A 288358-nucleotide genomic window follows, 5' to 3' on the forward strand; every position below is an offset into this window, starting at 1 on the left:
CTTTTACGAAGGAAGATGTTGTGATGTGTGGTGGAAAGGAATACGGATACGGGCAAGAATTATTGGAGTTAGTGGGGATGTGGGATATGGAAAAAGATGTGGTGCTGAAGACCATTAAGGGGTACATTTTGTGTGGTTTGTCTAGAGAAGGACAACTACAAGGGGAATGCAGTGCATTCTGGAAGGCTAAGGATGAACTAAGTGCAAAAATATCATTTTGAGAGGAGACAAGATTGTACCACCTTGTGTCATGCGTGAGAGTTTTTTTATCAAATTAGGACATATGGGGCATGGAGGAATGTCTAATGAATAATTAAGAGAAATCTTTGGTGTGTAGGGTTGGAATCCATGGTTGACATTTGGGTAAGGTATTCTGGGGCACCTAGCATGAGCGATAAAGTTGCTAAACCTTTAAGTTATCCCCTTGCAAATGGTGGAGTTACTGGACAGACCATGGCACAAGCTGACCATAGACTTCTTTGGACCCTTTTCTACCTTATCTTCTAAAGAAAATTATGCTGTAGTACCAATTATTATTTTAAATGGCCAGATGTGTGTATGTTGAGTAGTGTGCACCTGATGTGGTTATAGATTTTCTAGAGGATATCTATTCACGGAAAGGTATTCCAAAGTGTTGATACTAGACAATGGTGTGCAGCTCACATCTGAGAAAATTAATTTGTTTTTGAAGAATTCTGGAATTAAACATGTGAGGGTATCACTGTACCACCCAGGAAGTAAGGATCAAGTGGAACTCTTCAACAGAGTCGTAAAGAGGCTATTCAATTAGCTTTGAAATCTGGTTCACCATGGAGAAAGTCACTTCAGAATATGTTGTTATCCTACAGATTCATTCCCTATTATGTGTTGGGCAAGATTCCTTTTGAATTATTGAGAGGAAGGAAGCCATCTACAAAGTTGGTTCTGTGGCGTTTGAGAAAATAAGAGCGAGAGGTTATTTGGTGTGCAAGTGGATCAAGAAACGAAGACGAGGGTGGGATGTTACAGTAATCAACTAAACATAAACAGAATTTCCATAGAAGATTACCCATCATTAATGTGGGATAGTATGTGCATGTAAAGATACCCGGGTTTCATAGAAAAGGGCGCATCCTCTCCTACCCAATGAGGCTAGACCCCTGGTGGTAAGGAGTATAATCTTGTGCAGACTGGATTATTGTAACTCCCTATATTTAGGTGCCCCTTCATATATTTTGCAGGGGCTGCAAAGAGTCCAGTCTTTAGCGGCTAAGCTGGCACTCAACAGACCATGCAGCTCCTCTACCACAATGGCCTTGAGAGATCTTCATTGGTTGCCGATAAGGGACAGAGTTACATTTAAATCACTGTGCATTGTCTATAGAGCACTGCACAGTATGGGCCCCCTACCAATGCAGGAAAGATTTACATGGTACAAGCCCACTAGGCTCCTTCGCTCCTCCAGTGTGAGCCTGGCAACAACTACCAGATTCAAGAAATCCAGGATGGGAGGCAGGGCTTTTTGCACAGTAGCATCCCGGCTGTGGAACGAGTTGCCCCAGAACATCAGGCAAGCCGACCCTCTGATATGCTTCAGAAGGAGCCTAAAGACCTGGCTATTTGCTAAAGTCTGAGACTCCGGCACCAATTACTCAGCCCTGCTATCTTCTGTTTCCATCTGATTATGTTTTTTTTTTAAAGCGCCAGGATACCCGTAGGGTGGCAGTCTGCGCTATATAAGAGCAACATACAATACAATACATGTTGGCCAGAACCTTTGGAGGTTTTTAAGGTTTTTGGAAGTGCTGATAAACTGGAGGATGGAAGAATCTGGAATTTACATTTTGTGTGAGTCTATGTAGCATGAAAGGAGGTGATGGTGAGCCTAGTCATGAGTATCCTTGTGTTGAAGTGAGTAGGGGGAGTGGTTACATGATGGGTGATGATATAGTGAGAGAGAGTGGGGGAAGAGTATTGAGCACCGCGTGTGATGCAGATGTTTGACAAAGTGGAAGCGATGAGGGATGCGTGTGGCGTAGTGCAAGAGACAAGAAAAATGCATGTGATGTGGATGTGTGTATGCAACGTAGTCCAAGAGAGAAGAAACTACCTTGACATTTGATGGTTATCTACTAGTGAAATCCCTTTCAGTTGGGTTCGCTGGTTCAGATTTTATTTACACTCAGTTGTGGTCTAACATGCTTTTACCCTCTCTTTTTATTGTATATTATTTGTTGGGTTATTGTGTGGGACATACGTAGGTGGAATGTTAGGGTGAAATGTGTAATGTACAGAAGATATATTTTATGGGTAGTTGGTTGGTGGTGGCTGTTGGTGCTGAAGCATCTCTACTCTGGTCTTGCGGCAGGGTTGGATTGGGATTGAAAATCGGCCCGGGCACGCAAAAAAAAAAAATCTGCCCACATTTGCATAAACACTCCTCAAATGACTGCTTCGGCGTAATCTTATAAAAAAAGGGGGGGCGTATGGGAGGGAGGAGGGGGTAAAACAATTTACATGTTAGTTTACACTGCTCAAATGCACCTGGAAACAATTTAGGCCACTTCTACTCAGGCCCCCGTGCCCCCGCTCAGTATGTGCATACATTAATGGGCCGGCCAGCGAGACAAAGGGAGTGACACCTCTTGCTAAACGGAGGTAATGAGCGCCCATCTGCCTATAGAAGAGCCACTCAGACACCTACTGGGCCGCTGGCTGTTCGAACAATAGAGACAGCGCCCAAATTGCCCCCCAGACTGTTAAAAACAGCAGCCCACAGCAGCACTCGGACACCGGCCCCTCGGGCATTGCCCGAATGCCCGCGTTACCAATCTGACGCTGTCTTGCGGGCACAGCTCCTTCCCTGTACTTCCTCCTGTGAATAAATACTCTGGGCCCGATTCACAGAACTAACTTAAGACAAAATCCTAAACTTACTACTTTTGGTATTCACAGAAGTTAGGATTTTGTCTTAAATTTGTCTTAAGACAGACTTAAGTTAGGATTTTGTCTTAAGTCTGTCTTAAGTCTGTCTTAAGACAAACTTAAGACAAAATCCTAACGTCTGTGAGTACCAAAAGTAGTAGTTTAGGATTTTGTCTTAAGTTAGTTCTGTGAATCGGGCCCTCTGATTTGCACCTACCTGCATGAAACCTTCCTTTCGACATTGTGTATTTAGAAATGTATTAACAAATTGAAAATACAATCGAATTTCATTAGTAGACCCAGCCATGTTACATAAGTGGAAGGGGCAGGAGGGTTACAGACACAAGCCCACATATACATGTACACAATGCTGTTGTGTTGCAAACAGAGGGCCTGTACCCTGCGTGTTCCTGTGTGCTTTGCATCAGCCTTAGTGTTCGGTCACTACACCTCACAGACCAAGAAGCAAGGACAGGAGAAATGCACATTAAGAAAAGTTCACCACTGACGTATCAGCCCCTGCTCACAAAGCCATTTGAGCACCTACAATCAACTTCCGTGTGCAGATGTCATAACTATACGAGCATGGATTCACAAACACTTCCCAGCATTCTGTAATATTCAACATGAGTAAATCTGCCTCCAGGCTGGTGTTGTGCAAACCTTTGCAAGGTACATCTCAGCCCTGGACATGATTGAAGGGTTACTCTTGTCAAGTGTCTGCATAATTTGCAAGGTAGGTATCGGGTGCGGCTGTATGCCACAACATGATGAAATAATACATGTTGTGTGCTCCTGAATACTGTTTATAAAACTATTTATTGGGTTTAGATTTCTATAGTATCGCCCGTGGGTTGATATGTTAGTAAATGATTGTTAGACCTGACAGCCTTAAGGTGGTCTTCCCCCAACCTTGAGCCTGCCTCCCTCTAATTTTCTGACTTGGGGGCATATCAACAAGCGGCAGCGATAATTATCGCTGGCCGCCCTAAGCGTAAGGAATTTTATCGCTGGCTATCGCAGATAATTATCGCCATGCTAGCGCTGTATTACCAAGGCATAGCGCAATGGTGATAATTATTCCTGTGATAACGATGTTTTCCATGGAACATCGCTGGTTTTCCAGCAATGTTCCATGGAAAACGATATCCTTGTTGATAGGGCTGGGTGGTCTCAGCCCTATAATCCAACACCCATTGACTATCATTGTTTAGTCAAAGGAAAAGCAGGTGTAAGGAAAGTAGCGATAACAAAGGTTAGCGCTACTTTTCTTATCGCTATGCTTGTTGGCGTGCCCAGTGATAATTGGAGAAATGTCGGTTAGCGACATTTCTCCAGTTATTTTGAGCTGGAACGCCCACTTTGCATCTCACTAGAGATGCAAGGTGGGCGTTACAGGAAAGGGCGCTAAGGCAAGGATTCACACAATAGCGTGACCTTGCTGATATAGCGATACAATTATCGCCGCTTTTCAGCGGAAAACAGCTGCAAAAGCGGCAATAATTTTTATCACCGCCTTGTTGATATGCCCCTTCGCTTTTCCGCCCTTTATCACTGAAACCAGTGCTAAAGTACTTGTGTCCTCTCCCCAAAATATGGTAACATTGGTCCATCCCCAGTTGGCATATTTAATTTACTTATAAGACCCTCGTAAAGTGCACTGCATGTGCCCAGGGCCTATCAATTAAACCCTGCTAGTAGGCTTGATGTTACTTGCCATGTGGACAGCTTTTTTCATACCAGAGGTACTACTGATGGGCTATCAAACCCAAGGCCATACATATGAATAATATTCAAGTAAGGATTTACTGGTGAATTATCCTTTAACATACAGAGGAGGAACCTAACCTTCACATCATTCACTTATGCGAAGTAGTGGGAAAATGTTGACATTCAATTTATACTTGGAGAGCCCTGCTGAAGTTCAAGTTATCTAATTGAACAAAACACCTTGGCTGGATGTTTTATATGCAATTATGGAAGGGTATAAAAAATGTACTAAAAATGTATATCCTCTCTTGCTCGAAATGTCTACCCACCGTTGATAGGTAACCTGAGGTTGTTTCTTTGAATTTGTTGCTGTGGGTTACTTATTGTTGTTTGGTCTTGACTGGAAACATTCTTTCAACTGATTGTTATTTGGTATTTGTTGTTCTAACATTGTTTAGATGGTATGTAATTTGTGAAGTGTATTGATATCTGTCTTTTTGAATTTATAAAATGAAGAATAATGAGTGAATATGTATAAATAAATGATGTAGGCCATCTTATTAGTTAGCTTGGTATGAGTCTGCTTAAATTAGTGGCAGCCCATCAAACAGCCAGCTAGATGCTTTTGATTATTTAGTACTTTTAGAAAGTTATCATTTACTTACTGTAGCCATTTGGTGCCCTCTGCCTGCCTGTCTCTGAAATATACGTCTGGGGGTTGGGTAGCAGCTGGCTTCCTGGATTCCCTCTAGACAGTCCCACACAAAGGTATAGTAGGTGTGCCTGAGTGGTCATCTGCATGCAGATGGGCCATCACGAGCAGGATGGGAGGGAGGAGCTGGCATTGTCCTGTCCCCACTCAAAGGATTGATTACCCCCCTGTAGTGTGTCTGGAGCTACGGTAGAAAATGAGAGCCTCTGTGTACTTCAAAACTTTTTTTAAAGTCTCCCTCACTATAAAGGCACCACTGGGTATAAGTGCTGGACCTCTGACACCACCAAATCAGTAATTTCTGGACCTGTGAGTACTCTGCCAGGAATAAGAGCTGCGATACTGCTGAAAGGACTGCTACTCTGCTGGACTGCTGCTTTGCTGAACTGTGCCTTGCTGTGCTCTTGCCTTACTGAGCTGCCCTGATGCCTGCTGTTCTCCTGCCTCGGTAAGAAGAACTGGACCTGCATCACTTGAACCCAGAGTGACTCCAAGGGGTTTCTGGCTTGCCTCCTGTTCCCAAGTCTCATGGATATTAAAGACTTGAACCACCTGCATCTGCACCTGGACTCTGCATGCTTTGAGTTTGCCCTGCAAAGTGGTACAACCCCAGTCCTCGACCATTGGAAGTGAGGCCTCACCCACCCATCCTTATCTGAACTGGTGCATCTTTGCCTTTGCATGAGTCAAAACCAGCACGTCCTCTTCGTTGTGGGGAGCAGACCCAGTGCATCGCCCTTGGAACCAGCGCTTCCTCGTTATTGCGAGGAACGTACCCATGGTATCATTCTCAGAACCAGTGTATCACCTTCAGCATTGACTCATTGCCTACTACGGATGGAGAAGCCGTGCGTCGTACCCGGAATCAGCGCTCGCACTTGGAACCAATGCATCACCACTGTTGCGTGGAAAAGATGTATGCTTCTTGTCTACTGCGTGGCTCTACCACCTCGCAGCCTCATCGATGACAATGCATCCCACATCAAGATACATTGGTTCGCGCTCATTTGAGGTCAGCCGGAACTTTTACTTTTACTCGGTCTAGCGTGACCAGAAAGCCCACTAAAAGTGCTTATCGCTTCTAAGTGCTATTTTGACATTTGTAAAACAAAAATCATATCTTGACTTCTACTGGATGGATTTTTGTTGTCGTGGTATTTTTTTATTCATAAAATAGTACTCTTTTTTTCTAACCTGCTGTGGAGTCCTTTTGTGATATTTTCACTGTGTTGTGTTAGACGTGTTGCAGAAATACTGTACACATTGTCTCTTAATTTAAGCCTGAATGCTCTGTCCCAAGCTACCACAGGGTGAGCACAGGATAATTTAGGTTGTGTTGTGGCCTATCCTGACTAGGACTGTAGTTCCTGCTGGGATAGGGTGCATACCTTTGCCAACCATTAAATCAAATTACTAACACTGGTGGTCAGCGGTGAGGATAGGACTTGTATTTGTGCAGTACCAAACAATAGCTAGATGTCCATTACCCACCCACACCCAAGACCATTTCGATTTTTTTTCATTTTTCCCTGATTTGCATTTTGTGATTCAACCTCTACATCATGTCTCTGGCTGATTCTACAAATAGAGCCATTGAGTTTGAGCTGGCCAAGCTCGAATAATATTACAGTGGCCTTTTGTGTGTCGATTTAGATACAGTATGTAGGTTTCCCGATTTATGACCTTATACGGCCACAATTCGCATTGCCCATATTTAGGCATAGAAATCCTACCCTTATTTAGGCATTATCCATGCTAACCAAATACAGGTATGGCCATCTACATCAGTCCATCAACGTCACAAGTTCTTGGAAAACCCGACTCTTAAGCCTTTAGGACTTCCCCTTGCTTGGATTAAATGGATTTCTCCAAGAACTCATTTATTATGCATGAACATCTATTCCTTAGGGGTTAATTCATGATGTTCTTCTGCCCAGCTTTTACGTTAATACTAGCATTCCTAAACACCTTCGAGGTATAAATATACCTTCACTTGCCATGGCAAACCACGGTGCGGCTGCCTACTTACACAACGCAGGGTGAACAAACCGATACCAAAGGAGATGATGGACGGAGTGCTTGAGCAAATCAAACACTCACCCCCAGTCGTGCCCAGATGTGGGTCCCTTGCTCACTCTACCACTGGATTGAAGATAGCCTGGCTGATGAGGGTTATGAACCCGAAACCGGCTCCAGGATGCTTGTTTCTGGTCCAGGGAAGACATGGCTTGTCAGTTCGGACTGGACTGTTCCCATGAGGCACAGGGTCATACTGATTTGCATATGGCCATGTCTGAACTGGGGTGGTGAAGTGAGCTAAAGAATGATGATGGATTAAACCCAGATCAGTTGACTGGGGGTGAGTGTTTGATTTGCTCAAGCGCTCCGTCCATCATCCCCTTTGATATCGCTTTGTTCACCCTAAGTTGGCAGGGTATGCCCAGACGTGGGTCCCTTGCTCACTTTGACACTGGGTTCAAGATAGCCTGGCTGATGAGGGTTATGAACCCGAAACCGGTCCCAGGATGCTTGTTTCCAGTCCAGGGAAGACATGGCTTGACAGTTCGGGCTGAACTGTTCCCATGAGGCACAGGGTGAGACTGATTTGCATATGGCCATGTCTGAACTGGGGTGGTGGAGTGAGCTAAAGATGATGATGGATGAAACCCAGATCAGTTGACTGGGGTGAGTCTTTGATTTGCTCAAGCGCTCCGTCCCTCATCCCCTTTGGTATCGCTTTGTTCGCCCTAAGTTGGCAGGGTATGCCCAGATGTGGGTCCCTTGCTTACTTTGCCACTGGATTCAAGATAGCCTGGCTGATGAGGGTTATGAACCCGAAACCGGTCCCAGGATGCTTCTTTCCGGTCCAGGGAAGATATGGCTTGGCAGTTTGGGCTGGACTGTTCCCATGAGGCACAGGGTCAGACTGATTTGCATATGGCCATGTCTGAACTGGGGTGGTGGAGTGAGCTAAAGAATGATGATGGATTAAACCCAGATTAGTTGACTGGGGGTGAGTGTTTGATTTGCTCTAGCGCTCCGTCCATCATCCCCTTTGGTATCGCTTTGTCCGCCCTAAGTTGGCAGGGTATTGCCAGACGTGGGTTCCTTGCTCACTTTGCCACTGGATTCAAGATAGCCTGGCTGATGAGGGTTATGAACCAGAAACCGCTCCCCGGATGCTTGTTTCCGGTCCAGGGAAGACATGGCTTGGCAGTTCGGGCTGGACTGTTCCCATGAGGCACAGGGTCAGACTGATTTGCATATGGCCATGTCTGAACTGGGGTGGTGGAGTGAGCTCAAGAATGATGATGGATTAAACCCAGATCAGTTGACTGGGGGTGAGTTTTTGATTTGCTCAAGTGCTCCGTCCATCATCCCCTTTGGTACTACTTTCACAACGCGGCTCACCACGGTAAGTTCAGAAGGAAGTCATGTCCCTGCCTGACGCACTGACCAGACGCTGTCATCCTCCTAGCAGAGAATCCAGCTCCAGTGTTCCTGACTCCCCTTGCGGGGTGTTAGAGATCAAGACCTGGAAAGAGATTCCAACCTCTCTCATTCTAAGGTATGGAGCAGACTAGAACCTAGAGGGACTCTTGGCAACTCCAGCAAAACTAAACTATAGCTAGCTATACTTTAGAAACAGCACCTACTTCTTACCTCGTACTACACTTAGGTTAGGTACACTGGGGTAGAACTAACTAGAAGCATTAGATGAGTATTCACATTTTAGCCTGTGTTATTTATGTATGAATTTTTATGAATATATGTCATAGCTATAAACCATGCTATTACAGTATTATCTATTCTTACTGCTAACACTGTAAGTATTATACTTCGCATTCTGTCTTACGATTGTAGCAGTTCATACCTCTTGCACGAGAAATAAGACTGTTCAATAAACCCTTTTTATTGAAACGCCCGTCCATCTATTTCTGTGTAAACTCTGTAGAAACGAAGCATGCACGATTGACAGAGTGAAACTGTTATCTATTGTTTCCACGATTCTGAGACTGTTCTGATTCTAAGGGAAACAAAGTTGTCATGTTTATGCGGTTGTCAGAAACTAATCCCTTCTTGTTTATTCGAGAAGTTTCTAGTGACCTCTGAGTTAGCTGGCACACACAAGTAATTAGGTTTAATGTACTCGATAGAGACATACTGACCTCAATCCTATGTCAAATCTATAGTGTATATTATTCCAATGCGCAAAGCCTATCAGGGATTTAGGAACTACACTACATGCCCAGTTAAAAAACATCTGCAAGGAGATAGGGATACTTGACAAAGGAGCCACCAGGAAGGTGGAGTTTCAAAAGGCACTGAGGGCTTGGGCCGGACCCGCTCCCAAGTGCATGATGATTGGAGGAGCCTGAGAGTGGCTTTTCTGAGGAAATACCTGCCGCAGTTGAGGGGGCATGCCTGAATTTGAGCTCCCTTTGAGAGCAGGAAGCTGTGTCTCCACCCATGGCTTATCCCCAGAGGAGCTGAGGGAGAGCAGGTAAGAGAGAGAATGCATGCTGCAGATGGCAAGATTGAAACTGGAAGCTGAGGAAGGAAAAGTTGCGGTTGAAAGAGCCTTAGGAGAGAATACATTACTTCTGGCTCATGAACTGAGCCTAAAGGAGCTGGACATCCAGGACAGGCGGGTAGAATCCAGCAGTGATGGTGGCAGCAGACATGCAGTACCTAATGGAGACAAAAGGTTTCATTTACCCAAGGATCTGGTGCCCAGTTATGTGGTGGAAGATGACATTGGTAAATAGTTTTTTGCTTGTGAGGTTGCACTTAAAGTACACAGGGTTCTTGAGGAGCACTGGGAGGAAGGAGGCAGGTATGTGGAGCACATGCCAACACTTGGGAGAGACACACTTCTGACATTAGAGGATGCGGACCAAACCAAGTACACTCCTTGAAGGCTAATTTGGGCTGACTCCCAAAAGTATCACCAACTATTCAGGGACAGCCAGTAGCTCCCTAACTAATCCTGGGTACATTGTATTGATTCCTCCAGTAAGGCACAGAATGTTAATCAGTTTAATGGGTTGTATAATTTGATCATAAGAGAGCACGTGCTCAGTAATTTGTCTGACCCCGGGAACCTTGCTGAGGAGGTGGACCTCTAGGCTAGTACTAATGTCCAAAAAGGTATCTGGTGGGATACCCACAAAGGTGGGCAGGGTTCCCGACAGAAAAAAGAGGGGAGAGAAAAACTTACAAACAAGAAGTTCTCAAAACGTTTCCAAAATAATTCTCAAGGGAGTAGAGGTAGCCAGTCCCAGTTCAATCCAATGTACAGAGTGCTATAAGTCTGGTCACTCTAAGGGGCATATTCTCATGGACTTATAGCCGAGTTAGCGGTACTTTATCGCAGCCAAAATGGCGATAAATGTATCGCCCTCTTCACAAGCTGGTGCTAATATCCGATATAACCAGTTTCCTTGCGATAGCAGCCGCAAAAAATATCGCCACAGATGACACCGGCAACTAACGCTAATGATATGCAGAGTAGGCCACTCTTCTTCACAGACGGAGGCGGAACGCCGAGATGTACTGGCAGTGGTGTCCACGCTGTCAAGTGCGCAGGGACCTCCAACGCTGGAAGGCACAGAGTCGGAAAAAGCTAATGTTCGCTCTGACTCTGAACACTCGGAGGCGGACAGCGATCGATTGCCAAAGGTCACGCCTAAGACGGCTGACGGGATGCTAGATGAGAGGTAGCTAGACTTGGGGATCGGCTGAAGTGCGAAGCAACCACCACAATGGACGTCCGGGCGTGAGGAATCGAGAAGTTAGCTGATTGATCGAGTGCTGTTGGGGCGGCGGGGGGATTTTTGGAGGCGCTATTTCTTAGGGGCTCAGCGGTATACTCAAGACTATCGAAGTAAGGTAGCTACCACCTGGCGCGCAGCTCCCCCTTATTTGCCCTTAAGGCATGCCTGCAGTGGCTACTGCTGGGCTTAGAAGTATGTTAAATTGTGTTATGGTTTGGATGGGAACTAGGTGGTTGTTGCTAGGTCCTGTTCTTGGGAGGGAGGGTGGAACGTGGATTCAGGGGCGAGTCGGGGAGGGGCAGTCATCGACGCATATGTAGGGTCATGTTTAGTGTTGCGCAGGCCACTGTTAGAAAATGGGTGACACTTCTGACTTGAGATGTATAACCTGGAATGTAAGAGGGCTTCATACCATGACGCAGCGGCACAAAATCCATGCTTATTTAGTGCGCAGGGGGGTACACATAGCACTACTTCAGGAGACTCATCTGACTAGAGCGGAAGGTATAGCACTGCAGCGGAGATGGAGGGGCCAAGTTTATAACACTACATATTCGGCGTTTGCTAGAGGTGCCTTGATATGGGTGAGGGAACTATAGTCAATACCCAGAATTGGATCCTGCAATGCTTTAAGCGTTATTATGAAGAATTATACAAACGCACAATAATAGCAGGGGACCCTTCCATCGACGCCTTCTTAGAGGAAAGGTGCCTGCCAGAAGTAGATCATGAGCAGGCGAAAGAATTGGGAAAGGACATAGAATTGAGCGAAATCCGGAGAGCCATCAAGCACATGGCCCGTAACAAAACCCCGGGTGTAGATGTCTTACCTATAGAATTCTATGAGAAATATATTGATCTCCTAGCGCCTAGACTACAGGAGCTCTACAGGGAGGCGAAAGAATTAGGACAGTTGCCCCAATCTATGAGAGAAGCGCTGGTGATCCCACTGCTAAAACCAGGTCGAGACAGTACGGAAACAGCCTTCTATCGACCGCTATCGATGTTGACCACTGACTACAAAATATTGAGTAGTGTGTTGGCGACCAGACTCTTGGATTTTATGACCACATTGATCCATGAAGATCAAGCTGGTTTTATACCGACAAGAAATACCTCCGCAAACATCAGGAGGCTAGTGCGGCTACTAGAGGATGACCATCCTGCGGCGCGGCAACCAATGGTACTATCAGTGGACATAGAGAAGGCGTTCAACAGTCTAGAGTGGGGATACTTATACAGAGTACTGGGATGCTTTGGCCTGGGGTCGGACTGTATACAATGGACGAAAGTGTTATACACGTCAGCTGTGGCTAGGGTAAGAGTGGGCACGTTGATATCAGAACAGTACCCAGTTAAACGGGGCACGAGGCAGGGATGCTCGCTCTCCCCATTACTATTTGCATTGGCAGTCGAACCTCTAGCGGTGAAAGTACGAGAAGGGAACTGTTATGGGGGGCTGAGGGGCAGAGATGATCAGTAGTATATATCATTGTACGCTGACGATATGTTACTGTTCCTGGAGGATGCTGGCGAGGCACTGATGGGGGCTGGGAATATACTTACGAGTTTCGGCAACATATCGGGCCTAAGGGTAAATTGGTCGAAAACATGCCTGTGAGGCGGGGCGAAACACAGCCCACCACAAATTGGGCAGTGCGATGGGAACCCTCGTGTTTGAAGTACTTGGGGGTCCATATCTATCACAGAGCCGCGGACATGCTGGAGGGAAATGTAGGTAGGGGCGTGCGAGCCTTGAAAAGTAGCATGGCCTTTTGGGCCACCCTCCCGCTGTCAGTGATGGGCCGAATAGCCCTATTAAAAATGATAGCGCTCCCTAGTTTCTTGTATTATTTCAGGACACTACCAATATGGATACCAAGCTCTACCTTTAAATCGCTAAAATCGCTAGTGGTAGCTTTCCTCTGGGGGGCAGGCCGGCACACGGTGGCACAAACCACGCTAACACGACCTAAAGACGAGGGAGGACTGGCAGTGCCGGACTTTGAAATCTATTATTTAGCTGCCCAACTACAAGTACTAACACAAGCAATAGCAAGAGAATTTAGAGGCCCGGAACAACATAGAGGCAGGGGCATACCGCGCCATATATTGTCATTCATAGCGCTACAACAAAAGCTAGACCTTACAGACCTGTCAACGGAGGAGAAAACACTTTGGGTATGCTGGAATCGGTCACAACGCAGGGCGGGAGTCCTACACCCCTATGCACCAGAAATCCCGCTAGGAATGACCCCGGCATTGCCCCATGGTGGCGATTGGTCGCAATTGCAGACCTGGGAAGATGCGGGTCTTCAAGTATTAGGGGACCTCTACGAAGATGGAGTCTTGTTACCCTACCAGACATTGCGGGATAAATTTGACCTCCCCAAGGGAGGTTATTTGTTGCATGCAGCCTTGACGAGGGCGATGCAGGTACACTGGAGAGAGGGGCTCATGGAACCTAAGACAACGATGGCTTGCCAATACACTATGATGGCAGCCGGGACGTTCAAAGCAGTCACGTGCCTCTATTTCAGGATGCTTAATGAAGGACTAGCACCCCTGCAGACACTAAAGGGGAAATGGGAGATGGACATAGGGAAAGATATCCCTGATGCTGCCTGGAAACAAATAGTGCGCAGGGCCTGGAAGAGTACAAGGAATGCTAGATTCCAACTTGTGCACTTCTACATACACCACAGAGCGTACTTGACAAGAGGTAGGATACGTAAATATTTTAAGGTAGAGGAGGCTGCATGCCCTAGATGTGCGCGAACGGGAGTTGAATTAGCACATATGCTCTGGTCATGCCCAATGATGGGGCCTTACTGGGAGGAGGTGGGGGCAACACTAAATGACACAACGGAAAGACAGCTGACGTTTGATATGGCCACTAGCGTACTACATTGGTTTCCTCACACATCCAAAAACAAGATAACGAGTTAATTTGTGGATATGGGCCTCATATTAGGGAAGCGGGAAATCACTAAGCATTGGAAGGCGACAGTAGGCCCTAGCAGTAGGAGATGGAGGGGCGAGTTCATAAAATGGGCAAACAGTGAAAGTATGTTACGACATCAGCAAGCGCGCAGGCTAAACAACGATAAAGCATTGGAAGCGGCAACAGCATGGGAAACATTGGTGCAAGCATTGCGGGATTATGAGGCATGCGAAGGCTAGGTTATACCCTCCTTAACATGAGGAAGCCCCGGGACATGACAGGCACACCAAAAAGCATACGACACAGTGACTCCTGAGCATGCTTCAGAGACAAGATTACTATTGCCCTATGCGTCGATGACAAAGTTGGGGAGGGAGGGGGTTGGGATCTGTTTAGGAAGACAGGGAGTTGAGGGTGAACAATTGACGTAGATTTGTGGGTTTTCTGAATGCAGTGACTATTTGGCGCTGATGCATCACCATGACATATCCCTTGTACGAGGGGGGGTTTTCAAGTTGATTTCAGATTGCGACTATCTTATTGACAGGAAAATGTCTTTGTGTGTATTGAACAGAAAATCAATAAAATACGTCTTTAAAAAAAATAAAAAATGATATGCAGAGTAGGCGTTCCCGTGCAAAAAGCCGCGACAACACCACTTCTCAACATTCTAAACGACCAGCCAGATTGGCGATAAGATCCCAAAACATGCGATAAGGCGCGTTAGTAGCAGGGATTTAACACCTGCTCTTACCTGGCGTAAAGTCGGACGACAACCTGTACCAGTGACTCACCTGAAGAATAACAGATGCCATGGAGCTACTGATCACGCAGCTCGGACACCCAAAAGGGACACAACACCCACTGCCACCACCCCCAGGACCTCCGGACAAAGATATTTTACATCAACTTTACTTAATCATGAACTAAACAATTCGCCTGTTGTCGCACAATTACAACAATTAACATTTATGTGTGGTCAGAAAAAGGAGAATCATTCATTCATCTTTGAATTTCCAAACAAATCATTTTATTGAAATTAAACTCAAAACAACTATTTGGAAGAGTCATGGCGGGTCTTCTTTGGACGATCTGTCAGTAACAGCCTGCAAGACAAAATGCAAGAGAAGGTGTGTCACGTGCTCAGCAAAGGACAGAGAGAGAGAAAGAAAGAAAGGGAGAAAGAGTGAAAGGAAGAGAGGGAGAGAGTAAGAGAGGGAGAGAGAGAGACAGTGAAGGGAAGAGAGGGATTGGGAGAGGGAGAGAGAGTGCGGACACTGCGGACCCAGGCCTCACTGCTCACCTGCTGCCACTGTTGTATCTCCAACCACGTGCCGGTATACACTGAGGTCCACCAGGTCCCTTATCTGAAACAGAGTCCAGATTTATGAATGGTAGAGTTCATATAATTGCACAAGACATCATTGCCTGACCACCCCTGCACACACAGGCTGCTGCACTCCAGCCCCTCCCGCCCCCCAGAGGTGATTGCCCGCCCCTGAGCACCAAGGCCTTACTGCTCCCCATCCGCCACTGGCGTGTCTCCAAGAGGGCCCACCAAGTGCTGGTGCAAGCTCCAAGCCGGAGCCTGCAACCTTGGCAGCCTCCTCATCATTCAGCCCCACACCGCGGGCCACCAGGTCACACATGTGTTTCTGGGTGCACATGTGTTTCTGGGATGCACACGGCATCATAGCAGGCTGCACACTCGATCAGCTCTTTAGGTGCCCCTACCTCAGTGCACTGAAAGTCACCCTCCCGTGGCGGTAAGCCCGTGCCGGCGACAGTGTATCCGGTGCCACCAAATCTGTGCAAAGCAAGTCATGGACCCTTTATGATTGAGTCTCATAGTGTGGACGCCATCATGTCACCTCCGGCAGTTGGGAATGTGAAGTGGTAGTTCCCTAGGCCCTCATGCATAAATAATAACCACACAGATACACCCAGATAGAGAGTGGAAATGGTGTTGAACATGTGCACATGTCCTGTGACACCTGTGATGGATGGGTGTGGTGTGGGTGTAAACCAGCCCTCAGGGAGTGGCTGTGGCATTCTAACAACTAGACCTGTGATCAGCAGATCACTACAGGGAAGACCTGGGACATGCAGCGTTGTCCCTCCCCCTGTAAGCGTAAGCGAAGTGGGCTGGCCTACCGTGTGCCAGTCCAGAATAGGGGTATGAACAATGACCACGGGGCTCTGGTCGTGGTTCCGTCCTGGGCTGGACAAGGAAGTAACTAATGCGTGTGTCTCTGTTGTAGTGTCGGCGCCACCCGGACCGCAATCGGTAATGTTGCACCCTGTGACTCAAGTCCCACTACATGAGCAACATGGACGTAAGGGGGAATCACTGACCCTACATTCATCCATACTACCACACTTGAATGATCATAGACATGACACATCTGTGTGAATATGAGTGTTTAATGCACATTCAGTGGAGTGTTGTCGCTGGAGCAGTACAGGGCCATGCAAATGAATCACATGCAAAAGCATTGAAATTATTACATCAAGCTTTTGCATGTGACTCATGAGGGACATCTAGTAACGACTAGTGGAACTGTAGCTCCATGAAAGGGTTTTTAAAGTTCTTGCATTTGACTTGTGAGGGACACTTAGTAACGACTAGTGGAACTGTAGCTTGATGTAATAATAATTTAAATGCTTTTGCATTTGAATCGTGAGGGACACCTAGTAATGGCTAGTTGAACTGTAGCTCTTTGTAGAATTATTTGATATTGGATACTATAATATTCACTGCCCACTGCTAATATTGTCCCATAATGCTTTGCATAGCTTTAGTTGGGATTGTATTTGTGCCCATAACCCGTGTTTGAGTGGTCCTAAGTGGACGGGACCACCACCGAATCGTTCAGCGGGATGTGCTCTTTGATTTCAAGGCATCTGCATGGTTCTCTCCCTAGGCTAGGGAGGATCCCAAAATCATCATCTCTCTCACTACTTGCTAAATATTTATTTTCAATTTTGTGAAATGACTATATGCTGATCACATGTAAAGACAGAGATACTTTTTACTTTATCAATAGTATATGAGGTTCCCGTTTTAGTTGGGAGTCGGAAACTTCGTGAAATTCTGCAATTCTGCGTAGTGGTACACCGCCAGAAACAGGTCATATGACAGAGATGAATGATACTGCTTTCTTCTTACCAGTAAAACAGATTCATCCACATCTTTGTCCTCTCCTGTTTCATGTGCCTCACATGTTGGTGGTGGTGTTCTGTCTCCAGCACTGTGTGGCAGTCACAACTCAGGGGGCGGAGGTTGAATGTCTGCTGCCCTGTGTGGCACTGACACTTCAGGAGCGGAGATGTGGATGGAGTGGTAGCAGCAGCATTCATCCGTGCAAGGCCTTGTGGCAGCAATGCCATGAGGAGGGTCGGCAGGGCATGGAAGAACCCAGCTACCTCGCGCTGGTGTGCCGCCGTGGCAGCCGCTCTTTCCGACTGTATCTACTCCATGTTCTCCATGATCCTCCACATGTTTCCCAACTCCCGGGTGACATCGCTGGAGCCACTCTGACTAGACAGTTGTTCTTGTCTCCGAGTCAGGACTCCAGTGATGTCAGACATGGATCGTTGAAGAGCATGGAGCGAACTATGGGCATCCATTAGGAACTGCGAATGGTCCCTGATGGGACTTAAACACCCACATCTAGTTTGGATGCCATGCGGTGGAACCCCACCCGCACCTGTTAAGCCATCTTCTCCTGGCACCTCAACACATGGCGTGGAATGCCATGTGTTGTTCGTGGGGGTCCTGGGAGGCAGCCGTGGTGGTGGGTGCTGCTGCTGTGTGGTCTGTGCAGGGGTGGGGTCTCCTCGATGCAGCTGGGCTGCCCTGCTCCTGGAGGTAGGTTGACATAGCTTTTAATGAACTCTTGGAGGGCGTCGGTGTCGAAGGTGTGGAGGTCCTCTTCGTCATCAGTGAAGAGAGGTTCGGTCTGTTCTGCAGAAGGTGTTGGTTTTCCCTTTGCAAAGTAAAGGGGAGACGCAGTTTAACATTTTGTTCACATGTATGTTGACGCATTGTACATGTTTACATACAGACTGCATGACATGGTACATTGTGACTGTTTGGGAGGAGCTGCCTATTTGATGCAGGACAGTGGACAATTCGACAACATCACGGATGTGTGTTTGTACTTGCACATTATCAACTCACATTTCCCTGTTATTCCAAATGTGATTGGCCAGTTTCTACACACAAGCAGCACCAGTTGTGTCCTCTGTTCTGTTGTGAACGTGTTGCAGTTTGTACCACATTGTTGTCAATGTTGATGTGCTCTGCATGTTATGTGTGTGTGCTGCATTTTGGGAGAGTCGACCCGGCAGCTCTTATTTTGCTGCTCCTTATCCTTTATGCCTTTGACTTCTGTGCTTATACCGTGATGAGATGTTGCAGACTTTGGTACATTGGGCTCTTGGTGGGAGTTGGGGGTCTGGGGCATGGTTTGTCCGCAGATGTGTTGTTGACATCAGGGGTTATTTGTGCACGTGGATGTGTCAGAGTGTGACCTCCTCCTTTACGGATGTGGTCCACACTCAACCACCTCAGTGTCTTGGTGTGCAACATTTCATGATATATTGACTGCAGCAATGCTATTCGTCATGCTGTGTCACTTGCATTGTCAGTGTTGCTCACAGCCACGCCGCTTTGCTGGGTTTAGCACATGTGCATGGGTTGATTGTGAGATTGGTGGTGTGTGGGAAGGGCTCCCTCTGGGCACATAGTTGACGGGGGCTTACTTGCTGTCTCTAGGTGTGCTGCAGTGTGCCAAGGGGATCAGAGACATGCTCCATAGTCATTGTGGGTGTGCACTGTGCTATACTTAATTGTGCATGTGTGCCATTGTGCCCATCTCCCCCGTCCCCTCAGTCCCTGGTCGTTACTCACCCTGCTGCTGTTGTGTCAGGTCATGTTGAGCAGTGTCCGGTCCCCCAACTCATGCAACCGTCTCCACACTGATGACTGTGGACACCATTTCCTCCATCTCATCCAGCTCCTCCCGTGGCGCTGGACTCCCACCTCCAGTCTAAATTGCTGCCCTCTGGTTGTTGGCAAGTTTCTGCTTGGTTTTGCACTTCACATCATTCCAGCGCCTCTTGACCTCTTCCATTGTCCTCCTCAGCACTCCGACTGCATTCAGCTTGTCCACGATGGACTGCCATATTCCATTTTTTGTTGCCAATGACGCAGTGGAAGTGATGAACAGTAGTTGATGGTGTTCTATCACCTCCGTTGTCAGGATCCTGTTTTCTTGAGGATTGAACCGCGTCTTCCTCTTCTTCTTGTCCTTGTCCTTCCCTGACCCCGAGGTCCCAGGCTGGTCCTCCTGGGGGCTTGAGGGTTCTGGTAGTCCTCTGCACTTGCTCCGGCTACCTCCATTGTGCTTTGAAGTTGTTTTGCTTTTGTTTGTATTTTTTTTTCTACTTTTATGGTGATTTTTCCTGCCTGATGTGTGTGAATTGCAGGCCTGGCAAAGATTATCGCAGATTTTTATATTGAGGTTGGGCCCATCGCAAATTTTTTCACGTTGCGGTTTTGATTTTTATCGCCGTCCCAGTGACTTTATAACACAGATTTATTTTACCGTGATAGACGGCAATATGAAACATTGCGTTAACCGATTTTGGCATTGATTATCGCACGTTCCTGAGAATATCCCTCTAAGAGCTAATCCAAATATCCCAAGAGGGCACAGCCCCCCACTGGTGGACACTGTCAGAGGTCGTGTATCTAAAGTAATTGTGTGCCACTAACTGTGTGTAATTCTGTATCATTGTTGTACTATTTACTGCCATATGTATTCCTGTACATGTTACTTGGTTGGCACTATGCTATTCAAAGAATAAGCTCACATATTTTGGTGGTTATCTCTGCACCCCGCACTGGGAGTCATAATGGCACTAATGATCTCAGCTCCCCACATTGACAAGGTACAGGACTCATAATTCAGCTTCGTTTCTCCTAGGACAGTGATTGCATTAGTTACAATATTCTTCCCCCGTAACAGCTAGGACCAAAATTTTGCGGAATGTAGTGATCCCTTTGGCCATCTTTGGTTAGGTCTGGGCGAGGTCTTTTTAAATCACACCTGATTGCCAACACAAACGTTGTGTTAAGGATTCATCCTGCACACACCTACCAGCTCCAGCTCTGCGCCGCTAGTGCCCTGAAGCTCTTGGTCCTCCCACCTCTGTCAGCGGCCTGCACAGCAGCTCCCGAAGACCAGTAAAGAGAAAATAAGACTACAAAGAGTCAAGAATCGTAAGCGCTTACACTAAAGACAAGTACCATGAAAAGGTCAACTGAAATTTGCCATGCAGCACAACACATAAGGCCCGGCTCAGGTAACACAGATATTTTAAGATTTTTGTAGCGCGGCGGGGCCACATGGACAGTGGGCCACAGCAGCGCTCAAACGAGGTACGCCACACTTGGATTTACTTGCTTGGCCGAAAAACCCCGAGCGGTCTCCAGCCGTTTATTTATCCCCTCGGGTTGAGCCCACCCCGAGGGGTGTATGTATGCGTGAATGTGGATACATTGTAGGAGAGAGCCCGGGTGGCTCTCTACATCGCTCCTTTCTTTTGGTATTAGACCATCATGTCCTTCCAAGTAATGGAGGGGTGCACACTAAGTCTTTCAGTCTTTGACTTGGCTCAGGGTTCGGCCGGAGACCATACTTCTGGCTCTGGGAGTGGAACTGGCCACTGCGCCGTATGGAGTATGCAGTGGCAACTCAGATGCTTCATCAGGATGGGCTGACCCAGCCACTGGAACAGCCTCTTCGCTCACCCTTCGTGAGCCTCTTGGCAACAGACTTGGTGTTCCTGGCGAGCCTGGGGGGGAGAGCCCCGAGGTGGGTTCCGAATACTCGGAAACTTCGTGACCAGGTTCATTCTCGCAAGTCTTTTTGAAACTGGGCACGTTTCTTGTGACGGACTGCTGTCCCCGCTGGACAGTGACCATGGTCCCTTGGATGTCCACTATGGTCCATTGCTCTGGCTCGTAGGGTCTCCAAAACTACCAGCCAGGGTGCCTGTCCTTGACCACTACCCAGTCTCCCACTCTTAGCTGGGGCTCTTGTGCCCTGCGGGCCTCACTGGTCTTGCAGTTCGTCATCTTCCTTCTTGCCTGAACCGCTTAATTGTCTCGTTCCGACGGCTCCTACTTCGGGTCCGATGGGATACTCTCTCGTGGAGGCCACTTGAACAGTAGATGAGACGGCGCGCACTTGGTTGTGCTGTGGGGCATCTGTCGGTAGGCGCCAAGGAATTGGTTCAAAGCCGTCTCTGCGTCATCCCCTTGGTCCACGGCAATGCGTCACCACCTCCACAATAGGGAACTTTGAAAACGAATCTACCATGACCAGTATGTGATGTCCATCGGGGAAACTCCCGAAGTCAAGGCTGACTTTTGCCCAGGGGGTCTCACTGGGTTCTTTGGTAATCACTGGAGCTGGATCTCCCCCTGTGATTGTGCAAGCATGGAACTGTCTCACCATCTCTTCCACCATGGAGTCCATTGCTGGGAACCAGACCTTGTTCCGCAGCCTGGCCTTCGACATGGCCATCCCCTGGTGACCGACATGTGCCAGTGTGAGAATCCGCTTCTGCAGCCTTTCTGGAATCACAATCAGATGTCCTCTCAGAACAACCCCTTGCTCCCCCATGCTGAGTTTGTGGCACACTTGCCAGAGCTGTTGTCGAGCATGGCTGATCGCGGTCCGGAGAGGACGGGTTCCATTCATAAAGTGTGCCCATCCGTTGTTCTCCAGTGCGGTTTCCACCCGGGACAGTGTCTCATCATCGCTGGTGGCACAGCCGATCTCCTCAAGCATCATGGCTGTGGGGCATGCCCCTTGCGACACCATCTTCACAAATGCTTCGGCGTTTCCGTTGAAAGTTCTGGAGACAACATGGACTCAGGGTGGCTTGATAGGTAGTCGGCCGAGTTGTGGGCCCCAGGATGAAACACGACCTTGAAGTTGTATGACTGCAGCTGCACCGCCCATCTCTCAATTCTCGGGGGTGCCAGTCTGGACGTACCTGCGAAGAGTGGGAGTAGAGGCTTGTGGCCAGTCACTACAAGGAATTCTTGGCCACACAAGTAGAGGTGAAAATGTTGACACGCCCACTTAATGGCCTGGGCCTCCCTCTCAATTTGGGAATATCTTGTCTCCGTGTCATTGAGGGCCTTGCTTGCATAAGCCACTGGCCTCCAGACTTAAGGGTTGTGCTACTGAAGGAGGACCGCTCCCAGGCCCACTGGGCTGGCGTCAACGATTAGTTCACTGAGCTGCCCCGGATGGAAGTAGGCCATTACCGTTTTGTCCAGCAGTCCCACCTTGATGTCATTGAATGCTTTATTGGCGGCCCCAGTCCACTCCCACTTGTGATCATTGCGTGTGAGAGCCCGGAGTGGCTCCGACATGGCAGCGAGGTTTGGAATGAAAGCAGCGAGAAAGCTTCTTACTTCTGTGGGGTTCTTCGGTGTGCTGGTTGCTCGGATGGATGCGGCCTTCTTGTGGTCCACTAGGAGTTCCTCTCTGGTGAAGGTATACCCGAAGAAGTCGACAGATTCTTGGTAGAACGAGCACTTGGACTTGTGAAGGGTTAACCCGCTGTCTTCTAGTCCCTTCAGGGTGGCTCGGAGATGAGTATGATGATCTTCTAACGTATCTGAGAACACCAGTATGTCGTCACTGAAGTTGATCACGCCCTGCAGCCCTGACAGTGCTTCTCTGATGGCGTTTTGGAAGACTTCGGCTGCCGACGACACCCCAAAGCTAAGTCTCTTATACCTCCAGAGGCCAACGTGTGTCGAGAAGGTGGTGATACACCTACTCTCAGGTTCAAGCTCCAGCTGATGGTGTCCTGCGTTTAAATCCAGTTTCGAGAACCATTTGGCTCCATTCAGGTCTGCCAATATATCATCCATGGTGGAAGTAATGTGGCATTCTCTCTTGACGGCCGTGTTCGGTAGCCTCTTGTCCACGTAGAGCCGTATGGCTCCGGGCTGCTTCGGTTTTGGAGCCACGACCAGCGGGGACACCCATGGGGTGGGGCCAGAGACCTTCTGAATCACGTCAAAATCTTAGAGCTTTTTCAGCTCTTCCTCCACCTGTGGGCGAAGATTGAACGGCACTCTCCCGTGCCTGAGGGCGACTGGTTTCACAGTGGGGTCAATGTGGAGTTTGAATTTCTTGCCCTTGAGTTTCCCTAGTCCTATGAATAGAGCCGGGAACTCCTTCAAAATGGCTTTGGCGTGGGAGTCATGGATCTGGTTGGCAAAGAAGACGAGCCCCAAGTCTTCAGCTGTGTGGCAGCTGAGCAGTGTCCATTTTTCTTCCCTCTGTGATGTGGAACCTTGTTTCCCTGGTGTACTTTCCACTGACGACTTCGGCCTGGATGACTCCTCGAAGAGGAAGTGGAACAGTCCCTCTGTAAGTATAAATCCGGGCCCTGGAGGGTGCAAGCGGGGGTCGTGGCGACAGGCGGTCGTATTGCTCTGAGTTCATCACATTGACAGAGGCGCCGGTGTCGATGAGGACTTGAACAGCCGTGCCTTCTACGGAGAAGGAGCACATTGGAGGCGGCCTTCGGTGACGGTCTGTCCTGCTGACATACGACACCACAAACACCTTGTCGTCATCAACTTCAAACGCAAGACACCGTTCCTGCTGCGGAGCCTCCTTTGTCGATGGTGAGTCATCGAGAGAGATCTGGTGAACGCGTTGTGACATGCCTCTTGACTTTGAAGGAGCCTGTCTGAAACGTCCGCCGTGGCACACTTTAGCATAGTGATTGAGCTTGCCGCAGCGGGACTATGTCTTCCCTTTCGCCCCACAGACGGCTGTCACTGAGTGGTCTTCTCCGCAGTATCCACACTGCCCTCCAGGTTGCGGTCTTGGTGCTTGACAAGGTGTGGTGGAGCATCTTTGGATTGCCTCGACCCTCTATTCTTTGATCGGCGGGTGCCTGGATACATGTGAGGCGGCAACTGGCATGTGTAAGGAAGCCTTCACCTCATCAGCTCGGACGTCCGACAGCTCGTGAGAGTGGTCCAGTGAGATCCCAGGTTGATGAAGGATCAGCTTTCACAGGAGTTTGGAGCGGCACCCCAAGATAATTTGGTCTCGTATCTCCTCCCTATGATCCGCGGGGGTGCACGTGCTGGCCAGCCAGATCAGTCACCCAAAAAACATGTCGATTGACTCTGTCTCCAACTGCAACGCTCTTCTGAATTTGAACTTCTTGAAGTTGGGGTTAAGTTGGGGCCGTCAAAGTGCCTGTTGAGCACGCGGACTGCTGCCTCACAGTCGTCGTCGTTACCCGTGTTGGAGAGCGTTTCAAAGAGGTCATAAATTTCTGAGCCTCCGTAGTAGATGAGAAGCAACCGTTTCACGGTGCCATTGGTTTCCCGGGTACCTTTGAAATAATGGTTGAGCCGTCCAACCCACGCTTTCCATCGTGGCGCAGCGTGGCAGGGTCTGAGGCTTCACTGAATGGTGGCAGAGGTGCCACGGCCTTGTGGCTGTGCCCTGGGGGTGGTGCATTTGCACCCCTGACTGGATTGCTCCCCCTGCCTGTTGGCTGGCAGCGCCAGTCGTAGGTGGGTTGCTCATGGCAACCATGTGTCTGCGCGCAGGTGTGACGGCGTGGCTTTGGCACTGAGAATCTGTGGGTGGGTGTGCGCATTAGTGCGTGACCACACACAACAGACTGTTCTTTGGCTCTGATGGCACAGAAGCGGCAACTTTGCTCCTTGGCGCTGACTGTGTGTGGTGATTGGCGTCTCCTTGGCGTGCATGCAGGGTAACAAACCAGGCACCAACTTCTTTTTGTATTTGAGATTAGGACGGAAGGTCCAGAGATCACGAATCCGGATATAAATTCCCAGGTTTCTGGAGGAACTTTGCTCAAGGCTCTAGACCTTTTCAGCCTTGAGGGAGCAAAGTGAGAGAGGGGTTGTGAGCAGAAGTTCCTCCTTTTGCAAAGGGTATATTATCCAGTCACGGAATCATTCCTCATTTGGACGCAATAAAATACAGGTAGATTCATGTGAGGGTGATTCTATTTATTAACTGTTTGTTTCAATCCAATTCACTTTTTATTAAATTCCCATAGAAATTGTAGAGTAAGTAAAAGAAGAACAGCCCACAAGTGTTTCGCCCTGTTTGGCAAGTGAAGCCAGGGCTTTCTCAGGTCTAGTTAGTTCATTCGAAACAGTATTGATCGTTTACATTTCCACAGTCATGAAAGATGATATTGTGTACAGCATCACATTTTTTAAGTAGTGTTTATCGATATCCTACATCTGGTCTTCGGTTTAATCTGCTATAACTCTATAATCGATATCCTACGTCTGGTCCTCGGTTTAATCCGCTATAGGAGATTAAACCGAGGACCAGACGTAGGATATCGATAAACACTACTTAAAAATGTTGATGCTGTACACATTATCATCTATCATGACTGTGGAAATGTAAACGATTAATACTGTTTGGAATGAACTAACTAGCCTTGAGAAAGCCCTGGTTTCACTTGCCAAATGACTTTGTAAACGAGTGCCACTTGGAGCCATATTCTTCACATTGATTGCATGGTAATATCCGAGAAATATGCTGTGGCACCCGGCACCGTGGACCAATGCTGGGCAACTCTGACCAAGGGCTTAGTGAGTTAACACTCGCCACTGACATCTATAGTCCTCTGAAGTCATGAGTTTAAAATGTAGTGATTTAGCCTCATCCTTTCATCATTACAATAATGGTACATTAAGTGCCCTTACATTGGGAAGTAACATCTGGTATTTATTGTGCTTAGAAAAGAATATGTGCAGGATGAAGCACTATATAAAAACTTGATATAATTAGGAGTGAGATTTCAACAGTTTTTTATGAATCAGACCAGCAATGTTCTTTTAGTGCATGGGGTGTAAGGGGAATGATTAATCCACATCACTCTCCCTTGGCCATTCCTTAGTTAAGTGATTACCACCCTTGGCCGTTCCTCAGTGAAGTAGTTGCCTGCCTCTGCCATTCCTCGGTGAAGTAGTTGCCTGTCGCTGCCATTCCTTAGTGAAGTAGTTGCCTGCCTCTACCTTTGATTAGTGAAGTAGTTGCCTGCCTCTGCCATTCCTCGGTGAAGTAGTTGCCTGCCTCTGCCATTCCTCAGTGAAGTAGTTGCCTGCCTCTGCCATTCCTTATTGAAGTAGTTGCCTGCCTCTGCCATTCCTCAGTGAATTAGATGCCTGCCTCTGCCTTAGATTAGTGAAGTAGTTGCCTGCCTCTCCCTTTGATTGATGAAGTAGTTGCCTGCCTATGCCATTTCTCAGCGAACTAGTTGCCTGCCTCTGCCATTCCTCAGTCAAGTAGTTGCCTGCCTCTGCCTTTCCTCAGTGAAGCAGTTGCCTGCCTCTGGTATTCCTCAGTGAAGCAGTTGCCTGCCTCTGCCATTCCTCAGTGAAGCAGTTGCCTGCCTCTGCCATTCCTCAGTGAATTAGTTGCCTGCCTCTGCCTTTGATTAGTGAAGTAGTTGCCTGCCTCTGCTTTTGATTAGTGAAGTCGATGCCTGCCTCTGCCATTCCTCAGTGAATTAGTTGCCTGCCTCTTCCTTTGATTTGTGAAGTAGTTGCCTGCCTCTCCCATTCCTCAGCGAAGTAGTTGCCTGTCTCTCCCATTCCTCAGTGAAGTAGTTGCCTGCCTCTGCCTTTGATGTTATGTTATGTTATGTTAAAAATATTTATACCGCGCTCGGTCACCAGACGGTTTCATGGCGCTCATAAACAATTGCGGGGGGACAGTGTAGCAAAGTTACTCATAGGCTAATTGGAAAAAATGAGTTTTGAGTGATTTACGAAAGCAGGCATAGCTGGGGCAAAGTCTGAGGGAAATCGGGAGGGAGTTCCACAGTGTGGGGGCCAGGGGAGAAAAACACAGGCCACCATGCTTTTTGCGTTTATACCTTGGAACAATCAACAGGTTGTGAGAAGTGGACCAGAGATCTCTCGAGGGAGCATAACGCTGAAGGCTGGATGTAATGAAAGCAGGAGCTTGATCGGTAAGAGCCTTAAAGACAGTACAGCCAAGTTTGAACATACATCGATAGGCCACTGGAAGCCAATGCAGTCTCCTCAGCAGGGGCGAGACATGTTGATATTTGGGCTGATGAAAGACCAGTCTTGCCGCCTGGTTTTGCACCAGCTGCAGCCGGTGGAGATGGTAAGCAGGTATCCCAACATAGAGGGAATTAGCGTAGTCAATACGGGAGGTGACAAGAGCCATAATGACGAGAATTAGTGCCTCGGTGGTAAGGAACCTACGAATTTTGCAAATCCTGCGCAGATGGAAAAAACAGGATGATGTAACTGCATTAATTTGAGGCCTCATAGACAAGTCATTACAAATGATTACTCCTAGGCTCTTTACCGAATTGACGGGGCAGGGCGAAGACCCAAGGGAGGAGGGCCAAAAGCTAGAGTTCCAGGGGTTAGGCAACCCACCCATCAGTACTAACTCCGTCTTGTTGGGATTGAGCTTCAACTGGCTGTAGTGCATCCACTCAGAGATGGCAAGCATGGTGGGTTGGAAGTTGGCACAGGAGGAGGGGGTGGAATCAACAGGAAAGATCAACTGTAAATCATCAGCATAATTAAAAATGGTAACCGGGGTGTGATGGAGGGAAGCTATAAGAGGTTGCATGTAAAGGTTAAATAAAAGTGGCGACAAAGCAGAGCCTTGTCGGACTTCACAAGAAAGGGGGGGAAAAGGAGCGGAGTAGGTGGACAGGTGAACTGCCTGGGAACGCTGGTGTAAGAAGGATCTGATCCATGTTAGGGCCATGCCTTGGATACCCGCGTTGTTGACACGGTCGATGGCATAATCGAAGTGAAGTAGTTGCCTGCCTCTGCTTTTGATTAGTGTAGTAGTTGCCTGCCTCTGCCATTCCTCAGTGTAGTAGTTGCCTGCCTCTGACGTTCTTCAGTGAAGTCGTTTTCCTGCCTTTGCTTTTCTCACAGGGAGTGTCCCCAGATGTGAGATAAGTGAGGGAGGCCTGATGAGGTCATAGCCACTGCCCAGAGGTGGACAAGCATGGGCTGTGGCTGGCAGGGAAGGCGGGAGGATTGTCAGGGGATGATTGCACGGTACAGGCAGAGTTTATTTTAAACATGCTCCTCTGTGCACTGAGCATTTCCTTTCCTCTCCTCTCCGTTCTATGCCACTCTCCACAGCTGGCAGCGTCTAGCATGGCATCCCAGGAGGAGAAGAACGGTGGCTTGACCGCTAAGCCTGTCTTCCTGAAGCCTGTCACCAGAGTTGCTGTCACCGGGGGCACCTTTGGGAACAAGCTCGACGGGGTCTTCCTGGCTAAGAAGTGGCTGAAAGACCCCTCAGAACTGCAGCGCCAGACCTTCAATGCCACCCCCTGTCTGGTGAACCCCCGGGCTGTGAAGGTCATGGAGCGCTTTACTGACAAGGACATCAACACCTGCTTTCTGGAGAGCATCTTAAGGTGGGTGACTGTAAGGGGCGTTCAGGGAGAGGTTAATGAGTATTAGAAGGGAATCTGCTCCTGCTTCCTTGAGCATCCAAGGGTGGGTGTCTGCAGACTTGGTACTCAGGAGGTGGGCTATGGAGGCTAGGGTTATCTCTTGCCTAGACACACTGGGCCTGATTCACAGAATGAACTTAAGACTCAATCCTAAACTTACTACTATTTTGGTATTCACAGAATGCACTTACTACTTTTGGTATTCACAGAATGAACTTAGTACTTTTGGTATTCACAGAAGTTAGGATTTTGTTTTAAGACAAACTTAAGACAAAATCCTAACTTCTGTGAATATCAAAAGTAGTAAGTTCATTCTTTGAATGCCAAAAGTAGTAAGTGCATTCTGTCAATACCAAAATAGTAGTAAGTTTACGATTGAGTCTTAAGTTCATTCTGTGAATCGGGCCCAGTGTTTGGAATTATGGAGAGATCTGCGAACTGGTATTATTGTTTGCTCGCTTACTGACTTATTTTACTTTGTTGGCCAATCCTCTCTCCCACACACTCACTCTATAACTGTATACTTACTTTCTCTTTCTTTCTCTCTCTCTCTAGCTCCTCTCTTTCTTTCTCTCTCGGAATCTTTATATTGTCTCCCGTTCAACTTCCATTCTCACAAACTCTATCTGTTTTTACTTTTGTTTTTCCTCTTACTTACTCTGTTGGTTTACCCTCTCTCTCTCTCTCTCTCTCTCTCTCTCTCCCTCCCCCTCTCTCATTTTGTATGCCCGTGTTTTCTTACCCGTTCTCCTTTACTTTCTCTCCTTCTCTTTTGCTTACTTTCTTTGCTCTCTCTCCTAGCCTCTGATATACTTTCTACCTTATTTTCTTTCCATTTTTCTTTTTTTTCTTTCTTTCTTCTTCTACCCTTCTCCTCCTTTTGTATCTTTGCCTCTCAATGGTTGTTCTTACTCTTTCTCTGGTCTGGTCTCTGTTGCTTCCTTTCTCCCTCTCTCTGTCCTATCTATTGCTGTTCTCTTTCTCCTTCATTTTCTCTCACTTATTTTCTTTGCTCTCTCTCCTAGCCTCTGGTATAATTTCTACCTTATTTTCTTTCCTTCATTCTCTTTTTTCTTTCTTTCTTCTTCTACCCCTCTCCTCCTTTTTTATCTTTGCCTCTCAATGGTTTTTCTTACTCTTTCTCTGGTCTGGTCTCTGTTGCTTTCTTTCTCCCTCTCTCTGTCCTATCTATTGCTGTTCTCTTTCTCCTTCATTTTCTCTCACTTTCTCTGATCTTGTATTGCTTTTCTCACTAATTTTCTGTATCATTCTTCCTCTCTTTCTCTATCTCTTTACATCTACTAGTCATGCTCCTTTTCTCACTCACTTTTTCTCTCTCTGTCCTCATCTTCTCTCTGCCTTAGTTAACTCTTTCCATTCACTCCTTCCAGTTTTTAGGTCTTGCCTACAAGCAGCAGTAGCTGTCTGGAAATGGCACACCACACAACACACATATACATATACATACATAAAGGGGGTTTTAGACTGCACCTTTCAGTAATTGGCTACTGTGGTTCACCTGGTGTTAGGAGCTGGTATTGCAGATGTGAACTACTTATAGAAGTAGTTAACACACATATTGCCTTTCATTTGTTTTATTAGGTTTATGTGTGTATTGATTTTTTAAATGAGGAGGCCCTTGCCCATCGCACTCTGTTGACATTCTTAATCTCACCCTATTCACCATTCTAACCTGATTCTAGGCCATGCTGGGTTGACAATAACCAAAATTGATGCCATTGTATCACTGACAGTACTTGTGTCATGACTCCTACATGCCCCCAGGTCTGAATTAGAGGTGGGTGGAATTCGAAGAGTTTTATTTCAGGAAGTTCTGCAGAGTAACCTAAAAGCTCCGCAGAGTTTTGCAAGCGGCAGCGTGGTGGCAGGTCACACTGCTCATGCTCATTTGTAGGTCAGGAAGCTTGCCCTGTGCTATAATACCAGTATGAACGTCACAACATGGCACACCAGAGGGCGCTGCCTCTTTCTGCAGCACAAGTAAACTCTCTACTCGAGCAGCAGCTATTTCAACACGAGTGGCAGGTTTATCAACGCGAGCGGCAGGTTTATCAACACGAGCGGCAGGTTTATCAATGTGAGCGGCAGGTTTATCAACACGAGCGGCAGGTTTATCAATGTGAGCGGCAGTCTTATCAACACAAGCGTCAGGTTTATCAACGCGAGCGGCAGGTTTATCAACACGAGCGGCAGGATAATCAACGCGAGCGGCAGTTTTATCAACACGAGCGGCAGGTTTATCAATGTGAGCGGCAGGTTTATCAACATGAGCGGCAGATTTATCAACTCGAGCGGCAGGTTTATCAAAGCGAGCGGCAGGTTTATCAACGCAAGCGGCAGGTTTATCAACACGAGCGGCAGGTTTATCAACTCGAACGGTAGCGACCTGCCATGATGACCACCCACTTTGAGAAATCTCACCACTTGTTTTTCTTTCTTGTGCTCACCAATTTACCGTTAGCGAGCCGTGCGTGAGAAAAAACTCCCCCACACTATGGTTGGCAGAGTTTTTCTGAAACTCCACGCTCCAAACGGAACACAGAGTGGACAATACTCCGCAAACTCCATCGGAAGACAGTAGTTAACGGCCAACCCTTACTTTTAATCCCTAGCTTTCTGCTCTTGTGTTTGGGATCTTTAGGCATACCACTGCCTGTTTCAGTCCCTAGCCAGTGATTTCTTTACGCAAACTTGCTCATCAGTTGCCCCTACTTGGTTTCCTTAGTCTTCATCCCCCTGTTTTAGTCTCTGGATTGCTATTATTGCTCAACAGTAGGTCATTGTTTGGCTAGTTTGAAAGTCGTAGGGTAGCCAAGGTTTGAATGGGCAGGGTATTAGAGATGAATCTCTTAATGTTCAAATTTCAAACATAGACAGATGATGCTTTACTTTAATACAGAGATTTACTGTGAAGGTATTTCCTATATCAATATCAATATTTTGTTCAGAAGAAAAAGTGCCAGACAGCACGTGTTTAACGCCTTGGTCAGTGCACAGGCCTAGGGCTTTCTCATGGCAAAGCGGTCTGCAATCAAATGTTAGCTAGAGAATATTTACTCAGGATTAATGGACACTAGTATTGGTTGTAAAAACTAGGTCCAGAGGTGTGGTTGAACCAGGCCTCCCAAGTGAGAGTGAATTCAGAGGCCAGGCAACCCACTGAAGCTGTATTAAATGAATGAAGCAAAAATACCATCCTGATTGTTCCAGGTTGATACCTTAATCAAACATGAAGGTTTGTTGCTGGGGTCCGAATGGGAATCGCGATAATCAAAAACAAGTCTCAACATTTTCAGGTATCAAAATGATTGCACTTTGCTAGAATTGCCCGCACCTTTCGCCCCTGGGGACATATAAAACCAATCCTACACTAGTGTCACTTGGCAGAACATTACGGTTTAATTAGGAATTACCACTCATCTTTTATGGGCATTAAACAGGTAGACCAGGTCACAGACTTAAGGACCTCTTAAGTCCTATGGGTCCTTTTGGTGTTTTAATCTCACAATGGATATTGCTAATAAACTAAGCAATCAGTTTTGGATGGTCATAGGTAATTTTATCTTCACTCCAAAGCAATCCCTCTCCTTGATTCACCATCCCCTTCTTGCACATGCCTCAGAAGTCCCATACTTGACCTGAGATGGCATAAGAAAAGATCTCCATCAAAGCGTCCCATCCGGGAGACCATTACGTATTGCTTTGCCCACCCGACATGGAGCATGACCCAATAACAATGCATGCCACCTCCGTGGGTATGGGTCATTGTATCCTGAAAAGGATACTCCATGGGCTAGAGTGCACAATTAAGACAAACAAATGGATCATGTATGATTGTTCATAATATGCAGAACGCCACATTTTTTGGATTAAAGGGTAGAGAGAATCCAGTGCTGTTTGGTACTTGTGGACTGCTGCTTAGATACAAGACCAGGGATGCCATGGAGAAGGAGTGCTATGCGATAGTATGAGAGCTCATGGTGTCCCTTACTTATCTGGTGCAAAGCGTGTGGTCAAGATGGCGCACAAACCACACAAGTAGCCATACAAGTAGTTGATGGAGATGAAGGAAGAAAATCCTCAAGCCCAGATGTATAATTATTTGAGAAGCGCAACATCAGCAAGACAATCTGATGCCCTGCGCTGCTCTGTGTCAAATGGAGAGGACAAGAATGCACCTTATCTATCAAGAAACGCTTCTTCTTACTTCCCCCCTGTGCTGGCACACTGTGTGCTGCCTTGTGCCACCTCAGGCACCCCTTGCACCATGGTGCAAGCGTGCCTGTGGTGCAGGCATAATTGTTTTTGTGCAGAAAGGGACACCCTCCCTGCACAAAAACAGTCCGTAGAGGCATTTTCCTGTAAGTGTATTAAAAAGAGGAAAGAACAAGGAGAAATAAAGATATTTATCCTTGTTCCAACTCTTTCGGGAAGGCGTATGATTTTGCTGCATTCCCATGTTCACCAGTCTTGGTAAATCTGGGAACGTGCCATAGAGCATGGGTGGATGCGTGGGAAAACCCCTGCTCCACCCATGTAACACCTTCCGGCACACAGTAATGCCTCTCTTCATACCATGAAGCAAATAAATGTCCCGGTTAGATTGAAAAAATAAGCAATCCCTTCTCTTCTTGCTGCATATTTATCCACACATAGTAAGGAACAGGTTTCCTGCTAAATCCCTAAAGAATGCCCAAGATCTGTACGAGGCTGTAAAAGGAGGGCAGAAACATGTTGGCAGAGCATTAGGATGCCTTGGACATTGTACCCAGTAAGCATCTAATGACTACACATGAATGTGTTTTTAATCAAACCTAACCTCTTCAATGCGTTGGATGGCCCCCTGGCCATCCGACGTCATGGTGGGCGTATGCGGAGAACGACCGGGGGCCGTCCGTTCTGCACATGAGTGGAATTCTTCTGCACCGCAGGGGATTTCCAGCCGCGTTGAAGCGGTTAAGGTACCAGCAAACAATGGCTAGCCCTATTGTATACCTTAAGGTATTTCTAGAATAACTGGATCCCTGTCTTATCCAGAAGATCGATCTATATCTTAAAACACTCTCAACATTGTTTATTTTTAATGCGCCCCAGTTACCATCTTACCAGGGTGGGAAAAGGTGGCCAATGCAACGGATCGTTAGTTATACTCATGTTTTTACAATGGTTTTACATTATTTCAAGAAGCAGAATTTACCTGTTTGTGAAATCAGAGAATTCCTCTAGTGAAGGTATGTTGATGATACTTTCATTCAACGATGGATGGTAGAGATGTAATATGCATAATTTGTGTGGTCAGGATCTTCAGATGTTCTCTGTACTCAAAGGAGCGGTATTAGTTCATCCATTGCTTGTGAGTATCACACTGATGGATGTGGTGACAGGCAACTTGGGCGCATTCACAGAGACAGGTTCATCAGTTGAAAAGCACTGGATTAGGACCAGAGCTGAATGTGGGAGATTGAATGCAGTGTTAGAGTTCATGTACACGTAAAGTCATTCATGTTGTAATTCTTCAATTTCAATTTCAAAAGTGCTTTATTCGAGTATTACTCATAAAAGCAGACAAACAAACACATAATAAAAATACAATTAAATTACAGTTTCGAATATGACTTAAGCACAATTCGTTTTAAAAGACAGTTAAAAATTCATTTCATACACTGTATATAGACCAAAAGTGCAAAAGTGCAAAGTTCGTATAATAAAAATAGATTAAAACAGATAAGACACCTCGCATGGGGAACAGAGAGTAGATAATCTAGCAATCTCTGTTCAACTAAGCAGAGAGTAGTTACCCTACTAGCAATCTCTGCCTAATTACCCACGACCACCCCAAAAACTTTGCGGTCGCTATAGTAATCCAATTTAAGGAGGTAGTTTTCATTATACGTAAAGCTTCCATGCTGCTTTTAGTACCCAGATTTCTAGACATAGGAGCCAACCAGACACGTCTAGGAACAGAATATGCATAACATGAGAACAGAAAATGACCCAACGTTTCCTTTCCTTCCCCACAGACTGGGCATAGAGCTGGGCATCCCTCTTTCCATTTTGCAGTTAGATTACACAGAGGTAGAGAGCCAGCCCTCATTTGAAAAAACAGTTTCCTATCCATGGGTTTCGTTATTAAATCCCAATAGGTTTCGTACATGGGAAAGAGCTTGGCTTCAAGAAAAATAACCGTCATAGACCCATGGTTGTTGCTAAGAAGACTCCTGTTTTCTACCTGTTCCCAGAAAAGATTTTTTAAAAATTTCTTAGTAGGGAAGGACGACCCAGTTGGGTCGGACCACAATTCTGCTAACCCTAAGTCGCCTAATGCTGCTTTTAAAGATCTGAACCATTTAATTTTGTGAAATCGGTCTGCTTTAATGACATCAGCAAACCCAGCTGCATATTGTGACAACTCAGGGGTGGTCCAGATTCTACGCCAATATAATATTGGACGTAATTTGCACATTACCGATATTTCTCTCCTACCGAGATCATATCTAAGGGGCAAGAGAGGACTACTCTGTGGGGTACCTGTTAGTTTACGGAGGAAATTATTTTCTGAGACCTGGAGGTCCAGAAGATTTTCTTGTCCCCACATCTCAGCCCCATACAAGGCTGACCCTATGGCCTTAGCCTCATATATGATCAAAGGAGGTTTAATTGGTTTTGTCAGGGATTTAAGATGCTCCTTGATGATGGTACCAGCCAGTTGTTTATGTCTTAGAACTGCAGTGTTTATATGTTGGTTCCATCTGTTGTCATTTGAAATATGAATACCCAGGTAGGTAAAAGAATTTACTACTTCAAGGCAACGCCCACTCATGGTTATTTTAGATTTAAAATTTCTACATGGATTAAAAGCCATGAGTTTTGTTTTATCTGCGTTGACCTCCAGGCCATGGTCGCTACAAAATTTGTCAAAAATTACCAAAGCCTTTTGGAGACCGCTAGGGGATTTTGATAAAATTAGGGTGTCGTCCGCAAACATTAAAATAGGAACTTTTGCACCAGCAAGGGAAGGAGCATCCACTGACTGTGATTGCATGCGGGCAACGACTCCATTAATAAAAAGAGTGAAAAGTGTTGGTGCCATTGAGCAACCCTGACGGACTGCTCTGGCAACTGGAAAATCAATAGTGTCGTTGCCATAGCCACCCCATTGGATTTTGGCATAAGTGCCCTCATGGAGTCTCATAATCAACGTTAAAATAATCTTTGGGACCCCTAAAGCTGCAAGGACCTCCCACAACTTTGCCCTTGGCACCAGGTCGAATGCAGCCCGCAGGTCAACAAACGCTGCGTACAGGCTGCAACCTCCCAGTACCACGGTCCTCCATTGTATCAATTGAAAACGGAAGACCTGGTCCACAGTGCTGGTTGCCCTGCGGAACCCAGCCTGGAAGGGAGATAAAACATTCTGCTCCTCAGCCCAGTCTAACAAGTTGTTAATAATTACACGCCCAACAACTTTTTGAACCGTGTCAATTAAGCTAATTGGCCGGTAATTGCACGGTTGGGCACGGTCTCCCTTTTTATATACTGGGATAATAACAGCACCACGCCATGATACCGGGATCTCTGCTCCCTTGGCAATATGATTCAGTAAAAGGCAGATGTATTTACTCCACCTGTCGGTGTCATTTAAAAAGACATCCGCAGGGACTCCGTCTATTCCCGGGGCTCTACCAGGGTGAACAGATTTCAGGGCAGACAGTACTTCACTCTGCACAAAGAAATCTTCGTCGGCGTACAGGTAATTTAGACTTAAGCTATTAAAAAGTTGATCCCTGGAGGAGTACTGCTCACTGAAAAATTTAACCCACGCATCATGGGAGACGTTGTTATTGGGAGTTTCTGGAGGCCTGTCATGACCCCATTTGACGATGTGCCAAAAGAGTCTAGAATGTTTCCGGTCGCTTGCACCCTGTAGCTTCTGCCAGTGTTCTTCGTCCCAGTCTCTTTTAGCCCTTACAATACAATTTTTGTAGTGCTTCCTAGCTGAACGAATCCCATCCAAATTTTTGCCTTTAATTGCAGCTCCTAGATTTAATCTTGCCGTCCTACAGGCTGGGTTATACCATTTTGCTGGTTTGTATGGGCAGGCCCTCTTATTCACAGGTTTCAAAAAGAAGCCTTTGACTTCCGTAAAGAGAGTGATATGAGCGTTTATAATATCCTCATTGCCCTGGGAACACCCGTCTACATTCTCCAATGCCGTAATGGCCTTGTCAGCCGCAGCACTTATTTTTACAAGGGTCTGTTGATCTGCCTTGACACCTGCCCACCTTAACCTACGCAAATTGTTGGATGGAAGAATCGTTGGGGGCACAAGTTCATCTGAGGGGTTGGGGATAATTTCATTAGATGTCCACCATTTGTGTGAAACACATAAAGGATCATGATCGCTTTCTGGCCTGGCTATTACTACCATGTCATTGAGAGATGACCATAATGACGTACTACAAATGACATAGTCGATACGACTTTTGTTACGCCCATTATTAAAAGTCGTAGCATGAACACGGTCTGATTTAGTTCGACCGTTCAGGTCTCGAAGCCCGTGCTCCAGACACATTGCGTTCAAGCCTAATATGTCAGATGTCCAGCAGGTTATTGGCGGAGATTCTAGTATGGGGATATTCCAAAGCTTATCTTCCTCTGCTCCAAGAGGAGAGTCGCCAGTGATAAGAGGTTCGAATGTGCGATTTAGATCGCCTGCAATTAAAATGTTTTTACCTGCCGAATGAGTCTCAAGAAAATTAAAAAGACTCAAAAGAACCTCTGATTTGCCTTTGCTGCCACCTCTAGCATAGATATTATAAATATCTATGGTGATGGATAAATCACTGGTCAATCTGATAAGCTGAATATCTTTGTGATTTAGCTCCACACATTTTACTATTGCTTTTATAGACTGCCTGATCCATATGGTAAGACCCCCCATTGGCCGCCCTTTAGGGCCCTTAGTGGCAGGAACATAGAAATTTATATACCCCAGGGCGAAGATAGGGTCACATGCCCAAGTCTCTTGAAAGATACATAGATCATATTTATTAATGAATCCAAACCAGTCAGCGCAATCCATCCTTGAACATAGTCCAGCCACGTTCCAGGACAAAAGCTTCCCTGAGTTAGATATCATAAGAGAACAAGGGTTTATAATAGTCTCGTGACTCTCGCTACCACCAGAGTTCTGCACACTACTGTTTTCGTTAATGGGGGCTACTAAATCCACAACAGAATTCCCCCGAGTACAATCATTAACAACATTATCAACCCTATCAACGAAACCTCCTTCACAATCAGTCAAAATCAAAGAATTACTGCTAGGTGGTTGTCAATCGCAAGCGTTTAAATTCGATAATGCAGAGAAGCGGTTTTCCAACCCCAATCCCCAATCCACTGAAGCAACATCCTTCCTCCCCCTCTTTGTCACAATGTTCCATTTGGTTCTTAAGATACTAGGATTTGGCCCGCTTCCCTTTCTTGGGTAAAAGAAGTCCAAAGTCAGTGGGACAATTGAGGTTGATCTCCGTTGTGGTGGGAAAATGTTGGGCAAGATGTTAGGTAAAACCCCTGGATCGGAAAAATGTAAAACAACACACTCCCCCTTAAACTTTTTCACTCTGTCCCCAATCCACTGTACCCTTCTCGCTTTAACAAGCTCTTCTGAAAGTTGTTGCTTACCCCAGGGAGTAATAACCATATTATTGGTCAACCACGATAAGGATTTATTAATTAAGGAGGATGTTGTTTCCCTCTCTTCGTGGGCCAATGGTGGAACGTTGGCAAGAACAAGTACTAGAGGGGAGGCTTCGACTACAAGCTCGAAAGATCCTTTTACCACAGCTTGGTCTTCCGTGTCGAGAACTGGGATGAAAACGCTAGAAGCGTCACCAGCCGGAACACTCCTGGGTGCCAATTGAGGATTTGGGACAGAAGTAGAGATTGATCCGCTGCTAACATTTATGTCTGGTTTGCTTAGAATGGCCTCAATCCTAGTAGAAACATTTTCTGGGATTTTATCCATCTCGCCCACAGTGTCTTTTAATAGACCTTCTAGTCTGCTAACCTCAGATGTTAACTTATCTATTTTGCTGACAAGAGGTTTGACAGCACCTTTGATTTTGTTATCAATCAGAGAAAATAGTCTATTGAATTGGGCATTAGAAAATGTAAGAGAAGCCTCGTTGGTCAAATCAAGCTCCTCTTCCTCGGAGTGTTTCCTAGGGGGGTTTGCTACTCTGTTCTTAGCTGACCTTAAGCCCTCCCGTTTCCCTGCAACTAAAGTGGGAGCTGAAGGGGAAATCAAGGGTTCGCTACTATTAGTGATCTCTACCAAAGCCTCGTTGATACTGCGGTCTACAATTCCAGCTACAATACCACTAGGCTGAATAATACTAGTATCAGGAGCGGGATCAGGCATTTCGCCACTGGAGCAGGTATTGATCTGTAGACCAAAAGGGTCATCTAAATCAATATCAGTGAGGGAGGATTGGGTAGTTAGATCTATTCCAAGGGAGGATCTCCTATCGCTATTGATTCTTTCAACAACCTGTACAAGATAGTTCTCAATAGAGTTACTAGAAGTAACTATCTTTTTAGCCGGCATGATTAAATGTGCGCACAGCGTCTACAATTTACACTTGTGAAAATCACCAGATTTGCCAGATGTAATAACACAGCGTTTACAAACACCACAAAAATAAAGGACCTGGCCCAACCCAACCTTGTCCAACCTCGGACGGCCTCAGACGGCCCGCCCTTTGTCCGGGCTTCGTCCGGGCGTCCCGTGCGCGTCCTCGCGGGACGAGGGACCTGCCAACGCTTTATGCGCCGCCTGGCGCGCTGTTCCTCGTCGTAGGCGCCTCCCCCTGGAGGCTGCTGGGGGATGTAGTTGACCGGCGGAGCCAAGCCCGGCCGGTCGTCAGGAAGTGCGGTTTGGCGGAGCAAAGCCCGGCCGCTGTGCCAGTAAGTTCAGGGAGTTAGAGACCCTCGCAATTCGGGCAGCAGAATGGATGTCAGACAAGGGACTCGGCCCCTGCCAACTCTTTATGCGCCGCCTGGCGCGCTGTTCCTCGTCGTAGGCGCCTCCCCCTGGAGGCTGCTGGGGGATGTAGTTGACCGGCGGAGCCAAGCCCGGCCGGTCGTCAGGAAGTGCGGTTTGGCGGAGCAAAGCCCGGCCGCTGTGCCAGTAAGTTCAGGGAGTTAGAGACCCTCGCAATTCGGGCAGCAGAATGGATGTCAGACAAGGGACTCGGCCCCTGCCAACGCTTTATGCGCCGCCTGGCGCGCTGTTCCTCGTCGTAGGCGCCTCCCCCTGGAGGCTGCTGGGGGATGTAGTTGACCGGCGGAGCCAAGCCCGGCCGGTCGTCAGGAAGTGCGGTTTGGCGGAGCAAAGCCCGGCCGCTGTGCCAGTAAGTTCAGGGAGTTAGAGACCCTCGCAATTCGGGCAGCAGAATGGATGTTGTAATTCTATTGATGAAGGCAAGGACACCCTTCCGGAAGTATTGGGTTGGGCACATGGGGGAGGTTGTTGTTGAGTTTTCTGGTAGTTCATTCTTCCACAGCGACACAAGGAGATGATGGTGGTGGGAGTACTGGTGGTAGCAGTGGTGTTAGTACTGGTGACAATGATGGTGGGAGTACTGGTGGTAGCGGTGGTGTTAGTACTGGTGGCAACGGTGGTGTTAGTACTGGTGGTAGCAGTGGTGTTAGTACTGGTGGCAATGGTGGTGGGAGTACTGGCGGTAGCAGTGGTGTTAGTACTGGTGGTAACAGTGGTGTTAGTACTGATGGCAATGATGGTGGGAGTACTGGTGGTAGCGGTGGTGTTAGTGCTTGTGGCAATGATGGTGGGAGTACTGGTGGCAATAGTGGTGTTAGTACTGGTGGGAGCGGTGGTGTTAGTAATGGTGGCAATGGTGGTGTTAGTACTGGTGGCAATGGTGGTGTTAATACTGGTCGTAGCTGTGGTGTTAGTGCTGGTGGCAATGGTGGTGTTAGTACTGGTGGCAATGGTAGTGTTAGTGCTGGTGGCTATAGTGGTGTTGGTACTGGTGGCAATGCTGGTGTTAGTGCTGGTGGCAATGGTGGTGTTAGTACTGGTGGCAATGGTAGTGTTAGTACTGGTGGCAATGCTGGTGTTAGTGCTGGTGGCTATGGTGGTGTTAGTACTGGTGGTAATTGTAGTGTTAGTGCTGGTGGCAATGGTGGTGTTAGTACTGGTGGTAATGGTGGTGTTAGTACTGGTGGTAGCGGTGGTGTTAGTACTGGTGGCAATGGTGGTGTTAGTACTGGTGGTAGCGGTGGTGTTAGTACTGGTGGCAATGGTAGTGGTAGCACTAGTGGAGACAAGGGCCTGCCCCCGGCTACAGGTTTACAGGGAGGAGATGGTGTGTCCGAGCTCTCCACGCTCTGCTGTTAGTGCACACTCTCGTGTGCAGATACCCGGAGGGTGCAACACATTCCGAAGTGTGATTGCCACGTGAGCAGACTTTCCTTTCCTCTCCATGAGCCATAAGATAGCTTTGTGGGTTGGCGCCACTGCATGCAGCCAGGACGCCATAACGGGCTCACTAGGGTTTGCCTCAGTGCTCGAGAGTTTCATGGGGAGTGTAGATCGTACCGAAAGGCACCTGTCCACGAGGAGCTCTTTCTTGGCCCAGTTTACAAACCCACAGTAGGACAGGCCCCCGGGACATCAGGGAAAAGTGGCCTTTGAGTACTCCATGACCTCCTAAGGGGGTGATGTATCGCCATATATCACCAGGTAATGTGTTCTGATGCCCGGTGTGACCTCTACGTCTACTGTCATCATACAACAGCTCCAGCATCGCATGCTCCGGTAGAGTCATCTCATGCCAATAAAGCCATGTATGTTCCAGTGTATGTTCAAGTGAAGCCCCATATGCAAGCTGGACGAGTCTCACCCTCCTTCACCATTGGTCGGACTATTCTGATGCTGCCTACCTGAGCCACAGGTGGTTTAGCAGGTTGTATGACGGAACCATGCATGTGATTGCCCATGCCTTAACCGCGTGGTCTTTACCATGACCGCATCTTTACCACGCATGCCTTTTCAATGAATATTATTGTAAAGGAAGGATTGATAAAGGCATATACCTGATGAAGATTACACTCCAGCCCCCACCCTGAACCCTAAAACCCACCCTCAGCCCTGAACCGACCCCGCCCCAGCCCTATAAACACCCAGCCTCCTCCCCTGAGTCCTGAAACCCACCCCAGCCCGAAAAACAACACAGAACCCAGCCCTAGAAACACCCTAGACCCCGCACGGAGCCCAAAAACTGGCCCCTAGCCTTAAAAACAACCTCGACTACCCCAACGCCGCCCTGAGCCTTAAAACCCTGCCCCATCCAAAAAACGACCCAACACCAGCCCTACTCACCAAGTTGTGGTCGATTCTTACTTTCTCCTAGGCCATCCGCTCTGAATCCAGAGCTCTAACTGCCTTTGTCATGCACACACGTGGTAAAGGCATATGCGTGGTAAAGGCATATGCGTGGTAAAGGCATATGCGTGGTAAAGGCAAGCGTGGTAAAGGCATATGCGAGGTAAAGGCATATGCGTGGTAAAGGCAAGCGTGGTAAAGGCATATGCGAGGTAAAGGCATATGCGTGGTAAAGGCAAGCGTGGTAAAGGCATATGTGAGGTAAAGGCATATGCATGGTAAAGGCATATGCGAGGTAAAGGCATATGCGTGGTAAAGGCATATGCGTGGTAAAGGCAAGCGTGGTAAAGGCATATGCGTGGTAAAGGCAAGTGTGGTAAAGGCAAGCGTGGTAAAGGCATATGCGTGGTAGAGGCATATGCCTGGTAAAGGCAAGCGTGGTAAAGGCATATGCGTGGTAACGCTTGATTGGTAATGGAACGTGTGGTTCCGTCCGCATTGTAAATGCCATTTGCCGGTTTAGCTGCTGTGTTGGGATACGATTTGTACAAACACAAGACAGGATCTTCAGCCTCCTGCTTGCAATGAGGGCGACTGCGGGGCCACTGCAGGGGCTCATAAAGAGGTGGAGATATGGCATCCCTGATTCTGCTTTACATTCTGGTACTTGAAGTTTTGTAATCTTGCTCAGCCTTATAATATTGGTGATGGGCTAGGAGGACAATGACATGGGATGACCCTTTCCCCAGGCAGCAGGAGGGGAGGGCCCCCTCCCAGGTACTCCTTCATTGAGGTACACTGATGCCCACAGAAGGCAGTGCACTGAAATCTGCTGTGCTTACATTTACTTCACATGTTCACATTTAGCATTTGAGAGCCCTTTTTCTGCAAGTAAAGTTTGTCTATATTAGTCTTACCTGAGAGTTTCCCTCTCTCTCTTCCTCCTGACCTAAAACAACAAAGGCCTCTCCTGTGCACTTCAGTCACACAACTTAAGCAATCTATGATTGCATCGAGGCCAGTAACTGGAAATGAATCATTGTTTGGGCGTGGACAAGAGATTTCCTCATACCGATATTGAAGATGCCAACTGCGGCACCCTCCTTCCAAAATTCCTCGGGCGGTTAGTGTTACCGGGAGTGTTCAGCTCACTTAACCTCTTAAATAAACTACCTTACATAAACTAAGTTACATGACAGATTTCTTTGTGTATTAAAAGTGTTCAGTTCATTCATTCAATTATGATCCTTATCTTAGACCACAAATGAAATTAGTACTAAAAATAGACATAAAACATATTATAAATATGCTGTGGAGTCCTACACATTCCAGCCTTGGGTAAAGTCAAAAGTTGGACGGCACGTGCTGACAAGCAAATGTTATTGACTAATCAAGGTATGCCCAAAACCTTTTAGTAATTGATACATAGCAGAGGAGAGGGGCTTCAAACCAATACACATGGATATTTAGGTGTTTAGATTCTCAACATTAACTATGATCATTAATGGCTCAAGGGGGAAAACTGGCTGCCCCAGCAATTTATTCAATTAGAGGACTGATAGAGGATAAAGTATTGTCTGACCTTAATGCTGGCTTTTCCCACACAGAATCATCATGTGGTGAGAGGCTACTCGTCCCTTCTCCCTGGTATGACTTGATGTCATTCAAGCCACCGATCTTCAACAACTACTATCTAAAGTAATGCAGTAGAAATACGTTTTGGTAAAAATATTAACATTAGTTAGGGATGGATTCAACAGAATTTATAATAATATAATCAATCCATTACACTTATTCTCATGATTTAAAAGAGCAGGTGAATGTTTTCTTCCAATAAGGAATATAAGTCGACACGTTTCGGCACTTGGTTGCTCAGAAGTATAAATTGCTACTTGTTTGACCACTATACATCTCTAATTCACATGTTCCATTGACAATTCCGTGGATAGTCAGAATTCATCCCTTCAACTGATGAGGTTATGGCTTGTCTTGTAACTGACCTCAAAATCTACTAAAGTAAGAGAAACAGTTGTGTTGCAATACCATTTCTACAAGATACCAGAATACCAGTTTAATACATTTTGCAGCACAGTGGGTCACCTTAAAGAGATTTGCAAGGACCGTGAATAATTAACTTAGTTACAGCTTCAGACAAAGTCATAAGAACTTAGGCTTTCTAGTTGTAATTTTTTGATCATTAATACTGAGATTCAGATCTCGACATTGAGATGGACAAACCTGTGCCCAAATTGCAAGGATGTTTCTTGCACCAGTGGAATTTGAATCCTTCAGAACTAGTTGGTATGTTCCTCAATCTTTATTTCTAAAACCGTAAATGCAATTATTGTGTGTCATTGAATACTTCTAAAAACAGATGCAATCTCTGTGTCATTGAATTAATTAGTATATGTTTTATTTATTTATTTATTTTATGCGATTTTTAAAGCGCGCAAATACCCAGACGGGTGTCTCGGCGCTAATGTAACAGAACCCTCACTGTGGCAGAAAAAATAGTTTTATGCTGAGAAAAACCATGTTTTAAGTTGTTTTCTGAAGTTGATGAGCGTGGGAGCGGTTTTGATATGGAGGGGTAGCGTATTCCAGAGTTTGGCTGTCGAGATGGTAAAGCATCTGTCTCCCCAGTTGGCCCTTCTTGTACGAGGAACCTTCAGCAGATGGGTTGATGATGAACGGAGAGTTCTTGAATGTTCAAGCGGGCAAAAGGCTTTTTTTAGAAATAGTGGGCCTAGGTTGTTGATGGCTTTGTAAGCAATGCATAAAGCCTTAAATTTTGTCCGGCTCCTCACTGGGAGCCAGTGCAGCTGTCGAATATATGGGGAGATGGATGTGAACTTGGGGATGGTTAGTAGGGTCCTGGCCGAGGCATTTTGGACCAGCTGCAGTCTATTGAGGACTTTTTCTTGGGCATTCAAAAGGAGGGAGTTGCAGTAATCTGTTCTAGAGAAGACCAGAGTACTGATTAAAGTTTTGCCCGCAGAAGGAGGTAAGTATGGAATTAGTTTTTTGATCCTTTTTAAGATATAAAAGGATGAGGAGACCAAGGAGTTGGCATGGTGGTGGAAAGTCATTTTGTTGTCGAATATGACTCCCAGGTTGCGGACCTTGGCAACTGGTTGAGGTGGCGTTCCCATCTCAGGGGGCCACCATTGGGGTGACCAGATAGGTTCCAGTTTCCCGAATGTCATCACCTCTGTCTTGTCAGAGTTTAATTTAAGACAGTTTGATGACATCCAGGAACTTATTGCCCTCATTCCCTCTTGGAAGTTTGCCGCAACCGATATACCATCGTTATATACAGATAACACCAGTTGAGTGTCGTCCGCATAGGTTGTAAGGGCGATTCCATAGGATTTTATAACCCTCGCTAAGTCCAAGACGTAAATGTTGAAGAGTGTCGGACTTAGCGAGGAGCCCTGTGGTATTCCGCATGGGAGAGAAAAGGTCTGGGAGATGTAATGGCCCATCTTCACTGTCTGTGGACGGTTGGCCAGAAATGAGGCAAGAAGTTCTTTAGCTTTGTTCTTTATTCCCAAGGCTGAGACACGGTCGATCAAGGTGACATGATCGACCGTGTCGAAGGCTGTGGAGAGATCCAAAAGTATTAGTACCGCGGCTCCTCCCTTGTCCATTGTAATCCGTATCTCATCTGCTGCTTTTAATAGCGCTGTCTCCGTTCCATGACCCTGTCTAAACCCGAATTGGGTGTCATCGAGTAGGTTATTGTCGTCTATAAATTTTAATAGTTGTGTATTCATGATTTTTTCGAAAATTTTAGCAGGGAAAGGAAGACAAGCAATGGGTCTGTAGCTGGCGGGAAGGAGAGGATCTAAAGTAGGCTTTTTTAAAAGTGGCTTGATAATAGCCTCCTTCCAAACAGAGGGGTATATGCCAGTTGAAAACATTGCATTGCAAATGGTGGTCAGGGCGGGGGAGATGGCTTCCGGGATGAGGTTAAGGATGGCGGGGGGGCAAGGGTCTAGTGGTGACCCAGATTTAGTGCAGGCAACAAGATGTCGGATGTGTTCCTGCGTAGTAGCTTCGAAGACAGAAAAGTTGGGTACCTTATTAGGAGAGGGTACCATGGGGGTGGGAGAGGAGGGAGAGTGGGAGAAGGCTGAAAAGATAGCACTAACTTTGTTTTCGAAAAATTTGGCTAGGGAATCCGAGAGAGTCTGTGATCCATCTGAGCGCGGCGCAGGCGGGTTAGACAGAGGAGTGACCACCTGAAATAGTTCTCTTACAGAGTTTTTCGCCTGGTTAATTTGGAGGTATAATAAAGAGTTTTTTCCGATATGATAAGTTTTTTATGTTTGGAAAGAGCGTTTTTGTAGGCAATTTTGCCGATAGGACTGTAATGGCAGCGCCAATGCCTTTCCAGATTCCTGCAATGTTGTCTTTGCAGTCGTAGGGATTCCGTAAACCAAGGGGCCGGGGGGAGCTTTCTGCTGCGGTAGGATGTTTTGATCGGAGCTAACTTGTTACACGCTATGTTTAAGTTGCTCAGATAGCTGCTGGACGCTAATGTAGGATCCTGTTCGTTAGGGATAGTACTGTCGAGCATCATCTCCGCAAGATGTTCGGGGTTAATATTTTTCCAATCTCTGAAGGAGACAGGGGAAGGAGATATAGAGGGAGGTGTAAGGGGGTGATTTTTATAGAAAAACAGACGGCTGCATGATCCGTCCAAATAAGAGGGATTACCTTAGAGACAGAAATGTGTGGATTGCTGGTAAAGAGTCCATCTAAGGTATGTCCCGCTTGATGAATGGGTTGTTTGACAATTTGCAGAAGACCGGCTGCAGCTAGGTCATTGATTAACAACGAGGTGTCAGGGTCGTCAATTGTTTCGAGATGAAAGTTGAAATCTCCCAGTAAGGTAAAGTGTGGTGATCCTACTGAGACCTCAATTAGGTTACCAACATTCGTGAGGAATTTCAGCCTAGACCCGGGGGGCGATAGATTAACATACCTTTGAATGATTGTTTACCAGAGAGGCCAATGGTGAAGGAAAAAGCCTCACACTCAGTATAGTTAGATTCCGTAATTGTAACTTTGAAGTGGTCTTTATAAATGATGGCTATACCTCCACCCTTTCTTTTAGGTCTATCTAATCTGCATACGCAGTAGTTTGTCGGAGTGGCCGCTCTGAAATCTGGGCCAGAGGAGTCATCCCCCCATGTCTCTGTAATGAATAGTAGATCCAGGTTATGTGAATCGATTAATTCGGAGATTTCAGTTTTGTGTTTGGGGAGAGATCGCACGTTTAAAAGTGCTGCTAGCACCTGTCGGGGGGAAGTCGTGTAAGGGGTAGGGATATCACCAATACAAGTAGGACATTTATGAGGACCAATGCTGGAGTTGGTGTATACCAGATGTGGTAAGGCATGGGGCACCTCCGCTGAGGCCCTAAGGTTTAGGAGTTGGGCGGAGGTGTAAGTGATTACCTCCGTATTGAGCAGCGGGAGCGGCACAGGTGAATCGGGGGGTGGCCCTAGGCCCGGCCTCGGCGCGGACGAGCGCAGACGAGCTTGCCTTATGCGCGCCTTCGGCGATTGTTGTTCATTTATTTGCACACAATTAAAAAGGATAGCATGGTGGGTTGAACTCCATTTTCTGAAGTATTATTGCACTAATAATGCGTGTTTGGTACTCCAGTGATATGTTATGTTATGTTGGTTTGAGTAGCACATAATCACCCAAGAGGGTATCCAGGTGCTTGGGCAAGGTGTGTAGGTATGGGTCCCCAAGGTGCTTATATAAAGACCCAGGTCTTCAGCTTCTTGAGGAACTCAATAAGTAAGGAGGAAAGTCTGATGTGTTGAGGGAGGTCGCTCAAAGTCTTGGGTGCGATGTCGGAGAATGAGCGACATCCAGTTTTGCTTTTGTGGATACGGGGCATGTGTGCAAGTAAGAGTGAGGCAAGCGTAGGTGTCTGGTTGGTTGGTTAAAGTGTAACCATTTGTTCAGGTATTCTGGTCCCGTGTTGTGTAGGGCTTTTTATGTGTCGTGAGAATTTTGAAATTGCTGCGCTTGTGAATGGGAAGCCAGTCACGCTTCCTGAGGTGTGGTGTAATATGGGTGCGGCGTGGGAGGCTGAGTATGAGTTTTGGGGTTGCGTTCGTGAGGGTCTGGAGCCTGTGTAGGAGTTGGTTGTAGATTCCACCATAGAGAGTGTGGTTTAGTCCAGCCTGCAAGTGATGAATGCTTGTGTGACAGCCCGTCTGGTGTTCCAAGGCAACAATTTGAAGCTTTCGTAGCACGCAATAGGATGTGGAAGTAGGAGGTTCACCCTGGGTTGACTTGAGCCATCATGTTGAGTTTGTCCTCTAGAATGATCCCTAGATTTCTTGCTGGGTCTGTGGGTGTTAGTCCTATCTCTGACGGCCTCCAGATGGAATTCCATGGGGAGGTCTTGTTGCCAAAGATCACCACTTCCATTATGCCGGAGTTGAGCTTCAGGAAGTTGGTTTGCATCCAGTTTGCTGCCATGGTCATGCAGTTGGTGAAATTGGTTCTGGTGATGTTTGATTGTCTGTCAGGGAGAGGAGGAGTTGGGTTGCATCGGTGTAGGAGATAAGAGTGATGTCTTGTGATCGCATGATGTTGGCGAGTGGTGTCACCTACATGTTGAAAAGAGTGGGGCGATCCCTGTGGGAAACCGCATATCAGTTTCTTTGTTTCTGATGTTAAGCGTGTCAGCCTTATCCTTTAGGTTTCTCCTGTGAGGAAGGAACAGATCCATTTGAGAGCGGATCCTTGCATGCCAATCTTGTGGAGTCTTCTGCTGGGGGTGTTGTGGGAGACAATGTTGAAACCCGGGGATAGGTCGAGCAGGTTGGGGACCGCTGTTTCTCCTCTGTCTAGGATGTCTCAAATGTTGTCGCTGGCTGTGAATAATGCTATTTCAGTGCTGTTTGCTGTGGTTCTTTCTGAATCCTGATTTTGTGTGTTATTTGGAAGATGGTGAAGTTCAAAATGTGTTGTGAGTTGCTTGTTAATAACCTTCTCAATCACTTTGGCTAGATAGGGAAGCAGGGAGATGGGTCTGAAGTTTCTCAGTTGATTCAGATTGGCTGTGGGCTTCTTGAGAAGGGCGTTGATTTCTGCAACCTTCCAATCATCTGGGAGAGTGGCAGATGTGATAAATGTGTAGATTATGTGGGTCAGGGCGGTGCTGAATGGTGATGTTCCCAGGTTGTAGATGTTGTGGGGGCACTCATGAAAAACTGTATGTTGTTTCCAAGTCATCAAAACATTCAGAGAGTGGGTCCCAGGTTTTGGGTACAAAAGAGGGTCTGGCTTTGAACATGTGTGGTGTATTACTATTTCTGCAAGTTACAAAAGTGTATCTGCACCCTTGTGACCCTTAAAGGACATCAGCTGATATTTTGTCCATCTTGTTTATTAGGGGTAAGCCAACCTACCAACAGCGCTTGGTCCCCATTAGAGCTAACCAATCAGATGTTGGCTTAATAATGGTGGGTGAAATTGAATAAAACAATTGCACATTTTAATTGTGAGAGGGAGGTTCCATCTGGTTTTGTAAAACTGGAGGATGTCTTCTGACATTGTGGTAACTTGGTGTCACATCAACAAGTCCGTGGTCTATGATCATCTGCAGTAAATATTTAAAAGGAAACCTTGATTTATTGCCCTGTGGGTGGGAGTACCAAAGATCCTCTGCAGCATGTTAAAACGATCTTCAAATTCACTTCCATATCTGTGTTCATCTAATAAATGTCTTTTATTTCTCTGTTCCCACTCGTCACCTGCTCGCCCCGGTTCCAGCGCCCCAGACACAGAGGACACCCCGTATGAAGAAAAAAGAGCCAAACAGCTTAACTTAGTCTTCGGTCCCAAGGGTTCACCCGATGCCTACGACCTGCTGTTGGACATGCACTCCAACCCCTCTAACTTAGGGGCAACCATCATCGTGGATAATCCTGAGAACTACCTGGGCATGCACCTGGCGCACTACTTGCAGGTGAGTTTGGCCACCCTGACATCTTTATGCTTAAGGTACTTTATCCTTTACCATTTTCAAGTTTAGTATCAGTAAATTGGGAAATCACAATACCTGGTATTTATTGTACTTAGAACTGGAAAATAATACTTATCTCTTTTTAAGTAATGCTAATGCAGCATGTACAATTTGTCTAAGTTAAATCATTTTAAATATGTCCTTAAGTTGCAATTCACTAGCAGTCAGTGCTGCTGTATCATCCATGAAAACTGGCTTTGCCGCAGTCTCTTATTCAGGAAATCCTGTGAATTCAGGGTGACCCCCTCACTCCAGGTGATTGTTATTCCTTCCCAGAGTCCTGAACTTTTCACCTACAAATCATTGACTTCAAGTGTGTCAGTCTAGTTAGTTTCATGGAAGCAAAGCAAGACTGAAATGAGTGGAATGCATTCGTTTATCACATGGAAGTGGAGAAATAAAAATAATGTCTGTAAGTGCCCGAAGAGAGGCCGTCATCCTATGTGGATATCAGGGCACCTCTCCAAGCTTGGACAAAGGTGCACTGATACATATGACTGAAGACCTCCTTAGGGTCTAGCATAAAGCTCACCTCGTTTCCCTCAAAATCAAAGTAGTCATTCACATTCAGTCTCATAGCTTATGATCCTACTTCTGCAGTGATCTAATGATCCCACTTGCTCATTGATCTAATGATCATATTTCCTCATTGATCTAATGATCCTACTTGCTCATTGATCTAATGATCATATTTCCTCATTGATCTAATGATCCTACTTCCTCATTGATCTAATGATCCTACTTCTGCAGTGATCTAATGATCCTACTTCCGCAGTGATCTAATGATCCTACTTCTTCAGTGATCTAATGATCCTACTTCCACAGTGATCTAATGATCCTACTTCCACAGTGATCTAAGGATTCTACCTCCGCAGTGATCTAATGATCCTACTACCACAGTGATCTAATGATCCTACTTCTTCGGTAAACTAATGATCCTAATTCCTCATTGATCTAATGATCCTACTTCTTCAGTGATCTAATGATCCTACTTCTTCAGTAAACTAATGATCCTACTTCCTCATTGATCTAATGATCCTACTTCTTCAGTGATCTAATGATCCTACTTCCACAGTGATCTAATGATCATACTTCCACAGTGATCTAAGGATTCTACCTCCGCAGTGATCTAATTTTTCCTACTTCCACAGTGATCTAATGATCCTACTTCCTCATTGATCTTATGATCCTTTTTCCACAGTGATCTAATGATCCTACTTCCACAGTGATCTAAGGATTCTACCTCCGCAGTGATCTAATGATCCTACTTCCACAGTGATCCAATGATCCTACCTCCGCAGTGATTTAATGATCTTATTTCCTCATTGATCTTATGATCCTTTTTCCACAGTGATCTCATGATCCTGCTTTCACAGTGATGCCTGATGTAGATCCAAGATGGTGGAATCTGTTGTGTCTGGTGGCTCAGTGGACTGATGCATCCAGTGTAGAGGTCTGCGTTGGAGCTCATGATTACAGGTTAGAATCCTGGTGGGTCCATTCAGCCTTTCATCCTTTTGAGGTTGTTATGAGTACCATCGAGTTGGGTAACAATAAACATCTGGTATTCAGCACTAACATACCCTTCTGGGTGAACGTGTGCTTTACAAATGCACATATTAGGTTATGTTGTAGACAATGATCTTCACACCGCTGAAAATGGGAGCAGAAGCTTTTTGTCCTTCCCCTAGCCCTTCTAAGCTCCCTTCCTCACTCTCTTAGTAATGAGGAGAAGCATGTGTGCGTCAGATAGAAGGTAGGCTTGGCTGATTCTAGGTTTATGTGCCTCTGAGTATTTTTACAACCCCTTACCATATCTCATCTCTCTTAAATTCTACCTTGTGGAATAAACTTTGCATTGTGTAATTTTTCTGTGCCTGGAAGTGAGGTCAGATGGCACAGTTCAGATGGAGTATGCAGAACGTGGGTAACTCTTGCAAGAAACAGTGAGTCATGCAGTGTCTTCTGAAGCTCATGAGCAGACGTTGCTCTGCAAGGCTCTGTTGAAAAGACACATTTCTGAATGGTTGCTTTCTAGAAGAGGTGCTTCTACTCCAGGGCTCAATGGAAAGTTCTAGATTAAATAATCCAATTCGACCCAGCTGATCTCAGATTGCGTCTCAGGAAGTAGAAGCTTGCTTTAAAGAGGGACAGGGCCGTGCCAGTTCATGCACCTCATAAGTTTCCAATCTCTCCCTGCATTCATTTGGCACTATAAACCGTGTCTGACATCTTGAATGTGGACTACAGCTCAGAGGTAGTGAATGCAGCTCACAGAGTGGTTGTACACAAGACAGAACAAGCATTGGTAATGCATCGGTTTCGCCTTTGTGATTTATTTATTTTTTACAGAGTTTTATATAGCGCAAACTTGACCCGGTATCGGGTATCAGCGCCCTTTACATAGCACCAGTTACATTACATGAGGACACATTAATTTGTTGTTAGGCACAGGGAGATTGAGTGATTTTCCCAGAATCACAGGATGTTCAGCGTGATTGCCAAGACTCAAACCAGGCTCCCTAGATTCGAGGTCGACCGCCCTAGCCGTTAGGCCAACTCCTCTCCCCAACTCTAAGTGGAGTTCATGCAGTTTCCTTTTGGCAGGTGTGAACTGTCTGCATGCTTCCTGGATCCGAGGTGTGAAATCCGGATATAGAGACACCACATTCCTTTTTGCGCAGCTCTTGCAATTCTCTGGTTATTGCGGTCTCTATAGTTGAGAAATCTTGCTATAATTGGGCGCAGTGGAGCTCTTGGGATGGGCTTGGGGGCCAGCGAAAGGTGCGCCCTTTCCACCACAAACATTGCAGAAAAGAAATATGAGCCCAGCAGTGTGGTAAGTGCTCCGCAAAGAGCTCCATATTAGGAATGTTTGTGTACTCTGTGATCCCAATGATGCGAAGATTATTCGGCCTGGAGCGGGCCTCCAAGTCCTCCGAACCTGATTAATAATAATGGTTTACAAACAGTGCTCTGAAACGTATTTAACTGCCATATTTTTCATTATATAAAATGTATTAATAATCAAATATTGAAACGATGAGGAAAAAGAAGAAAGATGAAAGAGAAAAACAAAAGAATGAAAGAAAGGATTACAATTATGAGCGGTCTGTGGGTCAATTTGTTAACAGAGAATCATAGAATCAGGAAATAGTGAGCTCCTTTAAAAAGAAAAAAACACCAAGGGTGAAATTGATTAATAATTTTAACTACATGGCAATATTTATTCTCTGTCATCACTTCTAGTCACACTAGGTGTAAAGGGAACAATGCCAGAGGTTTTGTCTTTGGGGTTTCCACTTTCAGGTGTAGGTTCTATCCTTCAGGATAAAATCAACACAAATCGTGTCCAGCAAGATGGTGACTCCATTGGCAGCTCGACTACATCTGAAAAGCTGGAGAATTTACCACTACTTGGATAACTGGGTGCTCAAGACAGCATCGAATGAGGAAGCACTTCTGGCATGGGAATCAATTCAGGAGTTTTGACAACTATGTAAAAATTTCAGATTATTCCAGCACACAGTGTTCAGTAGAGCACAATTCCAGGCCAATTTGGGAATAGTCTTTCTCCTGATGGAGAGGGCAGAGTGATTGAGACGTATGGTGTAATGACTGGGATAAAGCTCCAGTCACTTACTGGTAATCTTCATTATCTTCAGTCTGCCACACCATTGCACAGTCATTACAACCTGCCCACTCTCCCTGTGATTATCAGTAAGTAATTGAGCACTTTTCTTTATTTACATATACCAAAAAGCAGAAGCATTCAATCAATCAATCAATCAGGGTTTTCTAAAGTGCACCACTCACCAGTGAGGGTCTTATGGCGCTGGGGTGGCCGTGAGCAGCTCGGTTGGGGTTAGATGCATTTCATAATCTCTATTTGCCAAGCACAAATACTGCTGATTAAAAAGGAGGAATCACGCAAAACATAAAGCAATTTGGCAGTTTTGTACCCTCAAAAGAAGTTTTAAACACTGGAAATTATATTCACAAAAATAGTAGACATTTTGGGCAACCCAATGATACCCTCGAGGAAGTGCTCTAGGTAACTGCAAATAAAAAAATACAGTTGTGAATCATCGTGGGAAAAAAGGCTGCGGGAACTACTAAATTTACAAATGTTATGAACCTAAACCTTATGCGAGAAGTTGATTACCTTTTCTGAATCCCGCGGAGTCATCTCCTTCTTCGATTTCACTGCAAATGACCTGTAATGTATGCTCCAAGTATAATAAAGAGGAACTCCTGAGAAGTTAGAACAGTCTGCTCTCACAGTGCCAACAAATAGCTGGAGAAATGACCCGCCACGCTTTGTAACAGGGTTCCTAATTGTAAATCGTAACCAGTCTCAACTAGGTCCCGTCTATACTAGGGTTTGAAATGTTATCAGGTTTGTTCTTGCCAAAAAGCACATATTAAAAGTGGAGACCCAACTTACGTAGGAATGCACAAAGATCCATGGGCGTCCGTCCCTTTGAGCGCATCTAGAAAGATGCATCTCCTCGGTTACTTGTTGCACTTATCAATCTAAACTATTAACCATAGGAATGTGCTTTCTGTATCCATTATTTGAACCAAAAAGCACAATTAATCGAAATTAATTTCCATTAGTAAAGCGTATTCTTGATGGGCATTGTAATGTAACTAGTATCTTTGCTGTGAACATGCACAGCAGCAAAGGTTTTGATCCTGCTAGAGAAGATTGGTTTCAATTTATACAAACGATAGTAGATAGGCAACTTCCAAGAAAATATTTGAAAAAGCACATTGCTGTATTTATAACAAAAAACAATTTGAGAGGTCTGTTTTTTGTTATGATTCTTTAATTGAAGATCTTCTTGGGTAAAAAATAACAGTTCAGCACAGCCAATGTGTTTCACCTAAAATCTGGGCTTCTTCAGGGCTGTAAACATAACATAAACATGACTAACATTACTGTCTGATACAAAAATGTGAGTTACATGCAAACATATATATATATACAGACAATACAATACAGCATTTTTATTTATTTATTTATTTTTGCATTTGTTGGGCACAAAAAGGATCATCCCCATGGGGTTCTCTAGGCGCCACAATATCAGACAAAACGGAGCAGAGACCGCTTATTAGTGACCGAACAGCCAGGTTTTGAAAAGTTTTGTAAACTGCCAGAGATTGGAACATGTACGGATGTTGTCTGTCAATTTGTTCCAATGAGAGGGGACGAGAAAGAACTTCCACCCATTCTGACTCTATTTATTCTCAAGGGGCACAGCAGCCGTCGATCACTTGATCTCAATTGGCGAGAGGGGATATAAGGTTTTAGCTTCTTCCTCAATTAAGCAGGACCCTTCCCCTGAAGTGTTTTGAATACCAGACATAGAAGCTTACACACTGCTCTTTTTTTGATGGGCAGCCAGTGAAGCTGTCGCCGGAGGGGTTCCGAAGGGGTTTGAGCAAGTTGATTGAAGGCTAGACGTGCAGCTGTGTTCTGCACAACCTTCAGCCTCGATAGTAGATCCTACAGATCCCTACCAGTAGGGAGTTTCCATAATCTAGCCTGCTTCCTAGAAGTGCCTGTATAAGGGACGTTCTAGCTGAGAGAGGGATCCAGGGAAACATCTTCCTAAGCATTCGCATTAGGCAAAAGCATGTACCTGAGATGCTTTTCATGTGTTCTTCCATGGAGAGTCTGTCATCAATTAGAACACCCACATTTTTCACCCAATTTTTTGGCGTAGGGGGTTCTCCCAACTTGAGCGGCCACCAGTCTGAGGACCAGAGCTCCCTTGCTTTCCCGAACAGTAGAATCTCGTTTTTTAGGTGTTAAGCTGTAGAAAATTTGCAGTCATCCATGCTGCCATTTTTAACATGCAGTTTTTGAATTTTTCTCTGGTCGACGCGGGATCCGTATCAGTAGTAACTATCAATTGAGTATAATCCGCGTACGAGATGGTATCAAACCCACAAGATCTAATAATAGTGGCCAGGGAAGACACATAGATGTTGAATAAAGGGGGCTTAAGATAGAACCCTGTGGGACCTCTGTCTACAGACGTGGTCTGCGATATAAACAAATCTAGTTGGAAACGTTGTGTTCTGTCAGCCAGGAAGCTTGCAAGCCAATTGAATGCTGTAAAGCTGACACCAATCTCTCGTAGCCTGTACACTAAGATTCAATGAGAGATGGTGTCAAACGCTGCTGACAGATCAAGGAGAATCAGCATAGTAGGTGTCCCTTTGCCTAAGGCCAGCCTAATCGTATCCGTTACTTCAGTTAGTGCGGATTCAGCGCTATATGATGCACGAAAGCCTGGCTGGGAAGAATCAAGCGAGTTGTTCCGTTCAAGATATTCAGTTAACTGTTTTTTAATCAGAGCTTCCATAACTTTAGAAAAAAAAGGAAGAAGAGAGATGAGTCTATAGTTTTGCAGATCCAAAGTGTCGGCCAGGGTTTTTCTAAAATCTAAAATTTAAACTTGAGATTAATACTAAAATTGAAAAGAGACACTATGGAGGTGGAACAATCTTTGTTTGAATTCTGCATAATTGATCTCTAAGTATATTATAGATTGATGTCTTAAAGTGCATTGTAGTTTGGTGTTGTTCGGAAACTTAGAGAGAAAACCACATCATATTTCCCATTTTTGTATTCAGTTTCAAAATGTTTATAGAGATAAGACCTGTATGTTGTCAGTAGTACTATTCGTGTGACATAAATCAGTATTTTACAAAAATATTATAGTTTTCGTATGTTCAGACTGAGAGTGTAATTGTCTGGCACCAACACCTTCGGAAATGAGGCCCCAAGTGTTTGCCCCATTATTAAGACCAGCTATTTTCTGGTTTTAAAAAACTGTCACTAAATTGAGTTAGAGGCATTTTCTTGGGGGGTGGGGGGGGGGAGGGCGGTTTGCACCATACAAGGAATTCCTTGTAAATATCGCAAAGTGGGGCTTAGCGGCAGTTTTTGCACGGGAAAGCCTACCTTGCATTTCACTTTTATTAAGTTCCGCTAACAGAAGTGGCAATCTTTAAAAAAGCCGTCCTAACAGCAAACAATTGATGCTATGGCGGCGTTGAGTCCTTGTGCATATGCCCCTCAGTCTTAAACTGGTTGTGTTCTGCTGTGAGTCTTTCTATATAATCAGGGAAGCCATGAGCATCTTCTCGTATGTCCTACTGACTTTGTTTTTGTTCACTTGTTTTGCACACCCTTGTATTTCTTCTGCTTTTTATATTTCCTTTTCATCCAGGACAAGGGGATGGAGTGGGAGAGGGCCACTTTGATGTACTGTAACCCTCTTTAGTGTATCTAAATCAGGAAGCAGGTTTACTGAAACTTTGTGTTCAGCGTGGTCCTTGCAATACTTGTCGAAGCTGAGCTGTCAATTACTGTTTGTCTCTCCTAACTCCAGGGGCTCTTCTCTCAGAGTATCTCAGTCACTCCGTGTGCTGAGTACTGTTGCATGAAGTTAGGTGCAGTTTATTGGATTTTGGGTGCTCCATTTCTAATTGCATCCCTCTCCCATAACACCTGCCTACACAATATGGCCATTCCCTGAGAGACCCTCCTGTGCATCATATGTGGCCCCCATTGTGCCTGCACTGCTAGTCTGGGATAATGTTTTTTGGAATAGTTTTGGGGATAGGTATGTATATCCTCTCCTCTCACTTCATCTGGGGTCTCTGGAGTTTCTCCAGGTTCCCCCAAGGAACTGCAATAGCAAAATCCTTTAAAACGGCCTCAACTATTTCTTTACATTGCTGCTCTTCTGGCAATAGCACTGTGTGATCTGTGACCATTACAGTGTATTTTTTACTGACTTTATTCCAAGCGTGCCTCTAGTGGCATCACTTCTGATGCCCAGAGTCCTATAATCTCTAACAGGGGAAAAATGGCCAGGACCTGTATAGTTCTTAGCGTCTTTGAATTACCGCTAGACCAAACTATGTTATTTTTATTTGATCTAGTACTTTATTAGTACATATTCTTCAACTTTTTAACTTTTTTTTTAAAGTATATTCAAAGCAGAAGAGACATTAAAGTCTATATGCAGAAAACACTTATGTACAGTGGTTAACAAAACATTTAACAACAATCTTGAGTAAATAATACACCACATAAACACACACAAGTGACTAATTCATAAACAAATCATCCTATTATCATAATTGTCTTGTGTTGCCTTTTAGTATCACAATCAAAGTATTATTTCATATCTACATATTACTTCTAAGACACCCAAACAGGTGTTGCATAATTCATCATTTCAATTAAGAATATTCGTTGTCGTAATAAACCCAACGCGTTTCGAGTCTCTTATATTTAATACTTGGACGCTCATCAGGGCTCTTGATTCTTTTAAGCAGCACTGTTGGTTTTCTAAAATCAGGATGTATAAAGAAAATTGTTTTAAAACCAATATTTTATGCTCCCTTATACATTATCTTTCTCTTAAGGGTTGTGCACTGGTAATTATACCTGGACAGCAGTGTACTGTTTTGCAGCTCGAGTGTCTCTATCAATAATACTTGAGTCAGAGTTTAACAACCTGCTTCTCTGGCTGCACTTCATCATTTTTCTTATCTACATAATGGATGGCATGTCGTTAGTTTAATGTAAGCATAAAACTTTCATTAATGAATATGTTGGAAAGCGTTTGAGCATACCTGAGAATTGCATTCATTTATTTAAATGTGGCGTGCTCCTCCAGGCAGTAACCTCCCTTTATAATTTTAATTAATCTGGAATCAAAACATTACTCTTAATTAGTTTGGATTTTTATGGTGGAACTACGTGTTGCTATCAACATCTGAAATATTGTTTGAAAGGGTACCTTATGGGAGATGCATCCTTCTTCGAACGACGTTGATTATTTTAGGGGGCAGTGTGATGCCTTTTCTGTGTTTTCTTTAATCGTATCTGTACGGAAAGCAGCAAGCTTTTGAGCAATTCTCAGGTATGCTCAAAAGCTTTCCAACATATTCATTAATGAAAGCTTTATGCTTACATTAAACTAACCACATGCCATCCATTATGTAGATAAGAAAAATGATGAAGTGCAGCCAGAGAAGCAGGTTGTTAAACTCTGACTCAAGTATGATTGATAGAGACACTCGAGCTGCAAAACAGTACACTGCTGTCCAGTTATAATTACCAGTGCACAACCCTTAAGAGAAAGATAATGTATAAGGGAGCATAAAATATTGGTTTTAAAACAATTTTCTTTATACATCCTGATTTTAGAAAACCAACAGTGCTGCTTAAAAGAATCAAGAGCCCTGATGAGAGTCCAAGTATTAAATATAAGAGACTCGAAACGCGTTGGCTTTCTACGACACTGAATATTCTTAATTGAAATGATGAATTATGCAACCCCTGTTTGGATGTCTTAGAAGTAATATGTAGATATGAAATAATACTTTGATTGTGATACTAAAAGGCAATACAAGACAATTATGATAATAGGATGATTCTTTTATGATTTAATCACTTATGTTTGTTTATATACGCAAGATTGTTGTTAAATGTTTGGTAACCACTGTACATAAGTGTTTTCTGCATATAGACTTTAATGTCTCTTCTGCTTTAAATATGCTTAAAAAAAAGTAAAAAAGTTGAAGAATATGTACTAATAAAGTACTAGATCAAATAAAAATAATATAGTTTGGTCTAGCAGTAATTCAAAGATGCTAAGATACAGGTCCTGGCAATTTTTCCCCTGTTAGAGATATATATACGGCCCAGCCAGAGCCTGGCCCGTCGGGCCTAGCTCCCCTCGCTACCTTGTTCAGAGTCCTATAATGGCAGATGCTAGGACCCAAATACTAAAAGGTAAAATTCTCTTACCTTTTTCCTTCCTTTGAGACCGAAGAACAGTAGACCACGTTTGGGCGCCAAATATTCTGAAACACCTTCTCAGTTCCTTTTGTGCAGCCGAACTCAGACTACACCCTCCACCCGCAAGGGGAGGTGATTGAGTAAGCCTCAATGGTCAAGAGGTCGAGACTGCTAACAGCGTAATGTTGTTATTCGATCCTCTGAAAGGAAGAGGCAGAACACTGGAGCCAGGTAACAGTAGCGGCCGGCACAAATTAAAAGTGGTGAGGCTGGGGGTGGGGGGAGTGTGGGGGATGGAGAGCAGGAGAGGGACCGCTGGGGGGAACGTAGAGTTAATAATAAAAAACGTACCTGAAGCTGCCGGCCGCCTTGCACCTCGAAGTTCCTCTTCTTCCTGGACCCAACCACACTGAGACACATCAGAGAATCCCTGTGCAATCCCCGCACTGCTCTCACGTTATGAGAGCAGCGCGGGGATTGGCCTGAGTGGGCTGGTTTAACGTTCCCGCAGGCACAGGGAGTCTGAGCTGTTTCTCTAACCCAGTTGTGCAATACAGCTGTTTCGGAGAAACCTAATTGCGCATGTCTCTTTCACTGGCCTAAGACAGTCAGCCAAACAGACAAGCGCACTTAGACTTGCACAGCCATTTCATTCCTCCTCCCGCTGGCCCCTCCCTACCCACGTTGGCTCAGCCAGCAGCTAAAAAATAGAATGATAAAATATTGTTTTATTTTGCAACTGCTGGCTCTGACCCAGTGAGCCGACACTTCTCTGTCATAGTGAAGGAGCCGCGGCTGCCAGGTAACCACAAAGAGTATAAGGGCTAGGGCGTCCAACCTTGAATCTGGGGAACTGGGATCGAGTCTTGGCAATGACGCTGACATCCTGTGATTCTGGGCAAATCACTGAATCCCCTGTGCCTAACAAATCTGGTGCTATGTAAAGCATTCTGATACCCGATTCGGATCAAGTTCGCGCTATATAAAACTCTGTAAACAAAAAAAAAAAGGAATACAACTACTAGAGTACGGAGGCACACAATCACCCCAGAAACTGGTAAGTGTGAAACCCTGAGCTTCGCTGAAAGTTCACTGAGGCACTGACATGTCACCTTTTATGCTTGACACAGGGGAGTGCTGTCAGGGGTCATTTCAGAGTGGTCCTCTGCCACAACAGAAGCCCACAGTACATATGCAGCCAACCCTCTATGCACAAAGAGAACTTGTCTATCCAAGCACGTGCGTAACGAAACTTGAGGGGGCCCCCCTGCAAGGTTCATTGAGGGACCGGGGCTCCGGATTAAATGCGGAGCTCTCAGGCCAGAGTACTGTGCTGAAGGGGTCCCTTGCAGCTCGGGGGGGCCCACACTGCGGGACGCGGGGGCCTGTGTTACGCACTGTATCCAAGATAGGTGTCCTGGAGCTGTTGTGCACAAGGTCGCATACTGTTTTCTCCCAGCAGGGATGTTGACCCTGAGATAGCTGCACTCCTCTTTGAGCTGTGGTCTTATCTCTATCAGTGCAGCCTTTGTGGTCAGCAAATGCTGGCCCCACCCTGGACAAGACACTGAAATGACAATGCTGAGCATGCACCAATCTGACAAGTGGCAGAAATGAACATATTACTGAGCACAATTGTATTGTTAAATAATGAAAACACAATAGATCTCTTATTCCACTAAATATAATTTTTAACATTTTAATTGAGCTGAATTTACTAATGCTAAGGTATCGCTTCCACTGATGAGATTCAAAACAAGGTACATTGTTAAGGGAGGACATTCATCTTGACTCCATACCACATGGTGCGACTGAGGGTAAATGTGCCACATAAGGCTTTAAAAGTGATTGCACCTCTATTGAAGTCGCTCCTGCCATTGTTCTGCCTGCATCGGGGAGCCGACCTACCTGCCACGGGATCCGAGAGGCAGCTCTTCCTGCGGATCTTCTTGCCGACCCGGACAGCGGTGTCGGGGCACCAGGGACTGCAACTCCCAGCAGCCCTGGGTGGCACACACCGCCTGCATCACCACAAAGCGCCCGGAGGCGCTTAAATCTGCTTCGCACCTCCCGCAGTGCGGGACGCGCGAGGGCATGGCGGGCCTGTCCGTGCCCTTCTTAGCCAGGACTAGGCGGGACGGGCCACCCCCTTTCAATTTGAACACTCAGCCCTCCCACAGACTTGGGTATATTGGCATTTGTTTATTAACTATAATTGATATTTATGTAGTCGGTGTGTTTTGTGTTAGAAATGGCCGCTAAAAGAAATTTTGCCCGCCCACCCCAGGAAGGAAGTGACGCGCGGGACCCACCAGGGTCTCAAAGAGCTGGGCTGCCCCGTGTGCCATCTTGTGGCACTACGGTGGCCGCCCTCTTATTTGTGTCCCCTGCAGGGACGTGTCGGTCGGCCTGCACAGTGTTGACTTCTAGTATAGAGATAGGGCCCTTAGAGGTCGTGAGCCCTAATATTTCGGATTGCAGTCCCTCCAGAAACCTGAGTCTCTGTGGGGTTATGGTGGGTACTTCCCAAGAGCTTGATTCGGATCCCCCCCCCTGTCTCTGTTTTACCCCAAGCACCCTCCACAAGTGTAACCTGGCTAGATGGAGCGGACCGGGTAACTAGATCTAAAAGATCTGCTAAATTCAACGAAGGGGTGGGAGGTGACGTTAACAAAGAGGGTGGAACTAGGGAACCACCAGTTAAGTGCCCTGGGGGGGGGGGGGGTTGTATTAAGGTCTAAGGCAAATATTAAATGTAAATCTAAACACCATACCACGGGGACAAGTGGAAAGTCATTCTTGAGACCTGACAATAGGGACAATGGGGCCTCTCTTGTTGCTAATTCTGATACATGGCTGTTGGGGGACGACGGAGGAAACCTGGACTACTGGAAGCGCCTGGAGAATCTATTTACTCTTCTTTTAGCACCTTTTTGGAATAAATTAGGGGAAATTGATGAGAAATGATCTCTCCTTTCACAGGGTGTTCAAATGACGGCTCCCCCGGAGGTATGTAGGGCACACAATATTACTGAAGAGGGGATTTCGGGCGCAGAGGTCCCTGCAAGGCCACATTTGAGTGACTCTGCTGATTCTCAAAATAGGAATATGGTCGGTTTTAATCTATATGTCATTTTAACCTTTGTTTTTATATATTCTGCTTTTGTATTGCATTGGTTTTAATTAACTGTGCTAATAAATACTTACTTACTTACTGTGGGGTAGTGGGAAATCGCCCTGGCAATATCTGCACGGACAGTCTACCCGTGCCGTCTGTTTTTTCAGGCACAGGGGCGCCAATCCCTCAATTTTGTTCAGGTCCCCAAGTGACAGGGGGGCAGGTAAGTATAGACCGATTGGGTGATCTGACTTTGTCTATGCCTGAGGCTCCACAAAGGGTTTTAATGGCCGAAACAGCCCAACATGGAGATGTTCATAGACCACCACATTATGAGGCTACAAAGCCTGCATGTGATACTCTTAATCTGCCACCGGCGGCTTGTCCTCTTGTGGTGGTCTTGGCTGGTGTACCACCGCTAAGACCTGATCAACCCGAATCCTGGTCCCAATTGAGGAACAAAACTGTCGACTGGCTCTCAAGACATAAAGGCTTTAGACCAGTTATGACTAGTAATATCTTGATGGTGCGTAGAGTAGCGTGGGTGGGCCAGTCTTCAAAGAATATAGGGGGGACTGTGTGGTTGTTAATTTTCAAAGCACAGCACTTGTTCAAATGATTTTAAAGAGTGAAGCTCAATGTTCTTTATCGGCAACTTCTATTTGGGCATTGCCACTTGGTTACTTTTACAAACCCCCACTGCAAACCCAGAGGGAGATAGCTTCATTTATTCCAACTGTAAATAGGTTTGAGGCGTTGTCTGGTCTAGATACTCAAGACTGACTGATCTCTGCAAACACAGTCATAGCGGACTCATTAAATATATGGAAAGGGGCTGATGAAGTAGAAACAGTTTCTGGGTCCAACCCCCCCAATGGCAACTTCCCACTTGGTTGTAGAGTCTTGTCCCGCCTCTCTCAGCCCCCCTAATCTTAATATTAAATCCACTCGGTGTTCACCCACAGGAGCTTTTGTAAAAGTTCTATTGTGGAATATAGCTGGGCTTAGGGCCAAAAGGGGAGATAGTAATTGGGAGCAGCTTCTTGCAAGCTTTCATATTATAGCCCTACAGGAAGCATGGGACCCTAAGGAATCGTATTTCCTGGATGGATTTTTAACGTTTTGTATACATGCCATACCATCCACTATGGGAAGAGCTAGCGGGGGGCTTTTGTTATTACTTAATCTTAATTTATCATACAAGGCTAAGCAAATAGAGTCACGGTCTTCCAATATTTTGGCTGTAGAGTTAACAGGGAAGAATGTCCCGACCCTATTAGTGGTCAATTTTTATAATTTATTCATTAGAAGTGATGACTTAGAGCACCTAAAATCTTTAACAGCCTTCTTGACTGATTATGAACTAAACACTGACACTTACTACTACATAATAGTCCTGGGAGATTTTAATATTCATGCTTGCTCATTTAACTGTTTCTCAAAAATTGATGAGGAGAACGGCCTGTTAGGCCAAATGCACTTTGGACATACTCCCTCTAGGACTTTTTTAGAGAGTATTTTATCAAATCACAATTTGATTTGCCTATCACACCCGGATACGTCTTCCTCCATACCCACATTCACTGGGCGGGGCTGCCAGAGCACCATTGACTTTATTTTAGTTTCTGGATCTCTGACGGACTTGCTAGGTGAATTTGGTGTGACATACAATTGCCTAAGTGATCATAACCCACTTACATTAAATATTAATATCTTGGTAACTGATGAAACTAGATCGATGGCCCATGTAACCAACTCCAATATTGCCCCAAAAGATCAATCGCGAAGGCTAAGATGGGAATTAATTACCCCTGACAGTTTTGTTGAATATCTAATTACTGTGTGTGCAGAGGAGTTTGGAATTTATTTAGATGAGGATTCCAATCCATCATTAGTCCTAGGTGCATTTGATCGAATTGTAAGGAAAGTGACGGCTAACTTAACGGTGTCTTGTAAATTCAGGCCTCCAAAGCATAAAAAATGGTTTGATGACACCTGCTTGTGTGCCCACAAAGCTTTGACGGAGGAGCTAAAGCGGAAACCTAGTACTCCTGAGAGGGTGAAGCTTGTTAGGAGGTCCTACAAAGCTGCAATAGAAGTGAGGAAAAAGCAATTAAGAGAGAAGGCCTGGGGTGAGCTCACTGAAGCTAGTGTCTTGTCAAATAGCTCAAAAGTTTGGAGTGTGGTTAATAGTCCTACCTTTGATGAGTCATCCAACGTCGTTATAGATTGTCATATTCCCCCTGAGAAGTGGGTTGAACACTTCGGGGGTGTTTATAGTGATGCGAACCAAGGTACTTTTCCCTAGACAGCTGAAAGTGGTTGTGTGTTAAATCCTTTGACTTTTACTGTGGAGGACGTCACTGAGGCAATCGTGTCAACATCAGGGGGAAAGCACAGGGGCCGGATGGCATTCCGGCTGATCTTTATAGAGCAGACCCTATTCTTTGGGCAAACATTTTAACTCATGTTTTTAACGCTGCGTGTCGAGCAGGCTTTCCCCTCTCTTGGGCTAAAGCAGTTATAGTTCCTATTTTTAAAAAGGGAGCCATAAGGGACCCGGCATGTTATCGTCCAATTTCACTTCTGGACTCCGAGGCCAAGATTATGGGGAAAGCAGTCCTTGCCCGCCTAACGGATTGGTTGGATAAAAATTTCACTATTTCAGATATCCAATATGGTTTTAGACAGGGTAAAAGTACATTGGGTCAATGTCTAAATCTTCATCTAATAATTGGGAAGAACACGGTCGCAAAGCATGGGGATCTTCATTTGGCGTTTATGGACCTATCCTCAGCTTTAGATCTCATTAATCGATCAAAACTGTGGGCTAACCTCCATAGCATTGGCTTAGATGCAGATGTGATTTCTTTTTTCTCAGCTATACACGTGAACACCTCAACCGCTGTACGCTATAATCAGGACGGTAGACTCACAGATTTTTGGGCCGTTAAAAGATGGGTCAGACAGGGGTGCATTTTAGCACCCCTGTTGTTTACACTTTATATTAATAAATTAGAGGCCACTTTGACCGCCAATTGTAAAGACATCCCAAGAGTAAGAACAAAAGTTATCCCAGCATTGCTCTATGCGGACGACGCTGTTTTGGTGATAAGGACTTCAAGAGGACTGCAAACTCTTTTAGAGTGTTTTATTGATTTTATGGACTCTTTGGATCTGGTCACACATTTTAAGAAGTCACACTCTATGACCATTGGCTCGGGTAGAGCCAGGAAGGCTAAATTTTATTGTAAGAACACAGAATTAACTAAGGTTCCTGCATTCCCATATCTGGGGGTTCTTTTTGATGATAGGCACACGTGGCTAGTGCAACGCCTAAATAAAAGAAATACACTAGCAAGAGCATCAGGAGCAATTGTAGATTTTGCTAAAAGAATTGGCTCTAAACCGCTTCCGGCGCTCATGAAAATTTATAACGCCAAGTGTATCCCGATGGTGGCCTATGGGAGCGAAATATGGGGATATACTGAATCAGGCGATGTTCAGGTGGTAGAAAATACTTTTTTTGTAGAATGCTGTCGCTCCCGGCTTCTACCCCTGTTTTTAATCTTCATGAAGATCTAGGAGCTGGTTTTATTGCGGATCAAATTGCGATCGCCCCCCTGATATTCTGGTTGAGAATTTAGGCGCAACCGTCCCCTAACTTAAACCGGTCGATCATCCGAGATTGTACTTCGCTGGACAAGGTATTGGATATTCCGTGGTTACGCTATATTAAGTCTCAGATGGACTCTCTGGGCTGTCCTGACCTTTCTTTGAGCCCTAGAGCCCTGGGTAAAGCAGCGATTAGAGACCTGAAATAGCAGTTCTTGGATAGATCAATGTAGATAAGGGAGGATAGGGAATTAGCAAAACCTACAGTGAGAAGTTTTGTCACACTGAGTTTAGGTAGAGAGTTGCAGCCATATTTGTCTTACATAAATAAACCTTATCATTTATTTGTCTTAATTAGATTTAAGCATAATATGGCTCATTGGTTACGAGCTTTCCCTAAAGGTTTTTCCAAAGATGGATCGTTGAGGCCTTGTCCTTGTGACAAATTCTCTGATCAGAATATCCTTCACATAATATTTTTTGGTGACTTTTATGTGACACTACGTAGGAAATTTATCATCCCCCTCCTAAAAAAATATTTTTTTTAACAAGTTAGGCCTGCACTGGCGTACTTACAAATGCTGGCGTCAGCCTCAGTGTGTTTTGGGGTTGCAAGTTACCTTATAGGTGCAATAAGGTGCAGGAATAGGTTCGTGGAATCATAGAGTGGACCGTGTTTTAAAATTAGGCTATTTATTTATTACTATGTACTTTTTAATATATTGTCATGTAATTAATAAATTTTTCATCTCCTGAGGAGCTGAGTAGGAGTGTCTAATATTTAGGAATTATTAAAAATATAGTCATGGTTTATTAATTATGCACTAATGTATTGTTGAATTTTAATGCTCTCTGTCATGCACTTTGATGGTTTTAATTTAACCAAATAAAGTTATGTTTGACTTGACTTGATTGCACCTCTCTCTTTAGCAGTGCATTAATTAAAAAGCTACAGGTAGCAAATATCTACGCACTTTGTTGTCGAGAACTGTAGTTTATAATGATGAGCCTGTGAGAGATTGTTTGAGCGACTCACTCCCAGAAACGTATAGATGAGACATTAAAACCACATCATCAGGACACAGCAGGGTACAAACGTCCTTTGATCCAATTATGGGAGATGAGTGACAACTTTACTTAGTAAAAATGGTAAAGCATACAAGTATAAGGAAAATAATAAAATCATATATACAATATACAACCCAGTTTTAGGCAAATATTAGCACAGATTTAATCAGAATATTTATTGGAGTGCCCAAAACTACCTTTAATCAGTTTTCGAGTGAAGAGTCAACAGTGGGCGCAACAACTCACACATAAACCCCAAATTAATAAGTTTGTGTTCAAGTCTGGGCCTATCTATGGAATCAAAAGCTGGTAAAGTCCACACATTCCTTCATTTTCTGGGATCTCTCTTACTTTTCACTCACCAGACAGAGACGCACAGTATTAGCTGTTGTGGAACATGCCTTACTAAATTCAGACTGTTCAATTGGCAAAAGCTGAGCAGAGTCTGACCAACTAGTTAAAATTTAAACAATTTGCAAAAATCATAAAGTGTATTTGGACGATAACATTTTAGAAGAATACGGTCCCTGTTGTAAATAGATTAGGTAAGTAGCAGGACACGTCTTCAGGATGAGAATCAGGACCAAGATGAGAATGATGATGAAGATCATGATGACCAAGAAAGGACTACAGACATCAAGTAGTCATAGTGAAGTAAGTATAAATGTACAACAGTCTCCTTTTTGATTCAATACTGCCTTGCCAGGATTGAGGAATTACATTGGCTTTCAAGCAGTACTCAAGCAGTGGCTTCAGGCTTCAGGCCCATAAGGAGGCCTCGCCTTCAAGGAGGCCTGCAGGAAAAGCCTCCTCCCCTGAACTGTACTCTTAGTCCTGAAATGGTATTAGCAATTTCTTCCTGGACCAACTTGAGGAGGCAAGAAATTAGAACTTTGCTCAACTTCTCTGTATAGAAGAATTTTCCCACAATGCTACATTTCCTGAGTTCAGGTCATGCAGACATTTCTTTAAGAGCTTTTCATCTTTTTCAAAGCTAATGCAACCTTAAAATGCAGGGCTGGTGACTGGCATAGGTCCACTCGGTACCTCAGCAGTCACGTGCCAAGAGCATCTCTGATGAGAGCAGCCAGACACTTCTCATGATCAGCCGAAAAAGACTGGCTGGACCCAGGCTGAGAGCATCTCTGAAAGGCTGATAGGGCAGGGGCAGGGCCAGTCACATGATAGATTTGTCTTTAAAAGATGGGCTGGTCCGATTCAGATCTGGTTACACGCTAGGCAGAGACTTTGAACGGCTAGAAGGGCTGGGCAGAGTCAGTCACATGTCTTGCTAACCGGTGAAAAACCAGGGCTGAAGCAGTCAGTCACACATCAGGTATGGGTCGGAGATGTTGGGAGAGGTGGGGAGGAGTCAGTCACATGCAAAGCACCATCCCCTGTAGATCGCTGTATCTCAGCATTACCACCTTAATTGTTAAAGGTTAAGTGCAATTAATTTGACAATATAATATACCTATTGTTTAATATTAGAAACCTTCACAATCGCCCAAAATGTATATTTACTTTAAGCCTTTCATAAGTGATTGGTCCTGCGACTGGAGTGTGAATGTGTTAATTTTTCAAGCCCTGCATCAGAAAGCGAGAGAGGGTGGGGTGAGTGAGTGTGGGGGCAGAGTCAAATGTGTGGCAAACACAACAAAATATACCATAACTTTTTTCAGACTTTCACCAGGGGCGGCTGCTCCACTAGGGCGGAGGAGCTTCGCCCCACTGCTTTCGCACAGTGTGAGAAGCAGAAACACAAAATGGTAATAACTTTCAGTTATTACCATTATAATGTTTGGTTGCGGATGGGCGGGCCTGCTCTGGGAGTAGCCAGGGCAGGGGAGGAGTGGTGTGCCCACTCCTGAGGGCGCAATGACTGTTTGATCATCCCTCTGGGGCCGCCCAAACCAGTCATGCGCACTCTGATCTTCTCCATGTTGGCTGCAATTCAGCCTGCATGGAGAACATGGCCTCCCCGTAAGCCCCTGGCTGGGCTGCGGCCCCACCAATCACAATGCTGTTTTTGCGGCGTTATGATTGGCTTATTGGAGGGGCTGGAGGGAGTCTGGCTGCCTGCTTCCTGTTCCTGCCACAAGCAGGAGAGCAGGAGCAGGAGCCAAGAAAACGCGGTACCTGGACGGCGGAAAGGTAAGTCTATTTTTTTTGTGGGTAAATTATGTTATGTTATGTTATATGTGCTTATATAGCGCTCAGCTGCCCCAGCAAAGGGGCGTCCCGGCGCTTTCACTCACACAAACCTATCCCGAAAGCTTAAAAAACAGGGGATTCAGATACGAGCCAATGACAGCAAATTAAACCCCCCCTCTCTGCGTGACTCCCCCTCCCCATGCAACTCCCCTTCCCCCTACCCGCGGGAAATGCTGGCCGCAACGGTCTTTCACCTTCATGTAACTACATATAAAATAAGGCAGAGATTAAATATATATTAAATGCAAGTTAATTTAATCAGTGGCAAAAGTTCTTTTGTACATTATGACACCTCTGTTAGTTAATGCACTGCAAAGATCTGTGTCTGTAAACAGAACCATGGTTGGTTCAATGGAGGGTAGTGACTTGTGTATGTTTAGGGCCAAAAGGTCCCAGCCTGTGACAGAAAGCACTGGCAATATTTAAGGCATTATTTTAAACTTGCATCGCACACAGTATAACGCTGATACTAAATGTGAAAATGGTTTAAGATAAAGTGCTTCCAAAATATAGATTGTAGTAATACCCAGACTGCACATAGTGCAGCTTTTTTTAACTGTCCATAAAAGCACACACTGCAAAGCTCAGCTGGTAACTCCCTTGCAATTAAACTGTCATCAGGAAGTTTCAAGTGATTACATCTATTAATGCCAATAAACTTCTAGGAACATTTACATTTCTGACCGGCACCCTGGCAGGAAGGTTTGTTTATCTATCTGCCCCTCCCTGTGTTTCACAGCACAGGAGACGCCCTGCCTGACACTTCAGGAAAAGCATTTAAACTCTCGAAATTACCCATCCCGGGGAGGGAAGTTAGAAAAATATGGGCACCTCGTGCCCCTCCGATCTCCCACACTTCGACCTCTGCATGTATGTAAATTAATAGGAAAATGAAAACTGAGAATCCACACTGGAGGGAAGCAAATCATGGAAAATTAATTATAAGGAAATACAAACAAATCAAAGGGTAAAGGAAACATCTGAAAGAAAAGATAATGTTAATGAAAATTGTTTATTACATTAAACTTGGGAGGAGCTTAGGACTTGTGAGGCTTTTTGGGTTCAGGGATGGCTGCTGTTTTTGGGGGAGAAGCAGGGTGGTTTTTGGTGGTCAGTGATCAGTTGAGGTCAGACATTGAAAGGGGTTTTAGGGATGAGGAATGGGGAGATTAGGGGGGGATAAGGGTTTCTAAGGATCAGGAATAGGCAGAGTTTAGGGGTGGAGAGGCTTTATAGGGTTCATAAATGAGTCTGAGTTAGGGGTAATGAGGTGTTTAAGGATTATGGGGTGGGTGGAGTATAGGGGTTTTGAGGGGGTTGTAGGGTTCAAGGGTGGGTGAGTTTAGGTGTTGTGAGTGTTTCTGATGCTCAATAAAGGGCCGAGTTGAGGGTTGGTGAGGGTTTTTTAGGGTTTAGGAATAGGTTGAGTTTAGCGGTGGCAAAGAGTTTTAAGGGTCAGGATTGGGTGAAGTTTAGGGCAGTGAAGGGTTGTAAAGGTTCTGGGATGGGTTAAGTTTAGGGTGGTGATAGGTTTTAAGGGTTCAGGTATGGGTGGGTTTTTGGGCAGTGAGTGGTTTTTAGAGTCAGGATTGGGTGGAGTTTAGGGCTGTGAGGGGTTTAAGGGTTCAGGGACGGTGCAGTGTTGGGCGATGAGGGGTTTTAAGGGTCAGGATTGGGTGAAATTTAGGGCGGTGAGTGGTTTTAAGGGTTCATGGATGGGTGCAATGTTGGGCAGTGAGGGGTTTTAAGGGTTCAGGGAAGGGTAAAGTTTAGGGTGGTGATACGTTTTAAGGGGTCAGGTATGGGTGTGTATAGTAGTGGTGAAGGATGTTTTAGGATTTATGAGATAGTGACGTTTTGGGGATAGTGAAGGCCTATAAGTGGTCAGGACTGGGTGGGGCTTAAGTGAAGAAAGAGTTTTTAAAGATTCATGGATGGGCGTTGTTTGGGGGCAGAAAGGGATTCTAGACTTCTCGCTTTGCCACTGGATTCAAGCTAGCCTAGCTATTGAGGGGTGTTACCCCAAAACCGGTCCCAGGATGCTTTTCCCGGTCCAGGGAAGACCTTGTTTGGCTGTTATGTGGACTGTTCCCATGAGGCACAGGGTCAGACTGATTTGCATATAGCTGGGTCTGAACTGAGGTGGTGAAGAGAGCTAAAGAATGATGATGGATTCAACCCAGATCTGTGACTGGGGTTGAGTGTCTGAAAAGTGTTAGTGCTCTGTCCATCATCTCTTTGTGTTTACTTTGTTCGCTCTAAGTCCTGTGCTCACTTTGCCACTTGATTCAAGCTATCCTGGCTGATGAGGAGTGTTACTCCGAAACCAGTCCCAGGATGTTTATTTCCGGTCCAGGAAAGACCTTTCTTGGCATTTCGGGCAGGACTGTTCCCATGAGGCACAGGGCCAAGACTGATTTGCATATGGCTGGGTATGAAGCTAGGGTGAAGAAGTGAACTAAAGAATGATGATGGTTTCAACCCAGATCTGTGACTGGGGGTGAGTGTCTGAATAGTTTCAATGCTCCGTCCATCATCTCCTTGTGTTTGCTAACACCCTGACGTAAATCAGTGCAGTGTGATCTCAGCTGCAGTGTGTCCCTCACACTCTTTTCTTCTGACCTTCACAGAAACACTTTTCTTTTCTGAAGACTAACATCTACCTGCACATGGCACCCAAGAACACTTCCGGGCGAATCACGTCCATTGTCCGCTGTGGGATCAGTAAGTAATCAATGCACTGACATCATTTTTAATGTCTTTACATAAATAGAAATCCAGTAGTTGTGTCAGGACAAGCACATAAATGAACTTACCATGGGGTAATAGATGGTAAGTTAAAGTAATTGACTTTTAAAAGAATGCTAATATTACATATCGCAGTTGTGAATGAGATTCTCTTCCCCCTCAGAGGGCGTCTAAGAATGACATGGGGGTATTTCAGGTCTTCTTCAACCACACCCCAATATTCTCAAAGTCAGGTTCAGATACTTCCTGGTAGCTGGGCTGAGCTCAGGGCTGCTGTAAGGAACCCCAGAGAGAGTAGTCTATAATGCAAAACCAGATGGCCCCGGTAACTTGAAATTATATGAAAAGCAAGGCATAGGATTTTTAAATGTTGAAAGGCCTGTGGAGGAGCAAAGAATGCCTAGCAGGATGAGGCGCCCAGCAGACAAGATGGAGACAGGCGCAGTGAAATGGAGGCAACACAATACAATTGCTCAAACATGTGAGGGAATGCAACAGTCGCAAATGTCCAGAATATGCTACAACTGGTTCCAGCACCCATGCACAGGAGAGCAACCACTCTCCATGACTGATAACGCATTTGCTGAACTCTCTGAAGCTATTCCATCAGAGCCATCCAGCATGGGTCGCACATGCCCCTTGTTTGCCCAGGCTTTCCCACAATCTATTTGAAGACCTGGGGAAACTTAGAGACTTGTTGATGAACCAGTCGCACCTGCAGTGCACTCTGCAAGCATTCGCTAAACTTCTACGGACACATGCTCTTACATGAAGGTATGCACCAGAACTAAAGAAGGCGGAAGCTCTCATCTCAACACCAGCACCTGAGCGTTCTTCGACATGGCCACAAATGTGAGTAGTCGCGATGGGAGTACCGTGCCAGTGTGGCCATGAAATCCTGAGTTGGTGATGTTTAGTGCAGACACATATCTAAAACATACTCTGCTCACTTGGGTGAGTGGTCATGCTAGTATTCCGAGTTGCCCCTGGTATGCTAGTGTGCTATCTACATTTGGATTATCCTGAGGTCTATTTTCCTCCAAAAAAAACAAAGCCTGAAGATTTGGGATTTCATCAGTGAAAAGACTTCCCTATTTGAGACACCAAGACTCTCTAGGTAGCGGTGAGGACACTGATATCAGGCATATTGAGTCTAAATGTGATTTTAGCCCTGATGAAGATTACCACAGCAGTGAAACATGTTGATTCCCATGAATTAGCCCATACAAATATAGTTGTTTTTAAAATAGTGCTGAGATTAAAATGAACATTTGTTTCATGGACAGAAACATCTCCCACTGTTTTTATTTCCTTTCACTTGGTGCGCCATCTGATATTATCCGTCCAATAAAGTCACCATCATTTTACTAGTCAGGATACACGGTTTGGTGTTCACAATAGTGCTCATCCCTCCCGCCACCTTTGCCAAATCCTGGGACACACAAATGATGAGAAGCCCAGGTGTTGATTCACACTATGTTTGGAGGTGTTGCCTCTCATTTTTTCAGCCCTTGGGTGATTGTTGGGCCCTATATTTGATTGACATTTCCCCATGAAACTACCTACTCTCAAAAATACACTAAGATTCTTTCTGAACTGACGTCAGAGTCTCATTTACGTTGAGTCCTACCTGGAGTTTTGGTTGCTTATTATTTTTGATTGAGAGTGATCCTGGGTGTATTTTCCTTGTACTCCTCTCTTGTCAGTGGTGATGGCCAGTCTGGGGGGTATGTGAAGTTTGGTGGTACTAGGACTTCTCCCAAATATGGCAACCTCGAAATAGCCTCCTTTGTCTCAACCATGTCTCCTTTAACCATCTCAAAGAGAAGGGCAACCACAGTCTTGATCTCAGGAATGTCCAGTACCACCTGGGGTTATCAAATATGGCATCCCTCCCCCTTTCATGGGGAGTTACTGGTGCACATTCTATTGCTGTAAAGGCACAATGCAGACAACATGACCATTCAGGCCTGGAAAGAGGGTGGTTTTGGTACATTCTGCGACTAGTACTCCAATTAACATTTTATTACTTTCAAGGATGCGCGGTGGTTTAAGTCTCTTCCAGCACTATGCCAGCCTGACCCAATTGGCCAGGGAGACCTGGACCACCTGTCCGGGGGAGCCAGCGTCTTCCGGCACGTTGGGTATCCAATTAACCTGTGGGTCTGGTCAGCATTTGGGATACTCATTATCCAAAGGTATGGTGGCTGATGCTGCGAGATGCCGTTGCGTACTTGGGTGACTTGGGACCAGGGGGCTCCACTGGCAGACATGGACTTGTCGTACATAGGTATACTTACCAAAGCAGCTTCTAGCAATGCTCGATTTAAGTCATTCCATTACGATTTCCTGCTTCGTACTTATATGACACTCCTGAAAATGCAAACATATCCCAGACCCGGTCGGACGCCTGTCTGCATTGTGCGAGCCCAGGGGCTGACTTTTTACACCTGGCCTGGGAATGTTGGTCCTTGCAGGACTTTTGGGTGGAGGTGGATGACAAACTAGTACATGCCACCTCATTGCAGTGCTCCTTCACCCCACAGTCTTGCCTTTTGGGTAATAAAAGCGGACATAAGGGGTGCAAGATGGCAGCAAATACCTCCAGATCAAGATTGTCTCTGCCCGACGCAGGGTTGCCACAACATGGATAGGGATGTTGAGGAATGGACACTGGCGGAAGAGACTCACAGGTAACTAAGTAGGAGAGATGAGAATGTAGAGGATGACCTGAAAATATAGAGGGCCCTGGGAGACATGTTTCTGGCTAGTGGTGACGTTTCAAGGAGTGGTGTATCTACTGACATGGAAAACTAGCGCCTCAATTGGTCTTGGGATGGATTTGAGGAGTGCCACAAGACTGGAGGGAGGTAGATGCTTCTGTTCTGCATTGATTGATGTATTGCCCCCATGAGGGCAGTTGTTGTTGCAGATATTGATGTGGTTCTGTGCTCTTTTGGATCCACTGAATGATATGGAGAAGGTTCATGGCTGCAATATTGGTTCACCTGAACTTATAAATTAAGGTTTTAAAAAAAAGAATTATTGCATCACTCAAGCAAGACACAAATCAAACTTTGGGTCAACTCTAGAGGATGAATCATAGTAGATGACAATCTAGTTTACTGCAGCTCTGTCATGGCCCAGCAGGGTCCAGGTCCCTAAATATTTGAGTTGGCTTGGATGCTGTCAAGTTCAAGCTGGATACCGGTCCATAAACTCTTGCGATCGCTTGGGTGCTGTCATCGCCCAAGAGGATCCAGGTTCTTAAACCCAGCAGGATCCAGGTGTGTAAATGCTTGAGATGTCTTTGGTGCTGACAAGGCCGAGCTTGAGCCATGTCCGTAAAAGCTTTAGGTGGCTTGTGTGCTGTCATAGCCCAGTAGGATCCAGTTCACAAATGCATAAGTTGGATTGGATGCAATCTTTTTCCAGCAGGATGCAGGTTCATAAACACTCAAGATGGCTGTGGTGCTGCTATGACTCAGCAGGAGGAAACAGCCTTTACAAAGTGGCATTTACCACACAATACCTTTACCATGTATCCTTTACCACACAATGCCGTTACCATGCATTGCCTTTCCTCTGCAGGACTTAACCATGCATGCCTATACAATAAAATGGTTAGTATATATCAGGTAAGTGTATAAGTTTGTATGTAGATGTATACATATTCACTGGAAAAAAGCAAATGTTAAAGTAACATTATAGTTAGGTGAATATGTCAGTGACAACATTAAGGTTTTGAACTGAAGAAACTCATATAAATTCAGCAGTTATGGCTAGCAGCGCTAACTATAACTGCCCCCCATGCACTGCTTATGACACTACATATTACATCACTCATGATATGTTCAATTACATCATTTATGACATCACTGATGACATCTCAATTGGCATCACCGATGACATCACTAATGACATCATCTTAGCTTCTTTTGTGCACATTGCTCAAATGTCTTGAAGTAGTATTTTGTAAAACTTGAAGTTGTTTCAGAGAGCACTGATGAATACCAAAATAGAGGGTATTAAAATAATCCGACCTCCAAAGAACCAAGGCTGTGACCATTAATTTTTGAAATTTAAATTATATAAAAAGGAAGAATCTTCCTAATCTTGCGCAGAAGAGGTGTGAGGTCATCAATTATGTCATTTGAGATGTCCTCAGTGATTTCATCAGTGATATCACTGGCCATGTAATATGGAAGGCCTTAAGCAGTGCATTGTGGTGGGGACATAAATTAAAGTTAGCTCAGGTAACTATAACTGCTGAATTTCAATGGTTTGTACAAGTAAAATCTAAGTCTAACTATAACAACATTTTAACCTTTGGTTTTTATAATTACTTTTTAAGGTTCTTAAATTCTATTTCCCAACTATAACATCCCTGTAACCTTTGGTTGTTTCAGTGAATTTCAAAGGTTGTTTAACATTATTTCTTAACTATCACATCCCTGTAAACTTGGTTTCTTTCAGGAAATTTCTAAGGTTTTTTTAAAATTTTATTTCCTAACTTTAATCTGTAACCTTTCAGATTGGGTGTGTGAGTGCTTGTATATATTGACTAGTGGGTGTGCGAGTGGCAGTGAAGGTCTGTGAGTGATTTTCTGCATGGGTCTGTGAGTGAGTCTGTGAGTGTCTGAGTCAGTGTGTGAGTGGGTGCATGAATGTCTGAGTAGGTCTGTAAATTGATGTGAGAGTGCCTGAGAGGGGGAGGGAGTGGGTTTGACAGTGCCTGAGTGGGTCTGTGAGTGGGCACACAAGTATCTGAGTGGGTGTATGAGTGTGTATGTGGGTATGTGAGTGGGTGTGTGAGTCCCTGAGTGGGTCTATGAGTGGACATGTAAGTCTGTGAGTGGGTGCATGGGTCTGTGAGAGGGTGCATGAGTCTCTGAATGGGTCTGTGAGTGGGTGCATGAGCCTCGGAGTGGATCTGTGAGTGGGTATTTGAGTCTCTGAGTAGGTGTGTGAATGGGTGGTTAAGTCTCTAAGTGAGTCTGTGAGTGGGTGCATGAGTCTCTGAATGAGTATTTTAGTGGGTGCATGAGTGTCTGAGTGGGTCTGTGAGTGGGTGCATGTTTCTAAGTGGGTCTGTGAGTGTGAGTGTAAGTGTCTGAGTGGGTACGTGAGTGGGTGTGGGCCTTGGAGTGGTTATATGAATGGGTGTGTGATTCTCCGTGTAAGAGGGTGTGTTGGTGCATGAGTGTGTAAATGGGTTGTAAGTGGGCACATGAGTCTTTGAGTGAGTCTGTGAGTAAGTGCATAAGTCTCTAAGTGGGTTTTGGAGTGGACGTGTGAGTCTCTGACTGGGTGTGTGATTCTCTGAGTGGATCTGTGAGTGGGTACATGAGTGTCTGAGTGTGTCTGTGAGTGGGTGCATGACCTTCTGAGTGGGTCTATGAGTGGGTGTAAGAGAGTATGAGTTTGTCTGGGAGTTAATGCATTAGTTTCTGAATCAGTCTGTGAATGTATTAGTCTTTTTTTAAAATTGGAGATATTCATAAATTTCTGGTGATGTTACACGGGGTGCCACGATGATCGTTGCGAAGATCACACATGGAGAAAAAAAATATTTCTCAATTAATTTTACATATAAGGATTCCCTCACACACTGCTATATTCCAACCATGTACCCTGACCCCTTCTATTACTTTTAATAAATATTTAGAGCCCTCGATTAATCGCTAAATAGTCGCAAAGTATTTACGACCCTAGATATACAAATGTATTTGTCTTTAAATATCTCAAAAACTACTGAACGGATTTACATCAAATAACAAAAAGGGCTCTTTGTGGACCAAGAGCTACTTTTCTGCCAAATTTGGTGCAATTTCGACCAGTGGTTCGGGCAGAAGTTGTGTCTAAATGCTCTATGGTAATTAACATTGGAAACACACTTTGGTTTACCTCTCCTTCTTCTCAGCTCCTGATTGATGAATCATCCCAAAACTTTCCATGGAGAACTAGACTGAGCAGGGCACTTGTTTGGGAATATTTTGTAAAGATCTGTCATAAGCATAGCAGCCTAGAGTTATTACTCAGAGTCGGTTCAGCGTGATAATTTATACTACACATGAAAGAGGGTGTGCACTACATACTAACCTATGTAGGCATGCTTGTTTTGCTTCAGAAGAAGGGCTGTCTGTACGTTTTAACCACAGTATGGAGGGTGCAGGTTGATTGATCTTTAGCACCTTCGGATCTTGATTGTTTTTAGTAAATAGTCTCTTTTTTGTCCACTGTTGCATAGGATGTACACTTTTCTTAGTAGATTCTTTTGAATACTTGTTGGGGTATTTCTCATGAGATTTTCACTATTTGAAAACAGTGGTATAGAAGTAAGTCTGTCCATAGAGTAAAAACTGTTTACAGTAGTCAGTTCGTTACTGATATCAACTTCATTTCTTAATGTAGGTTCGGTGTCTGTCAGGTGTTTCATCCAGATAAAAGTGATCCATAGTAGGGCATTAGTTAAGGAATTGGCATTCACTATTTTGTCATTTTATGAACAGTTGTATACAGGTTGAATGCAATACTCAGTGAGAATTTCCCATGTATCTGTGATAGATTGTTAATGTGAACTATCCTAAATGTAAACCCATTGCAATGTATACAGAAATATGCCCGAAAAAAGAAGTTTGGAAGATGTCATCAGTGATGCCATCAAGGATGTAATTTGATATGTCATCACTGATGTCATAAATGATGTCATAGCACGTCATGAGTGATGTCATATGTTACATCATAACCAGTGCATGGCATGCGCACAAGTTATAGTTAAAAAATAATTGTTTATTACATTTATTTTCAAGAAAATAGAGGTAATTTATGATTCAGACAAAACAGGAATTTGATACTTAAAAACAGAAATCCTTGGAGAGGCTAGTCTGTCACATTGGTCCATGACCATAGAATCAAAAGAAGAGAGAAAAACTAGAAGTATAAACAATACACCTTCAGCGTCATCATGTTCCCCCAGCGTGCGCGGGTAAAATGACGGCCAAAATACCAATAATAACCATAACGTTTCCTACATGTGGGGTAGGAGGTAGAGGAGGAGGTAGGGGAGAGAAGTTCAGTGATAACTGTGCAATTACGGAGAGGAGGAGAGGAGTAGGAGAATCACATCAAACCATTCCAATATAGGACAATATAGGACTTATAGTGCTTGCAGAGGGTCGCAGCTCCTTGGACACGAACTTCCAACAACCCCACCTGGACCCCCTAATCATGTACGATCACTGGGCAAGGGTGTGCCAGTGAATTCCGTGTGGCATTCAGGGGGTGAGTTGTCTTCTGAGTCACTCTCCCCCTCAGTGTCACTATTGTATAACTTTGTAATCATGCTGCCTCAGATCTCAAGATCCTGTTCTGCGTTATTATTGGTATGGACTTTTCAGGGCCTTCGCTCTTCAGCCATTGTCCACTCCAGAAGATCAGATACCCACTTAGCCTGTGTAGGGGGTGCCAGGATTGCACAGTGTGTTGCTATATGCCTACATGCAAGTACAAACCCCTTCAGGGCAAATTTGTACTGCATTTTTCCCCTTCTTGGGGAGAGGTAACAATCTCAGTAAACATTCACATATTGTTAGATCTGCTTTTACTCTGCGTACCTCATCTGCCGCCGCGTCCCAGAAGGGGTGGAGCAGTGGACATTTCCAAGTAACATGGCCGAAATCAACTGGGATTACAGCACAGAGATTGAATCCCGCAGATTTCTCTAAGTACACTCTGTGTAGGTGCTGCAGTGTCAGGTAGGCTTTAAGTAGATTGGCCTCAATTTGAACCTGGCATCACTGGTCACCTCCTGTATTTGTGCCAGTGTCCTTTTCTATTCGGTATTCGCAAAAATGTATAAACCAATGCACTCCTGTTGTAAATAGAATTTTTTTGATAATCGTTAATAGGTAAGTGGTGCTGGAAGGTGAATCCTCCTGAGTGAGAGGCTAAAGATACTATTGAAAAATGATGCGCTGTCATCACGTAGTGAAGGGCGTTTCCAGCCAGCACTCTTAATTAAATCAAAACGCGTAGTACTTTCAAATTGAATTCCTTATGTTCTTCATTCATTTTCATTAATTCTTCATTTGACATTATTCTTCAGGAGGTCCTGTGTTATCCCATCATAACAATAGATTTATAATTTACTTTGATATACATGATATGTATCAATATGCCCAATGCATTTTGGGCGGTAGCCCTTCGTCAGGGGCTTTATGTCTATGGAAATCAAAATAAACTAGTTATCAGTACAACCATTTTATGAATCAGGAAATGGAGATAATGCTGAACTTGAAGTGATTGAGTTCATGCTGGATGAAAAAAACGTGGACATGCTTGACCAAAGTGACATAGCTTTCATTGAAGTTGTAGTGACAAAAAAACAGTGAAATCTGTGAGAAATAGTGACCAAAGGAAAGTATACTTCGTATACTTCATGCAAAAACGGCTACACGACGCGAACATTTTTGCGTCTGGATGTGTGCCCACATTAGTTGATGTGACTGATAAGAGACTAGAGTCTGTGTTTGTTAATGTCTAATAATAAATGCTGTGGTACAAACACTCACATAACTAACTGTTGTCCTAAAACTCGGCACTCAGAAGCGTGTCTGTTGTGGGCAGTATATCGTAAAACGCTGCGCTTAGAAGCTTGTGTCTACAAATATATAATTAATATAATAAAAAGTAAATATATTGTGTATGTATTACACATATTTCTTTCTGTGAGGTGAATAAATACGAATCCTCACCTCTGTTGGAGTAAGAGCAAGTTTGAAATTCGGAGTTCTGATCGAAAAAGTGCATTAGACGCGCGTGCATATTTGTAGACGTGGGGTAAACCGGAAGTGAAAAAACGTCATTTCCGAGTTAAATGTAGAAGCATACTATGAAATGCATACTAGTTGAAAAAATACTATACAAACCCATATTGTACGTGAGTACTTAGTGAAAGAATACATGTGTGAATTGAGACAAGGTGCAATTTAAAAACCTGGCAACAAAATTGGAGTTCTGATAGAAAAAGTGCAATGGACACGTGTGCATTTAAAAAGACGCGGGGTTAACGAAAGTAAAAAAACTTCATATCTGACTTGGATGGTGAAGACATACTATGTCAACATGTAATGTATACAAGTTGGGGAAAAATACTATACAAACCTGTATTGTATGTGAATACTTAGTGAAAGAATACATGTGTAAGTTGAGACAGGTACAATTTGAAAACCTGGCAACAATAATGTACCCTAACAAAAGTGTGCTTGATACTACATGGAGGTTTAGATATTCAAATACATCAAAGGATAAAAACAGTCTAAATCAATTGACGTGTGCTAAATCAAGAACATTACACAAATGTACGTGATAATACCCAACCTAAGAAAACCTTAAAGAAAACAATGACTGATTGTTCTTATTGTTCAAGTTATATTGAATCAAACTATTGTCAAGGAAAACAGCTGAAGTCCATGCGTTCATTTAATCCCCTGGGATTAACAGTGTCCATCAGATTAATCCAAAATATCTCTCTTTGTAGAAGGAATTTTGCATTGTCACGTCCTGGTAGTATCTGTACTTGTTCCAGAACTAAGAACCGTAATTGACTGATATTGTGTTGTTTCTCAGCGAAATGTGCAGCTACTGTTGACTTGCAATTTTTAGTTTGATATTGCTTTTATGTTCATTGAGACAAATTCATATCCTTGTTTCTGTTTTACCAATATTAGCTAAACCACATCGACATTTTAATAAGTATACCAAGTTTTGACTGTTGCGTGTGGCCGTTACCCTGAGTTTAATTGTAATCCTGCGTCTAGGATGTTGTATGGTATTGCCTTTAATGATGGAATTGCAATTGCCGCATCATGCAGGGTACAGTTCCTCGAAATGTTTTCTTTTCAATCTCCAGCTTTGGTGTTTTTATGATTTGTTTATTTAAATTCTTAGTTCTGAGATAAACAAATGTGGATTGTGAGTTGAAAATTCCTCTGAAATCATGTTCCGTTCTGAGCATAGGCCAATATTTTAATAAAGTTTTATTTTTTTAATTTGAAAACTCTGTGTACTATATTTGGATACAAATACGATTAACCTTTCTCTAGGTTGTTGTCTATGGCTGTGTAATAAACTTTCTCGAGTTCTGGTAAGAGCTTTAGCAATGGCGGTCTGTATTATGTCTTCAGGAAATCCTCTTTCCCTGAATTTATCGGTACACTTTTTCATACTTTCTTGATACAAGTCTTCAGTGGAAGAAATGCGTTTTAGCCTGAGTAGTTGAAAATACGGAAGATATTTTTTTAAAGCTGGTTGATGAAAACTGTGATAGTGGAGAAGGTTATTACGATCAGTGGGTTTAGTATACACACTAGTTAGAAGCTCACCATTAGTTAAAGTCACACAAGTGTCCAAAAACGTGATTTGTTTAGTGCCTATAGATGAGGTGACCTGAATCCTTTAATTTACTCTGTTGAGATTTTCAATGGATTGTAAAAGGTCGACCTCTAACCTTGCCATAGAATAATAATATCGTCAATGTATCGTTTGTACAATATCAGGTTTTATGTCCATGACTCTTGGTTTATTATGTGATCCTGTTCAAATCTATACATGAAGAGGTTTGCATACGCCGGTACGGCGCAATTGCCCATCGATGTTCTGGATGACTATATATAGTAGTGGGCCTTCCTTTTAAAGCAACTGTGATATAGAGTAAAATGTAAGAGTTCCACGATGAATACTTTTAATCCATCTTTTTTCAAGATTTACAAGAAAAGATTCAATTCAACTTCTGTTATACCTAAGTCATGTGAAATGAAGGTATATAATGCCCTGACATCTATGGTACACATGATGGTAGTTGGAGTAATAGTATTTTTTACTGATTATAAAATGTATAAAAATTCCATGGTGTCCTTTATGTACGTACTCATGCTTTGTACTAGTGGTTGCAAGTGTTTGTCTAAATATTTTCCCACTGGCTCATGTATGCTGTTAATGGTGGAGACTATGGGTCGAAATGGAGGGTAGGTAGCATGTTTATGAATCTTAGGAATCATATCAATGTTTAGAGTGAATGGGTTCTGTTTCAACAAGTATGTTTTTTTCATCCTTTCCAATGATGTTCAGCTCCATTGCATGGTCGATGATATTTGTGAGGACTTTGGTAAATTCCATTGTGGGATCAAAAGACAATTTATTATAAATTGTGGTGTCTTCAACATGAGCTTGAACATTTTCCAAATAAAAATCCCTGTACATGGTGACCATGTCTCCCCCCTTCTCAGCTTGACATATAGTTATTTCTGACTTAGTTGCGATTTGTTCCAGAATTTTCTTTTCTTTTTGAGTAATGCTCTGTGTCTTCCTACCCATTTCCCCCATGACATGAAGACTTAGTTTAGGAAGTCATGACTTCTGGCAGCCAAGCTGAGACATTGACCGATTCCCATATATGCACAAAAGGGCGCAGCCACCAGATTGGAAGGAGCTTGGCATAGGGTGCCCAACCCATCACCTGTTTGTCAGCCCTCACACACGCCAATGCCACCTGCAGGACCAAAAAGAGGGTACCTGCTGGAAGCGCTCACCCAGCCATAAGTAACTCGAGAGAGAGGTCAGCCACCTCAACGGAACCTGACAGGAATCTCTTTTCCCAACCGAGGCCATTGTCGCACCACATTGAGGCATACTGCAACAGGCCAGCAAGATGGTACGATTTTGGGTCGAGAAGGCGGAGGCCTCCCTAGCTCAGGTTCAATTTAAGCATTTCAAGGCAAACTCTAATTCTCTTACTGCTGAATTTCTGTGTTCATTTATTTAAAAATGTTAATGTTGTCACTGAGAAATTCATCTGACTATAACGTTACTTTAACCTTCAGTTATTTAGGTGAATTTACATGGTTTTGTTTTTATCAAAAACACATATTTTTATTATTCAGCAGTTATAGTTAGCTGAGCTAACTATAACTCCCCTCCCCAATGCCCTGCTTATGACCTCACATATTACATCACTCATGAATTCTTTCAAAGCATGTTTAAACTCCTAATCTTGTATTGGTCTAGTTCCTTTAAAAAACATCTTTCAGACCTATTTCCGATTTTCACGGTTCTGCGGGACGTCGCGATGACATTGTTAACCGCATGATCGTGCATTTTCCATTAAGTGAAAACACATATATGCACACATACTACAGTATTTTACACACTAAGGGTTAATTACTGTACAATTTGAACTCATGCTTTTCTAGTGTATTTCGAGAACAACCTTTTCTAAAACCTATTTTCTGGTTTCGCATTGAGGCCGGAGAATGCAATGACTTCAGTAATCGTGATCCCCGCAGTTAGTCACGAAAGCAAAAAGCAAAAGCAGGAATTCAATAGCCACCACCACATAAAATAATTGTAACTGTTTAATTAATTCTAACCATCACAGTTAATAACTCACTATATAAATAACTCTATAAAAACATTTATCAATATCTCAATAACTATGTATTATCGATTCATTGATATTTCTTTTATATTCCCACCAATAATTGTGACGACGTTGATAGTTGCCATGTCCCCATGATGGTACACAGGGAGGGGCATGCTGGCAGTTGCGGAGTAGCTGCGAATATCGCGTACATTTTTGGAAACATAACTTGTGTCACTAACACCTCCATTTCTCAACCATGGGGTCAGAGTATCTCCACCCTGACCACTTATGTGGGCTTTCACTGAGATTTTCAGCCCTGGGAACTGTTCCTATAGAAAAATGGTGGCCGCAACTTTCTATTCAGATTACGTCCAGCCAATCAGAACATTCTCATTGGCTCGTGAATTCGCATTTCATCGCGAAACCTCCTTGAAATAAACACGGCCAGAAATATCATTATAATTTTAAAACTTAAGTTTCAAAACAACTACTGAATGGATTTACACAAAATAAACAAAAGACACTTACTTGAACCGACATCTACCTACCTGCGAAATTTGGTGTAAGTCCGTTCAGCGGTTCAGGCTGTAGGTGTGGCTAAAGGTTCCTATGGGAATTAACATTACAAACGTAACCTTATTTTTCACCCCAAATTCTCAGTTCCCACTGCACAGAAGACCCCCAAACTTTCTATAACAATAGTACCTACCATGACACTTTTTTGGGAAAATTTTATGAAGATTGGTCAAACGATGCCAAAGTTATAGCCAAGTCAAAAAATGCTTTTCCTATGGAAACTAGGTACTAACTATAACTACCTACTGGCGACCGCCCATTGGATATAGATATATATATATATATCACACTAAATTGTTTTATTTCCTTCAAGAAACAACAGGGAACTTAGCGGGTCTGCAGGGATTTATTTTTTCTTCTACTGCATGACGCGTTTCGGCTGGTGTCCCTTCCTCAAAGGCCAATAGCCCTGGTGCTCACCTGCGGGTTTTTACGTACATGCTGCCTCACTCCCATTGGAGGACACCATATGTTTGTTCCAACTACATGTCCCAGCATTCCCCTCGATGGGAACTCTGTTGAATGTTCCTTGCCACCAGAGTCTGTATTGAAAAATTTTAAATACCTCTGGAGACATCTACGTCCTGCCCAATTACCAATTATATGCAGACCTATATATACTAAAATGTGCAAAAGAACTGCCCTCTTCAGCAGCGGACGTTAGTGGGTAGTATACTATGAGAATGTATTCAAAGTATGCTACGAGAATGCATTTGCCAAAACCTGTCTCTTGTATAAAACTCTTTATACTACAGTAGGAAGAAGCACACATCTCTCTATAGCACCTTAAACATACATATACATGCAGCAATACAGTTGCAGTTCTTGAAGATGGAACTTACACTTTAAGTCAACATTGCAGGACTGTAATCATTTTGAAATCTTTATAGTAATTAATGAAAAAATCTGTAGTAACTTTAAAGATTTTATTTAAACAAACAATTTAATAACTTTACAAACAACAACTACATTTACAAACTACAACAACTGTAAAAAAAAACGTCTCTTTTTCCTGTGTTTCAGCCACACTTGCTGCCAAACAATATCTCCTTTGATAGTATTTTTCTGGCATGGTAGGTGGCAATAGAGACTGTTCAAATAAAATAAAAATTTCAAAAGGATTTCAGCTGGGAAAGTAGAAACACTCAGTGTGTTACATCCTTTCCAGAAGTATTGTAGATACAGTCATTCTGAAAGGATAGCTAAGACAAAGTTAAATCGTGCAGCCAAACTGCACAGTTCTTCGGCTGCCTACACATTGCTTCAACTAGCTGATATAACCTCTCCCAGGGTACTTCCTGCTAAAGCAGATAACCCTCCTTATCAGAATAAAGCACTTTTTTGCTGCTTGAGTAAACAAATCATTGTATCAAAATTACTAAGTAGAGCTACAGAAAACAAGCTTCTCAAAGGGTACAGTGTCACTGTAGGCAGTAAGAACAACATCAGTTGTGCAATTAAATTCTTTTCCTGGCTTTCCACAGTTACTGTTCTGTCTTTTGTCTAAATTAGACAATTTTTGTTTACCTCCTCCACATATTGTGTGACATGTTACTTCTGTTTTTCAGAGCTTCTGTTTTCCATCTTCCTCCTAAAAAAGACAAAATAACCAAAATATTTCTGGTTACATTCTGATCATTAATTGATAACAATGATAGATCACTATATTCTCTGAAGATTTCTACATTTTTTACCCACAATAACATATTTACACTACTGCTTGCTTCATATTATTTTCTCTTTAAAATTTCCACACCCTCAAACACTGCATTTCTTTATCCACAATTAAATTCTAACATGTCTTCAAACATGGTTCAATAAAGTAGCATATTCCTCTTAGCACACCTTTCCTAACAGTAAGCACAGTGTTTAACTCTAGAAATAGTTATATATCCACTCAAACATCTCCTATGGGTACAATATATATACAGTAAGGTTTATAAAAATACTAGGCCTTGTATTAACAGTTTGCAGAATCTTGTTTCATAATTTCAGCAACACCGCCTCTTTGAAGTACAACTACACACAGATTGACATTTTCATTTTTTAACACCACGTCCAATACTTGGTGATGCCTCTTTACATTCTGAAGTCTACCTCTCAAAACCTATATTAATAAACTTGCCCCTCTACAAACAGCTTTTGACTTACTAAACCTTGTATAGAATATGTTTACCAACAGTAGTGCACTTACTGACACTTCTCAACAAAGTTTGTAAAGTATGTTTTTAATTACCTGAATTTAGGGGCTCATTACGATGGTGGAAAAATAGCCAACGCCGGGCTAGCGGCGGAGATAGTTCCGCCATCGTCATGACGGCGGTGGGTATCATGGCAGACAGATAGTCCGCCCGCCGCTTTTACGCCGGTAGCAATCGTCATGATTGCCTGGCAGAGCGGTCAGCATGCTCACAATGGCGGCGGAGCCTAGCAGGCTCTGCTGGCACAATTATGATGCCGGCGGAAGCCAGCCTGTCTATGGCGGTTGAACCGCCATTGAAAGGCTGGTGGAGAATAGCTTCAGGGGCCCGTTGCGGTCTCCCCTTGTGTTGGGGGGAGGCGTGAGTGCACTGGGGGGGTGCCCCTCTACATTTCACTGCACCAAGTGGTAGGCACATTGTAGTGCCTGCCACGTAGTGCAGTGAAATGCATAACATGCTCTTTTTAACATCAGGCGGTGCTGCTGTCAGCAGCCACCGCCGCAATGTTAAAGGTGCGGAACATAACCGCTGCGGTGGCGATCCCATCATAATTGTATGTGTGGGATCGCTGCACGCATGGCGGCCGGACCCAATCACTGCTACGGTGGCGGGCGGACCAAGCCCGCCTGCCATCGTAATGAGCCCTCTAGAGCAGTTTCTCATATGCAACTGAAGACGCCAGTCTGTCTCAGTTCCAAATTCAGTTACTTCTGTTGAGCACAACTCAGCAGCCTTCCTTTTCTGCCAAATAATCAAGAACAATATGAACTATCTTTGGCTCAGCACCCAATCACATCACCGTCTCCTGGTGCTAAAAATAAGCGCAAGCAGTGCAATGTACCTAATCTCTGCCACTCGGGGAAGTCCACGGACACTAGCAGTGTTTTAGGTAACTCTGCGGTATTCTGCACTCCCCTACGATTAGGCTGTCAAGAGCGAGACTGGCCTCCCCATCGAAACCTCTTTCTTGGGTTACATTTGTGCATAGTATGCTCTGTTCAATGACTGTCCCTACTGCTAGCACCCCTCTCTTTGATAATGGGTGTTCATAGTAGGATGTGGGAAAAGACTATACTCTACTCACAACTCTTGCAAGGCAGTTGGGCATAAATAGTTCACTCTGGTAAACACCATCTCCAGTAAGATTCCTTCCTACAGTAACAGTGTGCATACAGGAGTGTATCCAAAGATCACCTAGTCTTTCCTACTTTTTACGATCCCGCATTGTAACTTATTTTTTTAAACCATCTACTCATGAATGAATGAAATTGGTTTTATAAAGCGCGCTCATACCTACGGGTAGCAATAGAAAAGGAAGAAAGTAAAAGATCGTAGGGGCAAACAGAAAGCAAGTAAGTCGTAAGGACGCAACATGACTCTAGCAGCCGCAGCTTATTCTACTACTTTGGTAAACAGTCATGTTTTCAGCTGCTCCCTAATTGCATCAAGGAGGATTGACATTGCAGCGTGAAAGGAAGTAAGTTCCAACATTTACCTGCACAGATGGAAAAGGCCTTACCTCCCCATCTTGTTTTGTTTGATCTAGAAATGATAACAAAGCATAAAGAAATGGATCTAAGGTACTTGCCTGGCTTATACCAGGAAAAACGCTCTCGCAAATAGTTTTGGCCAGTCCGGTGAAGGGCCATGTGAACCATGCACATGGCCTTGAAGATAATCCTTTTTCTTACTGGGAGCCAGTGCAGACTCTGCAATGATTCAGATAGAGGACTAAATTTAGGGTTTTTTAGCAGCATTCTCGGCGCTGCATTTTGCAGAGCCTGCAACTTCTTTATCACAGATTTCTGGGAACCCAAGTACAGAGTATTACAGTAGTCCAGCTTAGAGAAAACAAGAGCTGATATAACCGTCTTCTGCAAATAAATGGAAAGATTATTTTCAGAATCTTCAGCACTAAAAATCCAGAAGAGGTGATAGAGTTGATTTGCTCTGAAAAGGATAATTCAGTGTCGAAATGACTCCCGGATTTCTAACTTTCTGAACTGGAGTTAGTAGAATACCGAGGCTCGACGGCCACCATGAGTCATTCCAGAATTAGTTCTTCTTTCTAAAAAGCAGCACCTCTGTTTTGTCTGAATTCAATTTCAGATAATTATTCTGCATCTACAGTGCCATTCTGGGACTTGCAGTTGCAAAAGTTTCTGGCATACTTATTTACGTCCGACGAGATAGATACCACTATCTGTGTATCATCTGCATAAGAGAACACAGCTAAACCATGGCTTGGAATGAGTCCGATGAGGGGGCTAACATAGACATTAAATAGCGTGGAGCTAAGGGAGGACCCCTGAGGAACAACACAAGATAAGGAGAAGGGAGGCAAACCATGACGAAAGCGGCAGCGATATCCAATAAAACAGTGCTGCTTTTCCACCGTTATCGATTACCATTCTAACTTCCTCAGAGGCTGCTACCAAGGCAGATTCAGTACAACGATTTGCTCTAAAGTCATAATGTGAAGGATTGAGCAGCAAATTAGCATCCAAAAAAGCGAAAATCTCCTCAGTCAGTGTTTTTTCACGAATTTTTGCCGAAAAAGGTAGGCAAGATATAGGCCTATATGGCAAACACATATATTCATTGGGTCCAACAAAGGTTTCTTTATCAGTGACAAAATAGATGCCTTTTTCCATATATTCAGGAGTTGCCCTCAGTATCTCGTTAAAAAGTTCCATAAGCGGGCCGGCAACCACATTGGAAGCTTGTTTAAGAAGCTGTGATGGACAGGGACCTGATGGAGCCCTGGATTTAATAAGATTGATGAGACTAATTAATTTAGTAAAAGGAGAAAAACTACAAAGTTGTGGGTTTCTAGATGGAGTGTCAGTATTTTGTATATCAGATTCCTGCACATACGTTGAGAAATCATCTGCACTTAGTGTGTTTGGGGAAGGTGAGAAATTTTGATAGATAGAAGTACCTTTAAACTGAAAAAGTTTGCCAGCTTTTTGCAAAATGCTTCTTCTGGACTGAAGGAGCACGCAGTGTTCCATTTTGACAAAGATTTAACAGTTTTAAAGCATTCTCTACTTGAATTTTTGCTTATGCTTTTGGCTGTTTTTATTAGACCCTTATATTGCGTTAGTAGTTCTTTATATTTAACCCTTTCATTTGGACAGTATTATTTTCTCCATAAATGCTCTTACAGCCTGCATTTCCCTTGGAAGGCCTTTAGTTCTAGTGAGAACCAGGGAGCTAAGAGATACTTCCTATTACTTTTTACTATCTTTTCTGGCACCAAAATTTAGTGCAGCTGCGTTTAGCCGCCGCGTATAATTCACAGTCGAATTATTTGGGTTGCCTCAATTCACCGACATTAAATGTATTCCAGGGCTAATCGTTAATGCTTCTAGGTTTGTCCATATTGTTGTTGGAGGGAAAAAAAGATGGCGTTATGATCCGACCCTACTATCGGCAAAACCTTCTCTACTTTTAATTCCAGATTATTAGTAAATAGTCTGTCCAGAGTATGGTTGGCAAGGTGGGTTGGTTCTGTTATTAACTGATTTAAATTAAGACTCTTAAATATATCAACTAATTTATTTGTGTCTGAATTATTCTGCAGGTCCAAGTGGAAATTGGAGATGCCCACTAATGTGAAACTGGGGTAGTATGTGCAGGATTCCATGAAATCCTGTATTAGAATTAGCTGTAAATCAGTAGGCCCTGGAAGGTAAATCTATTGTTCAGTTTTAAAGCAAAACCAAGCGCCTCACATTCCAGATGAAATATTGGCTGAAAATTGGCCTCTATTGTGCTACAAAACACAATCGCAACCCGCCCTCTTTTTTGCCTATTCTATCCGGCGCTCTATATTGTATCCCTTTGGAAAGACAATGGGGCATATTACCAAGCAATAGCGATAATTATCGCTATTGCTTGGTTAGAGACAATATTTTACCGCTGAGCTGCGGCGATTTTTATCGCAGATAAACCTTCGTATTACCAAGGTTTATCGCAAATGCGATAAAAAACGGCCGCAATGCATGAATATCGCTGAAAAGTCAGCGATATTCATGCATTACCGAGCTAATGCTCTTAGCCATGTTATCCACCTCCCATTGGATAACATGGCTAAGAACTGCTCAGGGCAGGTGTTAGCTTTTGGAGATATTCGCGCTTAGCGCGAATATCTCCAAAAGTTGGTAATAGGAGATAGCGATGTTAGCGACTGTTTCTAGTCGCTAACATCTTGGCACGCCCACTTTGCATGTCATTAGTGATAAATATCACTGACATGCAAAGTGGGGCCCAAGATGGTCGCTATCTCCTACTAGATGTCGCTAACTGGTGTTAGCGACAGCTAGGTAATAGGGAGATAATTTTATCTCCCCTTTCTTGGCTTTTAAAGCCAAAAAAGCGGAGATAAACCCCCTTGATAATATGCCCCCATATTCATATCTGGGTGTTGGACTTGGCCCTTCCTGCTGGGTCATCCCTAAACTTTTTGCCTTTTTCCTCCTATATTTCCTCTGACCTGTTTTTGTTGGTTCAGGACTCTGGGCACTTTACCACTACTGACCAGTGCTAAAGTGCATATGATCTCCCTGTTGTAAATTGTTACATTGATTGGTGTTCATGTTTGGCTTATTTGGTTTACTGTCAGTCCCTAGTCTACTGCACCAGTCGTGCCAGGGCTGGTAAATACAAATGCTGCTGGTGGGCTTGCAGCACTGGTTGTGCCACCGCACAATGTGCCTAAGGTCTGCCATTGCAAGACCTGCGTGCAGTCTGGTACTGTCATGCTAACTGCGCACGTGCACACACTTGCCAGCCCCTAAACATTCCCTTTACTTCATATTAGTCACCCCTATGGTAGGCCCAAGGGCAGGGTGCATTGTAAACATAAGGTAGGACAAGCCCTGATGTGTGTGGCCTGTCCTAATAGTGAATTACAGCCAATTTCGTTTTTCACTATTGCAAGGCTACCTGTTCTCATAGACCAGAATGGGCTGCTGGAATTATTACACCCTATAATCCCAGCAGGCTCAGGAAACATGGTAGAAAGTCAAGTTTAGTATGCCTGAACTCAGAATAATAAAATACTTCTTTTAGTAAAGTTTATTTTAATATCCTGTGTTTGCAAATGCTACTTTTAGAAAGTTAGCATTTGCTTGCCTAACCATTTCATCCCGCCTCTACCAGGATGTGTATCTCCTGTCTGGGTTGTGTGAGTGACAGGGCTGGGGATGACAGGTGGTGAATAGGGGGATTACACCAGAGTAGGTGGTGGGAGTGCCCCTTGACTCTGAATCGGGCTGTGCTCTGCCACCACAATGCTGGTTCCGCCCCCTGGGGAGCGAATGATGACTCTGCCCGACACCTGGACCAAGAAGAGGGAAGACTGGCAACAAGGTGCTCCTGACTGTACTTGTGCTCACAATGCTGGCTCCACCTCCTGCGGAGCGTCTGCTGCCCTGCCCCACACACTGAAAGCAGAAACCTGTTTTGGCAAAACAAAGTGCTCCAAAGCTGAAGTGAACTATGCAAAGGCCCCCCTGGTCTGAAAGAACAAAATAAACTTGGTATAAAAGTAGGAGCCCTGCTCCTAACAAATCAGATCCTGTTTGCGCTAAGAAGAAACTCTGCCCGGAGAGAAGGACCTGGGAAAGCTGCATGGAGGACTACTGTCTCTAGCCTGAGAGACTGGCCTGTGGTGGGTGCCTTGCTGCAAGAAGGAGAGGAGACAAAGACTAAGAAAGACTTTATTTTATTTTCAACTTTTGCCAAACTTCTACAAAGATCTCCAAGGGCTTGCTGGTGAACTTGCCCCTGAACTGCACCCCAGGAACATTGGGCGCTACCCCCCCTTCTGGAAAGAGAAGCTGCTGTGAGCTCTGCATTTTCCCCGCAGCTCTGCCAAAGAAAAGGTGATCGCGCCGTGGAAATCCACTGAGCCCTCTGAGAGGCCCTGGGCACCCTCGTCCGACCGAGCAACGCAACTACTGCCTGCCAGGCCCCAGCTTGCACCGCACAGACCAGCCTCGCTGGCCCTAGCACTGTGACTGTCGCCTGCCTAATTGTGGTCTGCACTGCAAGAATGGACTTTGCTTTGGGTCCGTCTTCTCTGAAGTAATCTGCCTGAAATCTGCAGCCACCACCGTCGTTGGACCGCAGCGGTGTGTGGAGCAAAGGAGTATGCGCCGGAGCCCTTACCCGCCGCCTCACACCACTTCTCGGGGCCCCGCCCCCTCTTTCTAGGACCCGGGTGCCAGTGCACAAAGAATCGACCCACAACGCAACGCTACCCTCCAGCACCGCCGAGCTGAAGCTCGCAACTCGGGAGGAAGGCACTGCAACGTGGGATATCGACTCAATCTGCACTGTCCGCCCCGAACCCCCCCTACGAAGCTCAAGGTACTGTGTGCAAACGTGCTCTGTGCATCGCGCTCTGGACTGCGGTGTCCGCGAGGCGCCCTGTGATAGCTATGTTCTATTTTTAGTTGCCAGCACCGTGCGAGTGAGACGTCCCCCTGATCTCTCCCCTCGCGTACGAGTCTTCCAGCCGCCATACTGCTGGCTGGGGAACTAGAGCATATGCGCTGAAAGTTGTGCGCTGCGTGCCCTGCCATTAAGGAGACCCGTGCGCTTGTGTACGCCTGGAGCTGTACGGAGCGTACGCCTGCATCGGAGATAGCGTACGTTTCGCACTGCGGAGCTCACAGTGTCCGCACCGTACGCCTGCTCACGCGAGATGCATGAGGTTTAGTAGGGCACCTCCTTCAAAGACGAACGACGCGTAGAAGAGCGCTACGAAGTGCACAGAGGCGCCAAGGAGTGCCGTACCTTCAAGGAAGTGGGCAGAAGGCCCTCAATATTGCTATAAAGAACTGTGGCACCCCTTTTTAAAGCATTGGGACAATTTTACAAGTAACTGGAACCCTTACTGAAGTGAAGACTGTATTTAAAAGCCTGCTTAAAGAAACCTATATAAAGATATATTTTTACACAAATACAGCCTTGTGTCTCTGTGTGGTGGGTTGGTGATTGCTGTGTGGTATATTGCAAATGCTTAGCTACCTGTACTCTAGAGATTATCCTTGACTGCTTGCACCACACTACCTAGAGGGTGAGCAGGGGTTATTTTCTGGGAGTAATCCTTTGCCCTGACTTAGAGGAGAGGGTCCCTGCTTGTCGCAAATGCATACCTGCGCCAACCAGAGACCCCCAATTCTAACACTGGGTAAGAAGAATTATCAGGCCAGGTTTCTGTGAGAAAGACTATGTCTGGATTATGATGCTTCAGGAAATCTGCAAACTCATATTTGTTTTTTTATAAGAGATCTTGTGTTAAGAAGCATACACAAGACCTCCCTCCTTAAACCTTGCCTGCCAATTTCCCCTATTGGGGCTTCTTCGGGTCTCCTATGATCCTGTTGCTCTATATGAGTCTCCTTAAAGTCATTGTTACAATTTAGACATTTGTAACATTTTAGCTCAGAGGATGGAGTATGAGGGCGACAAGAAGATAACTCACCAGCTCTCTGAATTGCCAGAAGTTCTTCACTCGTATATTTAATCAATTGAGCAGGGTTCCTGGTGCCGTCTGGGGGTGGACGGGTTCAGATGGGCTTGCTTTTGGCACGGCTTCGGCGCCCTAGTGGTGCACATTCTGCGTGCGTCCGCTGCACGCCTTAGTTTCCATGCTGATTTATCCTTGATTGCTCGGCAATCCCGCCAGCAACACAGATAAAAAACTAGGCCACTAACCTCTGAGTATGGCGGTCATCTAACGTAGAGAGGAGAGGCATCTCTACACACTCCCTCCGCACAAACAGGACAAAGTACCCGCGGCGGACCAGAGAGTTGGATGCCCTTGGTAAGATCAAGTATTTAGAAGCAAAAAGACTAAAACAATAAACTGCTTAAAACAATTTAAAATAAACCTCAATTGATGAATAAAAAAATTGATAGTGCAAAAACAGCAATGTTTTAAAACTGGGTAAATGTAGCACACAAGCAGCTCCTCACTAAATCTTGCGTCCACGTACTTATCACAGTACTTTTCTCTTACACACTTCCTGTCAAAAACAACAACCACAACATGCATTCCTACTAATAAAGGCCATGGAGAACTCATCCACCCCTTTTTATTATTCACAATACCACAAGAGTCTCGCTAGATCATAAAAATTTGTTAAAAACAATATACATTTATTTTCTTCATAGTCGTCATCCCTTAGACACCTCCTCTCTAAACTTAGAGAGACAGGATGTGTGTCTGCTGCTCCCTTATATAGCTTTTTTATACCATTTCAACGACACCTCTAAGGCAGCCATTTAATTTCTAGCATTCCAACAGCCAGCCAATCAGAGTCCTCACGGAATAAGCGGGAGTCTCTTGCTCCCATGAGATTGTGAAAGCTCAGAGGGATAACGTGCCTCTCACCCAATCACAGGCCTCTATTTTTGATTTCACTCTCCCACAGGACGCCTGCGGCACTCTCGGGGGCTCAACTCCCAAAATATACAAATATTTTTACCCTTAATATCTCAAAAACTACTGAACAGATTTACACCAAATCACAAAAAGCACAACCCGCTGACCAACATTCAGCTTCCTGCCGTATTTGGTGTAATTCCATTCAGCAGTTTTTGCTAAAACCTGTCTTAAAGAAGTCAATGGAAAATGCATGGAGGTTGTGCATTTTGGGACCCCCTTTTGTCCAAGTCCCCTCTTGACGGATTGCCCTGAAACTTTCCATGAAGGAGCTGAGGTGGATGCTCTTTTTGTTTTGGAAAGTTTTGTGAAGATTCGTCAAACAGGGTCAAATTTATTAGAACACCAAAGAAGGCTCCGTCTATGTAAATGCAGACCTACAAATAACTACCTACTGGTGACTGCCAATAAGTAGTACATATATAAATATACAGCCTGATTCATCAAAGACCCGTTTTGCGAGTCTTTAATAGCGATTCATAAGGAATCGCTATTAAGGACTTGCAAAACGGGATTCATGTAGGAATTGCAAAAAATATTGCGATTCCTACATGTTCCTTATTTGCGAGTAGCAAATTTCTAATCGCAAATAAGGAATAACTCCCCATGCATTCCTATGGGCCTACAGGCCCATAGGAATGAATGGGGAGTTATTCCTTATTTGCGATTAGCAATTAGCTAATCGCAAATAAGGATGCGATTTCAAGGGTGCAGGGGTGTCCAAAGGACACCCTGTAGCACCCCTGAAATGTAATCTACATTGGTGTTGCGCACACACATGTCCAAAGGACATGTGTGTGTGTGTAACATGCAACTTGGAAAAATGCATTTAAATGCATTTTTCTAAGTTTTTGCTATTTACCACGAGGTCTGACCTCTCGGTAAATAGCGGCCCAAAATTGTGATTTCGCAGTTTTAAAATGATTCATGAATTGCATTTAAGGAATCTCAAATAGAGATTCCTTAAATGCAATTCTTCGCAAATGTGCGAATTCTTTATTAGCGAATTTTGCATTTGGGATGATGAATCCCAAATGCAAAAATTGCACTCGCAAAAGGCAAGATTCTGAGAATCTTGCCCTTTGCGAGTGCAATTTAGCTTGATGAATCAGGCTGATAGTGTTTTCACATTGCGTGGTAAAGAATGCGTGGTAAAGGCATTCATTGTAATGTCATACCACTCTTCAGGATCCACGTCCATAAATGTTCAAGACGGCCTGAGTGCCATCAAAGCCCAGCAAGATAAGCTGAGGCACATTATTACGTTAATACATACATCAGGAGGAGTCTTAAAAGTTATGAAAAAGCTTAGTCTCAAACTGAGAAAGAGATCCTGGCTGTGTTGTGAACAATTCCATTTATTCTTGTAAGCTGCTAGATATTCACAGTTGTTACTCACCTTCAAGGACCTGGCCTCCACTTTTCAGAAATCTCAAAAGAAAAATGCTGTCATGGAGGCGATTGAGTCTGAGACTCTTTAACAGAATCCCACATTTTCAATACCACTGCCAAAGACCATAGAAATGTGTATAACAATGCAGCCACCTTCACCAGCATTACTGGGACCAAGCACTGAAGCACTCAGCCCTCTGGTGGTGGAAGATGACACCTCCAGCTATGACCTTCTCTCACCTCTAATAGATACATAAGTGTGGCACCTGTATCTTATTCTGCCATCTACTGATTATTAGGGAGAAATGCAGTTATCTCCTTGACTGCCATCTTCCTTTTGCCCTACCCTCTGTTGGGAAGAAATTAGAACTCAAGCTATGTCCTGCTCTGTCATGTCAGAACCAGAAAGTGAAATCCTATATACATGGGTAACTTCAGGGGCTGCAGATGTGAACTGCTTCACCCCACTGTCTTTCCTTCCTCCTATCTCTGATGACAGCCTTTTTTCTTCTCTCAACAGCACTTGAGATAGGACCCGTAGGTCTGCAGATCCTCACAGCTGATGCCTACAAGCTCATGTGGAACCTGGTGAAGTGCTGCCTGGACTTTACCGACAAGTTCAACCAAGGTAAGGAGGTAAAGGTCGCTTGTGGCCCATCATTCACCAGACCCTCTGGGTTCTGGAAATTCAGGCTATAAAACTGATGCTCAGTCTGCCACCTGGCTGCCTGCATAGTCAATCCTTGGCTTTGCTGCCTCAGGAGCCAGACGTCATCTATATAACGCAACCATTGGACTATGTTGTCAGAGAAGGGGTTATTCCTGTCAACGAATCTCTGTTCGTATTGTGCCAAAAGGAAGGTGCTTACTGCCCCCATGGTCGAGCACTTCATTGAGAAGTCACATAATGAAAATGATTTCGTATGGTCTGTTTTATTTGTAATAAATAATACACAGTGCCCTGCTGATGTTGAAAGCATGTTGCTTCAAAAAGAAGCATATTTAATTTTGAAATTTAATACCACTCTAACCGGACTGAACAGCATGTCCGAACTATCCAGAGTGTGAACGCGCCTGCAATAACGGGGTCTTGAGTCTGACTGTATACACACGAAAAGGTCCTATCCTTGTCCCATAAAATGAGAAAGTGCCCAATGGTTCTCATAGCCCAGTGCGCGAGAGACTACATCTCCCACAATTCTTGAGCGCCCAATCACATTGTGAACCTAATATGGCGCCTGCCGTAGTAAACAACAGCCAAACGGTTCCTGGTACCAGGCGGGATCGGACGTTGGTGCGCTTGCTAAGGTGAAAATAGAAGGTAAGCGGCACCCGCTGAACGTTCGCGCATTAGATTTTCAGTCACAATCAGGCACAATGCGTGAGTCTTTTACTGGCTCCATTTGTTTCACAGAGACGCTGGCAGTACAAGCACTGTCTTCCGACCTTCCACGAATGAAGGCTACATCAAAGAAATAACGCGGCCGGGAAGGCACACCCGTGCGAAGGTATGAGGCGTGTGGAACGTAATTCAGTACACAGCCGCCACATAGCGTTTGAGGTTGTTCACCAGGTTGGGCATAGTCTAATACATGTTTCTATTGAGTAGGTGGAGATTACATGCACGACGTTTGCCACATAATTAATCCTTCACGAGTAGTCGAGAAATCAAGACAAGGTAGGACGCCTTTTTGACTAAAGAGTTCTAGCATATATCATTGTTGACATCTAACAGTTGCACAATGGTAGGCTCATTATCTCCTCTCCCCACAAATAGCGGCGCACTGGTACAGTGACAAGGGTACAACCAAGAGAGACAGCCCTTCCAATCGAGAAGCCCCTGAATACCACTCCCATAGCGAATCGAATTACAGGTACACTTTGGGCAATGACTGAAAAATGGCACAAGAGCGAGACGAACAGTATGATTTTACTAAATAGTGTTTATTATTTTACCTCTCACACAGATTAATCAAAAGGCCCTGATGAGAGTTTGGGAACCTTGGAGGCCCCAACTCGAAACGCGTCGGCTTATCAACAGGAACATATTAGCATATTAAATATACTTAGGACTTTGTGAACAAATTTCTAATGTTCCTGGGCATTTGATGAATCATTGGTTTAAAATCATTAATTGACATTAATGATGGAAATGTGAAAGATTGTTGTATTGTTGTTGCGAATATGTGTGTTGTTTATGTAATGAATATAATTTTGTTTTTTGTATGAAATTTGTATATACATTTAGTGAGTTAGTTAGGTATGTCAGTGTATTTGTTTATCTGTGCTTGAATACACGTATGAAATTCTTTCAAAAATAAAAAGTCAAGGGTACAAATTGAGGTACCAGATCAACCAAAAATAATTATTGGTGTGGTCTACATTTAAATGATTACGGTTTACTAAATAAGAGGGCCACAGGCATTTTGTTGTTGCATTAATTCTGAGAATAGTCAGCAAATTAATTGAGGCTGATCTGAGATTCCATTTGGGCAAGTACCGTGAGATCTTTGCGTATAGGAATTTGGGGCCCGTCGCGTAGAGTGTGTTAAAAATCATGCAGCCTGTCTTAAACATGGACCTCTGAGTTACAGGGAGCCAGTGAAGCTGCTTCATAAGTGGCTTGGTAGGACAATGTCTTGGTTGCTGAAAGACTAGCCTAGCCGGTTGGTTTTGAATCAGCTGCAACCTATGGGTTTGATTGGCAGGGAGCCCTAAATAGATAGCGTTGGCGTAGTCCAGCCTGGACATGATCAAGGCCAGCATGATTACCATGCTTGCCTCCCTAGTAAAAAGTTTCCTGATTTTCTTGAAAGTCCTCAGATGGTAGATGCAAGATGAAGTAACCAGGTTAATCTGTTCATGCATGAATAGATTGGCATTGATTTTGATCCCCAGAATTTTGACCGAGGTTTTAGAGATAGGTGGAGTACCCAATGCAGCTGGCCAATGTGCTGACTTCCACTGATCGAGTCGGATATTGAAAATAACTATCTTTGTTTTATCAGAGTTTCATTTTAGATAGTTGTGACTCATTCATTCTTTAATGAAGAGCATGGTATGTTGGAAGAAATCCGTGGATTCCTCTGTCTCGTCGATCGGGAAAATGAGCTGCATATCATCTGCATAGTTTTATACCTTCACTCCCCTGTTTGGAGGGAGTGGATCAGGGGACAGATATAGATATTGAACAGATGAGGGCAGAGGGATGAGCCCTGAGGTACACCACAAGTGGCATTGACCCTGGCTGATTTGAAGGGTGCCAGCCTAACAGAATGGTATGTTCCCCTAAGATTGAAATCATCCAATACAGGACCATACCTCTCAGGCCTGCCGCTGCCATATCCGCTAATATGGTGTGATCCACAGTATCCAACACAGCGGACAAGTCGAGCAATACCAAATCCTGTGTGCACCCCCTGTCTGCTCCCTCCTTCAGATCATCCACTACACTTAAGATGACTGATTCATTGGAGTGTGATGGTGTGAATCTTGCCTGGTGGGAAGTCCAGGAAATTAGTTTCTTCAATGGATGCACAGAAAAGTTTTGCTACGTGTGCTTCCAGTATTTTTGCCGGATGTGGAAGGTGCGATATTGGTCTGTAATTACTCAGAAAGTTGGGGGCCTACTTCAGCTTTCTTTTGCAATGGGACCAGCACTGCCTCTTTGAGAGCACGTGGGACCACCCCTTGCTCCGAGGAAAGGTTGAGAAGAGAGAGAAAGGTGTCCGGGAATTGTGCAAGAAGATATTTTTGTATCTTAGCGGGACAAGGGTCATTGGGGGAGCCAGATTGTATCTTGTTTCTCAGTTCTGCGAGTTGATCTAAGGTAATGTTTTGAAAACTAGGCATAGTTTTTAGGTTTGTAAATTGCTAATAAGATTTCCAATCTTGAGAGTTTGAGTTCTGAATGACATTGATTTTATCAACAAAGAAATTGATATTTTATGAGGGGGTATGGGGTTTATAGGGGTAAAGGGTAGAAAATAATTTGTTTTTAATTAAATAATAAATAGTTTTTACATGATATTGATGAATTAGTTGATAATTGATTATGTTTTTAGGAATAGTTTAGAACAACGTGGACTTACCCACTAATGAAGCCTTCGACCAGGACGACTTAGTGCTGTGCAATGGAATACAAGAAATCCAGTAGGTTTGTAAACAAGAACCCTCACCCACCAACCTAGTTGGTGGCATGCTCCATCATTGGGTTCCCAGCTGGGATGCCTAATGCAACCCAGCTGTGCTTCCATGCCTGTGTTACAGCGGAGCGGGTTTTGGTGATGTGTGCTCAGAGTGGTGAAATAAAAAATGCCTCTGGGATCCCCTGCCGATATAGTGAAGCAACACTTTCGTCATATGGTCCTGAAACATGTCGACCAGTATTTAGGGGATAACAAAGACCAATTTTTCATCTTCACTATAGCCCCACCTTGTTTTTTACGGTGTCCTAGGCACCCGTGAATAAATCTTTTTCCAGCAGGGGATCCCAAAGGCATTTTTTATTTCACCACTCTGAGCACACATCACCAAAACCTTCTCCGCTGTAACTCAGGGATCGAAGCACAGCTGGGTTGCATTCGGCAGCCTAGCTGGGAACCCAATGATGAAGCATGCCACGAACTAGGTTGGTGGGTGAGGGTACTTCTTACAAACCTACTACATTTATTTTATTCCAGTGCACGGCACTGAGTCATCCTGGTAGAAGGATTCATTAGTGGGTCCATCCACGCTGTTCTAAATTATTGCTAATCAGGGGAAAGGACGTTCCCCATTGTCCTTCCTCGCTCTCTCTTTGATACTTCCTTATTTTCGGGGGGGGATCAGGTTGTGGTGTTACGGGGGTAAAGGGTGGTAAGTCATTTTTCTTTTAATGAATAATTAATAATAATTAATTAATTATGTTGATTGTGTACATTTTTTGAGGTGCAGGTTGTGGGATCATAGGGGTACTCGATGGGAAGTAATTTATTTTTAATTGATGATTATTTGTTAATTAATAATAATTAATTAATAATTCATTATGTTAATTGTGTGATTACTTTTAGGTGTGGGTTGTAGGGTTGATGAGTAAGGATGGGAAATAATACATTTTTAATTAATTATGAGTTGTTAATTAATAATACATAATTAATTGATAAATATGTATTTCAATTATGCAATTATGTTATTTAGGTGTGTGTTTTAGGTTTATAGCGGTAAAATCTGGGGAGTAAATTAATTTTAATGAATTTATAATTTGTTGTGAAATACTATTTGATATTTAATACAAAATTAATTTTACTTGTGTTATTTTTTTGAAAGTTACATTTTAGGTTCAGATTGTAGGAATTATAGGGGTAAAGGGTGGGAAGTTAATTAAATTTAATGATTTATAATTCGCTTTATAATTAATATAATTTGTTTAATTGATAATGCTCTATTTTTTTTTTTTGTGCAAAATACATGAATTAGTTGGAAAATAACTCGTGATTAACAGAATACGTTGTCCAAAAAACTCTTAGGTACAGCAAAAAAAATTGCATAAATAATTCAAATACAGTTGACAGATCATTAAATAATGAATATACAAACATTTGTTAAACCAAATCAGAACTAACCGTTCAATAAGGTATTCCATTAGTGCAAACAATAACACTACAATCAAAAGTAAGAGAAGATTTAAAAGTTCCATCAATCACGTTGTAGCTTCTATGAAATTGGTGACTCTACCCCAGATTTCTAAACCAAGCTTCTTTTTCCTATGGCCTTTAAGTGCATATAAACTGTGTTCCATTTTATGAACTGCATAGAAGCGAGCCCTCCATAATTCAAAAGAGGGAGGTTTCTGTTGTAACCACCAGGAAGCTATTATTAATCGATATACGGCTGTTACTAGAAATATTAATTTTGTATGCTGTTGTATTACAGCTGAGCCTGATGCACTCATTTCTACCCCTAATAATATCTGTGTTGCACTTAATTGAACTTGACTTCCCAAAATAATAGAAAGGTAATTCTGAATCTGATTTAACAGAGTTGTTAATCTCGGGCAACTAAAAAAAATATGAAGATCGTCCGCAGATAAATATCCGCAACGGAAACATTTCCCCATATTGTCACCTGACCATTTAGAAATGTTATCAGGTGTGTAGTATAGATTGAATATGGATTTATAATGCTGTGCAGATAATTTTGCTGACATGAATAGATTCGAAGCCATCTCCAGAGATTTTTCTATCTGTATGTCTTGTCTCCCTAATTTATTACCCCATTTGATATTTTGTTGAGTTAGGTCATCAGACTTTGTACTTAACATATGACAGTACAGCACTCCTATTTTAACCTTCTTTATATTGTCTTCAATTAATGCATTCGCTTGCAGAGTTATTGCTTTTTGAGATAAGAAATTCCTAATTTGCAGATATTTTACAAAATCCTCCCTAGAGAGATGGTATTGCACTCGTAGTTGTTCAAAGGACTTAAGAGAACCATCTTTATAAAAGTCCCCCAACAATCTTAATCCTTTTTTCCACCATACATACACAACCCTATCCCATAAATCAATTGGCAAAAATATTGGGGATGTTAATGGTGTATACCAAGAAATTTTCTCTATCCCCAGTAATCTCCGTAGTGTTCTCCAGATCTTAAATGCAGCAATCAAAACCTTAAAACGTGTGCGTTTATAGTAACTCCAATCCTGGTAAAGAAATAAGCAGTTTTTAGCCTTTGAACCTAATAACATCTGGTAAAATTGACGGGGTCTCTGCCGGGTTCGGAGGACCTATCCCTGTTAGTAAAACGTTCATACCTTGTAGCATACAGGCATAGTAATAAAATGTAAAATCAGGAACTGCCCAACCTCCTAGATTTCTTGGTAGGGTAATAAAACGAGCAGCACGGCGGGCTTTACCTCCAGCCCACATAAAGCGCATACAGAGTGTTTGTAATTGTGCCAGGCTAGTTGTAGAGATTTCTAGAGGAAGACACCTGAAAAGGTATAGTATTTGTGGCAATATCATCATTTTTAATAAGCTACATCGGCCGACTAGCGAGAGGTGTAAACATTCTGCGTGTACTAATTGTTTCCGTACCCCTGATATTAGCCCCTCCCAATTAGCCTTAACCAAAGCCATTGGTGAGGTCTTTAGCTTAATCCCCAAATAGGTTACTTCTTTACAAACCCGCACATACAAATATTTTGGCAGGTTAGCACATAATAGCTGAGTTTTAGCAGCATTCAATTTATACCCTGCGGCCATCCCAAACTTCACAGCTAAACTTTCAATTTCTTGCATTGCAGCAGCAGGGCGTGGCGTGACTACTGCGACATCGTCCGCATAGGCTAAAACTTTAAAAGAATAATTTTGTATCCTAACCGGAGAGATCTTAGAGCTAGCTTCCAGCATTCTTAAAAAAGGCTCAATATATAAAGAAAATAAAAGAGGGGAACAGGGACACCCCTGTCTAGTACCCCCTTCTATTTGGACCACGTTAGATACTAGTCCCATGGTGCTAATACGGGCGGTAGGGTGATAGTAAAGCGTCTGAAGTGATGTAATAAAGTCAGGGCCAAACCCCCTACGCCTCATTACGTCCCATAAGAAGCACCATGAGACCCGATCGAATGCCTTTTCGGCATCTAATAAAATTAAACACAGAGGCTCCTGGCTAACATTAACAAAGTCAAATAAAGTAATTACCCGGCGGACATGGTCCGCCGTACCGCGGTGTGGGATAAACCCATGTTGTGTAGTAGAAACTAGTTTCGAAATTACACCGGACAATCTATTTGCCAAGATCTTCGAATAAATTTTGCCATCCGCATTTAAAAGCGATATTGGGCGATAAGACCCAGGGAGATTCGCAGGTTTACCTTTTTTGTGAAAAACTACTATACATGCCTCACTCCAACTTCCCGGGGGTACACCCTTCTGTGCGGATCGCATTGTTACAAGAAGATAATTTTTTAAGACAGAAAAAAATGACATAAATTTCGAGGGGTAGCTTATCTGGGCCTGTTGCCTTCCCACTAGCTAATCCCTTAACTGCCAATTCTAATTCTTCTAATGAAATAGGAGCCTGTAGGCTTTCTCTTTCATTATCCAATAAATCTGGCCTGCAAAATTGGTCTATAAGATTAGCTGCCCTCTCCGTATCATACTCTTCTCCTTGATATAATGCTTCATAAAATTGCCTAAATACCTCTAATATGCCTGTTTCATCAGTAACCGATGCCCCCCTTACATCAGTAATACTATCTATCCGCTGTGTAACTTCCCTGAACCTTAGTTTTTGAGCCAGGCATCTGCCACATGCCTCCCCATACTCATATTGAATTTGTTGTTTAATAAAATATTTTTTTGCACTTTCCTGAGACCATTTAAGGTTCAACTTTGCCTTAAGTCTCGCAACTGACGACATCTGATCCTCTATATCCCCTCCAGTACATAGAGCCTGTGCCAATAGTTCTTCTGCCTTTGTTAACTCCAAATATAACTCTTGTAATTTTACCGAATGTTGTTTCTGAATATGTAAACCAAAGCTCAAAGATTCCCCCCTAAATGCGGCTTTGAAACAATCCCAAACATTGCCCTCACTGCTAGTTGCCCGATTATCATTAAAAAATGTTTCAATCGGGGAGGAGCCTAGCTCGCGACCGAGATGGCCGCGCTTTAGCTCGGCTCCGTTCGCCCGCCTGTATTTTCACATTTATCCTGCTGTTATCCTGCCCCGGGAAGCCCTCTTTGCTGTGTGGTAGTGCTACGACGCCCTGCAGGCACTTACCTCTTGTTTCGGTTATCCTGGCTGCTGTGGATCCGGTGCAGTGCCCCCGATTGTATTGGGGCGTCGGAGGCGGACTGGCCTGGATCTTCTTGCCGGCTCCCGGGCCGGACGGAGCCTGCGGTGCTGCCCTTCGGGACGCGGTGGAGGTGGTCGGAAGGCCGTTGTTCGTGTGGGCCGGAGGTCCTTCCTGGCTGATTCCCGTGGGGAGGAGGCCTTTGGTGGAGGCGCTGCCTTCCATTGCCGGAGCTCCTCGTGTATCCGGCTTGCTCCCCCTTTGTTCTCCGGCCCGGCCATTTTGATTTTGCCGTCCGGACTCGGAGAACGGGACCGGCGGCGTTGGGTGGCCGGTGAGGTCCCTTTCTTCTGGTGGCCCCCCTTCCTGCCCGGGGTGCTCTGCCGCTGGTCGGCGCGACTACACTTTCCTTGCCGTCGCCCCGGCGGAGGTTGGCGGCCGCGCGGCCTTGTTGGGCTCTCAAATGGCGACCGACCCCAATTGTCTTGGCCGGGCCTGGACGAGCGCTGGAGGCCCGCCGCATGGCCCGGGTGACGAATACTGTAAAGGTTTTCCTACACTTAAAGAGGTCCTGGATGCCCTGCTCTCCTGGCGACTCTTGGTGGCCGCGCCTGTCATTACTTCGGAGATGGTTCCTCGCTACGGGCCTCCCGGGCCCCCACGGCCGGATGTGGCTTTGCCGTTGCGGGGTGCGGCTGGAATTATCCTGGCAGAATTGGCCCCGGCTACGACCGCGTCCGTGGGTGTGCGGAACTTGATGGTGCCTCCTCCTCCGGCTCTGCCTCCTTTGCCTCTGGCCCGGGAGCTGGATTTTGCTCGGCCTGACCTTCATGACTCTCCCGGTTCCTTTTTGCCGCCGCTGCCCGGCGATCTCTCCTGTGCTGGCCCAGATGGGTCGGTTTCTTTGGACATATCCTTGGACCTGTGCCTGCATCGTTTGCTACACTTCGTGACTTTCCTGGATCTTCCGTGTTGTCCTTCACGTGTATTTTCTGGACTGCCGTTGGATTTTCCTGCTGTCTGCCTTCTGTTCTTCGTGGCCTGGATCTCGCTGGATCGGACTGTTCCCACTTTGGACAAACAGGGACAGGGCTGATGTGCACTGGCATCTGCGTGCGGTAGTCTTGTACTGGTTTGGATGGTCAACGTGTCCTGGTATGGTTATGTGTGACTGTTTGGTGCTCTTGGACTGTAACCTGACAATCTTTGGCTTCCCGGGGTCTTGGACCTTCGACTCAGGCGGGTGGCCGGGTGCGTTTCCTCCTGTTTCCCGGCCCTCCCCGTGTATGTGTATGTATGTGTCTCCCATCCCGTGTTCCCTTCCCTTGCCCTTCCCGCTTTTGTCTTCTGTTTCCGACTTCACTTTGCTCCGCTATATTTCGGGTTCTAATTAGGGCGACAGGCACGCTGCGGGGGGGTAGGCCGTAGCCTTCTGCAGGGGTGCAGGGTGGGCTTAGGGGTGGGTGGGGGGGGTCTGTCTCTATTGGGGGGTCCTTTTCCCCCCCTTATTTCTTCCTTTTTTTGTTCTATGGCTCTTGTGTATTCACCTTTTCGGGACTCTTCTCCTCATGTGTCCCCCTGGGGAGTTTCTGTGGCGTTCGTATTCCGGTGTGTGTCTGATTGTGGCACGCTGGTTATTTTGGTATCGACTTTTTGGTATATCACTTGCCGGGTCATGTTGTTCTGTCTTGTCTCCTGGGGGTGCGTGATTTGGTGGGAGTCCCTTCTTTTGTCCCCTTTTTCCCTCTTCCCCTTCCTCCTTTATGGGGGTCTCTTTATTTCCGTTGGGGTGCGTATCGTATTGTATTTTGCAATGGGGGCCTTTTTGGTTCTGTCTCCTCATTTTGGGTGGGGGCGGTGAAGGGTGAGCACGGTTTGACTGATGCCATTGTAGCTTCTTTGTACTCCGATTATGTGTATATTCTTTGGTAGCTCTGTTTGTATGGCTTATTGTTTCATCCTGTGTTCATAAAATGGCGGCTTGCCGCGGCCCCTCCCTTGTTGTTTCTTCCACGGCCCGTTATTCTTCTGTTCCCCCGCCCCGTATTAGAAAATTAACCTTTTGTTATCCTGTTTGTGCTGATTGCTCGATGGCCTTTGTGGTTTCTCCTGTGCTCCTGGTGCCATATCCTGTGAAGAACCTATTCTCCTTTGCTACGTTTTTTACCGTGTGGTGGCCAGCCCGTGGGGTTGTAGGCCCGTATTTGTGAGCTTTCTTTGTACAATAAAGGTTTTAAAAAAAAAAAAAAAAAATGTTTCAATCCATTGTTTCATATATTCCACAAATTGTTGATCCAATAATAGCTTGCGATCAAAAGAGAACACCCTTGGTCTAGCGGGCGTAATTATATTTGTTATAGATAGGACCACCGGCCCATGATCGGACGTGATTCAAGGATACACCTGTATAATAGCTGATTTCAACAGGGACTGGGGAGTTAATACATAATCCAAACGAACTAATTTACGATGGGGAAAAGAAAAAAATGTATAACCCGGAGCCTCTCCCCTAATAAAAGCCCATGCATCCGTCAACCCATGTGCCATCATTAATGCCTGCAGTGCCTTAAATACCCGTGGTTTCCGCCCACTGTACTTGACATTTTTATTGCATAAGATGTTAGGAGCTAGATTAATATTTAAGTCTCCACATAGAATCAGTGGTGTAGGCCAAGAAGCTAGCTCGACATTCAGAAACTCTAAAGTTAAAGCTTCATCTAAATTTGCACCATAGAGAGCACACACCGTAAAAGTTGCCTGTCCAACTACACACTCTGCAATTGCCCATCTTCCTAAATCATCAGCTAAAATTCTTCCTGTTTTATCAATATGCCGCTTTGCCATAATTGCCACCCCTCTCGACGTACCTGAGTATTTGGTACAAGCAATGAGATTGAAACCCAATTCTTCAAGCAACCTACGTTTTGACCATATAATGTGCGTCTCTTGGAGACAAATTATATCACAGTAGAGAGCAGATAGCTCCTGTGCTACCCGACGTCTTTTATCTATCGAATTCAGCCCCTTAACATTCAGGGTGCCTATCCTAATACCCCTACCAGCCATCTAGTTGAGTCAGTCTTAGGTGATCTGGCTTCATATACAAACTCAAAACAAAACATATTCTCACCAAAATAACTCTTTTCCGACCAAAATTCATGTATTATTTTATTTTTTTGCCCTTCCCCCAACCAGACCCCCCAACCCTGCGCTGAACCCTCCCCCCCCTCCCCCACCCCTCCCACCCAAAATGAGGCTTAAGGACTATGTCCTCTGTGATGTTGGGTGCTTTGTCCAACCCCAGCTCCTATTGACCACCCCCACCACTATCATTCACCCCCCTCTTCCGAATAAACAAATCATATCTCATTGAATCCAATACAAAAAAAGAGAAAATGAAATTTAGTCTGATGTCAAACATCCTAACACATTATAGATACCATTGGTAAAATGACTTGATGTTACCTATTTAACAAGAAATGATCAGTTATGATTCAACAAGATACTTAGAGAGAAAAAAATAAAAAGTATTACATTTTTCTTGGAAAACGGGGGAACAGTGCATATTATAGAACCGCCTGGTGATTCCCCTCTCCCTAAACACTAGATACGGAAGAGCTTCCAACCTATACTCCACCACAAATTATAAGACCCCACCTACGAATACAGTTTATATACTACTTCCACTTCTACTTTTTGACATTCTTCTCCAAATCCGTTAGATAAGCCTGTGCCATTTTAGCAGAAGTGAAATGCTTTGTTTGGCCTTTGAAAATGACCTTTAATTTAGCAGGGTTAAGTAGAAAAACCTGAGCCCCCTTTGCTTGAAAAGGCTCCATCAATTTCCGCATTCGTCATCTTTCACTCACAGTGTTTGGACAAAAATCCGGACGGACAAAGAACTCACATCCCATACCACTACGTTTCTTTCCAGGGCGGGCTAAATCATAAAGAGCCTCACGTAGCAAAATATTATTTAGACATATTAGTATTGCCCTAGGATATGGGTTTTGGTTGCCCTGACGCTCCTTCCCTTGCTGTCGAGTCCCAAAAGGAAATCTATGTGCCCGTATCACTTCTGTTTCCCAATTCCATGCACTTAGTTCTGGGAATGCTTCTTTAAACAGCTGAGTGATGAACTTACGGGGTCTGCCCCCTCTTTTTTTTCCTCTATACCCAACACGCGTAGATTATTTCGCCGTGCACGGTTCTCTAAATCTGTTAACTTCCAGTCTGTATCAGAGTTAGATTTTTCCAAAATGTCTAAAGTTGTTTGCTGCTTTACTAAAGAATCCTCGACTGAAGAAACTCTTTCCTCTACTTCAACGACCCGAGTAGTGGTCTCTGCACAAGTCTTTACTAGACGTCTCACGGTTACAGATGTGGCTGATACTGGTGCGGCAACACTATATGTGCACTCAGACCCCCAATCTCACGGTCTGAACCGGACTCCAGGTCAGACCTTGGAGACGCCTTTGAAACTAAAGACTGTACCGGCGATTTTTGATAGACGGCGTGGAGGTAAAACAAAAGGGGTTATCGATATAAACTTGGCTTCTGTTGCTGCTGTGGAAGGAGCCACTGGAGGGATTCCTAGTACCCAATCAGTTAATATAGCTGATAATGCTATGTCTGGGGGACCTGTGGATAGTCAAAGCTGCAGGGGTGATCTAGATTGCAATGAAATTTTAGTAGTGAGTGAAGAGATGGCAGCGCCAGACCCTGTATCAGTTATGATGGTGACTACGGGAGGTAGTAACTTACTACTAGAATCTGACTGCGAACCCTCCCTCCAGGGCATGGATAAGGCTATAGAATTGGAATATATTGGATCTGATGGTAAATTCTATTCAATGTCTGACCTAACGACCACATCGGATAAAGAACAGGAGCTATACAGCTCAAGTAATGTAGGAGATTGGGGGGATCTGCCAGAGGACAATGAGGTGGATGACCTTGAGTTTACCTCACCGTATGATACTGTAAGGAAAATCGGTGAGACTGGTGAATCCTCCCTGCAGGATGTACTTAGTCAAGAGCTGCCTTTAATTCCGCCTAACTTAGACGAGGACCTGGAAGAGGATTCAATCACCTTAGGATTGATATATAGAACTATTATGGCTCATCGAAGCGAAACAAAAGCTGAGGGATTACGCACTCAAGGAGCTGTTAAGATAATGCTCTATTACTTAGCGGTAATCTTCATTACTCCCGGTCCTGTTGTCCTCGTCCCATTCATTACAAATGGGAGATAACCATCTCCCGACAGAAAAAAAGACAAGAGGAATGCTGGGACCCTAATACTGCCCCTCCCACCGGGAGTACATAAGCAGTACATACCCAGCATCCCGCCTGTACAACCAAGCCCAGACAGGAAGGCCGGCCGGCCGGGTGGGAGGGAGGGGTGCATGAATGGGACGAGGACAACAGGACCCAGAGTAATGAAGATTACCGGTAAGTAATGGAGCATTACCCCAGGTCCCTTATGCCCTCGTCCCATTCATTACAAATTGGAGAATACCACAGCAGAAAACCGGCCTTCCGAACCCACAAGCGCACACAGGAAACCACAAAAAAAGCAGCAACCCAACGGAGCACTGAGAAGGAGGGAAGGAGGGACCACAGGAAGCAACCGGCCCGCAACCCAGGACAGGACAGCAGGGACCAAACAAGGACTGTAGACAACCAAGAAAAAAACAGAAGGCCAGGGCCTCAACAAGGAGGCCGCCAACCAGAGAAACCGGAGACAGGGCAACCAGGACCAAGACCCAAAGGACACAGCCAAGGAACCCACCGGACAAGGCTGCCCAGCCCAGAACCATCAGGAAGGCACACAGGACCAAGCAGCCATACAGACACAGAGCGAACCACAACCGCCCGAAGAAAGCCAAATAAAAGAAGCCAATCCCAGCCAACAGAGTGCAGGCACAAGCACCCAGACCAACAAGGAAGGAGGAAAGCACAGGCCAGAAACCGGCCCACCCTACCAAACCAAACCACCCGGCCCCTAGAGAGCTCAGAGGAGAAAGCCAATCAAATCTCGCAGAGGAGGCCCAGTAACCAGCAAAGAAAAGCCAGCACCCTTAGGGCCACCAAAAGGTAACCACGAAGCACCCAGCCCAGAAGAAGGAGCCGCAGCAAGAGCCCAGGGTCCGAACAAGAGCGTGACCCCAACTAAACTAAAAAGGACAGGGAAGGAGACAGAGTCCCGAAACCCCAGGAGGCCAAAAGCCCCACAGGGAAGGAGGCGGCAAACCAAACCAGGAAGGCCACCAAACCCAGAACAGCAGGGGCAGAGGAGGCCAACCCAAAAACCGCAGGCCAGAGACACCCCAGAAAGAACCAGCCGAAAGCCAACCAAACAACGGAGAGGCCAACAAAGACTGGAAACCAACAATCTGGAACCAAACAAGCCCAGCAAGGGCGGGGACAGGGCCACGGGCCACAACCCCAAAAGGGAGGGAAAAACAAGGCAGGGCGGAAGCCCAAGGCAACCGGGAACCCCCGGCAGCGCCCAAACCAGGAAACAACCAGGCACGGACCCACCAAACCACAGAGGGCAGAAATAAACAGTTGCCAACACAACAAGGACCTCACAGGCACCCAACACCCAGGCCAAGCATGCAGCCAAGCATGCAGCAGAGAAAGCGGGACACCCCACCTCGCCACAGAGTGCCACAACTAGGGGAACCTGACGGCGCTGCAAAACAGCGACGGAAAGCACCAGAGCCAGCGCACTAAAGGGGCAAAACCCCATAGCAGGCGGGAACAGTGCATGACTCCCCGCACCAACAGGGGCCTGATGGGTGGGCCACAGAAACCCCAAGGAACACTCCCAGAGAGCAAGCACAGGGAGAGCACCAACTGCAAGCCACCGCTTCGAAGCATCCGAGACACAAACAGGTCACCCCAGCACCAAAGGCAGACGCCGTAGCCCTCCGTAGCACAACCGGGGAGTAACGTCACAAAGGCAAATCCCTGTGCCGCAACCAGCAGTGGAAAGCACCTGGAAAGAGGCAGCAACGGCCACCGCAGGCCGGGGAAGGAAGCCGCTAAGCAGAAGCGGGGGCCACCAGACAACAAGGCTCACACCGCCAGCGTACAGCCATAAAAGCCCCACAGCCAAACACACCAGCAGCCCAGAAGACCCGTAGAGCACAAGGGGCGGGCAACAGTAGTTAAACAGGCAGGGAAGTAAGAAAACTGTCAAGCGGCACTCACCCGGAGTAGGGGCCAACCCCAGGAACAAGGCCCCCACTCCAATCGCCATCACACCAGGAGACCGGCAGGAGCCCATCCAGCGCAGCACGGGTCACCCGGCCAAGCTCGGGAAGACGATCCTGTGACCCACAAGAAACCGGGAACTCCAGCCCGAGCTGCAAAGGACCAGGAGGTCAGGCACAGCAAGCCGGACACCGGCTCCAACAGAGACCGACTCCCAGCAGGGGAAAGAAGATAAGCACCGCCATTCCAGCCCAGCAGGAGCATCACCAGCACAGTCAAGTCCATTCTGTTGACAGACAGAAAAAAAGAAGAGGCGTGAAGCTGGATATGTACTGCTTATGCTCTCCGGTGGGAGGGGCAGTATTAGGGTCCCAGCATTCCTCTTGTTGGCATGTGAATCAGCATTTGTCAAAATTCATTGAACACGCAGGTGTACTGGACCCATCCCAGTCGGGCTTTAGACCCAGACACAGTACTGAGACTGCCTTGCTGTCTGTCGCTGACAATCTCCAGAGGCTACAGGACAGGGGTTATTCCGCTGTTCTGGTGCTTCTGGACTTGTCAGCGGCGTTTGACACTGTGTCACATCACATCATGACCTCCAGACTAGTTGACATCGGTCTGGAAGGCAAGGCCCTGGCTTGGCTCAGGAGTTTTTTCAGCGAACGCACCCAGAGAGTCATCTTGGGGCCATATCAATCAGAGGAGGTGGTGATCTCAAAGGGGGTGCCACAGGGCTCTTGTTTGAGCCCCACGTTATTTAACATCTATGTGGCCCCCCTAGCGAACATCATGAGATCCCACGGATTCATTCCGGTATCATACGCGGATGATACCCAACTCCTCTTCCCTTTTAAAACGATGACTCCTGAGGTGCGGGGCTCCTTCGCCCGAGGGATGAAAGAGGTGTCCCGCTGGATGGCAGCCAACTATTTGCAGTGCAACGTCTCCAAAACGGAGGTTATGCTATTCGGAGAGGCAAAACGGTTGTGGACCCCGGACTGGTGGCCTCAAGATCTTGGCCCGGTCCCTGTGCCCAAAACCGTGGTAAAAAACCTGGGTGTCAAACTGGACCATGAGCTTACCCACACACAACAAACCAATCAAGTGGTGGGCTCATGCTTCCATGTCATCGGGCTTCTCAGGAGAGTATTCCCCCTGCTACCAGATACCACCAGGAGAACGTTGGTCCAGTCCCTAGTTTTAAGCAGGCTGGACTACTGCAACGGGTTAATGCTAGCTGCCAATGAGGGCATCTTTGCCAGATTGCAGGTTGTGCAAAACACGGCTGCACAACTGGTTCTGAATGTCCCGCCCCGTACTCCCTCAAAACCACTGTTGGCCAAACTGCACTGGCTTCCGGTTAAGCAGAGGGTGATGTTTAAGATCTGTTGCGTCATCCACAAATGCTTAACTGGAACTGGTCCCGGTTACCTTACTGAGAAATTTATCCCCTATGTACCGTCCAGATTTCTGAGATCGGGAGATCAGGAACTATTATGTGTTCCTAGGGCCATGAAGGCAAGAAAGGGGGGAAGAGCCCTATCAGTAGCAGGTCCAAAGCTGTGGAACCTACTCCCAAAGGAAATCAGAGTATGTAGGGAACATTTCCCTTTTAGGAAAAAGCTTAAAACATTCCTCTTCAAATCTCTAACTGACTGATCTCCTGCCGATTTCATTAAAATGTTGACGAGTCTTTTCTGTTCTCTGGTTGTGGCCAAAGGCGCGGAGATATTCCTTCGGGAATCGATTCACAGCGCCATACAAACCTGAAAAATAAAATAAATAAAAAATAAATTGTTTTCTGTCGCGAGATGGTTATCTCCAATTTGTAATGAATGTGACGAGGACTTAAGGGACCTGGGGGTAATTAGTCATGTTAATTGTGCACATTTATTTTTCTTTGAGATTTTAGGTGTTGGTTTTGAAGGAGTATGGAGTGGGAAGTAAATTAATTTTAAGCAATTGGTAAATATTTTTTTAATTAATATTAATTATTAATATAATAATTAATTATGCTACTTGTGTAGATAATTTTATGTTAAATGCTATGAGTTTTTTGTGTGCTTTGTGGGGATTTTTGTGTGGGAAGTACATTAATTATAATCAATTAATAATGACATTTGAATAATGAAAATATGTTTGTTGAATATATCAATAGTGTAAATATTTTTTAGGTGCTGGTTGTGAGTTTTTGGGTGTTATATGGTGAAAAGTATTTAAATTAAATATATGTTAAATAATTTCTATATAAAAATGTTTATTTGTATGGAAATTATTTTTGTATTTTGATTAGGATAATATTTGTAGGTATTGTGATATGTTATTATTTTAAAAATCTTTTAATATCAAATATATTTTTATTTTATATTTCAATATATATATTTATTATTTAATTGACTTTGGGCCAATTAGGATGGTGGGTGGACTTACGTCTGCCTGTCACTCTATCGGGAATCGGGACCGTCTATCAGCCTGTCGGCGGTCCCGTCATAGGCAGTAAAATACGACTGCCACCACGGCGGTTACAATGCTTTTCTATTGCATTGAGGCGGGTGCCTCTGGCTGCAGCGCTCACTGCAATGCAAAAAGGGGACACTGCACGTATCCTTGTACTAGGTGGCAGGCACCAATGCGGTGCCTGTTCCATGGTGCAGGGATATGTAGGGGAGCACAAAAGGTGCCCCCCAGTGCCCACATCAGAGGGCCAGAGGTGAAGGGGGGCCCGCTACAGGCCCTCTTAGTCCCTTTCCGCCCGCCTTTCATGGCTGGTTATCCACCATGAAGAGGCGGGTGGAAAGGGACATCGTAATCCCTGGGGGTGGTGCCTAATTAGGCACCACTCCCATTGTAGGGACTATGAGCTTCACCGCCGCACCGGTGGCCTCAAGGAGCCCATCGGATACGTGGAGGTTGGTTTTTCCGATCACCACCCATCTGCATCGTTATTGAAATATGGTGGGCAGATTTCATTTGTCCAGTGGCAGTAGAACCACCACTGATGGGCTGTTGGTGGTGATCCCACTGTCTTCCTAATCGGGCCCTTTGTTTTTAAAATAATTGTATTTTGTTGAAGCTATTTTGTTTGTTTTTAATGATGAACAGACTGAAGGGTTAGTAATTAATTTTACCCCTCCGCTTTCCAACACTTACCCTACTGCTACAGTTGTAGGAGTGGGAATAGTAGATTTTCCCCCTCTGTAATCCAACACTTTCCTTACTGTTGTACTGACTGGAGTGGGAATAGTAAATTTTACCCCTCGACTATCCAACACTTACCCTACTGGTGCAGTTATTAGAGTGGGAAAAGTAGATTTTATGCCTCCACTATCTAACACCTTCCCTACAGTTACACTAATTGGGGTGGGAATAGTAATTTGTACCCCTCTGCAATCTAACACTTTCTCTACTATTGTAGTGATAGGAGTGGGAATAGTAAATGTATCGTTTTGCACTCCAAAGGCTTTGCTACTGTTGTACTGGCTGGAATGGGTACAGTAAATATTACTTATCTGCTATCCAACACTTTTACTACTGTTGCATTTATTAGAGGGATATTTATACATTTTAACCAGTTTTATTATTTGTGCGTTGTGTGACTTGGGACTAGTACATTTTTGATATATATTAATTTTTATAGTTTGGTATGAATTGTAGTAGGAACAGTATATGTATTAAATTTAATATTTTATCATTTCATTTATGTTGCTATAAAGCATATTATTATGCTACTGTTTATTTTAAAAGTATATTTGTAATTATTAATATTTTTAATGGGTAAACTAATTTTTGCCACATTTAAAGCATTTTAAGATGTTTATTTTTTATTATAATGGTTTGTTTTTTAAATATTTTATGGTAATGAGATATATATATCTTTATAGGCAGCACGACTCTCTCCCTTGCGCAACTCTCCACTGGGAACACGTTCCATGGGTGGAGCGTGGGTGTTCCCACGCTCCACCCATGCTTTTTGGTACATTCGTATATTTATAAAGACGGGAAAACCTGGGATTGCATCATAATGCTCCACCTCCCTATGGAACGAGGATAAGTATCATTATTCCTCCTCAGTGTTTCTTATTCTAAGTGTGCTGCATTCTGCAACACACAAAGAGGAACACGCCTCTGAGGATTGTTTTGTGCAGGTAGGAATCCCTTCCTGCACATTAACAATCCTGCCTCCGACGCAGCCACCCTTGCACCATGGCGCAAGGGGGCCTGTGTTGGCGCTAGGCTGCACTGAGGGTGCAGATATGGCGCATTACTGCCCTCTCCTTATTGCATTGTATTGTAATTATATTTATATAGCGCTTACTCCCCCAACGAGGTGTCAAACCGCTTTTTCGGCGAGTAGCACGCTACTTCGGAACCCATAAAGGATTAGTGGTGAATTAGCATAGTGAAAATATGAAAGTAATTTGAGTGGTGGGTATGTTAGTTAGTTATTTGGATTGAAAAGAATAGTGGAGGGATAGGGTTGTGTTACTGCGTTGCGCAGTTGCTGCGTTGCGCAGTTGCTGCGTTGCGCTGCATCAAAGTTTATACACCTGTCCCCAAATTTGTAACAAGGGAGGGAAGAGGGGGTTTTGATGGGCTCATTCAAATACCCAGGAGGGCAAATAGAACAGAGCAGGTCAGAGGGGTGGTTATTCACCGAAGCAGGTACATGCCTGGATCTACTTTCCAGCAGTAGCCACGAGGTCAAAGGTTAGATATTACCCACACGTGTATTTTCTTAAACAATAGGCCTGGCATAGACAAAGAAGAGCAGCTGTGTTACAAGACCAAAGACACAGCCGGAGACGAAGCAGTACGTTGATTGGGGAGACTAGATGGGGCGGGGGGGGGGGGGGGGGGGGGGGGGGGTCAACATCTATCTATATCAAAATACGTCACCAGCAAAGGGAAGAATTCCCCGAGCCCCCTTTCGTCATTTATATGTCCTCAAGGGGTTCCCCCGGGCTAGCTAAAATGTTTTCTAACTACTATTGGCCTCTCTGTGGCGGGGTCCTTTCTCTAGGATGATGGGGGTTGGTGGGGGAGGGGGGGGTCGTGTGGCCGGGCGGGGGTGGGGCGGCTTTGCCTACTCAGTCTAGTTCCCTGTCCGGAGGGTTTATTTTAAACATTAGGGGTAGGTGCCTCTTTGCACACATCTAGTGTTACACTATTCACCAAGTTCGTTCTATGCAACCATTCAATGTTTGGCCTCTCTGCAGGTTCGATGACAGTAAAACCCAAGGATTGGTATGGTCCATGAAAGTGTGTTTTTGTTGTGTACACAATACATTGTGTGCTGGTATATTCATATATTCATCGACAAGTAGCAATGAGCGCGTATCTGATAACAAAATGGCACATAATTTTGGCGCATACCATGACAGTGAGTCTAATATCAAGTGGTAACACGTGTGCGTGTGAGCGTAAACAGCACAATTAGGAGTGTTGCCAAGCCTATTAGTTACTGGTATTTTCAGACATTTTATTGAGGTGTGACACAGGTGATTACTCAAGAGTTCTTTCAAAACACGCCTGGCCCAGAGGTGAGGTGACGTCAGCGGTCTCCTCCCACACAGTGTGCCTTTAAAGGGACAGGCTCTCTTCAGGCACAGGGACAGAAACAGGCTCTAACTCTAACAGGTCAATTGAAAAGGGGGGGCCCTCGGCCCCCCCGCACGCATGGCGGCGCGGCGACCGCCTCACCCCCTCTCCCCTCGGGTCCTTCGATGGTGGGGGCGTGCCCTGGGGGCGCGGCCCACCGCCGATTGGCCGGCGCCCCTCCTGACCCGGAATCAATGGACTGGTTCCGGGTCGGGGGGGGGCGGGCGTTAGGAGGGGCCACCCGGCCCCTCGGGAATAAGAGGTAGGGAGCGCCCAGGAGACCCCCTTGTCCCTGGACGCTCCCTCGCTGAACGTTGTGCCCCGCGTTCGGGGCTTCTTTGTTTATTGATTTGTTTCCCGCTTTTATTTTTCAGATCGCGTCGAGCCAAGAGCCAGCCGCGTCGTGTGGTGAATCCAGCGGGGAGATTAGCAGGGTCGCGAGTCGGCAGCGGAGGAAGCGGGAGCCGAGGCGCCTTCTCCAAGCTTGGTGGAGCTTCTGCAGCGGCGCCTACGGGAGGGAGCAGAGCTACTTTGCCCAGAAGTGGTAGTAGTTAAAGCGGCGCGTACGGCGTCCGCATAAGGTATTTTCGAGACGGGCGCAGGGACAAGCGGTGGACCGGCCTTAACAGGGAGAGCGCGGGGTTCAATTTACCGCAATACAGGCCCGGGGTAACACTGCGCCCGCATCCGTACGCTCAGGAGACCGGGGGCTAATTTTGGCTTTGATAAATAGAGCGCGGGTCCAGTTTACCGCCAAAAAGGCTGCATCCGCACTATTGGGAGACCCGGGGCTCCCTGTACGTTCATTGTTTGCACGACAAGGGCCGCGTGTGCTCGTGGGTCTCTTAGGTGTGTTGGCTTCTATTGCAAGCGAAGCAGGGTCGACCAGGGCAGCACCTGGAGGGGAGACCCCATTGAAAGTATAACCATTTTGTGTTTTCCAGTCGTTAGGGGTATCTGGAGGTAAAGGAATTGCAGATTTACAAAAGGAAAGCGAATGACCTTATAAATCAGGCCCCAGTATTGTGTATATTTAGGAAAGAAAGTGAATGGATGTTTTCTGATCTTTAAATGTTGCATGAATTTGTACTATTGCAAATTGATTGCAGGATCTGGTTGGGAGACCCATCTAAAGGGTAAAGGGGTAATAAGAAGTGAGAGCATTGCAATTTTGTAACAAAAGTGAATTAGTGCTTATAAATTAGGCAGCTGAATAATTTTACAGTTATAAGACAGTGGATTAATGTTTATGGCGAGCTAATTATTTTCCAACCTTACACTGCAGTGTTTTTCTTTAAATTCATTGTACACGGTGATAACATAATTGTTTAATTCCAGGCAATTTAACTACGTTATTGGGGCCATTCACTAGCGGACAGGACGGAAGAGCATCCAGCACGCAACGTGGTGTGAGCAGGGGCCGCAGATCATTATCGCAGGCGAGGACGAGTGACTGGTCGGTAAGAGGGGTACGGGGGGCTAGCATTCATCGCTCCTGGTGGCCGCCGGGTGGGTCTACATTAGGTTTACTCACCCCCTTACATAAGCGGACAAGCCGCTAGTGTTGCGGTGCCGTTGCATGGTGCTGAAAGCCCCCTGGTGACCCTCCATCTGAAAGGTACACACAGTTGACCTGTTGGGAACTAAGTAGGCAGCGGGTGTTTTTTGAGGGTAAGTGTCATGCCAGGTCCAAGGGGTGGAAAAAGGGGGTCCAACATGGAGGCTATGATGCGGGCTATGATGCGGGAGATGAGCGACATTAAGCAACAGCTAGGACAAATTAAGGAGCGGGAAGCTCGGTTGGAGGATAGAGATGGCGAGGCACCGGGCCCGTCCGGGAGACCGATCCGCAAGAGGGTGGCACCAGTGCCAAGAGGGGAATTTGTCACCCCGCAAGGGAAACCTAGGTCCAAAAGACCCAAGGAGGCGGTCCCCACCCCAGGCCCAGTAGATCCGTTACCCGCCACACCGCCCGCGGTGGTCCCACCCCCGCATGTTCCTACACCCATTGCCCCTGTGGTGCCGGTGCCGGCAGGTCAACCAGTAGACGCTGGGTCTGCTCCTGCACCGGTGCCCACAATCCCGGGTACAGGCGGGCCACACCCGGCGCCTGCCCTGCCAGCTGTGCCAGGTCCACTGGGCATAACCCCAGTGGTACCTGTTGTCCCGGGGGGTAATGTAGATTCAATGCCGCCCGAATTGTTATCTCAGTTAACGGCCATGATGCCATGGCTCCAAAAAGGGGGAGCCTTCCCGAATTCTGCAGATCATGCGGCAGAGGCGGCAAGGTTTGTAGAAAAAATCAGATCGACACCGGTCGCCGACAGTGTTGCATTGCCAATTTCTTCTCCCCTTGCAGGTCTAAGTGTTCCCCAGCTGGACGGAGTAAAAGGGCAGCCGCCCCCGGTGCCCGCACTTGGTAAGGAAGTGGCATTGCCGCTCTTGGGGGACGGTGTGATACCTTCCAGGAGCGAAAATCTAGCTCAGCATGTGTCATTAGCTGTGAAAGAAATGATTTGGGCTGATAAATACGTGTACATTTATTCTTTATTGTTGGATAATAGGGAAATGGAGCAGGCAAAAGCACTGAAAGAGTGGATGCTCCCAAGTGAATGGAGGGCGCAGTGTACTAGATTCAGGGTTGAGGAAAACCTCAATAATTGGATGCAAGCATGGGCTGTTTTCACTGCAATTAAGGCTGAGCGTCCTCCAGATCTGCAGGCTGCATTGGCTTGCTACTCGAGCAGGATTGTGGGGTGGAGTCAACAGTATTCTGGGGATGCATGGAAGGGTTATGATGTCAATTTTAGGAAGGCATTGGAATTCAATAGATCGTTGCCATGGGACTCGGTAGATTCCTTGGCTTGGCACAAGCAGTTCTCTGACACTGCACCTCCCCCTCAGTTCGGTGCGGCCAAGGTGTTCACTAGACCGCAGCAGCCCTTTCGGCCCCCCCAAACGAGTGAAGTACCTGGGAAATTTAGGCCAGGTGGGCCAGAGAAGAAAGGGGTGTGCTGGGATTTTAATAGGCGTACCTGCACAAGGGCCGCATGTAAGTTTAGGCATGCATGTGCCTCCTGTGGGCACCCCTCTCATCCAGAAACTACCTGTAGGTCCAAGCAAGGTAACACGGGACAGAGGGGTAGGGGAAAGCCACTATAAGTCAGACAGGTCACGCCCCCCCACTCCAGTGGATGTGGTGGCAATGATTCCATTGTTGAACAGATACCCTGACCACAAAGCGGCCACCCTACTCCAGGAAGGTTTTTCTAAAGGTTTTAGGATCCCGGCCGGGGGATACACAGGCAGTGCGCACTGTAGAAATCAATTATCAGTCACACACAATCCGGCTGTTGTGGCCGCCAAAATTGACAAGGAGCTTTCCTTAGGCAGGATATCTGGCCCTTTTTCTGCAGTGCCAGTACCCAATTTTGTGTGTTCCCCACTGGGAGTTGTCCCCAAGAAAGAGAAGGGGCAATTCAGATTGATCCATAACCTGTCAGCACCAAAGGGGGCCTCGCTGAATGATGCCATTGACGAAGGTATCTGTAGTGTTAAGTACGCCTCTTTTGATCAGGCTGTTACATTATTACAGGCCACTGGACCCGGGGCGCTGATGGCGAAATCAGACATAGAGTCCGCCTTCCGCCTCCTCCCAGTCCACCCGGCGGACCAGCATCTTTTAGGTTTCACCTTTAGGGATAGGTTCTACATGGACAAATGCATGCCTATGGGTTGTTCTATTTCTTGCGCCTACTTTGAGATGTTTAGTTCATTTCTTGAATGGGCCATGAGACAAGTGACGGGCCATCAAAGGGTCATGCATTACTTAGATGATTTCCTCTTCCTCGGTACACCGGGTTCTCAGGAGTGCGCACTGGCATTGCAGGAATTTTGCGTGCTCATGCGGGCTTTTGGGGTCCCGCTTGCGCCTGGGAAGACGGTGGGCCCGACCACCTGCTTGGAATTTCTGGGCATAGAGATTGACTCAATAGAGAGATGTTTTAGACTACCTAAGGACAAGGTGTGCAAATTCAAGACATCGCTACAGTTATGCCTCCGGAAGGAGAAGGTCACTTTGCAGCAATTACAGGATGTGGTAGGGCAACTGAATTTCGCACTAAGAATCATCCCAATGGCTCGCCCCTTCTCTCGCTCCATCGCGCACGCGATGAAGGGGCTGAGGGAAAAGCACCACCGCACGCGCCTATCGTCTGAAATTCGCCAGTATATGCTTATTTGGATGGCATTCCTTGAGGATTTTAACGGTAGGGTGGTCTGGCCCGACCCGCTCACGACATCAGCGGAGTTGGGACTATGGACTGATGCGGCCGGTAGTGTGGGCTTCGGTGCCATCCTAGGGAATAGGTGGGTTGCTCAACAATGGCCAGAAGAATGGAACACATGGGGTTTGCTCAGCAACATTGGCTTCCTGGAACTTTTCCCAATATGGGTGGCACTGATGGTTTGGCCCGAACACCTATGTAACCAATCAGTGGTGTTTTGGTCAGATAACATGACAGTGGTGGAATGTATCAATCAGCAGGGGGCGCGGTGTCCCTTCATACTTCGTCTGATCAAGGAAATTGTGTTGCGGTGCCTGAAACTGAATGCTAATTTTAGAGCCAAACATGTCCCTGGTGTTTTAAACAATGCTGCTGACTCCCTTTCTCGCTTCAAAATGCAGGTTTTCAGGGAACATCTCCCCACAGCAGACCCATCGCCAGCACACTTCCCAGCAGTACTTTGGCAGATTGGTGCCCCAGATTACAAGACCTCGTGGTCGCTAGCCTAGCCCCCAGGACCAAGACGGCTTACGAAGGGGCGTTTCTGTCTTATTGTTCTTTCTTGGGGCCACAGTGGGAAGTGCTTTGGGCGAAAGAGGATGGGTTTGCAGCTTATTTAGAATGGATGCACAAAGAGGGGCGCTCAGTGGCAGCGGCAACCAGACATAGGGCAGCAGTGTCATTCTTCGCTCAAGCTAGGGGCTTCCGGGATCCCACTAATACCTTTATGATACGCAAGGCTTTAAGAGGATGGCGCCGTATTCAGGGACACCAGAAGGATAAGAGGAAGCCCATGGGGTTGGCCCGGCTAACAGCCTTACTGGGCACGCTGGAGATTGTTTGTAACTCAGAGTGGGAAGTGCTTCTTTTTAGGGCGGCATTCTCCCTGGCATTTTATGGGGCACTGAGAATTAGTGAACTTGTGGCAGGATCTAAGGCTGACATACTAGGTGGCTTGCAGAAGGCTGGGGTGACGATAAGGGGTGACACCATGTGGGTGATTATCCAGAAATCAAAGACCGATCAAGAAGCTAGGGGTCACACCATAGTTCTGCAACGGGCCCCCGCCAACCCGTGCTGCCCGGTGAGGCACGTGGAATCACTCATGGGATTATTGGTCGGTTCAGCAGGCAGGGCGTTGCTCTGTCACGCCGACGGGAGCCCCTTGACCAGGTATCAATTCAGGAGAGTGTTCGAAATAGGGGTTACAAAAGCGGGTCTCGATCCTAGAGATTTTGGATCTCATTCCTTCAGGATTGGGGCAGCAACTGAGGCGGTGGCGGGGGGCCTCCCAGTGGAAAGAGTGAAGACAATTGGGAGGTGGTCGTCAGACTGCTATAAACGTTATGTTCGGATTGACATGCTATGATTACCTGTCACTCACGCTTGGTCTCTTTTCCGCTCTCTTACAGTTTCTCAGACCTGTTACGCAGGGGAGGAATTTGTCGTCGGGCACCGCCAATATTCATCGGCACGGAGCGGCGACCAGGAAACAACAAAGAACAATGTCTGGATTGTTGGTCATTCATATGTGAAGCGAGCGGAATGTGTCTTCCTGTCAGGTGACAAGAAGGAAAGGGCGGCACAACTAGGGTTGAATATCACGTTCTTTGGCAGAGGAGGGTTGTGTCTTCACGAGTTTAGGGGATTCTTCCAAGGGCTGTTAGCACGCCAGCGGGCTCCACCGTCAGTGGTGATACTTCACCTTGGGGAGAACGATTTGGCAACACTGGGCAGGCGCATCTTGATTGAGGAGATTATCTCAACAGCGGGTTGGATAGCTAGGACCTGCCCCGGGTGCACACTAGTATGGTCTCAACTAATACCTCGACTTCAGTGGCGGGGGGGCGATTCAGTCAGGGCGTTGAATCACTCGGTAAAGAGGATCAACACACGGTTGGATAGGTTGTTCCGGACCCCCGTGTTACAGTCAATACCTCATGGGTGCATTTGGGGTCAAAAGTATTACTTGAAGGACGGGGTTCATCTGACGGAAGAGGGTAATGTCCTATGGGCTGACAATATCTGGGCTTGGCTAGAGGGCTGGGGTAGGAGGATGTGTCCTTAGATAAGGGCTAGAGGGGGAGGCCAGATCGTCGGTTAACAATACTGGCCTGTGGCGGTAAGGTCATTATCGGTGAGCACATATTTGAGGTCTGAGGGGGCGGGCATCATCCTATGGAGGTTCCCGCCCAGGGGGAGGGGCCTGCGGGCCACTCCCAGTACTCCAGGGGCAAGGTAATATGCAAAGGAGCGCGGGTAGGAGTAGTTCACGCTTTCCTTAGGCTGGTAGCCACCCCGCGCGCGTGGACTCATGACGCCACCGGCGCAGAGTAAGGGCCCTCCTTTAGTGGGTAAATGGAGTTTGGGGCGTAGACCGGGCAATTCCCGGGGTAACACTGCGCATGCGCACTTCTAAGGGGAAGGCGCGGCTTGTAGGACCTGACACCGGTAGTGACCCTGCCATATGGCCAGAAATGTACAAAAATCAAGATAGGATGTTTAGTTAAGCTAGGAACAACTTGTATTAGAGTTTTGTTAAGGTCAGGCTCTCAAACTTGTTGATAACGATTGTATAACTGAATGTCCTGCTGAATTTTGTATTTCATTGTTGATTATGCAATTAAAACCCTTTTTTAATTTCATACTTTAATAAATACGGCCGGGCGACTAGCGCCCGCCTTCCAAAAAGTAAACACGTCTCGTGTCCACGTTCCTTGGTGTTGGGTGCCGGATTGGGGGGGAGGCGGCAGCTAGTCGCTGACCATGTGAAAAGGGGGGGCCCTCGGCCCCCCCGCACGCATGGCGGCGCGGCGACCGCCTCACCCCCTCTCCCCTCGGGTCCTTCGACGGTGGGGGCGTGCCCTGGGGGCACGGCCCACCGCCGATTGGCCGGCGCCCCTCCTGACCCGGAATCAATGGACTGGTTCCGGGTCGGGGGGGGCGGGCGTTAGGAGGGGCCACCCGGCCCCTCGGGAATAAGAGGTAGGGAGCGCCCAGGAGACCCCCTTGTCCCTGGACGCTCCCTCGCTGAACGTTGTGCCCCGCGTTCGGGGCTTCTTTGTTTCCCACCCACCATCCCTTGGTACACAGTTTAAGCAGCGTTATGTCCGGTCTAATGGTAAGTTTCAGAGGTATAGACCGCGGGAGAGAGTAGACTGTTGTTGTATTTGGTGATCTGTTGTCAGGACTTTTTTCCCTTTGTAGAAAAGTGATGTGTAAAGCGAATTATATTTGAAGATATGTGTCTTTAGGCCTTTTTTCCCTTTGTAGATATACGTAGATATTGTGATTATGAGCAACATGCGTGAACCGAATTGTAATTTTATGCCATGTGTCGTTAGGCCTTTTTTCCCCTTCAGCTATGCGTGGATACTGTTATTTATTAGCCAGTGTAGTTGTCCTTTAGACTTTTTTCCATAGGTCGTCGTATTTATTAGGTATGGGGCATGCGGTAAGGTCATTATCGGTGAGCACATATTTGAGGTCTGAGGGGGCGGGCATCATCCTATGGAGGTTCCCGCCCAGGGGGAGGGGCCTGCGGGCCACTCCCAGTACTCCAGGGGCAAGGTAATATGCAAAGGAGCGCGGGTAGGAGTAGTTCACGCTTTCCTTAGGCTGGTAGCCACCCCGCGCGCGTGGACTCATGACGCCACCGGCGCAGAGTAAGGGCCCTCCTTTAGTGGGTAAATGGAGTTTGGGGCGTAGACCGGGCAATTCCCGGGGTAACACTGCGCATGCGCACTTCTAAGGGGAAGGCGCGGCTTGTAGGACCTGACACCGGTAGTGACCCTGCCATATGGCCAGAAATGTACAAAAATCAAGATAGGATGTTTAGTTAAGCTAGGAACAACTTGTATTAGAGTTTTGTTAAGGTCAGGCTCTCAAACTTGTTGATAACGATTGTATAACTGAATGTCCTGCTGAATTTTGTATTTCATTGTTGATTATGCAATTAAAACCCTTTTTTAATTTCATACTTTAATAAATACGGCCGGGCGACTAGCGCCCGCCTTCCAAAAAGTAAACACGTCTCGTGTCCACGTTCCTTGGTGTTGGGTGCCGGATTGGGGGGGAGGCGGCAGCTAGTCGCTGACCATGTGAAAAGGGGGGGCCCTCGGCCCCCCCGCACGCATGGCGGCGCGGCGACCGCCTCACCCCCTCTCCCCTCGGGTCCTTCGACGGTGGGGGCGTGCCCTGGGGGCACGGCCCACCGCCGATTGGCCGGCGCCCCTCCTGACCCGGAATCAATGGACTGGTTCCGGGTCGGGGGGGGCGGGCGTTAGGAGGGGCCACCCGGCCCCTCGGGAATAAGAGGTAGGGAGCGCCCAGGAGACCCCCTTGTCCCTGGACGCTCCCTCGCTGAACGTTGTGCCCCGCGTTCGGGGCTTCTTTGTTTCCCACCCACCATCCCTTGGTACACAGTTTAAGCAGCGTTATGTCCGGTCTAATGGTAAGTTTCAGAGGTATAGACCGCGGGAGAGAGTAGACTGTTGTTGTATTTGGTGATCTGTTGTCAGGACTTTTTTCCCTTTGTAGAAAAGTGATGTGTAAAGCGAATTATATTTGAAGATATGTGTCTTTAGGCCTTTTTTCCCTTTGTAGATATACGTAGATATTGTGATTATGAGCAACATGCGTGAACCGAATTGTAATTTTATGCCATGTGTCGTTAGGCCTTTTTTCCCCTTCAGCTATGCGTGGATACTGTTATTTATTAGCCAGTGTAGTTGTCCTTTAGACTTTTTTCCATAGGTCGTCGTATTTATTAGGTATGGGGCATGCGGTAAGGTCATTATCGGTGAGCACATATTTGAGGTCTGAGGGGGCGGGCATCATCCTATGGAGGTTCCCGCCCAGGGGGAGGGGCCTGCGGGCCACTCCCAGTACTCCAGGGGCAAGGTAATATGCAAAGGAGCGCGGGTAGGAGTAGTTCACGCTTTCCTTAGGCTGGTAGCCACCCCGCGCGCGTGGACTCATGACGCCACCGGCGCAGAGTAAGGGCCCTCCTTTAGTGGGTAAATGGAGTTTGGGGCGTAGACCGGGCAATTCCCGGGGTAACACTGCGCATGCGCACTTCTAAGGGGAAGGCGCGGCTTGTAGGACCTGACACCGGTAGTGACCCTGCCATATGGCCAGAAATGTACAAAAATCAAGATAGGATGTTTAGTTAAGCTAGGAACAACTTGTATTAGAGTTTTGTTAAGGTCAGGCTCTCAAACTTGTTGATAACGATTGTATAACTGAATGTCCTGCTGAATTTTGTATTTCATTGTTGATTATGCAATTAAAACCCTTTTTTAATTTCATACTTTAATAAATACGGCCGGGCGACTAGCGCCCGCCTTCCAAAAAGTAAACACGTCTCGTGTCCACGTTCCTTGGTGTTGGGTGCCGGATTGGGGGGGAGGCGGCAGCTAGTCGCTGACCATGTAACAGAGGCAGGGCTAGCACTTCAACCAATGGGGCGGGGATATCCTTACCGCCAACACAAGACAAGCATTGAAAATGCAATATGTCTCGCAGCATTAGAGTTAGTGCTCTTAGAATTGTTTATGGGTTTTTTTTGTAAATCTTTAGCATTTTTGTTTCCTGTAGCCAATGCTAAAGAATTTCAAAAAAAAAAAGCCATAAACATTTCTAAAAGCTCTGAAATGCAGTCTGAAATGCTGGATATATATTCAGTACAGATACACTATATTGTTAATGAAGACATAGGATATAATATGTTGTACTGTATACACACAATTAGATGGGAACGTGCTGTGTGTGTCAGCGATTGAAAGAGACTGCACTCAGAGTTGCTGTGCGCATCAGCGAAAAGATTGCAGAGTAGACACGCAATACTTGTACTAAAGTGTTGTGCGATTGTACTGTAGGCACGCAATTTAAAATCCAGCTAAACGCGTCAGCAGAGTTGCTGTGCGCATCAGCGAGTGAACTGTAAACTAGACACGCAGTTTTAAAATCAAGATGTGCGTATCAGCGCTGCTGTGCGAGTCTGCAAGAAAGCATGGAGCTGCTGTGCGCATCAGTGAGTAAACTGTAAAGTAGGCACGCAATTTAAAATCCAACTGTGCGCGTCAGCGCCGCGGAGTTGCTGTGTGCATCAGCGAGTGAAACCACGGTTCATGTTTTGGACGGCATTTAATATTTTCAGAGGCAAATCGCACTTTATCTCTTCATTAGCTCGGCACTAGGCTTCAGCTTTATTATTAAATATGGTGACCACTCGTGTTGTTAGTCACAGGTGTTTTTTCATGGCTCAAGCAGCATGTCTGATACTGTTTTATTTAATTATAAACGGTGCTGCTTTCACTTTAAATTTAAGGAGCAGAGGTGAGCAATACGCTTCAACACGCGACTTTATTTCTGCACAGCGCCATGCAACTCCTCCCCAGTTGTTGGTTGCTTCCACAGTTACTGAGTTTGTTAATAGGCTACAGCAGGGCTCCGTATCTCTCGATCCATGTTGGATGTTTGAAGAGGGACACTGAACTGAATTTATGGATGATCTTTGAATGTAGTACATGGATGATCCTCTAATGTGGGATTTCTGTCATACGTAGTAGTTTAATTTCTCAGCAGGGCATGGGGCATGTCAACTCACCTAATTAAAATGAGTGTCCAAATTTTATAGCGAAAAAAAAAGGTTGTACTTTACGTTTGTTTCGCTAAATTGCACTCACTTCAATTCAAGCATATGAGGAAATTATAAGAAGTAAGGGAAAGGAAGCACAAAGTAGGTGTGGCAAATGAAAGAACAAACAATATGGTGCAGCAGGAGCCAGAAAAAAAGAGAATATTCGAGAAAGACATGGAAAAAGAAGAGAGTAGAGAAAAGATAGAAAAAACTAAAGAAGAAAGAAAGATTAAAAAGAGGTGGGCGCATTAAAAATATGCAGAACGTGGTGAATAGGAGATAAAGCGCAAAAGGTGGAAGGAGGGAAAGAAAGATGCAAGTGAAAGGTGAAGAAATGGGTAAAAGAAGGGGAAAGGAGACCTTGCCTGTCTCAGAGAGAAATATGGAGTATAAGAGAGGGGAAGGCGGAAGGAGTTAGTGAAATAGAAAAAAAAGGAATTGGGATGACAGAGTGGCAGTGAAATCGAGAGGAAAGAGGAAGGAAGAAAACGAGAGCCTGCGAGCAAATTGGGCGAGGAGGAAAGAGTGGGCAAAGGCGAGGAGAGAGACAGCACGAGACTGGAGAATGAGGGAGCGTGAGACAGGGAAATACAAAGAGAGTGAGAGCTAGGGTTAAAAGAGGAAGATTTTGAGAAAAAGTGAAGGGATATGGTTGGAGGAAAGAGAGAGGGAACGGCAAAGAAGGAGGGGGGACATAGAGAAGGTTGGGGCGAGAGTGAGAGGGGGAGAAACACGGGCCACAAGAAGAGGATGAGAAAGAGAGAGAGTCCACACCTCGCGAGGCCTCTGTAAACTGCCTCAGACGGACAGCATAACGCCCCTCCGAGGATTAAGGCTGTCTGGCACCGACTGCCACAGAATGCGAAGAGAGAGTTTGTTATTTAAATTTACGAGCGCCCTCAAACAAAAGGTGGCCACAACATGGCGGGTTCCACGGAAGTGCACGTCAGGACCGGGCCGTGATTTAAGTCGCAGACTCTGAAAAGCATGCTCAGACATTTATATTTCCTGAAGTGTCACCGGAGCTTTTGATTTTAATTTTTTTTTTAATGTACAGCTGCAGAGTCGTAAAACGAAGGGGCTGAGGGACCAGAAATCAATGACGAGTCTGACAAACACTCCCCTGAGACCACAGAACCCCCCACGGCCTGACCCCACCATTTGAACCACTGTGAGGACCTGGGCAGGGGGGAGGACAGAAAATGGCGGTGCAGGGAGGGGGCGGGTGGGGCGCAGAAACAGTTGTGTCCTCTCTTGCAGCTATCCAATTAGAGGGGGCGGGGGCGGGGGGGGGGACATTTCGAAATTCCTACCTGGTACACAGTCCAGTCGACCAGTTACAACTGTGAATCATTTAAAAGTAGAAAGTCAGGTCGCCACAGATGGGATGACCTCAATAGCTGACAAATGACGGGAAATACGCCACTCTTCGGCTATCGGTTAAACACAAACACGAAGTGCTATTTTTACGACGAAGACACAGGCCTTGATGCCTTTGTATGAGTGGAGGGGAAAGAAACGTTAGATGAAATGAGCAGTAAGCTGGGTACAGAAAGGGGGCCCAGGCGATTGGTGCACAGAGCTGTTACCTACCCAAGCCCTGGGAGAGCTTACGGATCCTTCTTACTCATTAGCCGCCCCGCCCCCCCCCTCCTTCCATGGCGGACCTGCAAGCCTAACAGCGGAGCAGGCTGATCTCTACAGCAGTCAGCGCTGACTGCAGCTAGGCAGAGCTGTGTGTGCTGCAGAGGAGGGAACAGGGGGAGGGGGATGCCCCCACCGACTGCACTGGTCCTAGCAGGAACTGAGGCGGGAGGTGAAACTGGGCAGAAGGCAGGTATGGGCCCGAGGGAAAACTAGGATGGAAACGGGACTATGGGAGGCTAACTTGAGAGATGGAAGGAGGTAGGCAGGAGACTGCAAATTTTAGACGGGGTGAGATTTGCACAGCGTTTACCTTGCGGGAGCGATGGTAAACGCCGCACATGCTGAAGAACTCCTTGCAAACAGTAGTACATGCACGCGTTTCCAAGTACGACAAGCTCTCAGATGAAATGAGCAGTAAGCTGGGTACAGAAAGGGGGCCCAGGCGATTGGTGCACAGAGCTGTTACCTACCCAAGCCCTGGGAGAGCTTACGGATCCTTCTTACTCATTAGCCGCCCCGCCCCCCCCCTCCTTCCATGGCGGACCTGCAAGCCTAACAGCGGAGCAGGCTGATCTCTACAGCAGTCAGCGCTGACTGCAGCTAGGCAGAGCTGTGTGTGCTGCAGAGGAGGGAACAGGGGGAGGGGGATGCCCCCACCGACTGCACTGGTCCTAGCAGGAACTGAGGCGGGAGGTGAAACTGGGCAGAAGGCAGGTATGGGCCCGAGGGAAAACTAGGATGGAAACGGGACTATGGGAGGCTAACTTGAGAGATGGAAGGAGGTAGGCAGGAGACTGCAAATTTTAGACGGTGTGAGATTTGCACAGCGTTTACCTTGCGGGAGCGATGGTAAACGCCGCACATGCTGAAGAACTCCTTGCAAACAGTAGTACATGCACGCGTTTCCAAGTACGACAAGCTCTCGGCATTGCGTGGCGGGAGGGGGCGGGGGGAACGTCGAGGGCAGGCAGGATGACTCAGGGGAGGGGGCGGAGCAGGGCAGAGCGGCATGTGGGTGTGAACAAGCCGGGCCTTTGAAGTGAAGCTAAGCTTCACTTCAAAGGTGTCGGAGGAATGCGGGCGGCTGTGCACGCGCTTTTAAGCTCAATGCACATGCGCATTGAGCTTAAAAGTCACGGGCACTGCAAGGAATCGCCACGATTCCTTGCAAGTTAGATAAAGTGTGGATGAGCCCCTATAGTCTCGCTTGCTCGATGCGCATGCGCATCGACAGGCGAGACCTAAACAGCAGGTGAGACTTTGTGCATTTTTAAATAAATGGGTGGAACCCAATACGATTACAAGAAACATGTTTTACTGGATTTGACGATGTTTACAGGCCGCTGACACAATCCCTTTAGAGAAACGAATGATTCGGCAGCTAAAAAACAGCTACTACAGATTGCAATAAAAAAGCAACTAGTTTTTACCACAAGTTTTTCAAGAAAACAACACTTTTTGCCAATGCTGAGAAAATGTGTTACATTAAATGACACAACAATCGTGAATTTTTTTTGTTTTGTTTGTGTTCGAGTCTGTGGTTGTAACAAACAGCATACCACCAGACTTGGAAAGACAATTTGGAAAAATCCTTAACATTTTTGGGGAGTTGTTGATATGCTAATTGAAGGTCATTGATTTTCATAATAGGGTGCATGGGTAAATCAGAGCACCCTATAAGGTATCCTTCTAGGAACTGGCGACCCATGCGTCTTACAACTAGCCTCTAAGATCCAGAAATTCACAACAAGTCACACTGCCATATTCCGAACACCTTGAACCTTGTAAATCGCTGACTCAGGAACGCTGACTTAGTAATAGTTCATCCAGGAAAAGATGGTGCCGTTAACACCAACTTTCAAGGAGCACGGAGTAAAAAGAGGGCGCATATTATCAAGGCAGGCGATATGAGATTATCGCCGCTTTTGCGCCCATTTTCTGCCGAAAAGCTGCGATAATTTTATCGCCCTATTAGCAAGCTGGCGCTAACTGCACTTGTAGGCGATAGCAAGCGGTTTGGGGCCCGCTTTGCATGTCAGCGATATTTATCGCTAATGACATGCAAAGTGGGCGTACCCAACCTGTTAGCGACTGAAAGCAGTCGCTAACATCGCTATCGCCTATTATCAACGCAGGCGTAGCGATGAAAAAATTTGCTCTAAGTGCGAATATCGCCAAAAACTAACACCTGCTCAGACCACTTCTTAGCCTGTATATCCAATGGGAGGTGGATATTCAGGTTAAGTCCCTATTAGCGATAAGGCCTGAATATCGCTGGATTTTCAGCGATATTCACGCATTTCGCTGCTATCGCCGGATATTTTAGCGCTTTGGAGATAAATGTTGCTAATAGCACGTTATCTATGTGATAAAATCCGGCGATGAGCAGCGATAAAAAAAATCGCTAAGCTCATTTAGCGATAAATATCGCTAGTTGTTGATAATACGCCCCATGATTTTTAATCGGGAGGCCACAGGAAGACCTAACAGCCGGATAAACAGGTGGAAACGCTGTCATTATAATCTTGCCTGATATCATTCATTCCAGCCACGGGGCAGTCTCAGCGCCTGAACCAGGCTTTGAATGCATCCCACTACCATCTGGTTACTGTTCTCTTCAAGATGTTTAGAAAGCTGGTGACAAATGCAAAAAAAACAATTTATGGACAGAATGTTGAACAATGTCAAGCATTCACCCCAGTACAAAGATCTGGGCCTAAATCCATCAATTGTTTGCTTCCCCTGCCATTCCAGGACCTGGCTTGGCAGTTCAGGCTGGACTATTCCCATGAGTGCCAGGGTCAAGGCTGATTTGCATATGGCCATGTCTGAACTGGGGTGGTGTGGTGAGCAAAAGAAGGATGGATTAAACCCAGATCCTTGTGTCTGGGGGTGAATGTTTGCATTGTCCAGCATTCCGTCCATCAATTGTCCTTTTGCTTTTTTGGAAAGCTTTTGAGCCACAACATCTCACCAATTTTGGTGACTGCTGAGATTCTGCCACGGTGTCCAAGTCTGACTTCTTCAGAAATGGCATGACACCCCTTTGTTCCATCTGTGAGGACAGAGCCAGATAAAAAACATGTCAAGGATGAAGGTAAAAGCAGGTGTCCGCACCGCAGATAAAGATTTGAGAGTCTTTTCTGGACATGAATCGTCTGTGGACTTCACGAGGGACACAGGGAGGAAATCTCCTCTTCTTCCTCAATCACGGTGAGAGCTGTGAGAGGAGCGACAAAGAAGCGTAAAGGCTGTAAAGATGCTGCAGGAGAGGATGAATCTAAAGTTGATCCTTACAATCATGAATGGCCTTGATTCTCTCATAGAAAAAGAGGCCAAATTATCACAAACAACATGGAGGCAAGGGAGGCAAGGAGGCAGTCACTGTGGCACAGGACAGACAGGAGAGATCAGAGACTGCCTGGAAAAGAGCCCTTTGATAAGTTGTAGGTCAGAGAAAAACACTATGAAAAAACAGATGTCTTAGGCGCAATAAAAGTTGACATTTATGTGGTGCATTCATAGTTTGATATGTGTTTGTGTGCACACACAAGTTTGGGCGTTGCTAAATACACAACTGTATATATTTTTTTACACACAAAGATGGTTTGCAACCCTGTTTATTATCACCTGACCTCAACTGGATACTCCTAAACTGCCTCCAGCCTGTCCACGTGGTATTCCCTTTTCTGTGGGTTTAACACACACATTTAGCATCTGCTCTCCAGAGGGTGGAAATGGCAGTCCAGAAGCCTGTGGTACAAGTGTGCAGGGGGGGGCTACTGTCATGCAGGGGTGAGGCAAGGGGTGGAGAATGTTTCCTGTCTTGTCTGGAGTTTGGGCAGGGGTCACAGAAGGGGTCAGGGCTACTACACAGCCCTTGAGCCCTTGCTCATATTGATTTTACCTGCAGGATTTTCCAGCCTCTAAAAGTTGGGTTGTGTCTGTACCCAGAAACTCTGGGTGAAGGAACACTGGGGGGCAGATTTTAGAGCCCCATATGCCACTTTTGCGCCGCCGTTGCATCACTTCTGTGACGCAGCGGTGGCGTAAACCATTGCTCACGTTGCACCCTATTTACAATGTGACGCATCTAGGGAGATGCTTCACGTTGTAATTCCCTGCGCGCCCTGTGGTCGTTCCGGGGCAGGGGGGGGGGGGGTGTTCCGGCGCAGTGAAGCCTCGGAAAAGTCCTTGAGTGAAATCTACAAGATTCCACTCAGTCACTTTTCCAACGCCACTACGTCAAAACCTTGCGCCTGCTTGAAGGAGACGTAAAGCGTGACGCACCATGTTGAGGATAGGCCAGGTTGGAACAGTGCTGGAGTTGCATTGCGCCCGCAACACAACTCAGCACTGTTCCAACCTTACGCTGGCAGAGGCGACACACATCTGTTTATCCTTGCGCCATGATGCTCCGCATTGTTAATACGGCGCAACTGTGGTGGCGCAAGGGTAAACTTGCTTCATGCATCTTTCTTGGCACTTCCCTGTTGATTTGCAGGGATGCGCCAGGGAACATAAATCTGCCCCTGGATGTTTAATAATTGTGTGAAACTGAATTCAGCTCCTCACGTTTCCCAATGGAGGCCACGTGTTTTATGGACGCCTTGCAAGGGGGCTGATGAGGCAGAGAGGGTGTGACGTCATGAGGCACGTGAGGCAAAGAAAACTAAAACAAGGTCTCATCTTCCTGTAAATGTCTTTGGGAGGGCCTCAGTGGGTGGAGTGTGGGATCAACTGGGAATATTTAACAATAACAGTTTGCTTACTTTTTTGTAAAAAAACAATTGTCCGAGAATGGATAGCTGCAACCTTTAGGAGCCCCTGGCTGAAAGGGAAGGTATGGGGTCTTCTGTTCTGTGAAGACAAGTGAGGGGTACGGCAAAACTAAAAGCCAACCTTCTCGCCAGGAAGCCTACTGTCTGAAAGAATTGAACACGTGTACAGATGTTATTCAGGCGGTCCAAAGTCGGGTGGGAGCCAGGATATGGCTTTCATTGATGGAGCCCTTTGAAGATGCCTGGTGACAAAGATTCATTCTTTTTGAGAGGTATTGCAAGGGTGTTATCAGCTGAGTGTGTCTTTCTTATGGACAAGGCTTTTGCTGGATACGGTCTGATTGCAACAAATATATATTTACAACACACTTCTTTATCTTAAACATTAAATCGGCCGATATACTAAAACTCTGCACAGCACAGAGTATCGCAAAGTTTAACAAGCATTTACAATGCAACGGTTTCGCCTTTTGAAAAGTTAGAGCTATTGGCATTGTAAATGACAAAATTTTCATTTATGTGTTGGTTTTGAATACAGATAAATAAATGGCATTGTCACTTACATTGGCAATAGCTTAATCTCTCGCAAATGTGAGACCTATGGTACCCTACTGGACGAGCTCAGCAGGCAGCAATTACTTGCAGACGAGTTCTATAACACAACAGCGCTGTAAATGACAAGCGTTATTATCGCGGGCGGTTGTGGTACGCATTTTATCCAGTCAAGAACGGTTTGCTTTTGTATAAATAAAACAAACAAAGCCGTTGTAATTGTGTAGCAGATCTAAGCTACCAGACAGGACGTACTGGGAGAATAAACTTTCAAATAGTTTGAAACTTTAGTATGCCGTTGGCGCAAAGACAGCCAGCCCATCTGCAGATATGTTGTGTCTGTCGCGTTGTGTGCAACTGGAAATGACATGGCATGGATGTAACTTCTGCAGCAAGTATTCAAATCTCAATATATGTATGGATTATTCAGACATACAGAGAGGGGAGGCTGAGACTTACACCGAGTATATATAGCTATATAGGCGCATACACCTATAGATCTGAGTGGTAACCTATGTGCCCCATTAGCTAGTCAAACATCTCATTTATTTCCTGACTCGCGTCTCTCTATGATAATCGAGTCAATTTTACAGGTTCTGGCACGACAAAGACATTAGCGTTAAATACTTTGCGGCTACATTCGCCCCCTTGCCATGCAACCTGCTCGATCGAGATTAAGGAAAGGGAATTTCTAATGTTTTCCCCATGGAGGAAAAAAGCACAGGAGAAGTTACACGATTTATACTCTGGCAGAGAATTCTTCCACTAGGGAGAAATTCTGCGGGTGCCCGTTGTACACATGTTGTCACACCTGGGAATATGAAACCAAGATATATTTTAGAAAATACTCCTTGAATAGCCTAAAAAAAAATCGGAAACAGGCTGAAAATATGAGAATCGTTCTCCGTTGGTACATTTCCAACTTGTTTCCCAAATCAATCAAATGAATAAAATCGAATATCAGAATAATCTATATGGCAAGAAACTGAGCGATGTAATGGAAATAAAAAAAACTGTGGAGCTACTGAGGTCAGCTTTTGCGGGCTCACATCAGATGAAAGAAGCCACATTAAGACATTGAAAAGATCCAATACTGAGAAACTATTATGCCAGGGGATTTTACCACTATTGTCACATACCGGTTGTAGGCCAACTACCTTTTATCCAAGAGACAGAACAGAAAACAATTACGAGGAAAGAGCACAAAGCACACACAAAACACTTTCACAACGCTACAAAATGCAATCTAAATCAATGAAAGGGAAACAAATGGTCAAAAAGAACAGACTGCTGCTCCTGGGAAGCAAAATAAAGCCGGTGTTCAAACGTTTCTGTATTTATTTAAAACACTGACCAGATGAAAAAATAACTTGCGGTTCCTACTGACAGCTGAAAATGTTTCCTTCAATCAAACTATATCAATGAGCTTTAAGTACTAAAGGCAAAAATCAGACAAAAGTAAAGCATATGTACAGTCTGATCCTCAGCGCGGAACAATGTTGAAGAATCCTCTATTTCTGGAGTCTGGAGGGAAAATATTTAATTGACATCAATGAGTGATACGGAAGAAGGCCAACGGCCATTGATCATAGCGACTGTTCTTTGAAAGAAGCTAAAAGAAGAATCACACTGTCACCTTGCACTCATATCCTGTATGAAAACACTATGGTGGCAACATCTAAAGCGTGAACTTTCTTAGGTTACTGCTTGAAAGCAATAGCAAACGCGTAACCAATTAAAAAATAAAATAGTGAATCAGGAGAACATCTCCCCAGTCCAGGAAACTAAATCTGCCTGTTAAATTAATGTCAGAAAGACTAAGAATAAGCTTGCATGGTCCCATTTCCGAAAATATACGTGCGGCTTTCTCCAAGGAGGCATTACATGCTGTGTACTCCACAATTATTCTAAAACGGACCTCATCTACTCAAATGATGGCTTAAAATGAAACCCAACAACGCCGTTAGACCACACCAAATAGCAAGCCTGGGAAATGGATATTACAAAAGCCGCAGCTCGAATTGACTTTCTTGCTTGCATTGAGCGTACAGCAGAGTTCAGTTGCTGCTAGGTGCATAGGTGTAACATTGATTACATTATGAAAATGTATGAATACATTGTGATTAGAGCCTTATGCGCTCAATGAAAAGAATAGGAAGACATGCACAATGAAAAAGAAAGGTGAAGCTAAATAGAATGGATGAATGGTGGAGGGGTAGAGAATGTCAGAGAGATTGCAACATGGTTAGAACAGATCCTTTACGACAAGAGAAGGTGGTGTCTAATTCAATTACACTGTCAAATAGACTGGCGGGTGAGTGTGGCCGTGTATCTCTGTGTGTGGCTGTCTCTTGGGCGTATCTGTATTTGTGCGGATGCCTCGTGCATATCTGTATGTCTTTTGGGTGGCTATGTGTGTGGATGAGGTGGATGGGGGCCAGCAGGGCGAGCCAGTGCAGGGAGGATTTAGATGGAAATAAGGGAAGATAAACGATCGAAAGAGGACGAGAGAAAGATGTGCCGAAACAGACTTCGAAAGAGGGGAACATGAAGGAGAGAGAGTGATTGGCGGAATGAGAGCCATCGAAAGGGGGGGGGCATGAGGGAAAGAGAGAGTGGCACAGGACGAGCGAATGGGGAGAGGGGTACTAGAAAGGGTATTAGGGGGACTCAGTCTGAGAGAAGTGAACGGAGAGCGGAGGGTGAGGGGCAGGAGAGAGCGGGTATCTCGAGACAGCGTTTCTCAAGCTGCTGATCCGGTCGCATAGCTGCCGGTGGTGCAGCGGCACTGGAGCCACTCTGTGCACTAAACAATAATTCATACACTCATTCTTTGCTAAGGGAGATAGTAAACACGGCGAGTTGGAGCAATTTAAAGGCACTGTGCGACGGCGTAAACCTGGCACCATGCAATGTGCTACATTAAGGTTTGGCCAGATGTACATAAGCTTTCAGACGGGGCAATGTCTGAGCAGTCTGTTTGTCCCTTACTGTGGAGAAATATCGAAGCGGACATCCCGGTCCTCCCAGAGCGCATCAAGCACGGACAGCAAAAGTGTTAGAGAGACGTCGTTTGGATCAGCTACATCAGTTTTAAACTGCTCGCGCTACAAGTCTCTTTCCTGGCTTGCTTGACAGGAAGAAAGCATCCAGTACTAAATCCCAGGAAAAAGAAACCAGCGGACACCATGAAAACAAGCACCTACGGGCACACGGGGAGGGGGGGCGGGTACGGACAGCGGAAGGGGGGGGGCGGGAACGGCGCATGGACAGCGGGGGGTGCGGGAAAGGAACGGACAGCGGGAGGGGGGGGCGGGAAAGGAACGCACTCACCTTTACTTCTTGAGGCGGCCGTGGTCGGCATTATGACGGACACAAACACCCAAAAAAAAAAAACTCCGCCCACCGCCGCGATGACGCCATCGCAGAGGCGGAGAGGGAAAAAATCGCGGGAACGCCCCCGAATCTGGTCCGGCCTTGACGGACAGATCTCTGTTCCAATGGCTAGCCTCCATTTATGGAGCTAGCCAATGGAACAGAGGGCGGATTCAAGTGTCCCTTACTGAAGACTAGAGATTTCTCCTGGGGGCGGAGCTAAAGCTCCGTGTCTGCCCCAGGCGAAACCTAAAAATGAGATTCACTTCCCAGCGCCAAACTTTACTTCTGCTGAGTAGTAGCCCTAACGTCATGCATAGTGTGTGTGCTGCTTTACATCAAAGGGGCTCCCCATGGGAGGTACATAGAAGTTCCCTGCTAAACCTATAGTTTTATGACACCCAATCTACAAACAATAATAGTAAGGGCCTTGTACCATAAAAGAAGGCCTCCTTGAGCACAAGGTGAACGTTCAAAATAATCTTTTCATGAATCTAAACTTTCCCAAACTGCATGTGTGTTGCACTGTACAGTACACATACAGTGAGAGAAAAGTTTTAAAGTGGCCTCAACGTAGTATTCTGTACTTGAAGGATAACCATCCAGTACAAAACGTATGCTACAGCAGCACGCACCCACGTATGCTCTGTGGTGAAAGGATGTGTGTGTGGCACTAGTCAGCCGGTTGTGCACCAGCGCTCATCAAGAAAGCAGGAGCCCCACATCGTTGTAGGTATGGTGGTGTCCTGCTCTGGCGACGCGGGACAGCGCAGCTTTAGTTGCGGCTTTGGAGGAAAACTTAAAACCTGTCCTTAAAGATCTTTGCACATTTTGCAGCAGCCTATCTCATACTGTGCGTAATACAATTTTAAAATAATGATCTGCTTATTCACAGCGCTTTTAGTCTCAGAGTAGACTGGGACCTTGTAGCACTATAATTTCGCGTCACTATTTCCCAGTACATCAATCAGAATTCAGGTGTGAAAGGCTGGCCCTGTCTGTGACTGTCGCTACACACAGAGGCGTCTTCAGTGATCGCATTAATCAACGGAGGGGGCTGAAGCCCTTGAGGCATTCAGTGGCTTAGTACACCTGCTCTGACTGCAGGTAGCGCAATGCACCCCTGCCCACCCAGCCTGTGCCATCCCTGCCTACAGCTTGGCCTTTGCTCGCACTGTGATTACTCCGCAGTGTCATCCATCTGGGTTGTGTTTGGCCTGACCATAGCGCCTTAAGACCTTCAGCCTGGTAGGGAGATTCCTGCTATAGAAATACCACATACATACATCAGTAGCGGCTGCTACCAGACCCGGGTGATGGGGCATGTGAGAGGTGGAGGGGGAAGGCGGGGGAGGAGGGAGAGATGACAAAAAAGTGAAGAAAAAAAAACATTTCCCTGTAACGCCTGGCCGCAGCCTCTGCTTCGTCCTCCGTAATCTTACTTCTCTTCCTGCAGTCCCGGCCAGCAGCAGGAAGCACCCGGCTCCCAAGCTCCCCATAGCCAATCTCAGCCCTGCAATGCAGCATCGTGATTGGTCTGAGCACCATGGTTCGGCGCTCAGATGGGGAATGGGCGGCTTTGCATGTTCCTGTATATTGCAGCCTGGTGGGGAAGATGAAAAGTGCGCAAAAAGGGCCGGCCAAACAGTAATGCTTACTTGAGGAGTGGACACCCCTCCTCCCCCTGCTCTGGCCAGCCCTGCCCAGCCCCAAAAGATATTGAAGATATAGGAAAACTAAAATGACAATAACAATAGTTATTTTCATTTTATTTTTCCCTTTGTTCAGTGGGGCGACGCTCCTACGCCTTAGTGGAGAGCCACCACTGACACATACATGTGCTAGACTGTTAGAGCAGTGTGGGGACAGTGTGCACTGCTTAAAAGGATCGCATTGGGGGTTTGGGGGGTCTAGCGAAGCATCGCACAGTCCTTTTAGATGCTGAGCCTAGTGGTACTGTGGGACCAGTGCATGCCCCTCGGCTGTGAGGATAGCGTGGGGCCAGGACACGCTGCTTTGCAAAGCAGGATGTGATGTGCTGGGCGTAGCGGTATTATTGAGCCAGTGTATGTTCCTAGGCTGTGGGGGGTACATGCTGGGGGCTGGGCATGCTGCCCTGATGTACTGGGCTGTTGGGGGTTTCTATCTTTATGCACTGGGTCGTAGGAGTGTCTGGTGCTGTACTTACTACTTTGATGAGCTGGGCTGTGGGGGTGTTCTCGTGCAGTACATTCCAGTTTTCTGTGCAGTGCCTTTAGGTGATATGGGGCTGTACCTACTATTTTTATGTGGTGACTGTGGAGGCATTCAGTGGCTGGGTGGGATGCTTTTACTTTGATTTGCAGGATGTCCTTAATATACATCTAAAGACCTGCTGGTGTGTTGTGATTCTGGCTCATTTACAGCCCTTATAACTTATATACACCCCTTATGCCTCATATAAAGCCCCTTATGCTCCATACGCAACCCTTAGGCCTCATATACAGCTCTTATGTCTCATACACATCTGTTAGATTTGTGACCAAATAGGGACCCTTGCGTCTAGTCCGGGTAAGGTGCTACACTCCTATATAACGTCTGCTCACCCCCTTGGTAGCTTGGCACGAGCAGACAGGCTTATCTCAGAGGCAGTGTTTAAGACATTTGTGAACACATACAGTAACCCAGTGACCACACTACAGAGGGACACCACACAAGTTGTAGTATAAAAATAAGTATTTTTATAGACTTAACACAAGACCACAAACAACAAAAATCCACAATACTGTACTTTAAAAATTGTAGAAATAGCTTAGTTCTCTTTAAATTTAAAATGCGACACGTTCAATGCACCTTTGGATGTGTAACGCTATACAAAGAAAGTGCTGCAGGGAAGGTGATGCGTCGGTTCCTTACATGCAAGAATGGTGATGCGTGGGGTCCCTACTGCTGCGTAGGGGATGCTTTGGTTCTTCTCCGCATGGTGAGGTGATGCGTCGGTTTCTTACTGCACTTCCATGGTGATGCGACCAGCAGCACCATGATGTGATGAAGATCCAGTGCAATGAAACAAAATGGCATCTTCTTCTTGATGCGACAACGATGCGTGCATGCTCGATGGCCGTGGGGTGACTCAACGTTTCTTCTGAGCCGCGACAGGCCCTGCAACGCACTTCTCCGGTGATGCGATGGCGTCTGCTGCGATGGCGACACTCATCTCCGGTGATGCGAGGCGCTTCGTGTGATGCGATGGCGACAGCGGCAGCGGCGGCACACTTCTCCAGTGATGCGACGATGTCTGCTGTGACGGCGACACTCTTCTCCAGTGATGCAACGGCTGCGGTGGCAACACGCTTCTTCGTCTTGAGTCACGCTTCCAGCTCCCAGCGACACACAGTCTCTCAGAAGGCCCAGCTCAATAGCAGGCACTTCAATTCCCAGCAAGGGAAGGCAGGGGAGCTGGTTGGTGAAGTCTGTTGTACCTGAGACTTCAGCAGGAGGCAAGCTCTAGCTCAAGGCCTTGGAGATCCTTTACAAGTTGATTTGAAAGTAGCACAAAGTCTTTTCTCCTTTCTTTGGCAGTAAGGCAACCACTGCAGGCCAATCCCCCTATCAGCACTCAGCTTAGGGATAGTCTCCTCCTCAGTTTCTCTGGTTCCTCTCCTCAGCAAAGGTTCTTCTTGTTTCACAAAAGTGATGTCAAGTTTTTGGGTCTGGGTCCCAATATTTATACTAGCATATCCTTTGTCCTCTGAAGGCAGAGGGTCCTGTTCCCAGTCCAAACCAGTGCTGTGCAGTCCTGGAGCACTTTGTTGACAAGACTCCTTCTTTCCTTTGACAGTGTGGGCCAGAGACATCAGATGCACCACAGGTGGTGGAGCCAATATTGTGGAAGGCAGGCACTGCCCTATTCAGGTCCAAGGTGCACCCCATCCACCCATCTACATGCAGATAGCTCTATTCAGCCCTGTGCTGCCTCACCCTGTCTCCTGGAATCCCCCAGCCGCTGTCACTCAAACTCCAGACAAAGAATACACAACCTAGCAGAGGCAGGATTGGATAGTTAGGCAAAAAAATACCTACTTTCTAAAAGTGGTATTTTCAAACACAGAATGTTATAACCAACTTCACTAAAAGATGTATTTTATTATCCTGATTCTACCTAGTTCCCTGAGTCAGTTAGGATTTTAAGATGTTATAATCAAACTGCCCATTCTGGCCTATGGGGAACAGTTAGCCTTGCAATAGTGAAAAACAAAAATGGCAGACTAATATGCAGAAAAGGGAAGGTTTAGGGACTGGCGAGTGGGAGCACTTGCCCAGTCAACATGGCAGTACCAGACTGCACACAGGCTCTGCAATGGCAGACCTGAGACACACTTTACAGGCTGCTTCTGTGGTGTGGCACAACCAGTGCTGCAAGCCCACCAGCAGGATTTGATTTACCAGCCCTGGGCACCTGCAGGGCACTGTACTAGGGTCTGACAGTAAATCAAATAAGCCAATCATGGAGTCACTAATTCATACATCAATTTACAATAGGGAGAGTATATGCACTTTAGCACTGATCAGCAGTGGTAAAGTCCCCAGAGTCATAAAACCAACAAAAACAGGTCAGGTAACATACGGGAGGAAGGCAAAAAGTTCAGGGATGACCCTGCAAAAAGGGCCAAAACCAACAACAGCCCCTTATGCATCATACATAGCCCTTGTGCCTCATAAACAGCCCTTATGCCTCATATGCAGCCCTTATGCCTCATATACAGCCCGTTATGCATCATACACAGCCTTTATGCTTTACATACATGCCTTATGCTTCATCCACAGCCCTAATGCCCCATAAACAGCCCATATGCCTAATATGCAGCCCCTTGCACCTCTAATACAGCCCTTACGCCTCAGTGACAGCCCTTATGCTTCATACACACCCCTTATGCATCATACACAGCCCTAATGCCTCTTATACAGCCCTTATGCCTCATATACCACCCCTTGCACCTCAGATCCAGCCCTTATGCCTCATATATAGCACATACGCTTGGATACAGCCCATGCCTGCAGATCATATCCTAGTTTATGTAAAATCTCCTAAATTCAATCCCCTCCTCATTCCCTTGTACTGTTTCTGTCCCAGTGACCCTCTCCTATTCCCCATCTGTATTGCTTCTTCCTGTCGCTCTCTGCCCTTCGCTACCTCAATCCACACTTTATCTATCTGCCTCTCTAGTCTTCTCCCCCGTCCTCTCATTCCTGCTCTCTTTTAGCTTTCCACCCTCTTCCTACTCTTTTTTGTCAGGCCCTCCACCTTATTGCTTCTCTAATGTCCTTCCCAGGGTCATGACCTTTGTCTCTTCTTTCAGGTGTCACTTTTCCAGCATTTGAAACTGAAGCATATCAATATTTCGGCCGTCAGGATTACCCTATCGACAGCGACGGAGAGATCTCAGCAATGGTGCACCCCAAATTGCAGGTACGCAAACCATCCAATCCAGACACTGCACGCTTCTTCTTCTCCCATGAAACGTGTCACTTCAGCAGTCCTTGCCCCAGCCAGTAGGAGTCACTGTCAAGGAAGACCTCGGTTCTCTTCCCACCATAACAAGTGTTACTTTAGCAGCACTTCCTGGCTCTGCCAGCAGGTGTCACTGTAAACACACTATATGTTTCTCCTTCAAACATGGAATGGGTTACTTCATCAGCACTCCTTGTCTCTGCCAGCAGGTCTCTGTATTTTCAGTCTTTCATTCTCCTTTGCCCTTGACAAGTGTTACTTCAGCAGCCCTCCCAGACTCTGCCAGAACGTGCTGCTGTAAAACAATTACAAGTTTTTCATTTTCATATGAAATGCGTTATTTCTGCAGCACTCCTTGCCTCTGCCAGCAGCTGTCACTGTAAACACATTACATGTATTTCCTTCTCACATTGAAATTGTTACTTCAGCAGTCCTTTCCCCTGCCAGTAGGGGTCACTGTCAAGGCAGACCTCGGTTCTCCGACCACCATAACAAGTGTTACTTTAGCAGCATCCCCCTGACTTTGCCAGCAGGTGTCACTGTAAATACACTGCGTGTTTCTCCTTCACTCATGGAATGGGTTACTTCATCTGCAGTCCTAGCTGCGCTAAGCAGTTGTTGCTGTAAACACAGTCCTTGGTTCTTCTGTCCCAGCAGCATGTGTTGCCTCAGCAGCACTCCCAGGCTCTGTCAGCGGGTGTCACTGTAAACACATTCCTTGATTCTCCTTTCCTAGCGACATGTGTTGCCTCAGCAGCACTCCTAGGCTCTGTCAGCAGGTGTCACTGTAAACACAGTCCTTGGTTCTCTTTTCCCAGCAGCATGTGTTACCTCAGCAGCGCTCCCAGGCTCTGTCAGCAGGTGTCACTGTAAACACGGTCCTTGGTTCTCTATTCCCAGCAGCATGTGTTACCTCAGCAGCACTCCCAGGCTCTGTCAGCGGGTGTCACTGTAAACACATTCCTTGGTTCTCCTTTCCCAGCAGCATGTTACCTCAGCAGCACTCCCAGGCTCTGTTAGGTGTCACTGTAAACACAGTCCTTGGTTCTCTTTTCCCAGCAGCATGTGTTACCTCAGCAGCACTCCCATGCTCTGTCGGCTGATGTAGCTGTAAAAACAGCCCTTAGTTCTCCTTTACTAGCAGCATGAGTTACCTCAGCAGCACTCCCAGGCTCTTCCAGCTGATGTAGCTGTAAACACATCCCTTAGTTCTCCCTTTCCAGCAGTATGTGTTACCACAGCAGCACTTCCATGCTCTGTCAGTGGGTGTCACTGTAAACACATTCCTTGGTTCTCCTTTCTCAGCGACATGTGTTGCCTCAGCAGCACTCCTAGGCTCTGTCAGCAGGTGTCACTGTAAACACAGTCCTTGGTTCTCTTTTCCCAGCAGCATGTGTTGCCTCAGCAGCACTCCCAGGCTCTGTCAGCGGGTGTCACTGTAAACACATTCCTTGATTCTCCTTTCCTAGCGACATGTGTTGCCTCAGCAGCACTCCTAGGGTCTGTCAGCAGGTGTCACTGTAAACACAGTCCTTGGTTCTCTTTTCCCAGCAGCATGTGTTACCTCAGCAGCGCTCCCAGGCTCTGTCAGCAGGTGTCACTGTAAACACAGTCCTTGGTTCTCTTTTCCCAGCAGCATGTGTTACCTCAGCAGCACTCCCAGGCTCTGTCAGCTGGTGTCACTGTAAACACATTCCTTGGTTCTCCTTTCCCAGCAGCATGTTACCTCAGCAGCACTCCCAGGCTCTGTCAGGTGTCACTGTAAACACAGTCCTTGGTTCTCTTTTCCCAGCAGCATGTGTTACCTCAGCAGCACTCCCATGCTCTGTCGGCTAATGTAGCTGTAAAAACAGCCCTTAGTTCTCCTTTACTAGCAGCATGAGTTACCTCAGCAGCACTCCCAGGCTCTTCCAGCTGATGTAGCTGTAAACACATCCCGTAGTTCTCCCTTTCCAGCAGTATGTGTTACCACAGCAGCACTCCCATGCTCTGTCAGTGGGTGTCACTGTAAACACATTCCTTGGTTCTCCTTTCTCAGCGACATGTGTTGCCTCAGCAGCACTCCTAGGCTCTGTCAGCAGGTGTCACTGTAAACACAGTCCTTGGTTCTCTTTTCCCAGCAGCATGTGTTACCTCAGCAGCGCTCCCAGGCTCTGTCAGCAGGTGTCACTGTAAACACAGTCCTTGGTTCTCTTTTCCCAGCAGCATGTGTTACCTCAGCAGCACTCCCAGGCTCTGTCAGCAGGTAAACACAGTCCTTGGTTCTCTTTTCCCAGCAGCATGTGTTACCTCAGCAGCACTCCCAGGCTCTGTCAGCAGGTAAACACAGTCCTTGGTTCTCTTTTCCCAGCAACATGTGTTACCTCAGCAGCACTGCCAGGCTCTGTCAGCTGGTGTCACTGTAAACACGTTCCTTGATTCTCCTTTCCTAGCGACATGTGTTGCCTCAGCAGCACTCCAAGACTCTGTCAGCAGGTGTCACTGTAAACACAATCCTTGGTTTTCCCGTCTCCCGTGGATGTCACTTCAGCAGGAATCCCACCCCTTCCAGCATGTGTAACTACAAAGACATTACATGTTTGTCCTTCTCATGTTGCATGTGTTACCTCATCAGCACTCCCAGCCTCCCCCAGGAGATTTCACTGTAAAGGCAGCCCTCGATTCTCCTTCTCCCATGACAAGTTTTACTGCAGCATCGCTCTGCGCATCTGCCACAAGGTTTCTACAACTCTTTACATGTTTCTCCTCCACCACCACGTGTCACTGTCTGAGTAATACTACTTTCTTTCTCTCTGACGCACAAACGCACTCTGAGGCAGATTTACAAGCCCCTGGCGCCACTTTTGCGTCATTTTTAACATGGGAAAAGTGATGCCAAAGTGTCGCAAGGGTCTTGTAAATCTGGCCCTCTATCTCTCTAACTCACTCACTTCCTCTTTCTCTGTAGAGGCTGTCACTGCTTTGGCATGTTTAGCATGTCCAGCAGGTGCCGCTGTAGTCTGCAGCCTTCCCAGGCCTTACCTCTTGGTGTCAGTGTAATTGAAGGCCTCCCAGGATGAACTGCTGGTGTTACTGTCACACCAGTACTTTGTTCATTCTGGCTTCAGCTGCACTCCCAGAACCAATCTCAAGGTGGCACTGTATTATTTAGCATTCCCAGGCCTGACCTCAAGGTGTCACTGTAATATCACGAGCCTCAGAAGTGCCCTGTACGTGTAATATCAGCATTGCCAGATTGCAACAGACATCAGTCCATGATGTGTCATGTAGGTAACACTGCAATATCTGCACTCCATGGCCCAGCATACGTTTCACTATAACATCAGCAGTTCCTGAGCTGACCTGTAGGTGTCACTATAACATTATAAGTGCATTATATCCTATGGCAGTTGTAATAAGGCAAACAGGATCTCTGTAACCTGTGTGATGGAGTAGCCTGTCTGTAAAAGTGTAGCCCAGGGCCTGAGTGTCACATTGACATCAAAACTCCCAGACCTGCCTCAATGTGTCATGGGATGGCAGCTCTGTCACTGATTGTGGTTCTGTTTCCTTCTGTTTTAGGGTAAAGACTACTCACCACAGAAGCCCGGAGACCCTATTCTGCTGTCCTTTGATGGTAAGTCCATCCCCTACGATGGGGACCGGACCTTCTACCCCGTCTTCGTCAACGACCCATCCGTGAGGATCGTGAAAGCCGCTTTTGTGAAGACGGACAAGCTCAAATTCTCTATCCCTACCATCCGAGTGATGAAATAGCGCTGCGAAGGGCACCCTGAGATGAAGTTGTGCTGCCATGGCGATGTGCTGTAGTTTGTGGTGTTTTCAAACCTCAGCAAACTCTTGGATAACATGTTACTTTAAAGCATGGAAGAAAAGAAAAGAAACATACTTGATTGATTGATTGATTGATAAAAATGTATAATGCGCAGAACAATAACCCGCAGGTATCAAGGCGCCTAACAATAAAATCAGAAAGTTTGAACAATTCATCCTTACACATAGGCTTGCAAAAAGAGGCGAGTTTTAAGGGCACTGCGGAATGTCTGTAGCGATGGCAGGGACCTAAGATCAAGAGGGAGATCATTCCACCACTTGGGAGCTACTTGTGATGCTTCTGACCACACATGGCACTGCAGGGGTCTGTGTTTGACCCATTGCTCACAGTTTTGAGTCCCAGCAAGTACACTCAGCCTTCATTCTTCTGAGGTCAATAAAATTAGGAACATTGAGCTGGAAAAATAAACATACCTTTTTCAGCACCAAGTGGCCATTTTGGGTGAAAGTGCACTCTACAAATGCACATAGTGCGTTATTATGTTATGGTTCTATATGTACATCCAACTTATACTATCACTTCTATAATTCAGAAAGTAGCTAAAAAGCACCTCATAGTGCATTGATAACAACAACCTGTGTTTGGCCAACCACTGGTCTGGGTTCCGGAATCTTCCCTCTTCTAATATTGGAAATGATCTGGAATCATTCCCCAATTTCTCTCAAGTTAGGTCCCTCACCCCTGATATATCAGATACCATTATTCATGTGTTGATGAAAGTCCCCAAAGTGTCTGAATTACACCTTTACTCAAAACAAGATAATTGTGTCCAAAAGGCATTGCACGTTGCTGGTCCGTGGCTGGGACATCCCTTCTCGGGCAAACCCTCAAGGCGGTTCCTGGACTGATGTCTTTGGAAGAGAATCATCTCTTGGAGAGTGTCTCGATCTGATATTAGACACCATCAAAGTCCAGGATGGCGCTGATCACCATGTGGCAGGGACTGCAAATCCCAAATCCGGTATTTGTAAAGCGCAAACTACTTACCCTTATGGCTCTCAAGGCGCTGGGGGCCCGTCGTGGAAATTAAGTGAGCTATTGCCCAGAGTCACATGGTGCTGAGCTGATCTGCCGCTGGGGTTGTATGTCAATACAACGCGGTCCTTACACCGCACTACCATTACAACGCTGGTTTTATAACGCAAGTCGTGGTAACGACTTGCCCTGTAGGGTGCTGGACTTAGGATTAGTAAGATTTACTATTCCAACATCAGCCTACGTACAGTAGGGAAGGTGTTGGAATAGTAAATCAACTATTCCTTAGCCTAGACCGCCCTCCAGCACAAGTCGTGGTAACGACTTGCGTTGTAAAACCAGCGTTGTAATGGTAGTGCGGTGTAAACAGCGCGTCGTAATAGATGTTACCCGCCGCCGGAGCCGGGGATCGAACCGTGCGCCCTGTGCTCCAAAGTCAGCTGCCCTGGCCGCTGCACCGCAACTGTGATTGTTGCGTTACTTTGGAGGGACTACTTTTTTTTAAAATATAACTTTTTAAATAACGTTAATTTTTAAAATTTGTATAGCCTATAACCATCTACACACCCTGACGATTTCAACGGTGTATCGGGTGTGTAGATTGGCGCTGTGGTTCCAGAGTTTACCCGCCTCAAAGCCTGAAAGTTCTTGCTTTATTATAGTAGTATAGATATATGTTTACTCTTACCATATTTATTTCTTTTTGTTGATTGATGTAACTTGGAACCTGTACTAAATTGTTAATAAAGCCTTAAGATTTGAACACCAGGCTCTCTGTCATTTTTGGGGAGCCATATTGGATTCACTGTCATTGAAATCCATTGCCGATCTTAGCTCCTTTCTTACACTTCAAGTCGACAATCAAAGGTCCATGAGGCCAGTGGGGATTCCCTTTGATGCTTTTACCTAAGAGATTGAGATTCAAGAAACCTGCTCCATCAGTGAACATATTGAGCAGCTGCTCCCTCTAAGCAAGGACCTTGTTGTGAGTGGAAGAATCATGAAGGTCTTCACACAAGATTGATGGAGATAAGAGGTTTATTTGCGTGGAGCAACAGTCACAAACAGCTCCTCATGTGCTGGCCAGTGCTCGACTGTCCACCACAGAACCCTGCTCACCAACGTACGCGTTGAACCTGGAATAACTGGAACTCCACCACATTGGAGGCACGAAACAAGCGCAGGACTATTCGCTTGTATATTCATTCACAAGCTATATACAACACATCCCCTCCCGTTCCAAATCATATATATCATAAACCAGAACAACATTGACAAGACAAGGTATAAGAATATATTGCAAGTAAACATACTTGAACTAGAAACAATAATCTTAGTGGTGGCAGCACCACTTAATACAAGTAATGCTGCAAATAGGCTGGAGGTTTCCAATCTCTCTCGCTTCTCTCTCTGGCACTTACAAATTCTGATCCATTTGTGGGGGAGTATCAAACACTTCCTTCAGTACCAGAAGGCACAGCATTACACTTCCCTTTTTCTACCAGGTCAAACTCGCCATCTTTCATCAACATCTAGGCACTACAATCCTCCTTTTTTTCTATTCACACACTCCACCCTTCTTGTACAAGGCCACTCTGCATTTATTCCACCTTTCACCATTCTCTAAGACAACATTAAACGTATGTGCACACTTCACTCTGTAAGGAGCCCTGAATTTAGTCAACCCTCCCATCACCCTGCCAGACAGGACTATGACCCAATCACCTACTTCCATGTCATCTTTTGCAACCATGGTGGATGCCTTGTTCTCTTGCTTCTCCACACCACCAATGATTACCCATTCTTTCAACCATGAGGATAACATTTTGGAGCCAGGAGCCCTCCCTCTCATTAATTCAGAAGGAGAACTGTCCGTGATATTATGTTTAGTAGTGTGATACGCCCAAACTAAGGGGCAGATTTACAATAAACTGATGCATCGCTAGAGATCCGTCAGTTTCCCTATGCCATCCTGCGATACCCTTGCGCCACCATGAATGCGCCGTATTTATAATACGGAGCACCATGGCGCAAGGAATGACAGATGCATCAGAAATTCTGACGCATCTGTGGGCCCAAAAGTCAGGGACTGCTGGAGTTGTGTCACCAGCACGACATAACTCCAGCAATGCATATTGAGGCCTATACTCATTGTACTGTGATTTAATCTCTACTCGACGGTGTAGGGCCTCCAAATGTGCACCCAAGGGGTAATTCCCACAAAAGTAATATAAATCACTAATCAGAATCTACACACACACTCAACCTCCTCAAGGTACACCGTCCTAACCTCAAAAATACTGGGTAAAAACTGGAAAGTGGAGGGAGTATGCAAAATCAAATCCAATATTACAAAAATTTCTGTATTAGTATTGATAGGTTAACAGTTCACATAAATACGCCTCCAAACAAGTGAAAATTGACGTTAGTTTTTCTTTATTCTGAAGCATGTATTCATTTCAGTCAACTTACAGAAGACACATCACTTTTTTCATGTACAACCAAAATTAACAGATTAACAGCCAACGTGTTTCGTCCCCATCAGGGACATCATCAGGGCTGTAAACAAGGAAAATAGGAATATCCATACTAACACAGAAATTGTTGTAATATTGGATTTGATTTTGCATATTCCCTCCACTTATTGTACTGCGTCACTTCTTATGCCTGATTCAAGCAGGTGTAATGTTTTGACGCAGTAGCGTCCTAGAAGTGGATGACGTTTCCCTACGTGGGAACGCCCACCATGCTTACAGTAAACATGATGCAGATATAATGTGACGCAGGGGTTTAAAACGTGATGCAACTCCTTAGATGCGTCAAGTTGTAAATGGGCTGCAATGTGGCACCATGTTTATGAAACCGCTGCCTCACAAAAAGTGATGTGACGGCTGTGCAAAAGTGATGCAAGATGCTTGTAAATCTGCCCCTACGTCTTCAACCGTCCTCCTGACATCATGTCCATCCACCGCAGCCATCTGGATCACTCCCTTGACTATTCTGTCAGCCCCCTCAGATCTGCCATTTCCTTGTGGGTTGTATAGGGGCGTAGTGTGATGCTTGATCCCTCTGCTCATAAGAAAATCTTTCATATCGCAAGAAACCGATTGCGTACCATTGACAGTAATGAGGATGGAAGGTACTCCCTTCTCAAAACTCCCCAAAAATATTCCTTAATGCACTAGTGGTAGCCTCAGTGGTGAACTCTCTCATGAAAATCATGGTCAACCACTTTGAGAACACATCCACAGCAACCATGGCAAACCTATACCCACCATTCACCTCAGACATGCGACCAAGAAAGTCAACAGATAAACTGTGCCAAGCTTTCCCAGGATCTACGATGTGCCCTGTGACAAATTGCTTGCCCACTTTAAGCCTGTTCTCCCCTTTTTTGTGTATACTGCACTTAACAACCCAAAAGGCCACCTGACCATCCATGCCAGGCCACCAGAAGTGCGCTGTAAGGTGAAAGAGGTGTGGCGCAGCGGCCAGGGCGACTGACATCAAACGCTGGGGATCACGGTTCGATCCCCGGCACTGGCCGCAAGGGGTCTTCCCAGCACCATGTGACTCTGGGCAATAGCTCGCTTAATCTTCCCGACGGCCCTCAGCGCCGGGAAACCTACTATGGGTAGCTGTGTGCTTTACAAATACAGGATTAATATTATTATTTATGATTGACTGTCAGCCTAGACAAACAATCGGCTTGCATGTTCCTCCAGTTTTGTATGTGCTCCAGAACATATCGATATTCCTGAAGCCTAGCAGCCAGTCTGGCCAATCTGGCCGGCCCTTTACTGGCTCCACCAGGCAATACATAATTTATCAGGGGCCTATGATCTGTAAGTAACACAAAGTCTGTGCCTCATGAGTATGTTCTGCAGTACCAGATGCCCCAAGCTGCAGCCAGAGCCTCTCTATCTCTATTACAGAATAGTTTCTTTCAGCATTTGTTAAGGTTCTTGATGTAAATGCAACTGTTCTTTCCCCACCAGGATGTTTTCGAGATAAAATGGCACCAATATCTGTCGCACTGGCATCTACAGTTACAATGGACTTACGATTTATATCAAAAGACACGAGAATCCCTGCCTCATAAATTTCTTTTTTGATAAGATTGAAACAATCTTCTTGTTTTTCCTCCCACAAAAAATGTTTGTCCCTTTCTCAACAGTGTATATAATGGTTCAATTTTATCAGCAAGGTTTTCTACAAATTTTTCATAGTATTCTGTTCCAACAACTACCTCAATTGTCCTTTGTCATTAGGCCTCGGTGCCAACTCAATTGCTCTCAACAGATTTTGCTTGGGCTTCATGCCATCAGCCGATAACGTGTATCCCAGATACTCCACAGATTCTGTTAGAAAACAAAACTTGTCCATGCGTAACGTGAGCCCAACATCGACACTGCGCTGCAAGGCTTGCTTCAAAATAGCATTGTGCGCCTCTTTGAGCTTACCAAATATCAAAATATCATCCTGAAAATAGAGAATGTTATATATTCCTTCAAACACATCAGAAATCATATGCTGGAAAACGCTAGCCACAGATGACAGCCCAAATGGCATATGTGCAAATTAAAATGTTCCCTCCATGGTTATAAATGCTGTGAGATGTTTAGATTCATTGTAGAGCTTGGTCCGATTATATGCACTCTACAGATACAATTTTGAAAAGTACTTCCCTCCTTTTAACAACAATATCAACTCATTTATGTTGGCCAAGGGTAGGTATCAGCTATAATATTTTGGTAAACACAGAACCTCAGACGCCCATCAGCTTTGCGTGTAATTACCACTGGGGATACCCAATCCGAAGCTTCCACAGGCTTGATGACACCTTCTTGCAACATTTCATTTATCAGTGATGGTCCGAGTCTCCTTGTTCAGTATGTCCTGTTATATGTAAATAATGTAAACTAGTAGCATTAAAGTGGAGCATTTTAGATACATAGGGATAGATTTATCAACACTTACTACCTCCTCAACTCAAGCAAAATGATGCAAAGCGGAGCAAAGTGTTCAGAAAGTTTGTACTTTTCAGTGCAAAACTGGTAAGTTGCACTTAAAGTAACTCAAATAACACCTTGCACTAAGTATACCTCCTTGCTTTTAGTAGTTCCACCGGTGGTACTTACGCATTACAACGCTACCACCCGTGTTTTTGATGAAAAGCCAGAGCTACAAAGATTGCAGCAGGCTTCTATTGTTCCTGGGCCTGGGAGCTGTTTTTGCCACTCCCCAGGAGGACAGAAGGCTATCTTGTGGTCAACAATTGTGGGAGGCCACGGGACAAACTTGGCAACAGAGTGACCACTTTTTAAACATTCTAAAAGTTGTCTTTCCATGAAAGTGATATTAAATTCGACTTGGACTTCAAGTCGGTCTTAATGCCTCGAATAATATAATACCTCGAAGTACCCACTTCAGTAGTCCCATTCAGAAGTAAGCCAGGCTGAGGGCGCAGCGGTACCTCTGTTTCAGCCAAAGGGGCTACCAACTCCTCCACAACAAAAAATGACAATTTGGAATTTTTGTTGTTAGGGCGTATCAAAAATACATGTCCTACTTAGTGGTATGCAGTCCATGCCTTTGCGCTCTATAGGACCTATTTAGCTTTTCCATTGGTGTGAACAGTGCTTAATCTGTAAAAAAAAATATGTGACGGGGCACTTATCAGGAGGACACTGCAGCTTGCACCACACATTGCCCCTGCCATGCTACCCATGGTAGTACAATACAACTTCTAACCACCACTCTCTTACAAGTGTGAGAATTCGTACTATTTCAGGCCCCCCAAAGCTATAAGAATGGCTTGTGCGGCAGGTGATAGTCATTTTAAATGTATATTGAATTAATAATTTACTGTTGTTGTTGTCATTTCTATGTTAGCCATACTGGGCTACCTTGTGGCAGACTGTCACAAGCGCTGGTGTTGACAATTAAGTGGTGGTGCCGAGCACCAGAAACCATCAGCTCAAATTAAGCACTGGGTGTGAATGGCAAAGTCGAAGTAGAAACTTTAAAACTGGTCTTCCAGGCGGCAGTGGCAGGCTGGGAGCCATTTTATTCTCTATCACAGACAGGGTAGCACAATCAGTGCTGCGGCCCTGGGTGGGCATGCTGGGTTACCGGCCCTGGGTACTCTACACTAGTGACTTACAAGTCAGTCAGTCTATGCCAATTGGGGGTAGCCAATCCAACATTCCTTTGGTAATGGGTTAGAATACTGGCAGTGAGGTCTGGTTACAGGCCTCAGTGCACTCTCAGAGTTGAAAACAACAGCAGCATCAGTCCAAAACTTGTGGGGTGATCATGCAAAAAGAGGCATTTCCTTGCACACAGCTTTGGGGCGCAGTGCACTGACCTACGATAGCATTGGGCTTGGGCTTCTGAGGAAACCTTTGGGATTCTGGACTTAATATTATTTACAAACTAAGCACTGACCCAGGATTGGCTTTAGGGCAGGCCCTGAGTTTAGACTTGATATACTTGGTGTCAAACGGGGACCATAGTTTAGTCTTTCAATGACCTGTATTGTGTATGTCTGGCTCAGACAGGGGCAGTGTGCCCGATCAAGGAAGAACCCACTTGTGCCCCCGGCACAATATGGTATTTCAGGAGGAGCCTCACATGTGTGTGCAGCCCCTTCTGTAATTCTGGTAGCTACGGCACACATGTGGAATCAGCGCTATCTTCAGAGGCCATTACATTGTCTTTATGGATGCATGGCCCCATGCAAATGAGGGAATCACTTTGCCTCTGTTGCTGCGTCATATTATGGATGCTTTTAGTGTGCCTCCTTGAGCTATCCCTCTAAAGGGGGAGAGACCATGGACCCTCCAGACATTCCCCTGCAGGTAAGTGCAGTCACTCACCGCACACACCTGCAGGGGGAACCCTGACCCTTTTATAAAGTACAGGGTTGCCTAGAGGTACACAGAGTTGCTTGTAAACAGCTGCTCCATATTTCACTGAATGTGCCGCCCCCAGAGAAGCGCAAGTTTGCAGCTACCCTGGGAGCAGAGCATTCATCGTAATGGGACGCACTTTCCTGGTCTGCGCCAGGTAGAGGTGGGCGAGCCAATGAAAGCTTGAGGCAAGCTCAAGCCCGGAGACTGGCTCTGGCTCAGCTCAAGGTCTTGCTGGAACCTCGAGCCCAGAATGAGCCGAGCTTTCATGTGGCTACTGCTGCCTCCCTCTACCCAGGATGTGGCATTACAGCCCGAGCTGCCGACTATGAAACTCATGTACCAGGATTAACATTGTGATTCTCTGCAATTAACTTAGGGGCAGATTTACAAGCCCCCTGTGCCACCAATATGTCACTTTTTGATGACGTACTAGTGGTGCATGTTACTGTTCCAAATTTAAAAGGACAGGAAAAGCCACCCTGCGTCGCTTTACCAGTCTTGCTAAATATGGCCCCTTTGCACTGAGCACTTTGCGTGAAATGAGTGTTCCATGGGTGACGCTGTGGGTGTTACCATCCAACACCAATGGAACCAGACACATTTCCAGATTTACTAGAACTCGTTAAACTGGAAATGCGTCTAAATACTACGCCACCCTAGCGAGGCACAACGAGGAGAAATGTTTTTATTTCTCCTTGTTTTTTCCTCTTTCAATCCGTGCTGCATTCTACAGCACACATTGAAAGAGGAAAATGCCTGTAGTGATTGTTTTTGTGCAGGAAGGTGAACCTTCCTGCACAAAACAATCTCCCCATGACGCAGGCATCCTTGCACCATGGTGCAAGGGTGCCTGCGCCAGTGCATGGAAGCAGTTTGTGCACCAGCGCAGGGGAGAGCACAGGAATGCAACATATTATTGTAAATATGTCGCATTCCTGTGCTTTGGAAGTGCCACAGTATGGCGCAGCCAAAGGGTTTGTGTTGCCGCGCTCCAGCACTTCCTTGTAAATCTGCCCCTTAATCTCCCCATGCCTATAAACAATGTATGTGATCTGTGTGATGTAAGTGGTGCTCAAGTAAAGCGCTCCAATATGGTCGAGTTTGAGCTATATTTTTAAACTGCAGTAGACAGCACTAAGATGTAAAAGCAAAGCATTAACATAAGGAAAATGAAATGGATTTCCATTTACTGGCTGATTTGTACAGGCTTCCCTCTTTAAATTGTGTGATCTTAGGCAAATATTATATTTCACCAAAACTCTTTCTCTTTATTATCAGGTATAAAAAACACTTTTGAATAAGTGAGTTCAGTCTATTAATTGTACACAATTATGAATTTTAATAAGTACTTCTCAGCAATAGTACACCCTATTAATGTCAAAGCTTCCACATGTTAAAGAAATGCACTTTTTTTTTACTTTGAAGAGACTTGATCATATTTAATGTGTTTTTTTGTGTGATTTCTATAACAAATATTTCAGGGCTTGGCCCATGCACGGGCTCTAAGGGCCGAGTCAGACCCTTGGCTCCTCTCTAGCTTGGCTCTTCCTGTTAATTTGTTGGCTCGTTCACCTCATTCACCTCTAGCACCAGGCGCACCTTTTGTAAGGTGCACTGTGGTGGAAACAGGGTCAGCGCTTTTTGTGTTAAATACCGACCCAGGAATAGACAAAACTAGGGCGGTAAATTCCGTTCCGTTCGCGGAATTTGCGGAATTTGGGTAATTTCGTGTTCCGCAGAGAATGCGAAATTGCCCAAAATTCTGCATTTCCTGACTTCGCAAAATGTTTTGCTTTTTTGTGTTCTCAAATGCGTGTTCGCAAGATATTTTCCCCTGAGCACGCAAACAGCGATTGCGAACAGTAAAAAAGCATTGCAAACAAGCAATTTCGCGTGTTCGCAGAGTTTTTCCTACCGTTTCGCGGAGATTTGCGTAACGCGATTCCACAAAGTCCACCCACCCCTATCCCAGCTGTAAAACTCTGTCTGTCTTCCACCGCCATCGGGCACCGCTTTTACTTCAAGGGCCGATAACGAATCCCTTTGTAGGTGGGATGCAGAGTTTGCTGCACCTGCGATGGGGAATACGAGGGGCTCCTGGGACCCAGTGGGCCCCATCCCAAGGGTTGCACTTCTGGGGTCCCCAGTTAGTGCACCTCTCGAAGACATCTTTGTCACTGAATTGAAAAAGCGGCAAAAAAGAAAATACTGTTGTTTGCATGATTTGAACATTTGAAAGCCGCATTAGACAGAGGAAGCAGAAATCGTCTCTGGGAAAAACGAAGAGCCTGGGGGCTGCCGAGTAAATTATTGGACACAATAATAGTCCTATATAGAGAAACATGGGCAAGAGTGAAATTAGGCGATGGACGCAGTACCACCGCCAGTATTTACAGACAGCAAGGCCTAAAACAAGACTGTGTCCTGGCCCCGAGCCTATTCAAATTATTTATGGCAGACATCATTAAACACATGCAAGCAGGCGATTGCCATCCGCCAAACCTGTCCAAAGAGCCAATGTCCTTCTTACAGTATGCAGACGATATTGTGGTGCTGATCCAAACCCCTATTGGGCTACAAAGAGCAATCAATAACTTAGTAAAATATTTGGACCAAGATCAGTTGGAACTAAATAAAGAGAAAACAAAGATTGTATGTCTAGTGGACCCAAAAAGACAAGTTCAAATGGTTTGTAAAAGGGACAATAGTAGAAAAACAAGCATCCTTCAAATATCTAGGTTTAAAACTGGGGCGAGGCTCAACATAAAAGGAACATAAAACGGACTTAAAAGCAAAAACGCACTCGTTAATTTTTGCATATAAAGTACTGTATTAAAAGTTGGGTTGCCCGAACCATGCCCATCTTTTAAAAGTGATGGCAGCACACATTTTTTCGACATTGTTGTATGCCCTAGTAGTTTGGTGCGGTAAAGAGGTCGAACTATTAAACAAACTCCAGACGAAGGTATTTAAAGTCATATTCAACCTACCAAAGTCCACCTCCCCAGCTCAGGTTCAGCTGGAATTCGGCCTTCAGAATCAGAAATTCCATACATTTTGTGCATCTGAGCCGGGGTCATTGAATAGCCTATGCTGGAAAGAAATCAAAATCCAGATGGATCAAGACATCCGAAATTCATGGGGAGCCCATCTGAGAAAATCATTGGCGGAACTGGATATACAAATGATATGTGACAACTTGGTAGACCGGGCAGTATTTGGTAAATCGGTAAATAATATAGCAAATAAGAAATCTTTCGTGGAAGATAAAATAACAACATCGAAACGCCTGCATGGGCGGACAGTGATCAATTCTTACGTACCAACAAAGCCTCAGGCTTACTTAGTAACCCACTTCAGCGCCAAGTTAAAAAAGAGCTTTATTAATTACCGGTTGGGTATGCATGACTCAAAAGACCTACAGCCTTCCTGGAAAAACAACCAACACGCAGCACACTGTTGCCTACGCAGTTTTCGTAATGAAACACTAACTCACCTGCTGTGCGTTTGCCTTGCATTCAAGGATTTAAGGAACCTGCTTTTAAAACCCATTTTTCAATAATTAAATGTTTGCACATGCAGGCAGACTGTGATACGTTGGTGGGAAGGATCCTCTATAATCTTGGTTTGCCAGAGCGTAAAATATCTGGCAAAAGTAAGGAAACTTTCAAGGCAAGCCGAATTAGAGGAAACCAAAAAAGCATGAATAAGGTTGGCATGGGCTTAGACAAGCACAGCACCAATCCACAAGCCCAAGTAATAAGCGGACTAAAAGCCTTACCAAGCAGGGGATAATTTGAATAACAGAAAAAGGGAGTTGATCAAATTTTAATGTAAAGTGCAGCATCTTTTATAGGCACAATTTAGCTCAACGGGATGTGGTTAATTTATTTTTTGAACAATTTCAGTTACCTGAGCTCCTAGAAAAATCGGAATAACATGAACTTTTGAAAGTTTGTTTAAACTGTTAGTAACATCTTATGTGCATTATTAATGCGGTTTCGGATTTAAAAAAATTGCTCAGCTCTCTTATGTCAAAATATTTTATATTGTAAATGGTAACGAGTTTAAGTAATCATATACAATAAACTATTGACTTGACTTGTGTCTGTAACTGCGCCTTTCTCTCGTTTGTATTAAGCCCCGCCTCTATGCAAATGAGGGAACGACTGGAAATATCAAACAGCCAGCACCAGGAGTAAGAAACTTTTAATTATAAAATATGTGGCTGGTGAAGTCGTAGCGCTCCAACCATTTTGAGCCAAATTGTTGAGATGTTAATAAAAAATATAAAGTTCTTTTTAATACTGTAATGAAAACATGACAGATCCATGTCGCTGGGAATGTAGCATCCAATCATGGCATTAGTAAAATGACCCAAGGCACTCTGGGAGTTGTAGGCCAATTCAGGTAGGTTCCATGAACAATGTGGAAATTAATTATTTGCTATTGTAAAGTCACTGAGTGGATTATAGTCTGCTTGGTGATGTAGTTAGTGGTAATCTTGTTTATGTTTCGCTGAGATAGGGAAAGAAGGCACACATGTATAAGTTGTGGGGTGGGGTGGGGGGCAGGATGGCTGGTTTAGATTTTCCTTGGGGTTTGGGCAAAACACCTATATGTGTTACCAGATGTCACTTTGATCTCAGTTTCCAGTCCTCTCTGTTTAGGTATGTGCCCACAGCACTATGGGAGTTGTAGTCTTAGTGCACTTCGACAAAATGAAATGGATGAACAAACCCTCCAGTTATTACAGAAATGCCCAGGATTGCAAACTTTGTGTCAAGGTGACATGCGATCGTATTGGACACTAACTGTAACTGGGCAGAAGGTACCAGAGCATAAAATGCTTAAATGATTGCACATAGATGTCTAAAATAGCATATTCTGTTCTGTAAAATTGTGGGCCATATTATCAAGAAAGGGCGATACATTATTGCCCCTTTTATCGGCAGGAAACTGCCGCTAAAGCGGCGATAAGGGCCTTGATAATATGCCCTTGTAAATTCCCATAGAAGCTCGGGTTAACACAAGAACCTGGGCTTCTATGGGAATTCACAAGGGCATATTATCAAGCCCATTATCGCCGCTTTAGCGGCAGTTTCCTGCCCATAAAAGCGGCGATAATGTATCGCCCTTTCTCGATAATATGGCCCTTAGTTTTAGATAGGGGTGGGTGAAGAATTCCACTCCGCTGGTTGGGTTTGCAGAGTTTTGCCCACTCTGCGCTTTGTGAGTAGTGCGGAGTTCTGAAAAGCTCTGCGAAGTGACGCAGAACGCAGGTTTTTTTCTCAAGCGGCTCAATACCGGTAAGTTAGCGAGAGCTAAAGAGAAAAAATAACGCACAAGACCTTCTCCTGACAACGTGAGAAATCTGCCATTCGAGTAGAATGTCTTCTCAAGCGGCAGAAAGCAGTAGTGCCCTCTAGTGCGACACGTAGTGCCGTTCAACCTGATTTTACAGTGCGAGACAAACTTAAGGTGCTAAAAATCAGTGCAAGCAGCACGACTTAACAGACTCCGCCACTGGCAGAACTCCGCGGAGCGCGGCAGAGTTTTTCTGGCATTTTGCGGAGTTTCACGGAGTTAAACTCAGTGAACTTCGGCTAGGCTTACACCATTGTTGCCACCCCAGGGTGGAATATCCTGGGGGGGTTGTCCCATGAGTCAGTGAGTCTCACGTGCAGGACTTTCAGCAGCCGAAATTCACAGAATCTGTTACTCAACCATTCTCACCCCCGAAGACCCTTCGAGAATTGGATACTTCAGCCCCCGCACCTCCCCCTGCTTCATTTAAATACCCCTGGACATTAGAAAGCGCCTCTAAAGTGAGGATGCGTGAAGTGAAAAGCTTTCACAGTATGTTTACCGTAGTTCTCGTAGCTTTTGCGTCATTTTTAACATGGGAAAAATGACGCAAAAGTGGCGCAAGGGTCTTGTAAATCTGCCCCGTGCCATCTAAACAATTCTGAGATATATGCATTGTTTTAACATGCGCAGATATTATACATAATATATACTATTCATTTTATGAAATGCAGATACTTTGTATCAAACAGAAAAAACACTGTAACTATATCTATTCATAACAAGTTTTGGGACGACTATATTTTTACAATTCCAGACCCTTTCAAACACCCAACCATGCAGCGCTTCTGATCAGTTTGCTAGAAATCGTATCCAATTGGCAGGCTTGGCTCTATACTAGCTCTATATTCCCAGGTCTGTCGGGTTGTTATTATTATCAAGGGTCCAGGCTTGCAATGGCCGCAATCTGTTGCGAGGATCCTTGATGGAGAAGGGGGTTCCATCCCCTCCGTCCATATTCACGTAGAACAATCATGAAAAGTTGTACTCAGGGCCTAGTTCTGCTTTATTTTCAGGGAAAGATTGGTCTGTCATGCTGCAAGTGTTGAAGTGATGGTTGCTACAGGAGGGACTCGGTGCAGGCGTTTCGTGGTACGGTTGGTGAACATGAATTGAGGTGTTGGTATTATTAGCTTTATTGTGGATCTTTGGCCGGGCGTTGCACCCCTGAGGGCCAAGGTGATACGCTAATTATAGGTCAATTACACAGGTAGTAATTATATATATATATATATGTATGTGTGTATGTATGTATTTATTACAAACCCCTCTGCCATCGTCAGCCGGAGGCAGCTGGCGGGAGCAGGCATGCTCACACTCTTTTACATCAAGCACCCCAGGGCGGAGTGCAGCAGAGGTGACTCACAGTAAACAGCACAGGGTGGATGTCAAACGCATACCTTCAAGTCACCAGGGAGCAGGTTTATCATTCTCTCATACAAAGTAACAAGCCGCCTCGCTGCGCTGCGTGAAAGGGAAAGGGCAGGAATGCGCTGTATTTACCATTATACATCGCACTCCTGTCATTTCCTAGCGCTGGAGCACTTTTTGCTTCCTAGTGCCAAAGGAGGCACCCATGCTTCATGGTGCAAGGGTGCATGCATTGGAGGCAGGATTATTTTAGGGCAGGAAGGGACACTTTTCTGCACAACAACAATCCTGAGAGGCATCTTCCTCTTTCTATGACTGTTGCAGATACTGCACACGTAGAGAGGGGGAAAAACTAGGAGAAATAAAAGGAAGCGTAGCATTTTGACACATTCCCAGGTTCACCACTGCTGGTAAACATGGGAATGCACCAACATCCGTGGGTGGAAGCGTGGGAACACCCACGCTCAACCCATGCAACGCCTCTCTACCGCAGGAATGCAGGGCAGGTATTGGTGCTGCGTAGCATTGCATTACATTATCAAGCCATGCAGGGCCGCGCAAGGCTGCCTTGAGGGCTTTATAAATCTCACTTAGTCTTGGAGTCGCCTTGTGCCCCCTTTCGAGATGCAAGGGTGACGCAAACCTTGATAAATATCGGGCCAGGTTCAGACAGATTTTAGTGCAACTCATGAATGGGTTCTGACACTGGCTCCTTTACAAATTCAGTCCTTTTTCGTGCTCAGTGAAGGACGACGATTGTCTCCGCAGCACATCACCTGAGCACGGCCACTGAGGTCGCAGATCACCTGCATCCTGCTAAAGGGCTGAGAGAGAGTGTGTGGTTGGTTGTGTGTGTTTGTGTGTGTGTGTGTGCGTGTGTGTGTGTTTGTGTGTGTGTGTGTGTGTGTGTGTGTATGTGTGTGTGTATGTGTGTGTGTGTGTGTGTGTGTGTGTATGTATGTATGTATGTATGTGTGTGTGTGTGTGTATGTGTGTGTGTTTGTGTGTGTGTGTGTGTGTGTGTGTGTATGTGTGTGTGTGTGTGTGTGTGTGTGCGTGTGTGTGTGTGTGTGTGTGTGTGCATGTGTGTGGTTGTGTGTGTGAGTGTGTGTGTGTGTGTGTGTGTGCATGTGTGTGGTTGTGTGTGCGCGTGTGTGTGTGTGCGCGTGTGTGTGTGTGTGTTTGTTCAGGCAGACCTGTGCCCTGGTCACCTTCTGTCCTTTAAAAATTAGGAGGCAGATTTACTAAGGTTTCATGCAGGGGAGAAAATAAAGTTGTTGTGCTGCATTGCATGAAATAGAGTGATCAGAAATGCACCATATCTCTTATGATATGGCGCACTTATGCTCCCTCCTTGCTCAAGCATGCTGGTGCAGCCTAGCGCCAATGCAGGCACCCTTGCACCACAGTGCAAGGGTGCCTGCCTCACGAGCTGGAAAGCTTTGTGCAAGAACGGTACCTTACTCCACAAAAGCAATCCTTAAAGGCATTTTCCTTTTTTTGTGTGATTCGAAATGCATCACACATAAAAAGGAAGAAACAAGGAAAAATAAAGATATTTCTTCTTGTTACATCCAGGTCTGGGAGGTGCACCCTTTTGCCACAATCTCAGTTTTATTGACCTTAGTAGATCTAGTATTCTGTCAAAATCCATGGGCGCATTTGTGGGAGCGCCCATGCTCCACCAATGAAAGGCCTCCCTGGTGATGGGTCATGAGCTACGTGCTGCTTTGAGTTACTGTTTTTTACAAAGCCATGCAAGGGGCTGTGAATGGTCTCTTGCATAGCTCTGTAAATCTATTCTAACATTTTGCATTGTGGCTGCACCAAAAATGTGTTAGTAAACCTGCCCCTAGTCCATTTATGTATTGAGATGCGGGCAGGAGGGGACGCCCACCCTGGACATGGATGCCACACTTTTATTTTTTGACCAGAGATAGCCTCTTTTGTAGCCTAATATTCTTCTATTTCTTAATCATTTTCCACTTTGTCTCACCTAAACTCTGTCACAATAGCTCTCCTTTTATCAATTCCCAGGTTTGCTTTCCACCATCAGGGTGGTCCCTGCGCTCTTAGATCTCCTCAAGAGGACACCTAAGTCGGAGACATATTGATATTTAGGCCTAGATTCATGAAACTGTCCCACAGTGCGGAGCAGCACCCAAGGTTTCTGTACTGTGCTGTGTGACAGGGAGAGCACAGGAAAGTGGCATATCTACAGAGATACAGCACTATCCTTCTATTTCCCTGGCGCTGCCGCACAAGCAGGCTCCCGAGCGCCACGTGCACACCTTTGCACCATAGTACAAGCGTGTCTGTGTGAGTCTAGCATAGGATTTGTCCTGCACAGGTACCCTTCCAGTACAAAATACTATGCTTAGACTAACTTTAAACCGTTATCCTCGTTGTATGTGTGCTGTACAGTACATCACACATGCAAAGTTGGAAAAGTTAGCAGAAATAAAAGCATTTCTCCTTTTTAATGCCTACTTCAAAGTGGCACTGTTTTTTGGTGTAAACTCTGTCTACTATTGTTTGCAGAAAGGAACTTGCATCAGAAACCATGGGTGGCTCATGGGAACGCCCAAGAGCCACCCGTGGACATGCAAAAACTGAGCTTTACATTGAGCTGCCTCACTTTCGGTTAACTTTCCCTTACAAACAAGTGTTGTGCTTTAAAGTAAATCCAACAATAAACATTTTGTGCATGTTTGCATCACTTTTGTGGCGCAAGCCCAGTGCAAAAGGTTTGCATATCTGACCCTCAGTGTGCAAATGACGAGAAAAGAATATACATTGGAGCAGCATTAAGTTACTGCACCACTTTGTATCCAACCATTGGCCCACAGAAGCGCTGGTCATGAGTGTGTACCCCAATGTATCTTCACAATCGATCAAGAGGCGCTATCAGATTTGGGAGGCACTATACCAATGAGCAGGCATTATCACAATCATTGGGCCCTCTCACTCTCCTTTCTTAAGTTCTGGGAGTATGTGCCACATTCATGCTGAAGCTGGAACACACGAGTCTGAGTGTCGCCTTCTGGGCCACATTGAAATTCATTGGGCAAAATCGGACCAGCCCATCCAGAAATGAGGTTTCCCAAAACCCTGCGACAGACAGAGGGACTGGGTTTGAACAAATCACACGTCATGCTTCTCCCAACTTGTATAAAGACCAATAAACATCTCCACTGGACTCAATCCATAATGTGCTCTACTAGTGATCACAACTGCAGTAAAGGTGCAGGTCTCGTCTTGAAAGATGATTTATTCAAATCAGGCCCGTGGTCGCTGTAGTGTCCTGTACATTTTATGCCGGAACCCTTTTGGCTCCGAATAAACTCCCTACAGCTGTGACGTAGGTGTCAGGGCGGAACACAATGAAAGCATGTTTTAGAATGTTGAGTTTGCAGTTACACGCAGTCGAATAAAGACGTGGAATACTAAGCGCTGTGTGTGGCGTAGTCATTGGCGGGTACCCAGCCTGGAGAAGATGCTACAATCCCAACACCCCACCCCGATTTCAACTGTTCATAGAACTCTCTCTGCCCCCCTCTCCGCAGATCACTCAGAACCACCATCCTCACACAGCACCTTTTTGTCAAGAAAATCCAAACACTGATATTTGTTCCAATGTAAACCGTTTATTAAACATTTTCTTAAAGTTAAAACAGGCATTCTCTGCAACCCTTAAGGTAGACATAGGAGGGCGTAGGAAAGTCTGTCTGTCGCAATCTCGCCAGCTTCGGGGTGGTGGGTGGACAGAAGGGCCCGGCTGACCGTCGCAGGTTCTCCATTCTTCACCCCAGAAGTGTTCGCTTCCTATAAACTCAAGGAGGGCTTAGGTGGAGGCAGAAGGCGTGAGGCATAGGGCGTCAAGATGGAAGTGGGATTTCAAGCTGCCCTACACTCACTGACGCCCAAGAGACTGGGGGAAGCACACTGATGCATATAGCGCCATGCGAAGAACAGGAGTGTGCCTGACAGAATATACTGCCTCGTTTCTCTAACCTGTAAACAGCGAGGCTTGTGGTAAATAATGTCCCTGAAGGAATGATTGTCTGCACTTTGAGTGTGACACGACTAGTCATGCAGGAGCACTTTACATCAAAGTTGTACATAAGCCAGACAAAGGAATAATACAGTCACCTTCAGTACACAAGGCATGCACAAGATGGCGGAATTACATTAGAATTGCCAAAAGCCTTATTAACGTGCAATACCGACACTGACCAAAAGATGGCGCCATTGCTTAAAAGCTTGGAACACCCATAGGTGTTTGCTTCACAATGACCAGCCACAAGCTATGTTCATCACTTCTTGGAGTATAAATGGCGCCCCCTAGATGGTGCAATTGCGTCATGATACTAAACATGCATAGTCACTTGCGCTTTACAGATATTGGCCGCAAGATGGCGTTCTATGCGATAGGAAGAGCATAACACTTCCAGTGAGCTGTAGTTGCCTCAAGATGAGACATTACTCAGTAAAGGCTGGAGAACACTTCCTTGTAATCACTCTCTGCACCCGCGTGTGACCCTCTGCACTTCCCCGCTCTTTCAATACAGAGACGCCTTAGCATAGGCCGCCCCAGGTGTTGTAGAAGCCAGGACATTGGAAGCAGGTGTGATGTTTATTTTGGGCCTCTTCCCTTGACGGAGGTTGCTTGAAAGTGCACTATTTCTACTGGTGAGTTTGTGGTGAGTGGCATGGAGGGCGCAGAGAAGATGAGGAGGAAAGGGGGCGCTGTGTCCTTATTTGGAGGGCAGGGTGTAGCTGCCATGCTGGTGCCACTGCATGTCGCGGATGCGGCGCACGGACTGGATCTGGGGGTTGCGGGCCTTCCACTCGTTCCAGTGGCGGTACTCTCCGGTCTGGAACAGGTACTGGTAGCCGCGGTAACCGGGGTACTGGTAACCCACCCAGCTGAAAGAGAAAGGAAAGGATGAGAGGGTTATTTAATATCTGACTGGAGCTCCCACACCCTCACCCACCCCCACAACCAGTGCTCCATGGTACTGCTGCCCACCCTGGGGTGTCATGGTACTGCAGCCCACCCGGGCAGTGTCAGGGTACTGCTGCCCACCCGGGCGGTGTCATGGCACTGCAGCCCATCTGGGCGGTATCAGGGTACCTCAGCCCACCCAGGCGGTGTCATTGTACTGCAGCCCACCCTGGGGTTGGCAACACATTCAGGTCACGTTGACATCCTCTCCCACAACCAGTGCCTCCTGCTACTGCAGGCCAAGGAAGAGATGTGGCCTAGAGATCAGAGCTGTCGACTTTGTTATTGTGTGATTTTGGGCAAATCTGTGTCTAAAAATGTGCATGTGTTTGTGTGATCCTCACACTCCGAACACCTCCCTCCTCCAGCCCCCCCCATAATGCACTGTGCTCGGTGTTTCCCGAACTAGGGGCCATATTATCAAGAAAGGTCGATATATTATCGCCGCTTTTATCGGCAGGAAACTGCCGCTAAAGCGGCGATAATGGGCTTGATAATATGCCCTTGTAAATTCCCATAGAAGCCCAGGTTCTTGTGTTAACCTGGGTTTCTATGGGAATTTACAAGGGCATATTATCAAGCCCATTATGGCCGCTTTAGCGGCAGTTTCCTGCCGATAAAAGCGGCAATGATGTATTGACCTTTCTTGATAATATGGCCCCAAGTTTGTGCTCTAGAGATACCACTGTATCCACTCTGCGTGTCTACCCTTTCAGGACAGGGGGATTTCAGCAGCCGAGTTCTTTCCGCTTCAGACTTCACCCCAACATACCCGCTGCTCTGCTAGTTGGCACTGTCATAGAGACATCCCTCCTGTGTCACATATTTGCCCTAGTGGTGAGAATTATCCATTACAAGCATTCAATGCTGTTCCCTCTGTAGATGAGAACAGAGAACTGACGTTGTTTACACCCCTCCAGTAATGATAAATTGGCTTGCACTGCCCTCTAGTGGTGAGAAACTATATCTGCAAATGTTTTGCTCAGACTCTAGTAGGAACAAAGAGGCTGTCATGTGCTGCCCTCTAATGGTGAGAAATGTGGGCTGCAGCTAAATGGCTTTCCTTAAGCAGCCTGGCATTAGACAGGTAGGTCTCCTCTTTAACCCTGTCTCTAGCTGAACACTCTTGTGGTTAGAATTGTGAGACGCAGGGGTCTCAGCACAGATCTAGGGCTGAAACATGAGCCCCGCATCTGCCACGCTCTGCTCTCAGTGGTGAGAAATGAAGCAACCCTGCTTCTACAGCGCTTATCAATAAGAGCTGCTGCTATGGTGTGCTGTTCTCTATTAATTAGAAGAAAGATCTGCAGCTTTAACTATTTCTGCCCTCTAGTGGTGAGAAGTAAGAACTGCAGCTTTGTCTTTCACTGCTCTCTAATACCAAGCCAGAAGAACTGCAGCTTTTTCTATCTCTGCCCTCTGGTACCGAAACACAAAAACTGCAGTTTTTGTTGTTGATATGCCCTCTGGTGGTGAAAAGTAAGAACTGCAGCTTTGCTTTCTCTATTCTCTAGTGGTGGGTAGTAAGTACTGCAGTTTTGTTTTTCCCTGCCCTCAAGTGGTGGGAAGTAAGTACTGCAGTTTTGTCTTTTCCTGCCCTCTTGTGGTAAGAACCAGAAGTGACAGAGGTGTCAGACACAGAATCCATATTTACCTGCCACAGGGGACGCTGATGCTGGCCACTCGGTCAGTGAAGCCGTAGCTGAAGAGGCTGGGCACATCATCGTCTACGATCTCCATCTTCCTTCCCTTGAAGTCGCAGTTCTCATACAGGCTGATCTTGTGCTTGTCTGCCTCCTGTGAGGGGAGAAGCAAAGACGGATGAAGAGTAGACAGAATACCGGGTGATGGGGATGGCACCCTGGGCGGGCAGGCAAAGTAGACACTCTCAAAAAGAGGTGCAAAAGAGTAAGATATATATTTAATATAAGTAAGAGCAGAGTAGATCTGATTAGGAGAAAGAGATAGAAACAATGAGTTCAAAGCAGAATGCGGGAAGGGGGAGAAAGAAGGAAAGTGAAGAAAAGAGCAAAAGAGGAAGGGTATGTGGGAAGGAAGAAGGAAGGCAGGAATGAATGAAGGAAGAAATGAAGGAAGAGAGAATGGAGAGAGGGGTGGAGGGAGGGAGACAGTGGAAGGTGAGAAAAGAGGGTGAAAGGTAGGAAGGAACAAAGGAAGGGAAAATGGAATAAAGGTGGGAGTAATGGATGAAATGAAAGTAAGTTTGAAGAGAGGAAAGGTTGGGGATGGGAGAAATGAAGGGAGGTGAGAAGGAAAGTTTTGAGGAACCGAACATGGTCTCCTTACCATGCGCACAGGGTGGAAGGACTGCAGGTACTCATTCCGGTAGCTGTTGGACCAGGAGTCCCAGCGAGGATACTCGCCCTTCTCCATGACAAACATCTCTCCTTGGAAGTTGGCCTGGTCATACCCCACCCACCTGAGGAGGGAAGACATTTGTGAGAGGCAGGAAGAGCTCAGGGGGCAAGAGATGGAGCAGGAAGAGCAAAGGGGACAACAGATGGGGCAAGAAGAAGAGCACAGGGAGCAAAAGATGGGGCAGGAAGAAGAGCTCAGTGGGTAAATGATGGGGCAGGAAGAACACATGGGGCAAAAGATTGGCATGCAGGAAGATGGTTCATTAAAAAATACAAGCTAAGGCTTAGAACTGCCAGTTGATAAGACTCAGGAAAGTGACAAAGGCCTTTTGTTTTCCCCTCTTTGCCACTGAAATGTATCTGAGGATGACACGAAATGTGCCCCCCTCCCTCCATCTGTTGTAAAGCAGTCATATAGATATAGCATTATGGAAAGAAGATGTAGGGGTCATTAACTTGAACCTTGAAGTTTCAAGAAGCTGACCAGTTCTCGATTTGAGAAGGAACCCACAGAAAGTCAGGAGTAAAGTTGCGTCACTTTTGCCAAAGCTGTTCCGCAAACAACAGCACGGGGTGCGTTACTTCTTTCCTGCCATATCGGTCTCAGTACAATACCCTGTTTGTAGCAAGGCTTTACTGTCTAGCACTGCGCAGAGCCTTGGAAGACCTGGCAACCAGGACCCCTATTACAGATAGGGCGCACTTTCCATGTTTGCGGCACGGCGCACCTTAAAGCTTGTGTGCCAGGTGCAAACATTTAAAGTGTGCCCTATCAGGAAGAATGTCCTACCCCCCAGGTCAGCACATTCAAGAGAAATTCAGAGGAGCTGTTTTAAAGCTGCTCTGTGTTTCTCTTGCAGGCAGCAACCCGCCTGCACTTTCAAAAGGGATTAGAGATCCCCTTCCAGGCAGGTGCAGTGAGTGACTGACTGCAAGGGGATGTCCGAGGGGCCCATGGCACCCCCTTTCTTCCCTTTAGAGGGCTGCATTTAGAAGGTGTATTGAAAGTGCGCCATCTCTTTGTGGCGTACTTGCAGTGCGCCTTCTTAAGGCATGTTCACCTTTGCCTCCACGTCGGTAATACAACACGGGTGCAGAAGCAAAGTCATTCCCTCATTTACATGGTGCAACGGCCCCATGCAAAAGAGGAAACACCCTCTAATGATAGCGTGGGCGCTATTTGCATTACAGAATAGGCTGCACAAGCATCTGCGGCCCCTTCTGTAGTACCAAAATGCTCCAGGACACAGAAAGCGTGTGCAAACAGCGACTGCATCACTTGTGTAATATGGCCCCCTGGTGACAGTGACAGCCATCTGCTGTGTTTAGGGAGGGGCAACCATCACTTATTTTCTCAGTTGATGTCCAAAATGTCCTGGACCACTCCCTGCTCTTAAAAAAAGTTTCACCAACCATTCTCAAAGGGGAAGGTGTCCCTTCCGGACCCCTTCCCACTTGTGAATGGGTTACAGACAAAAAATGCAAATTATTTGCGACTGCATTTCGGTCGCGAAACATTCACACATACCACTGCGATTCAGTATTAGGAAGGGGAGCCCTGAAAATGTCCCTTCCTAATACTGAATCACAAAGCCAATTTGTGATTCGGTGATAGGTGACCAAATCGTAATAGGGATTTGTACCTGTGAAACAGTCTTTTTGCATTTGCAAACGGCTGATTCTGTGAACCGGTCCATTTGAGACCACAAAAATCCTTTGCACATGTGGCCTGAATCCCTCAAATATTCACTTGGCCATGGAGTCACTCACTCATGCACTCGCTCAGTCACTCTCGGGAGCTCTCGCTCGTGCATGGGTACTCACGGGCCGCTCTCCACGCGCACGGAGCGCACGCGCTCGAAGCCCTTGTCGAAGACGCACGGACACTCTCCGGACAGCTCGAAGCACCGGCCCTGGAAGTTCTCCTGCTCGTAGACGCTCATCTGTGGGGCAGAGGGGCAGACAGGTTACAGGTGAGTGGATATATGAACATGAATGAAAAAGAATTGAATGCATGGATGGATGGATGAATGGATGTGAACACGTCTTGTGCCCACTGTCCTGGCGTCGCTGCCTCTAGGGTCTTGAAAACTCTGGGATGAGGCGGATGACAGGTTGGAACAGTGACAGAATTGTGTCACCTTGTAGGGTGCTGTAACCCTCAGCTCATTTGACCATCAGCGTGTGCAGATCAGGAGTGCCCCCCATGGGGTGCAGGAGCTCTGTGCAGCCACTCTCAGGGGAGCAGGGGCTCTGGGGTGCAGGGGATCTGTGCAGCCACTCTCAGGGGAGCAGGGGCTCTGGGGTGCAGGGGGTCTGTGCAGCCACTCTCAGGGGAGCAGGGGCTCTGGGGTGCAGGGGATCTGTGCAGCCACTCTCAGGGGAGCAGGGGCTCTGGGGTGCAGGGGGTCTGTGCAGCCACTCTCAGGGGAGCAGGGGCTCTGGGGTGCAGGGGGTCTGTGCAGCCAATCTCAGGGGAGCAGAGGCTCTGGGGTGCAGGGGGTCTGTGCAGCCAATCTCAGGGGAGCAGGGGCTCTGGGGTGCAGGGGATCTGTGCAGCCACTCTCAGGGGAGATGGGGCTCGGGGGAGCAGGGGGTCTGTGCAGCCACTCTCAGGGGAGATGGGGCTCTGGGGTGCAGGGGCTTTGTGCAGCCACTCTCAGGGGAGATGGGGCTCTGGGGTGCAGGGGCTTTGTGCAGCCACTCTCAGGGGAGATGGGGCTCTGGGGTGCAGGGGGTTTGTGCAGCCACTCTCAGGGGAGCAGGGGCTCTGGGTGCAGGGGGTCTGTGCAGCCACTCTCAGGGGAGAAGGGGCTCTGGGGTGCAGGGGGTCTGTGCAGCCACTCTCAGGGGAGAAGGGGCTCTGGGGTGCAGGGGGTCTGTGCAGCCACTCTCAGGGGAGATGGGGCTCTGGGGTGCAGGGGCTTTGTGCAGCCACTCTCAGGGGAGATGGGGCTCTGGGGTGCAGGGGGTCTGTGCAGCCACTCTCAGGGTAGCAGGGGCTCTGGGGTGCAGGGGGTCTGTGCAGCCACTCTCAGGGGAGATGGGGCTCGGGGGAGCAGGGGGTCTGTGCAGCCACTCTCAGGGGAGCAGGGGCTCTGGGGAGCAGGGGCTCGGGGGAGCAGGGGGTCTGTGCAGCCACTCTCAGGGGAGATGGGGCTCTGGGGAGCAGGGGGTCTGTGCAGCCACTCTCAGGGTAGCAGGGGCTCTGGGGATCAGGGGGTCTGTGCAGCCACTCTCAGGGGAGCAGGGGCTCTGGGGTGCAGGGGGTCTGTGCAGCCACTCTCAGGGGAGCAGGGGCTCTGGGGTGCAGGGGGTCTGTGCAGCCACTCTCAGGGGAGCAGGGGCTCTGGGGATCAGGGGGTCTGTGCAGCCAATCTCAGGGGAGCAGGGGCTCTGGGGTGCAGGGGGTCTGTGCAGCCACTCTCAGGGGAGCAGGGGCTCGGGGGAGCAGGGGCTCTGTGCAGCCACTCTCAGGGGAGATGGGGCTCTGGGGTGCAGGGGGTCTGTGCAGCCACTCTCAGGGGAGCAGGGGCTCTGGGGTGCAGGGGGTCTGTGCAGCCACTCTCAAGAGAGCAGGGGCTCTGGGGTGCAGAGGATCTGTGCAGCCACTCTCAGGGGAGCAGGGGCTCTGGGGTGCAGGGGGTCTGTGCAGCCACTCTCAGGGGAGATGGGGCTCGGGGGAGCAGGGGGTCTGTGCAGCCACTCTCAGGGGAGCAGGGGCTCTGGGGTGCAGGGGGTCTGTGCAGCCACTCTCAGGGGAGCAGGGGCTCTGAGCAGCCACTCTCAGGGGAGCAGGGGCTCTGGGGTGCAGGGGGTCTGTGCAGCCACTCTCAGGGGAGCAGGGGCTCTGGGGAGCAGGGGGTCTGTGCAGCCACTCTCAGGGGAGCAGGGGCTCGGGGGAGCAGGGGCTCTGTGCAGCCACTCTCAGGGGAGCAGGGGCTCTGGGGTGCAGGGGATCATTGCAGCCACTCTCAGGGGAGATGGGGCTCTGGGGTGCAGGGGATCTGTGCAGCCACTCTCAGGGGAGATGGGGCTCTGGGGAGCAGGGGGTCTGTGCAGCCACTCTCAGGGGAGCAGGGGCTCTGGGGTGCAGGGGGTCTGTGCAGCCACTCTCAGGGGAGATGGGGCTCTGGGGTGCAGGGGGTCTGTGCAGCCACTCTCAGGGGAGCAGGGGCTCTGGGGTGCAGGGGGTCTGTGCAGCCAATCTCAAGGGAGCAGGGGCTCTGGGGTGCAGGGGGTCTGTGCAGCCACTCTCAGGGGAGATGGGGCTCTGGGGAGCAGGGGGTCTGTGCAGCCACTCTCAGGGGAGCAGGGGCTCTGGGGTGCAGGGGGTCTGTGCAGCCACTCTCAGGGGAGTAGGGGCTCTGGGGTGCAGGGGTTCTGTGCAGCCACTCTCAGGGGAGCAGGGGCTCTGGGGTGCAGGGGGTCTGTGCAGCCAATCTCAGGGGAGCAGGGGCTCTGGGGTGCAGGGGGTCTGTGCAGCCACTCTCAGGGGAGCAGGGGCTCGGGGGAGCAGGGGGTCTGTGCAGCCACTCTCAGGGGAGATGGGGCTCTGGGGAGCAGGGGGTCTGTGCAGCCACTCTCAGGGGAGCAGGGGCTCTGGGGTGCAGGGGGTCTGTGCAGCCACTCTCAGGGGAGCAGGGGCTCTGGGGATCAGGGGGTCTGTGCAGCCACTCTCAGGGGAGCAGGGGCTCTGGGGATCAGGGGCTCTGTGCAGCCACTCTCAGGGGAGCAGGGGCTCTGGGGAGCAGGGGGTCTGTGCAGCCACTCTCAGGGGAGATGGGGCTCTGGGGTGCAGGGGGTCTGTGCAGCCACTCTCAGGGGAGATGGGGCTCTGGGGTGCAGGGGGTTTGTGCAGCCACTCTCAGGGGAGCAGGGGCTCTGGGTGCAGGGGGTCTGTGCAGCCACTCTCAGTGGAGCAGGGGCTCTGGGGTGCAGGGGGTCTGTGCAGCCACTCTCAGGGGAGCAGGGGCTCTGGGGTGCAGGGGGTCTGTGCAGCCACTCTCAGGGGAGCAGGGGCTCTGGGGTGCAGGGGGTCTGTGCAGCCACTCTCAGGGGAGCAGGGGCTCTGGGGTGCAGGGGCTCTGTGCAGCCACTCTCAGGGGAGCAGGGGCTCTGGGGTGCAGGGGGTCTGTGCAGCCAATCTCAGGGGAGCAGGGGCTCTGGGGTGCAGGGGGTCTGTGCAGCCACTCTCAGGGGAGCAGGGGCTCTGGGGAGCAGGGGGTCTGTGCAGCCACTCTCAGGGGAGATGGGGCTCTGGGGATCAGGAGGTCTGTGCAGCCACTCTCAGGGGAGATGGGGCTCTGGGGTGCAGGGGGTCTGTGCAGCCACTCTCAGGGGAGAAGGGGCTCTGGGGTGCAGGGGGTCTGTGCAGCCACTCTCAGGGGAGCAGGGGCTCTGGGGTGCAGGGGATCTGTGCAGCCACTCTCAGGGGAGATGGGGCTCTGGGGTGCAGGGGGTCTGTGCAGCCACTCCCAGGGGAGCAGGGGCTCTGGGGTGCAGGGGGTCTGTGCAGCCAATCTCAGGGGAGCAGGGGCTCTGGGGTGCAGGGGATCTGTGCAGCCACTCTCAGGGGAGCAGGGGCTCTGGGGTGCAGGGGGTCTGTGCAGCCAATCTCAGGGGAGCAGGGGCTCTGGGGTGCAGGGGGTCTGTGCTGCCACTCTCAGGGAAGATGGGGCTCTGGGGTGCAGGGGGTCTGTGCAGCCACTCTCAGGGGAGATGGGGCTCTGGGGTGCAGGGGGTCTGTGCAGCCACTCTCGGGGGAGCAGGGGCTCTGGGGTGCAGGGGGTCTGTGCAGCCACTCTCAGGGGAGCAGGGGCTCTGGGGAGCAGAGGATCTGTGCAGCCACTCTCAGGGGAGCAGGGGCTCTGGGGTGCAGGGGGTCTGTGCAGCCACTCTCAGGGGAGATGGGGCTCTGGGGTGCAGGGGGTCTGTGCAGCCACTCTCAGGGGAGCAGGGGCTCTGGGGATCAGGGGGTCTGTGCAGCCACTCTCAGGGGAGCAGGGGCTCTGGAGTGCAGGGGGTCTGTGCAGCCACTCTCAGGGGAGCAGGGGCTCTGGGGTGCAGGGGGTCTGTGCAGCCACTCTCAGGGGAGCAGGGGCTCTGGGGTGCAGGGGGTCTGTGCAGCCACTCTCAGGGGAGCAGGCGCTCTGGGGTGCAGGGGGTCTGCGCAGCCACTCTCAGGGGAGATGGGCCTCTGGGGAGCATGGCTCGGGGGAGCAGGTGTCTGGGGGTGGGAGGGGGGCGTGCTCTGTGCAGCTCTCAGGGGGGCAGAGGGCACAGCCCGGGCTCTCACTCACCTTGTACAGGACCCCGATGCCGCTGTTCCCCTTGTTGGGTTTCTCCATTTTGCCGTCAGTCTGGGAGGACATTTTGCCGTCGGACATTCCGTGTTCTTTCTGTCAACGAGAAAAGCGCATCTTTTAAGACCAGTCACGAGTGTTTACAAGCGAACAGCACAGATTATTTAACCTTTACACGCCTCTCGGGCACTTATCTACCTTAGAAGCATGAAGGGCTGGGATGGCCCTGGCAGAATTCAGAACATTCACTTCCACCCCACTGAGCACAGAGGACATCTCGGGTGCACCCCAATCACGCACCCACGGAAGGGGTCTTCAATAGAGCGGCTAAGGCATCTTACCCTTTCCATCCCGGGCCTCTTTGCTAAGACTGCCAACAAGGGCAGCCAGAAAGCGTGGCTGGTTCTCGTCCGGTGGTGCTTACGCTACTAGTGGCTTGAAGTCTCTTAAAGCACCCCATACAATTCTGGGAACAAGGCCTTATGTGCAGGTTTGAATCGGAGCGAACTGGTGTGAAAATCCTGAGTCTACAGAGAACGGGCCCTAGCGCTCTGAAGTGCTCTTAAAGGGGCCCGTGGCACTATAGTCCGCAGCCGAGTAAACCATGCACTTTATGGAGGCAAACTAGAGTAAGTAAATAAAGAAAGGAATAATAAATAAACTGAGGTGAAAAGCCACCCTGACCCCGGATTTCCACCGCCCCTCAGGGGTGACCCCGCTCACCGTTCAGGGGACCCCACTCACCGCTCAGGGGACCCCATTCCCTCTCAGGTGCCCCACTCACCGCTCAGGGGACCCCACTCCCCCTCAGGGGTGGCCCCACTGCCCCCTCAGGGGACCCCACTCACCCCCTGAGGTGCCCCACTCACTCCTCAGGGGTGACCTCACTCACCCCTCAGTGAACCCCACTCACCGCTCGAGCGCTGCAGGCAGACCGGGAGCCGGGAAGCAGATGCCCCGGACCCGTCGGGGCGCGCCTTATATCCGCTGGCATCCCTCCCCGGCTGGGATTAGCGCCTGGTGAATAGAAGTGCCGCCTCAGCGCTAGGCCGCAGAATGGAAACCGTGCGCTCATCAGCCGGCCGGGCCCGCTGATTGGTCGAGGGGAGTCCGCGCACGTGGAGCACCCTATGGACATTGTATAGACCGCCGCATCGGCACTATACATTCAAGGCGCGTGACTCCGGAAGGGCTGGAAGGGGGTGGGGTGGAGTGGGGGACAGTGCCTGCGTGGGGACCCAGCGCTGCCCGCTTGACACTCTCACTTGTGGGGTCGCAGGCACCCGTCACGAGGCAGCTTCGTTGTGTATGTGTGGGATGCAATCTAAATATTGTACATTTAATTTAAAAACAGACAGCCCAACTTCCAAAACGTTCGTTCAATTGGCAGTATCCCGGCCGTCCATACAAAGGGGCAGATTTACAAGCCCCTTGCGCCTCATTTACGTCATCATTGCGTCACTTTTGTGACGCAGAGGCAGCGCAAATCCTGCGCCATGGTGCAGGATATTTACCACATGACGCATCTCCCTGATGCGTCACGTTGTAAAGCCCTGCGCCAGAAGGAGCCGTTCCTGCGCAGGGGGGGGGGAGGGGGCGTTACGGCGCAGGAACGCCTCCTAAAAGTGGCTGATTGAAATCTACAAGATTTCACCCCAGTCACTTTTGGGCCCATGCTGCGCCAAAACCCTGCGCCTGCCTAAATCAGGCGTAAGGATTGAAGCAGCATTAACTAGACAGGGCCCCCAGAGCATTGCTGGTGCTGCGTCGCAAGCGCGACGCAACTCCAGCAATGCGCCACTTTTACGGCACAGATGCGTCATGCATCTGTGCCAATTTTGCCCCATAGTGCGCCGCATTTTAAATGCTGGCGCATCCCTGCAAATCAGCAGGGATGCGCCAGTTATTGCGTGCCACAGCTCCGCCATCATGGATGGGCCGCATTGTAAATGCGGCGCATCCATGATGGCGGAGCTGTGGCGCACAATAACTGGCACACCCCTGCTGATTTACAGGGATGCGCCAGTTATTGTAAATATGCCCCAAAGTGTGTATGTCTAAGTGCATAATAACAGAGGCAGGTAGCCTCGTGGGTTAACGCGGCTGCTGTAGAAGTCTGTGTGAACCAGCAGGTCACTGCCCGGAGTCCTCCCATGGTTACTGGGTGTTTCTCTTAAACTAATTCGAGTTGTTTAGTTTAGAGGCCACTTGTGTCAAAGAGATAAGCTCCAAAGCAATGGCGGAGCAGGGGTGGCATGGTGGGCCCCGATGCAACACTTTTGTGCTCACAATCATCAGCACCAGCGCCTGTCACTAGCACAGGTTGGACACATTCATTCACAGGGAGATTAGGTGATTTGCCCAGAATCATAGGTTGTTGATCCGATTCCGAGACTCAACCCTGGTTTCCCAGCTTAGAAGTCTGCAGCTCTGGCTTTAGAGGTTTAGAGGGTGGGTCGAGTGGGCCAGGCCCACCCAAGCATGAGCATTGGCCCTGGAAGTGCTGGCACGAAGGCCACTAGAAAATGGGGCTCTGGGGTGCAGGGGATCTGTGCAGCCACTCTCAGGGGAGCAGGGGCTCTGGGGTGCAGGGGGTCTGTGCAGCCACTCTCAGGGGAGCAGGGGCTCTGAGCAGCCACTCTCAGGGGAGCAGGGGCTCTGGGGTGCTGGGGTTTCTCACAGCCCACCTCCTTTTAGAAAGGTGGGCTGTGTCCCCACCCACTCGTACAGGTAAAATAGGGGCATGGCAAGGGAATCTTAACCTTCCTGCTGCGTGGATATTTCCTTTTAATTTCCATGCTGGAGAGGAAAGGTTTGATGACCCCGATTGACCACAGGCCCAACCACGCAACTCTCAGAACAGGAAGGAAAACAACGTGCTGAGGAGCGTTTTCAATGAAAGTGGCAATTTTCTAGTGGCCTTCGTGCCAGCACTTCCAGGGCCAATGCTCATGTTTGGGTGGGCTAGGCTCATGCTTGGGTGGGCCTGGCCCACTCGATCCACCCTCTAAACCGGGCCACAAGCAGAGGTTAATTTGTAAAGGAGCTCCCCTGAGAGTGGCTGCACAGACCCCCTGCACCCAGAGCCCCTGCTCCCCTGAGAGTGGCTGCACAGATCCCCTGCACCCCAGATAGCACAGGTTGGACACATTCATTCACAGGGAGATTAGGTGATTTGCCCAGAATCATAGGTTGTTGATCCGATTCCGAGACTCAACCCTGGTTTCCCAGCTTAGAAGTCTGCAGCTCTGGCCATTACACCACATCCTCTCCCAACTTTCATGATTAGTAGTTGGCTCTGATTTAGGCAGTGCTAACAGGAGAAAAAGGTCTGGTGCAAGCTGCCTCCTACTGGAGCCCTGTCACTTATGTTTTTTTTACAAATTAACCTCTGCTTGTGGCCCGGTTTAGAGGGTGGGTCGAGTGGGCCAGGCCCACCCAAGCATGAGCCTAGCCCACCCAAACATGAGCATTGGCCCTGGAAGTGCTGGCACGAAGGCCACTAGAAAATTGCCACTTTCATTGAAAACGCTCCTCAGCACGTTGTTTTCCTTCCTGTTCTGAGAGTTGCGTGGTTGGGCCTGGGGTTTCTCACAGCCCACCTCCTTTTAGAAAGGTGGGCTGTGTCCCCACCCACTCGTACAGGTAAAATAGGGGCATGGCAAGGGAATCTTAACCTTCCTGCTGCGTGGATATTTCCTTTTAATTTCCATGCTGGAGAGGAAAGGTTTGATGACCCCGATTGACCTTTCCTGGCCCTGCAGCTTCTTATCAGGCTGGGCTGTGAGGAGGAACCCAGCAGGTAAAAGAATGAGCGGCTATTTGTTCTTCTTTTTAAAATCAGGGAAGGCCTGGCATGACAATGGCAGTGAGGGAATCCGAGGAGGTCGTCGATAGGTGGGGGGCTACGGAGAGATGAGGGGCACTGGTTGAGGGTGGCACTGAGGGAATCCGAGGAGGAGGTCAACGGGGGGGCTACGGAGAGATGAGGGGCACTGGTTGAGGGTGGCACTGAGGGAATCCGAGGAGGAGGTCAACGGGGGGGCTACGGAGAGATGAGGGGCACTGGTTGAGGGTGGCACTGAGGGAATCCGAGGAGGAGGTCAACTGGGGGGGCTACGGAGAGATGAGGGGCACTGGTGGAGGGTGGCAGTGAGGGAATCCGAGGAGGAGGTCAACTGGGGGGGCTACGGAGAGATGAGGGGCACTGGTGGAGGGTGGCAGTGAGGGAATCCGAGGAGGAGGTCAACTGGGGGGGCTACGGAGAGATGAGGGGCACTGGTGGAGGGTGGCAGTGAGGGAATCCGAGGAGGTCAACTGGGGGGGCTACGGAGAGATGAGGGGCACTGGTGGAGGGTGGCAGTGAGGGAATCCGAGGAGGTCGTCGATAGGTGGGGGGCTACGGAGAGATGAGGGGCACTGGTGGAGGGTGGCAGTGAGGGAATCCGAGGAGGAGGTCAACTGGGGGGGCTACGGAGAGATGATGGGTGCTGGTGGAGGGTGGCAGTGAGGGAATCCGAGGAGGTCAACAGGGGGGGCTACGGAGAGATGAGGGGCACTGGTGGAGGGTGGCAGTGAGGGAATCCGAGGAGGTCAACAGGGGGGGCTACGGAGAGATGAGGGGCACTGGTGGAGGGTGGCAGTGAGGGAATCCGAGGAGGTCGTCGATAGGGGGGGCTACGGAGAGATGAGGGGCACTGGTGGAGGGTGGCAGTGAGGGAATCCGAGGAGGAGGTCAACTGGGGGGGCTACGGAGAGATGAGGGGCACTGGTGGAGGGTGGCAGTGAGGGAATCCGAGGAGGTCGTCGATAGGTGGGGGGCTACAGAGAGATGAGGGGCACTGGTGGAGGGTGGCAGTGAGGGAATCCGAGGAGGTCGTCGATAGGGGGGGCTACGGAGAGATGAGGGGCACTGGTGGAGGGTGGCAGTGAGGGAATCCGAGGAGGAGGTCAACTGGGGGGGCTACGGAGAGATGAGGGGCACTGGTGGAGGGTGGCAGTGAGGGAATCCGAGGAGGTCGTCGATGGGGGGGCTACGGAGAGATGAGGGGCACTGGTGGAGGGTGGCAGTGAGAGAATCCGAGGAGGTCGTCGATAGGGGGGGCTACGGAGAGATGATGGGCACTGGTGGAGGGTGGCAGTGAGGGAATCCGAGGAGGAGGTCAACTGGGGGGGCTACGGAGAGATGAGGGGCACTGGTGGAGGGTGGCAGTGAGGGAATCCGAGGAGGAGGTCAACTGGGGGGGCTACGGAGAGATGAGGGGCACTGGTGGAGGGTGGCAGTGAGGGAATCTGAGGAGGTCGTCGATAGGGGGGGCTACGGAGAGATGAGGGGCACTGGTGGAGGGTGGCAGTGAGAGAATCCGAGGAGGTCGTCGATAGGGGGGGCTACGGAGAGATGATGGGCACTGGTGGAGGGTGGCAGTGAGGGAATCCGAGGAGGAGGTCAACTGGGGGGGCTACGGAGAGATGAGGGGCACTGGTGGAGGGTGGCAGTGAGGGAATCCGAGGAGGAGGTCAACTGGGGGGGCTACGGAGAGATGAGGGGCACTGGTGGAGGGTGGCAGTGAGGGAATCCGAGGAGGTCGTCGATAGGGGGGGCTACGGAGAGATGAGGGGCACTGGTGGAGGGTGGCAGTGAGGGAATCCGAGGAGGAGGTCAACTGGGGGGGCTACGGAGAGATGAGGGGCACTGGTGGAGGGTGGCAGTGAGGGAATCCGAGGAGGTCGTCGATAGGGGGGGCTACGGAGAGATGAGGGGCACTGGTGGAGGGTGGCAGTGAGAGAATCCGAGGAGGTCGTCGATAGGGGGGGCTACGGAGAGATGAGGGGCACTGGTTGAGGGTGGCACTGAGGGAATCCGAGGAGGTTGGCGATAGGGAGGGCTACGAAGAGATGAGGGGCACTGGTGGAGGGTGGCAGTGAGGGAATCCGAGGAGGAGGTCAACAGGGGGGGTATGGAGAAATGAGGGGCACTGGTTGAGGGTGGCAGTGAGGGAATCCGAGGAGGTCGTCGATAGGTGGGGGCTACGGAGAGATGAGGGGCACTGGTTGAGGGTGGCACTGAGGGAATCCGAGGAGGTTGGCGATAGGGAGGGCTACGAAGAGATGAGGGGCACTGGTGGAGGGTGGCAGTGAGGGAATCCGAGGAGGTCAACAGGGGGGGTATGGAGAAATGAGGGGCACTGGTGGAGGGTGGCAGTGAGGGAATCCGAGGAGGAGGTCAACAGGGGGGGCTACGGAGAGATGATGGGTGCTGGTGGAGGGTGGCAGTGAGGGAATCCGAGGAGGTCAACAGGGGGGGTATGGAGAAATGAGGGGCACTGGTGGAGGGTGGCAGTGAGGGAATCCGAGGAGGAGGTCAACAGGGGGGGCTACGGAGAGATGAGGGGCGCTGGTGGAGGGTGGCAGTGAGGGAATCCGAGGAGGTTGTCGATAGGGGGGGCTACGGAGAGATGAGGGGCACTGGTGGAGGGTGGCAGTGAGGGAATCCGAGGAGGAGGTCATGAGAGAGAGCCCGAGAAGTGTCACTTGCCTGATAGTTTCACCACAGAAACCTCCCCTTCCTATCAAGAGAGCGATAACTTTTAGAAAGAGATTTGGAAAGAAAATAATATGTTCTACTGGCCCTTGTACGACTAAGGAGAGATAAAGGAGGGCCCTGCAGCAGGCCTGGCTAGACATACAAGTGACAAATCAGGTCCGCAGTGGCCCATCTGAATGCATCCTTGGCCCACCCACATAAAAATTCATGGAGCCGGGCCTGGCTAATAGGCAACCAGGGAAGTGAGTAGCAGCACTTTACACTCCCATTAGGAAGTGCTGAAAGTTTCACTGGAGCAGTAAAATGCACTGCAACACAGGTGCATGTGGGGTTAACTAGGGTCAAGGCAGCAGGGGGGTCGCACTCAGTAGCTCAGGCATCGGGCGCCTGCACCCCCTCCACTCTCCGGCGGGGTTAGGGGACGCCTGCACCCCTCCACTCTCTGGCGGGGTTAGGAGATGCCTGCATCCCCCTCTACTCTCCGGCGGGGTTCGGGGACGCCTGCACCCCCTCCACTCTCCAGCAGGGTTAGGGGATGCCTGCACCCCCCTCCACTCTCCGGCAGGGTTAGGGGGCGCCTGCACCCCCTCCACTCTCCGGCGGGGTTAGGGGACGCCTGCACCCCCTCCACTCTCCGGCGGGGTTAGGGGAAGCCTGCACCCCCCTCCACTCTCCGGCGGGGTTCGGGGACGCCTGCACCCCCTCCACTCTCCAGCAGGGTTAGGGGATGCCTGCACCCCCCTACACTCTCCGGCAGGGTTAGGGGGCGCCTGCACCCCCCTCCACTCTCCGGCGGGGTTAGGGGACGCCTGCACCCCCTCCACTCTCCAGCAGGGTTAGGGGATGCCTGCACCCCCCTCCACTCTCCGGCGGGGTTAGGGGACGCCTGCACCCCTCCACTCTCCGGCGGGGTTAGGGGAAGCCTGCACCCCCCTCCACTCTCCGGCGGGGTTCGGGGACGCCTGCACCCCCTCCACTCTCTGGCGGGGTTAGGAGATGCCTGCATCCCCCTCTACTCTCCGGCGGGGTTCGGGGACGCCTGCACCCCCTCCACTCTCCAGCAGGGTTAGGGGATGCCTGCACCCCCCTCCACTCTCCGGCAGGGTTAGGGGGCGCCTGCACCCCCCTCCACTCTCCGGCGGGGTTAGGGGACGCCTGCACCCCCTCCACTCTCCGGCGGGGTTAGGGGAAGCCTGCACCCCCCTCCACTCTCCGGCGGGGTTCGGGGACGCCTGCACCCCCTCCACTCTCCAGCAGGGTTAGGGGATGCCTGCACCCCCCTCCACTCTCCGGCAGGGTTAGGGGGCGCCTGCACCCCCCTCCACTCTCCGGCGGGGTTAGGGGACGCCTGCACCCCCTCCACTCTCCAGCAGGGTTAGGGGATGCCTGCACCCCCCTCCACTCTCCGGCGGGGTTAGGGGACGCCTGCACCCCTCCACTCTCCGGCGGGGTTAGGGGAAGCCTGCACCCCCCTCCACTCTCCGGCGGGGTTCGGGGACGCCTGCACCCCCTCCACTCTCCAGCAGGGTAAGGGGATGCCTGCACCCCCCTCCACTCTCCGGCAGGGTTAGGGGGCGCCTGCACCCCCCTCCACTCTCCGGCGGGGTTAGGGGACGCCTGCACCCCCTCCACTCTCCAGCAGGGTTAGGGGATGCCTGCACCCCCCTCCACTCTCCGGCGGGGTTAGGGGATGCCTGCACCCCCCTCCACTCTCCGGCAGGGTTAGGGGACGCCTGCACCCCCCTCCACTCTCCGGCTGGGCTAGGGGATGCCTGCACCCCCCTCCACTCTCCTGCAGGGTTAGGGTACGCCTGCACCCCCCTCCACTCTCCAGCAGGGTTAGGGGATGCCTGTATCCCCCTCCAGTCTCCGGCGGGGTTAGGGGGCGCCTGCACCCCCTCTACTCTCCAGCAGGGTTAGGGGATGCCTGTGAGAAGTTGGCCTGATATGCAGTGCTCACTATTCTAGTGATCACTATGTATCAGTCCAAACAACCCTTATTGATGAGTGGTTGTAAGTCAACCTTATAGACCAGCTATCCTAGTAGCATGGATACGAGCAGTCTAAGGCTAAGACTCTAGAGGGCGTGTTAAGCCAGCTGTTTTACCATCACATTACCCCTTGAACACCCAGTGAAAGGACACCACACAAGTTGTTATGAAAATAAAGTGTATTTATTTATAACAAGTCTACCCTGAACTCTTTATGAGTCAGGGAGCTAAGCACACAACAAAACTCTTACGAAAATACTTTAAGTCGCACAATTTACACAAATGCCCTAGGGGCACGAAAAACCATATATTACAAAAGTGGAATGCGCATTACTAGCAGGTAAGTAACTAATCTCATAGACTTTAGAAACGCTAGGCCTACAATACTAACCACTGGGAATAGATGCAGGAGGCCTGTGGACGTCGTGTGCAGAGTGGGAACTCTCACGCGTAAGGCGGGAAAAAGTCTATGGAGGCTAGCAAAGACAAAGTTACTGTTCTCGGGCGAACCCGACTAGGTGGATCGAAAACAAGGGTGGATCCGAACACTTGGAGTGTTGGACTATGCTGAAGCACCGGAGTACTTGGTTTACCTAGCCCAGGGGCTGCGGCTGCATAGGGTCGAAGTTGCGTCGGAAACCCACGTTGAAGAACCAGGAGCCTGAAGAAAGAAGTTGCTGGCAGGCGGCCAGTGAAGAGAGTTCGTGGAGATCCAAGCCTGGATCAGGGAAGAAGAAACCTGTAAGCAGAGGGGACCAAGTTCTGAATCACTAGCCAGTGATTTGAGTGGGCACCAGGATGGCACCGGACGAAGTCACCTCAGCCAGGTGAGTGGGCGCTGCTGGGCTCTGCAGTCTCTCGGACCAGGAGGCGTTGTCGGCGACCAGGATGGAGGTGCGAGCTGTCCCACGAAGGTACTTGCTGTCGACGTCGCTGGACCCAGGATTGGGCAACAAGTCTTGGCAAATGCAAGGCCCACGCGGTGGACCTAAAATGGCGTCTTGGGTGGACCAGGAGGGTCCAGGGTGCTCCTCTTTTGGAGGGGAGCACGGGCTAGTCTGGAGCAACCAGACCAGCAGTGTTAGTTGTCGTGGAGCGTCGTGAGGGGGCCACTAGCCAACGGGCAAGCGACCTGGACAACGCGGTGAGCAGCAAAAAGCAGAAGGGCCCCACGCCGATCTCGTGGATGCAGGGGGGCTGGACTTCGTTGCTGGAGCTGCTCAGGGTCGGGGCTTCTCTTACCCCAAGGCACTCAGTCGAGGGTCACTCAGGCGTCGTGCTGGACAAGCGTCGTGCAGTCTTGAAGATGGCCGGTCCCTCGAGGTCTCGTCACACCCACGAATCTCAGCGTGACTGATGATGCAGGTAGAGGTCAGAGGTGCCAGGGAAGCCGGTTCTCGTCGAGTTGGGCAGTCTTGATCCGGGGGAGAGACTGGCAACAAACCGCGATGCTTGGTTGGTGCCTGCTGCTGCAGGGTGACTACTCCTTAGTCACAAGGGAGAAATCTTGAGAAGAGTCTTGAGTTCCTTCTTGAAGAAAGTAGTTTCAGGATTCAAAGATGATCTGATTTGGAAGGGGGCCAGTTCCTACCTTTATCCTGCAAAAAGGGGCTGGCACGCGACTAAGTCCTGCCCTATGGGTGGGACTAGGAGGGGGGTGGTTACACCCCTCTCCTTTGGCGGGCTTTCCCCAGGCCAGGGGCTGGAGTGCCCCTGTAACTGGTTTCAGCCGGCCTATGCACAGTGAGCACCGGGGTTCCACTTGCAGTCACCTTCCTCTGAAGCCCTGCCTACCTAGAATACACAAAACCCTGTCTGGGACGGTGCTGGCACTGCCCCTCGCAGGAAACCCTTTGTCCTTGCCTCCTGCTCTGGGAGGACTCCCAGCAGCAGGAGGGCAGACTTGTGTCTCGGTGGCAGCATCCATTTTGTGGAGCTAAGGCTCTGTTTGACTTTAACCGGGGTTATAGGTTACATACATGTCGTGTCCCTCTAGAAGGGTGGAATGCTAACCCCGTCGCCAGAATTGGCGAGGGGTTAGTATTCCAATTCGTATGACACCTTACTCGACATGTTTTGATAAAGCGATACCAGAGTTGGCATATAACCGCGAGGATTATAATGCACTTAAGAGTATATGGTATGCGATATCATGGAAACGGCTAAGGGATGGATCCCGAAAGCCGCAGACAGGCTCAGCTCATGCCAGAGCACTATCTCACACGATTCCAAGCACTCTGCCTTCAGGATTGTTAAGGCCTGCCATAGGAGTGACTGATAGGAGATCCGTGTGTCCATTTTAGGGTTAGATATAGGTATACTATATCTAAAGCAAAGGGTGATTACACCACCTTGCCCCAGCTGTCAAGCAGCCAGTTGTGTCAGATTTGGATGGCCAGCCAGGGGTGGCATAATACATGCTGCAGCCCCTGGTAGGCCCTGGGTAAACCTATGCCCTGGGTACCTATGGTACACTGTACAGGGACTGATAAGGTGACTCAGTATCCAATTAGATATGTACCTAAGGTACATGGAATCCATTTTACAGAGAGAGCAGTAGGCCTGGGGTCCTGAATAGCAGGGCCCCAGGTCAACTAAGTCAGAAAACCAGCAAAACACCAGGCAAAAAGTTGGGGGCAACCATAGTCAGGGATCTACCTTCCTACATAACCCCCCCCCCCAAACGAAAGGAGATAAGGCTATCCTTGCCAGGTAAGCCTATATTGCCTGAGTGGCCATATAAGGAAGTACCAGCACTGGCATGGTTACCCCCTATCTCATGGTCCACTAAGCAATCCCTCACCCTAAGGGTGTCTGAGGGTCTCCACCATAGGGGAATCTCTACCTGTGGTGTGCTTTGGCAAAGTAAAAGGCTGGTGCTGAAATGGAGTACTGAAGTGAGGCTCCACTAATTTTGGGCTCAGCTTCCTCCAATCATTTTCCACCATAGAGGCCTTTCTTTCAAAGACTGAGTTGTTTTGGGCTCTCAGGGTCAACCTCTGGCTACCTTCAGCTGGAGGTTGGGTCCCTCTGTTTGGCTTACTGGAGGGACAGGTCAGGTTTGGGGCCCTCAGGTCCCAGGTTTGGCTGTGCCCAACAGTGTCCATCTGTGGGAGGTCCCTAACTAAATTTAAGGGGGATCCCTCAGGAGTTGGTTTTATTTTCACTTGGCTAGGACTACTAGCTTCAGTGCCCTTAATCTGCTGATAGGGAAATTCTTTTGGACAGGGGGCCCTTTGGGGTCCACCACTGGCCTCCCTGACCTCTACAGCCCTGGGCTGACTGAGGCAGGGTAGAGAGGGGCAGGTTACCTGCTCCAGACTGGGTCCCACCTTGGAAGGGTCCACTGACATCAGGGGTTCTGCCAGGCTAGGCCTGACTACCTCTGTGGCAGTTTCTTCACAAGGGGTCAGATCAGTTCCCTGAGGAGGCTGATCCTTTCCTAAAGTCTGGTGGGAGGGAGATTTCTCTTCCTCCTCAATGCTCTCTGTCTGAGTGGAGTGATCCATAGTTTCAGGCTTCACAACACTGTTATCTGTCCGAGTTTGAGCTGTGGCCATCACAACTCTCCCAACCTTTTCAGGAGGGGGCTCAGTTTGGGTGTGGGCTGTTACCATTACAGCCTTGACAACCTGTTCTGGGAAGGAAGTTGTCTGAGATTGGGTTGTGACTGGCACAACCCTCCTGACCTGTTCAGGGAGGACATCTTGGACTGGGGCTGTGGCTAACACTGCCCCACTAACCTTACCATGGAAGTTTACCATTTTAGAATGGGTTTCTTGCTCTACTTCAGCCCAGGCTGAGAGCTCTAAATCATTCCCCAGTAGGCAATCTACAGGCAAGTTTGGTGACACTGCCACTCTCTTGTGGCCAGTGACACCTCCCCAGCTGAGATTGACCACTGCCATGGGATGATCTCTCTGTACTCCATCAATATTGGTCACCTGGTATGTGGCACCAGGAAAAAGTTGCCTTGAGGGGACTAGACTCTCAGTCACCATAGTGATGCTAGCCCCTGTATCTCTATAGGCCTCAACTTTTATACCATTGATGAGGGGCTCCTGTCTGTACTTGCCCAAAGTGTTGGGACAAGTGGTGAAGTTGGCAAACCCCATGCCAGTCTCACAGACAAGAGTATCTAAGTTTGGGGACCTGGTTAGGCCAGAGTCTCCAGGAACTCCCAAAGTAAATGCACCCAAATTCTTGGGGGCACTCCCACCACCTGGGGGATTACTACTAGTAGTAACAGGAGGTTTGGGAATGTTACTTGGGGGTATGTTTTCCTTATTGTTATTCTTGGGGCAACTGCTGTCAGTTTTCAAATGACCCACCTGTTTACAGGGATAACAATAAGGTTTCTTCTGGTTGTTGGAAGGATTCTGGGACCCACCCCCCTCAGAGGATTTTTGGGGCCCTGATGTGGTTTGATCTGTAGATTTATTACCACCCTTCTCTTGAGGCTTGGTTGATTCCTTTTTCTGGTCACCACCTTGGTTCTTGGGCCTAATCCTGGTTCTGACCCATTTGTCTGCCCTCTTACCCAATTCCTGTGGAGAGGTCAGATCAGAGTCTACCAGGTGCTGGTGCAATAACTGGGTCTGACAATTATTTAAGACTTGCTTTCTCATAATAAGATTATACAATCCTGTGAAGTCAGTAACCTTGCTACCCAGTAGCCAGCCTTCCAAAGCCTTAGTGGCACAATCAACAAAGTCAGACCAGTCCTGAGACTGAGTTTTCTGGGTGTCTCTGAACAGCAACCTGTACTGCTCAGTGGTTAAGCCAAACCCATCAACCAGTGCATTTTTCAGGACCTGGTAATTGTTAGCATCCTCAACTCTAGTAGTGAGGAGCTTATCCCTACCTTTACCATCAAAGGAGAGCCACAGTATAGCTGCCCACTGACTCTGGGGAATGCACTGCACAGTGCAGGCCCTCTCCAAAGCAGCCATCCATTTCTGGATGTCATCCCCTTGTTTAAAGGGGGGCACTATTTTTGTCAGGTGTTTAGTATCTAAACCCTTCTCTCTATCTCTTGGGAGATTGCTGCCACCAGTGGGAGCTAACCCACTCATCTGCTGCTCTCTAGCAAAGGCAAGCTTCTCTTTGGCCAGGGCAAGTTCTTCCCTTTCAATCCTCAGAGCAGCCTGTCTCATCCTAGCTTCATGCTCCATTCTCTGAGGGGAAGTCAATCTCCTCTGGGGAGAGTTCCTTCTCCTCTGAGAAGAGGCATTAGAGTGCAGAGATCAATTGGAGTCCCTAGAAAGAGATCTATCTCTCCTAACTCCAAGGTTAGGCCTACTTAGGGTCAGTACTGGGGGTCCCCCAGATCCAAGCCCAAACAAGTCTAAGTTGGCCCTAGTTAGCCTTCTGACTACCTCAAGACCTTTTTCTACCTCGTCCCCAGAGAGTTCCTCTTGATCCTCCTCCTCAACTGCATTGGCAGTGTTGGGGAGGTCTGGATCCCCAGAGGTACCCTCTAAGGCTGGCATATTCCCATCTAGCTGAGAAATCTTTCTCGCATCATATGTCTCTAAGAGACCTATCAGAAAGGGAATGGTGGGGTTAGACCCCTGTTTCAATTTCCTGGAGGTACACACTTGTCTCATCTCCTGGAAACTGAGAGCTGCATATCTTGATTTGACCTGTGGAGGGTCAATATCCACAAGGGGAGTCTCAGTAGACTCTCCCTGGGTAGACATGCTTTTCTAGTGAGGTGTAAGTGGTGCACTTACCTACACTATATGTTTGCCTACTGATCCCTTGCTAGAGTTGTAGTTTAGGGTGTGCTAGGCCCTATGAGCTACAACAGCTGGTTCATTAGAACTCAGAGTATTCTAAGCTAAGTTATATGTACCTTAGTACTTATGTGATCTTTCACAAGATATTCTTAGGATATGTGTGGTAAAACAACAGCAAGCTCAAATCCCAACCGCTGCTCACCAATGTGAGAAGTTGGCCTGATATGCAGTGCTCACTATTCTAGTGATCACTATGTATCAGTCCAAACAACCCTTATTGATGATTGGTTGTAAGTCAACCTTATAGACCCGCTATCCTAGTAGCATGGATACGAGCAGTCTAAGGCTAAGACTCTAGAGGGCGTGTTAAGCCAGCTGTTTTACCATCACATTACCCCTTGAACACCCAGTGAAAGGACACCACACAAGTTGTTATGAAAATAAAGTGTATTTATTTATAACAAGTCTACCCTGAACTCTTTACGAGTCAGGGAGCTAAGCACACAACAAAACTCTTACGAAAATACTTTAAGTCGCACAATTTGATTGATTGATTGATGCTTTATTTCGATATGCACATATCATAAAAGCAGTACAAAAAATATAAAAACAGCATGTCGAAATAAGTAAGACTGTACAAATAGAATGGCAATTAAGACACGATATATCAGAATAAATTAGCTAAAAAAGAATTAAATTGATATGGACAGTCTTCTAAGTCTTATCAACCAAGCCCATTTTAAAAATTTTGCAACAGCACAAACAATAGGAGGGGCTGTATTCGTTAAAAGAATCCGAAGGGCAACAGAGTGCTGACGAGTCCCCAATTCTCTGCAAATGGGGCCAAGCCAACGTGATCTGGGGCGACCATAGTCCGGGCATTCGAAAAGAAAGTGTGGCACCGTCTCTGGTTTATCCGAACAAGAGGCACAAAAGCGTGATGTGTGCTGGGCTTTATTCCACCTTGAACAGAGATCCGCCAAGGGCAAGGTTCCTAGCCGAAATTTTATATACAAGGACCTATCCATGGCAACTGTTATAATATCCATATATGGCTCATACAAGACAACGTCTTTGAACAACAGGAAAGCTGCGGTGGTTTTACAATGCTGCTGGCTACTAGAGCGCTTCACGTCAACCCACTCCCAGAAAAGTTTTTTTAGAGTCTTCTTTGGTGGAGCGGAGTGACTATGCCAGCAAGAGGCCAGACCCAGTTCCCCTAAAAGATGTTTTATGTCCTTCAGCCATTTGATGCTACTCCAACCATCAGCATGCATCACTTCTGCCAGCCCATTGGCGTAAGATTGTAGCTCCGGGACCCTCCACAAGCGTGCCCAGAGCAGAAGGGGACGAAGCCGAGCCTGGTCCCTTATGGCTTTGCAGCCAGTGTCCAAGAGCATTGGGATGGTCGGGCTGCTCGATGGGATAGCAAGAAGGTCCTTGATAAATTTATTTTCGGCCTTACTCAGTGAATCGACCTTGCCCAAGCCCCACAGTTCCGATCCATAGAGAGAAGCAGGGACTGCACGGGCTTTGTAAATCTCGAGTATGGGAGCAACACAATGTTTTGAGGAGTTATTGTACTCCTTAAGAAGGGCGCCCCCCACCCTTTTGTGAGCCAGAGTCATTTTATCAATGTGGGCAGTCCAGCTCATTGCATCATTCAGGCGGATCCCCAGATAATCAAATTCCGCCACTCTTTCTAGGGGTATAGAGTTCAGAATTGGAGGGAGACCAAGTTTGCGGGGTGGGTGCATGACTAGGTACTTGGTCTTATCTATGTTTATGACGAGGCCTTTAGTGGTACAGAAATCCTGGAAGCGGTTCAGTAAAGACTGTAGACCTTGGGGGGTTTTGGAGATGAGGAGGGTGTCGTCGGCGAACAACAGAGTTGGAATTTTTACTCCACCCAGGCTAGGAGCGTCTGATGGTTCGCCCAGAAGATAATCTACCACCCCGTTAATGTAGAGGGAGAATAAGGTGGGGGCCAAAACACAGCCCTGTCTTACTCCCCTCTCGACCCTGATTTTATCGGTCTTTTCCCCATTCAACCCCCATCTAACCTGGGCATAGGTGTTAGTGTGCAGGTTAATGAGGAGGTTCAGTAGGTACGGGGGCATCCCTAAACCATCAAGCACCCTCCAAAGTTCCTCCCTCGGTACCAGGTCAAAGGCAGTCTTAAGGTCAATAAAGGCCAGATAGAGACTGCCTTTGCCCAGCACCACCACCTTCCAGTGTATCAACAAAAGCCTAAAGGCCTGTTCAATGGTTCCTGTACCCGAACGGAACCCAGCCTGCATGTCGGACAGAATGTGATTGTCGTCCACCCATTGAGTAATTCTCCCCAAGATGGTTTTCCCGGCCAGTTTCTGGCTGGAGTCTATTAGGCTTATAGGCCTATAGTTCCCTGGTGAATCCCGACTGCCCTTTTTGAAAATGGGCACCACCTCCGCACCTCTCCAGGAGTCAGGCACAAGCCCTCCCCCCATGATTGCATTGAGGAGTGCAGAGATTAGAGCCCCCCATTCTTCCGGATAGGCACGGAGAATGTCCCCCGGTAGGCCGTCCGGGCCAGCAGCTTTCAAGGGGACCAAGGTTTTAATTTGCTTTGTTACATCGAGGGGGGAAAACAATTCCTGGTCTCGGTCTAGAGTAAAGGATGGAATTTTAAAGGGATCATTAAGTGGGCCTTCAACAGCAGAGTAAAGATTTTGGAAATGGGAAAACCAAGTCTGGGCATTAATCGCACAAGTCCTCCGGGAATCGTCGGGACGATTCCTTTTGCCCACCATGTCCCAAAAACCTTTAGCGTCTTTCCCACGGCTGGCCGCCAGGAGGTCCTGCCAGAAATTGTCCTCCCATTCCATCCTTGCATTTTTCTGGCAGAGTGTGTAGTGTCTCCTGGCCTCTCTAGTCCTGAGCGGTAATTTGGACTTAACTGCCTCGATAAGAAGTGATTTCGCCTCCCTACACTTTTGGTTGTACCAGCCCTGACCCGGACGTAGGTTGGGTTTCCTTCCGCTCGGGTGGGCTGGGACTACAAAGAGGTCACCAATGGCCTGAATTATGGCACAAAACCTAGGTGCCACCTCCATCTGCCCTTCCTCTTGACAGTCAAGATTGGCCAGGGCTGAAGCCAGAAGCTGCCTGATCACAGAGGATCAGGGAAGAAGAAACCTGTAAGCAGAGGGGACCAAGTTCTGAATCACTAGCCAGTGATTTGAGTGGGCACCAGGATGGCACCGGACGAAGTCACCTCAGCCAGGTGAGTGGGCGCTGCTGGGCTCTGCAGTCTCTCGGACCAGGAGGCGTTGTCGGCGACCAGGATGGAGGTGCGAGCTGTCCCACGAAGGTACTTGCTGTCGACGTCGCTGTACCCAGGATTGGGCAACAAGTCTTGGCAAATGCAAGGCCCACACGGTGGACCTAAAATGGCGTCTTGGGTGGACCAGGAGGGTCCAGGGTGCTCCTCTTTTGGAGGGGAGCACGGGCTAGTCTGGAGCAACCAGACCAGCAGTGTTAGTTGTCGTGGAGCGTCGTGAGGGGGCCACTAGCCAACGGGCAAGCGACCTGGACAACGCGGTGAGCAGCAAAAAGCAGAAGGGCCCCACGCCGATCTCGTGGATGCAGGGGGGCTGGACTTCGGTGCTGGAGCTGCTCAAGGTCGGGGCTTCTCTTACCCCAAGGCACTCAGTCGAGGGTCACTCAGGCGTCGTGCTGGACAAGCGTCGTGCAGTCTTGAAGATGGCCGGTCCCTCGAGGTCTCGTCACACCCGCGAATCTCAGCGTGACTGATGATGCAGGTAGAGGTCAGAGGTGCCAGGGAAGCCGGTTCTCGTCGAGTTGGGCAGTCTTGATCCGGGGGAGAGACTGGCAACAAACCGCGATGCTTGGTTGGTGCCTGCTGCTGCAGGGTGACTACTCCTTAGTCACAAGGGAGAAATCTTGAGAAGAGTCTTGAGTTCCTTCTTGAAGAAAGTAGTTTCAGGATTCAAAGATGATCTGATTTGGAAGGGGGCCAGGTCCTACCTTTATCCTGCAAAAAGGGGCTGGCACGCGACTAAGTCCTGCCCTATGGGTGGGACTAGGAGGGGGGTGGTTACACCCCTCTCCTTTGGCGGACTTTCCCCAGGCCAGGGGCTGGAGTGCCCCTGGAACTGGTTCAGCCGGCCTATGCACAGTGAGCACCGGGGTGCCACTTGCAGCCACCTTCCTCTGAAGCCCTGCCTACCTAAAATACACAAAACCCTGTCTGGGACGGTGCTGGCACCGCCCCTGGCAGGAAACCCTTTGTCCTTGCCTCCTGCTCTGGGAGGACTCCCAGCAGCAGGAGGGCAGACTTGTGTCTCATTGGCAGCATCCATTTTGTGGAGCTAAGGCTCTGTTTGACTTTAACCGGGGTTATAGGTTACATACATGTCGTGTCCCTCTAGAAGGGTGGAATGCTAACCCCGTCGCCAGAATTGGCGAGGGGTTAGTATTCCAATTCGTATGACACCTTACTCGACATGTTTTGATAAAGCGATACCAGAGTTGGCATATAACCGCGAGGATTATAATGCACTTAAGAGTATATGGTATGCGATATCATGGAAACGGCTAAGGGATGGATCCCGAAAGCCGCAGACAGGCTCAGCTCATGCCAGAGCACTATCTCACACGATTCCAAGCACTCTGCCTTCAGAATTGTTAAGGCCTGCCATAGGAGTGACTGATAGGAGATCCGTGTGTCCATTTTAGGGTTAGATATAGGTATTCTATCTCTAAAGCAAAGGGTGATTACACCACCTTGCCCCAGCTGTCAAGCAGCCAGTTGTGTCAGATTTGGATGGCCAGCCAGGGGTGGCATAATACATGCTGCAGCCCCTGGTAGGCCCTGGGTACACCTATGCCCTGGGTACCTAAGGTACACTGTACAGGGACTGATAAGGTGACTCAGTATCCAATTAGATATGTACCTAAGGTACATGGAATCCATTTTACAGAGAGAGCAGTAGGCCTGGGGTCCTGAATAGCAGGGCCCCAGGGCAACTAAGTCAGAAAACCAGCAAAATACCAGGCAAAAAGTTGGGGGCAACCATAGTCAGGGATCAACCTTCCTACAATGCCTGCACCCCCCTCCACTCTCCGGTGGGGTTAGGGGGCGCCTGCACCCTCTCCACTCTCCGGCAGGGTTAGGGGAAGCCTGCACCCCCTCCACTATCCCGCGGGGTTAGGGGATGCATGCACCCCCCTCCACTCTCCGGCAGGGTTAGGGGATGCCTGCACCCCCTCCACTCTCCGGTGGGGTTAGGGGATGCCTGCACCCCCCTCCACTCTCCGGCGGGGTTAGGGGACGCCTGCACCCCCCTTCAATCTCCGGCGGGGTTAGGGGATGCCTGCACCCCCCTCCACTCTCCGGCAGGGTTCGGGGATGCCTGCACCCCCCTCCACTCTCCGGCGGGGTTAGGGGGCGCCTGCACCCCCTCCACTCTCTGGCGGGTTAGGGGACGATTGCATCCCCCTCCACTCTCCAGCAGGGCTAGGGGATGCCGGCACCCCTCTCCACTCTCCGGCAGGGTTAGGGTACGCCTGCACCCCCCTCCACTCTCTGGCGGGGTTAGGGGACGCCTGCACCCCCTCCACTCTCCAGCAGGGCTAGGGGATGCCTGCACCCCCCTCCACTCTCCGGCGGGGTTAGGGGATGCCTGCACCCCCCTCCACTCTCTGGCGGGGTTAGGAGATGCCTGCATCCCCCTCTACTCTCCGTCAGGGCTAGGGAACATCTGCACACCCCTCCACTCTCTGGCGGAGTTAGGGGATGCCTGCACCCCCCTTCATTCTCCAGCAGGGCTAGGGGACGCCTGCACCCCCTCCACTCTCCAGCTGGGCTAGGGGACGCCTACTCCCCCTCCACACTGCAGCAGGGTTAGGGGACGCCTACTCCTCGTCCACACTCAAGCAGCTCTGGAGCGATGATTAGTGAATGCATGAAGGAATCAATTAATTAAATAATGAATCATTAATGTGTACATTTGTTTCAGAAGTCATTAACCACGTCTGCACTGTCTGGTCACAAACCTTCTGAGGTGGCCCAGGACTCATCTCTGTGTATTTATCCTTCTAAAAGAGGAAATTCCGGCAACATGTACCAAGGTCGACAATGTTTAAAATGACATTTACAATATGACCTTGCAGTCTTAATCCCGATGCTTTGAGCTCGTCCTGATGGTGCCCTCAGTTGTCTTAGTGACAGGACAGTACCTGTAGGGCAAGCTAAAGGCGCTAAAAGAGCTTTAAGTGGGATGAAAAAACCAGGGGGTCTCTCAAAGGGGCGTCGCCAATGTGTTTAAGGGCGTGGCTTATAAACATTTAAGCTAAAAATCTAACTTTACTACTACTAAATGCCTTCTGTGAATACCAAAAGTAGTAAGTTTAGGATTTTGTCTTAAGTTAGTTCTGTGAGTCGGGCCCAGTATGTCACTATATATATATATTCGCTGAATAGCCTTGAAGAATGCACGGTTATACTCTTCAATCAGAGCAATGAATACATTGAATAATGCGATACCGATTAAAGCAATTTGGAACTTCTGACAGCTCTATTGTTTTGTACATATCATTGTCACCTAGTACTACTTGTTATTACTACATGGGAGTCTAACTATGACTGTATATTGGTTTTCGTTTAATCTGTTTTAATTTGTCATTTTGGAGCTTCGGTGATGTAATATCATTGTTAAATTTGCGATATACATCTTTCATTCTGTATTGTGTTATTATAACTATGAAGAAATGCTTTGCTTGGTTCCCATAGAGCTTGGAGCTTGCATTACCAACAATGTATATATGACTAAGGAATGGTATTTGAATGGAATAAGGGTATTTTTTATTTTTTATTAAAATGATTATGTCATTTGGTATGTTGAAATTCTATTGCAGGACAGGAGGCTCCGATTATGCTATATCATTTCTTTAATGAAATGCCCAGCAGCCATAGAAACAAATAAAACTACAATACCCATAAACACTTGGGTAACAACCATAGAGTCTGTGGTATATAAAGCCATATAGAGAGTCACACTTCCTCTTTCTTTGCTGCTCCGCAGCCAGTTAAGTGCTTTTCCCCTTACCTTTGCATATTACTTGTTGATATTGTGCTTTGCTTTACTGCTTTGCTTGTTCTCTTTAGCGTTCTAACGCTGCTGTGTGTGCGCCGTTCCCGGTTTAGTTTGCCCGATTTATTTCACTTGCGCCGCACTTGTGGGAGCGTGTGTCATCTCCTTGTCGACCGGGCGCACGGCGCCCGTGTCTCTTTACCGGCGGAGTGGGAGTCAGGGGTTAGAAGACTCGCGCACTAATAGACGCGCGAGCTGTTCGCTTCATTCTCGTGGCATTTGCTCTTCGCGCATGCGCGACTGTTTGTTTCCGGTTTTCCTTCCCCTCAAGGCTCCGGAGCTTCTACGAAGGACGTTTTTCACAGCGTCTCCGCCCACGGCCTCAGAATTAACCCCTTCAGACGCCTAGTGCTCGGCAAAGGGCTTTAGGCACGGAAAATCTGCATAGGCTTTGCCTAGAGTGTGTTTTTGTTGTCAGCAAGCCTCACTCCACATTTTAAAGCTTCTTTGCAGGTTCTCTGCGCATATTGGGCTTGCTGTGGGGTTTTTACACTCCCCCTGAATTTTGCCTCTGGCATTACGGACTTTGAGTCATCTTGTGGGCATTTATATTTTCACTCTCTATGAACCATGAGTGAGTACTATGATGATGATGACTATTTTGATGAGGAGGACGCCTCTGAGTCCCTAGAGCAGCACTTAGTGGAGGCCTTTGATAAGGGAGTGCAACACTCCGTTAATAAAGCTCTGGTGCGGGACATTACGCCTCTGAAATGTCATTTAACTAAGTATGCGCAGCAGCAGGGATGGGTGCCTGCTTCGCGCAAGTCCTCTGCTTCTCCAAAAAATCCTCATTCTTCTGATTTTCAACGTTTGGCTAAATCATTGTCCTCTGCCACGTCCACAGCCTCTGTGGGTGCGTCCTCTGCTGTTTCCGCAGCTGATACTGACGAGCACAATTCTTCCTCTTCTTCTGATCATGCAGATCCTCCTCCTAAGAAGAAGAAATGTAAGGAGCATTTTGTGGATGCTCCTACTCATCCTCCGGTCCTTACTTTTGATCCCACAGACATTCTTCATCCTAATTCCACGTCTTGGCTTCCGTCCCCAGCGGTCGCGGAGTATGTGCAAGCTCACATACACCAGCCCTTCGACAAGGATGTTCGGGCTCGGCTTCGGTTGGAATGTCCTAGACCGGATCTGGCAGATCATCTAGCGGATACTCCTGAGGTGGATTCCACGATGCTCACTTATCTTCGCAAATATGCTAAAGATCCTAAGAAGGGTCTTGATCGGTCTTGGCGGTCATGCCAGGACAAGGTTCTTGATTTGATGGGCCCTTTACTAAAATCCTGGATCTTGGTTTCTTGGCCAAGGAGTCATCTGCGTTGGTAGACCTGGATGAGCTCATAGAATGGGCTCAAAGGGCTATTTGCCAGCTGGGCAACGCTAATTGTGCCCTTTCCAGCGAACGTCGCCGTTCCATTCTCCTGAAATTAGACCCCAAGTTGGCCGAACTTTCCATTTCAGAGTCTGGCCCTGAAGCTGAGGGTCTGCTCTTTGGCCAGCCATTCCTCAAGGAACTCACTAAATTTGTCAGCACTTTCAGTGGCCTGGATAAAGCGCAAGCCTCTCTGAAACGTGCGTTTCGTCCGGTTTTCACCAGGGCCGGGCGACAAAGGGGACGCTCGTTCGGCCGTGATCAATCAACCCACAGGGGATCTTAGTACCACAGAGGAAGTCAGCATGATTCCGGATATTCCCAAAAATCCAGATTCTATCCCTCCAAGAAAGGACAAGGACAGTACCAAAAAGGACGCTCCGGTGGAGGCTGTGGAGGATACCAGGACTCCAATACTTCAGGTGAGCCTCATTCCTGCATGCAGTGTGGTACTGGGGGGCAGGATTCGTTTTTTTCTAAACAATTGGCGCTTGATCTCCAGCGATGCTTGGGTGCTGGAGACAGTCCAAGGTTACAAAATAGAGTTCTATCAGACCCCGTGTCAGTCCCTCCCTCCCGCTCCTCTTCGCTTTTCCGTTCAGGATCAAGAGTTCATTTCAGCGGAACTGCAATCCTTTCTTTTGAAGGAGGCGATCGTTCCGAACGTGCGCCATCCTCAGGGGTTCGTCAGCACGGTTTTCCTGGTGGAAAAGAAAGGAGGAGGGTCCCGTTTGGTACTCAATCTAAAGGAATTCAACGGAGGGGTGGTTTACCGACATTTCAAAATGGAGGGGATCCATCTTTTACGGGATCTTCTGAGAGAACGAGACTGGATGGTTCGCCTCGATCTCAAGGATGCTTATCTGTCCGTCCCTGTCTTCCCTCCTCATCGTCGTTTCCTTCAGTTCCACTGGCTGGGGACGTGGTACGAATACAAAGTCCTTCCGTTCGGCCTTTCGTCGGCACCTTGGTGCTTCACGAAACTGCTGAGACCGGTAGTGGAGTCGTTACGCACTCGGGGTGGTCGTCTTATCATTTATCTAGACGACGTCCTCATCTTGGCGGAGTCTCCGTCCCAATTATTGACTCACCTGGAATGGTCCATCGACCTTTTGCAGTCTCTGGGGTTTTTGGTGAACGTTCAGAAGTCAGTCTTGAGCCCGACGCAGGTAATAGACTTCTTGGGCTTCCAGGTCAATTCTCTTACATGTGAACTTCTGTTACCGAATCAAAAAATGTGTTACATCAAGAGGGAATTGACTTCGGTTATTTCCAAACCGACTGTGTCATTGAGGTCATTAGCACGTGTTGTCGGTCTGTTGGCTTCCTCCATTCAAGCGATCTTCCCGGCCCCTCTTCATTACAGGGCTTTACAACGCCTGAAGATAAGTCATCTCCAAAAAGGCCTCCGTTATTCGGACCAGATTCCTCTCTCGGAGGAGGCGAGGTGGGAGATGCAATGGTGGCTGGATCACATGGATGCCTGGAATGGGCGAGCCCTCTTCGGCTCCTCGCCGGAGATAGTGATCGAGTTGGATGCCAGCCAATGGGGTTGGGGAGCTCGGTGCGGTCTGATCTCGACAGGGGGACGATGGTCTCCTCAGGAGCTCAATCTCCACATCAACTGTTTGGAACTCCTGGCGGGCTCCTTTGCGGTTCGTTGCCTCTCTCCCCTTCGGTCCAACTGCTGTATACTTCTCCGCATGGACAACGTATCAGCAGTCCGCTATATCAACAAACTGGGAGGAACTCGGTCGAGGTTGCTGGTGGAGATTGCCAAAGATTTTTGGCACTTTTGTCTGCAACAGAGGATTACAGTTATTGCAGAATATCTACCCGGCCGCAACAATCAGATTGCGGATTGGAATTCGAGACACCTGAGGGATTTCAGCGACTGGAGGCTCCATCCCCGCGTGTTTCGCCGCCTTCTCCGGACTTGGGGCCAGTGCCACATAGACCTGTTTGCCTCTCGCCTCAACACCCAGCTCCCACTGTTCTTCAGCTGGAGACCAGATCCGGGGGCCCTAGCCACGGATGCCTTTCTGCAAACATGGCCGTCGACTCTGTGCTATGCCTTTCCCCCGTTCATGATGATTCCCAGGGTACTGGCATACACACAACGTTTTCAATCGGAGCTGATTCTGATTGCTCCTCTGTGGCGGGCTCAAGCGTGGTTCCCGATTCTCCTGGAGATGTCTTGTGCGGTGCTGCTCCTTCTTCCCCAGAAGTGGAATCTCCTGTTAGATCCTCTTCACAATCCGCATCCCCTGATTCTGTCAGGCGCTCTCCTGCTCCCTGCGTGGCGGATTTCGGGGAACGTTGGTCGGCCCCGGGCCTTTCTGCAGACGCTTCCAAGTTCATTAATGATGCCTGGTCTTCTAGTACCCACAAACGCTACAGGGGATCTTGGAAACGTTGGTGGACTGGTGTGTTCAACGGAAGGTTGATCCCACTTCAGCAGATATCTCTGTGATGGTTAATTTTTTGGCCTCCCTTGCTTCTTCTGGTTTGGCCTATCGCACAGTGAACAACTTCCGTTCTGCAGTTTCCGCAGGCCATCTCCACGTGGATGGTAAGCCTGTGGGTGAGCACCCTTTAATTACTAAGCTACTCAAGGGTATTCGTCTAGCTAATCCTCCACGTCCTAAATACGTCTCCTTATGGGACGTGTCAGTGGTATTACGTTTTCTAGACGCCTGGCCTGCCAATTCTTTATTGTCCCGTAAACAACTGTCGGCCAAGCTCACTATGTTACTGTGTCTGGTCTCCTGCAAGCGGGTGTCTGATGTCCGTGCTTTGGATTTGGCCGGTCGCAGTTTTACGCCTGAGGGCGTCATGTTTCGGCTTTCTCGCCGTACTAAAACGAATACTGCAATCATTACTTACCCTTCTTTTCCCGCCCACCCCAACCTTTGTGTTGTCCAGTGTCTCAAGAATTATGAAGTAAGTACTTCTTCTTTACGTTCTGATATGCAGGGTCAATTGTTGATTGCTTTGCAAAAGCCTTTTCGCCCCGTTACCCCGGCTACTTTGGCCCGATGGGTGCGTTGGCTCATGGCGGAAGCAGGTATTGATGTTGCTGTGTTTGGGGCTCACTCCGCTCGAGGGGCAATGGCTTCTAAAGCGTACTCGATGGGGGTCACTTTGTTTGACATTATGAATGCTGCTGATTGGTCTTCTGATTCTGTTTTTAAGACATTTTATTATAAACCTATTGCTAATGTTGCTTCTGTGGTGGTGGATCAGCTTTAAACAAGCATAATCGGAGCCTCCTGTCCTGCAATAGAATTCAAAATTTGTAAACATGCGTGACAAGAATTTTCAATTCTATTAAGGACAAGGAGGCGAGGATTATCCCACCCATTGTTGTATGCATTTTTAATAATAAACATGTGTTGCATTTATGCTTACGATGGTTTATTTGCATTTATCTTGTTTTTTCTACCCCCCCTTGCATTCTATGCTCACTTTTTGCACAGCTTGTGTATTACGGCTTTGTGTTCCTTTTCAGGATCTGACCGCAAATGAGGACCTTTCAAGCCTGCCTGGTTTCTGCCTGCCTGCTCCTTCGGGGATTTTTGGCTTCAGTCTTCTTCAATCTCTTGCGTTTTGGATGTTCCTTGGACTTCCTGGATTGGTGATGCTGTTTCCCTTATTTGACTTTCCGTGTTGGATTTGTTCTGCTTTACTGGATATGTTTTCACGAAAGAAAGAGGAAGTGTGACTCTCTATATGGCTTTATATACCACAGACTCTATGGTTGTTACCCAAGTGTTTATGGGTATTGTAGTTTTATTTGTTTCTTAGGCTGCTGGGCATTTCATTAAAGAAATGAGATAGCATAATCCTCGCCTCCTTGTCCTTAATAGAATTGAAAATTCTTGTCACGAATGTTTGCAAATTTTGAATTAACGTTCTTTTCTCCTCCGTTTGTTGTCTCTTTCCGTAGGAAACAACATATCTTGGTGATGGGGTCAGTTCTCTGTTTCTATCTCTGGAACTGTTCCAAAATGGCCACCACTATTTGTCTGATATGACTTCTTTTGAGATCACTTCTTTGAGATAACTTTATTTATAAATTCTTTATAGGAGCGTCATATTGATTTACTTCTGGGGAGTGTTTTTTGTAACCTCGTATAACGCCACCTTCCATTCTAAACATGAGTTTATTTCTGTGGATTGGTGATCGGCATGATGATAAAGGTCCGACTCCCTGATTAGTCTGCCTTCTATGTTTGTGAAGGCACATCTTAAAAGCTGTGCGTAGGATTCACATCATTCTGCTTGTTTTTGCCTGACATTTGTTGGAGGATGGGATACTGCACACGAGGGTTTTCAAGTAAGTTGATGGTCAGAGTTAGGCTTTCCCCTCTGTTCTCACTCGGGCCTCGATGTTCCCAAGAGTCTGCTCATTTTTCTTGCGGATTCGTGATTCAGCTAGGAGCATTTATAGGGGTCTTTTGCATGGTGTTACAGCGATTTAGCTGCTTTTTTGATTTTCTATGTCAAGGATTCGTTTTCTAACCCATGCGCTTAATAATCTTTTTTGCGGTGTCAATCACCACAGGGGGACTACTTTGTAGCGCTCTTTCTTGTATTCATTCAGATAGACCAATCTTTTTGATGACTAATTGGAGATATCGAGAGGAGTGTTTCCTTTCAACTTGAACTTTGTTATGATACTCCGTGTTATATTTTTAATTAACTTTAACATGATCTGTCGACATAAGTTTCTCTTACTGATTAAAATAACTAAAAATTCCGACTAAATAGTCTTCATGAATTGTTTGAAAGACTTGCAGTAGTTTTTTTGTATTGAGTTTTTGTTTCTTTTTTCATTTAAAGTAAATAAATTACCTAAACGCTTGGGGATGTTACAAAGAATTATATATCCTGTCTCTATATTGTTCAACTGGCATCTTTAGTTAACTTTTCACTGATGAGTTTACATTTAGTGTGTTACTCTCACACTAACAGGAACTGAATACAGGTCTTATTAACTCTGGACATTGTCTTTCTCTATTTATAATGTGGCAGCATTCTTTAATTTGACTGCCCCTTTCTGTTTTTATAGGACTCCCCTTCAATAAAACCTTTTTAAATAAAATTTTGGTCAGATAAAGTAATTCGTACATGAAGATTTTAAGGTTTTTCTCTCGATTTTTAACCTCACTTTTCTAACTACTTGCACATGGTTCAACTCTTTTGGCAATTGGCTCTATTCTTTTCCTTTTCTATATAAAAATCTTATCTAGATTACCTCACTAGCTCTAAAGATTCTTGGACACACATTCGGTGGTGATGAAGCCTGAAAAAAATCAAAAAATTAGTTGTTTCATTGTCTTTAAAACCCATGTACATGTTTTCAATTTTTTTTAGAAACCTTAATAAGTGGTCGCTTCTCGCTCTTGAAGTCCATTGTCCTGATGATGACCCTTAAAGCAATTTTGGGTTGAAACGCCGTCGACGCCTCTAACATGGCCTAAATTCAAGAGGACACTATTGTTTGATTGTGTATTGTGTCAATTGTTGTATGTATATTTTACTCTGCCACTGTTTTTTAAATTTCAAATTTGTTTTATTAAGTTCAAGAGCAAGAATAACAGGCACAGTAAGGCGGTAAGCATGCAGTAGGGTTATGTAGCGAGCGAGACAGACAGGCACGTCTTCTCTGAGAGGCCATTCAGAAGCATATAAATCACACCTACACAGTATGGCGATGCCGGCATATAGTTGAAGGTGCCATGTAAGAATTACAACCAAACAAAACCAAAGGAAGAACTCAACCCCCCACCCTCCACCCAACAGCCCCTCCATCCTCCCCCCTCCCCGACCAGTATGCCAGTAGTTCGGAGTCTCCCTGAGTGCACTCTCGGGCTGACAAGTAGCAAGGTGTTTAAGGTTGTGGCGGAGCCTGTGGTGGGTCTGTGAGCCGCAGAATGCGAAGGTATTTGGGGCAAGTGATTTCGTGAAATTCCCTGGATAAGAGGGACAGGAGCGGGTGCCAGGTCTTCTGGAAGGAGTCAGTCGATTGTGTGAGTGTGGCCTGGATGCGTTCCATGCCCAGTGTGAACCACAGTTTGTGTAACCAGCCAGTGTGGGTGGGTAATGTGGTGGAACCCCAGAGTGACAGAACGTGTTGCGACGCTGCTTGCATGGCGATTCCCATCTGTTTGCCTCGCAGTGACCTTAAGGGAAATGTGAGCGCATTGGGTAGCCCTAGGATAGTGTATGCAGGAAAGCGCGGGACTTCAGTTTCAAAGGTGGAATCAATATCATCCAGTACCGCTTTCCAGTACCCTTGCAGAGCGTCGCAGTCCCACAGGAGGTGGGTCAGAGTGCCCCTTGCGCCGCAGCCTCTCCAACACAGAGCGCTTCGGAGAGGATTGCCCTGATTGAGTCTCGCCGGGGTAAGGTGCCAATAGATGGCCAATTTTATCGCCGACTCCCTGGCCGCAGTGTTACGGGTGGTGTGTGCCGCTCTATAGAATACAAACCCCCATTCCATGGGCGAAAGTGTTCTTCCGAGCTCCGATTCCCAGCGCCTTTGCCCCGCCGTTTTAACTGGGCCGGCCACAGGTGATAACATTTTGTAAAGGTCCGATATCAGGTGCCTATCCGAGTCTTTCGTGATCAGCCATTTCTCAAACGGCGTCATTGGTCGAGCAACTAGGGGAGCGTGGTCTGGGTGCGTGAGCCAGTGGCGCAGCTGGAAGTATTGGAACATGTGAGGTTTAGTCACTCCGTAGCCTTGTGTGATGTCGGCAAGGGGGAGGAAGCCCTCTAGGTCAAAGAGATGACCGGCTGAGCGGCAATCTGTGCTCCGCCACTGCAGGAAGGCACGGGGATCGGTGCCCGGCGGGAAGTCCGGGTTATCAAAGAGCGGAGTGAGCGGGGAGGGGAAGGTCGTCAGGCCCCGCCTGACCGCCACCGTGTCCCACGTCCTCATGACGGTGCGAGTAACCGGGGAGCGGAGAAGGCATCGCGGTCTATGCTGGCGGGCAAGAAACGGTACCTTCCACAGCGACATCTGAGCCATCGCTCTGTCTTGAAAGAGCCATCTCTTTTCCGACTCTGGCCTGTACCATTCCACCAAATAGCGGAGCTGTGAGGCCTGAAAATATTGCTTGAGGTTAGGGATCCCGAGTCCCCCCTCGTCAATGCGTCTGTGCGCCACCTGTTTGTGCAGTCGTGCGCGTTTCTTTTCCCAGATGAACTGGTGGAAGGCATTTTGCAAGTCAGCAATCGTACCTGGCGGCGGCGTGACCGGAAGGGTCTGGAAGATGTATAAGATCTTGGGCAAGGCTGACATTTTTACAGCCGCTATGCGGCCCAACAAGGAGAGGGGTTGCTTTGACCAGCGCGCGAGGTCGGCTCGAATTTGAGAGGTAAGTGTTTTATAGTTAAGGGTCACCGTTGAGTCCGTGGAAGCAGTGAGGGTAATCCCCAGGTATGGAAGCTGCGCGGAGGATTGCAAGTCGCAGCCAAAATCAGGTGGTGGGGTAATAGGGAGGGCGTTCTTGCCCAGGGGTAAGATCAAGGATTTCCCCCGGTTGATTTTGAAGCCCGATACCGCTCCGAAGCTCTCCACTTCCTCCAGGAAAGCAGGTATAGAGCTGGACGGTCGGTCCAAAGCAGCGATGATATCATCGGCGTACAGTCCCACCACGTGGGGTTCATGGCCAAAGGAGATACCGCTAATGCGAGGGTTATCTCGGATTTTCTGCGCCAGGGGTTCCACGTACAGGGCGAACAGAAGGGGCGAGAGGGGGCACCCCTGACGTGTGCCTCGTTGAATTTCGAAGGGGTCCGATTTGAGGCCGCCCAGCCGGACCCGGGCCATAGGATGGTGATAGCAGCTCGCGATCCATGCTTGGAACCGGCCGCCCAGTTGGTATCGCTGCAGGACTTTTTGTAGGTAGGTCCAGTCGACACGATCGAACGCTTTTTCCGCGTCGATGGCCAGAAGCACCGAGTCCGAGACCTGAAAGTGAGATTTATCCACGAGGTGCAGTAATCGTTTAGTGTTATCACTGCATTGTCGGTTCGGGACAAAGCCCGATTGATCCGGCTCGAGGATACCCGGAAGGCAGGGGCCCAAGCGGGCCGCCAGCACCCCAGTGAATAGCTTTAAATCCAAGTTGAGTAAGGAGATTGGACGGAACGCAGAGCAGTGCGTCGGGGATTTGCCCGGTTTGGGCAGCACCACTACGTCAGCTGCCAGCATGTCCGGCGGGATGGAGCTTGGGCCTTCGAAAGAATTAAACAATCTCGTGAGTACCGGAGCTAGTGTATGGCCGAAGAGCTTGTAGAAGCCCGAGGAAAAGCCATCAGGGCCCGGTGATTTGAGCGGGCGGAGGCGTGAGATGGCGGCCAGGACCTCATCAGGGCGGATGGGAGCATCTAAGGCCTCCACTGATGCTGGGCATAGTGGCGTGATTGCCGCCGATTGCAAGTATGCGTCAATGTCGGACGGCGAGACTCTATCTTCACTGTACAGAGAAGCGTAAAAGGAGCGGAAGGCGTTAGCTACCTGCGCGTCTTCAGTGAGCGCGGTACCGGAGTCGTCCAAGAGGGTAGTGATTTTTGAGCGGTGAGTTTTGGCTTTTAAGGCACTGGCAAGAAGGCGTCCGGTGCGATTACCTCCTACGTAGTACGTATGGCGGAGGCGAAGAGCGGCAAATTCTGCTCTGTCTGTATCGATGCCGGCTAGTTGGGCCCTGGCGGCTTTCAGTTGACGCCAGATCCTCGGGGCGCAGGTGCGGCTATGAACTCTTTCAAGTTCAGCTACTTGTGCTGAGAGTTCAGCTCTCTTTTCTTTGCGGACCTTGGCGTCAGCGGCCGCGATGGCGATCAGCTCCCCCCTGACTACTGCCTTCAAGGCGCCCCAGAGAGACGACACCGAAACTGCAGGGGTGTCATTGGTGGCGAGGTAGTCCGAGATGCATTTGTGAATTTGCCGAACAACAGCCGGCCTCTGCAATAGGGGTTCGTTGAGTCGCCAAGAGCCAGGAGTGCGTGGTACCATGGGTATACGGAGCGTCAGTTCCACCGCGTCGTGATCTGTAAGGGCCGCTGGGACAATGGAAACGTCGGCTACTTGAGGGAGCAGTTCCGAAGAGCCTAAGAAGTGATCTAGACGCGCGTATGTATGGTGTACATGGGAGTAGAAGGTGAAGCGCTCTGCGTTGGGGTGCGCCGCCCTCCAGAGATCAAGAATGCCCCTTTCTTGCAGCCAGGACCCACCCTCCTCCGAGAGAGCGCCAGTATCTCCATAGCGGTGCCCGGATCTGTCCTTGTTCGTGTCCATGACTATATTGAGGTCCCCCCCAATGAGCAGTTTAGAGGGAGGTGATTGTAGTGTCTCGGAGAGTGCAGTTTTTAGAAATGGTTCCTGACCCGTGTTGGGGGCATATATGGTGCCTATTGTCAGCGCGCTGTTCCCAATGAGGAAGGAGTAGGCCAGGAGGCGTCCCTTAATCTCCCCTACCTTGGTCCCCACCCGGCCTCTGAAATGTCGGGACACTAGGATGGCCACCCCAGCTTTCTTGGACGGAAGGGAGGAGAAGTACTGCTGAGGAAAAGCCCGGGAGCGCATTCTGTGCCAATCTTTGATCAGGAGGTGGGTTTCCTGCAGTAGGCAGACATCAGCCCCCGAGTTTTCGAGATATGAGATGACAGCCCTCCGCTTGATTGGATTGTTGAGTCCCTTTACATTGAGGGATAGTACTTTGAGTGTGTCAGTCATATTGTAAGAGTACAAAAAAACCTAAGCTGAGCATTGCGTATCGCCGCCGTGCACGACATGCCTTGGTCAACATCTGAATCCAGTAGGAGTCCCTTGGCATACTGGTCCCCACCCACTCCCCCTCCCTTACCCCACCCACAACTTCGTACCCCCCCATCGTCCCTCTCACCCCCCATCCCAAAAAAGCCTCCCTAACCCCAACAGGATGCGCCCCTCTAGGTACAACATAGCCTCCCTCCCCCCCGCTTTCCGTCCCTCCCTCCTCCCCGTAACAAACCCCAAAACTGGAACTAGTCAAAGTCTCGGGCCTAATTGTGTATGACACAGGTCCGTAGAAAGTCAATAGAAGGGGTACCATGGCAGTGGCCGAATTAGCGGCTCCCCGACCTGTCACCCCAGGTCATTATAGCGTGAGAGAAAACCCCCAAGAGTTCTTAAGCTTACAGATCTGTTGCGGTGTTGTCCGCCACTTCTTGCACCGCTGCCTCCCGCTCCTGAGCGACCGTGGCGGGGTCCGGCTTCGGGATGTTTCTCGGGGAGCGCCGTCTTCGCACTGTCTGCCAGCTGCCCCTCGGCCGCTGCGACGGGTCGTCCTGTGATCTACGTGGGGATGCATCTCTGGATTCAGACCCCTCCGGCATTTCAATGTTCAGTAGGGCACAGGTGTCGTGGAGCGACCTGAGTTGATGAAGCGAGCCGTTCCATTTAAAGATCAGGCGGAACGGATGGCCCCAGGAGTAGGGTGTTCCATTGTCTCTCAAGAAGTTTGTCGCTATCCGGAAGGATTTGCGCTTCAGCAGAGTGATGGGAGAAAGGTCCTGGAAAAGAGCCACGGGTTCGTCGCGGAATCGAATAGGCTGTGCCCTGCGGGCCTCCCGAAGAATGCGCTCCTTGAGGGGAAAGTCCGGGAGGAAAGCCAGAATATCCGGTGGAGGGGCCGGCTCTCGACGCGCCAGGCCAACTCTGTGCGCCCTATCGATTCGTATCTCAAAGTCTGGAGGCTCGCCCAGAATCTCCCGGAACAGTGCTTGCAAATAGTCTATTAGATCATTTTTTACAGCTTTCAACGGGACTCCGCGGACCCGTATGTTGTTCCGCCGAGAGCGGTTCTCAAGGTCCTCAGAATGCGATTGTAAGTCTACCTGTTGGTCCTGTAGTCTAATGATCTCTTGCTGCAGCCTCTCCACCTCCATGCTGCGCGATTGGTCCGACTCCTCCACCGACGCCACCCGTTCACCCAGGCCGTCCAGGTCTCGGCGCAGTTCCCGCTGTTCCCCCGTCAGCTCTTGTTTCAGGGCTTGAAAGTCCTCCCTCAGGGTGTTGAAGAGGGAGGCCAGGAAGGCTTTGGTGATGGGGGCATTGTCCTCTTCCTGTCCCCGGGGGCTCCCCTGGGGCTTCGGGGAGGCCGCTGGTTGTGACTTCTCCACTTTCGGTGCAGATTTATTCAAGAGGTCCACGATGTTCCGATTCCCCTTCCGGCTGGAGTACGCCATGATGTCCAAGTCAGGATCTCGTAGATACGGACAGAGGAGGTGAGGGGCGCTCTATTGGCGCGAGGTGCAGGGTTCGCGAGGCCCGGCAGCTACTCCGGTGGAGTCGGGAAGCAGCGCCTCGGCAGACCAGCTCCTAGAGCGTTGCAGTCGAGATGCAGGTTAGGCGCGTTTCCGTGGGAGGCGTTGACACCTCACAGGCGTGGGCAGGCTCCAAGCCGGGGAGTAGGGTAGCAGGCCGGCCATCCGCCGGGCCCCGGCGTCAGGGGCACAGTCCTCCACCACAGGGGCCTCCGGTGTGCTCTCTTCCAGAGCGCGTGCCGCGTGGCAGCGCAGGGGCGTCTTCAGGTCGGAGCTGGGGGACCACAGTGGCAGAGCCCCCTTAATGGTCCCACGTGACTCCCATGCGGCTCCTGTTCCCCAGGGGGCCAAAGGCAGCGGGCCCCGCGGTGTGCTGAGCGAGGACGCTCTTCTGTGTGACTAAGATAGGCCTCGCGCCGGGGCCTCTAGTATGGCGCTGTCCTCGCAGGCAAGCCAGTAGCGGCGGGCAGTGTTCCAGCTCCGGGGCGGGCCCCCTCCCGTCACAGAGCTCCAGGCGTGGGGCCGGAGCCAGATGCCAGTTGCGGGGCAGTCAGCAGGTGAAGCGCGGCCGGCCTGGTCGGACCCGACCCCCAGGGGGGGGTCCCTTCCGGTCAAAGCTGAGGCCCGAAGCCGGGGGCTGGATTTGCGGGTGCCCGCCGGACCTTCGTGCGGGTCCCGAGCGCGGGCCCCGAGTGCAGAGGGTGTCAGGTACTAGGTGCGCAGCCGCCGCCGGGGTCCAAGTGCCTCTCACCGTCTCCGGCTGGGTAGCGCCGCAGATCCACCGGTTGCTCCACCTTCTCCGGCCCTGCCGGGCAGCCTCAGCTCCGCGCCGCCATTGCGCCGGTCCCCTCAGCCTCAGCAGCCGTGGACGCGATGAAGTGTCTCCGCCGGTCCGGATTCTGGCCAGGGGGGTGCTGCGGCGGGGTGCCCCTCAGCGACACCCGTGTAAGCTAGGTTTTGGGGGGGTTTTCGCCGTTTACACCGTGCTCTGGGGCATTGGGCCGGGGAGCCTCACAAAGCACGTCCGTTCAGGCCGCCATGTTAGCCACGCCCCCCTGCCACTGTTTTTTGATTTCACACATGTCAAATGTATGAGTGTAATTGTTTGAGAGCCCTTTGTTTTTCATTACATTTATTTATATAATCACTTATGTACATGGGTATCTGTGATATTATGTTTATATAAAGTTTTTTCCCCTTCCCCTTTTTCTTTTTATTTTGTGATTTAATTTAATGTTTATTTAATTGTGTAGTACGTGAATACAGCTCAAGAGCCATTGTTTGGAAAACAGCTAATCACGGAGGGTAGCACGGTCATGGAGGGAGTGTCGAAACACTTTGAATATACCTCTGCAAACACCTTGCCCCAGGTACAGTCAGCCAACTCTGTAAGTATTTCTTTAGGCAAACAAATAGTCAATATCCTGTGTTTCTCCATTAGAGAGGTATTTGGAAAAACGGCCTCTAGTTGTCCACATTTTTTAGCAAGCCAATAAAGGAACTCATCCTTATTCTGTGGATGCTTGCCCATTACTGAATTAACCATAAGGGGACTGATGGTTACACCACCACCCCAGCAGGTTGCGCAGCAACGGCAGGTGGTCCCACCAGGAAGTTGCAAGAGATGAACTGTATAACAGCTCTATGCACGCGTATCAAAGACGTATGTAACACGCAGAGTTCTGTAATCGTCGCTGTTGTCAGCCGACGCGGAAGTGGGGTATACCCAGATAAATGGGTCACATGGCCCCATCTATCGATAAAGGGCCTAAATGGACCGGCGTTATTGGTTGAGGTAGGGCAAGCCAATAAAGGAACTCATCCTTATTCTGTGGATGCTTGCCCATTACTGAATTAACCATAATGGGACTGATGGTTACACCACCACCCCAGCAGGTTGCGCAGCAACGGCAGGTGGTCCCACCAGGAAGTTGCAAGAGATGAACTGTATAACAGCTCTATGCACGCGTATCAAAGACATATGTAACACGCAGAGTTCTGTAATCGTCGCTGTTGTCAGCCGACGCGGAAGTGGGGTATACCCAGATAAATGGGTCACATGGCCTAATCTATCGATAAAGGGCCTAAATGGACCGGCGTTATTGGTTGAGGTAGGGCACCATTAAACCAAATTTGGTGTTGCCAAGCTGTGAGTGGAACCTCTAGAGCCCTATAAGGCAGATAAGCGTGCAGAAGGGCTGTGCCAGTATATTCATGAATCGAAACATCTGTTCCATCCACTGCCGGAAAGGTGACCCAAGAATAAAACACCTCAAGCGGAACACTGGATCCGCTTCAACAACAAATATAAGCATGGCTCCCGTATCAAACACTCCATATTGATTCAAATATGCGGGATGCGGCTATAAGGCAGAATATCAATCGCCATTACGAAAAATGAAGAATTACAACTTAAAGCTCGGCAGCACAATAACGGGTCAAGAATAAAGAGAAATAACCTTTTAAAACTTCAAGCTTGAAAGAACCTATAAAACATCAATATAGGAGGTTATACGTCACAGCTGTCTCTGGAAACAGAAGTAAGGTTTTTGTGAACAAGCAAAAGCGCTACTTCAGCTTTTCACAGATAAAAACTAGACCAAACGTTGGCGGCGCCTTGTTGCAGGGATTCTGCACATACACAGAACTATGCACAGAAAAACAAGTTCAAAGGTCATGACACGGCATCCCTGTTAAGAACGCTCTAAGTCAACCATGGATACTAAAAAAATACTACTTTGCTTCACATATCTTTCTAAATGAATTAGATCAATCAGCATTATTTATAAAAATACATGATTTGTAAAAATAACAATGATTGCCAGAGAATATATAAATTCAGCATTTTGAGGTAGAACGTACTTAACAGTGATGCCGTGTCATGACCTTTAAACTTGACGAAGGCCGACAGGCTAAAAAAGCATTGTTCTTTTTCTGCACATTAAAACCTTCTGTTTTATAACTTTGGTGTGCCATCTTCTTTCTCATTGAAAGGACTGTTCTGGGGATATATATATATATATATATATATATATATATATATATATATGGCATAACATTCCTTAGCTGGGGCAGCTGTGCGCCAAATAAAAGTTATTAACATAACATAACATAACGAGTCCTGCACCAATGAACTCCGCCCTGTTTAAAATACTAGCTCACAACGTAGACTCCTCCCCTTAATGCACTAGGCACACCTGTGGAATTTCGTGGTGTGTTGAAGAACTCCAACTCCCAGACTGCACTGTAGCGGCAAGACTCGGTAGGTAACATAGGGGGTGAATGAAGACAATAGGTCTGTGCTAGCCTCCAGGAGGGTGGTATAGGGAACCTCTGGATCACGCAAAGTCCACAGCCGCTGCCCTGAGTCCCCTCACGCCGCTGCTGCCAGATTGCACAATCCCGCGATTGAGCAGGGGCTGCCAAATGGAGACAATATGCCCTATCGAGATGAAATATCTCTGTCCGCCCATGCCGGTTTGTGGATTCTGGCGATCTCCGGATTATTCGATACCTCGACCTCCAAGAGCTGCAAGCAGCCGGGCGCCAGTGTAAATCCGTGATACTTGATGCAGCGGGACCTTCTGTACTGCGCCCCTGGCCGGCACAGAAAATATGGCATAACATTTCTTAGGAGAATAAATCAGAGGTCAGAGGGGGTGACAGGGTTCACAGCATGCTTTTTTCACTCGATCCCAACGGCAGCGAATGCATTTCGGCCATGACAGCCTTCCTCAGCGCTTATGCCCTCGAACGAGTCCTGCACCAATGATCTCCGCCCTGTTTAAAATACTGGCTCACAACGTAGACTCCTCCCCTTAATGCACTAGGCACACCTGTGGAAGTTCGTGGTGTATATATAGGTTTCAGGGACGTTATAGTTAGTGGACACTTCCCTCGTACACAAAACTACTTAGCGAGTTATAGTTAGTCAGCTAACTATAACTCGCATGCCCGCAATGCACTGCTGATGACGTCATATATTACATCACTCATGACATGGTCAGTGACATCACTCATGACATCACTGATGACATCTCAAATGACATCACTGATGACATTACTGATGACATCATCCTTGTGATAGAGTGGCAGACCTCCTCTCATCCTAATATAACCTTTGAAACACACACACAAAAATAGAAACTAACATTTTCAAAACAATGGACATACCAATACCCCATCCCCCGGGGCCGGCCCTATCCGTTGGGACCGTGGGGGGGTCCCCAATCCCCCACGGTCCTGCCCGCTCCCCGCCTTCTGCGGGAGCCGGCATTGCTTTTCCACACGGGGAGCTGCTAAGAAGCATCTACCCGTGTGGAAAAGCAATTGACTTTCGTATTTGGAATGTAGAGCAGGAAACCTGCTCTCTCTTCCAAATACCAAAGCAGAGTTTCCTATGACAGGGCGGGAGTTGGGGATGGGCACCCCGGGACCTTGCAGGGACCGGCCCTGGGGGGGCGGTCCCCAGGGCCATTGAGGGCTCCAGTAGGGGGGCCGAGCTGCCCCCCTCCCACCGTTTACAAAGCCCCTGAGGGCGGTGGTCCCCGGGGCTTAGAGGTCCATCACAGTCCCCCCAATTTTAATATTTAGAGCCCTGGGGAGGTTCAAGCCCCCACACAGGTTTTTAATGTTTTTTTTTAAAAAGCAAGCCCCGGGGGGTGGCGGTCCCCGGGCTGCAGGGCGGCCATGAACCCACCACAAATATTTTAGATAAGCCCCAGGGGGTGGCGGTCTCTGGGACTTGGGGGACCTTTGAGCCCCACCCCGCACATTTAATTCAGAAGCCCCAAGGGGTGGCAGTCCCCGACCTGGGGGAGGGCTGTTATCCCTCCACAAATATGTTCTAAAAGCCCCAGGGGTGGTGGTCCCCAGAGCTGGGGGGCCCCCTTGGGCCCCCCATTACAATCCAAATATTGCCCCCGGGATTTGGCCCACCCGGGGGCTAAATATTAACGAAGCGCAGTAGTCCGCTCTTCGGTTTTTTTTCACGCCATTTAAAAAAAAAAATTGCAGGGACCCCCTAATCAGGCCTAGGGGTCAGGGTGTTTCTACCCTGCCCCCTTTTCTTATTTTTCACGTTTTTCTAACTGTTTTCTTGTGCCACGGTTCTACCGAGGCACAAGATGGCTGCCAACACTTCCTGGTTTGGAGAGTTGACAGCCAATTAGCATGAAGCTCGGGGTCGGGAGGGTCCGAGGATCCATAGATATCGATATTTTTAAAATTGTATTTTCTCAACAACTACTGAACAGATTTACACCATTTACACCATTTAACAAAAAGGTCTCTTTCTGAACCAAGGGCTACCTTTTTGCCAAATTTGGTGTAAATCCGTTCAGCAGTTCGAGCTGTAGCCATGTCTAAGGTTCCTATGTAAAATTGTGTGGAGAAGTTTTGGGACCCCTTTTTTTCTCTGACCCCGCTTGCCGAATCACCCCGAAACTTTCCAGATAGGAGTAAACCCAAGCGGGCCATAAGTTTTGAAAATTTCACGAAGATTCGTCAACTGGCGCAAAAGTTATTGGGAATAGAATGTTACGATTTTCCTATGGATAATAGGGCCTAACCATAACTACCTACTGGCGACCGTCAGATATATATATAGGCTTTGTCTTTCCTGCTTGGAGAGAGTTGTTGGATGTTTAGCGGCTTGGCTCCGCCGCAAGCGACGCACCACCAAAGAGCTCCGTGACTGTCCGAAACCGAACCGCCTTTGCAGCCCGTGAAAACGACCAGAGACAGTGGTTGCCACCGAAGACTGGCTTCGGTATGGACTCTATGCATCCTGAAAATGGTAATGAGATGGAGCAACTTTGAGCACAGCAAAAATGAAATAATAAGAACGGCATTACCCACTGGAGGGGAGAATTGAGGGGAATGCGTCCTACAAGTTCCAGCATGCTTTGAGAATGGTCCCATCAGGGCGTCCACTAGAGGGCAAGTACTTTAAATTTAGCATGTGACTGAAGGGAGCACTTCCTCACAAATGCCGGGGCTCACCTTGGAAGAAGGTCGTGATGACCGAAACGCGTCGGATTGCCCCTGCTGACATAAAATAAATGATCAGTGATCCTCATCATTGCGAGTGCGGCTTTGTCTTTCCTGCTTGGAGGGAGTTGTTGGAAGTTTAGCGGCTTGGTTTTGCCGCAAGCGACGCACCACCAAAGAGCGCCGTGACTGTCCCGAAACCGAACCGCCTTTGCAGCCCGTGAAGACGACCAGGCACAGTGGTTGCCGCCGAAGACTGGCTTCGGTATGGACTCTATGCATCCTAAAAATGGTAATGTGATGGAGAAACTTTGAGCACAGCAAAAATGAAATAATAATAACGGCATTACCCACTGGAGGGAAGAATTGAGGGGAATGCGTCCTACAAGTTCCAGCATGCTTTGAGAATGGTCCCATCAGGGAGTCCACTAGAGGGCAAGTACTTTAAATTTAGCATATGACTGAAGGGAGCGCTTCCTCACAAATGCCGGGGCTCACCTTGGAAGAAGGTCGTGATGACCGAAACGCGTCGGATTGCCCCTGCTGAAATAAAATAAATGATCAGTGATCCTCATCATTGCGAGTGCAGCTTTGTCTTTCCTGCTTGGAGAGAGTTGTTGGAAGTTTAGCGCCTTGGTTCTGCTGCAAGCGAAGCACAACCAAAGAGCGCCGTGACTGTCCCAAAACCGAACCGCCTTTGCAGCCCGTGAAAACGACCAGGGACAGTGGTTGCCGCCAAAGACTGGCTTCGGTATGGTCTCTATGCATCCTGAAAATGTTAATGTGATGGAGCAACTTCGAGCACAGCAAAAATGAAATAATAAGAACGGCATTACCCACTGGAGGGAAGAATTGAGGGGAATGCGTCTGACAAGTTCCAGCATGCTTTGAGAATGGTCCCATCAAGGCGTCCACTAGAGGGCAAGTACTTCAAATTTAGCATGTGACTGAAGGGAGTGCTTCCTCACAAATGCCGGGGCTCACCTTGGAAGAAGGTTGTGATGACCGAAACGCATCAGATTGCCCCAGCTGAAATAAAATAAATGATCAGTGATCCTCATCATTGCGTGTGCGGCTTTGTCTTTCCTGCTTGGAGAGAGTTGTTAGATATATATATATATATATATTACCTACTGGCGGTCGCCAGTAGGTATATATAGTTAGGATTTTTTCCCTATGGGATTTTTGAAAATTCTATGTCTAATAACTTTGGCGTTTGTGGACGGAATTGGCTGAAATTTTCTGGAAAATGGAACATTTTGTTTCTGAGCAGCCCCTGGAAATTTGGGGGGGTTTGTCAAGGGGGGGCCGAGAAAAAAGGGGGGTCCCAAAACGTGTTTTTAACATTGAGTTTTCCATAGGGCGGTCTGTCGCACTTTTAGCCCGAACGGCTGAATGGATTTGCACGAAACTTGGCAAAATTGTAGAGACTGGTAGCCCGATGTGCCTTTTGTAGGTCTCAATATATGTGCTCCAGTGGATTTTGAGAAATTAACGTTTAAAAAAAGATATATATCTGTAACAGCGGACTGGGCAGCTCCCGGTTCGCGGACCGGGGCGCGTACCAAAACTTCGCGTAGCGAAGCTGATTGGTTATCCGGCGTCTGTAAACATTCCAAACAGTCCGGAGCGGCCGCCATCTTGTCTCTCGGTAGGATTGAGAGACAAAAGGAGGCCAAAACAAAGGTGGAAATAACCATAAGGGGGCATAGTAGATCCTCCCTAACCCCTTAGGTTTAATGTGGAGGCTTTAAAAGGGCCCCGCGGGGCAAAAAAAATAAAATATTTTTTTTGTTTTTTTGCGTGGGTAGCGCCCGGTCCGCGAACCGGGAAGCGTTCTGGGCAGCGTACTGCAATGAAAAATGAATGATAGACTTTTCAAATGCTGTATGTTAATTGATTGTTGGTTTTGTTGATTATTTTTATTTTTTTTTATTTTTTAAGCATTTTTTATTGTGTTTCATAATTTATTAAACTTTCTAACATTTCATTGTCAGAAATTTCATAATTATCATGGAATATACATTGTAGTCTCTGAGGTTGTAAAATGTCCTCATTTGCAAGGAGGTTATCTACTGCTTGTACACATTGCAGTAGTTCTTGGTCCCAAGTTTCATCCATAAATTCAATCTCATTTGGATCAATGATTTCTGTGTTGGACTCTGGAAGGACAATTTCAAATGAAATTTTTTGTTCGCTTTCCATTTTCCCTGAAATTTGCATAAAAAAATATATATTAGTAGAGGTAGGGCACTGTTGGGATTAATTTTAGATAGGCAGTTTTTAACAGTGAATTTATCTTTGGGCAGTGTATAGTATCAGAGTGGAAGTAGGAATATAAAAAAGTGTATGTGATTTAACGTAAGTAAATTCATAATTATACAAGACAAGCCTAACTCCATCCATAACTATAACAGAGAAGTCTATCTAAATGTATAACTACTACAGAGGGATAGTATATATCTATCAGAAAAAGTTTGCCATATTAACTTAAAGTGCACAATATACTTCAGTTTTAAAAATAACAACTTACCTTTAAAAAGAAGTTGAAGTTATTAATGAAAATCCTATTGAAATGTACACCAGGAAGTAGTAGTCAAAATGGCTGTGTTTCCTTCTCTTCCTTTATATATATTCGGGTACATAACCAATCAAATGTCAGGTAAAAAAAGTAGAAAATGAAAGTAACATTTTAATTCGTTGTCAATTCCAACACTTCAGATGTGTTTTGTGAAGTAATTTACCTCACGGTATTTAGAGAGGTCTACAGGCTAAATGGCTAAATGGAATTCCAATCAAATTTGTGAAAATGGTAGGGATTGGTATGTAGTATGAGCTAATCTATATTTGGTGAAATTGTCTCAAGTGGCTTTTGTGTGAACTACTTTCCCACCTTTTTTGATGGTGCGCTTCCCAGGGAGCGACCCGGTACGCGAACCGTTGAGCGCCCCGGTTCGCGGACCTTAAGCGTTCCGGGAGTCCACCATTTTGTGTTTCGGTCGAATTAAGATACAAGATGGAGGGCAAATAATGTTCAGAATGGGTAGAAGGGGGCACGGTAGAGTTCTCTTGACCCCCTAGGTTTTCTGAGGGTGGCTGAGGAGGCTTATATGTGCGAAAAAAAAACATTTTTAAAAAAAAATTCGCGAGGTTAGCTCCCGGTTCGCGTACCGGGTAGCGGCCCCGGTAGCGTATTTTGTTGAAAATTAGTGAAAAATGTTAGAGTTAAATAATAATTGTGAGTGATCAGATGTAGGGTAGCTCTGAGAAGAGCTTTTGGGTTTATGGTACATTTAGGTACTTATAAGTAGGTACCAATGCACATTCTTAAATTCAGAGTGAAAATTCTGTTGACCTCATCTGAGAAGTGAACTCCATCTCCTCTGTAGATATCTTGCATGTAGTAACGCAAGTTATTGTTGTACAGGCAGCCCATTCCATGGTCTCTCATGTAAGCTGAAACAGATTTGTTTACATGCTTCCTCGACTTCTCAATTTGTGGACAAAATTGGTTTGACCACCTCCATTTCTGTCTTTGGCATATATTTGAATATACCAAGGCAGTCTGAGGAAAAAGTGCCATTAATTGCTCAAAGGTGTCCTTTAAAAGCATTTCCAGACCTACACCAGTCAAAGTGCCCAAGTCATTACCTCCACAGTGCACAATTAACAGGTCAGGTTTGGGCAAATGCATAAAGGTTTTCACCAATGGTATCAATTGGTGACATTTTAATCCTCTGTGGCCAAACCACTTAATTTCCACATCTTGTAAATTGAGGTTAGGTAAATTCCTGCTTTCAACGTACCTTTGAGCCCAGTGAATATAACTATGACCAACAATCCAGACAGAAAACATGGTGAGAGAAGGTTCTCCTGCAGTCAGATGAAGTGTGGCAATGAAATGGCAGTTGAAAAAATGAGAGTTTGAAATGAAAAAAACTGTGGAGTTTCTGTGTTCATGAAGCAGTAACAGTGATTGGTGGATTTTGATTGCTGAAAACAAAAAGTTAGGGTGCACGGATGTGTTCTTTGAAAGATGTATTTTGAGTGGTCAATAAAAAGTCATTAAATGAAAGAATGCACTGGATATGCAGGTGCACTGAGAGTTCAGAGTTCAATTGCAACATTGTTGTGTGAACTTGCAAACAACAGAGTTCTTCCAGGAGGTGGTTGCCATGCAGATAAAGCAGAAAGGGCAGAGGGGGGATGGGTTTTCATTTGAAAAAAGTGAGGGAAGACTTTTGATTGGGTGACATGAGAGATATGTGTGAAGAATTACAGCATTTCTGTGCTTTTCATAGCTGCAGACTCTGGAGTGCATACCTTTTGCTCTGCTGCAGACAAATTGGTGTGTTTCTGAGACTGTTTTCAAACTCAAAGTATTTGCTAAGGTGAGAAAATATTTCTTTACTTTAGATAGAGAATAGTGTGCTTTAAGGAGAAAATTATGATTTATGTGGCGCAAATTGCTTGTAAATATGCTCTCACATGTGTATGGAAAATTTTGATTTTGAATGTTTGTGTTACATAGCCATGTTAAAAGTGACCCAACCATGCTGGAAAGGCAATCAAAAAATGCTTTCATGTGTTTTATTGACATTTTAAGTCATTTTCCCATGTGCAGTGTTTAGAAATTATGATTTGAAAATCGTTTTTGGGGAAAAGGAATTGTTTTTAAAATCATGACAAGGAGATAATGGTGTATACTTCTTTATAAGGCTATTGACTGTCCCTGATGTTATTTTTCTCATTTTAGTGTAAGACCTTTCTCTGTGGCGCAAATTGCTTGTAAATATGCTCCCACATGTGCATGGAAAATTTAGAGTTTGAATGTTTGTGTTACATAGCCATGTTAAAAGTGACCCTACCATGCAGGGAAGCCAATCAAAAAACGCATTTATGTGTCTTAAGGACATTTTAAGTCATTTTCCCATGTGCAGTTTTTAGAAATTATGATTTGAAAATCGTTTTGGGGGAAAAGGAATTGTTTTTAAAATCATGACAAGGACATAATGGTGTATGCTTCTTTATAAGGCAATTGACTGTCCCTGATGTTATTTTTCTCATTTTAGTGTAAGACCTTTCTCTGTGGCGCAAATTGCTTGTAAATATGCTCCCACATGTGCATGGAAAATTTAGATTTTGAATGTTTGTGTTACATAGCCATGTTAAAAGTGACCCTACCATGCAGGAAAGCCAATCAAAAAACGCTTTTATGTGTCTTAAGGACAATTTAAGTAATTTTCCCATGTGTAGTGTTTTGAAGTTATGATTTGAAAATCGTTGTTGAGGTAAAGGAATGTTGTTAAAATTTATGTGCGCCATATGCCCCCAAATTTCTTTTTCAGGGGTGCAGCAGGGTGTTCTTGAGATACCCCTGCACGCTTGAAAAAAATCCTATTTTGTGATGAGCTAATTGCTAATCACAAATTGCAACCTTCATTCCTATGAGCCTCTTAGCCCATGGAAATGAATGGTTAATTTGCAATTAGCAATTTGCTCATTGCAAATTAGGAATAGTAAAGAATTGCTATTTATTCCTTACAATTTGCTATTTAGGAAATGCAAAATAGTTTGATGGTACATATGGTGGTTCATCTGTAACAAGATAAGAAGCTTAGGGATACATTTATGATGACTAGCGCAATAAAGTGCACATTACTTACTTCATTGGTAGGCCTTTACATGTATTATCTCCTCTGTATTCTTCATCAAGCGTAACTTTAATCTGCAATCCTGAGTAGGCCTCACCTTAAACAAACCTCTGGATAGGACACACTTTATTGTCATCCTGGATTAATCATTTAAAATGGTAGGGACAGATTTATGATAGGTGTATGCCTCTTTTGTGCCACTGTGCATCACTTTTATGATGCAGCGGTGGTGCAAAAGATTTGCTATGAGGCGACAACATTACAAATTGATGCATTTAGGCAGATATGTCATGGTGTAAAAAAAACGTACCACATAAAACCCAAGCAGCAGTGATGCAAAAGATGCACCATGCCGCAAGACAGGCCTCACTTGGGGCCATATGTATGAAGGTAATTAGCATTTGCTAATATCAAAATTCTACGAATTTCGGCCTTTGTGAATGTTAATTAGACAAATGGTATGTATCAAACAAGTTTGATGCAAAATAAGGAGTAGCAAAATTTGCTATTCCTTATTTTGCAATTGCACTGAAGGATTTGCAAATTTTGTGACTACGTGAATGCAATGTATCAAACAAAAACTATGTAAAAAATGACATTAAGGATTTGGAAACTATTGTGGTAAATTGGTGGTAATTTGTGAATTCTTTTCAAAAAGCTTTTATTCAAAAAAACAAAAGGTGCCATATGACGCCAACACATGCCCTTAGGGCATGTATGTGTGCCATATGCCCCCAAATTTCTTTTTCAGGGGTGCAGCAGGGTGTTCTTGAGACACCCCTGCACCCTTGGAAAAATTCCTAATTTGTGATGAGCAAATTGGTAATCGCAAATTAAACCTTCATTCCTATGAGCCTCCTAGCCCATGGAAATGAATGGGTAACTTGCAATTAGCAATTTGCTCATCGCAAATTAGGAATGGTAAAGAATCGCTATTTATTCCTTAAAATTCGCTATTTAGGAAATGTAAAATATTTTGATGATACATATGGCAGTTCATCTCTAACAAGATAAGAAGCTTAGGGATACATTTATGATGACTGGCGCATCACCAGGGATGTGACAGTCATCCTGCGCCGCTGTTCCGCCACCCATGGTGAGCTGCATTTACAATGCGGCGCAGCATGGGGCAAAAATGGCACAGATGCGTGACGCATATGTGCCGTAAAGGTGGCGCATTGCTGGAGTTGTATTGCAAGTGCGATGCAGCTCCAGCAAGGCTCAGGGGTGCTGCATCTCCACAATGCTGCGTCAAGACCTATGCCAGCTTCAAGCAGGCGCAGGGTTTTGACGCAGCTTTCTCCTATCTGATTGTAAATGCGGCACACCTTGGGTGGCAGAGCAGTGGTGCACGTTAACTGGTGCATGCCTGGGGATGTGCCATTTAATATAAATCTGCCCCTTTACATTTAAGTATGTGCAGGGGACACAGAGTCGGTGAGGCTTATCCAAGGTTAAGAAGAGATGAGTCCTGTTCAGTGAATAATTAGACATAGGCTTCACCTGCTCAGCATTGCTGGACATGGCTAAATAATAGCTGCTAAATGTTAATCTTGTTAAACAATTTTACTATTATAATCTCTGAGATTTGTCTCTTACTCTGCAACATCTCATTGTTGTTATCTTTCTTTAAAGATAAAGACAACCTCAACATGAGCGACAATCTGCAATCAGTTGATTTTGACCTCATCATTGAACTTGTAATTGAAACATCAGTGGATGTTGATCCTTTGGATGATTTAAATCCTGAGGATGAAGAAGAGCGTGATGAGGATGCAGATTTGTCCGAACTATATGATATAGGATGGGAAGCTGACCTGCTTGAGCCTTTGGAAATATAAACATTTATTTTTAAATTTTATAATTAATAAAAAGTAAAAAGGTAAACCGTTTAATTTAAAAATAAAGACACCTTCAAAAACAGGTTATGTGTAGTGTCTTCAATAAAATATTAAAATATGTTCATAAAATTAGATCAGATTCACATATAAAATAGCATAGATTCTTTTCTGGTATTTTTGTATTGTAAGATTGCCAATGACTAAAAAATCTTCAAATTGAAATGTCAAGTAGTGTGTTAAGTTTTTGATCACTGTTACTGATTTACTGTTTGGTAATAATGTTTATTAACATTTTTTATTATATTTTTCCTCAGATTCAACTGCAGATCATTTCAAGATTTTACCATGCCTACAATACAAAGACAGATAAAGGCTGCAAAACGTCAAAGACAGCAGGTGAAAACAAAAACCCAGCAGTCCTCTAACAAAAAGATTTCTCAAGCCACGAAGAAAGCACCGGGTAAGAGCTCTAAATATTTCATAAGAAATATTTGTAATAAAAAAAATATTACTACAGAAAATGTTTCAGTCCATAACACGAGAAGGAAATCAAATGGAAAGAAAAGGACAATGAAAAATGTTACTGCTAGAGCAAGAGATAAATCTGTGCATGATAGTAGAAGGAAACAACAGTTTAGGGAGATTCGTAAACTAATGTTCCGCAACAGGATAATTGGCAATTTGTTAAAAAATATTAAGAAAGGTCAACAGAAACTAGTTTTTTATAAGAGAAAAAAAAAGTTGAGAAAGTTATTGATCAGGCATTTGAAATTAAACGTAAGTTATTTATTTTGATAATCAATAGAATTAGGAAGCTAAACAAGGCAATTTTTGATTTCAAAAGAAATAGTAGATGGAAGAGAATAGTTAATCGTAGTAATTTTTGTGAAGTTTTTTCTGGAGAATGGATGCATAGTTCAAGCTCTGAGGCATTTTTTAATGAGGAGAGTTATTTCCAGGATAATGATTTGGTGCATGCAGTTGACACCAGTGGTCGTGCTTATGAAGTGAAAGATGGTTGTCCAGTTGAAAAAGAAAAACTTGTGACAACAGAGGCAGAAGAGGTGTTAGGTAATGAGGTTTTAGGAAGACGTGCTAAGGGTCCTGTGTACACCTGGAAGTGTAGTAGTATTTGCAGTGTGCGACAGGATTCCATCAATTTGCTTTGTGATTTTGTACGGTCATTTAACAAAAAAAGTTTGAAGCAGAAAATGATGTTGTTGCAAGAATTAGATCCTTGCAGAGTAAGAGAAGTGACAGGTTTGCATGGTCATTCACTGGCTTGTCTTTCCAGGAGAGTATGCCAGAGTGTTTTTCATCATTTCAGGATGCTAGCAGTGCATCATAACAAAGTGAGGAAATTAGTTAGAATGTTGTATTATGCTAAGAGTCCAGCAATTATGCTGAAACAATTATGCGCTGCTCTTTTGCATGGTTCTGAAATAGATGTGAAGAATATGTGTGAAGAAATTGAGTTTTGTTACTTTGGAAGTAAAGAGGAGAATGTTGAAATTGAGCAAGAAGTAGAGGGTCATGTGGAAGATAGTGTTCAGGTTTCCAGTACAGATAATTTCCAGAGGGAAATTGCGACGTTTGAGGTGAAATCAAGTGAGAGGCCTAATTTCACTTGTGTGTGTTGTCGACGCACTTATTATAAGAATCAGACTAAGTTAGTGGATTTATATGCAAAAAGTGAAAGGGAAAATAATAGTGAATGGAAGGATTTTGCAACATACTTGATGGTAGAAAATTGTTTTGATTTGGGATTGGATCAACGTGTGTGTACTTATTGTTGTAACAAATTAAAACAAAACCAGATGCCTGCTAGAGCAGTTCATAATAATCTGGAATTGGTTGAGATTCCTTCTGAATTGAAGGACTTAAATACTTATGAATCTATTTTGATTCAAAGTATCCATCCCTTTCAGGCTATTGTAAGAATGGAGCCAAAGACAGGGAAATTGCCTTCATCAGATTTACAGAGAGGATTAAAGGGAAGAGTTGTTTATTTGCCTCTAGATTTCAAGAAAAACATTAACACAATTGGAGTAGAAAAAGTGGAAGAGGAACCTCTGGTTATCTTAGTTAATGGGGTTCCGACAAAGAATAAGAAAATATGGCAAGATTTAGTAGATGTTAGGAAAGTTAAAAAGGCAACATTGTATTTGAAAAAAAATAATAAATACTATAAGAATGTATATGTTGCAGAAGAGGAAGTAAGTGAGGAAGAGGATAGCGATTTGTGTGCTGGTCAAATTGAGAAAGTAGAACCCTCTACTAGTGAAGAAATATATGAACATTATAGTGTTCATCCTTTGCATTCCAAGGAAGTCATGGGGAATGCTATTGAGTTGTTTCAAATGAAACAAGCCAAAGGGAGTCCCATTAGTGTTTGGGAGGAAAGTTTGGAAGCTCGGTGTTTCCCACAGCTTTTTCCAACAGGTCAGGGAGGAAGATATGATGAGCGACCTCATCAAATTCCTGCTTCTGAATACCGGACTTTGCGATTGTATGCAGGAGATGCTAGGTTTCGACAATGCATTCCTTATTTGTTTCATCTCCTGTTTGAAAGCGATCTGTCTGGACTGTCATATGCAGTGAACCACATCTTGAAAAGTGGTATACACATGCAAAACATCTCGGCAAGTGACTTTATGGATAAAGTCAATGTCCAAGATAGTATTTTGGATTCTCACCTGATTAATCTCATGGCGTGTCAGCGTGGTACTAATGAGTACTGGTACCGTCGTCATGGTGATTTAAAATGTATGCTGAGGAACTTAGGTACTCCCACATGGTTCCTCACTCTGAGCTGTGCCGAGTATGGCTGGGAAGACTTACTTGAATTTCTACGAGAGGCAAATGCTAACGTAGATAACATCGAATTCAAGACACCCGGAGAACTGTGCTCTTTGGATCCAGTCAATGTATGTAGGTACTTCAATCATAGATTTGAAGCTATGATGTCTTTCATCATGAATAAGAATCCACCTCTTGGAGAGGTGTTGGATTTCTTCTGGAGAAAGGAGTACCAAGCAAGAGGTGCTCCTCATATACATATGTTGCTGTGGATCAAGGATGCACCTAAATTTGGAACGGATCCAGAAGACTCAGTGATGAGTTTCATCCAACAGTATTCTACGTGTGCTGTTCCAAACGCAAAGGAGAAGAAAAGCCTAAGAGAAAAAGTTCTGCGTTTCCAAAGCCATCGATGTGGAAAGTACTGCCGTCGTAAATTCCGAAACAAAGACAAGTTCTACACCAAATGTCGTTTCGGCTTTCCACGACCGGTGATTTCTAAAGGAAGAGTAAACAGTTTGATGTCTTCGCTGCGACATAATGTGATGAAGAAATCACCTAAAAACACATACAATTTGAAGAGGAACGAAGAGTCCAAGTACATCAACGACTACAACCCGGTGATTTTGTCCATGTGGAATGCTAACATGGATATACAGTTTGTGGCTGATAACTGTATGGCTGTGGCTCGGTATGTGACGTCTTACATCACCAAAAAAGAGAAGACAGAATTGAAGGATATGTGGGAGGACATTTCCCATGAAAAGAGCCTCAGCAAGAAGTTGTACAGTTTCAGTCTGAAGATGTTGTCGCATCGAGAATATCGGAGCGTACGAATGTTCTGACCGGTTGTCTTCAGCAAGTCTCTATGCCAAGTCCAGGAGTATCGTTTGGGCGAGTCTTGGTCTTGCTGCAACGCGTAATCGAGTTCTCAAACCTGTGCGGGAAATTGAGTATTTGGCGGAAAAGGAGCCAAACAGTACCGACATTTTGAAGACAAACATGTTGGATACATATTATCCAAATCGAAGCAGTCACCTCGAGAATGTTTGTCTGTATGAGGTTCTGCAAAATTACATATTCAAGAGGAACATCAAAGAAGATACTGAGAAAGGAGTGTATGCTGTAATAGGAAGTGAGGGATGTCTGGTCAAGCAAAGAAAATGCCACTTGATAAACCATCGAAAATTGAGTGGCGAATCTCCTGAAAAAAAGGAGTTTTTCTATTTAGCACTTTTGCAACTTTTCAAGCCTTGGCGTGCAGAAGAGGAACTGCTTGGAGATTTCCTCTGTTACGAAGACTCTTTCAATGCCGCCAAGGAGACCATAGAATGTCCTGCTTTTCCCAAATATGTAGAAATGTTGAATGCAGAAATTGAGCAGGAAGCAACAATTGCAGCCGAGATTGCCAGAGACAGTTCTCAGGATAGTCAGAGTTCTGCTTCATTGAGTCAGGATCCACTAGGAGGACCTCTTATCGAAAATGAAGCTGCCACTGCTATGAATGAAGTGGAAAGAGCCATGGCACATGCTCAAGAGGATGCGGTTAACTTAGAAGAGTTGGAAAGGCAACTCAACGTTGAGCAGAGGAAAATATATGACGAAGTTACCATGCAAATTGATCATGGATTAAGTCATGATAAGAAAGAGTGCTCATGTACGTCGTTGAAGCCTGTCCGACTGTACGTGAGTGGAGAAGCGGGAACTGGAAAAAGTTTCCTTATTAAAGCAATTTCATGCTATTTGCAGGAAAAGACAGAGTCATCGCTGTCTTGTGTTGTCACTGCTCCAACTGGACTGGCAGCACATAATATTAAAGGGATTACTTTACATCGTTTACTGATGCTGCCAGTGGAGCATGACAACAAATTAGAATATCACAAGCTATCTGGAGATGCTTGTTTTGAAGTTTCAAGAATCTTGAGGAAAATGAAACTTCTTATCATTGACGAAGTAAGCATGGTTTCCAATGTCATGCTTGCCTTTGTGCATTTGAGGATGCAAGAAGTTCTCAAAACAGAGTATGATGTGTTATTTGGTGGCAAACACATCATTGTTTTCGGAGATCTTTTGCAGCTGACACCAGTGAAAGGGCAACCTGTGTTCAAAATGCTCACGCATGAAGATACCAGGAAGTGCCTAGGCAGCATTGGCAACGTCAATATATGGTTAAACTTCAATTATGCTGAACTGCATGAAAATATGCGTCAGGCGAAGGATGAAGTTTACAAGACTATTCTACAAGATGTTAGAATTGGAAAAGTGACCGAGCATGGGAAAGAAGCTTTACATGCACGATTACTGTCAAATTTATATCCAGAACAAGATGTTGTGCCTGAGAATATTTTTCAGAAAATTACTGAAAAGAAATCTGGAATATGTTTGATGCCAACTCTTGCAGAATGTGCCAAATTTAACAACAAAATGTTGCATTTAGAAAAGCAAGAGATTGTGAAACTGGAAGCTATTGATAGAGTAGAGCATATGGGATCAACAATTATTTTGTCTGAGAATCTGAAAACAAAATTGGATTCATTAGAGAAGAGTATATCTAAAACTGCAGGTTTTGAAAAGACTCTGAATGTGTGCTTGAACTGCCGTATAATTTTAAGAAGGAATTTACATGTTGAAAGAGGTCTGGTAAATGGATCAATGGGTAATGTTGTTGATTTTGTGAAATACAGAAATAGAGATGGAATTGAATTTTTAAAAATTAAATTTGATGGCATTGAGGAAGTACAGCTAATTGCTCGTTGTTCTGCTAGATTTTTGCTTGTAAAAGACTTATATGTTCGCCGTAAGCAGTTTCCTGTTTGCTTGGCATATGCGGTGACAATCCATAAATCGCAAGGTTTAAGTGTAGACAGTGCATTGGTGAATATTGGCAGTTCTGTGTTCAAGGAGGGTATGGCATATGTGGCATTGTCACGAGTTAGAACTTTATCGGGATTGTACTTGATTGAGTGTGATGTCACAAACATTTGTGCAGATCTAGATTGTGTTAAGGAATACAATAGGTTAAGAAGAGAGTATGCGCCACATTTGCCTCAGTTTCCTTTGTTTGAGAAACGTCTGGTAGGCCGGAAACGAAGAAATGAGAACAATACTGGGGAGGTTATAGCAAAAAGACAAAAAGTGAATGAACCTAAAATTACAAGCAGAAACAAAAAGGATTCTGTTGAAGATGTTGTTGGTTTTCAGTTTGAAAACAGTTCTGGTGTCAACTGCTATGCTAATGTAGTAATTAATGTTTTGTTTTCTCTAAAAAATGTAAAAGAAGAGATTGTGGTCAATTCTGATCAAAGATTTTGCGGTTTGTTAAATTCTGTGTTAGAGAAATGTACCACTGATAGAAGAAACATAGAAAGTGTGTCTGAAATTCGAAATCTGTTAGACAGATGTTCAGGCCAAACACAATTCTCTCAAAATATTCAGCAAGATTGTCAGGAGTTTTTAATGTATATGCTTGATGTATTACATGCTGAAGGTGTAGATGTAGATCAGCTGTTTGGGCTTTCTTATCAATGGCAGCATGACTGCGAGAACTGTATGATATCAAGTACTACTAGTGTAGACTCAGAAAGATTTATATATTTAACTTTGCCAGACAGTAAATCAGTCTCCTTTAATAAGCTAGTAAAAGCTGCTAATCACAACATGGAGTGTAGCCAATGTAAATCTGAAATGATGTCCACATTATTTATACGAACATATGGCCAGTATGTCATTTTAATGTTCCAACGATGTAGGCCTGATGGAACAAAATTGACAACTTTAATAAAAAAATTTGTAGCTTCGCAGTTGTCAATATCAGGAAGGACTTTTGTAACTACAGCAATTATATATCATGACGGCCCTTCAATATCATCAGGACATTACACAGCTTATTTAAAGTCTAGAAATGGCTGGTCATTCTGCAATGATTCTGTTTTAATTTTCAAAAAAAAATTGCCGTATGACCTTAAAAACTCTTACCTGGTGTTTTTAAAACCAACATTTTAGGGAAATAATCTCGGGATGTGCTCTGTGGAATTTCAAGAAGTTCTAATGGCTCCTACACAATTTGGCCTTGAGGATAAGTGTAGTTCAGAGACACAACTTCTAATCATAGGACTGGACATCATGGACATATATGTGCACTTTGAATGAGTTCAGAAAAACTGTTTCTTTTTATAAGCTAATTGAAGCAGCCAATCAAAACATGGAGTAGAGGGAATGTAAGTCTGAAATGCTGTCTACTGTTTTACATTGCTTTGTGATTAAAAGTGATGTAGAGAATTAAATAATTGTTGTAGTCATAGAGGTAGTGTAAGTCTGCTTCATATTAAGCAGTATCAGTGTCATAGGAAATGTAGAACATGACTGAGCAAGAAGGGGAAGATATTACTATTCCAGGATTGTGAAAATGATCTTCAACATTTTAATTCTGAAAGTTGCGGGAATGCCAAATGATGGGATTGGCTAACAAGAAATCCAAGAGTTATACATGGCTCTGACAAGATTTGGCCTTGTGGAATCTTGTGGTAGAGAGCAAGAAGTCATTTATTGTATGTAACATGTTTTTAAAAACGATGGAGATTTTCTTTCAGAAAGTGGCGGGCTGAAAGTAATAACAGCACAAAAGAGTGTAAGCTATTCATAGGACATCCTTGGACGTCATGGAAAGTAAGTTAACTTTAAGGAGTTCTGATTTTTGATTTCTGATGTTGTATGGGTTTTTTAAACACAATCATTTTGATTGTGTTTTTTTTTCCCCGCTGTTACATGATGAATACCTTCAAGTCACTGTTTTTAGTGAATTTTGATACATTCTGAGAACAGCAAAAATAAACCATTTAACATGTATAATTAATTCTGTACTGTTTGCATTTATGATGTATATGTAGAACTGTGTAGGAGGCATGGAGAAGGTGAGGCTTCTGTAAGTGTCAAAGTTGTTGCATGCAGTGCTGCACTTCTGCGTATTCTTTCATATGCTAGACTACATCTGCACAATGAGATACCTAAGCAAAGGAAACATAAGTGATGTGATTGTGAAATGAGCAAAATAAATTGCATGTATTTCAATTACATCACCTGTGTTTCCTATCATTACGAATCACATTGTGCAGATCAAGTTTAGGTCTGTCCAGGGAAACATAGGAGGTTTGGACTTTGTTGAAGATTGCAGTGGACATGATTCACTTCATTGGTAGACCTTCACATGTATTATGTCCTCTATTCTCTTCAACAACTCGAAATTTCATCTGCAACCCTGAGTAGGCCTCACCTGAAACAAAACTCTGGATAGTAGACATCTTATTGGCATCCTGAAGCAATTATTTTAAATTTTAGTGTCTTGCGACACTTTTCTGAGACAACAGCAATGCAAAAGATGCACCATGTTTTAAGATAGGCCTCACTTCATCTGCATCAAGATACTGTTAGTTTAAAATGTATGGGGCAGATTTATGTTAACTGGCGCATCCCCAGGGATGCGCCAGTTAATGTGCGCCACAGTGCGCCACAGGTCCGCCACCCATGGTGCGCCGCATTTACAATGCAGCGCACCATGGGGCAAAAACAGCACAGATGCGTGACGCATCTGTGCCGTTAAGGTGGCGCATTGCTGGAGTTGCGTCGCAAGCGCGACGCAGCTCCAGCAAGGCTCGGGGGTGCCCCATCTTAACAATGCTGCGTCAAGACTTACGCCTGCTTCAAGCAGGCGCAGGCTTTTGATGCAGCATTGGCCTGAAAGTGACTGAGTGAAATCTTATAGATTTCACTCAGCCACTTTTGCGAGGCGCACCTGCCCCAGGAACGCCCACCCTGCGCCGGAACGCCCACAAGCGGCGCAGGGCTTTACAACGTGACGCATCTGCCTAGATGCGTCACGTTGTAAATCGTTCGTAGGGATGCGCCACGTTTACGCCGCCTTGCGTGACGCAACAGCGGCGTAAACGTGGCGCAAGGGCCTCATAAATCTGCCCCTATATCTTTAGGACTGTGTAGCTTCTGTAAGTGTCAAAGTTATTGAAAAACTGTTTGTCCTTCAATCTTTGCCCTTGTCTTTTGTAATTTTTTAATACATGTTTTTATATTTTTCAAATGTTTGTTCTCTCTTTCACAGATTGAAAGTATAAAAATAAAAAATGAGGAATTTAATGACAATTATAAGGTAAATATTTTGTACTCTTTTCGTTACATTTCTATCACATTGAACTACTATTAGTTCCACTGCTTCATTTCTTTAATCCTCAGTCTCCTGCCTTTGCTACTTCCCTCATTCCTTTCTCTATTACCTACTTACTCAACTCCTTCCACTCTTTTTCTCAGTCCCTCTCTTCTCATAGTTCCTCACTCTTGTTCACTCACTCCGTCTCTATTACTCTTAGTGTCTTTGACTGATCACTGTGTCACTATTTGTTCATAATGCTTTCTCTGTGTAGTTGAAGCACACTAAGGGGCATATTATGAATGCAGCCAATAAAATTATTGCTCTTTTTATTGGCAGAAAACTGGTGCAAAAGCGGTTTTAGCGGCAGTTTTCTGCCGCAAAAGCAGCTTTAGCGACACATTTCTGCCGATAAAAGCTGTAAAACTTTTATTGCCTATGTTGATAATATGCCCCTATGTTATTTACATTAGGGCTATATTGTCCAGTATAACAATCAAAATTGCTCTCCAAAGACACCAGGCAAAGCAGACGCTCCCTCAAACAGATCACCAAGCGCAATTTACCCTACTTACAATCTAGCCTGTTCTCTGTCGAGACTTTAGCAATCTTTAGAGCACAAGATAAGATCTTTTCACATGGAAGAGCCAGACGTATTGCAATTCTACTTAAGAAACAAGCATTGGCATAGACAATAGGTCTCGCCTTTGGGACCTTATACGTGTTTAGCCATGCAACAGTTGATGTTGCTGCACCAAGGATATTATGCTGCATAACTAAATACTTAGAAGGTCCCAAAGTCGATACCTATTGGCTATGCCAATGCTTGTTTTTCTTTCACTTCGTTATCTATTTTGTTTTTCACAATTATACCCTCTTCTGTCTGTTCTTTGGTAAATAGATCTATTAAACAGTATCTCTTCTTTACTCCCTATAGCTGTCTTTCTTGAAACATCACTCTCTGTTTACTTTCCTTATACTTACACTTTTTTTAAAAAAAAAAAAATTTTTTTGGTTAGCTCCCGGTCCGCGTACCGGGAAGCTAACCCGGGAGCGAACCAAAAGAAAGAGAGCTTGCCAGAGTGCTAAACATTGTAGCAATTTTTTGGGAAAGGGAAGGTAGTTCTGAAAAGAACTTTTTTTTTATATATTTTTGTTGTTTTATATTTTTTTTGTATTTTTTGAACATTTTTTGTTTTTTTTGTATTTTTTGAACGATTTTATATTTTTTTGGGTTTTTTTGGGGGGGGAAACAACAAAAAACAGGCGTTGAAAAGGGCTCAACAGGAGCAAAAAAAAATTACTGGGGGCGGTTAGGGCAATCATGGTGTTCATACGCCAGGTTCAGTGCATTGATGCTCATGTTGCCACAAGCTAATAATGCACGACAGCGCATACATAAATGTATCATATTGCCAAAATTAGGTTGGATATTTGGCACAGTTTCCCGTGCCTCCTCTGGTGATAAAGAAACCGATGTTGTTGGTCTCGCCACAGGAGTTGGTCGAGGATTGTCCATCATATCCCTTAATTCCGCCCGGCTGTAATTTAGGGGATGTTTCCTCATCATATGCCTATGCATGGTATGATTACCATAGCTGTATTTTTTGTCCGTCCCTCTGGACAATTGTTCCTTGCATATGAGGCATGTTGCGTACCTGGCATTGACCTTTTTTTGGCCACGAGGGATGGAAAAAAACTGCCAGATGAAACTGGGTTTCTTTCTTGAAACCCGGGGCAACTCTTCCAGGAATTGTGGTTGTTCTCCCTCCTCATCCATCTCTTCATCTTCCTCCTCAGTGTTGGTAACCACCTGGGGAGGTGGTCCTCTCTTCCCATGAGGAGGTGGAGGTGGTGGTGGGGGTGCACCAGCTGAAGCAATCAGTGAAGCCATTTTCATACAATCAAAATAGGTCTTCCAAGAAGCAAAATAGGTCTTCCTCTCACAATAATGAAAGTTAGAGTGAGGAAAGAAGGAGTGGTTTTCATCATTTGGAAAAAACAATACTTCTCAACCAATGAAAAGTGTTATTTTTAGGTCACCTGACCTAGCCTTCCATAATTATGAAACTAAAAGTGAAATGAACCAATGAAAAGCTTTATTAACAAGTCACATGACCTCTAACGCTCATGTTACGCGCTGCGGAACGCTCCCCGGTTAGCTTCCGGTTCGCTGCGCTTCGCGCCTCGGTCCGCGCCCCGGGACACTTCCGGGTGCGCTAACGCAATACGTCACAAGACGCATTTCGCGGCAACGCGATACGTCGCGCTTTCGCGCCGCGGATCGCTTCCGGGGAGTTGCGTTTCGCGCCTCGGTCCGCGCCCCGGGGCACTTCCGGGTGCGCTAACGCAGTACGTCATAAGACGCATTACGCGGCAACGCGATACCGTCACTATGTTGATTTGTTACCGGTTCGCGGACCAGATCGCGGAATCGAATTGAGCTAACGGGAAGCTTCCCGGTTAGCGGACCGGGAGCGAAACAAAAAAAATATTTTAAAAAATTTATTAATAAACATATAAAATATATTTTTGGATTTAAAGAAGAATACATTTTACAGCTGTAGATATTAGCTTTTAAAAAACCAATGAAATTCACTGAAAAAACCATAGGTTATAGACCATATATAGTTAGGAATTAGCATTTACAAAACCTTGAAAATTCACTGAAAAAAACCATAGGTTATACACCATATATAGTTAGGAATTAGCATTTAAAAAACCTTATTTTACTCACACAAAACCATTGAAATTCCATATATAGTTAGTTGTACTAACTATATATCGCGCACCCGCAATCCACTGCTGATGATGTCACATATTACATCATTCATGACATGGTCAGTGACATCACTGATGACATCACTGATGACATCTCAAATGACATCACTGATGACATCACTGATGACATCTCAAATGACATCACTGATGACATCACTGATGACATCTCATTTGACATTACTGATGACATCACTGATGACATCATTCATGTGATAATACGATGAAGCTCTTCAGACTCTAATATAACCTTAGATACAGTAAGTGTAAACAGACACTCACAGACTGTCACTCATCCATAGAGTTACACACACACCTAGTCAGTCATGCAAAGAATCAATCACACATCCATTTTCTCAACTATACAGTTATACACACCTTACTTATTCAAACATATACTAACACATATTTACTCTTTTATACAATCCCTGATACAAGTTCACAATGATCCATACAGCCACTCACACATTCACTGGCTCTTATGCACAGTTATTTATATATGTCAACTCTCACATGTACTGTGTTTTACATATGTACTTACTTTTACATGTAGCACTGAGATATCCATTCACTCAGCAATACACTCATGCACACAGTCAACCGCCCATACAGCTGTTTCCACATGCACTTTTGAACCCATACATCTAGTGAATCAACTGCTCACACATCTATGCACAGAGTCATACACCTCCCAGCCACCCATACACACTCTCAGTCTCCCATACAAATACGTAGGCAACCAATCAATAACGCATATAGTTAATCATATAGCTAATGATCAACACATGCAGCAGTTTATAGAACAACAGACATAATGATGCACAAATTGAGACAGTTTAGTCACTAACCCATGCACTCAGTGAGACACATTTAACCACTCACTCATACAGTCAGTCATGCACCTACTAAATCCTTCATCCAGACATTTATACATCCACTCATTCTTAAATATGTAAGACATATTTTAACTTTACAGAATTATACAGTCACTGGATGACGTCATCAGTGATGTCATCAGTGATGTCATTTGAGATGTCATCAGTGATGTCATCAGTGATGTCATTTGAGATGTCATCAGTGATGTCATCAGTGATGTCACTGACCATGTCATGAATGATGTAATATGTGACATCATCAGCAGTGGATTGCGGGTGCGCGATATATAGTTAGTACAACTAACTATATATGGAATTTCAATGGTTTTGTGTGAGTAAAATAAGGTTTTTTAAATGCTAATTCCTAACTATATATGGTGTATAACCTATGGTTTTTTCAGTGAATTTTCAAGGTTTTGTAAATGCTAATTCCTAACTATATATGGTCTATAACCTATGGTTTTTTCAGTGAATATATATATATATATATATATATATATATATATATATATATATATATATATATATATATATATATCACCTCCCATTTGATCCAAGTTTGAGGCTTCCGGGTGCTCTTCGGGCGGTGCACGCGAAGCACGGCAGGACCCGCCGCGTTGAAATCAATACCGTTTTCCCTTATTCAGAGAGTTATTTCTTCATCCACTCTCGTGTTCTTTTCAAATTACGCCACACATTCTGTTAGTCAATTATTATATTTATTCAGTTTTCCACAGCAAGCCAGCAGCACCCTACGCGTTTCGATCTCTACGGAGACCTTGCTCACAGGTAAACAGAATCGACATTTTTTTACTATTTTAGGGTGCTGCTGGCTTGCTGTGGAAAACTGAATAAATATAATAATTGACTAACAGAATGTGTGTCGTAATTTGAAAAGAACACGAGAGTGCATGAAGAAATAACTCTCTGAATAAGGGAAAACGGTATTGATTTATATATATATATATTTCGCACACCCCTTCACAAGGAAGGATTAAGTACGCACTCACAAGGTTGTGATTTTCCCAGATTATAAGTTTATTTTCACGATTTCCAGCATCTCAGCACAAAAACCGACGCGTTTCGCTGCACACACGCAGCTTGCTCACGGTTAATCATTAGATATTTTCGAGCCCCTCCTATTTCTACAAGGGAACCGCCAAAACAATTCATATTCAATACCTCACTTCCTGTATCACAAATCGGAAGTGACCTGGGAGTTGTAGTTTTTTACCCCATATACAACTACAATTTTGCGTTATTTAACATCATAGATGCTTTTGCACTATTTTATTCGACATAGCAATTACTTCAATCATTCATTTCGATATTTACAAGGCAATTTTAGAGACATATGTCGAAGACATTCTATTTCTTTACAATTGTCTTTTTTCACCAATCATCCTATAGTGGCTTATATTACATAGTGTACATTAATCCATCGGTAAGCGTTTATGCCCTCCAGTGGGCTATTTAAACGTACTTGTTCTCAATTTACTTGATAGCTCCCCAATTCTCAATATTTTTTATGAGCTATACTTTGCTCTATTATTTCATTTGATTGGAAACAATTTACATGCCCTCCGGTGGGCGTTTGGGCTCTATTTCAAGATTACATCATATTCAAAAAACGTTACTTTATTTGAATTATCTTATATATTTATATGTAATGCATACCACTGTTACTATATGTCTTAGTAAATGCATCCTGTGACTAATATCGTTTCAATTCCCATTTTAACTCTTTTATAGACCTTCAGAATTATTGTCCTCTGTTATCCGAACCCATATTTCAAATAAACCAAACAGTCACATGATACCATTCTTTTGCGTCAAAGATGTACGTATCATTCCTCACTTTGATTAAGGCCCATCGGGGTCATTGTCCTAAAGTTTAGAATTTGACGCGATTCTCTGCATCTCAGAGTTTTTTCTCTGTCTCCCCCCCTCTCATGTGGGAGGATTGTTTCCAAAGCATAACATTTTAACAACGTCCAATCCCCGTTGTGTGAGATCTCCATATGCTTTGCCACAGCATTATTTCTGTCTTTATTTGCCGTCGCTCTTACATGTTCTAGGATTCTTTTTTTCAATTCATTTTTGGTACTCCCGATGTACTTTAATGCACATGGACATTCTATCACGTATACTACATGTGTACTCAGACAATTGATCAGTTCTTTGATTTTCCACATTTTGTTGTTAGGCATTAGTACTTCCTTTTTGTTCACTGCTATTTGACACACCTTGCAGTGCTGGCATTTAATGAACCCCTTGGTTTTCATCCATTGTATTCCTTTTTGTTTTTTGGTGTGATCCTTGTAATGACTTTGTACCAGTCTATCTTTAAGGTTTTTCGCCCTTCTATATGTTATCTGGGGGTGTTTGCCCATAATTTTGCTGGTTATTGGGTCAAATTGTAACAGTTTCCAATTTTTTCTGATGATGCTCACAATTTGTTTAGATTCTCTTGTATAATCCAGAATCAATCTCACTTTTCTATCCTCTGATTTTTTAGTGGTTTCCGTGTTTTTCCGTTTGGAGGTCAGGGCTTCTTTTCTTTCTTTTGCATTTGCTCTCTTCCACCCCCTTGTGATGACTTTTTTGTTGTAACCCCGATTCTTGAATCTTTGTGCCATGCCATAGCTTGTGTTTTTCCATTACCTCTCCTCCGAACAAATCCTTCTCACTCTTAAAAATTCTCCATACGGAATATTTTCCTTAACTGAGACTTTGTGAAAACTGCTAGCATGTAGCGTTGAATTTGTTGCAGTTTCCTTCCTGTGTAAAGTTGTTTCAACACGATCATTTCGAATATATATTTCTGTATCAAGAAATATCGCTTTGGTTTGGCTAATGTTGTATGTGAATTTTAGATTGGTACTCAATGAGTTTAGGATTTGGAAGTATGCCTCAAATTCTTGTCTGGTTCCTTCCCATACAATCAAAAGGTCATCGATGTATCTGACCCATTTGGCAATTTTATTTACATAGATGTCATTATCCGGGTGCCAAGCAATCTGTTGTTCAAACCAGCCCATAGTAAGGCATGCATATGCCGGGCTGAATGAGAAACCCAACGCACATCCTTTAACTTGTTGGAAGATCTCCTCTCCAAATAAAAAGATGTTTTGAGTTAAACACATTTCCACAATGTCTATTAGCACCTGATTATGTTTTTTAAATTGGATGTCTCTATCTTTGAGGAAATACGCACAAGCATTTAATCCAATGTCATTTTCAATGTTAGTATACAATGATACTACGTCCATTGTGATGAGCATGTAATTCGGCTGCCATGGTAATTCTTCAAGATGTTTCAACAGATCAGTAGTATCACGTAGGTAGGAGCTCAAATTCATCACAAACGGCATTAGGAAAAAGTCAATGTAGTTGGCTATTGGTTCCATGAGTGATCCTTTAGACGAAACAATAGGCCTCCCTGGTGGTCTTAGTGGGTTCTTATGCACTTTGGGCAGGAAATATATTGTGGCCAATACTGGATGGTCAGTTGTTAAAAATTTCTTTTCATCCAAGTCTACCAGATTCTGATCACTCCACATATCAAGTTTTTTATCCAATTTTTCCTTAAAGTGATTTGTTGGATTTTTTTCCAGTTTTCTGTAGTACTTTTTGTCACCCAATTGTAGGTGGGCCTCTGTCACATAATCTTTTGTGTTTAGAATAACAATATTTCCTCCCTTGTCGGCCATTTTTATTGTTATTGTTTTATCATTTGTTAGGTCATTCAATGCTGTTCTCTCTTCTGTTTTTAAATTGTCCTGATATTTTACTCCCTTAATTTTGTGAATTTCATTAATGATGGCTTCCTGAAAAATATCGATTTTATTGCCTTGTGGCAATTGTGGATAGAATTTCGATGGTCTTTTCATGCCACTCAGGCCTGCGCCTTTCTGTGGGCATACTCCTGATTCAGGGATTGTTTCCTCCTCATTCGTTATATCCAAATTCACTAGTGTTGCTAGTGCTGGTAAGTCTCCAGTTGTTAGTCCTCGCTCTTCTTGTATGTCATCCATTCGTTTTTTCTTTTTCCATTTTGTGAAGTTTGCCATTTGTTCATTTTCTTCAAATATTTTTGCCAGTTTTATCTTCCTTATATATTTATATAGGTCGATCCGAGTTTGTGCCATGTTCATCGATTCTGAGGGACAGAAATTAATACCTTTTTTCAAGAGAGATGTTTCATTTTCATTGATATTTCTGTTTGATAAATTTATAACTTCCAATTGTTCATCATTGTTATTCAACTCGGACCAATTTATTTCTGATTTTTCTTGCGCATCGATCTTGTTTCCGTTCCTATGTTTTGGGGGCTACTTCCTCCTTTGACTTCTTCTTGTTGGTTTCTTGGGGCTGTACCTGATCTCGGTACGGTATGGTATATATATACTAGCAGCCCGTCCACGATGTCCGGGGATGAATGCGTGTGTGATTCACGCTGGTAGTTTGAGTGCGTTGAGGCCCCACCTGAGCCCCGGACTAAATTTCAATCGTGAAGTGGCTTTTATCGTCTAGTATGCTGCCTACCTTGAGTCTCCGCCGGAGCCGTTGCAGCGTGAATGCTGTGCTGAGTGAATGGCGCGCTTGTGCGGCCCTTTATTTATTTTTTTGTGCAGCCCCCTCTGACAAAGCTGACGGCCAGAAAGGAGTAAAGGTTTGTATTTGTTTCCAATTTGCGACGCAGTAGGGCAAGGTCCGTGAATGCGGCGCACGTTGGTGTTTGGAGACGGCCGTGTCAGAAGTCAGCAGAAAGCGAAGGTGGAGCGTGAATGTGCGCACACATTGCTTGTGAAAGCCGCGCCCCTTTAAAAAAAAAAATGTGTCCAGCCCCCTCTGACAACGCTGACGCCCACAAAGGTTGCGCCGCACTATATATGAGTAATGCCGCCTGAATGTCAATGGGCGTGAATGCGGCGCACCTTGGTGTTTAGAGACGGTCGTGTGATAACTGAGCACAACGCCAAGGTGGAGCGTGAATGGTCGCGCACATTGCTTGTGAAAGCCGCGCTACTGAACTCCGCGGCCATTTTTAACAAAAATTTGGTCCACGCCCCTCTGACAACGCTGCACGCCCACAAATCACTAATGTGAAGTGTACTTTGACACGCCCACGCCAACTTTTTATTTGTGCCACGTCGCTCAGACAACACTGCACGCCCACAAAGGAATAATGTGAAGTGTACTTTGACACGCCCACGCCAACGCCCACAAGGGACTACTTTACCCCTAAGGTTCTTTGACCTTTGTAATGTATATGGTGGCCAGCTGTATAGCCTATGTCCATCTGCTGCAACTCCCCTTTACAATGCTGTATTGGGTGTTGTGATTGGTGCTGTACTTCTTGAGCTTACCCGCCTCAAAGGTTTCAGCTCTCTCTTTATAATATTAGTATATATAGATATATATATCGAAATAACTGCTTTTCACAGCTCATCAAGTTTCTCTTCAGCAAAGCAGACACGGACCCAAAATTGCATGCTTAGGATAGCTTTTTAATGCCAACCATTACGCGTTTCAGTCCTCAAGGGACCTTGATCACATGACAACGCAATCAGTGTCGATAGACCATTTAAATTGCTACACATTTACACGTAATTGATGATGTGGTAAAAATAGAAGAAACATTCACATACTTTCATTGTTTAAAGAAAACTCTGTTTTTTCCATCAAACAGCACAATTGATTACCATTCGTTTTAGATGTAGTTTTGCCATAAGAATATATGTATATATTTCTAAATCAAACGGAAATGGTCACAGTTTGATAAAGGGTAAATAAATAACCTTAAATACAGTTTAACATTAATGATTTAAAATTGTCTGTTAAACCATCTGAAAACGTTTTTAAATATTGTAAAAACATTAATAAATATTCAGATCTTTAAAATGGCAATATTTTCCATACAGGAACATACGACGGTATTGGTTAAGTGTAAACAACATCAGGATGAATCCTTGGACGGAATCGTACTTGCATGAATGCAAAACATTATGAACAATAATTGAAAGTATGCAACTTCCAGTTCTTAATAAAGTGCTATGCACTACCTAAAATATGGAATAATTACATGCATCATCCTATTCATCTTAAAAATTAATAAAAAACCTTTTTGTGCTAAAACATAAAGTGCATATTAGTGTACTGTATTAAAAAAAACATTATGTTAACTGGTTAAAGTAATTTAGCAGCCTCCATTTACGTAATAGGTGCATGCCCCATTGGTTTAAAAAAAGCTTTTCAGTTGGAAACACAAATAGATTTGTTATGGGCCTACGTTAACACAGTGAAAGGAACTAAACAGATTTAGTTAGAAAGCTTAAAAATAAGGCAGATTTGTTAACTGGGTAAAAGGACACTAGGAGTCTAAGGACAATTCCAGCCAGATCATAAACAAGTGTATAAATCCTCAGTATTGTTGAGCCCTCCTGGAGCCTTACTATCCATATTAAGGATATAGCGAGATTCAAATTTTCTCAGCAAGTATTCCCTGTCCCCGCCTCTTTTAGTCTTGGGTATGGCATCTATCACATGGTATGAGAAGTCCTTTAGATTGTTATTGTTGACTTCTAGAAAGTCCCTGGCGACAGGGTAAGTAGGTTCGCTATTGTTGATGGACTGATATGTTGCAGAATTCTTTTTCTCACTGGTAATTTAGTACTTCCTATGTATTTGAGAGGGCATGTACAGTGGAGGGGTTTGTTGATTAACCTCTTGCTCACTGAAATCAGTGCAATCACTTTTTTTGTTTGTACCGTACGATTGACATGCCTTGCAAGACTTGCACTTGGTGAATCCATTGGGGACAGTCAACCAGTTAGTAGAGGTGGATGATTCGGGACTGCTGGAAACTAAACTGTTATCCATTGAGGGGGCCATTTTATAGGTAATGCTAGGTTTTATTGGAAGCTCATGACCTATAACAGGATCGCTTTTGACAAGAGCCCAATTTTTATATATAATTTTTTTTTTTTCACAACCATATTTATTGAAAGTTCAGGCAAGCATAGATACAGTTCTCCACAATCAGGAGGATACTGTCGGCAATATACAAAGTGTAAAATGATCAAGAGCCCAAATTTTGAAGAAGCACCCCCCACCCCATCCCCTACCCTACCAACCCCCATAAACATACCCCAACACCCTACTCCAGCTACCCACCCCTTATCCCACCCTAACCCAGCGCACGTGTTCACAGTATAACAAATACATGAATAAGGCAATGTAGGTGTCAGACATTAACCTAGGACCCAAGGTCCACATCTGGAGGTAGCACATCATCTATGTCAACCGGGGGTTCCAGGGTCAGCCCCCTGTAGTCCGCCCACCGCTTCCAGATTCTATAATGTTTCCAGGGGCATCCCCTGGCCTCAAACACAATCAATCAATCAATCAAAGACATTTATAGAGCGCACTACTCACCCGGATGGTCTCAAGGCGCTAGGGGGGGGGGGGGTGCTGCTACTGCTCGAACAGCCAGGTCTTGAGTTTCTTCCTGAAGGAGAGGTGGTCCTGGGTCAGGCGGAGGTGGGTCGGAAGGGAGTTCCAGGTCTTGGCGGCCAGGTAGGAGAAGGACCTTCCTCCTGTTGTCGCTCTTCGGATGCGGGGGCGGCGGCGAGGGCGTGGTTGGTCGATCGGAGGTGGCGTTTGGGAGCGTAGAAGTTGAGGCGGCTGTTGAGGTATCCTGGGCCTTGGTTGTGTAGGGCTTTGTGTGCGTGGGTGAGGAGCCGGAAGGTGATTCTTTTGTTGATCGGGAGCCAGTGCAGGTCTCTCAGGTGTCTGGAGATGTGGCTTCTTCTGGGGACGTCGAGGATGAGTCTCGCCGAGGCGTTCTGGATACGCTGGAGTCTCTTCTGGAGCTTGGCGGTGGTTCCGGCGTAGAGGGCGTTGCCGTAGTCCAGACGGCTGGTGACGAGGGCCTGGGTGACCGTCTTCCTGGTCTCGGTGGGGATCCACCGGAAGATCTTACGTAGCATGCGCAGGATGTTGAAACAGGATGAGGAGACGGCGTTGACTTGTCTGGTCATGGAGAGGGAGGAGTCCAGGATGAAGCCCAGGTTGCGTGCGTGGTCTGTCGGTTTGGGTGCGGTGCCCAGGGCGGGGGGCCACCAGGAGTCGTCCCAGGCGGAGGGCGAGGAGCCCAGGATGAGGACTTCCGTCTTGTCTGAGTTCAGATTCAGGCGGCTGGTTGTCATCCACTCGGCTACGTCTTTCATCCCTTCGTGAAGGTTGGCTCTGGCGGTGGCGGGGTCGTTGGTGAGGGAGAGAATCAGCTGGGTGTCGTCAGCGTAGGAGATGATGTTGAGGTTGTGTTGGCGTGCGATGGCCGCGAGGGGGCTCATGTAGACGTTGAAGAGGGTGGGGCTCAGCGAGGATCCTTGAGGGACGCCGCAGATGACTTCGGTGGCCTCTGACTTGTACGGTGGTAGACGGACTCTCTGTGTTCTTCCGTCGAGTAAGGAGAGGATCCATTCCAGTGCCTTCTCATGGATTCCTACGTTGCTGAGGCGCTGCACTAGGGTGCAGTGGCAGACAGTGTCGAAAGCCGCGGAGAGGTCTAGGAGGATGAGGGCCGCTGTTTCTCCGTTGCCCATCAGGGCTCGGATGTCATCAGTGGCAGCGATGAGGGCGGTCTCGGTGCTGTGGTTGGCTCGGAAGCCAGACTGTGAGGGGTCGAGGGATCCATTCGTCTCGAGGAAGGTGGCCAGCTGTTTGTTGACAATCTTCTCGATGACTTTGGCTGGAAACGGGAGGAGCGAGATGGGGCGGTAATTCTTGAGTTCGGTGGGGTCCGCTGTAGGGAATTCCAGCCCCATAAGAAAGTCAAGTCCCGCCTTCCAGGCGCTGAGAGGGGGGGCACGGTCACTCTTCCATGCTCTCGCCAGGTCCCGCTTAGCTACAACCAGCCCCAAGAACAGAAGATGTCGTTTGTAAACGTTACCCCCCACATTTTCCAGGACATGGAGGAGGCCTAGTCTAGGTGTACGAGGGAGGTCCCACCCCAGCACCTCCGATAGGCAGTTCCATACCCCATTCCAAAAGCGGGTCAGACTCCCACAAGACCACACTGTATGTAGTAGCGTCCCTCTTTCAGCTCCACATCTCAAGCATTCTGGGGCGGCAATAAGGCCCGCCCTCCACAACCTTTCCCGCGTGTAGTATGCCCTGTGAAGATATTTAAACTGTATAAATCTGAGGCGTACAGCTATGGCAGCCCCACGGGGGGATTCAATATATAATTTTTTAATGGATTTTTCTTGGGCGCTATAGGTAGTAATGAGTCTCAGGTCATCATGGCTGGGATTTTTGGTTTGGATCTCTTATCTGGATTTTTTGGGAATTAGAAGTTCATTTCTGACCAAGTAATGGGTTTTGTTGATAGCGTCTTGTATGGTCTTGAGGGGATACCCTCTGGCCAAAAATCTCTTCTTACTTTGTTGTTGGGCTAGGACCAGGTCATTTTGGTTATTGCAGATTCTTTTTAAGCATAACATTTCCCCGTAGGGGATACTATGCACAAGATGTCGGGGATGGATACTAGAAAAATGTAGTACCGAATTTCCCGCAGTTTACCTTTCTGTAAAGGCTGGTTTCCAATTTGGTTTTGTTAATGTAAACCTCAACATCAAGGAAGTTGATTTTAAGATTACTTATGGTAGAAGTGAAGATTAAATTAACATAATTCATATTGATTTCGGTGACAAATTTCATAGCTTGATCCTTTGATCCATTCCACACAATAAATAGATTATCGATGTATCTATAATACATTTTCACATGGTCATCAAAATACTTTTTATGTGGGCCCTTGAGAACCAGCTCCTCCCACCAGCCCATGAATAAACAGGCATAGCTGGGGGAGAAGCTGGCTCTCATTGCAACGCCCCGCATCTGCTCATAAAACATTTTGTCAAACAAAAAAAATGTGTTGTTTATACAAAAACTGATCATATTTAACAGCATGACATTGTGTTTGGGGCAAGTTGCCTTGTTCTTTTTAAAGAAATATTCTACTGCACGAAGACCGTCTTTATTTAATACACGTGTACAGGGAGGACACATCCAAAGTTCAAAGGAGGAATTGTTTGTTCAATTTGAAATCCTTCATTTTAGATAAAAAGTCACTAGTATCTCTTATGAAGGATGGTAGACCTTGTACCCATTCTTGGAGAAAGAAGTCTATATATTTGGAGGCATTTTCTAATAAACTTGCTCTTGCTGATATAATGGGCCTGCCTGAGGGCTTGGAGGCGTTTTTATGAATTTTGGGGATGAAATAGATGTTAGGGACGGTTGGATGGTCATTTCTGATAAACTGACTAAATATTTTTTTCGCGAGCCCCTAATCAGACGGGCCTAGGGGGGGTCAGGGTATTTCTACCCTGCCCCCTATTCATATTTTTCGCGTTTTATTTTTTACTGTTTTCTTGTGGCTCAGTTCTACCGAATCCCAACAGGTATAATTCATTTGACAATTAAATAAGACATGCTAAAACATTATCAGCAAAGGAATGAAGAGACTCAATACATCTATTTGTATGTGCCATTGGCATCATGTTTATGCAAGTAAAATTGGGAAAGAAGATAAACAGTAATATCAACACTGTAAGTAAACAATACTTCAACCCTAGTTTACTTGGTGCAATAAAGGTGCGTGTGGTGTGCACAGTGGCGACGCAAGTGACAAGGTGGTCAGCGTGAACGGCGCATAAGTGATAGGTGTTCAATATATACAGTGATAAGGTAATACAAAGTGGCTTTGTAATGATTTGATACACAAATTTTGGATGTAAATGCACTGATTTATGGAAACGGCCACATTGTAGATAGCGCCTTTGAATGGGCTGAGTAGTCAACAGCGTTTCGATCCTCCTTAATTGGGATCTTCCTCAGGACAGGGTTGTATGTGGGACAGTGCTTTGATGGAGTACAGGATAGTACGGTCCTTGCAATGGTTGATTGGATCATCTATTTAGTGTCCGGCCTGGAGATCGATAGATCCAGGGTCCAGGGTGGTAGTAAATCAGTGTGCCGTTTGTTCGTATATGTTTGACCGATCCGCGATGGGATCGGAGCGGCAGAGAATCAATCTCTGATTGTTGAGTATGCGGCTCGAGAATCAGTCCGGGAACTCAGGACGTAGTCACGGCAACCACCAGAGTGCGGAAGTGAAGGAGAGTGCGGGGGCGTGGCCGTGTGCAGCGGGGCAGTACATTTCCTATCCCAATCCCAACGCGGTTGAAGGGTTTATACTCCTGTAGTTTTCACAAGATCAGTTCTACCGAGGCACCAGATGGCTGCCAATACTTCCTGGTTTGGAGTATTGAGAGGCAATTAGCATGAAGCTCGTGGTCGGGAGGGTCCGCGAATCCACCGCGGCCATAGATATCAATATTTTTTTTTATTTGATTTTCTCAGCAAACTACTGAATGGATTTACACCATTTAACAAAAAGGTCTCTTTCTGAACCAAGTGCTACCTTTTTGCCAAATTTGGTGTCATTCCGTTCAGCAGTTCGGGCTGTAGCCATGTCTAAAGTTTCCAATGGAAAATTGCATGGGGAAAACACGTTTTGGGACCCCCTTTTTTCTCTGCCCCGCTTGCTGAATCACCCCGAAACTTTTAAGATAGGAGCGGACCGGAGCGGGTCATAAGTTTTGAAAATTTCGCGAAGATTCATCAACCGGCGCCAAAGTTATTGAGAATAAAATGTTACAATTTTCCTTTTCCTTCCCTGTAAGTTTCGGGGAGATTCGTAAAGTGGGGGCTGAGAAAAAAGGGGGGTTCCAAAACGTGTTTTCCCCATGTTAATTTCCATAGGACGTTCTGACAAGGCTACAGCCCGAACCGCTGAGCGGAATTACACCAAACTTGGCAAAATTGTAGGGACTGGTACGCAGAAGTGCCTTTGCTATATTTGGTGAAAATTGCTCCAGTGGTTTTTATGAAAATTAACTTCAAAAACACATATATATCTGGGCGGAGCCTAACCACACATCTCATCGTGAGATCTGATTGGCTGTCTGCACTTCATCCAAGAAGTGTTGGCAGCCATCTTGGGACCAATATACATGATAGCACCTCATTAAAAAGCATTGTAGTTAATAGAGGGTTTTAGGACTTTAGTTACATTATAAATCATTTGTTGATGGTACCATACTCATTTTAGGAATTGTGGTGTGTTCTAAGGTGATTTTACCATGTGAAAAAGCCTTCTGCTGGGATATCATGAATCATGTTTGAAAGAAAACTATTATCTCATGGCTTTCCCACAGTGGTTTGGAAGGGGATCTATAAGCTAAACTGAAAGCATATTTCGTGTAAATTCACATTATCTTTCTCAGTCATGTGAGAATGAAGTCTGACATTCTCAGTAAAACGTGCACATCCAACAAGGGCAGAGACTGTCAGTTGATTCCTTTGTGTTCTACTGCAGCCTCCTAGAGTGTTCTAAAGAACAACTGAAGCCATCTTGATTGGAATAAAGTGGTAACTCTTAAAACATTTAATTTAAAAAGGAACAAAATGAGGGGGTTCATTTTGCCATAGAAATAGAAAGTATGATTAGCAGCAGACTTCCCTGGTGAGCAGTAGCTTTACTACAGTGATCTAATGAGCAACTAGAGTGCTAGCATTCAGAATTTATGGCAAATGTGCAACACATCTGAATGCCTTCTTGATGGAACCAAAGTAAACAAGCATTGAAAATGCAATAGATCTCGCCCTCGTTCAAGTTAAAGCCATTCTGTTTGTAATGAGGTGGCTTTTTAGCTTTGCTTTTATTAGTGTTTTTAAAACTTTCATGTAAATAACATGCATATGTATGCATATATGTATATGTATGCATGCATTTATATTTGTATTTATATAGATATGCAGATTATATATGTTTATATATGTATGTATATATATATATATATATATATACACATACATAAATGCATATGCATATATATGCATATATATGTGTATATGTGTGCGTGTAGAGAGAGGTAGAGAGGTAGAGGTGTAGATGTAGAGATGTAGAGGTAGAGAGGTAGAGGTAGAGAGGTAGAGACTAGTAGAGAAAGAAGTAGAGAGAGGTAGAGAGGTAGAGAGAAGAGAGTGAGTAATAGAGTAGAGAGTGAGTAGTAGAGAGTAGTAGAGAGCAGTAGAGAGAGTAGCAGAGAGTGAGTAGTAGAGAGTAGTAGAGTGTATAGTAGAGTGAGTAGTAGAGAGTAGTAGAGAGTGAGTAGTAGAGAGTGAGTAGCAGAGAGTAGTAGAGAGTAAGTAGTAGAGTGAGTAGTAGAGAGCAGTAGAGAGTGAGTAGTAAAGAGTAGTAAAGAGTGAGTAGTAGAGAGTAGTAGAGAGTGAGTAACAGAGAGAGAGAGAATAGTAGAGAGTAGTAGAGAGTGAGTAGTAGAGTGAGTAGTGGAGAGTAGTAGAGAGAGAGTAGTAGAGAGTGAGTAGTAGAGAATAGTAGAGAGTGAGTAGTAGAGAGTAGTAGAGAGAGAGTAGTAGAGAGCGAGTAGTAGAGAGTAGTAGAGAGTGAGAAGTAGAGAGTGAGTAGTAGAGAGTAGTAGATAGTGAGTAGTAAAGAGTGAGTAGTAGAGAGAGAGTAGTAGAGAGTGAGTAGTAGAGAGTAGAGAGTAGTAGAGAGTGAGTAGTAGAGAGTAGTAGATAGTTAGTAGGGAGTGAGTAGTAGAGAGAGAGTAGTAGAGAGTAGTAGAGTAGTAGAGAATGAGTAGTAGAGAGTGAGTATTAGAGAGTAGTGGAGTAGTAGAGAGTAAGTAGTAGAGAGTAGTGGAGAATATTCCAAAGTTTGGCACAGCACCACTTGCACAATAAGTCCAATCAAATCATATCACTTAGAGTCCTTATTGAAGCGCTGAATCTTGGTGTATATTCAAATGCTTTTATTTTCCTTAAGTTTATGTACCACAGCCAGCTGACGCGTTTCGTTCTGTACAACAGAACTTCTTCAGGACGCTCCTATTTCCTTCAAGTTATGTCGGTATCCTGTTGCCATATAACTAGATATTTCTTCCAAATGTTAGATGAGACGTAAGTACATTCTTATTCAAAGTGACTAGGTATCAATTTTACCCACACAATTCGGGCAGACTTGAGTAATTTATAGCATCCTCAGAGTCAGTCTTTCAAAAATTCCAAAGTATAGGACATGATAATCCAAATCCAAATGTTTCTCAAGAAAAGTCATTTTCAATCGTTCGGAATTTCGGCGTTTGGGCAGATATGACCCAGGGACCCCCAGTATGCAAGGGGAATTAGTCCCCCCTCTGCAAACGCGCCAGTGGCCTGCGTTGTAGGGAGGTGTAAAAAGAGGCATAGCCTCATTACACCTCTGTGCAATGCAGCCCCCTGGTGCATACTGGAGGTTCCAGGTGGACTAGTTGGCCCCCAGGGACCCCCAGTATGCAAGGGGAATTAGTTCCCCCTCTTCAAACATGCACGGGGGCTGCGTTGCAGAGAGGTGTAAAAAAGGGTGTGGCCTCATTACACCGCTCTGCAATGCAGCCCCCTGGCGCATACTGGAGGCTCCTGGTGGGCTAGTTGGCCCCCAGGGACCCACAGTGTGCAAGGGGAATTAGTCCCCCCTCTGCAAACGCGCCAGGGGGCTGCGTTGCACAGAGGTGTAACAAGGGGCATAGCCTCATTACACCTCTGTGCAATGCAGCCCCCTGGCGCATACTGGAGGTTCCAGGTGGGCTAGTTGGCCCCCAGGGACCCCCAGTATGCAAGGGGAATTAGTTCCTCCTCTTCAAACATGCACGGGGGCTGCGTTGCAGAGAGGTGTAAAAAAGGGTGTGGCCTCATTACACCGCTCTGCAATGCAGCCCCCTGGCGCATACTGGAGGCTCCTGGTGGGCTAGTTGGCCCCCAGTATGCAAGGGGAATTAGTTCCCCCTCTGCAAACGCGCCAGTGGCCTGCGTTGCAGAGAGGTGTAACAAGGGGCATAGCCTCATTAGACCTCTGCAATGCAGCCCCCTGGCGCATACTGGAGGTTCAAGGTGGGCGAGTTGGCCCCCAGGGGCCCCCAGTATGCAAGGGGAATTAGTTCCCCCTCTTCAAACATGCTTGGAGGCTGCGTTGCAGAGAGGTGTAAAAAGGGGCGTGGCTTCATTACACCTCTCTGCAATGCAGTCCCCTGGCGCATACTGGGGATTCCTGGTGGGCTTTCAGGTCTTATATAGTTAGGCATTAGCATTAAAAAAAACTTTGAAATTCACTGAAAAAAACATAGGTTTCAGGCCTTATATAGTTAGGAATTAGCATTTAAAAAAACCTTGCAAATTCACTGAAAAAAACATAGGTTTCAGGCCTTATATAGTTAGGAATTAGCATTTAAAAAACCTTTGAAATTCACTGAAAAAACCATTGGTTTCAGGCCTTATATAGTTAGGAATTAGCATTTAAAAAACCTTTAAAATTCACTCAAAAAACTATAAGTTTTAGGGGTGTAATAGTTAGCTGGACATTTCACTCATACAAAACCATTGAAATTGCTCCTATATAGTTAGTTGTACTAACTATATTTCGCGCACCCGCAGTCGCTAACGTCGCTATCGCCTATTAGCAAGGCAGGCGTAGCGATAAAAAAAGTCACGATAAGCGCGAAAATCGCTGAAAACTAACGCCTGCTCAGACCAGTTCATAGCCTGTATATCCAATGGAAGGTGGATATTCAGGCTAAGACCCTATTAGCGATAATGCCTGAATATCGCTAGATTTCCAGCGATATTCACGCATTTTGCCGCTATCGCCGGATATTTTATCACTTTGGAGATAAACGTTGCTAATAGCACGTTTTCTCTGCGATAATATCCGGCGATGCTTGGCGATGAAAAAAAATGTCGCTAAGCTTCTCTAGCGATAAATATCGCTAGTTGTTGATAATATGCCCCCCAGGGCCACGGGTCTTGAGATACAGGCGCTGTGACCGATTAAGACGCTAGTGGAGACACCCTGACCTCCCACACTCACCCGCAAGAGCACAGACTGCAGTGAAATGATACACAGTGCCACACTCCATGCCTGAATTTTAGATGACCGCCGTGGTTCACAATGCAATGTGCTACTGACTTGGCCTCTACATACCAGATAGTCACCATTACGTGCCTCTTCTACGCAAAGAAGTCGCATACCGGAGGGGGAGTACACTGCCCAATGAAGAGAACTCACTGAGCTGCATATAGGCCACTAAAAAAAGGCATTTTGGTGGAATTGTAAGCTGTTTCTATGATGGCGCCTAAGCATTGGGTGCAGCAAAACAGGCCTCTATGTGGATTGGTCTAAGCTCCCACCATCCATCTCACAATCCTACCCAGCAGTCAGAAACACCGGATGCTTTTGATGGAACTATGATGACCCCCCCTGGGTGGACCCCAAAACTGTTTTTCGCTACTGCGGAGCCCAAGCAACCTTGGCCGATGCCCGGTGGAGCTGTCCTATTCAGCTATAGAGGAGTCTGGCCCCTTGGCCGTCACCTACCCAGCCGGTCATCTGTCATTGTTTTTCCTTCTCTCCCCATTTGTGTCTCCTTCCCTCGCCCTCTGCCTCCCTCTGTGACTCTTTGATTCATACTGATATTACTATGTAACCCGTAACTCGCTGATTCAACTGATGTAGATAACAAAACAGTTTTTACCTACCACGGAGCCTGAGCAACCTTGGCCGATGCCCGGTGGAGCTGTCCTATGCAGCTATAGAGGAGTCTGGCACCTTGGCCATCACCTACCCAGCTGGTCATCTGACATTTGTTTTTCCTCGTCTCCACATTTGTGTCTCCTTCTCTTCCTCTTTGATGCAAAGATGACGACGCCCCTTGGGTGGATACCAAAACTGTTTGTACCCTCCGCGGAGACCGAGCAACCTTGGCCGATGCCCGGTGGAGCTGTCCTATGCAGCTATAGAGGAGTCTGGCCCCTTAGCCGTCACCTACCCAGCCGGTCATCTGACATTGTCTTTCCTTGTCTCCCCGTTTGTGTCTCTTTCCCTTCCCCTTCGAGGACCGCAAAACTGTTTTTACCTACCCCAGAGCCCGAGCAACCTTGGCCGATGCCCGGTGGAGCTGGCCTATACTGCTATAGAGGAGTTCTGGCCCCTTGGCCGTCACCTACCCAGACGGTCATCTGACATTGTTTTTCCTCGTCTCCCCGTTTGTGTCTCCTTCCCTCCCCCTCCTCCTCCCCCGTGATTCTTTGATTCAAATTGATGTAACTATGTATCCTGTAACTCACTGATCCTCATGTAAAGCGCTCTGATACCTCCGGGTCTAGCCAGCGCTATACAAAACTTTGCAACTAAAAAAATAAATAAAATAAACAAATAAATAAAATAAAATTAAAATAAATATTCATAAAGCGTTTTTTTCTTTTGTCAATATCTTTGGTGCCGTTTTCCGAATCTTTGCAAAATTTTCAAAACTAATGGCCCGCCCGGGTCAGCTCCTGTCTTGAAAGTTTTGAGGTGATTTGTCAAGTGCCGGCCGAGAAAAAAGGGGGTCCCAAAATGCATTTTTCCCATGTTAATTTCCATTGGAATCTTTAGATGCAGCTACAGCCCAAACTGCTGAACGGAATTACACCAAATGTGGCAAAAAGCTCTTGGATCAGTAAACCCCCATTTTTAAATGGTGAAAATACGTTTATTATTTACAGAAAAATTCAAGAAATAAAATAATTATTTATCTGAGCACCGAGGAGGAATCGCAACTCCTCCCGAGCACGAGCTGACTTCTGATTGGCTGCCAACACTCCAAACCAGGAAGTGTTCATAGCCATCTTGTGACTCGGGTGAAAAAACATTAAAAAACAAGAAATGAGGGCAGGGTACAAACACCCTGACCCCCTAGGACTGCTCAGGGGGTCCCACAGAGACCCTCAGGGCCCAAAAAAGCATTAAAAAAAAAAACAGCTGAATTCATAATGGGTGCACAAATCTGGCCAAGAAAACAAACAAAAACAAAGCGCTGACTCCCACGCTTCGTTATTGTTAAGCCCCCTGGTGGGCCAGTCCCCGGGGGCAATGTGGAATTATAGAGGGGGGCCTGAGTCCCAGGGACTGCCACCTCCCCGGGGCTTTATACATAATGTGCGTAGGCACGTGGCCCCCCCGGCAGCCCCAGGGACCGCCACCTCCCCGGGGTTTCATTTTCAAAATATGTTGGGGGCCTACTGCCCCCATGCCACCCTGGGGATCGCCACCTCCCCGGGGCAATCTTTATTTATGTGCAGGGGGCCTCACGGGCCCCCCAAACCCCGGGGACCACCACCTCCCTGGGGCAATTTGTAAATATGGGTGGAGCCTCGCAGCCCCCCCCAGCCCCAGGGGACCGCCACCTTTCCGAGGCTGCATTGTACTAAGGTGGGGGGCCTTGCATGCCTCCCAAGCCCCGGGACCACCACCTCCCCAGGGCTTTGCTACATAAATAGCGTGGGGGGGCTCGAGCCCCCCCACACTGCCCCAGGGACCACCACCTCCCCGGGTCACTGATAAGATGCGGTTGGCTACCGTGGAGAAGTGTGGCTCACTGGTTAGAGGAGGCAGACCTGGAAGCAGAGGTCAGCCCGGGACCAGGGTTCAATTCCCGGCTCAGCGGGGTCTTGAGTCCTAAAATGTCCATGCACTCGACAATTCTCGCTCCGGTGCCTACTCGATTCACGGGTTCACACTCTGTGACTCTGGGCAATAGCTTGCTTAATCTCCACAACGGCCCCTTGCTGCGGGATGCCTGGCTTTCACCTTGCGGATACCCTGCCGGGGTTATCTCACAGGAGAATACCAGGACGGGTTCCCTAAGCAAGCGCTTAGAGACTGCTTGGTGATTTGCGCTATATAAATTCCTGTACATTTACATTTACATTTACATTTACATTACCGTCAACTTAAAAAAAGATGTTGGTCAGCCATTTTTGGACTTAGGGACCTGTGTCTTGGAAAAATAAGAAAAAACCTAAAGGAGCCTGGGCAGGGATCCCCTGACCCCAGGGCTTTTGGGGGGTCCATGGGGGTGTTGCGGTACTGCAGTAGTATTGCAATTGTACTGCTTTTACAAAAAGGTAGGTTGGCTTTTTTAAAATAAAATACCCCTCTTGGTGGGCTTGGACCCAGGGGGCTGGCACATTCTCATTTTCTTTTAAATATGAAGAGTGGATGTGCATGAAGCCCCCTCCCCAAACCAGATATTGGCCATGGAACCCAATGCCCCAGGGTCGGACCACTTTTTTAAAAAAACAATATTTTAGGTAGGGGGCCTTTGTGTGTCACCCCTGAGCCAAGTATCAGCCCAGGGACCCCATCCCCTGATGCGGATAAAGCAGTATTACCCCCACCTTGGGGGGGGGGGGGCAGAAAGGTTTCCAAGTCCTTAAATCTCTCTACTAACTACCCTTTCAAGCACGAATTCAGCTAAAGACTGCAGTACTGGCGCACAAAACCCTTCAATTCAATACACCCAGGTACCTGCAACAAAAACTTGAACTATCTTGTGGGGAGAGAGCATCAAGAAGCTCCTCTACTTTCCTCTTGAAACCTTGCACCTTAAGCAAAAAGAGAAATTGTCTCCGAGCCTTCTCAGGGACAGCCCCAAAGATTTGGAACTCTCTTCCACAGGAAGTAAGTAGTCTCACCTCAACGATGGCGTTCAAATTGGAAACCAAAAGATTCCTAATAAGCAAATTCTTACCCTAAGCGGGCTAGGCTCATGGAATTGGATGACATTGTTTGTATTATCAATGGAACCTCCATGTGATACAGTTCTTCTATTCTGCATATTATTGCCCCCTTCATTACCCGCTTACTTCTGCTTATTGTATGGTCTTCTTTTTCTCAATTGTTGCTGTTAATACACTTGTGTCCTCTCTTGTAAAGTGCTCTGATATCCCTCGGGATCTTCTTCGCGCTATATAATACTTTATAAATAAATAAATAAATAAGGGCAGAAGCCCCAATGTACCGCCCTGCCCAAGACAACACAGTAATGGAACCGTGCATTGCTCCCAACATGGGAGTGGAAAGTAAGGCTGCTCCCACCGTGCGGAAGCACATTCACTGTGGCTCACGTCTTCTGGCACCCAAGGATGGGTGCTGGCTGGATAGCCAGTGGATCCACAGGGAGCTTTACCGCCCGCATTTCCCAATGTGAGGAAAAGTTCTGTATGCCCCAAGTGGTACTAGGGCACCCAAGAAAAAAGTATGGCTGGCTCTGGCTGGCATCAAGGATAGGTGCTGGCTAGGGAGCCGCAGGGACAGGGCCCTTCGGCATTCCCAACATGAGGTAAAGTTCTGGGTGGCCCTGATGGGACCGGGACACCCACCCACATAAAACAATAGGAAAAAATAAGACATATGGCACCATGCCATGCACAGAAAAACAGTTGCAACTTTGCTGATCATCAACTATTTTCTTCTCCTGAGAGGAATGCTCCATAATGCTCTGCGAGGGCTTTATTTTGGAAATTATTGTGAATATGTTTGTACTGATACCAGAAAAAAAGGTGGGGCACCAGTAATGCATTATTTAAATGTTGAGGGGGGCTGCAGGGAGCGCAGAAGTCCATTTGCGCATCTCTCTGTATTATTTTGTGGTTCAAATCATTGAAATTGCTTAGGCCGAGGTCCTCAGATTCCAGTAATGACTCAGTAGGGGTCCCTGGATTCCAGTAATGACTCAGTAGGGGTCCTCAGATTCCAGTAATGACTCAGTAGGGGTCCTCAGATTCCAGTAATGACTCAGTAGGGGTCCCTGGATTCCAGTAATGACTCAGTAGGGGTCCTCAGATTCCAGTAATGACTCAGTAGGGGTCCTCAGATTCCAGTAATGACTCAGTAGGGGTCCCTGGATTCCAGTAATGACTCAGTAGGGGTCCCTGGATTCCACTAATTCCGAACAGCTCCCAAGGTTCCAGTAATGATTAAGTTGGGGTTCAGAGAAGTGCAAAGGTTAAGAACCACTGGTTTATGTATTGACTGTGGTGAAGTGTTTGGATTTATGATTGCCCACTCTAGATTAAGATCCCCCAGGGACATGTTCTTTGGAGATAGCGTTCTGCTCTTGGAGAAGTGTTCAGCTAGTTGGTGTATAACTTTTGATCTGTTCTTGGGCTATTGACCTATTGTCTCCGTTGGGACAAGTACACCAATAGCTTGAGGCATTTAATTTGCCAGGGGTTATAATTGATTTATTTTGGCGCTGGTGCAGTTTCTGACAATGGCCACTAGGCCTCCACTTATCTTGTTTTTTTTTTATAGGATTCCATAGTTATGAGGAACTAGGAGGTCAAGGATGGGATTGAAGTGGTCATTCAGCCATGTTTCGGTAATGCAGAGTGCATCAAGCTTATGGTCTGCATCAGGTTGAATATTTTTTTTGTGAAAGGCGTTAACCGATGTGGCATTTATTAGCATGCATGATAAGTGCTGGTCACCAGGAGTGTTGGTTGAGTGTGTTGCCTGGGTGTGTTTGAAGTAGATAAGGTTGTAGTGGTTAGCACCATTTTAGGATGGTAGATTGCAACATTCCTTTTAGCTTCTGATAAAGAGGATGTGCTGTTGGCCTGGATATGAGCATGTATTATGTGTCTGTGTATCACAAGTGTTTCTGTTTTGGGGCAGTGTATAAATGCCCCCCTCTGGGTGCACGGCTTGGATAGATGGATTGCTCTGTTCCCCACTGGGTGCAGGGTTTGCATGAATGATGGGCATTGATGGTTTGTTCTGTGTCCCTATAAGTACAGTTATATTATGAAAATATGGGTGCTTCGTTTAGGTAGATGTTTGATGGTTTGCCCTCTCTGTATAGGGAGGTGTTATGGATGGTGTACTCTTTGTGGGTGAGTGTTTGGGGAATATTTGTCCTATGTCCCCTCTTTGCACAGAGTTTAATGGATAGTCTGTCCTGTGCCCTCCTTGGGTGCAGTGTTTGGATTAATGGTTAGATTTGCCTAGTTTACTTGATGTATATCGTGTATGGTTGGATGGTTTGCCCCGTGCTCTCACTTGGGATAGTGTTTTGTTGTATGGTTTTCCCTGAGCCTCTCTGGGTGTAGTTTGTAGATGGATTGCATGTAAGAGCCTGGTGTTGGTACAGTGATGGGATTAATGGTTTGTGACATGCAGGGTCTGGTTTGTTTCCTGTGTGTTTGTGTTTGGATGGATGGTTTTCCCTGTGCCTCTCTGGGTGCAGTTTGTAGATGGATTGCATGTAAGAGCCTGGTGTGGGTACAGTGATGGGATTAATGGTTTGTGACATGCAGGGTCTGGTTTGCTTTCTGTGTGTCGTGTTTGGGTGGATGGTGGGTTCTGTGTCCTGTAAGCAGTGTTTGAATGTAGTGCTTGTCTTGTACCCTCTTTGGGTACTGAATTTGGATGGAAGGTCTGTCCTGTGCCCTCACTTGTGATAGTGCTGTGTTGGCGGGTTTGCCCTGCGTGCAGTCTTGAGATCAGACTGCAGAGCTGCTCAAAGCTGCCAGTTTACTGAAAACTATAAACTGTGTGCCTATCTCTCACACGTCTTCATCCAACACACTGCCGAGCGCTGTGTCCCATAACACGACAACCGCACCTCAGCAGTACCCTCGTGCAACATAGAAACACTTCCCACATAGGATCAAACCAAAGACAACGCAAACACCCCACAGGGTGTAGCGTGCTATTCGTGTCGGCAAGCACTTTACATAGGGGTGGTAAGCACTTTAGAAATGTTACATTACCATACAATAGGTTCAGGGCCGGACTGGCTACCGGGCAGTTGTGTGTGCTGCCGAGCTGGGGGCTGATTTCGTTGATAGGGACCTGCGTGTGAAAAACGAAATCCGTTTTGCTTTTTTGATTTCAATGCGCACGCAGGTCCCCATCAACTAAATAAGCCCCCACCACAGAGAAATGAGCCCCCAGCTCGGCAGCACACACAACTGCCCGGTAGCCAGTCCGGCCCTGAATAGGTTACATGTCAAGGGTCTGCTCAGGTTTGGATTCATGGTTTGTCACGTTGTTGAGTCCATTTTGCTTTATGTATGTGGTGTTAGGGTTGGTGGATTGTCATGTTGTGCTTGGTTTTCTTTATGTAAGTGGTGTTTGGATTGGTGGGTTGTCATGTCGTGCTTGGTTTTCTTTATGTATTTGGTGTTTGGATTGGTGGGTTGTCATGTCGTGCTTGGTTTTCTTTATGTATGTGGTGTTTGGATTGGTGGATTGTCATGTTGTGCTTGGTTTGCTTTATATGTGGTGTTTGGATTGGTGGGTTGTCATGCCGTGCTTGGTTTGCTTTATGTATGTGGTGTTTGGATTGGTGGGTTGTCATGTCGTGCTTGGTTTGCTTTATGTATGTGGTGTTTGGATTGGTGGATTGTCATGTCGTGCTTGGTTTTCTTTATGTATGTGGTGTTTGGATTGGTGGGTTGTCATGTCTTGTTTGGTTTTCTTTATGTATGTGGTGTTTGGATTGGTGGGTTGTCATGTCGTGCTTGGTTTTCTTTATGTATGTGGTGTCTGGATTGGTGGGATGTCATGTCGTGCTTGGTTTTCTTAATGTATGTGGTGTCTGGATTGGTGGGTTGTCATGTCGTACTTGGATTTCTTTATGTATGTGGTGTTTGGATTGGTGGGTTGTCATGTAGTGCTTGGTTTGCTTTATGTATGTGGTGTTTGGATCGGTGGATTGTCATGTCGTGCTTGGTTTGCTTTACGTATGTGGTGTTTGGATTGGTGGGTTGTTATGTCGTGCTTGGTTTTCTTTATGTATGTGGTGTTTGGATTGGTGGGTTGTCATGTCGTGCTTGGTTTTCTTTATGTATGTGGTGTTTGGATTGGTGGATTGTCATGTTGTGCTTGGTTTGCTTTATATGTGGTGTTTGGATTGGTGGGTTGTCATGCCGTGCTTGGTTTGCTTTATGTATGTGGTGTTTGGATTGGTGGGTTGTCATGTCGTGCTTGGTTTGCTTTATGTATGTGGTGTTTGGATTGGTGGATTGTCATGTCGTGCTTGGTTTTCTTTATGTATGTGGTGTTTGGATTGGTGGGTTGTCATGTCTCGTTTGGTTTTCTTTATGTATGTGGTGTTTGGATTGGTGGGTTGTCATGTCGTGCTTGGTTTTCTTTATGTATGTGGTGTCTGGATTGGTGGGATGTCATGTCGTGCTTGGTTTTCTTAATGTATGTGGTGTCTGGATTGGTGGGTTGTCATGTCGTACTTGGATTTCTTTATGTATGTGGTGTTTGGATTGGTGGGTTGTCATGTAGTGCTTGGTTTTCTTTATGTATGTGGTGTCTGGATTGGTGGGTTGTCATGTCGTGCTTGGTTTTCTTTATGTATGTGGTGTTTGGATTGGTGGGTTGTCATGTCGTGCTTGGTTTGCTTTATGTATGTGGTGTTTGGATCGGTGGATTGTCATGTCGTGCTTGGTTTGCTTTACGTATGTGGTGTTTGGATCGGTGGGTTGTCATGTCGTGCTTGATTTTCTTCATGTATGTGGTGTTTGGATTGGTGGATTGTCATGTCGTGCTTGGTTTGCTTTATGTATGTGGTGTTTGGATTGGTGGGTTGTTATGCCGTGCTTGGTTTGTTTTATGTATGTGGTGTTTGGATTGGTGGATTGTCATGTCGTGCTTGATTTTCTTTATGTATGTGGTGTTTGGATTGGTGGATTGTCATGTCGTGCTTGGTTTGCTTTATGTATCTGGTGTTTGGATTGGTGGGTTGTTATGCCGTGCTTGGTTTGTTTTATGTATGTGGTGTTTGGATTGGTAGGTTGTCATGTCATGCTTGGTTTTCTTTATGTACGAGGTGTTTGGATTGGTGGGTTGTCACGTACCCTCTATTGGGACAGTGTTTTCCTGAATGTTTGTCCTATGTGCAGTGTTTGGGTAGATTACATGTCCCGTGCTATCTCCCTGTGCAGTGTTTAGATGGATTGTATGCCCTGTGTCCTCTCTGGGTGGTTGGATGGTTAGTCCTGTGCCCTGTGTGCAGTGTCTGTGTGGATAGACATGTGTGGTCCTCTCTGGGTGGCTGGATAGTCAGTCCTCAGCCCTGTGGGCAGTGTTTGGGTGATGAGCTCGTTCCATGCCCCCTCTGGGTGGTTGGATGGTCGCCTGGATGGTCAGTCCGGTGCCCTACGTGCAGAGTTTGGGTGAAGGGCACGTCCTGTGCCCTCTCTTGGTGGGTGGTTATTCCTATGCCCTGATAGTCTTGTTTGGGTGATAGGCATGCCATGTTCTGTGTCATCCCTGGGTGGGTGCATGGTCCGTTCTATGCCCTGTGGGCAGTGTTTGGGCGACGAGCATGTCCTGTGCCCTGTCTAAGTGGGTGGTTATTCCTATGTCCTGATAATCTTGTTTGGGTGATAGGCATGCCATGTCCTGTACCCTCTCTGGGTGGGTGGATGGTCAGTCCTCTGCCCTGTGGGCAGTGTTTGGGTGATGGGCTCGTCTTGTGCCCTCTGGATGATTGGTTGGTCAGTCCTGTGCCCGTTGTGCAGTGTTTGGGTGATAGGCGCGTCATGTTCTGTGTCTTCTCTGGGTGGGTGGATGGTCAGTCCTGTGCCCTGAGCAGAGTGTTTGGGTGAAAGGGACGTCCTGTGCCCTCCTGAGTGGTTGGATAGTCAGTTCTTTGCCTGGGGTGCCTGGTTTGGGTGATAGACACAACTTGTGACCTCCCTAGGTGGGTGGGTGGTCCCTCCTGTGCCCTGTGTGCAGTGTTTGGGTGACAGACATGCCATGCTCTGTGCCCTCTCTGGGTGGGTGGGTAGTCAGCCCTGTGCCCTCTATGGGTGGGTGGGTAGTCAGCCCTGTGCCCTCTCTGGGTGGGTGGGTAGCTAGTCCTGTGCCCTCTCTGGGTGGGTGGGTAGTCAGTCATGTGCCCTCTCTGAGGGGGTGAGTAGTCAGTCCTGTGCCCTCTCGGGGTGGGTGGGTAGTCAGTCCTGTGCCCTCTCTGGGTGGGTGGGTAGTCAGCCCTGTACCCTCTCTGGGTGGGTGGGTAGTCAGTCCTGTGACCTCTCTGAGTGGGTGGGTAGTCAGTCCTGTGCCCTCTCTGGGTGGGTGGGTAGTCAGTCCTGTGCCCTCTCTGGGTGGGTAGGTAGTCAGCCCTGTGCCCTCTCTGAGGGGGTGGGTAGTCAGTCCTGTGTCCTCTCGGGGTGGGTGGGTAGTCAGCCCTGTGCCCTCTCTGGGTGGGTGGATAGTCAGCCCTGTGCCCTCTCTGGGTGGGTGGGTAGTCAGCCCTGTGCCCTCTCTGGGTGGGTGGGTAGTCAGTCTTGTGCCCTCTCTGGGTGGGTGGGTGGATGGGTAGTCAGTCCTGTGCCCTCTCGGGGTGGGTGGGTAGTCAGCCCTGTGCCCGTGTGCAGTGTTGGATGGGTGGCACGCCTCTGTTCTCGTCCTGGGTGTAGTGTTTGCTGCATTGCTCTCTCTCCGCAGTGTGTGCTTTGTTTTCTGCCCCCACCCAGGGGCAGGTGAATTCTTTGTCGTCTCTCCTCCCCACGTGCCGGCAACTGGCAGCTTCTCCCAAATCCGTGTATTATGCGACTTTCGCTGAGCTCACCTCCCTGTGTGCCCCCTGCGCCCTGACGCCCCCCTCGACGCTGGCCTCGCGACCCTTTGTGTGTGCCGGGGCCAGAAGTGCTGAGCCTTCTGTTTCTACCCAATGGATGCTGCCTCACTGCCCCCCAGCATCCGGGCCTCTGCCCTGGCCTCTCTCCCTCCGTGTGCCCCTGCCCTCTGCCCTGGCCTCTCTCCCTCCGTGTGCCCCTCCCTCTGCCCTGCCCTCTCTCCCTCCACGTGCCCCTGATCTGCTGAGCGCACTCTTCCCTGGAGGGGCAGTCTCTCCTGCCCCTCGCCTGTCCCTTTCACGAGGCCCGCTCTATATAAAGCCCCAGCCAACAAGCCGTGTGATCCTCGCTGCATGAGTACCTCTCTGGCCAGACCCCTGAAGCGCTCCAGGGCTACTCCGCTAAGGTAAGGGGGGCTGCAGCTCACCTGAGGGGTGGGCCACCGCTAGGCGCTAGACCACCGGGGAGCAAGGCGGCGAGCTCACTGGGCAACACCCTCTGCTTTTGACTCAGTGCTCGACACTTCTGGTGTAGACTCGTCCATCCATACGACTCATCAGCCCAGCGCCTAGAAAGGGCACTAGCTGTACTAGGAGCTATGTAAATGGCATCACAGGACACCGTGGGACTAGCACAGACACAGGGGGCTCAGATAACAAGACAGCAAAGCGCCTATAGGCTCGGAAGGGCTGAGAGGACAGGCTCGGCCTGTGATGCCCAGAGCATGGGTCTCAGGGCTGCCATCTACCTGTAAGGCATAAGGTGGACCGGTGTACTGACTACCAGACTCCTGTAGGACCGGATGAGAAGTCACTCACCTGTAGGAAATGGGTGCTCAGTGGACTCCCACAATCATTCTTGCTGACACAGAGCTGCAGTACTGTGTAGTACCTTTCACCTCCAGAACTTGGTGGGTCAGGGATACAGAGCCTTTCCCTTCCAGCATTGGGTAGCCAGGGATAAACAACTGTTGAGCTCTAGCACTGTGTACTAAAGGAATAGAGAACCTTTCAAATCTAGCACTGGGTGGTACAGGAATGCAGAACTTTTCATCCCCACCACTGGGTAGTACAGGGATAGAGAGCTTTCACGGCTATCACTGGGTGTTACAGGGATACAGTCTTTTCACCTCCAGCACTGGGTGGTACAGGAATAGAGAGCCGTTAACCTCCAGCACTGGGTGGTACAGGAATAGAGAGCCGTTAACCTCCAGCACTGGGTGGTACAGGAATAGAGAGCCTTTCACCTCTGGCACTGGGTGGTACAGGGATACAGAGCCTCTCACCTACGGCACTGGGTGGTACAGGAATACAGAGCCTTTCACCTCCAGCACTGGGTGGTAAAGGAATCGAGAGCCTTTCACCTCTAGCTATAGGTGGTACAGGGATACAGAGCCTCTCACCTACGGCACTGGGTGGTACAGGGATACAGAGCCTTTCACCTCCAGCACTGGGTGGTAAAGGAATCGAGAGCCTTTCACCTCTAGCAATAGGTGGTACAGGACTACAGAGCCTTTCACCTCTAGCAATGGGCGGTACAGGACTACAGAGCCTTACACCTCTAGCAATGGGTGATACAGGGATACAGAGCCTTTCACCTCTAGCAATGGGTGGTACAGGACTACAGGTCCTTTCACCTCTAGCAATGGGCTGCACAGGGATACAGAGCCTTTCACATCCAGAGCTGGGAGGTACAGGGATAAAGAGCCTTCCACCGCTATCACTGGGTGATACAGGGATACAGAGCCTTTCACCTCTAGCAATGGGTGGTACAGGACTACAGGTCATTTCACCTCTAGCAATGGGCGGTACAGGGATACAGAGCTGTTTACCTCCGGAGCTGGGCGGTACAGTGATAAAGAGCCTTTCACCTCTATCACTGGGTGATACAGGGATACAGAGCCTTTCTCCTCCGGCACAGTTTGGTAAAGGAATAGCAAGCCTTTCACCTCCGGCCTGGGGGGTAAAGGAATAGAGAGCCTTTCACCTCTAGCAATGGGTGGTACAGGACTACAGAGCCTTTCACCTCCGGCACTAAGTGTTAAAGGTTTAGAGAGCCTTTCACCTTTGGCACTGGGTGGTAAAGGAATAGAGAGCCTTTCACCTCTAGCAATGGGGGGTACCGGACTACAGAGCCTTTCACCTCCGGCACTGGGTGGTAAAGGAATAGAGAGCCTTTCACCTCCGGCACTGGGTGGTAAAGGAATAGAGAGCCTTTCACTTCCAGCAATGGGGGGTACAGGACTACAGAGCCTGTCACCTCTAGCAATGGGTGGTACAGGACTACAGAGCCTTTCACCTCCGGCACTGGGTGGTAAAGGAATAGAGAACCTTTTACCTCCGGCACTGGGTGGTAAAGGAATATAGAGCCTTTCACCTCTAGCAATGGGCGGTACAGGACTACAGAGCCTTTCACCTTTAGCAATGGGTGGTACAGGACTACAGAGCCTTTCACCTCTGGCAATGGGTAGTAAAGGAATAGAGAGGCCTTTCACCTTCGGCACTGGTGGTACAGGACTACAGAGCGTTTCACCTCTAGCAATGGTCGGTACAGGACTACAGAGCCTTTCACCTCTGGCAATGGGTGGTACAGGACTACAGGTCCTTTCACCTCTATCACTGGGTTTTACAGGAATACAGAGCCTTTCACCTCTAGCAATGGGTGGTACAGGGATACAGAGCCTATCACCTCCAGAGCTGGGTGGTACAGGACTACAGAGCGTTTCACCTCTAGCAATGGGCGGTACAGGACTACAGGTCCTTTCACCTCTATCACTGGGTTTTACAGGAATACAGAGCCTTTCACCTCTAGCAATGGGTGGTACAGGGATACAGAGCCTATCACCTCCAGAGCTGGGTGGTACAGGACTACAGAGCCAGTCCCCTCAAGAATGGGGGATTAACAGGGGGGTGCAGAGCCTGTCACCTATAGAACCGGATGGTTGAGGGATTCACAGAATGGTCCTGAGCCTGTCACGTTTATGACCGCATGGCTCAGAAGATTAATAGAAGGGTACTGACCCTTTCACCTATAGAACCATATGGCTCAGGGGATTAACAGAGGGGTGCAGATCCTATCACCTATAGAACCTGATGGCTCAGAGGCTTACAGAGGGGTACTGGCCCTATCACATATAGATCCAGATGGCTCAGGGTCTTACAGAGGGGTACTGGCCTTGTCCCCTCTAGAATGGACTGGCTGTCGTTACCGACACTGGGATCCGCTGGGATCTCTTGAGTGAATCTGGGGGTTCCATAAATAAACATTGCCAGGTGAGATCGCACCAAAGCCTGAGGGGAGCCCTCTTGAGCACGAGGCTTGTCGCCTGGGGGGGACGTGTCTTTGTTCTGGGGTCGAGAGGTTGCCAAAGGGGCGAGTGTGTGTGTGTGTGTGTGTGTGTGCACCATAACAAAGTATGACGTTTAGAAAGAGGAAAACGCCTCTCTGAATTGTTTTTGTGAGAGAAAGTGCCCCTTCCTGCACATAAACAATCCTGCCTGCAACCAAGGCTCCCTTGCACCATGGTGCAGGGATGCCTACGTTGGTGCTAGGCAGCAAATTCTGCGCCAGCGCAAGGGGGAGGACAGGTATGCACCGTATTCCATAAATACAGTACATACCTGCCCTTTCACATTGGCATAAAGCAGCACAGCAAGGAGACCTACGCCAATGCCTCATAAATGAGGCCCTCAATGTATAAATTGAGGCCCAAATTTTGCATCAGGGTCGCGTCTCTTTTTTGGCACATCCCCGACGCATAATCTCATTTCTTAAATGTTGTAATGCGCTCAAATGTACTCATGATAGACCTGCTAAACATATGTGTGAGGTCTTAAGATCGGATGTCACTTCTTGTGATGTCACGTCCTGTGAGGTCATGGGTTGTGATGCCATTTCCTGTGATACCACGTGTGATGTCATACACTTTGATATCACGTGCGATGATGTCTCCTGCATACTGCCTAACTTGGCTAGTCCCCCCACTTCTTTTTTGGACTTGTGCCCTGAGTAGGGAAAACTAAACCTTTCATCCTTTCGAGGTCGATAACCGGAGGTCTATGTAGTAACACATCATTCACATGCCACGAGTTTGTGTTGTGCACCCCAGCGCATTTATAGGAGTAATAACCCCTGTTCCTCTGCTTTCCACAGACAATCGAAGATGCTCCGAACAAGGACCTCTCAGCCGGACCTGACCATGGGCTTCTCCCCCTTCTGGAAGGTACGAAACGTCAGGGCGGCGGGGGGGCGGGGGGGGGGGGGGGTTCAGGGGGCATGAAAACACACAGGGGCGCTGCTGACTGCTCGGGATGGCGAAGGGAGGCTGCACAGGGCAGTCAAAATAGTTCAGAATAAATTAACAGATTCTGTTAAGAAAAAGAGGCCACTGATGGAATGGGCATTGGGGCTACCACTCCCTGCGTTAGGAGAGCAAAGCAGGTTGATGCACCTGCTGCAGAGATGCATCCTTAGCAAACAGGGCCCAGGTTCCAACCCCAGAAAAATAGTTCAGTGGCTCCATACATCAACTTCAGAGACCCGTGTTCTGATGTGAGGGGCCGTCTCATCCTTTCATCACCCCCGTGACTGAAGGAGTGAGTTGGGTAACGTAACACAGACACTATGGTCAGAGCCAGCTTTTGGGAGGGGCAAGCTGGGCCCATTCCCAGGGCGCCAATCTAGAGGGGCGTTTGGATCTGTCTGCATCAGAGTTCCTCTTAGTTATTTCTAATTATTTAGAATAAGCAGCATTTATTTTGCTTTCTGCAGGCGAGGTATCTCTCCCCAGCCCCCAAGTACCCTTTCTAACGTGACCTCATGTAGATAAGGTGACCAGCTGACTCCATGTCATCAGGGGCACCGTATTCCAGTCCAGTGTTTCCTCTACAAGCCATTATCTCGACAACTACTTAGCCCAACTTGGTTCAACTGTAGCGAACCAGAACTACAACTCCCAGAAAGCACCAGTCAGTTAAAGTAATGGTCCTGGCTGGATCTTAGTGTTACTGATACCACAGCACCAGACGATAAACGAATTTCTAGTAAATATGCATTGCAGTCCCTTTCAAAATATTTTAGCTAAAACTCATATTGTATTTCCAGTTACATTCAGAATTTCTGGAGACGTTTGTGTGACACTTAAAAGCATAGCACATCACATCTCCTCCACCAGAACATATTTTTCACCAGAACTCATCTGTTCTCCTGTGGCACACCACATCTCTTACACTAGGGCACATCTCCCAGTGCTCAATTTGAGCCAGTTGTATCCGGTGCTCGGCATTGGCACTTAATTCTTAGCACCGGCGCTTGTGACAGTCTGCCACATGGTGGCGCTGTCTGCCAAATTTGAACATGAGCACAACAATAGATGTTTATTAACTGACTATACATAACAGTCACTAATACGTGCTCCTCCCCCCCCCCCCCCCCCCCCAACCATTCTTGCAGCTTTGGGGTCTTGAATAGTCTGAACTCTCACAATTGCAGGTGTATAATGGTTGGCAGTTGTGTTGGCACTGTAATTGGCTGCGCTGGCAGGGGCAATGGGTGGTGCAAGCTGCGTATCCTCCTGACAAGGGCCCTGGCACAAATTAACCCCTGCATCTCCTGCATCAGAGCACATCCCTTCCACCTATAACCTTCTCCCTCTCTCCTCAGATCCTGGTCTGGGAGCAGGAAGACTTCCAGGGAAACTGTCAGGAGTTCACCTCTGAGTGTCACAACATCCAAGAGCGCGGGTTCACCAACGTGCGCTCGCTGCGCGTGGAGTGCGGAGCGTGAGTGTGGGAAGGGCTGAACTACCTTTACAATGGGTTTCAAATATGTGTGTGTATGTCTGTCTTAGGGGAAATGTAACTTTCACCTTAGTTTTCTGATACAGGCCACATTCTCTTATGACTAAACAAAGATGCAAATCATTCCGAAAAAAATCAGGGGCAGATTTACAAGCCCCTTGCGCAACTTTTGCGTCATTTTCCCCATATTAAAAATGACGCAAAATTGGCGCAAGGGGCTTGCAAATCTGCCCCTCAGTGTTTAGATAAGCTACTCTAAGCAAAATAATTTTAGGACAAAAAAGTGGAATTTTAAATGTAAACAATAGAGGTGGAAAGTCGTAAAATAATTGGAGTAGAGTACATAAAGGAAAACATTTTGGGGAAAAATTGACATGTTACCAGAACGTTATTAAATCAAACATTTTAGGTAAAAGTGAATGGGCAGTCAAAAGATAATACACATAATGTATCACAAACTGATTTTTAATTAAAGCGTAATAAAAGTTAGGTTATAAAAAAAAACTTCAAAGTATTTTAAAAAGTTGGGGCGATAAAAGAAATGTTATTACACATGATGCAACATTGGGGAAGAAAAGGATTTTACTTGAATGTTTTCAAAAACGTGCACGTTGTAGAAATCTGACGGGGGGTTTCCTCTCATAATGCTACAGAAACACTGAGGAAGGGCCTGGGAGATATTCGCCTATGTACGAAAAATTGGGAAATAAATGCTCCCGTTCCGTTCAAAGAAAAACATCTGCGACTATAATAAAAATGTATGAAATGGTGGGAAAAAGGCATATTCTGAACGGTGCAGTAGATATGGCTTTCGTCGAGTGATTATTTCCCTCCTGAAAAGAGGCGCCGATGGAAGCCAAGGGCATGTGCATTTTAACCAGAACAGGCCCTAATTTTAACATTCACGGGCCAGGAAACGCTCAAAATAATTAACTTTTAAGGCAGAATCCCTTTAAACTCGGATTGTCAGGCAAAGACGTGCACCTCTCAAAGATATTCAACAATCACAGACGTGTCTGGCCCTCGTTGAGGTTCACTAGAGGGATCTATTTTACCCACTTTTAGGGAAAAGAGCAGGACGACTCGGTAAATACCGTGGGGCATATTATCAAGGACAGGCGATACATTATCGCCGCTTTTATTGGCAGGAAACTGCCGATAAAAGCGGCGATAATGGCCTTGATAATATGCTCTATGAATTCCAATCGAAGCCCATGTTAGATGTGTTCACATCTAACATGGGCTTCGATTGGAATTCATAGAGCATATTATCAAGGCCATTATCGCCGCTTTATCGGCAGTTTCCTGCCGATAAAAGCGGCGATAATGTATCGCCTGTTGATAATATGCCCCCGTGTTTATATTTTATTTTTGGAAAACGCAAAATTCTTAATCCCCCGCAGATTTCTTAATTCCCAGCAAATGTAATTTGGATATTTTGATAATGGCTGCATAAGTCTGCATTACTGAGCTGGACGAGTTTGCAGTTTCCCAATTACTTATAAAACGGAAATCATTTTGTGTCTGGCCTTGTTATTGAAAGAGTGCACCGATACATTGTCCTCTTCTGCCACCACGTGGTTAAAAAGGGTACTACTAGGAACTCTGCATTTGAATTTAGCGATGGGTTTTTTCTAACCTGGGAGAACAGATGATCGGTGAACATCATTTAGCGTGCTTACCTAAAATTCAAATTCGGACAACACGGCCAGTCCAGAAGTGTAAAATAAATAGTGGAATACATGATCTCACTTTCACTTCTTGATGTCGTCTTAGGTCTCCCTCCTTATCTTGGGACATTGACCAAGCAGGGCAGGGCTTAAGTTGGATGAAAAAACTGGAGGGTCTCTCAAAGAGGCGTGGACAATGTAATTAAGGGCGTGGCTTAAAAACAAGTAAGCTAAATATATGTGATTAGCATAGTGTGCCGCCCCACTTGTATTTAGCTGTTTCTGTCATTGCATCTTGATATATGATACAACAAGTAATACCTACAACAAGTCAGGACTTTTGGCTTTGTCAATGGTTGTTAATTGCATAATATAAATACGCAGCAACTATGGCTTGAATATAATTGAAAGAGCGTCAACTTAAAGCCATGGTGACCCCACAACAATGTTGCTGCTCCAGAGTTTAAAAAAGAGAAGGGAAATCCAGAGAGAAAATGACTCTCTTTAAGTGATTTCCCTTCCCCTACAACGCTCACCTGGCTCGACGTCATGCCGTAACTTCTACACTAGAGAGAAGTGAGCAGCGCACATATGTGCCTGCTGTCACTGCAGTCATGAAAAAAACGGACCGCCTGTGCCAGGGCACAAAACAGAGCCCGATAGAGATCCGTTTCGAGGCCCCTTTAAAAAACTGCCGGTGCTCAGACCCGGTGAGACCTGGCCCACTCAAAGCCCTGAAGCAGGGCGATATTCTCACAATGTAGTGCTGGGATGCTTTTTAAGTTTGGCTTGAAGATAGTGGTAGTTCTACCCTATTAACAATTTTTGGAAATATACACACAGTGGAGTCTAGCTCCTCCTAGAGGATTACTTCACTCACCTCATGTAAGAGGCACTGATGAATCATACAGACCTCTAAAGCACTTGAAATGTAGGAGGGACTATTTATATCTCAAACATACACTGAACCCTCACACATTACACTCTACACCTCATAGATGTATTGTATTGTGTACAGTAACAAAATGTGTTTGGTCTTCTTAATACTGTTATCAAAGACAAAGGTCCTTAGCTTACATATTTTGCAAGGAAAAAGATACAATATAGACCATGATAGGCGACTATATGTGTCACTGTCCAGCCGGACAGGATATTTTTATTTTCAAGAAATAAGACTTGTAGTTCAAAGATAAGTCAACAGGCACAATCCTGTACCAAAGAAATTCAGAGAACATACAAGGTGTTCGAAAGTTTTAAAGCAGGCAAAAAAATGAGAAAAGAAATGAGCAACATTGGCCACTTTTAAATCAGTGTTCAATTGAAGTAGTGCCAAAGAAGGCACCAGACACAACAGAGTTTAACATAATAGTTTGGTTGTGAAGGTGCTTTACAAAAGTCGACGTTTCGATCCCCTATGCTCAATTGTTTGGGATCATCATCAGGACTGACATATTATACAGCTTTTGCCTGACAATTTAACATACACGAAATTTAACCGCCTGTGAGAAGGGGAGAAAAAGAGAAAAAGGTAGGTAGCTTTAGAAAGTTATGTACTCAACCTGGAAATTTAAGAAAAGAAAATTACTCCTGAATGTCCAAGTGTTTCAAAGGACCATTATACTTATTCGGATTCGACTTACTGGTGCCTAATATGTTGTGTACCACTCGTGAGGGGCCGGTCGGAGTGAATGTGACTTATGTGACTGTGTAGAGAACCACTCTACTGGCTATGTACAATTTAGAAAAATACTTTTTCTATTACCATTCAGCCTTTGTGAATCAACAATTATTTGTACCCTCCGTGGAGAGTCAATTTCCTGGCTATGAACACAGTTGGGACAGTTACTATTTCATTATACATTGGACCTTGGTCGATCACCTTTTATTTACCCCTTGGTTGAGAAACATTCTTCTACCTATGGACACATTTAAAAACCATTTTGAACGTATTTTATGCTCATTATATCTTTTGAATCATCCATTATTTGGCCCCTTGGTAGCACACTAAAAACACTGTTTACGTTTATGCTATAGGTTTAGAACCGATTTAAATAGTACTCCTTGACATGCACTTACACCCGTTATGTGACGCTGCTAACATGCATCGGGTTGCAATCGCGGGTTTGTACAAGTTGAAGGGCTTACCCTGAATGGGGTTAATTAGTACCAATTCAACCAGGTGGTATTATTGCCGACCTGAAAATGAGAAGCGGGGAGAATGGTCAAGGTGAGCCCCGAGCGGGAGCGGAGGCCTGAGTTCAGAGCGCGGCGCGGGCTAAGGTTTACCTGGGCGCAGTCCTTCTGGATTAAGGACTTCTGTGGAGAATCAGACAGGCGGTGTGTTTATGCCGACCTGGAATGGAGAAGGGTGGAATGGTCAGGGGGAGCCCCGTGCGTGAGCGGAGGCTTGAGTTCAGAGCGCGGTGCGAGCTAAAGTTTACCTGGGCGCAGTCCTTCTGGAGTAAGGACCTCTGTAGCGATGGCTTGGGGCAGGTTAGATTAGCCGGATAATCCTAGGGGAGAAGGGGGGTGACAAGAAGGCGGATCAGTACCGCGTCCAGTTGCCCAGACTGCGTTTACAGTCCGTAGCGTTCTGGTGTGGTGCGGGTCTTACCGTGCGGAGGGTTTTGCAACGATGTGCAGTACCGGAGCTGGCGGAGCGGTGTCCTTCTTTCAGCTACCGTCTTAGTCAGAGACGCGTGCTTAAATACATTAATGCCGAATGAAATTGGAAAGAGAAAATGGATCGGCGTTGGCCGCCATCTTGATGAGGGAATGCGTGGGCATTCAGTCGCGCCATTTTGGGAGGGGATTCACAATTGTGAGACGGAGAGAGAAGATGGATCGGCGTTGGCCGCCATCTTGGTGAGGGAATGCGTGGGCATTCAGTCGCGCCATTTTGGGAGGGGATTCACGAATGTGAAACAGTGTACAATATTTACATTTGGTGGTGACTTAACGTGAAAATTAAATTAGTGAATTGTGCGGGCAGCGCCGCCCGCACAATTCACTAATTTAACTTTCACGTTAAGTCACCACCAAATGTAAATATTGTACACTGTTTCACATTCATGAATCCCCTCCCAAAATGGCGCGACTGAATGCCCACGCATTCCCTCATCAAGATGGCGGCCAACGCCGATCCATTTTCTCTTTCCAATTTCATTCGGCATTAATGTATTTAAGCACGCGTCTCTGACTAAGACGGTAGCTGAAAGAAGGACACCGCTCCGCCAGCTCCGGTACTGCACATCGTTGCAAAACCCTCCGCACGGTAAGACCCGCACCACACCAGAACGCTACGGACTGTAAACGCAGTCTGGGCAACTGGACGCGGTACTGATCCGCCTTCTTGTCACCCCCCTTCTTCCCTAGGATTATCCGGCTAATCTAACCTGCCCCAAGCCATCGCTACAGAGGTCCTTACTCCAGAAGGACTGCGCCCAGGTAAACTTTAGCTCGCACCGCGCTCTGAACTCAAGCCTCCGCTCACGCACGGGGCTCCCCCTGACCATTCCACCCTTCTCCATTCCAGGTCGGCATAAACACACCGCCTGTCTGATTCTCCACAGAAGTCCTTAATCCAGAAGGACTGCGCCCAGGTAAACCTTAGCCCGCGCCGCGCTCTGAACTCAGGCCTCCGCTCCCGCTCGGGGCTCACCTTGACCATTCTCCCCGCTTCTCATTTTCAGGTCGGCAATAATACCACCTGGTTGAATTGGTACTAATTAACCCCATTCAGGGTAAGCCCTTCAACTTGTACAAACCCGCGATTGCAACCCGATGCATGTTAGCAGCGTCACATAACGGGTGTAAGTGCATGTCAAGGAGTACTATTTAAATCGGTTCTAAACCTATAGCATAAACGTAAACAGTGTTTTTAGTGTGCTACCAAGGGGCCAAATAATGGATGATTCAAAAGATATAATGAGCATAAAATACGTTCAAAATGGTTTTTAAATGTGTCCATAGGTAGAAGAATGTTTCTCAACCAAGGGGTAAATAAAAGGTGATCGACCAAGGTCCAATGTATAATGAAATAGTAACTGTCCCAATTGTGTTCATAGCCAGGAAATTGACTCTCCACGGAGGGTACAAATAATTGTTGATTCACAAAGGCTGAATGGTAATAGAAAAAGTATTTTTCTAAATTGTACATAGCCAGTAGAGTGGTTCTCTACACAGTCACATAAGTCACATTCACTCCGACCGGCCCCTCACGAGTGGTACACAACATATTAGGCACCAGTAAGTCGAATCCGAATAAGTATAATGGTCCTTTGAAACACTTGGACATTCAGGAGTAATTTTCTTTTCTTAAATTTCCAGGTTGAGTACATAACTTTCTAAAGCTACCTACCTTTTTCTCTTTTTCTCCCCTTCTCACAGGCGGTTAAATTTCGTGTATGTTAAATTGTCAGGCAAAAGCTGTATAATATGTCAGTCCTGATGATGATCCCAAACAATTGAGCATAGGGGATCGAAACGTCGACTTTTGTAAAGCACCTTCACAACCAAACTATTATGTTAAACTCTGTTGTGTCTGGTGCCTTCTTTGGCACTACTTCAATTGAACACTGATTTAAAAGTGGCCAATGTTGCTCATTTCTTTTCTCATTTGTTTGCCTGCTTTAAAACTTTCGAACACCTTGTATGTTCTCTGAATTTCTTTGGTACAGGATTGTGCCTGTTGACTTATCTTTGAACTACAAGTCTTATTTCTTGAAAATAAAAATATCCTGTCCGGCTGGACAGTGACACATATAGTCGCCTATCATGGTCTATATTGTATCTTTTTCCTTGCAAAATATGTAAGCTAAGGACCTTTGTCTTTGATAACAGTAACTACCCACGGTCCTCAGCAAACCAGTTGGGTTCCCTTGTGTTAATTAATGGTCTTCTTAATACATCAAGATTGTTTATATTGTTTTCGTCAGGATTAAAATATAAGTCCAAACTATTGGCTTTGAAAATGCTTGTTCTGCCCGGTGGCAGAGGGAGGGGGTTCTCTGTTCTGATGAAGAGGGCTGTCTGCCATGGGGGAGGGAAGTCCTCATAGCGTGGCACGTTTGCACCTTATTTTTCATGGGGATAAGAATTTATGCCCTGGGGTCATGCAACCTTTTTTTTATAGCTCTTAGAAGCCCCATTCAATTAAACTACTATTGTCTAAGATGTAATACTTTACGAGATGGTTTTAAATGGCTTTATGCTAAAAGTAACACACATTATATAACATATATTAAATATATGTATGTATCCAAAACATCCAAAACACACATGGTATCCAAGCACTTTGTGTGCAGGGTTTCTTTGGGTACAGCTGTGATTTAGGTCACAGACAAAAGCAACTTCATTACAAAATTATTTGATGGTGTGTTCACTACAGATAGAAGTAACTTCATTGATACATTATTTTATGATGTGTTGATTTTTGAACATGCACTATCTTTCTATTGTTTCCTTTTTCTGCTTTTCTTGTTCACTTTCTCTTGTCTTATATGGCATCAATTACTTACTCAGCTGGTGTCTGTCTTTTGTTTTCTTTCTACTTGATGTGCTTCCCGTTCATTCTCTACTTTTGTCCTCTCTCCATCTCTCTACCTCTCCCCGCTTTCCTTTATGATCCCTGCTTTCCATTCTCCCTTCCACGTCCTATTCTCGTCTCTTCCTCTCTTCTCTTTCTGTCCTTCACTCTATCCCTGTCTGCTCCTGCCTTTTCTCTTGTTTCCTCTCCCTCCTGTGTGAACCCTGACATCTCACGCTTTCCCTCTCTCCCCCCATCCCCCTCCCACAGCTGGGTGGGCTTTGAGCACCACGGCTTCGAGGGGCAGCAGTTCATCCTGGAGCGGGGCGAGTACCCCCGCTGGGACAGCTGGAGCGGGAGCAACGCCTACCACGTGGAGCGCCTCATGTCCTTCCGGCCCGTCTTCTCGGCGGTGAGTACCCAGGGCGTTCCCGCCCTCCTAATTTTTGGGTGCTTTCTAGGCTGGACCCTCAAAATGTTCTCATGTATCCCAAAAATAATTAACCCCTTCGGTGCTCAGGACAGCCCCCGGCCGTCATACGACAGCGGGATAATTATCACAGCGCGCAAGGCGTTAAAAATACAAAGGGAGCTCTTCCAGTGCATCAGCGCCCCCTGCAGGAGAATGTGAGTACTGCAGCTTACTCGCCACTGAGAAGGGACATGGGCAATGCCACTCTATCAGCGCCCTCTAGCGGACAGGGAGCAGAGCAGTTTTCACAGCTCCTTGTGGAGGGCGAGGCCTGTGACACTATTCATGGAAAGGGTGAGCTGGCGCTTTAAGCAGCATCTCAGCAGCCAAGAGGGAATAATGTGAGCGGTGCCATGAAAGAACGCCCCTGGGATGCCACCTCTCCGTTTTTACACAAGCATAAGCATTCTTTTAATGTCGCACTTTGCATAAAAATTAGGAAGATCATCTAAAGCCAGTATTTTCCTCCTTATCAGTATAGACTTAAAATAGTAAATAAAAGAAGCAAAAACACTTTAAATTATGCTTTGGAGCTCGCTTAATGATCCCTGACTAATGATTAAACAAAGACAGAAAGGTCATGTTTAAAATTAATACAGGCAATTTTTAATAAAGTTCTGTTTAAAGATCATGTCCGGGCCTTTGCAGAATCTTAAAACATGAACAAATGGACAGAATTTTCTATGGAGAAGATGCCAGACAACCCTGGCTGGCATGAGTGCTGCAGCTTTCACAGGACCCTAAGAAGGAGCCGCCTGCGCCCTTGCATGAGCACCCTCTACAGGAGCGTGTCAGCACAGCAGCTTCCATGGCTCCACGTAAAGGGGCGTGGCTCTGTCACTGCATGCATGACATCCCTTGCAAGTGAGCTTAACGCTACAGGCAGCCTGAGTGTGACCTGGGCCATGAACAGCCGCCATTGGAAAGAAAAAGACTGAGAACAGCAACTTCCACAACCCTCATGCAGAGCCACATGGCTTGTGAGCGCCCCCTGCAGGAGGGTGTAAACACAACACTTTCCACAGTGACTGGGGAGTGGTGTGGCACTATACTACTGAATGAGCGCCCTCTGTCAGAGATCGAGATTACTGCAGCTTCACAGAAACATGGAAGGGTACTCCCTTTTATTAAAAATACATTTATATAGCGCTTAGCACCCCTGACAAGCCACTTACAGTGCAGATGGTCACCAGGGCAACATTTACATCCTCAGTGACAGGGCTTGGCGTGTTCCACTGGTCACACCCTCCCCCAAAAGAGCACTACGTGAACGGCAGCCTTAACCACGCGAGTGACAGAGAGATTGAGTCCTTCAGATACCCGGTTTGCACCCACCTGAGAACTGTGAGCCAAAATAGGTAATGTAACATCCCGGAGTCAGATTAATGGTCCACGGCTACCTGTGGCCCTTCCGTAAACTGGCAGCCCTTCAACCCCGCCCAACACGTATGAGCGTCAGGCGTGAGTCCAGGACTCCAGCAGTTTTAGCAGATAGCCCTGGGTTAAAGAGTAGGGCCCCCAAATCAGTGAAAATGTTGAAAGGGTTGTGCTAAGAAAAGGTTCAATCTGAAACAATAGTGGTTTATATTAATAAAAATAAATGAAGGCAGGGTGAATTTACTGGCCCACGTGTTTAAGGCTAGTGAGGGGTTAGCAGAACATTTCTGTAACCCTCGAATTGCAAAGACACCGGTCTATCCTCAAAGTCCACAGAGGAGAGGATGGTGTGTTAGAACCAGAGCTGCTGACTTTGGAACTGGGAAACAACTAGGTTTGAGCCTCAGCGTTGGCTCAGCATCCTGCGATTCTAGGCAAATCTCTTCATCTCCCCGTGTCAACAAAACAAAAATAAAAAGATGAATGTGTTCTTGTTTAATGTAACTGGTGCTCATGTAAAGTGCTCCAATACATTCAGATCGAGTCCGCGCTATGTAAAACTGCAGAAAAAATGGTGGTTCAGTCTCGATATGGAGTAGAGCCTCGTCAAAGGTGACACTCACGGTCTTTCTCAATCTCGAGGTCCTCGTTGCAGGAAAGCAGCATGGATTGCTCTGAGCTTGAGATTCGGGCCAGGATGGACTGAGGGCCTGATTTAGATTTTGTTGGACGGGAAAAAATCTGTTACAATGGTGACGTATATACCGTCTTCAGAAATATAAATCGTATAGGATAGAACAGAATTTGTATTTCAGTGGATACGATATCCGTCACCATTGGGATGGTGTAACCTGTCTGCAGAGATCTAAACCTGGCCCTAATGGCCTGGTTTAGATCTTGACGGACGGTTAACTCCGTCACAACAGTGATGGAAATCCCGTCCTTCGAAATATAAATCGTATATGATATAACGGGATTTATATTTCAGCAGATGCGATACTCATTACAGTTGGAATGGAGTAACCTGTCCACAGAGATCTCAGTAAGTCCCTAATGGCCTGGTTTAGATCTTGGCGGACGGGTAACTCAGTCACAACGTTGACGGATATCCTATCTGCCAAAATTTAAATCCCTTAGGATATAGTGGGATTTATATTTTGGCGGAGGGGATATCTGTCACCGTCGTGGAGGAGTGACCCGTCCATCGAGATCTAAATCAGGCCCTTTGAGTCTCCCTTACTAGAATGTGGGGGAATATTATGGACTCCATTTATAGTATTACTTTCTTATTGATCACCTATAGCTGACTGCTCAATGCTAGACTAATGATCGACCCGTGCTGTGGTTATTTCAGCTCTGGTGTTCTTCTGTCACAGCGCTGCCAGAATTTCGTCCAGCAGCAGGAGGGCCGGCTCGTGTCTGTGGCTGCAGCATTCATTTTGTGATGACAGGGTTAAGGAAAGCTGGTACCGGGTAGCTCAGTGCCCCACACTAGTGGTTCTACCATGGAGGAATCATACCTCCACACCAGATACTGGTGTGGAGGTATGATTCCAAGGTGTTTGACACCAAACACGACATGGTTCTGTGCAGCCGTTTTAAAGTTAGCATTTACTGCAAGGTTATAATGCACTTAAGAGTATATGGTCCAGGCTGCATCACTAACAACCCCGGAGGAGAGTTTCCGAAGGCTGCAGAGGGGCTCTGCTCATGCATGGGTACCCTCTCACACAAAATTCAGCACCCTGCCTTCAGGATTGATAAGGCCTGCCATAGAGATGACTGATTGCTTCATATGTGTAGTGATAAGGTAGATATAGGAAACCTATGTCTGAGTAAGGGGTGCATACACTACCTTACACAGGCTGCTGTAGCAGACCTGTTGTATCATTTTGCATGGTCTCCCAGGGGTGGCATAATACATGCTGCAGCCCCTGAGAGGCCTCTGGGGTACCTATGTCCTGAGTATATAGGATACCATATACTAGGGACTTATAAGGATAGCCCCAGAATCCAATCTGTGGTGTACCTCAAGTACATGCAATCATTTTAGAGAGGAAATAGTTAGGCTGGGGTCCTAGTTAGCGAGGCCCCACCCAGACTAAAGTTGAAAACAGTTAAACATCAGCAAAAAGTGAGGGTAACTATAAGAATCAGATCCTACTCTCCTACACTCATGCTCTCTCACGTTGTCAAGGCGCTATATATGGGTGTCTGGGGAATAGGTTTTAGAAAGTACTTAGAACAACCTTCTCCAATGCTCATATTCTCTCACATTGTCAAGGTGTTGGTTGTGAGTGTGGGTTGCAGGGGAGGGGCTGGGGTGGGTTTCAGAAAGAGCCTGGGGCACCCGTTCCTGTAGTCAAGGCACTGGCTGTAAGTGTCCGGGGCACGGTTTTTAGATGGACCTGAATCACCCTTCACTGTTCATGATCTCATCCACTGTCAAGGCGCTGGATGTGGGTGTCTGTTGAAGAGGGCATGGGCCTCCCTTCGCAAATGTTCCTGCTCGCTCCTGCAGTCAAGGCACTTGTGGGTTTCGGAGGGGATGGGTTTCAGAAAGGACCTCAAGCACCCTTCTCCAATGCTCATGCTCTCTCATGGTGTACTGATGTCATGGCGCCGGTTGTCAGTGTGGAGTGCAGGGGAGTTGGTGGGATGGGTTTCACAAAGGACCAGGAGCACCCTTCTCCAGTGTTCATGTTGTCTCCTGCTGTGCCCCTCTTAGAGCCACCGAAGCTCCCACATCAGCATCTACGAGCATGAGAACTTCCTGGGCCGCTCCGTGGAATTTGAAGATGACTACCCCTCCTTGCGGGCCATGGGCTGGTGCAACAACGAGGTCGGATCCATGCGGGTGCAGAGTGGCGCGTGAGTACTGGGGCATCAAAGCTGAAGAGGGTGGGGAGAGGTGGGAACCAAATACCTCTGTGGTCAATACTTTGCAAAAAAAGTGACTGATGTCAAACAACACATTTACATCAGCAACAGTAGCACTATTGGGGTGAAACCGGAAGTGATGTCCCTGCTGTCAAACAGGAAGTAAAAGTGCTGCTAAACAAATTAAAGCAACATCACTAATATGAAACAGGAAGTCACTTCAGTAGTGTGAACCACAGAGACAAATGATTATAGCTAGTACTCATCAATATTTTAAAAAAGGAAGTGATGTCAGTGCCATGAAAGAGAAAGTGTTACCATTCACATGGATAAGAAATTTGCTTTACTGTTGTAAAACAGGAAGTGGCATTGCTTCTCTTGATAGTCTCTCCCATACATTGGTTGTGTCACATTGCCATGTCTCACACACGTTCTTTCCTTCCCATGCAGGTGGGTGTGCTATCAGTACCCAGGCTATCGTGGATACCAATACATCATGGAGTGTGACCGGCACAGCGGGCAGTATCAGCGCTGGAAAAACTGGGGCTCCCATGCCCAGAGCCCCCAAATCCAGTCCATCCGCAGGGTTCAACAGTAACTTGTACAATATAGTCTTACATCTGCCAACAAACAAACCCTGTCCTGCAGCACTGACCTCAATCCCATGTGGCTAAATTATTTGCAGTAATAAATTTGTTTTCTGAACAATGCGACAGTTTGTGGATCATTCTCTCAGAGCGCCATGGAGTGTGACTGCACTGCCAAGGTGAGAAAACAAATAAAGGGTTCTTGCCGAATTCTTTTACCTGATGATGTAACACACACATAGTTCACCAATTGTTACCTCAAGACTTGTGAGGTGAGAGCTTTACATAGCATACATTATTTGTCTGTGCCCAGTTCTGCTAGGCACACCACTGAAAACACTTTTCTTTTTTTATTACTTACGATGTGTCCCATGTCTCTGTCCTGATGAAGACCTGGCCACAATATATAACCAAACGGGTTGAAACGTTGACGTCTTCATAATCAAATGCTTAATTGAACATCTTTACAAATGTGCATCGCTTTGAGTTAACTGTTTGCCATTCAACATTTACTTTGCTATAGTTATCAGCAAGCTCTTTTGTGTTTTTGTCGTTCAATATTTTTTTTGTATTATATCACATTCACGGGCACTGCACTGTCAGAACTCACCTCCAGGAACATCCTTATGTCATACATTGACATGATTCTATTTGAAAATTGGTGTGCTCTTTTCCCATTTCCCATTATTTGGGCACAAAGAGGACTATTGTTAGCCTCTTTTCCAGTAATAATCGCTGTACAGAATTATTTCCCAAAAGAATCATGATAAATATAGAATGAGAAACCAGAGCAAACCATTAAAGATGGGACTTAATTTATTTGTCCTAGGATGCACCTAGGAAGATTCCCTAGAACTAATACATTGCATTTTTTGATACATTTTATTTGGTTTTGACAAAAGTAGTACAAATAAATCAAAATCACATGATTAACAACAAAGCTCCCCCCGCCATTCTTCAACCTCGGCCCACCGCAAATCAAACCACATTAAATGGCAATGGGCCCGATTCACAGAATGAACTTAAGACTCAATCCTAAACTTACTACTATTTTGGTATTCACAGAATGCACTTACTACTTTTGGCATTCACAGAATGAACTTACTACTTTTGGTATTCACAGAAGTTAGGATTTTGTCTTAAGTCTGTCTTAAGTTTGTCTTAAGTCTGTCTTAAGTCTGTTTTAAGACTAACTTAAGACAAAATCCTAACTTCTGTGAATACCAAAAGTAGTAAGTGCCTTCTGTGAATACCAAAATAGTAGTAAGTTTAGGATTGAGTCTTAAGTTCATTCTGTCAATCGGGCCCAAAGTATCCACCATAGAGGGCAAACCATAGTAATCCTACCATTTACCCCAAATTTTAAAGAAGTTCTTCAGACATCCCTGGGCAATATAGATACATTCCTCCCGTTTGGCACACCAGTCCATGCCAGCACGCCACTGCACCAGCTTCGGCGGAGGGTCCGGTTGTTTCCAGGATCGTGCTAAGTCCTTTTTGGCCCCTATGGCTGCTACCCCTGCCAGAGCTCTGTCTCCTTGTGTCTCTCCAAAGTCATCAATTTTTCCCAACAGTGCCCCCTTCGGAGTCAATTTGATTGACTTGTCCAAGATTACCGCAAGGGAAGTGTTAATCCGGATCCAGTATCGAACAATCTGTAGACATTGCCAAACCATATGAAAGAAGTTTGTCATTGTAGATTGGCAGCAGGCACATCTGATGATTGAAAGGATACCTGCATGACCCAGTCGCTCTGGGGTCATGTAGGTTTGGTGGAGATAATGTAGCTGGCCCAAACGCAGACAGGTGTAAAATCGCTATCCCCATAGTAGCCATACATTACTCCCGCCAATTCAACTTTCTCAAGTTCCCCAACCCAGCCCTCCTCGTTGTCTGGGTCAGTCAACCTGTGACTGACAACTAATGGTGTATTTGTTGTTGTGGGCCATGCCGCTACTCCGACACCTAAAATGGTGACTGCCTGTATTTGGGGAATCTAATGCAGAGTCTGTTTGCCACCAAAGACTGCAGCCGGGGGCAGCCCTGGAGTCGGTAGGTGTGTGGCGTGGGGGAAGCAGCCAGTGCTAAATGGGGGTGCTGGTCTTCTGTGCATGGGTCTACCTCGGCACCGGCTTCGCAACCCAGGGTCGAAGTGAGCTGGAGAAGCCGTGGACTCGAGAACTAATTTAGTGGCAAGCGGGAGCTGTGTCTGCACACTCCAATCTGCTCTCCTTTTGAGCTGAGCCAGAATCTGAATGCCGCTGGGCAAAGAAGCAGCAATTTACCACACAACTGTGTGCCTGTGGTTCACAAAGGCCTTGGTGAGTGCCCCCGGCCCTCCGCGACACTGGATTGCCCGCTGTATCTATGGGGCTGGTCTCCCATTGCTCCGGGAAACATCCTGTACGACGCAACTTTTACCACGCAGTGCCTTCACAACGCAGGTTTTTCAACGCAAGTCATCACAACGAATTGCACTGGGGGGCGCTCTAGGATAGGTAATAGTTTAATTTACTATCCAACACCTTCCCTACTATCAACGGGGACTGGAGTTGGAATAGTAAATTAAACTATTCACTATCCAGCACCCCCCAACGCAAGTCGTTGTAACGAATTGCATTGAAAAACCTGCGTTGTAAAGGCATGCGTAGTAAAAGCATGCGTTGTAACAACGTACATGCATTGCTCCTGCTCGGAAGGCCTTGCCGACGAGGACAAGAATATGCCAGGTCGAGTGTTGGGGGGCTGGTTTTGGCAGCAGTACTGCTGCTGCTCATTTCCCCCCTTTCCCATGTCTGCATCCCCTATATTTCTTCAAAAGTGGTGAGGCATCCCTGGACTTCTGAGATTAGAACTTTCCTGGGGGTTGCCTGACCTTGAGGAGTCTTCCTTGGACTTGGCTTCTGGCCTGGTCTCTTGAGGGGGCCCTCCCTTCCTCCCCCTCATAAAACGTTTTCTCCTGTGCTGGGGCCACTGGGAGGGTGTTCCTTAGGCCTGACCTACGCGATGTCTGCACGGCACTCTTTTCTGATAGCCATATTACCACCTATCTTCCTGACAGTGGTGGTGACCTTAGGGATATGTGTTCTGGTGGTTGAAAAGTCTATGCATCTGTACACGGTTGTTGCCAGACACACCCTACCCCAACTGCTTGTGCTGCCCCTGGACCTCCTGGGATAAGCGGTCAGAGGAGATATAGGCTCTTGCCCTCCTGGGCCAGGTCTTGCTAAGGGAGATGCCCCTCTCTCTTTCTTCGCCCTTTTCATTGAAGTGACCCAAGGTGCCACACCGACTACTACGAGGTGGTCTAGCGCATTTATTTCTTGCGACTTGACAATGGGGAAGGATAAACTTCCAGTGCCAGGGTCTCAATCCAAAATTGATAAGTTCACCACAACCTGAGGCCAGTAAGAGAGTTGCAGGTGTGGATTGTCTCCCCTGGCACCTTCTGCATTACAGACTCACACCAAATCCTACAGAACATCCAGGAATCCAGGGAGGTCCTTGAATTCAAGATTGGGGAAGTTGGCATTGATATGGCCCTCCTGCAGCATGACCTCCCAATGTGGCAGGGAGAGTGACGGAGGTGGACAGCCGTGTGTCACCCTTGAAAATTACTCCTCTGACCTAAAGACTAAAGTGAATACACTGCTTATGATGTTTGCACCCTAGAGGCTAGAGCCAAGGATGCCGAAAATCACTCCAGCAGGAGAAATCTTTGCCTAGTAGGCTTCCCCGAAGAGGTCGAGGCTCCACCACCGAGTGACTTGTGTGGAAAACTGGTTTCACTACTGGATGCCTAAAGGATCCATGTCGCCATGGTTTCTGGCGCAGCGGCACATCACACCTTGACATGGTGCCCCCCATCTGGGGCTCTCCCTTGGCCAATAATCATCAAGATGCTGTACTTCAGAGACTGAGATGCCATCGTTGGAGTGACCCGCACCCACAGTAAGCTCCAATACCAGTCCTCTGATATCATGATCTTCCCGAACTATACAAAGTAAACACAACTACATCGTATATCCTTTGAAGCAGTGAAGCAGAAACTCGATGCGATGTCCATTCCCTACATGTTGCTCTTCCGTGCAAGGCTGAGAGTCATACATGATTCTTGATCCTACTTCTTCGACACTCTGAAGGCGGCCTGGAAATGGGCAACTGGACAGACATCTCTTCGGCGATATGAGCCTCCAGGTGATTGTATACAGGTCCCTCATGACTGGCCGCCACTCAATCCCAGATCGGTACTCACCCTAAGTCCAGGTAGTTGAAAGGAAGGTGGACGATTGCCAGCAACTCCAGAACCTGACCATGTTGGATTTCAGCCGGAGACTGAAAGCTTCTTTGCTCCGCTGCTCCCGATTGATGTGCGGGAAGCTGAAGACAATGTTGTGTCCAGTGAGGTGGATCCTTTGGGGTGAGGCTACTGTAACTCCAGACTGCTCCACCAGCTACTAGGTAATTGCCCTTGACCCAGGGTGCCTATCACAGGATGTATTCTTTCACTCCAGAACCTACATAAAAAGAGGTCCACCACGAATTCCCAGTTTTGTTGTTTGTTGTAGTGTGTTGATAGATGAAAGATGCTTAGAGGGTGGAAGGATGGGGTGGGAGTGATTGGGAAATGTTGCTATGGGTTCTGAGTTTGTTCTTGTTCTTTTGTTTTTCTTTGGGTTGCATGCTCCTGTCAACCGACCACTGCGCCCTCATCGGCTTGGTCGCCCCCACGCTCCTCGTGCCTCCTGCTTCCTGTGCCTTACCTGCCTCCTGCTGCCTGTGCCTTCCTGATCGCCTATGCCGACTGCTTCTCCCTTAAGCGCCCCAGCCGCCGCAGGGCCGCCCGCCAGCCCGCATTTGTTTTTCCCGCCGCTGCCTGCCGCGGCCCCGCCCCCCGCCAACCGATAGGCTCCCACGCTCCCGCCTCCCAGCGGACCCTCCCTCCCGGCTCC

The 288358-nt window shown here is 46.6% G+C and overlaps 3 protein-coding genes across 3 annotated transcripts; 2 read left to right on the top strand and 1 right to left on the bottom strand.

Moving 5' to 3' along the window:
• The first annotated feature begins 28217 nt into the window (after nt 1-28217).
• Nucleotides 28218-151728, top strand: LOC144770645 (N-acyl-aromatic-L-amino acid amidohydrolase (carboxylate-forming)-like). Its single transcript, XM_078655383.1, has 6 exons — nt 28218-28588; nt 49869-50064; nt 72602-72695; nt 98291-98398; nt 146004-146113; nt 149717-151728. The coding sequence occupies exons 1-6, from the start codon at nt 28245-28247 to the stop codon at nt 149909-149911; spliced, it is 1047 nt and encodes a 348-aa protein (XP_078511509.1). The 5' UTR covers nt 28218-28244; the 3' UTR covers nt 149912-151728.
• A 16519-nt stretch (nt 151729-168247) lies between these two features.
• LOC144768292 (beta-crystallin B1-like) lies at nt 168248-178643 on the bottom strand. The gene is made up of 5 exons (XM_078651852.1): nt 178309-178643; nt 173831-173949; nt 171936-172068; nt 171283-171425; nt 168248-169549 (listed from the first exon to the last, which is right to left on the bottom strand). The coding sequence occupies exons 1-5, from the start codon at nt 178393-178395 to the stop codon at nt 169378-169380; spliced, it is 654 nt and encodes a 217-aa protein (XP_078507978.1). The 5' UTR covers nt 178396-178643; the 3' UTR covers nt 168248-169377.
• An 86786-nt stretch (nt 178644-265429) lies between these two features.
• Nucleotides 265430-283529, top strand: LOC144768300 (beta-crystallin A1-like). Its single transcript, XM_078651865.1, has 6 exons — nt 265430-265501; nt 269248-269317; nt 270757-270875; nt 278361-278502; nt 282668-282810; nt 283270-283529. The coding sequence occupies exons 1-6, from the start codon at nt 265449-265451 to the stop codon at nt 283415-283417; spliced, it is 675 nt and encodes a 224-aa protein (XP_078507991.1). The 5' UTR covers nt 265430-265448; the 3' UTR covers nt 283418-283529.
• Nucleotides 283530-288358: the final 4829 nt, after the last annotated feature.

The sequence above is a fragment of the Lissotriton helveticus genome, chromosome 1_1, assembly GCF_964261635.1.
Source record: "Lissotriton helveticus chromosome 1_1, aLisHel1.1, whole genome shotgun sequence".
NCBI classification, from domain to species: domain Eukaryota; kingdom Metazoa; phylum Chordata; class Amphibia; order Caudata; family Salamandridae; genus Lissotriton; species Lissotriton helveticus.

What these genes read in the sequence shown, in the direction of transcription:
- LOC144768300 (XM_078651865.1), top strand. Translation starts at nt 265,449, where the DNA reads ATGAGTACCTCTCTGGCCAGACCCCTGAAGCGCTCCAGGGCTACTCCG. An exon ending in TCCGGCCCGTCTTCTCGGCG is followed by an intron (nt 278,503 to 282,667) that starts GTGAGTACCCAG and finishes TGCCCCTCTTAG; the next exon opens with AGCCACCGAAGCTCCCACAT. An exon ending in ATGCGGGTGCAGAGTGGCGC is followed by an intron (nt 282,811 to 283,269) that starts GTGAGTACTGGG and finishes CTTCCCATGCAG; the next exon opens with GTGGGTGTGCTATCAGTACC.
- LOC144768292 (XM_078651852.1), bottom strand. Translation starts at nt 178,395, where the DNA reads ATGTCCGACGGCAAAATGTCCTCCCAGACTGACGGCAAAATGGAGAAA. An exon ending in GCATCGGGGTCCTGTACAAG is followed by an intron (nt 173,950 to 178,308) that starts GTGAGTGAGAGC and finishes TCTGCCCCACAG; the next exon opens with ATGAGCGTCTACGAGCAGGA. An exon ending in GTGCGCGTGGAGAGCGGCCC is followed by an intron (nt 172,069 to 173,830) that starts GTGAGTACCCAT and finishes TTCCCTCCTCAG; the next exon opens with GTGGGTGGGGTATGACCAGG.
- LOC144770645 (XM_078655383.1), top strand. Translation starts at nt 28,245, where the DNA reads ATGCTCCTCTGTGCACTGAGCATTTCCTTTCCTCTCCTCTCCGTTCTA. An exon ending in TTTCTGGAGAGCATCTTAAG is followed by an intron (nt 28,589 to 49,868) that starts GTGGGTGACTGT and finishes CCCCGGTTCCAG; the next exon opens with CGCCCCAGACACAGAGGACA. An exon ending in ACCTGGCGCACTACTTGCAG is followed by an intron (nt 50,065 to 72,601) that starts GTGAGTTTGGCC and finishes TGACCTTCACAG; the next exon opens with AAACACTTTTCTTTTCTGAA.